General features: G+C 40.5%; 4 protein-coding genes and 2 long non-coding RNA genes across 18 annotated transcripts in view; 3 read left to right on the top strand and 3 right to left on the bottom strand.

Annotated features, from left to right (window-relative positions):
• Positions 1 to 37,083, top strand: part of ENOX1 (ecto-NOX disulfide-thiol exchanger 1) — a 365,143-nt gene extending 328,060 nt beyond the window's left edge. For 8 of the 9 annotated variants that reach the window (XM_085059338.1, XM_085059308.1, XM_085059355.1 and 5 more), the window contains 5 exons: positions 9,272 to 9,379; positions 14,017 to 14,073; positions 29,898 to 30,000; positions 33,007 to 33,092; positions 36,129 to 37,083. In XM_085059338.1, coding sequence (XP_084915464.1) covers positions 9,272 to 9,379; positions 14,017 to 14,073; positions 29,898 to 30,000; positions 33,007 to 33,092; positions 36,129 to 36,260 — 486 coding nt within the window. In that variant the 3' untranslated portion in view covers positions 36,261 to 37,083. The remainder of the gene's footprint in view (positions 1 to 9,271; positions 9,380 to 14,016; positions 14,074 to 29,897; positions 30,001 to 33,006; positions 33,093 to 36,128) is intronic. The other variant, XM_085059363.1, reaches the window with a different exon arrangement.
• Positions 37,084 to 65,856: 28,773 nt separating this feature from the next.
• On the bottom strand, positions 65,857 to 91,546 carry DNAJC15 (DnaJ heat shock protein family (Hsp40) member C15). Its single transcript, XM_085059293.1, has 6 exons — positions 91,403 to 91,546; positions 84,831 to 84,882; positions 82,987 to 83,060; positions 76,285 to 76,361; positions 74,366 to 74,436; positions 65,857 to 70,474 (listed from the first exon to the last, which is right to left on the bottom strand). The coding sequence occupies exons 1-6, from the start codon at positions 91,502 to 91,504 to the stop codon at positions 70,404 to 70,406; spliced, it is 447 nt and encodes a 148-aa protein (XP_084915419.1). The 5' UTR covers positions 91,505 to 91,546; the 3' UTR covers positions 65,857 to 70,403.
• Positions 91,547 to 91,594: 48 nt separating this feature from the next.
• Positions 91,595 to 92,496, top strand: LOC146444696 (uncharacterized). The gene is made up of 2 exons (XR_014850640.1): positions 91,595 to 91,650; positions 91,894 to 92,496. It is a non-coding gene; the product is annotated as an uncharacterized LOC146444696 (long non-coding RNA).
• A 6,663-nt stretch (positions 92,497 to 99,159) lies between these two features.
• EPSTI1 (epithelial stromal interaction 1) lies at positions 99,160 to 187,420 on the top strand. 5 transcript variants are annotated; one of them, XM_085059243.1, is made up of 13 exons: positions 99,161 to 99,449; positions 109,787 to 109,845; positions 111,794 to 111,877; positions 115,771 to 115,844; positions 116,475 to 116,558; positions 121,984 to 122,057; positions 133,253 to 133,346; positions 136,566 to 136,649; positions 139,396 to 139,469; positions 141,038 to 141,094; positions 141,420 to 141,517; positions 147,137 to 147,169; positions 147,969 to 148,584. In XM_085059243.1, exons 1-11 carry the CDS (start codon positions 99,259 to 99,261, stop codon positions 141,505 to 141,507), a joined length of 963 nt encoding a protein of 320 aa, XP_084915369.1. In that variant the 5' UTR covers positions 99,161 to 99,258; the 3' UTR covers positions 141,508 to 141,517; positions 147,137 to 147,169; positions 147,969 to 148,584. The 5 variants fall into 5 exon arrangements, with proteins under 5 accessions (XP_084915388.1, XP_084915378.1, XP_084915369.1 ...); XM_085059262.1 differs by lacking the exons at positions 147,137 to 147,169; positions 147,969 to 148,584 and adding an exon at positions 185,056 to 187,420 and having other exon boundaries at positions 99,160 to 99,449; XM_085059252.1 differs by lacking the exons at positions 147,137 to 147,169; positions 147,969 to 148,584 and adding an exon at positions 153,104 to 154,790 and having other exon boundaries at positions 99,160 to 99,449.
• Positions 187,421 to 228,278: 40,858 nt separating this feature from the next.
• On the bottom strand, positions 228,279 to 230,712 carry LOC146444694 (uncharacterized). Its single transcript, XR_014850614.1, has 3 exons — positions 230,528 to 230,712; positions 228,896 to 229,032; positions 228,279 to 228,361 (listed from the first exon to the last, which is right to left on the bottom strand). It is a non-coding gene; the product is annotated as an uncharacterized LOC146444694 (long non-coding RNA).
• A 34,440-nt stretch (positions 230,713 to 265,152) lies between these two features.
• TNFSF11 (TNF superfamily member 11) lies at positions 265,153 to 287,320 on the bottom strand. Its single transcript, XM_085059234.1, has 5 exons — positions 286,977 to 287,320; positions 278,666 to 278,833; positions 272,715 to 272,760; positions 272,534 to 272,632; positions 265,153 to 267,505 (listed from the first exon to the last, which is right to left on the bottom strand). Exons 1-5 carry the CDS (start codon positions 287,187 to 287,189, stop codon positions 267,084 to 267,086), a joined length of 948 nt encoding a protein of 315 aa, XP_084915360.1. The 5' UTR covers positions 287,190 to 287,320; the 3' UTR covers positions 265,153 to 267,083.
• Between the last annotated feature and the right edge of the window lie 1,038 nt (positions 287,321 to 288,358).

Genomic DNA, 288,358 nt, shown 5'->3' with positions numbered 1-288,358 from the left:
GGAGCAGGGACAAAAAGAACATTTCTGTGCAGGAGGTTGCAACAGACAGCAGGGTAGGGCATCGTGAGGCTTTTTTTCCTCATCAATCTTTTAACCAATCTACCACCTATTAAGTTCCAATAAGCCTCAGCTGGCATTGAGGTCTGCAGCTCTCAGATCCCTCACACGTGTTGTTAACTGTCACAGCCATTCCTTTCTGTCACATACAAACTTTCTGAAATGTCAGAAGTCACAGACAGAGGTACTGGTGGCTGAAAATTGCTGAAATCTGGTGCTGTGAGTGCCATGGCCATTATAACAATGATATACCTTTAAAGATACAGGTTCTAGTAGCAGTTTAGTGCTGAAATTAAGATCACTGTTGAATAGATGGAGCATGCTATGGCTGTATTTATTAACACAGCCTAAGTGCAGAGGAGATTTGTAGTCTTTTTTTTATTCCATCTACCTCTTGCTCACCAAGCATCTATTCAGCATACAACCCACCCAATGTACTTATGCACAAATACAAACTGATTCTTCTCCAAAGCAGCAATAAAGAAGAGTAAATATACGACATAAAAAAATATATCCCTTTTATTTGCTTTTTACCTTGTGAGTAAACAGGCCAGAATAATTACGTTGGAAATGTTTTTAATTGCTACGCTTGCAGTATGAATTCCAGTTAGATCTTTCTTTTTTTCTGTGAAAGTGACACTGGAGTAGTAATTGCAAAATTGATAACCTTCAAGGAATGGATAAAAGTTAAGTGTGAGAGACTGAACCCAATATCAAGATGTTCACTTCCAGGCCTCTCCCTTCTCTCTCCCAGTGGCTGACATTTAAAAACTGGCCAAGAAATATGGCATGTCCCAAGAGAGAGACAAACATTCCCATAAGTGTTATCTTTGTTCTCTTCTTCTTGCCGGGGCTCTGTACAGTTCTACTGTGTTTAAATTTCCAGAAAACAGTTACTCTTTCTGATTATATTAAAAAAAAAAGGAGCAGCTGGCAATTAAGTGCTATTTATTTACCAGATCTCAGACAAGCCAAATGGGTTCTCTTCTCTGTTTAACAACCTTTCTTTATTGAAAGTAGTCTTTGATTTCCCACTTCTGCAACCACCACTTCAATAATATTAGGGGAGTGTAAATAAGCCCCACAGATACTTTAAGCACCATATTCCTGACAGCTGTTCTAGTGGTAAGATGGAGGAGGGTAGCATCTTTTTGCCTGCTAGTGCTGGTAAGGCTAGACTGAGATTGGCAGCAAGAATAAACCCTTCATAGAGAAATAATTGGGTGCACACATTTTATTTAAAGTATGAAATAAATCAACTAATATCTTCATTAACATGCCTGTGTAGTGGTGGTGAAGGACAAATCTTACATGTTTTACAGTCCAGTGATCTTACATGAATTTTTAAAAGATCCTAAATACTAGCATTGGTTTGCTGATTAGAGTTTCCAAATGTGTTTGATACTATCAGTGCTAGGAACTCTGTTTCTATTACTAGGAATGTGTTTCAGTGGAAATTACACTGGGTAAATTGATTCTCTTCCATAATATCGTTCTCCTAATTAAATTTTTATTCTAATTCAAAATAAATAAAATATTTTTTCTTGAATAGAAAATCAAAATTTAAGAGATCTAATTTGGTTTGTCAAGAAAAGGCATGCTGTATCGTGCTCATTTTCAGTCCCATGAAAGAAGAGATGGGATCACACTGCTCAAGTGCCATTAACTGGTGAGGAGTTATCAATGGACAGTACAGGTAAATGGACAATGGACAGTACAGGTAAAAAGCTGGAGAAGATGAAGATGTTATGACTTGATGACCATGAATTCTTTTGACTGTGCATCATGCAAGGTGCCAACTTGATGCCTTGTAGGACAGATCTGATACTGCTGTCAGTAAAGTCGAGGGCTATATAATATTCCAGTCACCTCATTTAGCAAAGGTAGGAGGGAGCTTTTTTGATGAGATGCAATGGGCTTTGGTCAGACTTCTCCCCTTTGCAGGCCTTGTGTAATTTTCTGTAAAACTCAGATCCCGGAGAGGGATCCCTGATGCTATAGTGCTAAGTGTCTTATTAGTAAATTTAAAGATTCTGAGAGAAATCTCAGAATTCTGAGAGGAGGGATTGATTCTGTAAGGTTCCTAAGGACTTGGTCTTTTCTTCATTTGCTGCAAAAGTCCATAGCTGACTGAAAATTACTTGGCAGAGGAGCTGTAGACTGTTTCTTAAAACCATTCATTGCACCACCCATGTTCTCCTTTCCTCTGCTGTCCAACCCTTAACACTGCCTCTTGTAGCTGCTAAGGCTGAATTGCTAAGCCTCTTATAAACAAAAGAAATTGAGAGCTAATTGTCTCATATATATCAGCTATTCTCTAGAATCCTAGAAAAACTGAAGTCAAAAGGTACATCTGGAGGTCCTGTACATCTCTGCGCAAAACAGGCATCTCTGGAGTTGTCTCAGTTTTGTTCAGGATCTTGTCCAGCTATGGTCTCCCAAGGGTGGAGAATCCACAGCTTCTCTTATTCAAGAGGGTGGTCACCCTCACTGTGGAATATCTTCCTTACATGTAATAAAAATGTTTCTTGCTGAATGTGTCTATTTGTCCTCAATCCTTTCTCAAGAAAAGCCTGCCTCAACCTCCTCTGTAACCTCCCCATAGGCAGTTTCAGTGTGTCTGTGTCCATCTGTCTGTTTTCTCTTTTGGCTTATTTCTTAAGATACAGGCTTGCCTGCAACTACTCTGCGCCTTGTAGAGCTGTAGGACCTCTGGAGTCAGTCTAATAGCAGGGGAAGGGAAGCATGGCAAACACATGCCTAAGGAAGCAGCTGGACAGATTTCTTCTTTAGTGCCATGCCAGCACTCACCCATCAGGTGTGTGTCCAGCTCCATGGCCCCTCCAAGGTGGTTGGCCTGTGGAGCAAACATGTCCAGCATGGTGTTTGCCTCTGGGCAGAGAACCAGGAAAACTCACTTTGGTGTTGAATGCCCATCAAGCAGGAGGTGGGCTGTTCCTCCACGTGCAGCTCTTCACCAGTCCTCTTTCATCACTGCAAACCCCTTGATCCATCCAAATAATGCCATCCATACAGCCAGAGACACAGCCATCCCTGAGAGCTGGCAGGGATGAAAAACACCGCATTATTACAATGTATTTCTTTTTAATCCCTTAAAAAAAACCAAGCCCACAGTCATACTCTTTATTTTAATAATGCCTTGCTGCAACATGGCTAACTTCCTTGAGGGCTCATTTCTAAAGCTTCTTTGACTTGTCTTTCACATTCTTCTGTTTCCTTGGTGATTTGTCAGGCCTCATCAGCGTCTTGTTACTAATGCATATTTGCTCAGCTGGGAAGTCACTTTCTCATTATTCAAGCCTGCCATGTGCTGGCCATTTGTGATATGAAATCTTGTCTGTCTTGCAGAAAGAGAAAGACACTCTTCCAGACAGTCCATGGGAGTACTGGGAGAGGGATTTGTATTTTCATTTTGCAATTGATTGATTTCATTTTAATTCATTCTTCCTTTTCCTCCTACCTAAGGAAGATTCTGAAAGGAAATATTTACTGTCCTTCCCCTCTGTATTTGTGAACTGCTTCTAAGAATTTTGAAGTGTTCATTTCCTTGAGATTTTTGTCATTTTCCATTTGGCAAACTCTTAACTTCTTTTTCTCTATATAAAATAAAGTTAGAAAAGAAAGAACAGGGTTAAAATTTGGGGGAAAGAAAAAATTTAATAAAATCTTGGAAATTGCTATCTTAATTGAGTGCTTTATTTTTTAGGTGAACTCTGCAGTCATTTGAATGTTTGTGATTTCATACTTTCCAGATCTCTCATTCTAGTGTAGTCTAGGGGAAAGGGCTTCACTTTTGAACAAGTGAGAACTGCTTCCCAGGGCTACCGTTTTACATGCATGCCTTGGTTTCATTGGGACTGAAAAAATTTGCAATCGTTGGGATGCAGCCTGTCTATTTGAGATACATGAGTTTCACCTTCCTTTTAGACACCTAATGAATCCATTTTTCCTGTATGGGGATGTATTTCCTATAGGTAGTCAGTGGAGAGTAGCATAAATACGTTTCTCCTACACATTATATGGGCAGGAGAATTCAGTTTGCCTGAGTTCACAGGATGTTGAAGCCAAACATTCATCTGTGTTGGCTCAGTTAAGCTGTGTAAGAGCATCCCTCTTTGACTGATGGACTAATTTCAGAGATGTTTGCCACAGATCATTTCTGGACACTCTGCAGCTACTCCATAAATAGGGGAATCTGTGCCTCCTTCCTGTTGCTGAACAGGCTGGGTTTGCTGAAACTGCACAACCTGTGATTGACATCAGCACTGCCATCCCAGAGGTGTTCTTTTGTCTGCTCCTCTTTATTGCCCTTTCTTTAAGGTCTTCATAACTTTTTCATACTTCATTCTAAGCAGCTGTAGAGAAAATCATAAACAAAATAGCAGGGGCAGGACCATTCAGCAATATAACTGCTAAACTTGTGGCAAATGCTGGTTTTCCTTTTTCATTATTCTCTCAGCCTTATAGCATCCTAAGTACAGCCTCAAGCCCTGCAGTCACCTGTGATCTGCCTCCCTTTTCTTAGCATGCAAAGTTGATGGTTTCATGCTGGAAATCATGCTTTCCTTATGGGATCGTTGTCTGTCCTACTGGGCTTGGGATGCAACCACATTTCTAGATATGTCCATAATTCACATTAGAATGCACACTGCCTTTTGGGGAGCAATGAAGAACTGTGGGCAAGGAGGAGGAGAGTAAAGAAAAGGAGTTATTTCATGGCTGCACAGTGCTAAACAACAGCTAGCCATTACTTTCCCTTTAGGACTTCTCATATATTCCAAGGCTGTGTGCTGTTCAGCTGTTAGCATTCTTGGCCACACTGGCACTGCATTGTACACAGCCTGAGTAATTCAGCTGGCTTCAATAATGCCATCTATATTTAATGTTTCAGAAGCTGTGAAGATTGGTTTAAGATGGTAATTTTCTGTCTGCGCTTTTGAGATCTGTGCAATATGGGTGGTACTGAACTGTCTCTGGCAGGGATTCAGCATTGGAGGTGGGAATGTGTGAAAAAAAATCAAAATAAAACACACACCCTCTTCCGCCCCACATAATGAAATTAGCTACCCGCTTCTTATGTACAGGGAGGATCTGTTCCTCATGAATGAAGGAAGCTTAACACAGGAGAGTGATATCTACCATTTCTACACAGAGCAGTTCCATAGTTGCCACTGGAAACTCTGTCTTGCGTTTTTTTTGGGGGGGTCTACCAAAATCAGTGATGCCAACCACTCTGATTCAGTCCTACTGCACAGCTTCATCTCCCAGGGTCAAGCTGGCAGCCATGGTGACAAATACTTTTGGTTGCACACAGACCAGCTGGGCTTCCAGACTGCTCCTGGTGGAGCTCTGCAGGTGTCTCTCTCCAGGATCATCAGAGCTGTGATGAGCTCTGTGACGTGCTTTCCTGCTTCCTGCCACTTGGATTTTGGCTCAGGGAAAAGACGCTTGCATAACATGCAGGGCACCTCACAGACCCAAAGAACTTCACAGTGAGGACATGGAAGAAAACAGAAATAGGAGCCAGCTATTTCCTGGCTGTTTAGCCAGGAAATCAGTCCTTTGCCTGATAAAACAGGGGATCTGCTGTCTGAATGCCATGGCTGTGTCACAAAGCTGGGGATGGCCAGAGATGTGAGACAAGATTGAAAGAACTGACACTTGTATAGCTGTGGTGGCCATAGCTGTGTGTGGTAGGTGGGTTTCCTATGCAGAGTAATTCTGGCAGAAAGGCTGTGTGAGATGCAAAGCAGGTGGAACAGTATCAGAGAGCATAATCATTAAAACCAAGAATATTATTTTATTTTGATTGATTGTAGTATATACTTGCAAGAAATTTGAAGGGCAGAAGAAATATCTATAGGATCAATTTTTAATAAGCACATATATGTGTGAAAACCAAAGTAATTCTGAATAATTAATACCTTCATCTTGGCATCATTCATTATAATCTTTATGGAAAGACTGTCTGTTTATAAGCAGGCATGACAGCAGTCCCTGTTATGAAACTTGTCTCATTCCTGCCAGTGTAAGATACGTTTCCCATTTGCTTCTAACTTTGCCAAACATCATGTGTTTGTGCTAAATTTTTCAGGCTGTTCATCTGTCTTAGGCTGATTTTTTTTTTCAGTCAGATTTATTTCTTCATTTTCCAAAATGAGACTAGAAGTGAAAAATACAGTTTTTGGCAGGTATAACTCCTTGTTACAACTTCTTGGTGGACGCATCAACCACTCAGGACAAAGAAATATCTAAACCTGACCCATGCAAAATTAGCAGGTTCTGGAGCTTTTAGAAATGAATATGAGGGAGAGAAAAAGAAAGTTAAACCCCCAAGGGATGGTTCCAAATTTTAAATAATTTTGACATCTTTGGAGGTTGAATGGCAAGGTCCCATTCCTGTGAATGAAAAACCCTATGTATGACTGGGAATGGGATATTTAGTTACAGTTACTCTGCTTTCCACCCCTGTGAAAATAGGACACATTTACTGTCTTTGAAAGTCTGAGCCTATGCACACACAGTAAGCCTTCAGTAGTTGACAGTTTAACCACTAAGACTGCTGGAAGGTTTTATCTCATATCAAGTGCTTTGTAGCTCATACTCTGATGAGAATGCACACTCTTTTACCCCAGGGAAACTGAGAATGTTGGATATTTTCCTGGGAGTCCTGTTCCCTGCTGGTCCAGAGCCAAGTACAAAGATGCAGAGCATCACATCTCCCTCCCTCTCTCTCTTGCTCTCAGTGTCTTCCACACCAATTCCTCCCATGCTCGGACAGTTTTGGAAAAATTGCCTTAAACGCAAAACAGGAAAAGTCGGGATCAAAGGAAGAGGTATATAATTAGACTAAATCACAGAGGGAAATCACAGTGGGAGATGTGAAAATAAAACAGCGGAAGTTTGTGAGCTGATCCACAATATGTAAAACGTGGCCATGGAAGAACCATGGCGAGGGGGTGGGTGGGATGGGGAAGGAGGTTTCAGTTCAGTTGTGTAAACAAGTTCAACCCAAGAGTCAATCTTGGTTTCCTCTTTGTAACAGTCATTCAGTAGTGAAAGATTTTTTTAAGGGCAGGATGAACTGAAAACTCACTTGGGATCTTCCAGATTTGAGCTTATGTTGTTCAGAAGGACAGCCTGTGGAGTTTCTCCCAGAAGGTGGAGTAAAAGTCTCTGAACCAGGATGAAGGTAGAGTCTGGCCACACTGGTGAGATATAACTGCTCCAAGAAGACTCTGAAGTGGGGGCAAAGATTCGTTTCTCATAGCATGTTCACTTGTGTGAGGTCGAACAAGTTGTAGCTGCAAAGAAGAGGACATCTCACCAGCTGCTATTAGGTGACAGTCTGCTTGTCAAACCTTGGGTGTTTCAGCTAGTGACCTTGAGAGGACTTATGGCATCTTTCTGTGTATTTTGTGTTGTCTGCTTCTCTTCTGAGAACTGGAGTCCATTCTTTTTAAATTGCAGACATCAGCTAGAGCTGTCCTAGCGGAAACTTTATGATATGTTATAATATAAGCTTAGATGGGATGACTAAATGCTCCTTTCTGCACAGGAACCTGCAAGTGTGTCAGTGTGTGACCTATGGCAGTGTACACAAATCCAGTGTATCTTCTGAAAATGTAGGAAGTAGTACCCAACAGGCAAGATGAACACATCCCTGGTCAAGAAATGCCAAAGCAGAGCTTCCCACAGAGAAGCTGGTTGGGCATGAGCCTCAGTGGAAGAGACCTAGCTATTTCATGGAAAAATCTTGAGATTTGAAATGTTCTTGTGCTGTGGTAGAGTGAAAACACATACCAGAATGTCTCTTGAAGGCTCCCAGGGAACACTCCAGGCGGCATGATCCATCAAAAAGCTAACCAACCCAGCTGGACTGTAGAGTGTGTGAGATATAATCAGACATATACCCACGTGTATTTTTACTTCAGTGGCTGAATTAATCCATCATGCTGATGTTCACTTACAACAGAAATACACTACCAATAACTCCACCAGTCCCTGAAATGTCATCTGTTTCCAACTCACTCTGAAAACAATGCTGACACCATGTCCTTTGATGCCTGGGACTTCCGGTGCAGTGGAACAAGGCCAAGACTTTTTCTAGGTTTGTTCTCTGTGACTTACCAAGATGCTGAACACCTGCAACATCAATTTGAGTCAGTCACCAGCCCTAAGCACAGCCATAAACTAAGCTTTAGATACAGGTACATGGTTAGATCAGTAATGCATGTTAGTAAAGCAATTAGTAGTTCAATTAGTCCTTAAAATGGAATGTGCTTAAAAGCAATATGTTGCCCCAGAAAATCATAGTTTCCTTTCTTGTTCACTAGGGGAAAACACCATAAAGTCTTTTCTTAGCCTGTTTGTCTGCTCTTGCTCTTCATCAGTGTCTAACATTCTCCACATCAATACAAAAATATATGACTATTTCAGAATTAATTAAATCTACTGACCTACTCTTAACAGTCACAATAAATCTATGCAGAATCTAAAGCTAGCCAAGACCAGGGGATGTGGGCTTTCAAATATGCTCCTTCATCCCAGAATTCTCTTCATAAAAATAGATTTTCGTCATAGCTTTTTGTTTTGACAGTAGATCAGCAGACTTCCTGGCTGATATATTGATTGGAGGGCATCAGTCTTCCTGATCTAATAAAATACTGCAGCACAAGACAAAAAAAAAAAAAAAAAAAAAGGAAAAAGCTTTTGTCTTCTTGGCAAGTCAGTCTGAAAGCTTTCCAGAATATTGCTTTGCATAGAATGAAAATGGCTGTGGGCCAGTGACTAATTACATTAAAGGGCTGTGCTTTTAAATTATTTATGTACCATAATGTTTACCCCAGTATTATTAAAACCGTCGCATATACTTCTACAAATAAGATTTTTGTTCAGATGAATGTGACAGTCACTCTGTGGGTGATATACTGTACCAGGAGTTTCTACTTTAATGTAACAAATAGCTTAATGCACATTAACAAATGCATTACTTGTGGAGCACTGCTGCAGAAGGAGATGCAGATGAAAATAATTTACCCCTGGTCCATTTAGACACAGCAGATTATGCAGCAATAATAAAAGTAGGAGCAGACTGCAAAACATTGTTTGAAATGAGGATTTATCAAACTGGGGATTTTAAACTGCTTTGGATCCAGACAATGCTAACCAGAAACTTCTTTTGTTTGTGCAGCAATTGCTGAGCATACAGGAAGAATTAAATAACAAAAAATCTGAACTGGAGCAAGCGAAGGAAGAGCAAACGCATACACAAGCAATGCTTAAAGTCCTGCAGGAACAGGTGAGTGATTTTGGCAGGAGAAAAATGCTGGCTTAGGCGTGCAAAGGGGAAGGAAGGCAAAACCATTAGCTCTGGAAGTCTCAGGGCTTCACCTCCAAAATTCACAAGAGTCTGACCACAGAATATGCTGTGAGCAAGACATAACCTTATGTGGCCTCTCTGTCTGCTCTGATTAGGCTAACAGAGTTTGAGAAAACAGAGTGAAAAGGGATCCTTATTTTATTCTAGCCAGTATTGGATTTCATGTCTTGAGTAACATTTCCTCTTATGTATTCTACATAGATATCGGTGATTGGTGTTTTTGCTCTGAATTTTTAAAAAAATGTTGGGGGAGTTAAATATAACAAAACAGCTCTTCCTTTAAAGATTAGTATTTATAAAAAACATTTTGGTATCTCCTGTAATTCACGCAGGTATAAGTATATAAAAAAAGTAGAGAGGTATTATCATAATAGCATTAAAAAAAGTTATTAATGCACTTATTTAAGCAGTGAGAAGCAAATCTCTGTAAATCTGATTATCCCACCTTCTTTGGTACTAAGGTGTACTATGACACTGAGAAGTATATTTGCTAGTATTGTTTTATAAGGCTGGTAAGACGGATAGTTACACAGCAAAAAGAAAGTCTGGTCCTAAATCTGTAAATCTAGAGAGGAATCGGTGCATTGTGTTCAAGCCCAGTGTGCACAAATACATGTTGTCTGTATAGACCAAGAGGCTTGGACACTGAAATTGCAAATCCTCACCTGTGCTGCACAGGCACAGTCTCTGCTTTGAGACCTTATTTTAATCCTTTCTATATAAACCTTTAGCTAAAATACTTGATGGCTTGGTAAGTATTTGCAGTTTAAGGTCTATGGGATCTGGATTGCTTAGGTAGCAGAGATTCAAAATGCTGATGATTCTTATGTTCAAGATTTTTCATGATCTATGTCTGAATATGTCTGCAGACAGATGTTTACTTTTAATGTACCCATTAGGAAAAGTAAATTATGCTTAATTCATATTTTTAATGTTCATTAACAAAGCTGGGGCATTGTTGCGCATTTAACATTTATCTTCAAACATATCTGATGACAAATATATTCTACAGACTAGTATTGAGATTCTGGAAGCTTTTATGTTCAGATACATGTTCTTAGCACTTGTGGTCACAGAGATAACCTAAATGAAAGCTGAGGCAAGACTGTGATACAGAAAATGCCATGAGGAAGAGTGGTATTTGGTAATGACAGAATCTTTATAAACACAGATTACACCAGGTCTCTTAATTGCATCTCATTTCCATTTTCACATGGCATTCAAGGTACAGCATTATAAAGCACTTTAAAAAAAAAAGAAAAAAGAAATTTCATGAAGTTATTTTACATCCTTGTAGCAATTATATGCTGCAAAAACATATAGGAAGATCTTGCAATGTGAGGCACAGTAGGGACCACCAGGGCAGACTTCTGAATCTCTGCAGACTCTTGCTAATTGCGAATCAAATGTGCACTCATGCTAGGCAGACAGGCGAAACAGTAGCTGGAAGAAAGGCAGGATGGATCTGCATTTCTCTTGAGAATTAGCTCTGAAACACGCCTAAGGCCAAGACTGTAAGTAGCCAGAATTCCTAAAGAGTGCTAGGGAGCCAGTGTGCTCCTCCAAGAACCCTGAACAAGTTCCAAAAGTTTCCAGAGCAGCAGAAGCCCTAGCAGTAATGACCCCCACTTGCCAAGACTCACAGCTTTCCTTTACAAGCACCACAGCTTATCTGTGTGTTTTATCCACAATGGGTATTGAAAATCATCCAGCCGAGCCAAGTAAATAGAGCGTTTCTTTCAAAAATAAATAGCACAGGACTCCCGCCTTGACTTTATGGCTTGTTTTTGTGATAGGTTTGCTAAAAACTGCCTTTTCATCCCAAGCTGGCAGACAGATCCTGCCCTGCCTCACTGAGGAAGTGTTTGCATGGAGAGGTGCAGCTGTGTCCGAGCATGGCTGCTCCATGCACCTCCATGCTGCATCCAGGCTGGGATGTCCTGCTGGGAGAGGTCCCACTTGCTGGTGCAGCTGGTGTGAGTCAGGCCTACCCCACCATGGCTTTAGATGTGTCAGATCCTTCTGAGTCCTCATCCCTTCCCCTTCAGGCACTAGTGTTACTGGCACTAGCGTTACTGGCACTAGCTCTGTATGTTTCCCCAGCACACTCTCCACTGTTAACATCCCACTTGCCCCAAACCTGCCCTGGAGTCAGACTAGGGGACCAGGCAAGTTCTGCTTTTCCAATATTGTATGGTTTTCTGAAATTGTTATTTCAACATTTCTCTATTTAGCATGTGAGAGAGGAATATAATTTAAATATTAATTGAGGAAAAAAACAGTATTGGGAAAAAAGGGATTTCACCCCTTTAGCCTATGGGAATGCAGTTGCACACTTTCTACCCTTAAGTTTTCCCCCAGTATCTCCACTGGTTCACCTCCATCTCTTCCTGCAGAGGTCCTGGTCTTGGCATGGATGCAACCACTTTCTTGCCTGAGCTCTGGCATCCTTTTCAGAGCATGATGTGCAATACAAGAGATGGAAAGGCTCAAGCATCCTCTCTGCATTATATTAACTGACAAAGCAGTGCCAGGGGGATAATGGTGGGAAACCATGGAGGGGTGAAAGCCTGCAAGACCAAAGTAGGCTACAGGCTGAGCCCAGTCTCCCATCAAACCCACATGTTGCTAATGGGGACATGGCATGGCACCAGAACAACACATTGCCAAGGAGCCACCGTCACCAAGGGGCAACAGCACTTTATCAAAAGAAAAAGGAAAAGCAAAGCGTGAGCAATGAACAGCATTCCTTGAGCACTCAGGATATTAGCATGCAGAGCAGCTTTACAAAACTGAGCATGCTCTCCTGACCTCATATTCAGATGAGTAATTCAGCTGAAACCAACAGGACTGCTCATGATGGATGAATTTCTATAATGAAGAATTGGCAGAATGAGGAAACAGCTCTTTCAGTTGCACTGTGATGCATAAATGCCTAATTCTGGTGCTTGGCTGGAAGGAGTCATCTCAGCTCATTCCTACCAGCTATCCTCACAGTGAGGTGGTTTCACAGGATGGTTATTTTTTCAGTGTAGGGAAAACATGTAGCATTCATTGGTAATGCACCACCCTGCTGTCAGTATAAATTGCAGACTTCTCGAGGCTTTTGAAACATGAGCTTCAGTGAATTGAACCAGTAGACCTGATGATTTTGCAGTCCCTAGATATCCTTTGTACTGCTTTATCAGGAAGTGTTGCCCTCTTCCTTCTCCATCAGCACTGGTTTAGTGGCTTGAGCAGCAGTTCCTGACCTGGTGCAGTTCACAGCACTGCATAATAAGGTACAGACCATGGCCTTATACAGATCACGCTTGCCTTAATTGTCAGATAGGAAACTGAAAAGCTGAGAGCTGAATCACACTCAGTTCAGCTGTTGCTGCCACGTAGCAAAAATATGATGGAGATAACCAACCCCCCTAGGATGGTAGTCCACCAATGCTTCTGAGTCAGACACTAATCAATACATATTAGTGTTCCATTTCACCAGGATTTTAGGACTGTTGCAAATCAGAGCCACAGCTGCAGAATCAACAGTTCCATCAAGCCCAGCTTCTTTGGCAAAAAAACAAGGAATTCGGAGGAAAAGTTCTGTTTATTGGTCCCCATCCCCCCCCCTCCATCTCCCTCCTCCTGACGATATCTATTGTGAATTAAATTAGAATAAAAGCATGGCTCTTTTGAGTTTTACCTAAAAAGCAAATGGTTCTGGGAGTTTCATTTAAGAGTACAAACCTCCATGGCTTATAGGCTCAGGAGAGCTGCAGTATCTCCTCCTTGCTCTGTTTGCTCAATCACAGGATGAACGACAGAATATTTCACTGCGGTTCAAGATGTGAGCTGGGACTTTCCTTAAATCTCCTGAGAGTGATCTTTACAATCCCTAATGTAATCCTGGATTTTCCCCAAAAAGCTAATTCAGGAGGGAAAAAAAAGTTTTTGTTCAGGTCATATATTTGCAGTGTTTCCTCAGTTCTTCCTGCCACCGGTTCAATAAAAGAGCTGTTCTTCACTTCCCCTCCTTTTCCATCATAGCCAGGAGCCATGCCAGTTATTTAGATGCGTTGTCAGGAAGACAATGTATAGTAGCACTTTGGCATCTTAGCTCAAAATACATCATTCAGAAGTAATCATTAAAATACCACAATTTTGCTAGTGGCAACTTGCAAATATTGTGAAGTTTAAATTAATAGCAACAGCAGTGTGAAATTAAATTGTTTATTATTCTTGAGAGTGAAATCTGTGTACCTTTTATGCCTTGAAACTACTTTCTAATCTTATTATTTTAAAAATAATGACCCAGTCTTATTATTTTTCTTCTTTTTTCTTTTTTTCTTTCTTTCTTTTTTTTTTTTTTTTTTTTTGCCAACCTATCAAGCCTTAAGTATGTTGGTTTCAAAATGGTTGGAGCAAAAACTCATTAGAATTATATGCTCCATCTGTTTTTCTCATTGGAAGCTTTATAAAATGCTCCTCCAAATAAATCAAAGATAACTGTGTGAAATACTGAAGTAATGTGGTTGTTTTGTTCTGTTTTGTTTTTTTTTCATTCTTTGCAGTTAAAAAGCGCCAAGGAATTAGCAGAAATCAATGGGCATGATGAATCTCAAGCAAATGTAGGTACATCTGTCTATGTATGGATTTAGTACATGTATGTGTATGGTTTCAAATTACTATGTATGTCTTAAAGCTGACAGAATGGCTGAATGATTTGCCCATCAGGTTTGAAGTGTCTGTGTTTTTTTTCTTGAAGCCACAGGTTCAAATCCCAGCAAACTTCATTCGAGGTAGATAAATTGGGTTCCATGCAATTTACTTTGTAGTATTTATTTGGATGAGACTTTAACAACCACTGTCCTACTTGCTATATGTGGGTGTTAAAGATACCATGGAAACGACTGCAAAAGAAATGCTTTTCCTTAGTGTCCTGTCCAGGATTATTCAAGCTACAAAGTTACACCATTTGTCTCTGTGGCTGCCACCTTGCAGCTGGGCAAGCCTGGCCATATTTCAGTTCTGAGAGAAGTGATTCATATATGTGTATAATTTTGAAACAGTTAATATGCACAAGAGGACTAAATTAATTCATTGAATCATTATTTTGCCCAACAACATTAAAGGACTCTTAAGGTTGTGTTTTTTAAAACCTGCTGCCAAAAGAAAAAAAATGCTTCTGTTATTCCCTTAATGATTGCAGTCAAAACAGCAATTTCCATCAGGGGGGAAGAGAATAAAAAGGGAAAGTTTCCTGCTATGTTTGTCATCCAAACCGTGCAGTCTTGTGCTTTGTCATAAACATATGAATATTAAAACTGATTATATATGATATCTTCCTCCTAGCCCCAAGAACTAGCAACAGTTTGAACACTAATGTATTTTAACATCTATTTTAGTCGATGTGTTGTCTAATGGCTCAGTCAGGAAAACAGTTTTATTTTAAACCTGAATGGAAGGCTCAAATTTTGTGAACTGCTTTGTGATAAGGAAATGTTGTCCTGGTTTTTTTAATCCTTTCCAGAATCTCATTCATTGTGATCCATTTCCGCAGTGAAGTCGATAGAGCCTCGTAGCTCTCAGCATTTGGACAGGAGACATTCAATATTGTCTGATAGCTCCAACAAATCTGCAGCTGCAGTCTGTCTGCAGAGCGTCCTATTGCCCCTTTGAAATATTCTGTTTGCAAACCAAAAATACATTAGTCCAATGACGATCTTGAAATACTCACATACGCTACCTAAAAACTTGTCATTGTACAATAGCTGGTTGCAGGTTTCCTAAAGGAGTAGCTAAATGTAAGGCTTAGAAACTCCCCAAAAGAACTTGCTTCCTCACCAAAAATGTGTGTGAGAAAATGTTTCACACTATTGAAATGTTTTAAAGGGAAATTACCTGAATGCTTCAACTTTTAGCATTTCAGCTCATATGTAACTGGATAAACAGAAGTGCTTGAAAGGTTTATTTTTATAAAAGATAAAGGTTGAAATATTATTTAAATGAAACATTTTAATTGTGTAAAGAGGGTGTTTCAGTACATCATTCCCATATATGTAAACCAAAATATTTGAGAATCTTTGGTTAATAGTAAATTTTTCAAAATGTAATATTTTGATCCAGTTTGTAACTGTACAAGTTCCTCAAATGCCTGAATTTTCCATAGGATAGAAGCTCTATTTTCTGCCCCTCTTTTCCATGACCTCTTCCCAAGCTGACCTCATAGCAATATATGACTCTTAAGAGAAGAAGTCAATACCTAATGGCAAACAGGGAAACCAGATAGTTACAATTATTGAGTCACAGTCACAGCCATGTATTCAACAATAATACCACCATGAAATCAGAAAAAGCACAGCAGTACAAGTGGAAATAGAGAAATAGAGGGAAAGAACTGATGTAAAAACATTTGCTACAATAATGAACTTTGTAAAATGGAAGCTGAGGTGCTTTTTAAACAATTGTCATTTATATCAAATATGTAGCTCTTAGGTGTTGTGCCTTGCAGGTTGTCTCCATCTATGTTCTCAGCAGAGTCCATGGTTTTTGCCCCTGGCCACTGTGCAAATCAGGGATGATCAAAGGGAAGAAGGCTTGGTGACTCCTACGTGCTTCTTAGTGAACTGTGATGCATATAATTGGATTAGAACATATTTGTTACAGTTGACAGGTTGAATTCAGCAAATGAAATACCTCTTCATGCCGAGCAATAGTGGGAGGTGTTGGTAAGGAAAAATGGCAATGTATGCCTGTACACTGAACACACAATCTTATCTTCACACTGTGGCATATTTAGATTCCTTTGCAGAAAACCAGGCTCCTAGAAAGGACAGGAGAAACTTTAGGCACAGTGCATACATATCAAGAAAGCCCATACTGTAATCTTAAAAAGATTACTTTCTTCACTCAGGATTTCTCCTGGTGGCACTAGTCTGCATCATCTTTTACATTAGAAAGTGGTGTTATTTAAAATAAAACATGGAAATATTTTTCTTAGCAAAAGCATGTACAGATGAAAATATTTACTTAGACCTATCCTGGCTTGTCTTCTACTTATCCATTATGTGAGACCATCCTGAAAGGCAGACAAGGATCTGGACACATTTGGAAAAAGAAAAACATCCCTCCTGAAGTAATTTGTAGGTGCTCAACCTACAAATTGACCTTAATTTTTTTTTTCTCTTGTTTTTGCATGAGAATTAACTAAGTTGAGTAACAGGATGCAATGTCACATTCCCTGCATGGCAGTTCACACACAAATCTGTGGGGGTTGGGGAGACCAAAATTTTAGTGTATTGCCAGTACAGCTGTTATTTCCAGAAAGCAAAACCATCTTACAAGGCTCTGTACAGAGTCATAAGGGTGTTTCATGAGTGATTTGCCAGGTACATGCAGTAATATTTGTTATGGCTGTTGACATTTCCCAGCTATACTCTGTGTCAGGAAAGGCCAAATGTCGGGCTCAGGCAGTACATAGAGCCCGAGATCCTGGCCTGATGTTAACAGAGACTTCAACAGCCAGGACTGCCCGAGGTGCTGTCACTGAATGCTCATTTCCATCAGTCCTGTGCTTAGGAAGAGATTGCTCCTTGCTTCTAACCTGACCCCCTTTTCATTTCCTCTTCATCGCTGCATATAATTATATTTCATTCATGTCTCTGTCTTAACCAAAGTGAAAATAATGACCAGTGGCCAATCATAATTTCAGATATAATCCTCTTCAAGGATGTTCCCAGACTCTTGGGACCTGAATACTCCCAACATGAAAAAAATAATGTTGCTTGGGAGCTGTGCTCGAGTAGAGACCATTTTGCAAACTGAAAATGCTAATCACATGTTTTGTGACTAACTCTACAAAGACAATTTATTCTTCTACTGTTTCTGTAAGTTCAGTGGCTTTCTGTGAAGGCTCTAGTACATAAATTAATTCTGTGTTTTGATCAAAGATCTCCTTTTGCTCACTGCTGAATTCAGTACAGATATGGCACTGCATGCAAATACAGCGAATACATCCCTGGTTTGGGGGTCACAAGGTTAACATCCCTGGTATCACTCTATTGTAAATGGAGAAAGGCAGATTCTTTTTTTTATATAAGTCTCATTTTTGAAGTACTCAGTGATCTTCCAGGAGTTTGTTGCTCTCCCTTGACAGCTATCTGCCTTCCTTAGATGGCTGCTGTAAATAACTCCCACCCTTTGCAAAAGAGCTGTAAAATTGTAAGAGTATCAGTCTTCCACATGCAAACCAAAGCACGAGATGGGTCATGGTCACAGAAGCATTTTAAATGCCTAGACTGCAATTGCATGGCAAAGTCCTGACATTGTTTAAGTCAATCATTAAATCTCCATCAGGTTAAAAAGTCACAATTTCACCAAAAGACTTTTAGGGTTACCTCATTATCACCAAGACATAATAAAATGGATCTATTTCAGAGAGTGAAACTGATTTTGCTGCAAGAATTTTTTGACCAGCTTTTTGTTCTGTTTGGGTTTCATTATTTGAACAAAGTACTGACTTTGACCGCATTCGTCTGTCTGCCTTCGGTTAGTGTCTCCTGCAGCTTAGCTAGAATGTTCTGTGGGTTTTTCTCCAGACATGAAATCAATAATATTAACTAGGGATGCATTTTTCCATTTGAATGCTTGAAGCTGTTGTCAGGGCATTTCTCGAGTTCAACCAACCATCTTACATTTCATGTTCATTCTTCCTGTAATTTTTGTCCTCTGTGTCTTCCTTTTAAGCAGTTACCATATAATCCCTGACTCTGAGGAGGGGTATATCCAGGTTGAAATATTTCAACCATTTCACTACATTGCTCACTGAATGCTGCACTGAAAGTGATGATATTCCTAACTATACCCTTGATTTCTCTTTTCACAGAGTAGGTTAATCATTGATGATCTTCATCAAATAAAAGACAGTTCTTAAGTGAGGCTTATTTTGCGACATGTTGGGCAAAGATTTAAAAAAGCTAACCCCCTTGGAATTTGGGAAAAGTCTGTAATTCCATCAAACTCATCAGAGTTCAGGTCCTGTACTTCACTATGCAAATTTTAATTTAGGCACCCAAAGGTGCCTGCTGTGATTGTCCCATATTAGTGTGTGTGTTAGTACACACATGCCCTTGGACAGCATCACATTGAGCCAGGTGAGATGGAAAGGGCCCTGAACACAGGGAGAGGAGTAGGAGCTAGAAGAGTGCAAAATCATCCCGATAGTTTGGGACTGTGGGACAAAAGTTGGTCATCTTTAGTGATGAAGACCCCAAGTGATTGCTGATTCTTCTGCTTCACTTCCTTGTGCATGCAACAGCCATTTCCTGGTTATCACACTGTTCAAAGGCTTGCTCTTCCCAAAACAGCACAGGCTTGCGATAAAACTTGTGCTCAATGTAGCTTTTATAAGAGCAATTTGGGTCTAAAACTACAGGCCAGAAAACCCCAGTGTAGGCCTTTCACATGTCAGGAATTGAGTGCTTCTTTCCTATCTGAGCTTCCCAGGCTTGTAAGCTGTTACCCTTTTCCTCAGCAAACTGATGTGAGTCACTGAGTGCCTTCCTTGGCTCCCTGCAATGGAGTCCTCTGACCTTGCAGCCAGCATTTCTGGAGCACATGGGAGTGCTTGGGCACTGCAGAAACTGAGGCAATAGCACCAGGGGACATCCGAGGATGAGGGCAAGGTCCTGGTGGCCTTTCCATACCCATGAGCTCAAGGCTGACATTCCCTGTGGGGAATGCCAGAAGTTGGGGTTTGTCTCTCTGCCCTACCTGAGAAGAAAAGAGCACAGACTATGGGCATCTCCATCTGCTTTTGTTGTAACTGCTGCCCTCTGCAAGTGTATAAAGAGAGCGAGCAGGAGTAACGGGCAGTGCAGGGGAGTCTACTTGAGGAGACAGAAGTGGGGTTTGGTTTCTCATCATGGATGTGTTGTGTCATTAGAGGAAGGTGCAAAGACCCTTACCTTGATTGGATTGGAGCCTTCAGGGAGGCTTTAGTGAGACACTTTTACTTCCCTTTTACTTCCTGTATTCAAGTTCTTCTGTGCTGGTGCCAGGAGCAGGGTGTGAGGAGTGGCTGTGCCTCTTTCTGCTCCCTGCCTTTTCTATTTAAGACATTTATTTGTAGCCCTTCCATCACTCATTCCTTCTCATTTCCTTCAATTTAAGGAACATGGAGCATGATAAATTCAAGCAGCTCTGACCGTTCTCAGATCAGCAGCTTTCCTACTTACTGCGACAGGCATGAGGAATGACCACCTCCTGAATTCAATACCATGAGGCCTGAAAAGTAGCAGGAGTTTAACAGGCTGTTTAGGATGTTATCAAAGAGCCTGCTCAACCTTCAGAAGTTCTTACACACTGGTAGATCAAGTCTCCCTGAGTTCCCCCTTTACCACCCCAGCCCTGGTTTGGCATTTTAGAAGACAGCAAGAGTTTCATTCTTATGGTACAAATGTCTCTGCTGGCTAAATCACAGTCTCTGAGATTCCAGCCATGACTGAACCCTACAAGGAGCAAATGGAGAGCAGATCAAGGTATATTCTGACACAAAATGTGCTGCCTGAAGTGGATCTAGGCTGTAGCAATAACCCCTTTGTTAATGTGCAGCGAGAAATCACACCACTTCCCTTGTCCCTAATTAAGAGTGTCAGAGTGACTTGGCTTTTGATTGCAGTGAATTCTGATCATCTGAGGGAGGAGAAAGAGAACTCTGAGGCACAATGATAAAACCCATTCAGCCACCCACTCAGCAAATCACAAAAGTTTTTTTACTTTAAATTTCATATGAGCTCCACGGGGAGACAAATCTTCAATGCCCAGAGCTACCTGACATTTTAATAATATCTGATCATTATGTGGAGCCTTTCATCCCAAAGCATTTTCCCTGAGTATTTATACTGCACACGTATACAGGAGTCATCCTGTCATTTCTAGTGAGGAATAACATTCAGCCTTATACATATGCAGCTGTGTGCTTAACCCACACAGTGTGCAAGGCAGATTGGCTTGTCAGAGCACTCAGGCTCCCCCGCAACCACCTGAAGGATGATGGGCCACCTCTGCTTCAGCCACAAGCCTGCTACTGCCATCCTGGGGGTTGTACACCACACTCACACTCCTTCCAACTGGCTTCAAGGAATAGGCCGAAAAATGTGACAGAAGCGAGAAAGGGACTTCAATATTCCTAAGAGCCACTCTTCATAGAATGGTTTTCATTGGGAAGGGCTTTAAAGAGCATCTAGTTCCCTGCCATGGGCAGAGACACCCTCCACTAGACTGCATTGCTCAAAGCCCCATCCAGCATGGCCTAGAACATCCACTGCCCCACAGGATGGGGCATCCACAGCTTCTCTGGGCAACCTGTGCCAGCTTCTCACCACCCTCACAGTAAAGAACTTCTTCCTTGTATCTGAGCTAAACATACCCTCTCAGTGTAAAGCCATTCCCCCTTATCCTATTCCAACATGGCTCTGTAAGAAGTCCCTCTCCAGCTCTCCTGTAGTCCCCTTTAGGTGTGTGAAGATACTCTAAGGTCTCCCCAGAGCCTTCTTGTCTCCAGGCTGAACAACCCCAATTCTCCTGTCTTCACAGGACAGGTCCTTGAGTCCTCTGATCATCTTCATGACCTTCCTTTGAAATTGTTCCAACAGATCCCTGTCCTTCCTATGCTGGAAGCTGCAGAGCTGGATGCAGCACTGCAGGTGGGATCTCACCAGAGCAAAGCAGAGGGGCAGAATCACCTCTCTCACCCTGCTGGCCATGCTGCTTTTGATGCAGCTCAGGATACACTTGGCTTTCTGGGCTGCAAGCTCACATTGCTGAGTTGTGTTGAGCTTCTCGTCAAACAATCTTCCCAAGTACCTCCAAGGAACCTCAGAAAAAAACCTCAGGATCCTCATCCTGATCAAGATCCACTCCAAAGAAATAAGAACTCCAAAGTGTTTAAGAAATTTTTGCATAATCAGATGTGGACATTCCTGAAGTTAATATCTTTGAAATACAAAACCATGATGAAAACCATTCAGTCTCATCAAAGATTTAAGATTGGTTTTCCCAGCCTGTTACTTCTTTTTATTTCAACAAAGACATTTTCAAAACTTCTACAAATCCCAGAAGGGAAACAAAGTGCTTTTTTTTTTTCTCTCTCTCTCTCTTTAACTTTTTTTTAGAAGTGCATTATTCTAGAGGAGATTGCAAGAGCAATATTTGTGCTAAAGACCATTTGAAAGGGTTTTCACAAATTCTCAGTCTCAAGTAAACACGAAGTATCTCCTCCTACAATGACTTCATCAGAGCTGGTGGGCAAGTGATGCTTTCATTCAGCCTGCCATTGGTTTGCTGCAATTCCCTAAAACAAAGTGTGCAAAATGACAATTACCTTTTGTCTTGCAAAGCAACCACTTTCACATCACATCAAACATCTGTGTTAAGTCATCAAGAACCTACACATAAATCTAGCTTCAGAAAATGAAGCAACCTGATCATACTTTTGAAAATGAGCATGAAGTAACTTTCATATTAGTCATCCGTATTTTGCATATGTACATTCCCATAAAATAAATGTGCTCAAATACAATGAGAAAAATATAAAGAGATAGTTTCAATGAGAAAAGCATTTTCAGATTATTGCTAGTTGCCTAAACTCAGCAGGTGAAAGTTATAATAGTAAAAGCTTTGTAATGAAAAAGTTAAAAGCATCTCTCTGGCAAATGGATCAGAAAAATAGGATGTCAAGAGCACCATAATACAATTAATCTTCACTCCTGAAAATGCCTCTATTATGTAGGATAAATCAGATAAACAAACCTAAGATCCATCCATTTGAATGGTCTTGTGCGAGGTCTTATATTCACAGTTCTAATTATTCTACAATGCTCTTCCTATAATTTTAATGCCAGATAATTTTTCAAGTTGTCAACTGTTCATTTGTTAATACCAGTGCACTCTTAAATATACAATAATGGTAAATCCTATGTTAGTGTATTTTAGAAGTAAATTTCTGAATGATTGTCCTTTAAAATAATTACAATGTGCTGTTGCTGACAAAACTGACACTAGCTTCTTGCACTGAACAAAATAAGTTACCATGTTTAGGCTTGATTTGAATGAAAAGTTGACACCTGGTGTCTATCATTTCTAATGATAGACCAGTCATATTCACCGGCAGTGCAGCATATGGCAAACATGTCCTTCTGGATCACTAGGTACATAGTAGAAGGAGAAGGATCTCATGAGACCTGGAAAAAGTATTGGAAAGCAAAGGCTTTTTTTAATGAACTGTTGACCTGATGCTAACTCTGACAGTAGCACTAGCTACTTGTGAGAGCTCTGGTTTTGGGCAGATGGTTGGATGCCCCCTTCCTTGCCTTATTCTTTCCATGTGTGATGCAACACTGCAAATTTTTACTGTAAACTGAGTTATCCCAGTACAAACAGAAAAGGCCAAGAAACCTCTCTGCATATAAACAATGTGTCATAAGGGCATTTAATTTAGTGCTAGCCACTTTTTTAGAACTAAAATCAGTTCTTGGGCTGTGAGGAGCCAGGACCATGCAAAAGATAATCTTTCTAGGAAGTAGTTAATTCACTAGCACAAGATAATTAATGTGAAGCAACAAAAGAATGATATTATTCAAAAATTATGAGCAATTTTCTAGTCAGAGTATTTTTAGAAGAGTAGTCAGCAGAGAGTCAGAAACAGTCACTGAAGAGGACAGACTGAGAGAAGAGCTGTGTAACACACGTGATGTTTATGGAGAATTTTAAGTTACTTTTAGAGTTCAGTCACTCAACCAAATTTTCACACAACACATCACAACTGTGTGTAGCCAAGAAGGGGACCAAGCTCCATTTAAGAAAGAACTAGAGACATTTGGCCCAAACCAAATATTGCTGCTTTTGGGAGACACTGAATCCTGCAGCCTGACAGAGACCAGGTGGTCGTAGCTCCATGGAATCAATATGCAACTACACTGAGCACATATTCCTCACAGAACAGAGAGTCCCTCCCCCAGGAAAAGAGAAACTGAGTTTAATGAGTGTTATACACTGACCAGGGCCTGGCATGGCCAGACAAGAGCACAGACCAGCAATCTGTTCACATGCAATCACTCCCCTTTATCCCCTCCCAAACTGCTGTGATCCCTCCCTTTTCCTGCCTTTTCTTACCCTGCTGAGGACACAACTAAGTTTTGTACAATCCCATGATTCTCTGCTCCTACATTCCATTAAAAAGTCCTGTATTCCTACAGGCAGTGCTCCCTCAGTCTGTAAGATGTTTCAGAGAGGTGGACTGACATTGATAGGTGTCACATTTGACCCCTGGATTGGATGCTTTCCTGTGACAGCCCTGGGAGGGGCTGGGTCAGGGGACTCTGCTTTCTCTGATTAGGTTATCACATTTTCCTCATCTGTAATGGTGCCTTTGTACTCCTTCGTGCTTGTGGAAATTAGATTTGAATCACAAGTTTCACAAGAATGGAGCAAGTGATGGTGGTTGGAAAATCCCTTCTGCAGGGCACGGAGGCAGCCCTCTGTTGATAAGGGTGCAGGACTGGGATGTTGCAGAGAAACTGTTGAGCCATTGGACTGCTACCTTTTTTTTGTGCATCTGTGTGCTCTGCCACTTCAGCTGATCCAGCTTTGAGTGGAAGGTTGGACTAGAGATCTCCCAAGGTCATCTGCATGATTTTGTGGTGCTGTGATCATCTGAGTCACAATCACTGCCTGTGAGTGTACTCATACATTGCCACATTTGCAAGGAAATTTTATTTAAGTTAAATTTAAATAAGCTCTTTCACTGTAGTTTAGCTCAACTTGGATTGAATAATTTTGAATTCACTGTGGATAAAAACACAGACAAGGACAGCAGCCCATTCTCAACTGATAGCTATGCCAAGCTGTCAGAAGTTGTCCTGTACCTCAACCTTGCATGTCTCCATAAATTTAAGATGCCTGACTTGATGTACATTGAAACTATTGCAAGACTTCCATTCACTTGATTGGAAATTGAATTATGCTCCACTCAGGTTAAAATGGCAAGATTAAATTTTCAGATGTGGGTCAGAAGTACATTTAAAGAAAGACTAGCAAAGCAAAGCCAACTATACCAGACTTCAGGAGGTTCACAGATAAATGAAAATAAATTAAATACATACAGTTCTTCATGTTGCAGACCAGTTTCTACCTAAGTTTGCAGTCAAACCTGTCTGGTCCCCAGTAAGCACTTTGGGCAAACTCACTTGAAGTCCAAGTCCAGTTCTGTCGGCGCAGAGGAGGTACATCTATGCCTCTCAATACCTTATAGGCTGCAGATTTGGTATCATGTGTGCATGGCTCTTTCTTCCATCAGAATTTTAAAATTACCTTTTATTTCCAAGCTTACAGCATCTCTCTGGCCTGCTGTTAATAGCCTGTAAGATTTTTACTTATGTTTCAGATATATAGTTTTTTCTCCTCCTACTCATTTTCTCTCGTAAATCCCCTGGCTGATGAGAAAGTGTGGCATATCCCTTACATCTAACAACATTCAGCAGTTGTTCTGTCATATGCCTGCTGTGACAAACATCTAGTCTTTCCTTATTCTGCTGCTGTTTTAATGCCTCAGACAATTGGCTTTGTACATAGAGTAAAAATGCAGACTTTTCCAGAGGCTGCCAGGTCTATGGGATTTTTACTGGGTCTTTCAGAAGACACAATATTATTTTTACCATCTCACCACACAATTCTGCAGAATTCCATAAACTGCACTAAAGAAAATGAAGTCTTTGAAGACAGTATGCAAGCAGTCATCAATCCCCCTAGATTCAAAGATAATTATCAAATACTTGGATTACCCAGAGAGTGGAGGGAATATTTCATCTCTTTGGATGTCATTGCATCCTGGTCACATACTAGGTATCTTCAATGTCATATTCATTAAATCCTATATTCTGCCTTTTGAGCAGAGTCCTGAGCAATAGATGCCGTAGAACTGCACTCTGGCAGGAGGAGTTTTCCGGCAGGGCAGCTACTGTGCAAGCCCTGTTCAACACTTATTTGTGGAGAATATCAAGTCCTCACTCCCCCATTTTTAGGGATGCTAGCTAGCATATGTTTTCAGGCAAGAGCAAATTTTTTATATTTAGTCTGCCTTTTTTGGACTGGTTCAAGACTAACTTGAAGGGGATTAATGCTATCTAGATTGGGAACTTTTTATTTAATATCTTACTTTCCCATAGGGGAAAGAAGAAACCAATAAAGCAGAGAAATTATCCAGCCTAAGTATCTGGAGCTTTCTGATATGTTAGAGCCCTGGAGTGCAGAGCTAACCTTTTGTTCTTACAGGATCTGTGACTATCTTCTGTAGAAAGTCACCACATCTCTTCTACTCCTCAGGACCTCTGTCTCTCCCTATGGAGAGTGCATTTCTCACAGGAATCACTCTCTCATTTGCTGTGTCTTTAGTGTCTGACCCAGCTGCTCTCTGGACAATGAGACCTGGCAACTTTTGCTGCAATATACTTGCCCATACCTCTTCCAAAAGAATTTTCCTCCAAAAGAAGCCAAGATACTTGAGTGAGTGATGCAAACCAAATTTCTCTCCCACCTTACAGCCAGGCTTTTTACATACACGTGCAAAACTGCCATGTGTGGCTCTCCACAGCTATCAGCTCTGTGTCAGTGGTGATGCCAGAGATCTGTTTGTGGAGGTGAATAGTCCATGGGATAAAATTATTTGCTGTCTTCTGTTTCATCCAGCAAGTTCTCCTGACAGTTTTCCAGAAAGACTCTCTGTCTCTTTCTCCCTCCCTGGTTCAAATGCAGGGAGCCCTGAATCAAAATGCTGCTCCCAAGGGATATCTGTGGTACCAGAGGGTTTTCAATCCCATGAGGGAAATTCGTGTCTTTTCATCATCTGCTGATAGATGAAAGCGTCATTTTCAAGAAAAAAATCTAAGCTGGCAATGATGAGAGCATCACACAGAATGGTTGCATTCATACTGAGCAGCTCTGGAGCTGTCATCATCAAATTGGTCCTCCATGTTTTCCAATACCTGACATAATTTGTGAATAATAAATAGGCCAGGTTCCTAATGATCTCCAGGTGTGATTTAACCTGGATTAAGCCTTTCACATACTGCATTTAGTTCTTGCAAGGTCATTTCATTTCTAATAAGTACCAGTTTGCACATGCTCAGCTGTGTTCTTGTCCCTTACTGCAGTAACTGACAGATGGTAGCAAAATATTCCTTTTATAATGAAACCTGCTGAAGGAGACTGCTTAGGGCCTCAGAAAATATAATATGCCAAATAAAGAATGGTCTCCAGGAAAGAAAGGAAATAGTTTAATGTAGTATATATTAAATAATTTTCCTCAGGCATCTGATGATCTGATGATCAGTGGCTTTTTCTCATGTCAGAGAGGTGACCTAACTGGCTTTTTTTCCAATTATTTATTGCCTCATTCACCCTTGTACTCTTAAAAGTCTTGTTTCTGTGGGTTGACATAAGTAGTGCCTCAAAAAATGTGTAAATTAACTTCATGAGGATTTGTTGTAGAGGCTTCATAGGTACCAGATTTGTATCTGCAGTATGTTGTCAGCTTATTAAGGTTTTTACTTACACTATAATTAGCCCAGTTTCTGGGTGAATTTCACACCCATTCCTTAGACCCAATTATGCCATTTCTCTTAAACCGCTATTAATTCCTAGCAGCATTGCTACTGAATTCTGATGTACTTTATGTGGCTGTGCACACCCTGTATTTTCTCATGGCCTGTGCAAACTTCTTCTGGTAGCTGAATACATCAGAGTGGTTTAATTTATCATCTTCTGTGAGGCAGGTAGTTTTGGATGGCAGAAACCTCTCCTTTTCAAGCCTCCAAGAACCTGCAACTTTCTTCTAAAGCCAGTGGTTTGCTCAGTATCTATCTTTGCCACTCGTTTCCTCAGGCTTTCCCATAACATTTTTTTTACTCTTTTATCATCTGTACCAACACACAGCTAAGGAAGACTTGATGTGACTTCCTTTAGCATCCATTTACACTGTCCTATAAATCATACAAGAAGTTCTGCACAGGCTCAAATCTAGGCATTAAATGAGAATCCATCTGTTTGTTGCTCCCAATGGGATTATAGTTTCTTTCTCTGCATCACTGCTTGACAAAACTTCTAATCCCACCTGAAACTGCAAGTGTGCTGTGTTTGGGGCCTGTTATATCAAATGCACATCTCTCTGCTCTCTCCTTCCCCTCTCAGGAATTACTATTTTTAGACTGCTTTTTTATCTCTGATGAAGTCAAAGTTACATCTTAACCTGTACAAGTTCTGGTGGCGTTACGCTGCTGTGCTTTTCTGCTGCACTATCATGAAATCTGTCATCCAGCAATGTTCTGATCTGTAACCCCCTTGTCATTACTGTGCTCTTGGAGAAACTCATGTAAACACCTCTCTTATTTCAATTTCTTGCCTGAGTTTCCTTTCACTGTTTTTGGATGTCACGGCCAGCAGTAGATCAGAATTTGCATTAGCCTTTGGCTCTGTCAGGAGGGGAATCAACAGTGCTGTACAATTTAGAGCATGCTGCTGCTGCTATAATGTGCCCTGTGCATTACAACACTACAGCAGTGTTGGTGTCAGGGTGATGTAGCTTCCAGAGCAGCCAGAAACACCATTATTTTAAGAAGGGATCACTGCCATCTCTTGAGCTGCAGACTCCCTAAACTAAAATACACAACTAAAAAGTTATTTCATTTCTGCTAACTAAAAAGGCAGGAAAGGCTGTCATGTGCACAACTACACATAGATCTCTGGCCAGGAAAAATGCCTCAGCTGGCCACTACACCTGCAACAAACCCCAGAGGAGTCAGTGGATCTCCCCCCTCCTTTAGTATGGGTCAGGATCTGTCAGAGCCCCTTGTTGCTGGGGGCTAAGGATGCATGGATATCACTCACGTGCACATAGAGGTCCTCAGGTGGCACATGGCAACTTGTTCCTGCTTGCAAAACAAAGGAACACTTGAAGCCACGATGCATCTGAGCCATCAGGTGCTGCCTATCCCACAGCTGCCCCTTGGAGCAAGCCTATAAAGAGCACAGGCCACATCACTGGAGGTTTTGGGGTGATGTTTGTTGCTTCTTTTTCGTTTGCAATTGAGAATGAGGAAGTGCATGACTCTTTTTACTAGTCTCACTGACTGTGGAGTCTTTAGTCATTCATTTGACATATTTTGGAGTTTATGCCTTTTTTTAGCATGGATTATTCACACGTTCAGAAATGCCTTAGAGCAGCCCAAGCCCCGTGTCCCTCTTTTATTGCCAAAACTGCTTGCCAAGAATTTTGGAGCAAGGAACCACCCCAAGGGCATGTCCCAAAGGAGCCAAATCATTACAGCAAATAGTACATATTTGCTTGCATTTAAGGCTGCCCAGTCCCACGCAAGGTCCAGCAGCTTACCTTGACTCCCTCAAACAGAACAAGAGCACCATTCCTTCACAGTCCCACCTCACACCATCAAATCTCCAGCGCCATGCTCTCTGCCTCCAAGGTTTTGCATGGAGCTGCTGAGCATTTCACAGAGCAGATGCAGCAGTGTGAGTCACTGCCTCACCAAGGAACGAGTTACTGCACATTGGCTGCTCCATGGAAACAGCCCATGGATATGCTTGGATATTGTGCAATACACTCTGAGGCTACTTATGTGCCTCGGAAATAATTTATTTACTTCACATATACCCAGTCACACAACTGCCTGGGTACTTCTGATGGAGCATCTATGTGATCTCTTGGATGAAATTTGGGTGATTCAGGCCACCTGGTTCCAGAAAAGAGGAGCTGAGAGTAGCAGCCTTGACTTGTTTGCCCTTCAGGTTGGTACTCTTTTAGTCCTTAAAACAAGGTAGCCTTATGCAAACCACCTGTTAGGAATGGTCTTCCTAGAATGTGTCAACCCCCAAAACATGCCTGAGAATTGTTTGGGATCGGCCAATGCCATGGCAGGCACTGGTTGAAGAGTGTAACAGGGCAGAGGGTTGTGGTCTAGTAGCTAGAAATGTTGTTAGTGACTGCTGAATTTACTCTTATGGCTGTAGCTGAATGTTTCCATCCATGTTCCCTGGAAGCAGTCTTGGTTTACAGCTTTAATAGCTAAAAAATGTGAGTTTTCTGACCATCCCCACACTTTATGGCGCAATCTCTCTAGCTCTTATAATGAAGAAGCACTAACAACAAAGTCACTACTTACTACTTACTCCACAAGCAAAATTTCTCTTCTTGGCAGCACTTGGCATAAAGGTAGTTCAAAATGTGTCTTAATATTCTGCAAACAAATCAATTATTTATAATTGTCTTGTCTATAGGTGTGAATTAAAGTAATGATTTTTTTATAGAGTTGAAAGGAAGCAGACAAGTTTAATTGAGGTAAATGAAATTTACATGACCACCTGTTTGTTTTTTTAAACTTTATAGGAAATCAATGTATTGACAGTAGCATTGGTCAACCAAGACAGAGAAAAAAACTCAGAGAAACGAAGCCCGGGTCTAAAATCAGAGAAAGAGGCACTATTAATAGGTAAGATAACGCCAAAGAAGATTTTTGAGAACAAAATGCCTTTTAACAGGTTTCTGTTTTGCATATGTGTTTACATACATTGTTGTGCTAATAAAAGTAAAAAAGAAAAAAAAAAAATTTTTTTTTTTAAATCTGTGTTTAGAAAGGCTTTTAGTAACAAAAATCCTAAAATACGAGTGAACTTTGCCTTTCTGGAAAATTCTGCAGTTTAATGAAATAATTTTAGGTATGAAGAAAATTGCAGGATCTGCGTTTAAATTTGAAGTGTGAATGTATGATGACTTTATTTACATCAAGATTTTGCAGGCCAGAGTTGTACAGCTTGTTATATGATTATTAGACAAAGTGGTAAAGGAGAAGGGATGGAAATAATATTAGTAAATTACCAAGCAAAAAATATGTATACGGCATGTATTAAGCAAGCCAGATTTATGCCTTTGACATTAGGTGAGGGAATTAGCAATATGAATATTTATAAAGAATACCACAAGGACCATCATATCCTTTACCTAGAATAAAATCTTTAAAATAAACTGTTAAAGAGTGCCTAAAGCTAAAGTTTATAGGCAGTGGGCCAGCTAACTGGTATCAGGCATTTAGCCACACAGAACTGGCTGTACCAATGCTACCCTGGGAGGGAACATGCCCCATTTATACCATGCATATTTTGCATTTGGGTTCAATGGGGCAGTTTTCAAGGAGCATGAAGGCCCACAGTCCAAAGTGTACCCTGTGGCATGGCAGTAGTAACGTTGACCTGAAAGAACCGGTTTAATTTCTTTGGTTTGGTCTTTTCACAAGTCAGTGACATCCTGCTAAGTGATAGTTCCAAAACTACCTTAATTTGTTTAAGTGCAACTCATTTGCATCACCTAGGCACCAGGAAAATTGCTGGTTTATTGCTGAGGCACAAATTCAGCAATTCACAGCTTCAGTTCAGACCAAAGAGGTCATTTGAAAGTGAAGAATGTATTTAAATGTTTAAAGTGCTTGGTACACAAACTCCCTGTGACTGGTGAGACGCAGAACAGTGGAATGTACATAAATGTATGAGTTGATTGGATTCTGCTTGTTGTAATAAAACCTGGAACTTTTCATTGCAGGGGATAGTACTTGGTCTGCATGTAGTTCATTCTGTGAGAAGTTCATTCTGTGAGAAGGACAGCAAGCTTGGGATTTTAAGAACAGAATAACAAACTCTTTTTTTCTAGGTCATTCACTATTTGACTGTAACAAATGGTGGCAGTGTCCCAAAGTGGGTCCTGTGCATCTGCTGTTCAGTGCCACAGTCAGATAAACAGAATAATCTCAGTTCAGATATTACCAGTCATAATACCCCCACAACTGACTCATTGTTACAGTTCAAGTATAAAAGATTCCTCAAGATGAATTTCACGTTATCTCTCCCTGTGAGGCATGATCAGGTGTGGCAAGGGAAAAATGGGCCTTGCCTCTATCCATTCACTAAGTTTTTCTATATTTTAAAAAATACAGTGTTGTCTTGGAGGAGAAGAGCATAAAAGAAAAAAAAAAATACTAAAAAGTTATCATGGAACTCCAGTCAATAACTACAAAATATTGACAAATTACTTCTTACTTACATTATATGAAAGAGCTGGCTTTGAATGTCCTGAATTAAAAAGCCTTGGGAACCACATAACAGATGCAATGACACTGGTAAAGTGTGATTTGGGTACAAATTGGATTTCCAGTCATCCCATCCAAGTATGATGGTCTTGGCTATTGTTTCTAGAGCTCTTGTGTGGTTGCTTGTAGTTACCACAGCACAAAGAAGGTCACTGCTGCTAGGACTTGCCATAGTATAAAATTAAATACACCCCACTCCTTATGCAGGACCAGAAGTCTGTAAATGCTGTTTGAAAAGTGGGGGAGGAAAAAAGGTGTTCTTTGCAAAGCCAGTCTAAAATGCGTTAAATATTGCTTATCAGTTTCAACCATGGGCAGTACTTGGGGAAAAATGAAATCCAAGATTATCCTAATTCATTCAGCATCAAGAAAGCAGTATGGCCTGCAGTACACAAGATACGGTGACCCATTTTTGTCATTTGTAAGCATTTTTAATCCTGGTGTTTATGATTTAAAGTATAAGAAACTTCCCTGAGGGTGGTTCAGCTAAGAAACCCATCCAAAGAGAGTTGAAAATATTTGTTCTGATTCTTACAGTTCAGCTCTGCCCAAACAGCAAGTAACACACATGCCATTTTGTATTTTCACTGTTTGCTTAGAAGAGGAGGAATTGGGTAGTGCTTTTAATAGCAATGCCCCAAATCTTGTTTTCTCTGGTCATCGTTATTAATGCTGTCACTTGATTTTCACTGCAGAAAAAATCTCTAGACTTAGATCCTGACTCCTTCTAAGCCACTTTTATTCCCATACCTTTTATAATCATCCTGAAAACAACATGAAGATAGACAGAACATGCTCTCTCTTAAGAAAAAGTAAATAAGCAAATGTGTCATAAAGGATTTGTGTTTTCTTCAGCAGCAGTTAGGGGTAATATGGATTAAACACTTTTCATAACCACCATCTGCATAATTACTAGAAAAATTTGAGGGAGTGAAGGTTCTGACACAATTGTATGAAACATTTTCACAACAGAGAATCCAGTGAAGGGGAAAAAAACAATAATTTTACCATTACAATATCCACAATTTTATATTGGTAAATCAAGCATAAAATTAGTAGTTGAAATGCTCCAAGCAAGGCTTTGTTTAGAAATTCCTTTATTCATCAGTATATTATCTTGGTCACTTACTTGCTAACTGCTGTCATTCCTGAAGATGAGCTATTGTATTAGCATGCTACTTTGACTGTATTAAAAATATGCTGTTTTGTTATGTTTATTGGGTTGTGCAAGAAAAATAAGAATTATAATTCATACTGAAAAACTTGCGAGAACAGACTCTTCAGAATTATTTTGCCTATTTTAATGATACAGTGTCTGAGGTAATTTCAACACTTTTACTGTATTTGTTTTTAATACAGGTATCATATCCACATTTCTTCACGTCCACCCTTTCGGAGCCAATATAGAGTATCTTTGGTCTTATATGCAGCAGTTGGACTCTAGGGTAAAAAAAATTTAATCAAAATCTGCTTTCTCTTTAGAAATATTGTATTATTCTTTACTGCAGGTTAAACTCTTCATGCATTTCCATTAGAAAGATAATGGGATATGGGGCTTGGGGGTTTGCAGTCTTTATTCATTTGCAAATTACAGTGCACGTGCTTGTGTTGAGGTCTTTGCCTCGTGCTGCTTAGCTATTCTTTGTGGCACGGAAGAGCAGAGCTCTAAATGGCAAAGACTAGAAGCTGTTTTTATGACACATGATTCTGAAATATAGCTGAGGAGAAAAAAATCCATGGCCATCAAACTGCAGTTTCTGGAAGTGGCTCTTTATTCTTTGAAAAGTTGTTGGTTGTGTTTCACACCAAACTGAACCTTCATGAACACAGGAATGGACCATGTAGCACATCCTTTGTCTCCATGTGGAAGCAGAGATGACCTTCTAAAGGAATTGGGTGACCCTACTGCTAATTTCTGTGAAGCTGTGGCCAAGACTAAAGTGAGGCCAACACAAAACAGTGTGCAAAGTGTTTAATGCATCAGTTCGTACATTCCGTAGTCAACACATACCTGTAGGATAGGATTCTTTGACTTACTTTTTAATACCTGCTATTGGCTGAGATGAAACCAAGCCCCAAAATGGGCCTATTCCTCTGCACTGAATATTAAGCAAGTCAAGGGTGAGAAGCTCAAGTGTGAAATAGCCACCTTTGATCAGGTGAATGGTACTCCAAGTGCTAAACAGGCTGCCAGGCTGCAAGAGACACTTAGCAGCTGCAGGGGTCATCCTGCGGGCAGCCACAGCTCTGTCCCACATCTGCCAATACCTGCATGATGGTCTATTCCCAGATCTTCTTGTGGCACAACTCCTTTGATGCTGGTCATGTTTTGTTCCTGAACAGCCCCCTCAGCCCATAGCTAAGATCAGCTTCCCACTGCTCTGATGGGCTGGTTCATGCTTCTGGACAATCCTGCATCCTTCCTCTGTTTCTATGAATTAGTGTAGAGCTGAAAGCAGAGGAGATCCTGAACCAGAAGCTCACTGGAATTAAAACAGGCTGCTTTGATGAGTGAGGAAAGATAATGAATTTGTTAGGCACTGCCTTCAGCCATGGCAACTCAGGTTTGTTAGTGCTTTTACAGCCCACTGCCACCCATGATGAAAAGAGAGTAGGGGACAAGGATGGTAGAAAGAGGTGAGAAACTGGTAAATTTGAAATCTTTTTTAAATGTCCAGTTTTATCAAGAAATGATGCATCCAGAGCTTCACACATCCAGCCATTCCTCTTCTGCTTCTCTATGCCTCTACACTTTCCTTTATCATGTCCCAAATTCCTGCAGCACCCAGTCTGCCCAGTCTCCTCAGTTACCTTTCAAGTCCTTCCTTACCACAGCATTTGGCTAAGTTTCAACTGCTTTTCCCCTGGATGACCCCTCCAGTTCTGTATCTCTTGATTGATAACAGCAATCATCCAAAATATGGACTCCTGGGGCTCCAAGCCCTGCTGCTCATTGGTTCTGCCCACAGAGCTCTTCAACTTTCTCCCCTTGCACTGCTGTGCTCCCTTCGTGTGTGTGACTGTGAGCTCTGTCCTTGAATTTCTGCTCACATGAGTAGCATACTGGCTTCTGTGAGGCTGCCCAGACCAAGCTCTTGACTTGCAAACAGAGCCCTGAAGGAAGGAGCATTGTCTCCATCTCTGCAGCTACCACTGGACCTACCTACCACATAATAAACACAGGCTGCAGAATTTGACCTCGTTGGTTTATTTTGGAAGCAACTGCTTGTAGAAACAAATTACTTTTTAATAGCGTGATCCAGAGATGCAATCTCAGAGATGAATTTCAATTACTTTCCATGGTTAGCCTGTCATTCCTCGCCTGAACAGGAATGATAAGGTCAGCATACCCATGTGGGCTGAGGGCTCAGTACAGAGCTCAGATGCATTGCACAAACATAACCAGATACCCACTGCTACCATGTGAGTACTTAACAGATGGATTGGATCACTCTGGGGCTGTAGACAGCCTCCAACACTGAGTTTTGGTGCCACCTTGAACAAATCCTTTAATCTTTCTGCTGCACTAACCTCTACAGAAAAATAAGAGGCAGTAGATATTTTCTCACCCCCCTTGGATGTACTGAGGTATAATTAGCATATTTTATGTTTATATACTGTTTTAAAAAGACAAGTTTTCACCATGGAAGTTTTCTACTAATATGAATAAGCAGAAATATCATTATTTCAAGAGAAGCCTTTCAAACCATGGAGATACCTGTGGATAACAGGCAGCACCCATAGATTTCTTTGCTGTTCCTTTATTGACCATCACTTTAGAAGCAGTAGAATAAAATGGTTCATGTTCCATGACTGTTCATTTCTTGTCTTCCCTGCTAATTATACCAGGAAGGTCGCCTTTGTGGAAGTGTTTTCTGTAATGAGAGCATCTTTCCCATTAGGAAGGTGACCAGTCATTAAAGTTTAAAAATGATAAAAACATCCTGACCAGTGCAAAATTGGGAACTTCACTGCTTAATTATCTGAGGCTGCTGAACCGGGTGAGACTGAGGGAAGATGGCTGCATGGATAGTCTGCCTTAAGTAACAAAAGGAACTGATTAAAGTGTGAAAGAGAAAAACTGATGGAGCTGGGAGAAGAATTCAAGAGCTCGTAGGCTGAGAAGAAGAGTAAGGTCCCATCTGCTTCCTCCTCCTCACAAGAACACCCATGACTGTAGTTTTTAGATGGACTTCATACCACACTGTGGCCACAGCCCCGACACGGCAGTTGTCATTGCTTTGCAGTGGGATGCCACCTACAAGGGCAAAATCATTCCTGCGAGGAATCTGCACTTGCTTTGGAGTCTGGAAAGTCATGTCAGGCTAAGGTTAAAAAAAAATTAAAATAAAAGGTTGACTGTTTTCACATGGCCTGGATTCCTTTCCCCCGCACCCCTATTATATCTGTTCTTAATGTTTCCTCTTTACAAGCTACAGGGAATCTTTCTCACTTTAATTTTACCTTTGTTTCTTTCTCAGATCTCTGCCAATGAGATAGAAATGCTTTTGATGAGACTGCCACGCATGTTTAAACAAGAATTCACTGGTGTAGGAGCAACACTGGAAAAGAGGTGGAAGTTTTGTGCCTTTGAAGGAATTAAAACTGTCTGACTGTGACTAGTAATGAAGCTATGCAGAAGAAGAATTCCTAGAGCATGGCAGGGTTATAAAGTATTAAAGTAAGAAATTTGGGTTTGGGCACATAGTAGTATGTTTTCAAAGTTATCCAAGCCTAATTTTAGTTACATTTGTGACGTTTTCTTGTGAGTGGAAATGTAGTTGTGCACCAGTTCCTAAAATAAAATAAAAAATTTTTTAAAAGTTTCAAAATGTGACAGATTGTTTCCTATGAAAACTGAAGAAAGATACCACAGTCATAATGATTTCAAAATACTACATGTCCTACATCTAAGAAAAGCTCATTGAGCAAACAGTTAAGGAGAAAGATTGCCCATTTATGGTCGCTAAGCTACAGCGATTTATATGTAATATGTAGTAGAACTCATTAAGTTTTGTTATAGAAAGTTCTTTCTGTTTAGTAAGAGAATTGAGTAATTTTACAGTGAGGAAAAGCATACCAAAAGAAAACTTGAAGATGTGTCTGAAGTTATTGTATTTTGTAAATTAAGTTATATGCTGTACCAGGGATTTTTGCCTTATTGAAAGAGGCCTGAAAATGTGATTGGAGTCCTCAAGAATGCTTTATCAAGAATATTATTTTTCTAATGTAACTATTCTCCATTACAAGTTCTTTTAACATGGATTGCATATCAATTTTCATAAACATGTAAATAAGGAGGAAACCAGTGTTACTGTATTGTATTTGGTATGTAACATTCAGGTTTATGCATCAAAATAATATTCAGTTGCATTACTGTTACAAATTTTATAGCAGATATATTAATTTTTATCAATAAATATGACTTCTACCATATTGTTTGTGTAAGTTTTTCTTTTGATGTTTTTGAATTTTAATCAATCCAGCAAGAGTCTCCTGAAACTTATCTTTCCCCTACCTGAACTATTAATTGCAGATAACTTGGCTAAATGAATTATAAATCAAAAAAGAGCTCTCAATATTAGCTAAGATTAAAATAATTTAAAATATTGGTAGAGGAAGTACCAGCGTGGACCTTTGATATTTTTCTGCAACAAGAAGGCTGATGAAAAATGAACACCTTCAAATTTCTCATTCTAATCTCTCACCAAGGTACTTTAAGACCTATTTCTCTTCTGGCATCTACCTGGAATATAGAAATATTAAACTAAATGCTAATTGTGTACAAAAGTGGAAAAGAAAGAGGGTTAGCAGGTCTATTATGGGAGAAAATTATGCTTTCAGGCTGTACACACGAAATTTAAAAATATAAAGTACATCTCAATTATGGTTGCTGTAGAGCCTGTGATAAGTTACTCAGGTGAAACTAGTAATTATATGCCAGTTATGTTAATGAAAATTAACTAGTTTAATCCAAGTAACGACTCTTTCGTCTCTTGAGATCATACATTTTCATGAACAATTCTGGCAAAAATGTGTTAGGTCTGACAGCTTGTATTTAAGCACTGTAACATAAATGTGTATGGATGCCACTCAGGCTGGGGAAACTTGATGTGAGAAAACTTTCACCTCAGCTTACTCCATGTCATACTTATTTATTATATTCTGTCCTCCCTTTTTTTGTGTCCTCCTTTTTTCCCTTTTGATCATTGTCTCTCTCAGAAAACAACTTCAAATCCAGATAGTCAGAAAACATTTCATTTTTTGACAGAACCTTGTAACCTAATCACTATATTTTCTCTGCATGTATTTTCTCCTCTTTTTTTCTTCATGGGTTTTTCGTGTGTCTAGACCATCAGAGTTTTAGAAGGGTACTTTTTTAGTCCTTGTATAGTACCAGCTAAAATGGAACCTCCTTCAGACACTGCCAAAGAAGATCTAAACTTTGAGTATGAATAGCATATAGGCATCCTGTAATAGTGTAATATATCAGCTGAGAGCTTGAAACTCAGGGAGATCCTCAATGAGGATCAAGCTGGGCCCAAGAACTGGCTTTAACTTTTTGTGCTTTGGGGGAAACTGGATTAAAATGTTGAACTCCATCATTTATGTGCTGAAATGTCCTTATGATGACTCTTGAGGTATCCAGCTGTTTATACAATGGGATTAATAACAAGAAAGCCATCTTTGAAAGACATCTAGACTGGACATTAAGGAGCATTTCTTTGCTGAGATGGTGGTCAAACACTGGAATGGGCTTCCAGGGAGGTGATTGATGCCCCAAGGTGGTCACTGTTTAAGGGCATTTGCACAATGCCTTTTAATGACACGATTTAATGGTCAGCCCTGAAGTGGTCAGGAAATTGAATTAGATGATCCTCATAGGATCCCACAAGACCTAAAGCAAGTTTCTGCAGCTCAGTCAGGTTGAAAGAAGATGCATATTTGACAAAGGCTCAAAGCCAGTTACAGTTAGCAGGATCTTCACAAAAGTAGCAGGAAAAAACAAACAAGGAAAAGCAAAAGAGGCTAACCATGAGCTCAAGAGATGAGACTGAACAGCAGCCTGGCATCCAACTGCAAGTGATGGAAGAGAGTTACAGCAGTGTCCCCTCTTCTCAAATAAGGACTAGTGGAGCAGAAGAAGATTTGGTTTCTAACTGCCCAAACATGCTGAGACCATTTTGCAGGGAGTTGTACGTTAGGTTGGCCTGAACTGCTGTTCTCCCAGGAGAGCTTTTCAGACCATGCCCAGCTTTGAACTGTTTTGTACTGATGGCAGGGATGTCTTTCATCAGCTTAGAGGGCCCAGCCTCGTACTGCACAGTATGTGTTTCCCACATGAAGGATTAAGAGATACACTGTGCAAAACCTCCTGGACAAATGTGCATTTCACCCTGCACATTCAAGGGACATAAGTAACCTCTCTGTTAAACTGCATTTTATGTCCACAAGAGATGTTTTATGTTTTATCATGTTTAATGAAGACTGCATTATCCCCATCACTGAAAAGGAAATTCTTAATATCTTTTCATACATAGTGGGGTCAATTGTTTATTGAAGTGTGTGTGTTTAGGGCAAAACTTGCATGTTCAGGACTGCCAGAGCATCACATTCACTTAAGGAACAGCTATACTGAGATTTAGAGAAAATCCTGTATCCAGCTATGCTACATTTAGCTACACATGATGTGCAGCAAATGCTGTGGAATCTAAAGCTAGAAAATTGGTTGTAAGAGCATTCTGGGTGGTTTGCTTAAGTCAAAATTCTGGTCTTGCAAGCATTGTTTTATTTAAATTCAGAATGGCTTTGACAGTCAGTGTTAGTATTACAAAAATGTTCTGGGCTGATGTGAGTTGATTTGGGGAGAGAAGGAGGGAAAGAGTTGGTTTTGGACATTCTTTTTGTGCCTCTGGCACTAGTAAGTAGCCAGGTCTGATGTAGAACTGATGTCCATTTTGTCCATTTAACAAATGCATCTCAGTGTTCAGCATTGGAAGTGTGAGGCTTTTATCATTTTCCTTTTTTTTTTTCTGTGAAAGCGTACGAGTTTTCCCTTAACTTGTCACTCTGGTTATCCTGCTAAGATCTGCAGCTCTTTCAATCTAACTTTTCCCTCATAAGGAAAATAGAAACAGCATCGAATTCCTTCCGGTTCTGTGTGTGGCTGCTTGGACTGCAAAAAGTGACTAATGTATTTCCTGAGTTAAAACTGAATGTTTCAAGAACAAGTCAAGTGATAAAGCAGCCAAATCAGGAAATTATGTTTACGAGATACAGATCCTGTAACTATATAAACCCATTACATAGAATTCATGGAAATCATAATTTGTAAGCAAAATCAAATAGATATGGTCAGGAGTATCTTTGATGAAGTGTTTTGCCTCACACTGGGTAACATTGTGCCTGTTCAGATTTAATAGGCTGACTCAAATGTCAGACACTTTCTCAGTAGGCATATTTGGGGGGCAGCAAGAGGAAAAAAGTATATATTCCTTTAAACATAGCAGACAGCATTCCTGCAATCCTACCACAGACATATTACAACCATTTGCTCAGACTTCTGGCTGGTAAGTACTTCTTGCCAATTTATATACTTTTATACTCATAACATTGAAGCCTAAAAAACCCCATTGACTTGGACTGCTTGTATCTTAGCCATGTCACTGTTAATTCTGTAGTGATCCCAGCAGCATATGGTGGATTGAAATACAGCTCCCATAAAAGCATCCAGCCACGATCAAGGTATCAACTGATGAAAAATATATTTTTTTGCTTGATAGTTTCTCAGAAGAGATTAGTGTTGCCAAAATTGGGACTTCCTAACTTCATTTTCTCTTGCTTCCTTTAGCCAGTTTTGCTTTTTTCTGCAAGATTAAACAATCCTTTAGTACTGCATATTTTTCCCTATGAAGATATTTATATATTGTAGTCTATTTACTTCTCAGTATTCTTTCTCATAAACTAAACAGATTGAGTTTTTAAGTGTTTTGCTATAAAGCATTTATCTTCTCTTCCTCAAATAATTGCATCCTTTTTTTTTAATATCCTTTCCAATTTTACAAAACTTGCTTTAGAATGTATGGAGAAATGCTGTTATTTGAATTAAACTGATCAGTTTACAGCATACAGATACACAGTCATATCTCTGCTCCAATCCAACTCTTTGCCTCCTATTCCTGTCAGACTATGAGTTGATCACCAATGTCACAGCAGTAACACAAGTGAATTGCTGTTGTGTCATTTTCTTCATCCGGGTGTAAGAGATTCCTCTGCACAGATGTGTTTCTGTCTGCTAAAGCCTGGCTTTTTTATCCCCACTGACAGGCTTGCTTGTGCAAGGGCAAAGGTCTCACCCCACGAGGATATTTTGATTTTTGATATTTAGAACCCATGCACAGCCCTGTTCTTTGCCGTGGGGTAGTTTTGGATAATTCTAGGATGTTTATAGCCTTTCATGATTAAAATGGGGTAATCAGATCTGCTGTCAGGGTGTTGGCTGATCGCATCAAGCATTCAGAGGGCAATCGCACAGGCTTTGTCTAGACTAGGGTTTAAATGTGTGTCATTAGCACATATTAGCTGATACATTTTAAAAGTCTGATGCAGACTAGGCATAATGCCTTTAATGTGAAAAGCTGGCTGAGTTAGGCCCTTGGGCATTGGTGTTGACTCTGGTTTGTCTATTTTAGAATTTTAGAATAAGTTAGCTGAGGGCTTGTCTGCAAAGACCAGTTAATTTGGAAGGAGATAGGCTATGAATTTAAAGGGATGCTCCAGGACTTAAGACCAGAAAAAGATTCATTTTCAAGTAGTTTCTCTGAAATAGCTCAGTATAATAGTAATATACACTTAACTAGGTAAGTTTTCTCCCTTTCTTTTTTCTTTGCTTTTTTAACTTTCCCCAGAACAAAAACAGTTTCCATATTAGAGTTGTTGTATTTAAAAATTAACCCTCTGGTGCATTTCTGTTTTTATCAGTGCTCCTTACTGAATACAGCTGATTAGCCTGGTTGTGTCTGGGGAGGAGGCTGGAAAACTTGTACACTCTGCAGATCTGGTTGCTGACGTTAAAAGCTGACTTGCATTTCACAGGGGGAAGACATGGTACGCTTGTGAGAGGAATGGGAGTGAAGCAACAGAAGACCATAAAATAGGATTAAAAATAGAGACTGCAGGGATTTTGTTAGAACCTGGCGTTCCATCAAAAGAACCCACGCAAATCCCAGGACATCCCAGAAGCCTCTTATAAACTAAGAGGGGGAACAGGAAAGAAGAAGAAATAAAATTTCATAGTAGAAATCATTGTAAACTATGGTGATATTGAATTTATGAGAGTTTGTGCATTTCCTTTGCTGGTTCTGCCCATGGATTCAGCTGCATCAGGTGTTGTGACTGAGACTCTGTAAAGAGGAATGCTCCAAAATTACTCTGCAGTTGGCTCTATCCCAAAAATAAGCTCAGATAATACTAACTTCCAATTGCAGAGGAGCCACTCACTGCAAGAAAAATCTGCATCTCTAGCTCTACACTTCACTGGTTGATGGTGATGTTAGCAAAAATACTTTCCTTGTCCATGAAGGCTAGTGATAATATATATTACTCATGAAAAGCAAATATTTGCTTGGTAATCAAAACTCATTTCATGGTGTCACTTCTACCTCTCCACTCTGACTGGCTGACCAATGTCACCTTGGTTGAACTTGTCACCTTGCTTGGTTAGATGGAAACAAAAAAAGGTAAATTCCCTTCAGGGTGGAAAAAACACTTTTGTCTTGAGAAGAAGAACAGCCATGGATAAACATCATGCCACCTGTTCAAGGCTGATTTGTCTAATAAAGAATTGCAAGGCAGGAGCTGCTTTGCAGGATGATACTGGAAGCTGGTTTTGCGCAATAAAACATACTGACAGAGAAAGAAGCCAGATGGTGTCTCAACAGCCCAAGTTTTCTAAAACACATTTCCTACCCTGAGAAGTCCTTGATTGACAGCTCTGGAATCAGGTGGTTTTTTTGTCCACAGGGCAGGACAGGGAAGGCATCCAATATTGTCCTAGCAGAGGTCTGCAAAAATCACCTGCCATTTCATTTCCATCCCTGTGAAGCCCTTGCTTCATCTGTCCAAACTGCAGAGAAAGAGGACATCTGCAGAAGGCACATTTGACCTTGATTTGAGTCCACAGAACTTCTGCTACTTAAAACTTTAGTTTCAGGGCTGCATTTGAATCTCTAATCTGTTAAACTGATAAACTTCTGTCTTAAGGAAATTATCCAATGACAGAGGCAGCCTTTCTTGAAGGACAAACATACCCTGGTGACCCCATTCTTCCCCCTCAGTCTGCACAGTGAGCAAGAAGATTTGGAACCATGTAGCTGGCAAAGAGGTTCATCCTATTAGAAAACAGAGAAGAGCTCATGTTATATTTACATAGAATGTTTTGAGATGGGTTCTTTAAGTATAAAGAAAACCCTTTGCAGTTTATAGCCATGAAATGCTCTTAAAACAAAGGTTTGTGCAGGGAAATGGAGAAGCAATGAAAAAAAGAGTATTATCTTTTATGAGTATTTTATAACTCTTCTTCTTTGAAGAAATTTCAACATGGAGGCTGAAATCCCTCTTGTTTCAAAGGTTTATAGTCAAGACCCGGAATAAAGCAAGATTTGCAGCCTTTGTCTGATTTTTGTCATCTATGCAGTTCAAATGTCCAGTGAAAATCTTGAAAGCGTGTGCCCAGGTGAAATGGAACTGAGCAGTCATTGATGTACTACAGAACTGTTGCTTTTCTGCAGTGCAGAGCTCTTTAGAAGTTGAATTATGTACATTGGTCATGCAATTAGGAAATCTGTACATGTTTAGGATTGAGACCTTAATTTTTTGTCCTTCTTTCAAGAATGATGAGATTTCTGTCATACGCAGCATTGAGAAAGACATCAGAGGTGATCTGGATGGATCTGAGGAAAGAGGCCCAATCAAAGGCCATCTAGAGATGTGACTGTCACACAGTACAAATCCCCACCAGCAGTGAACAGGTTCATTTGGCCACAGGAGACATCACAGCTGTGACTGTACAGCCTCTGCCCAGCTCAATCCACTCTACTTACTGCTCCCAGGTTAAGCAATATGATGCTGTTTGGGCTGTCTGACTTCTTCTTTCTGTATGGTTTCTTCTTCTGGAAAGTTAACTGAGAAGTAGTTCAAGTCTTTTTTCAGGCAGTTAACAAGCTGTACCATCAACAGGAAACTATGGATGATCTGCAGCAAGAGTGGGTGGATCCTAAGTGGAGAAAGAACCTGGACAACTTCTTCCTAAATTTTCTACAAGCCTTGAAATTACTTTATTTGTAATTTCCAAAGGAGGAGGAGCAGCAGAAACATTTCCAGAAATAACCAGAAGAAGATTTCTTCTCCCAGACCCATTTGGCCCACACCTGTCTCATGCTCCCCAATCCACACATGCAACAATGTTCAGAAGAAAGCAAAAGGTGTTCCAGAGATTAAGTCATGTGAGGAATTCAAGGCTTTGGGAAGGTTATAAAATGATCCCTTGCGGGAAATCCCACGATCAGTGCTACTGTTCTTCTGTGTAACTAATCTAAAGTAAGGTTTTCATTAACTCTCTTTATTTGATGCATTGTGAAACAAACAGAATGAGAATGTTTAGGCTGGCAAAAAAAATCAACACAAAATCCCACAAGAGCCCAGTGTAACAGCACACATCAGGAGTTAAGTAACAAAGAAAATAGCTCTGGATACACAAAGTCTCAGTTTTGCAGCTAGGCAGGAGGTGCACAAGTTTAAAGCTATGCATGAGTACCAAGGCTCTTCTCCCAGCAGAGATGTTGAGAAATTACCAGTTTGTGCCACGACATAGAGTATAACTCACTGCTAAAAAGTTCTTGCAAATCACAGGTATAGTGCATGATAACATACAGACTTGGGCTACGACCTTCATTTTCTGAACTACTGGGCGTCTGAGAGCTGTCACCAAACACATGAGAAAGAGAGTCTGTGACCAAACCCAATATTAAAGCTACTCAGCAACACTCCAAAAGCCACTCAAATAATGCATGTTTCCTACCAAGGATTTGCTTTTAAAAGCCATCAGTACCAGGATTTTCACTGGAGTGTGGACACAGAGCCAAAGATGTGAGAGATGTCAGCCACTCAACTAACTTTGCAGAATATCCTGTCACTGGAGGCATTCACCACTTCATACTGTGGTCCAGAGTGCAGAGCCTAATTTTTCCTTGTCTGGGTGAGTACTTTATCTGCTGAACTGTTGAATTGGCAAGATGTCCCACTGCCCCAGTTGCCATCACTTCATGCAAGGTTGTATTCATCCAATATGTTCTGAGGACACCTGCCAGATTAATCCCCTACCTGCAGCTGTAGGTGCAAACCTTGCTTCTCAGCACTCTCAGCTCTGGGGTTTCTGAGAGTCCTCAGATGTCTTCACTGCATACTTTTGTGTAGCTGTGATTGAGAACCAGGGTCCTCCGAATTCGAAGTCTGGGAGTCACTCGCATTCTGAGTAACATAAGGAAACACAAGAAATACAGGCCTTGAAGTGTAGCACATGGGTGGGTAGGATATTCTTCTTGGGCTTTTAAGGAAACCTTTCTTCAGGTCTTCTTAATCCAGCCTTTATCCCTTCTCATCCTGTCCACAGGTTGGTGTGGGTTTGTGTACATGTGTATGAGAGGTCTCCAGACCATTCAATTTTGTTTCCTCAGGATATGGGGTCTTTTATTTTGTTCATTATGTGATTTCTCTTTATTTTACTGCAAGTCATATGGGTAGAGGTGAATTGTAAAGGAAAAATATCTACCAAGCCACATAATAAAATACATCTATCGACAATCTCATATATAGGGAAAAATCTACATGTAAATGGCAATCTGTGCAGCTTACAAAGAAGAAAAGAATGAGCAATTGCAACTGAGAATCCATAAAGATTTATATAAATGTATAATATTAATTGGTCTTGAAAGATGAAAGGCTGCCTACTTAGAGTAATTTTGTCCTGATGGACCAAAAGCTACAACTTACTTAAATTTTCATTCAAATATGAGAAACAAGAAGTCCAAACTATAGTGTCTAATGAGACCACGGATTACCAGTACCTAGCTTCAGGCACTGACACTACTCCTACAGCATCTAAATTCAAGAGAGCAAGCATGACTCAAGGCTTGTGCCATATGACTGCAAAAGCAGCTGCAAATCCTCTGTCTGACATTTGGCAGGTAGAGGCAGAATCCAGCCTACACTCAACAGGACCCATGCCAACAGGACTGGACCTTGCTTTCTCAGCCCAGTCATGCTGGTAAACAAGAACCAGCTTCCACCTTACACTCTGGACGCTGTTTTTCAGGCATCATGGCAAGAGATGTGATAGTGCAGTCAGCTGAGGAGGAAGAACCATGGGGAAAGTGCACTTTGTCTTCACTGCAGGTAGCTGCTTCACTGCAGGAGAGCCAAGGGTGACAACATCCAGCCAGTGATGACTTTACTCAAAACACAGAGAGATGGAGCATGTCTGTGGCAGTGACTTTATCTCATGCCAGTTTAGCTCTCAAGCAAACAGATCTAGTGCTCAGTCACATCCACAATACTGCACTGACACCTCGTTAAGGGGGTGCTGAATTTACAAAGCCATCTTCAGCTGTGGCTTGCTGAACGTGACAGACCACAGCCTCCCACCAGCCTTCTGATTTCAGTGAAACAAGAGAACAGCTGATAAATGTTACTACTTGAGGAGGGTTTCCATTGGTAGGGACTGTGATTGCTTTTTTCTGGGGTGCTCCAAAATCTGCAGAGCACCTCCTTGGTGTTGCTACCTTCAAAAGCCATGCTACTCCTTGAAGGTATCAGTCAGCAGAGAGCACTGCCAGTGCTGACACACACAGGCAGTGACTTATTCACATCATCTCCAAAGGAGGCAAGTCACACAAAGGTCGTGGTGCTGCAGACAAAGAAAATAGTTTACTATAATGTATGTAATGAATAATAATGCCAAGCATAAGAACATCATCATAGAACAGAGGAGAGGATGCGGAAATGTACATTTCCCCTAGCTCGAAATTTATTGAATGATCAGAATCAGGGAAAAATGAAGTTAAGAGGATGTGGGTAGGAGAGGAGTTCCCTGAATCAATTTTTTTTCTCCTTCCCTATCCCAGCTTTATATACAAAATGCAACATATCTAATCTGTGTATAAATGAGCAAAACTTCTAGTGCATACCAAATCTGCAATCCAATAATTTGTATTTGAATGTTTTAGCAAAAACTGACTGTGACTACAAACACTTCACAGACTAATTTTCAGTTTCGTGAGTTTTTGCTTGGTTTGCCTACGTGTTCTCTGAGCGCTCTGCCAAAAAAATATTTCCTTTCTTGCACTGAAACATAACACTGACGTGTGTCAAACTACTTCTTTTGTATGGGCTTAAGCACACTTCTTCCTCTTTCTGCGTTTTGTAGATTCATACATATTAGACACACATCTTTGGGTTTTAATTATAAAATTAATGTAGACAGCAACCAGAAATAAAGCTGACAAATCTAATTTCCCAAGTAACTCAATATCATCTCAGGATCTCTGAGGAGGAAAACAAAAAATTATGTCCAAGGGGTTACAAGAACATTTCTAAAATGTCAAACATTAAAAAAAAAATTTAAAAATTTAAAAGCTGATCAGATTAATAGAGGAACACTTCCCAAACATCAAAATCCATATTTATCACCAGCTAGAAGAATGTGATGGTACTTTAAACATTACATTATTTCATACTGCTTCAAATCCCAGACATTTAGGGGAAAAAAGTATCTATCTATCTGTCTATCTATTTATCTATCTGTCTATCTATCTATCATCTATCTATCATCTATCCACCCCACGAATGCTTCTTAAAAGAAATTTCTACAATAGTTGTTTAATGACCCTGAAGTACCCACATGCAATCAATTGTAAAAAAACAGCTCTGTAAGGATTCAGTATATCCACAAATGAGAGTCAGACCTTTCACTCCAGAGAAGCTGGTATTCTTCTCCACTGCCATCAAAACGGAAGCAAATTTCTCAGTTCAGCAATGAAATTTGAAAGGGTAGGCTGAGAGCACTATGGAGGAAACTCATGAAGTCTTTCCCAGGACTACAGAGCAACTCAGTAATATCTTCATGCCACAGTGAGCTCTCCAACAGCTCTCTTATAAGGACAGAGTTGGAGCCACTCTATGGAATGCCCATTGGTGCAGCTCAGCAATGTGCACCAAGAAGCTTGTCCTGCCTAAACCAAACTGCAACAGAAACATAGAGATTCTTGAGACAAAGGCTGGATGCTTGCAGGTCTGCATGTTCCTTCCTCCTTGGAAAGAAATCTGGGGACCTGAACCTCAAAGTCCAGTGCTCCCTAGTGCAGAAGCAGCCACGCCACAGGAACTGCACAGCACAGCATCCAGTTTCCCTCACACTGCAACATCCTTCAGGTGATGTCCAAACCCATCCACATCTACAAGGAGGGAGTCACAGAGGCACAACAGTGGCCTTTGCCTGCCTGGCTCAGAGACATGTATGTCCTGCAAAGGATGAAGCCTGAGAACTCCCAAAGACTGGTGTATGAGCAGAGTGCTTATGTTCCCATTGCTCCCATTACAGGCAGTGGAAAAGCAAGTCATTAACCTAGGCTGAGAGTCTGCAAGGCTATTCAGCTTCCCTGATGTAGATCTCTGTTTTAGGGAGAGGTACTCATATGCAGCCAGCTGAGTGGCTCCCCAAACTCCACTCACCACATGCATGATAGCATCTTAGTCATCTCTGTACAGACTCTTTAAAGTTCATCTGTGTGGGATTTAGCTTAGGCTAACATGGATCGCATCTGCCTGCCTGAGCCAAGGTGAATGTTGAGACCCACAATTCCCACTTAATTCTCCAGTCTACTAAAAAACCTAATTCCATCCATAGCCAAAAACTTGCTTTGAGGAATTTGCAGCTTTTGGCCTGTGGGTCTTTTCAATCACTTTTTTATTTTATACAGTATCACTCTGAGCTGTGCATGAATGCATTTGGATTCTAGCATGTAAAATTTTCAGAATCTCATAAAAGGTTTCATTTGGAAGTGGAATTTATGGAAGTGTGTATTAATGATTTGGCATCTTCAAGGGGTTATTTTGAGTGCTATCTTTAACTTCATTACCATTAAATTATTCCTTAAATTATTCCGAAGAGATTGTGGCCTAATGCTTTGAACCAATTTAAAAATTCATATGGAGAGTTTGTGATAGTCCACAGTCAAGAGTACATTTAAACAGTGGAAACCAGTTAAGCCACTTTTAGGAGATAAAGAGATGTTTACCTCAGTTTCACAATGTTGACACTTTTCTATATTTTTTTCTGCATAGAGTGATTTTGCAATCAAAACTTGAACAGGTGGAAATCCATCACAAATACCTAAATCATTTGATAAGACACAATCCACACAGACTTTATTTTGCAAGTAATTATTGCCACATGCATACAGGAAAGCTGAAAAGCTCCTAGAAATCAAGTTCCTTTTGAACAGTCAATCCCAGATGGTTTCCACTCCTAAAGAAGAACATAATAGAAAACAGCATCTTGAGAGAAACATTCATCCCCAATAATTTGGCTTTGCCCTGTAAGGTCAGCATGCAGACAGCCCAAAACTCAAGATTGTAACCCATTTCCCTTACAGATGTAATACAAAAGGACAAAACCAAGGAATTATGGGCTCTTTTAATCTTTTATGTGATCCTAGGACTGGCTGTAGGAACTACTGGTGCTTGGAGTTTTTAACTGTGGAAAATTTTACTAATATAGCTATTTCATATAAACTGCTCTAATGAGTGTTGTTTATCCTTAGCCAATGCTACACTGAATCACTGCAAGGGAAGAGGAAATACAGACAACTGAATGTACACTTAGATTCATCCTTATGTTAATGTGGTCAGAGCAAAATCTTTTAGCTACTGACCAAGAGGTCAATGACTTATTATGATCAATGACCAGTGAGAATATATTTTCAGTATCTTTTCAAAGTGAAACCCTTACCTTGTGAGGTGTTTTCTTAATTGGAAGACACTTTGGCTTTGTGAACGTGACTTTTGGGGGTTAAGGGAAATGTAAGGGACAATTCTGTTACTTACATGAACACTTTATTTTCCTGTCATTCCTTTCCACACCCCCTGAGGTTTTGCTAAGTACTTTAAAGTTACTGTGGGATAGAGGACAATTGGTATTACCACTATAAAATCTTCCCCTCAGTCCGCCACAGCATGAATCAGAAGTATAAATTGCTGTGCCTAAGTGGGTGAAGTAAGAAATAGACTGTTCCCACTGGAAAGATAAGTGACTGGAAATGAGCCCAAAAATTTTTGCTTAGGAGTCTCAAAGCTGGAATACTGCTAGAGTGGATTACCAGGGAAACCAGGAATGAGTAGGAACCAGAGCCTAAACATCTGACTCTGTTTTCCTGGTATACATTTTGGAGAGATGCAGTGTGCATAAAGAACTTGGATATACTTCACTGCCCATCTCAATAAAGAGACTTTTCTACTAAATTGATGTAGAAAATCATATCTCACTGGTTTAACCTTTGATTTCTTAGTGTTCTCCTCTCTACATCCAATGACCCTGGGTTACAGCAAACAGCATCTTCTTTTGCCTACCTGAAGGCACTGGTATGGCAAAAGAGGAAGGATGAAGCTGTGCAACTCCTACTCCTTATTGTCAGTGGCACAGGACCCTCTACATGGTCTCCTTTGCCCAGAGATGGAGGTGGAATGTGCACCCACCCTACATTTCCTCTTCTAATAAACACTGCCAGCATCTTTCCAGGAGGCAATTACAGCAACAGTCCCTTCCTTGCCATCTCCCCCTCGCCATCTTTCTACTTTCTGAGAAAAGAAAGAGTCTTGCTGCTTTTATGTATTTTCCACATCACTGGTATATCTTCTGAGTGTTGCATTTTCAGATGGCCTTCAATCCCACCTTCAAGGCTTTTTTCCCTACACTTGCAAGAACTGGAAATATATTCCAGAGAAGTGACTTAAAAAACACTAATGACCCCGAGATGAACAAGCCCAAACCTGTACATGTGTATACACATGCACACATGTAGTTTCTCTGCAAGGTCTACTGCAAATGCAGAATTTGCCCTAATTCTGAGAAACTCCTAACCCTCCTCCACACTCACACATACTCTAATGCACTCCCTCTTGTACAAATCCACCCTCTCCCACACTGACACATATATTCTCTCTCTCCTTCACCAATCTCTTTGCCTCTGAGCTAAATTACTCTACTGTGGAAATTGCCATCAGCAATTTTCACCCTTTGCTGCTCTTTCAAGGAGTTTATGCAGTGGTGCAGTTATGATGCTCAATTAGTTACTTGATATCTTTTGAGCTATTTCCCAACTATTTGCACGCATGTGTTACAGGACAGCAATGTTTCTCAAAACACCTCCAAGGGCTTAGGGCGTGGGCTGAGCTGGATGAGGTTGAATCTTTGTGGTGATTACTTAAAATCAAATGGGTGTTTTGGGGGGGACGTTGCTCACGCTGCAAGGTCTCTGCCCAGCTACAAAGCACCTGTGTATTAGCTGTATTTTATGGGAGGAAGGTTAGTTCAGAGGCTGAAGCAGTGTCCTAGGAATTGGAGTTACCTCTCAGACCCTGGTGCAATCACTGAAGGGATTGATGTCCTGGTTTTTCTGCTCAAGTGTGCAGCACCACCCAGCTGCTTGTTCCCATCCTCACAGCTCGTGTTGAAGACTGTGATGAACAGGCTGTTCATTCTGGGGCTGTTTCAGTGTACAGTCAGACAGGTTGTCTTAGATCCAGACATAGCCCATGAGGACACTGCATTTTTCCCACATCATAGATGTGACTGTGAACCATTTTTCTTAAATGAAAACTTGAAAGGAAGTGAGAAGGTTCAGGCTGAATTCATGGCTTGAGCTCTTGATCCCTTTTGACTTTCCCTGGTGGCCATGAGAAAAGTCCTCCAACTTTTCTGCACTTCAGTTTCTCAGTTATAACAAAACAGAAATTTCTACCTCAAGTGAAAATTTTGAGGAAAAAACTATGAAATACTGTGGGCATTATCATGCTAGAGTAACAAAGAATACAAGTGCCCAAGAATTTTTTTGCTTTTCATATGTGAGAACAAAAAAAACAAATAAACCAAGTTAAAATGCAATTTGGGATGGATGGGGGATTGTTATAAGGCTTGCTTATTACTTGTCTACAGAGCTCTACAATGCTGTAGAACCAGTTGATATTAGAATTACACCATAATCTGCACAGTTTGATGAGCTGAACAAGCCATGGCAGGTGATTTTTTTTTAACTCTTCCTTTAGATTTATTCTTTGTGAATCTCAAAATATAACCAAATGAATGTATATGAGTGGGTTTAAGGGAGAGTAAGTGGACCAACAAAGTAGACTAATCTTTATCTCACATTAAAATGGTGGGTCCTCAATATTGATTATTCCCAGACAATGACCTTGATGGTTACATCTAAAAAGCTGGGTTGAAGCACTCAGTTGCTGAAGGAAGAATAGTAGGAACTCATTTCTCACCCACAGCCATGTCAAAGAAGTGGGAATTGAAGGAAACTACAGCTTGAAATCTAGGTTAGTATCTAGCGATCTCCTTGGAAAGTTTTCACTGACAGTACCTGTTTCTCCCTACCCCCATGAAAATCTCATGCTGCCAAGAACAGCTTTTTGTTCAAGAGAAATGCTGATTTTGTGGGAAGTGCAGGGAACCTTTACTCAGCTATTCTGATCTTTTAAGTAAATATTTATTTATTTTCTGCATGAAGTTATAAAGTTTCTTGGGAATACAGATAATGTAGCAGGAGGAAAAGTAATTACTGTAATTTTGCCTCTGCTTTCAGAAAATAATCCATCTGATAAGCACCCCATTTACATTTTGTGCATTGCACAGCTCAGCATAGAGGAATCTCAGCTAGATGCATGCAGTCCATGTTTATTAAATGCTATGATTCTCCTGCTAACAGAAGTACTTGTCTTGGCCTTTTCACTTTTCAAAGACCAGATGATTAAGATGTCATTGACATTAAGCATGCCTTGCATCCATTTCTAGAGGAATTATGTGGTCAGAGGTACTCCCTGAGGGTTAGAAATCCTCTGAAATGACAAAGGAGAACTGCAGCTCCTGAGGACAGTCAGACACCAAACAGCCACCCTTTCTTTTCACAGACCCAAAGTAGGTCCAAGGCCCCTCTGTATCTCTGGGAAAGGTATGCTACCAGCTCTTTTCTGTCATCTTCCCAGAGGTTTACTTTCTAGCTGAGAAAAACACCTGTCCCTCTGATTTTCTGGAGATAAATGAGAAGGGCCTGAAAGAAAACCTCATTAATTCCCTGTGCTACAGATGACATCAACTAAGACATTCTTTAGGAAGTGAAGTGACAGGCGGAGGGGGAGAGGGGAATGAGAACTGACCTAGCAGCCGTGCCTGCCAGGTAGCATGAGGACAGTCAGTTCCTATCAACCTGAATGAGGACTGAAGGCACTCTGCACCTTGCATGATTAAGCCCAAACTGAAAGCAGCCTTTCTCATCAAAATTGCACTGCCTTCCTCCTTCCCAAAAAGCACACTAATTTGTAAGAATTTGCTATCCTTGGCAGTTGTTTCCAACTGAGCTCTTTTGACCTCCCTTCCCATCATTCGATGGGAGAGATGTGTGCACACCAGCTGAGAGATTCAGGGCACTTCAAAGGCAGCCCAGGTCTACTTCTATTGGCCACACCACGTTTTCTTTCCTATCATCCCACCTCACTTCAACCTCAGCTGCATCTCCTTTTTCCAAGCAAAGCCTGGGAAAGGGACAGGCAGGTGCATGTCCATCACAGCTTGCTGCATCATTGTAGACTGGGTTCAGAGTTTGCAGAGATACCCATGGTATATTCGGGTCACACACTGTCTGAGCATGTGAACGACAAAGGCAGGGTCTGAGGGCTCCTCTCTTTCTCCCCTTCTCCTGACCCATTTCTACCAAACCTCAATCCAAGTGGAAGCTGAGCTATTTCTTCTTATGTAGGTTGCCAGCAGGAGCGGTATTTATTGTTTTGTGATTTTTTGTGCAGGAATTTGTAGATCTCAAGTAGTATTCATGTGACATACAGTAATACATTTTTTCCACAGAATACTTTCCCCTGTATTTTTACACTTTCTATCCTCTGCAGAGGAATACACAAAATATTTCTAACGCTTCAGCTTGTCACACAGATTTTTCCTCACTGCCTGTGTGCCAAAGCATTTCCCAGTAAAACTGATGAGGCTGAGTACAGGGAAATGCAGGGAAAGCTGTTGCAGAATGACGCCACGCAGTGTGAGTGGGAGATGGAAGGAGGAGTCAGTCATGAGACCAACAGCTGAAGGAGAAATAAATTAAGAGTCATAAAGCAAACTGCCATTCAAAACTCCCTTTCCACAGCAAGGCCATTACTGAGGTTTCTGTTGGCTTCACAAAATGAGAATAATTGGGGAATGGTCCTGAGTATACATTTCAGTTCCTGTCCTGTGTGTCAGAGTTACCCTCTTTCATTGTCTAGCTCCAAATAGAGAGGAAAATATGCTTGGCTCAGCTGCTTCACCTTTTAACATTTTCCTCCTTCAAAGTGTATGGAGAAACAGGGGTCAGAAAAAAGGTATCGTTACCACCTGTCCAGGGCTTTCCTCCCAGAGAGCCCCCACTTCGTACTGCCTGAAATCATGCACAATATAATTCTGTAGACTACACTTCTTGTGATTTTGGGTTTTTGTCTTGATTGCACTTGCATTTAAAGAAACACCTGACCCAAGCAGTGATTGCTTTGCATGAAGAAACTGTCAGTGCAAAATATAAAACAGAAAAAACTTGTCACTGGATAACATAAATAAGTTGTTTCTAAACAAAAGGAGCCTGCATTTGTTTAGTGGGCTTTAACCATAGTCTTAGAACAGCTCTTGAGAAACTGAGCAAACAAAATCAAAGCTCACTTCTTTTGCTAGATTTCACAATGAATCTCTGCTCTACTATGCTCAGCAAAAAGAATAACACCAAAAGGAAAACTCTGTAATAAAGGCTAGATAAACTTCTTCCTCCTTTAGGAAAAGTGTCTTCTCTCTGGCTTCACACTGCTCACTTTTAACACACACACACAAGCACACCCCTTGCTTGCCATGCATCGTCCCAACCTGTGTCTGGTTTTGTGGACTCACCATTTCCCTTGGCTTGTGAACAACAACATGGTCTGGTCCAAAAGCACTGTAAATGCCAACAGTGCTGTGAAAACAATACTCTGTTTAATGCCTTACCAGTACCTATGCCAGATACAACTAGAGTTCAAAAATTACATGGATAGTGGAAGTATCTGTATACAAACTGCACATTGTCAAGATGAGGGAGAAAAAACTAGATCACTGAATCCAGTGCTACTTTTGAGTACTTTCTGTGTCCCTCCATCTGTGCCACTTAGCAGAAATGTTTTAGGAATGTCTTTCCATCCCCATATGTCCATAACTGTAAGATATTCTTCAGCATTCAAGATCCTTATGCACCCTCTGGCATAGTATCCAGACTTTTATCCATTTCTTTGATACATTAAAATATAAAACCATATTAAAACCATATTACATTAAAATATAAAAGCTTGGATCTTGAAGCAGATAACACACAAAATCAGATGCTGTATTCTATCAGTTTTCATGCCACTGCTGAAGCTGTCAGCAAGACGGTAATTCACCTGATTTTGAGTGTGCAAAATGTTAAAAGCTGTTTGTGCTTGCATTGGTGTCAAAGCAGATGTGGCCTCCTGCTTCCTGTGAATTGTATTTATCCCACCTCATTGAATACACACAAATGTATTGCATGTACTATAACACCCTTCCTATTCATCTGACTTATCTGGGAGGGAAGAGCTCTCCTTTTGAGCATGATATAACCTGACCTTTCCCAACAGCTACTGATTATGTTTTCATCTTCCTTCAAACATCTGTATGTCTGCTGGTCTCTATGTTCTGACAATTAAGTACCGTCAGGCTCTGTTGTCAGTTTGGTGATCTGAGAATATTAAAATACTTATTGGCAATGGGTAAATTGCAATATTTTGCCACCAAGAGTTTTATGATACCTATTTCCAGAGAGTAACTAGACTCCAATGGCCTTTACCAACACTTGTTTTTTATATGTGTAAAGCTGTCTTAATGTGTACTCACAGCTTCCCTATCTTTGCAAGATAGTGTATCTAGAAGTCATGCCACACAAGGAAATTAGAAGTTTACAACAGGACTTCCAGCCTGTTTCTAATCCAAGACTGTCTATAGTACCTTAGTCTCTTAACAGAAAACACCTTTTTTACCTTTGTCTTTAGCTTGCCAGGTAGAGCAAGCATTTGAATTCAGAGCTGCTGCCTTTCCCCCTCACACACTGCTGCTCTGGATTCCTCAACCTTGCAAATAAAGAGTCACAGTTTTCTTCTTCGTCTGAGCAGTTCTGTAGGAAAGGATAAGGATGTTAAAATTCACAAGATAACCATTTCATAACTGAGGCCTTGAAAAAAATGCAACATGGGGTCTGGAGAGCAGGGAAAAGAAGGCCCCAGAGAATGATATTTCCTAAAGATTCATCTTAGCAGTTGCAATTAACTTCCTCAATACCTTTTGGATAAAAGTTATCAGATAAGAGATCAAGAGAGAGAACATGATTTAGCTCTAGCAAGTCTCGATTTACAATCTGTCTTCCCTGATCTGAGCTCATTTTGTGCAACTCCTGTGTCATGTTCCTCTCTTGCAGAGATGGAAGAAAGAGTTTAAGTCAAAATAGATAAGTGTAGAGCCCCCAGAAGCCAAAATGAAATGTCTCTTAATGGCATTTTTATGGCACTCTCAGGATATCACCATATCCTACAGGGCTATTATAAGAGGAATTTCATCTCCTTTACTCAAAAAAGCTGTGGTGACATTCTCAAAAAATGCATAATGCAGCAATTTAAAATAGCTAAAATATTTGGTTCCAGTTTCCTGGATTTCAACATTGCCTGAGAAAAAAAGTGTGCAGAAAGAGAAGTGCAGAAGGGAAAGGAGAGACATAGAAATAACCCTCTCTACCTTCATTCTTCTGCTCTCTTCTCCCACCTTTCCCTGACTGACTCAAAATCAAACTGCAGATTGAGGGGGAGGTTGCCACTGCTGAAGAGCACTCTCTGCCAGGCTTCTCTGTGGAAAGGTCTGATTTTCATGAACATGAACAGGAGACCTCTCCCTGATCATGTTTCCAGGACTGGATTATTAATGGTTACATTTCCATCCCTTTAATTGCTTCCCCGTTCTGGCAATGTCTTTTTTCATTTAACTGCAGCTCATACACACCCAGAACGTATTAAGTAATGAAAATGCACAATGGAGGCACACATGCCTTGCAACTGCTGTTTATACTCCAGGATTTAAAACCAGTAACAAGGGAGGTTAATGTTATTCTTAGGAGATAACACTCGTTGCTATGGTGAAGACGTCTTCTGTCACTCACTGTTGGGAAGATGGCACCTGAGCTATGAATGTTTGATGGTATTTTAGCTTTTGAGATGAGCAGTAGTAATTACTCCAAAGCAGATACTAACCCCTCTGATTCTGTGCAGAGATCTCATGTAGGTGCTTTGTATTTGAGCAGGCTCCTCTCTGCCTTCTCAATGGGCTTAACGTGCTGGCAGGGATTGGGTTTTTAAATACCTGACAAAACAATGGAAAACAGCAATAGCTGGTGTCAGAAAATAAAAATAGTCTCAAAAAAAATCTCAAAACTACCAGGGGATTTAATTTTTTTGTTGTTTAATGGGTGTTACAGTTTGCATCACATTCTGAGGATCCTTCCGCTTTTTAAAACATAAAATTTCATTAGACCTGATCTGCTGATCACAGCTTCATGATCTGCACTTCCTACTAAAATTTATTCAGGCAATAATCCACAAGAAATTGGTTGTTTTCAGCAGTTTATGACTTGTTATTTAACATTTAACAGAATGGCAATTTATTTTGGTAACAACCAATACTGAGAGGTTTATTGCCATTGTAAACCATAATCAACTGTTTGTATCATTACTAGTTTTTCAAGATATAAAAATGGCCAGCTGCATTGGAAAATTGCTTAACAGCTATAAAAATTTGCTCTGAAGATTATGTATGGGGTTATTTCACCTTAAAGGTCAAAAGTTTTTAGAGAAACCACTCACTCCAGCATACACTCTCAGCAGATTGGTAAAACCCAACCCCAGAAGGACAATACTGAAGCAATCCCCAGCAATTTTTTTCAATTCTGAATATGAAAAAGGAATCTGTAGAAGATTGCATTTCTTTATCACAGCATCAGGCCAGAAACTAAATCTTGTTCCTTTTATAGATGTTGCAACTGTTTTGCTGAGCTGTACTGTACTCATAAAATAGCTTAATCATTGAGGTTTCCCACTGGTCTTTTGGGATCAGACAACTGGACACAGATTTCATAAGTGATACGCTTAGAAAAATAAAAAATATTTTAATTTGGATTCAAGTAAGTTCCAAATGAGAGCATACGTTTTACAACAGCATATCAGTTCTTCCTCTTAAACCATTATAGTGGGCCAAATCTCAGTGAGTAATTTACAGTGAGTAAATCAAGGGTACAAATTACTTTCTATTTGTGCACTCAAAAATAGATTTACAAACAGTCTGCAATTTCTTCTTTTCCCTACTTGTTTTGTGAATATTTCTTTTTGCTCCATAGTTGTTGTAGCAGTTACTGTAGAATACCTGAGCTGACTTTAATCACAAGAACTCTTCTATTTCCACTGCATCAGTTCATGCAAATGTTCACTTGAGAATAAAACCAACGTTTTCCTCTTAATTATTGTGCCTACCTCAAAAGTTCATTTGTCTAATCTATTTGTGCAGGTAGAACTTTCACTGAGCAAAGCTACTCACAGAGAGGAAAAATGGATGAAAAACATCCATTTCAACCTTTTAGCAGGTAAGAGCAGGTTTGGTTTGGGGTTTTTTAAATTTATGTTTAGTGGGATTCATTCAACTCTTTAATGCTGATTGGAATTTCTGGTAGAAAGATCTAACTCATTTTTTCTCCAGCTTTCAAACATCATGAAGCAAGTTAATCCCTACTATAACTCCAGAGAATTTGAGGATATTGTAGCAGAGATTACTTTGGCACTTCATTTCTTGTTTAAAGTGCCTACCTGCTCACATACACTTTTAAAACATCAAGAGTGATGGTTGCTGGATTTCATTATTCACATTCAAATGATGTGAAATATAGGAAATGCCATGGACTTAATTCTCCAATAATTTTTTGGTTTCCAATTCCTGTAACTTGAAGTGGGTTATTAGGATTTCCAGATACATACAGCTGTTGCTAATCTGCTTTACTGGAAACAGAAGTTTTCTGAACCTCCACAAAGGTGTCCAACAGGCTTCTAAGGAAAAGAAAACTGAAGAGACATCCTCCTTGGAAGCACAGTCCACCATGCCAATCACCTTAGAAGCTAGAAGATAATTTCTCTTTAAAAGAAAAATCAAAATAATGACAAACACTTATTTTTAACTCATCCACAAGCCTAAAAATAATAAATGACATGAAAAAACTGAAACAAGGTCCTCAGGGAAAAAAAAAACCCCAAACTCATATCCACTGCCTCATCATATTCAGCCTGTCTTTCATGCTGTTAAAAATTCTCTTCAGCCCTGGGCATTGGTAGCAGAACTGCAGCAATGAGGATCAGGCAATCTTGCCTGCCAGTCAGAGGCATTAGCAATTTGCTGGTTGCAGGAAAACTAAAAATAAAAGGGGAGTATTTCATAAAGCAACAAAAGCAAGGCTGCCTCGTTTCTACCAGGCTGCCTCAGGATGGCTATAGGCTACCAGGTACCAGATATGAAAAGAATTTAGAGCTGTTCAATCCTTTTCCACAAGTGCAAGAAGGGATACAAAAGCAGCCACAAAGGTCAATGGAAAAAAACCTGTATTCTTCAGTTTACTTCTGCAGACTGAAATAACTTGTTATCAGAATCATTACCAACCTCTGCTGGACAGACACAATGGAGGAAAATGTGAATCAGAGGGTGGCATTTCCAGGCATGGATGAGTTATTTAATTGAAACAGTGCCTTTGTCTTTTTTGAAATAATTTTCCCCTCAACATTTTTATGAAACACTGAGTCATTAAAAAATTTGAAACCATTTATATTCATTCTTTTTGCTGAATTTTGGGAAATGTTATTGTGTCCCCCAGCCCCTCACCTCCAGTCCTTTTGCAAGGGCACACTTCCTATGGATTTTCTTCTTTGATCTGGAATCACACAGCATAGCCATTGGTATCATTAATAGCTTAGTTGTTATGTTTTCATAACAACTATCAAACAACTATCAAACTGGCCTTTAAAAGACTACACTTCCATATTTATCAGGGGCTATCAGTAACATAAGCTTGTATGAGTAGACTCACTTTCAGGGCTGTAATGTCATTTGCTCCTGAGTTCAGCATCCTCACGCAGGGACATCCCAAACCATCAGCAAGGACATCTCAGCTCTCTGCTTTTTCTTGTCATCCATGGACAGGCTTATGAAAGAGTACTTTTCAAAACATAGAACCAACTTATGAGCACTCCCCATCTCCACTCTCAGTCCAGCAAAACCTGGCTGTTTTTTCAACTAAGCTTCAAGGCAGCCTGAGTAAACAGGTCAACTTTCCCATGCAGTGGCTGCTCAGCAGCAAATGCTGAAGCAGCACAAGCTGATTTATATTCTGTAGGGTCACTTAAACTCTCAAGTGTTAAGCTAAAGTGTCAGACAGGTCCCCATGGGGCGAATCTCTGCAGCTCTTTGAGTGCTGTTTCTTAGGAGGAGAGTTTCATCCCTCATTAGAATTCATTTTGTATTATGGATTTCTTCCTTCCTTCCTCACAGAATTGGAAGAACTAATTAGAAATAGTTATCACTGCTGACATTCAAAGCATTATTAGAATGGCAGCCCACTGGAAAAAAGGAAATTCATTCTATTGTAGGAGATCCTGGTAATTCAGGTGTTGTTAGACTCCAATAGGGTCACTTTTAAAGCTTTCCTCAGCTTCAGCTCCAGCAACCTGGCTTTCATGACAAACCAGTGAGACTGGAGTATAGCTGGTGCTGCCTAAACCTCTGGGCTGCTTACTTTTTGTTTTTGTTTTGGATTGTTGGGGTTTTTTTGTGGTCTTGTTGCAAGGGAAAAGCTGCCTAAATGAGTAGAAAAAGCCCAGCAAGCTTCTGTGTTTCAGAACTTAAGCTCTCGCTGCTCTGTGACTTTGCTTTGGTTACATGGATTCTGTAAAGTGCTATCTCTAGTTTAGTCAGAGAATTTCAGCTGAACATATACAGGCATAAATAAATCCATTCCTCTGGTGAGGAGAGGAGGGAGACAAGAGGAGAAGAGTTGGGCTTAGGATAGTCTGCAGTTCCATTCTGTGATTCTGGCCAGCCAGAGCTGAAGCACACGGAGGATGCTCGTGTGTGCCCAGCATGAGCAGATCTAAGGTGCCAAAGCAGCTGCTCTGCAGCACCTCTGTGTGCACCTATGCATTCACAGCAGGGCAAGTGCAGTGCAGCTGATGCCATTTCAGTTCACTGAAATTACAGCCCCATCACAAGCACTGCTGCAAGGGGAAACCATGTGCAAGCCACAAGGGTCTTCAGTAGCTATATGCTGTAAAGTTGGTCACATTGCTGCTACCTATATCCACCAAAAATCTGACAGAGACCCAGAGTCTTTTAGGAAGATGTGTGACATTCTCATTCTTCCTTCATACTCTGATAGAACCAAAATAGTCTAGCTTCACACCTTTTAAACCATATCCCTTTTGGGGATGGCAGGATATGGGCTGCTGAGGGGAAGAAGAAAACCCTTTTACATGTATTTAATTCTCAGCAGCTTGTAGACTATTCAGCTCTCTAACCAGCTTTACATATGTAACTTCAGTGCTTAGCAGAAGACAGAGTCACAAGTTTGTGGAAGGGGAAAAAAACCCTCAATCCAACATCCCATTTAGTGATTCCAGGCAGATTCTAGTATCAAAATGGAAACAGGAATAAAGTGTCCAGAAGCTTTGGAGAGAAAATCATTCCTCCACATGTCGCTGAAAAAGGTTTGTAATGTCTACAGAAGTCTTCACTACAGTGTAACCCTTCCTTCCATCCCCCCAAACAGTTTCCAGCTATCTTCTCTGTTCATGATTGCCTTTCTATTGTCATTGACATTGTGTTGCATTAAGTCAGTCTCTAATATTAGATGCAATTATGATATGTGACATTGGAATTGCACTTAAAGTAAGATTCCACTTGAAGGAGTCACCTCAGATGTATGTCTTTGTAAGGCTGTTTATTGCTTTTGTGATTCTGCTATCAAGTATTCTTTGTATACAAGTGCCAAGGTGCTAACAGCGAGATCCAAAACAGATAAAAGGAACCAAACATTTGAGTAACTTGAATTACAATGTCTGCAGTCAGAGTTGTACTATAGAAATGCCTCCCCAGCTGTTTCTTCAACTCAGTTTTGAAAATTACCGCAGTTATATTTTTATTTGATTTAACTTCTGGTTCCTCAGGACTATGTCATGCCTCTGCACACTGCTAGAATTAACTCTATTAGTGCTAATCACCCCTATGCCCTGACATCAAGAAACTAGGAAATTAGACGAGCCATGGATGCTTTGGGAGTTTGTCACTCTTGATCCCCCACTGGACACACTAGCACACTGTCAAGTCTAGTGGAAATTAAGAGTTTAAAACATTTTGTGGATTTACCTCAGTACACTCAGTTTTGTTTTGTTTTTTCCTGGACCACAACCTGGTCTCTCAATCTCAAACATCATATTCCAAAAGTTTATTTGTCATATTGTGCCATGGATCACACAGACTTGCACCTTCTGTCTTGTAAGAATGCCTGTAACAGTGGCTCATCAGTGGCAACACACAAGTGCAACTCATTATCAATTAACTCCACTAGGAGTAGGATCCAGCTACTTCATGGTTAAAATCATGACAGCAATAGAGTTCACAGCAAAAAACAAATTTAGAGGGAGAAGAAAAAAAATCAACAAAAATAAGATGTGACAAGTGCTTATTTACGTAGTCATTTTTCAGGAGCTGAGCTGCACTTTAATACATAAATGCATTGTACCTTTAGTAAAACCTTCTTCCTGAATAGCTAATAAGTTATATTTAAGTGCTTTTACCAATGAACTGACTTACTTTAGTTACTGTGAAATCATTTTTATTATCCTTCTGTCCAAAAAAGTTGGAGGTAGCTAAAATCATTTTGGTGCACCTCCTGCAAGATCATGAATTATTGAAGACTGGAGCTAGAGTGGTTGCACGAAGAAAAAGACAGATAGTGAGGGCACTTTCACAGTTATTGAGAAGATGGCTGGGAGGGAAAACAGGAGCCCTGGAAACATCTGCATGATTGCATCTTGATGGGAATGGTGGAAAAGACCAAAGCTGACTCACCAAACATTGAAATATTTAATTGTGTAATAACAACATACGGAGATGCAAACTGAGCATGTAAGGAAGTTGCAGATGTTGCTTTGTGGTTCCTGTGCTCTGCCAGGTATTTAAGACCCCTGCTGAAGTGGTACCTATGTGCTGTTGAGAGCAATGTGGACTGGTGGTTAAGTAATACGTTAAGTTCAGAAGAAACATAACAAATGTAACACTTGCAAAGGACTTTTTTATCTCAAATGGGAATCGCACTGCTTCTTCCCCAGCTGCAAGTAAAATAAACCTACCTGTGACTCTGGCAGTCCTCTACTTAATTCAAGAAAACCGATCTGCTGTCAGTAACCTCAGCACTCGGATCTTTAAGCCTCTCTTAGCTGATCAATTTGTCCCCTGCAGTAGTTCCTTCCACAGAAATTCCCACTGACGCCGGTGCAGGAAGCACTAAACAGTTATGGGCTGGCCCACTCTTGATCATGGTAACAAAGTGCTTGTGATTTGGGAAGGTATTTCTGTCTGTTCAGGCCACTGGCAGTCTCACAAGGAAGAATGTCTTTGTTCTTGGCCCAGTGGAGTCTAGAGGGCTTCCCATCACCCAGTATTAAGAACAAAGGACTGACTGGACCAGCAGCACCAAGACTGGACCCAGAGTCCCCTGAAGCATTGGCTCCAGAACACCAACACAGAGTGGTATTAAAATTACTGGTATTTTGAACTGCACAGCTCTCAAGACCATTTTAATTATGAGTCTAAGTTCAGCTGTACTTCCGACTTAATAAAAAGCAAGCAAATGAAAGCCATGCATGGAACTATTGCAGGATAATTCTCTGATGTGACCCTTTTGTTATTATACCTTTGTGACCTGATCTCAATGGATAGGACAATTCAGCTTGGGAGGAACTTCAGGAAGTCCTTAGCCATACCTGCTGCTGAAAGCAAGGTTACCTCCACAGTCAGAGCAGTGGATCTTTAAAAATTCCCAAGGAAGGAGAATGCACAACCTCTCTGGGCAACCTGCGCCACCACTGGATTGTGGAGTGAAACAGTGTAATTTATGTCCAACATGCACCTCCCTGTTCAACTTGTGCCTTTTTTCTCAACCTCCCATCATGCATGACTGTGGAGAACCTGGACCCATGTTCTTCACGACCTCATGATGCTAGAGGGCTGCTCTGAGGTCCCCCAGCACTGCTTTCCCTCTTCAGGGTGAACAAGCCCTATTCCCTCAGCCCCTCCTCACAGGGCAAGTGAGCTAACCATTGCATGGTCTTTGCTGGATCTGGTGTGCCTGCCTAAAGTCTTTCCTGCTCACAGGTCCCCAAAATGGATGCCAGAGCTCAGTGTGCTTGGCGGAGTGGAGAAGAAGAGTTGTTTCTGCTGATCTGGTGACCATGCTCCCGTTCACATAGCTGGGAGGCTGCTGTCCCTTTCTTCCACCAGGACACACCACTGACTCTTTGTTTTTGCAGTGGCCCAGGCTCCGTTCAGCAGAATTGCTCCCGAGCCTGGCATTCCCCAACCTCTAGAACTTCAAGGGGCACTTCCTTCCCAGGCACCTGGCTCTGCACCCATCCTTGTTGAATTTCATGAAGGGTTCCCATCACCCCATTCCTGCAGCCTCTCCAGGTCCTTCTGAATGCCTGCTCTTCCCTCCAGTGTAATGAGAAGTTTGTGCCATTTGGCGTAATTTATAAACTTCATGAGTGCCCAGCCTCTTTTTCCACGTCACTGACAAGTTTGTTGAACAGGAAAAGATCCAGGACAAACCAGCCTTCGCGGAGAGCAAGACCCCTTAACCACTTCCATCCACTCCCAGTTATGCCAACAGCTTATCTACTGAGTTCTTCACTAGAATTTTGTTTACACTACTTTCATTATACTAGAGAACCCCAGAATGGTTTGGGTTGGAAGTGACATTAAAGATCCTCCAGTTTCAACCCCCCTGCCATGGGCAGGGACACCTTCCACTAGACCAGGTTGCTCTAAGCCTCATCCAGCCTGGCCATGAACACTCCCAGGCATGGGGTACCTACAACTTCTCTCAATAACCTGTACCAGTGCCTCACTACCCACTTAGTGAAGAATTTCTTCCTAACATTCTATGAGTGACATTGTATTCACTGGACTGTTTTACATACTGCTCTTTGCCAGATGTAAGGAACGTCCAAGTTGCCCACACCAAATCCAAGTTACGAGGAATCACTGCATCCAGAACCACGCCTTATGCAATGTTTAAATCATACAATCAGTTTGAAGAACTTTGCCACTATTTAAAACTAGTGTTTATTACATGCAATATTTGCTATATTAAAAAAAAATCCACTTAATTAACCTCTCTTTGTATAAGCCAGTATATAAATAATGAAATTGCAAAAGCACAGTAGAGGTGTTTTAATGTCACATGAAGCTGTAGAGCAATTACTCTGTGTACCATACCTACCTCTTGAAAAATCTTAAGATTTAAAATGACATTTCTCATTCTAATTTTGCAATTTCCTAATAATAAAGGAAGTAGGTGTATTGCTAACTAGGCTGACAATTCAAGTATTCATGAGAGGAGTTTCTCACTCCATGGTTCATTGACCATTCACAATCAGTAAGACATCAAATAATGATTCAGAATTCCCTCCCTCCTACTCAATGCCCCCAGAGTAAAATGCAAAAGCATATTTTAAATGTAGCTGAAATTTTAATCATTTGAAAACAGAAAATTTTATTTGGGCAACATCCCAAAAAAACTGTAATTTTTTAATTTTTGCCTCATTTATAAGAAGTTGAGTATATGGATCTCGTACAAATACAGTATGATGATGACAGAAGAACACTATTTCTTTAAAAGACTCATAACTACATTGCATGTATCCATACCAGAGCAAAACTGAGAATAAACTTAATAAAAAGCAAAAGTTGGAGACATTTGGGCAGTGCGTGTTGTTCTTTTTTTAATTGGCTTCCTATTTATGCACATAATTAAATTAAGACCTGTAATTTACTTTGACATTATTTTTGCTGTCTTGATCCAATTTGGAAAATTTAGTGAAGAAAAAAAAATTAAGAAAAGTATTACTTTTTAAAAGTGGGCCTCAGTACAGATGTAAAATTCCACATAGGACCCTGAAAAGCCATGTGTATGCACGTAAACACATGTGGTGTGCTTATACATACATGTGCATACACACACAACCTCTTCCTTGAGAGCAATTATTGAAATGACAATGTTCAAAAGTCCCAAGATTGTGCTGGTGATGACGCAAATTCACTAATCTGGCTTTGCAATCTACACAGAAAAACATGCTGTTTATGACCCAAGGAAAACATTTGTTTTGTCACAATTCAACAAAAAAGTTCTGGAAAGTTTAGCTGGCCACTTAGTGCTAGTCTATCATGCTGCTTGCCAAAATCAGACTAGCATATAGAATCTCATAGAAGAGTGTGAATTAAAGGGAAAGCCCTGAAGACCAACCTGTGGGAAGTGAAGCTCCTAAGGAAGTCAGTAATACCTCAGCTGGGGAATTTCCTTAAGTTGTTTAGACATCATTTCACAGTTTGAAGCTGACCAGAAGCTCAGTACTCAGGCCCAGGAATCCTGCAGGCTTTATGAGTCTTACATTCTGCAGCAGGAAGCAGAGCAAGTGCTGTCACCTCCTCAGCCCAGCTTCACCACCAGTCTCACCTGAGTAGCAGGTCAGATACTGTGATTTTCACACCCAGGCTGAGGAGGCATCCTACAACCACACAGAGCAGATAAGGCTTTTCAGGGAACTGAAGAGACCAGACACCCAATCTGTTGACTTAAGGATGAGAAAAGCATTGAACTGAGCAAAGACTGTGCAAGAAAGTCGTTTTACACCTATACAGAAGCAAAAATCCAAGCACACAGCAGAGTCAATTTTTACCTTTAAAACTAGAAGATCAGGCAAAGGTTTTGTGAATTGTGCCCTTGTTTTTATGTGTCTCAATTCTATCCCAGTCTCACCCTAAGCCAGCAAAATTTTGCAGGTTGCACTCATGAATAGGCAGATAACCAGATTTCTGGTTTGTTTTGCAGACCTATGCCTAACTCTGCTGCATCAAGGGTAAAGAATGAAATATCAGGTAAAACTCCCATGGACCAAGAGCAAAAACCAGGCAGATGAGCAAACTCTGCTTCATTAAATAAACTGGGAACTGCCCACAGCAATGCCATATAAATGCACTCAGTCCTGCCTGACTTCTGAAGCTATAAAGGATACCTGCAACTGGTTATCACCCAAGTAGAAAACTACCTGGGAATTCCCAAGCTACGAAGTTACAGATGACCATTTCTGAACATTAAAGCAACACATGAAAAATTACTCTGCTTGTTGCTGGTACTACGGATGGACAGAAACTGCACCAGAATAAATCAACCTCTACGCACTTTTCTTACACAAAAAACACTTATGCATCTGACAAGTAGAGAAAATAGTCTCAAGAGGCTAAATATTTTTAAGATTAAATTACCAGGCTGTGTTTTTAAAAATAGTAGTACCCTGTTCTTCCTAGCCCAGTCAAGCATCAATCCAGGTGCTGTTCTGCAAGGCAGTCTCCAAAGACATTCCTCAGCCTGCCACAGTGACTATAAGCAATAACAAATTGAGCAGCATTTCCATGATTTGCCTTTCCCTGTCCTACACTCATCCTTCTAAACATCACTTAGTAGGTAAAGCAAGCTGTGCAAGTAAACAGACAAGATAAAATATGCTACTGTATGTGTGATGCTTTCACAAGTGCTACTCATTAGCTTCATTTATTTTGCAGCACTTTCCAGAGATAGGACAAGCCAGTTAATCTGCTGAATTTTTTAATTTGTTAATTTATCAAATTCTTTAACTGGTCAGTAGTCTGCTCTGGAAAAAAATGGAGAACTAGAACTTGGGTTTTGTTTCTTTTTGTTAAGAAGGACAAAAGCTCTCATAACTGAAAGGCAGAAAAAAGTGTTTAATCCAAAATAATCAGATACAAATAATTAGATCAGGAAGGAAATTATTGACAACAGAATCTCACAAAGAAAACAAACCCTGTACTTCTTACAAAGACACGAGAAGTTAATTTTTAAGAACAGAGCAAGTAGCCATATTTAATGCATTTAACTGATACTTTAAAACATCTCTCTGCAACTCATTTTACTCAGGAGAAAAAAGTTAGCTATATGGAAACAACAGCTAGTCAGTTCAAAATCATTAAGCAGACTGTTTTTGCTACCCACCAGTCACATAAATTTTGCTTTGCACAATGATTCATATCACTCACAGATTCCACTTCAAAAAATTAGGAGCACTACCGTCTCACTTCTCTCAAAATGAAAACTGTCATGATTCTATTTTTTGCCAATACAGAATGATACACCAATGAAAGGAATGACTAAGACTAAATGTGCATTAATTGATGGCTACTCCTTTAACAAGAACCAATTAAAGCTACTGCAAAGGAATAAACTATTTTCATTAAAGCTCCCCGTATTAGAGAATTAGTTATATGATGCAAATGTAGTACTTGTACAGTGTACAGTATTCCCAGGCAGTTTTCTCCCTGTGGTCTTTTTTTGCTTTATCCAGTGGAATTGTGTCATATGTCTAGCCAATCTAATTGCAATGAAGTCTCTAAAGTACCTAAACTTTTAGGGTCAACTTAAAATTTTTTCATCTTCCTTTAATGAAAGTAAGGGAATAGTGACAAAGTGTAAGGAACCCAATAAAAAATAATTCCTATTTTTTCTTCCTTTCAAGGAAAAACCCACATAATCTCAACATCCACCACTGGATGAACTACAAATACATGTTCTGGTGAATAAATAATTAAAGCATCCACCTCACATTAACTGCTCTTAGCCACTTACCTCTGGCTAAATAACCTAGTAAATGGAGTATCTAAATTTTATATTCGCAACACTTCAGCAAACTCTTTGTTGTATCTCTAATGATAGAGTTTGAATGGACATTAGAAAGTTTTTCAGTCCTGCACTGAATGCACTAGACTGTCTCCTCTTAGATTTAATTCATTCTGCAGACAACTTACCAGCAGAAATGTGCAGCAGCCAAGTGCCCCAAATATCACCTACTCTCAGCAGTCAATTAAAACTTGTTCTCTTTAGTCTGAAATCCATGACTTCAGGATTCCCCAAGGTCAGCAGCAGATTGCTTGGATGCTATATAAGGAGGTAGGTATGCATGCTTTGGGACATGAAGCATAATGCAGAAATGTGAGCATTACTGAGACCCAAGGCAGGAAGTGCTCGTGGAGCCATGTGCAAAGCAGGTATTGTCCTGTTTGCTCCCTGCTGTGTCAGTCCTACACCAGGCTCCCATGACTGGCCTGACATAGACAACAGCAGCCTGGAAAACCTACCTAAACCATGCACATGGACCTACCTTCTTCAGTCCCACTGCCATGAAAACGCCTGCACTACCCCAACTGCTAGAAAGTAAACAGATGCCACGACGTGAAGTAAAAGCATGTGTGAATAATTGGAAAGTATCAGAGATCTTTTAATATGCAAAAGAAGTAACCAAAACCAAGAATCTTCCTTCATAGCTCCAAGCCCCATATACACACTTAACGGAAGCTGCAGTCTGTAGTCCCATCAATTATTTTGTCCTGAGTCGAAGTTCTCAAACTCTACCCATGAACAAACCCTACCACTTCACAAATTAACAGATTCAAGTGTAAGGTGGTGCTGAAGACTTGCCAAAAGGGATCTGCCATATTTCCTGTGAGTCAATACAGTATCACAGATTCTATGGTGATCGTAAAGACAGGGCTGTTTCTTTACTATGAAGAAACAACCCTGTATTTGAGACTGTTTTTAAGATTTTATTTTAAAAGATCCAAAATTTAATGAAAGAAACAAGTACTTCTGAAAAAAAAATCCACAGACAGTCAAGAGAACTTTTTCAAATTTTGTAAGGGATCATAGTTCAGTAAAAATACACTAAAATTGAGACAGAATCATAGAACAGCTTGAGCTGGAAGGAACTCACAATGATCATCAAGTCCAACTCCCTGCTCCTTGCAGGGGAAGAACTGTACATAACTTTACATAACTGTAAAATATTTCGGTTTGCTTTTAAATAATCTTAACATTTTAATTATGACAATAAATATGAACAATCAATGTTAAGGAACTGTAGAGCAAGCAGACATGAAAGCTATTGCACAATGTATCTGCTGAATCTCCTGTGACCCAAGGCTTCAGGTTTCAGTTTTTGGCACTGGATTCCAACAAGTCTTTTGCTTCATTTATTTTTGTTGCTAAGTAAGGTGATCCACCTGAGAAAAGAAAGGGGAAAGGAATACTGTTTACACATTAGTATTAAGTACCAAACTACTTCACTTGCAGCCTTTCTTTGTTATGCACTTTTGTTAGTTCCTTCCTACATAGATCCTTTTGATAAAAATGACATTGATAAGAAGTAAACTAATTGATAGAGAAACATGAGAAATGCAATCAAAACTGAAATCACTGTAGAACAGCGTGGAACAATTTGTCTCAGAGAGAAGACTGAAATCTGAAATCACTTTACATCCTGTGATTTAGATCTGCAGTGGGATGCTTCTGCAAATGTATGCAAGGTCAGCTGTCCAGAACATTCACTCAAACCTAACAGCCATTACTTCACTCATCCTAGAAACAGAGAGGTACATTTTAAAATAATTTTGACAAAGAATTATTGTGCAAGCATCTCCTGTGTGAGATGCCCAGAGTTACCAGCCAGAAAGCACCACATTAAAGCTATTTAAACATGGTACGCTGTGGGGGTGCGGCGGCCCGATGCTGCGGATCCCGAGTCCCCGAGGCCGGCGGTCGGCGTAATCCACGGGGACGCTGCCGAGGATGCCATCGCCTGGGACTCGGAGGAGGCCGGGCCGTAAACCGCTCTCTCCCTCCCCTGGAAAGTTTTCCTAAGCTTATTGGTTTAAGGTTTGCTTCCCCGCCCCTATCACCGCCCCCGCTGCTTGCCCTCACTAGAATGTTCTGCTGCCGGGCTTCCCCCATGAGTTGCTTGTAATCCCCTCCCTACTTATATTTCATTTGCTCCCCCGCTTGTCCCTCATGTTGTCCCGGAGCCCCGTTGGCTCCGCCCCTGCTGTTCCTCCCCGGGAAACCCCGTATTTCCCCCTAAAAACCCCTTCCCTTTGTTCTCTCGGTGTGGTGTGGCCCCGACCCCAGCCCCGCCGGGTTCTGCGCCCGGCAGCTGCGTGGACCGCCCCACCCGAGAGCCCCCAGTGTGCCTCCCCCGCGCCGCTTCTCCTGAATAAACTGCACACTGCTGACTCTCAACTCGTAGCACTCTCTTTATCACGGGAAGCGACCAGCGACTCCACGGCGTTCCTGCCCGGGAGGCACCCGCCTCCGCCGCGTGGTCCCTGCAGCTCCAAGGAGCGACCCTGGGAACACCGAGGCTGACCGCAGCCGCCTCTGGACAGAGCTGAACAGCCGGGAGGGCTGAGAGCTTGGGCCAGGTGAGGCCCCCGAGGTCTCCCGAAGCCCCGGACCCCGGACCCCGCCGGACCCCTTTTACAACTTCAGTACGCCTTCTAACTTCTAGTGCTCAACACTGTCATTGCTCTATGCTCCATCTAACAATCTGATTACAGTTCAGCAGTCTTTTTGTGTTTGGGTTTTTTTCACTCTCCCCTTGAGTGCCAACCATCTGCCCACAGTCACCAAAAGCAACACTACAATGTCTATATCAGTAACTTATCACTTACTATAATACACCTATATTTTTATGTGAAAATGTGATTCCAGCAATACTGTGCACTGCATAGCCTTTTCCAAGGCATTTGTTTACCCATATTTTTTTCATTCACCATTTCATTCATACTATTAATCAGAAAAGACAATGATAGAAGAAACATGAGAGCTAGTTATAGACACATACAAATAAAAACAAAAAGGTGAGGCTTGCTTTAAGACTTCTTTAGGGCATTTTTGCAGGAACCCAAATCAGTATAAAGTCATTTCATAGCATAGTAAAACAACTGGAAAAATAATGAAGTTATTTTCCATGGTTTGATCTTGTTTGAGTGTAGTTCTAGTAGGTAAGTCACACTGGAGAAAAGTGAGGCAGGGCAAGGGATGGGTAATGCATTGGCTATTGAAAAAAAATAAAAATTTTTTTTCTTTTTTAAATCAAGTAGCTTTGTAGCAAGGAATAGGATTTACCAGAGTAGTGCTTCTTTCACAGAGTAGATAAGAGGATCAAACAAATAGTAAAGACTAAAACCTTCAATAAACAATGTATTCCAAGTAATTTTTAAGTGTGTATTGATTTTCCACATGTCTAGAGTACAGGATCTTAAAGTAAATTCAAATCTCTTGGAAGTGTTTTCACTACATTTACATCCTTAAGTGCCATATTAATTTTGTAGCCCTCCAATGAGAGGAAATTCAATCTCATGATTGCCTAAGTGTTTGTTTATAATTAAGGCAAGTCCAAAAGGTTTCTCTCTTCCTTTCTTTCTGTGAGGAAATGTTCTTTCATAAAATCAGTAACTGATAAATTAACATACAACGTATCAATATAAAAACACTTTCAAACTGAACTGTAAGTTTAATAAGTAACCATTTCAGTAGTATTCTCTAGAGAAGTTATTATGCAGATTTCCATATATTTCTTATTTATTTATAGTAATTCTCTCTCCAACAGTTTGGATCTCAGAACATATGTAACTTAAAATCTGTAATTACTGCCCTTTCTTCTATCAACTCCAGGCGGCAAAATATTATTTTAAAATTACATTATACCGTTGAATATTATTTTTAAAAGAACATCTGTGCTACCCACAGCCAGAAGTGATCTATACACAAGCAAACAAGCGTCTCTGTGATGCCACATGTTCAAGATTACTCCAGGCCCTCACTCTGCAGCTAAAGATATTACACAAGGCTTTTTTCTACAGCCATGTCAGAAGAGCTTCAGGGGCATCAGAAAGGCACAAATCCCTTCAACTGGTGTTCCTACTGAGAAAATGCTCCGTGTATCACTATCACACAGGAGAGCTCACCACATCCATCCAAAGCTACACTGTGCCCAGCTGCAGGGGTATTAAAACTCTAAGAGTAAAACATTAAAACCTTTGTTAGGGTCGTTAGGATCTTCCAAACAGGAACCATCTCTTCAGATCTACTTAACATCCACATGGAGATTAACAGTTCTCTCTGGCTCACATCTCCACATATTGCTACAATAAACTTGGAAGTTCATTATTAAAAAAATCTTGACCTAATAGGCACTCTGGTGGTTAAGAGACTTTTGACCACTAAAATATACTAGAAATGAAGAAGATAACTTTTTTCTGGGTCTGTGCAGCTTATATATTATTGAAAGAGTAAAAAAAGAAAGTTTGAAACCAAACAAGCAGGACAACTTTAAAACTAAACTGAGGGGTGAAGAGAGAAAAGCAAAGCATCAACTAAACACATTCCATGGCCAGTGGTCACACTTACTTTTTTATTTTCTTAAAATGGGGTGCTGGTGGGGAGCCCTGTAATTCTGTCAAAAAGATTTAAAAACTGTCTGATATCCCCTTTTGACTTCTGAAATACAGTGCAACTCTTCACCATCTGTTATTTTAAAGTAGAAACAGCAATGAACATATGGGCTTTCTTTCTCAACCAGCTGTAGTGTAGTTAAAGTTATAATAATAGCCTTTCTCTAAGATAAATTTACATTAAAAACCCGGCCAGTAAAGCAACAGTGCCCAGCTTTACATTCTTTCCAAGTGAATTCCATAAAGTCTGAAATTCATCAATGATGTACTTAGTAACTGCAAAACATTTCCCCACAGAAATTTACTTTCATGCATGCAACTGGTCCATCACAGTTCAAAACAGGAATTTTAGTTTAAAAAAAAATTTTATAGGTTATTTTTCCTTATTTTTAATAAGTTTTTGCCAAGTGTGGAAAACTGATCTCTGAGCTCATAGTTTTAACTGAAGTAGTACAAGTACAGAAAACAACTTTCAAGAAAGATGAATAAAACTGGTTCATAAAGTTCAGTTTATCTGAGAAAAGACACACAGAAGCTCAAGTCAATAAATAAACAACAAAAATTTGCCCTCGATGTGGCTATTTACACAGTCAGAAAACTTAAAGGATCTAATTTACGCCTCTTCCTTTCCAGACTTGGTTAAGAAAAGTAATAATCATTTACCTTTATCAGGATGATTCAAAATCATGATTTTCCTATGCGCTGTTCTGATTTTGTCCTTGCCAGCAGATGGACTGCAAAAACAAATTGAAGTGCTTACAAGAAATGCCAGAGCACTCAAGCTAAAAATTAACAGTTTATCCTGGCTTCAAAAATAATTAAAACTTGAGATTCTCACCATCTTGTGGACAAAACATAAAACTGCATCTCTGAGGAAGCAATAAAAAACAAAGGCATCTAAGACAGAGAATGATATTTTTCAAACGCCTGTGTATTTGACACATACAAATATTTTTCAGGTTTTTGTAAAATGCAATGCATTCACTCTTTTATAATAAAAAATTTGAGGGGGGGGAAGAAATAGGAAAGCCCCAGCAGTTCTAGGGTAATCTGGTTGGTTATTCTAGCATTAAATGCAGAAAACACAATTTTTCCTCCAAGAAAATAAATATTTTTATGACCAGTGACAAAACAACAAATATTTAATATTACCACATTTTGTTCTACCGTAAATATTTTTATAGCAGCTGTAAATATTTCTTCTTTCTGCTATGGCCTGAAAAAAATCCATGTATGTGTTATTTTTGCAAAGCTGTTCAATGTGTTACATTCAGGGACATGCTGATTTACAGGTGCTACCTACATAATGTTGTTTACTTCAATGACATACATAAAATATGTATTTGGCTTAAATTAAATACAAAATAGTACCTCACCAGACAAATAACCACTTACGGATGCAATGTGCCAACACTGTGGGACTCTTGTATGCAAAAGGACAGTTTGAATGGTTCCATTTTTTATAATTTGTTAGTATGCTGAAATGAATCACTGTTTTCCACTTCAGGTGACTTCTTAATCAGAGATGATTCAATTAATTAATTTTTCTGTAGCTACAGCTTGAATGCAAGGTATCAGCCCAACTAAATTCCCAAGGTAAACAACCTCTCTAATTATTATTCTGTCACAGTGAAATTAGGGTACGTTGCAAAAATAGTTCATAGAACTGCTTAAGAAAAGAATACTTCAATTGAACAGAAAGTAAGAATCAAATAGAGGGTGAAAGGCCTTGGATTCTATGAATACAAAACCAAAACGATTTATCACGCAACTATAAATAACTGTCATCTATATTTTGATTTGTAAAGCTGTTTTTAAAACTAAAAAGGTAAGCAGCTATACCACACTTAAAACCTCAGACTGGCCAAAGCCTAACTGGGGAAAAGTGGGAATTGCATATTACAAAAGATCATGCAGGTCTGCTTAAAGAAGCAACTGTGAAAACAGGGGTTTACTTCAAATTTCCATAGTTTATGAGATATTGCTTATCCCACAATGGTATCTAAAGATTCTTAATCACTATGAAACAAATATATAATGTCAAAATCACATTTTCCTTGACTCACAATCTGAGTCACACCAACGTCATGCTGCCCTCTAACATCACCAACTGGCCAAGAACTCTATCGCTGTGCTGGAACAGCTGACATACAGGAGGGCAGGGATGACATTCAGGGGCAGCTTGAGAGGCTGCAAGAATGGGGTGATGGGAACCCTTTGCAAAATTCCACATGGACGGGTGCAGAGCTTGTTACTTGGGATGGAAATGTCCCTTGTAATGCTAGAGGCTGGGCAATGCCAGGCTGGGGAGTGGCTGTGCTGGAAGGGACCTAGGGCACAGCTAGAACAATTCTCCAATGCAGTAAGTTACTATGCCTTCAATCCAAACAAAAGTCACATGTTTTATGAGCATTTTATTGTTTGCTTTTTAGTTAAGCAGAATATTAGAATAATTTATAAGCCATTAGAAGTCTTTTACAAAAAACGTTACGATTTTGGCAAGAGTATTCTGCATTCTTGCAACATCCATCTGCTTCATTCAACACTTGCTAAACTAAAACATACAGATGCAACGCACCTACCTTACACCTAAAATAAGACTTGCTTCTCGCCTACTCATTTTCTGTTCAAATCCTCCTTTATAGTATGATGAAAGACTCTAAAAAGAAGAAAGGAAAAAAATGCAATAATTAGTTCATGCACAAGGTGCCAGGAACTAAACTGTATTTATATGACCTCATTCAGAGCATTATATTCATCTATAATTTATTTTGAAGGCATGCAATGACTGCAAACCAGATAATATGAGAGGACTTCTCCTGAGTGATAACATATGCAAAAACCAACTTAAAAATAACTATCTGTGTTTTCACAATCTTCTACTGTTAATAAGAGATACTAATAGCTACAACCATTAAAATCCTGCCTCCAGGCAAAAAAGTCCAGAATCAAAGTCCATACTAGCATAGGGTGGTACAGTGCATGTGTTGGGGTGGGCATGGGAGGGAAAGTAGGATAATTGTTGAGAACAGCACTGGTACCATCACAGTGGAAAATGTCAAAAGTGGCAATACTTTCGCATCCATGGATATCATGGACAATCACTCCAGATACTTCCATAAAGAAAGTAGGCAAAAAACCCCAATAGAGATAAGAACAGTTTTCCATGTGAAGCAATGTTACTTCAAAAAAATGTATCATGAGTTCTTTGAAGGAACCCTGAAAATAAGCAAAAAGAAACAAGAAAAAAAAAAGGCTTAGCATAAAACCACAACCTCTATTTCAGGATATAACTGAGCTGGAGAACACTGAGAATTAGTAAAGAACATAGGGAAATCCTAAGCTTTTACATCCTTCCTTCAGAACCAATTATTGACAACTATTAGACATAAGATCTGGGGTTAATTTCTTTTAAACTCATTGTCATATGAAACTTTATCCACTGTTTTAAGAAGGGAAGAAAAAACAATTGGAAAAGAACGTTAAAAAGGAGATGGAGATGAGAGCAAATCATTACAACAATTAGTTGTCATAGAGAATGGGTTTAAAGTATATTTGTCAACCAAAAATCTATTTCAAATTACGAAAAAAAACCCTACTGAACCACCACTAATGGTCAGCAGCGATTTCAAGGTGAACGTTTCTGTAAGTCCCAGAGGTAGCAAATGTAGCTCCAAGCCTTGGGGAACTGGCACACCGAAATCACTCAAGACTAATTTTTTTTCCTCAATGCAAAACCTATTAACTGGGGGAAAAAAGGCTTCTTTTGTTGCTACCAAAGGGAAGTCTGGCCCGAGAGCTGAGACTATTTTAAGTGCTCCTTTTACCCCCAAGTAAAATGTGCCTGGCCCTTCATAAAACACTCTTCTCACTAAATATAGCCATTCATATTCAGTGAGAATTTTGCCTTATGTCTACACAAACTCTCTTACATAATTTCAAAAGCATTACAGCATTTAAAGGGCTCTGTCTATGATATTTAAGCAAAGCCTTTAACTAAGCTAAGGAGAGATATTCACCCAAAAGCCTGGCTCAGAAATATGTCACCTATCGCTACCATAAAGTCACATGCAACCACAGAAGAGATTTTTTAGTGTGCTGTTATGATCCAAACCTAATTTTATCTTCCTTCTTCCCACCCCAAACCATGAATGAAATGATCCATACTGTAACACTACAGGTATTAAAGCTGAAGTAACTGTGGATGTGCCATGCCTACAACAAGAATCTGTGGAGGAGCCACTTCTGTAACTGCAGGATAACACAAACCAGGTCTGTGACAGTGCACATGGACACGAGAGGTGAGAATGTGCAACACTAAGGGAACACACAGGGCTTCTCTGATTCTCTGAGAGGAAATAATGCCAATAATTTAACAGACAACAGGTAACACCCTTGAAGAGCAGAACTGCACAGAAATTTGCAACAATGCCCAGTAAGTACTACATGTAAAAGAGAAAAGCACACTTTAATGTTCTCTGAAAGGTTTTCCAAAAACATTTTCTCCTAAAGCAATCTAGGTGCAGATGGTTTCCTGTATTCTTCTCTGCCCTTCAACTTTGACATACAGCTCTAACACAGGAGAACACTAGTTTGCTATTCATGCAGAGAAGAGCAATATTTGAATTTTCTTTAACACAGCTTGTCTTTATTCTTGATAGATTTAATCTAAAATACTATTTAAAATGAGAGACTAGGGAGAGGTGGCTGTAGGCTTACATTCAGAAATATTTTTTCATGTTCTTAAAGCCTACATTATTCTAACCTTAGGAAGCCTCAGTTCACCTCCAAGAGGAATGAAAAAAGAAATTCTGTTGCCTGTGTCCTTTCACACACAAAAAAAACCAGTTTGTTGAATTTGTCTTCAAGAAAAAAAATTCTTCTCCTATGTGAAGGATGTAGCAACAATAAACAATTCTTAAATTAGGGTCTCCATTCTAAGCAGAATTTGAAGTAAAAGGAAATTACACAAAGCACTTTTTCTTGTTGGCTAGAAAAAAGAGGAAGAAACACTGAGACTTCATTTTAGGGAACACCTTGGCAAATTTCTAGTTCCCTAATGAAAGCACTTTTGCATGCAACTCAAACATTTTTTCCCCAGTTGTAAATTCTAAGTAACGGCTGGAAAGATATTTTTCAGTTACGAGAACTCCTTGATGAGCAGGCAGTTCTAGACACTTGATTATTTATTAGCTCCAGCAATTGCCAAGAAAATTTTGTACTGGAAAAATAATTGAAATGAGCTCTTCATTTCTTTGTGCTATTTGGGGGAAGGGGAGGAGGTATCATTTAATTTACTTAATTTCCTTGCACATTATTACTGTTTACACAAATCCTCCTTTCTGAACAAATGGGACATGGGGAGGGACAGAAAATGGCTGCGCTTGCTTTGCTAATGTCTATTCAGTCTTGCAAATTTTCGCAAAAGCAATCAGATAAAAAAATCCAGTTCCTAGGGACTGTGACATCTTCAAGATATTTTTTCTTGCTTAGCACAGGGAAAGCATAATCACTGTTTCCATGCCAGTTAAGAGATTGAAAACACCAAAACTAACACCATACATTACATTACAAGGAGCAGAGAATTTTTCTGAAAACTCTGTATGTTGCTGTTCCAGCACCAATACAGTCCTCCACCAAAAAGGTAACAAACACCACAGGGAAAAAACCAAACTACAACCACAAATATTTAGAAGCTGTGATATAATATAATATAATGTATAATTTTGCTAATATCAACTGTAACTTCCTTAACTTTAGTTAGAAAAAGAACCTTATAAAATGGATTGTTCTCTGGAAACTTTATTTTCAATTAAGGACAAGAGTGATGGTTGCTACCCTTACCTCTCAATTCAGAACCCAATGAGTCTGAGCAGAATCAGATCCAATAAGGGAAATACAGTGTGTGTAAGCCTAATGATGTGCTACAGAAGATATCCTTTTCTTATGGAACACAGAATTTCATCATTGTGGGATTTGAGTATTTTGACAGTTCATTTGGCCTAGAATTGCTGTTTCTATCTTCAATATCTTCTGTCTGTCTATCTGTCTATCTATCTATCTAGCCTCAATATCATTGATTCCACAAAGAAAGGTAATGAGTGCTACTGAAATACTTGCTTTCTTATTTCACACGTTAAGGAAATATTAACATTATAATTAATGACACTAATTCTGAGAAAGAAAAGCCAAATTACTACTTAGAGCTATGCACCTTCTACTGGCACAAACTCTTCTCATTACACAGAAACAAAATAGTGTCACTGGAATTTGTCACACCAGTGACAAAACTAGGCCCAAACTAAAAAAACATTTCTCTGAGAGCAAGCATTACGACTTGTCATAGAGTGGAAATGACAATCTTTCCTCTAGTGTCTTTCTCCACTGAAATAAAGATGGTAGAAAACTTCGAGACTAAATCACAGCAGCATTTACAAACATATCTTCTTAAATATGAAGTAACTGTCTTAAAATTAAACGAGAGGTAAAAATTCAGAATAAAGCGTAACACTTTTACTTGCCTCTACTTACTATTTTTGACTAAAAGATGAGTGCAGTTGTTGACTGTACACATTACTTATTTACGTAAGTAAATGGGAAGCGCAAAATCATCGAGATGCAGCAAGCAGCATTTTAAATGATCACTTCATAATTGCCCAACCTGACCTTTCCCAAGTCATTTATTAGTGAGCATGCAGAAAGAATAAACAGCATATGTATTACCTTGTGTGACTGGGAGGGACCAACATTAGCTGAGCCTTCTACCGGGAACACGGGGGGAAGAATTGTAAATGGGGAGGAAGAGTAGGGGCTTACAGAGGGAGGCAGCTAGCTTTTCAATAGGCAGCTGCTTCACAGACTCTCAAGGCAAAGGAGGCCATCAGGGACAAGGTTTGATTCTAGAAAGCTAGAACAAGCACTGAAAATGATAGTGACCAAGTTAGGTGCCTTCAAACACCATAGAAACCTAGCAAAGTAACACTAAGCCCAGACACTAAAGGTCACAAGATGCTTTTTCCAGTAAGCACAGGCAGAAGTACCAACTGCTTGATATCCTTTTCAGTACAGGGTGAAGGGCAATAAGCTGTCAAGAAACATGATGAAAGTGCTAATTCACAAATTATCCTCAGCAGCTTCAAATTGCACAAAGTCATATAAAACTACTAAAATAAAAAGTTTAGAGAATAGGCACTTACATTGGACCTCTGAATTTAATGTTTTCTCTATTGCTTCAAAGGAAATGATTCATTGTTAAGGGGAGAAGAAAAAAAATATTAAAAAATACAAACCAAGAAAGTAGTAGCTGTACAGCAGTAAAAATCAAATAATCTTGGCTAAGAATTATACAAGGATCTTCAATTTGGACTATGGTTGTAGAAGAAAAATATTATCACTATCTTCACAAATACAAAGTCAACAAATATACACAGTAAATGACAAAGAAGAAGTGAGTTTTTACTGTCTCCAGTAGATCTTGTCTTACACTGAAAACTTGTATTTTCAAGTTCAGAAATAGAATAGCAGAAGAGATACCCTACTGGAAATCAACACACTATTTTGGGCAGAAAGACAGGATGTGAAGGCAGACAGAGGATACTTCTCCAGGGACTAGGAACTCTTAGAATGCAGAAGCTCCTGGTTTGCTCTTTATGGTTGTTCATGAATTCTGCAGGACTCAAAGTCACAGGCAAAAATGAGATAGGTCTGTAATGAGCTTGGCTCAGTCAGTATTGAGGGGTACAGTTTCCCAGGAACAGACACTTCGTGCTGTAGCATGTCACATTTCAATGTGTTAAAAAAGAGTCACTGCCTGCTTTCTTATGTGAATGTTTCTGAATTTAGATTCTCTAGCCTATAGCTACAAATGGATAGAAAAAGAATTGCTGAAGTAAAACTGCTAGGGAGGGAGGGAGGGTGAAGACTGAAGCACTCTGTACTCTGAAGCCACATCTACTGCCAGCTACATCTAGCAAGCTTGCAAGTCAGCCTGTATCTGTATCATGTGAAAGCAATTTAATTCACAGTACCTAAAGTCCCCTCTGTTGTTCTGGCAGGCAACACGGGAATCTCTCAAAAAATTACTTTGAAAAAGAAAAAAAAAATTGACATTGGTCTCACAACAGCAATGCAATAAGAAGGACAGAGAGCAAAAAGATCCAGGAGCACTGTTTCTGGCTGAAACACATGGCAATTAAAGACAAATGTGCACCAACCCCAAGAGCACAGTTGAGTCTTCTCCTCTCCAAGAAGCTTGCCTTGATCAGGCTTTTATCTTCAGCACATGAACACCAAGCACAGATGGCAAATGAATTTGGACTGCAGTGTCTGTCTAGACAGGCTCCGTGTTGCAACTGGCCTAACATTAGAGTAGGTGCAATAGTAACATCATGTTTTTAAAAAGCCTACCTTCAGTATATTTTTCAGGAAATAATAATCTGCAACAACTACTCCCTGAACATGCTCACCCAGCAGCATCAAAAAGGGAATTGCATTCTTCTGGTGTGGATAAGTGTACACAGACTATGAACTCTGAAGGAGCACGATGCCATAAGCAGACATCTACCTCATTGGGAATTGCTTCAATCAAACAGGAATGGAACATATGTATTTATTTATGAGAGGAAAACACAGCCACTGAAGCAATAAGTAATTGCTCTCAAATATTCCCTGCATATGCTCCCCTCACAACACTCTGCTTCTCAATGTTTTACCTCATTGTTGTGTTTTTTAATAAGTAGGGCAAAACCAAAGAACAAAAACTTGGTTAAAAGTTTGAATTAACTGAGGAAGAAAAAAACCACAACTTATATGTTAACCAGAACACAAGCTCACCCGTCTCCATGGCAATCCTTCCTAGAAGTTCATCAATTTGTCTTCTTGATTTTTAACACAGTATCTAAAAAGACTAAATTCTTTCACTTTTAGCTGCTTGAAATGAAACTGCATGTCATCACTTTGCAATCTTCAGGAATTAGTGACTTTCCTACAGAACACTTCAACAATTTATCTTTACACTTACTAGTAAAGGGCTCCAAAACAAGGAACATCAGCAGAAAAAACTACAACTGTTATCAAACTCATAAACGTATTTTGATACAGCTTCATCCATAGGGATTTAAAATATAGCAGATAATGTGCCAGAACATACACAGCAGAGAGCAGCCCTACCCTAGGAAAGAAATTTATCTACGTGGCACTTAACTGTATTTAACATAAAATGTCTCCTTTCTGAATATCTGAAAAACAAAATCAAAAATTTAGCATAAAGTAATATCTAAACTTACAGAAGTTGAAATCCTCTTTGCTGCCTCTGTAATTGCCTGCTCCAATGGTTTCCAAAGGCGGAAAGCATAACGACCTAAAAAAAATAGAGGTTGAATGAAATATTCACCAAAATGCAAAAAACCCCAAACAAACCAATCTCCAACTTATGTTCATCAGCTTACAGCAAAAAGAATTTTAGTTTAAAAAAACCACAAACTATTGGAAGAGGGAGAAGAATTTTAGTATACTGCATCTAAAAACCTAGTCATGGACTGCAAAGATCCATTGTGTTTACTCACTATTTAACTCACTAAATAAATAGATTTAAATACATTTCAGTGTGATAAATGAAGATATCTGCCTTGTGAACTTCAAGAAAAAGGGCAATTTGAAACCATAGCTTTGAATAAAAATTATTTATTAAATACTGTTCAAAGGTTATGTCTCAAAAAAAACAAATCCATGTACTACACATTTCTTGCTGTGGTGCTGTATGCTTAATCACACACCTTGTAAATACTGCATTTTTAATTTTGTTACAGAAAGATGAACTGGGATTCACAGCCATTCAACTACCCACTGAATGTCTATAGCTATGAAAGGCTGTAAGTCTGTGTTCCCAGAAGTACAAAGCAGGTCTGTCAACTTCAGAATCAAGATTTATGCCATGTTATTGGAGGATTTTCCTTGCAAATCCTCTTTCCCCAGATATTGTCTTGAGTAATTATTCATTAGCAATGTAACTTACTATTACACCAAATGGAAAAACTATTTATAAAATGTGGCTCTGCTTCACTCAAATAAGATCTTGCATTCATTCTTAAAACACATAATGTGTCCATAAGTTTTAGTGATCTAAGCCTGTGCCTATGTTAACACAGAAATTAAAATCACCTTTTGAGTATCTCTGTTGAAATGTTGTGAGGTAATATACTATATAAAGTGAGGTAATATACTATTACCTCACTTTCTTCTTAATGCTTTCTGTTAACCATTATATCGCTAATTGCCATTAATTCTTCAGCTCAACCGCCAGAAGAAATTCTACGAGCATCCCTCTCCTGCTTCTATAAAAACACATAAATAAACCAGCTGCTTATTGGGGGTACATCACCAAAGGTCTTGTCTTTCCTTCTCCTAATTACAGTAACACCACAACTGTACCCACCAAACACCTGCTGAAGCTTTGTGCAACTTGCTCATCTATTAAATTTATTATTGGTACATGCACATGCATAACTGACCACGGTTGGTTTTGTATATGGAAAATAATAGGAATCAATTTGTGTATTTCAAAACCAGAACAGACCACAGCTATTTACACCAAATAACCAAGAGTATAAATCATGTTAAACTCATGCCCTGTGTTCAAACTAGAACCTATTTTTCAGAGTAACAAACAGTCCAGATGCAAAGAGTTCAGGTAATAAACAACATAATATGGGAACACTTATCAAGATAAATCCCTGTAGTCACTAAAACCTTTTATTTTCCTCTAGCTGAATTTGTCAAACATCACCTTCACATCACAGGATATTGTTGCACCCTTCTATACTAAAGAGCCTCCACACTGCAGTATGTTATTAAGTAAATAAACTTTTCACCTTTCATTTTGTAGACTAAAAGCAGATGGAACCTTTTAGCTGCTGTCCATAAAATTACTTTATCCAGCTTTCTCCACCTTTCTCAACAATAATTTTCAAATTTATGACTTTGAAAGGACAGGAACTATAGGTGGACACAATTCTCCACAGCACTCTCAAGCAACCCTTCCACTTTTCACTACTTATATTCCTAAAAACTTCATTAACCCTTTCGGCAATGACAGCTCACAACTCAGAGTTCCACTGGTAATTTGCCTTACCTGCAAATGCAACAGTTGCAACACCAAGTCCAAGTGCAATCATAGTTCTGGCCTAAAGCAGGGAAACAGGAATCAGAATAACATACAAATTCTAGTTGGATATATACATACCTTTTACCTTAATGACGAGTATTTCTGATTTCTGATGTGGACATTTCATACATAACTTACAAGATGAAACTAAGTTCTGTATTCCACAGGCTACATTAGATTTTATAGTTCAGTGCCATTAACCCATGCCAACACATCAGGTTTACTTTGAACTACCCACTAGCAAATCAGTGAACAATACACTGAAACCAGCTCACAGTATGCAATGATAAAAACACAATGAGACAACTATACAGGATTACTTGAAATTACTCATGCAGACTTGTTCAACACAGATTATAACAGAAAGTTTTAATTTATTATAAACACACGAACTAACTTAAAACTCCCATATCAGGTGTATGTATTTTCCTACACAGTGCTTGAAAAAAACTCAGGTGCCTCAAAAAGGATAGTAAGTATCCCCATGTTGATCAAGACGCTGATGAAAGGTATGAGGTAAACCTTGAAGAAAGGACTGACTTCTCACATGTTTGTATAATTCAGGAAGGGTAAGAAGCTCTCTCCTTCCGAAAAGCTTCCATGTAATCTTTGAAACAAAGGAAATAGTCATCTGAGGCATTACCTGTCTTACCATATGACAGTTCAATAATGCCTTGAATTTTCCCCTGGGAAGCCTGAGAAATCAGATTAGGCTTGTTTATCTTGAATTCAAAACATAATGACAGTGAAAATGCTTTTATCACCAGACTGCTTCTTCTATATATGACTTACTTCCGCAATTATCCCACAACTGGTTTATACATTTTGTACAAGCAGGTGTGACAGAAAGACTTAAAGCTCCTGTCCAATGTGAATGCCCTAATAACTGGATCTGGAGCCAAGATGCTTTTGCCACTAAGATTTCTGGGGCTAAAACACTCCGTCTTCAATCGTACCCCATCTCATTTCTGGGCAGTGGGAATAGGGGAAGAGTTCGGAAATACTGTTTTTCAAGCCTTCCTAGAGCTGGCTTAGTAGGGCCTAAATCATGGGTTGGCAACTTCCCCAGCAAACAGGGAGCTGTACAAGATGTAGGCACTGCCCTCAGGCCGAGTGTCTCCTACAGCTTTGGCTCCAAAGGCAAAAGTGGCAGTGATTGCTGCTTGTAGCACTGAGCTCAGAACAGAAGAAGTTGCAGCCCGCTCAGAAATCACCAAGAAAACAGATGTATTCCTCTGGATCTAGTTTCTGCATCCTGCAGATTTTAACTAAGTATCTACTTCTCACCTATCTGAGGTGGAATTCTTGCCTTGAATATCTGCCTGTATATCCCATTTTAGTAATCTAACTCTTCCATTTGAGTGCAGTCTTCAGTCTCAATATTAGCATACATTTCTGAATGTAAAAATAATAAAGTAGTTTTATGTCTGTTGTTCCTTTCACTTCCACAAAATTTCCTCTCATCTTTTCCCCATGAAAACAGTTTAAGCATGTTATCTTAAAGGACAGAAGATGTAAAATTGTGAAGCATACAGTTTGTCTCCTCACTAAACTAAAATTCTTTTTTCTTCTCAAAATCAGTTTTCCCAGGCTATCAATATTCAAATATTCAAAAAAATTCCACCAATTCCTCCATTTAGACTCAAACACCAAACAGCCACATTTCTGAAAACATCACAACCCTACAGCAATTCTATATTATTCTGTTCTGTGGTTTGTGACCATGGATTAATATTCTAGACTTTCCTTGACTTATTCAGACCGAGAGCAAGAATCTTTTACTAAGTGGTTACAGTCAATTAAGAGCTCAACAATGTGTGAAATAGATCGCACTGGCAAAAAAAAAAAAAATTAGCCTGTGATTGTCCGAATTAAGTTGTACTTGCTTTGCCACCAAAAAGGTGGTTAAAGTCAGCAGTTTACAAGGCATGCAGGTTCCAACAAGGCATTAGCAGCAGACACCTCATGACAGGCAAGACCAAGCATAGAGACCAGACTCATAAATAATACCAGGATTCTGTCAGTTCAGTGCAGAAGCAGCTGAAGTGTTTTTGCACAGTAATCTGGGAGCACAATGCAGAGACCCCTGACGCCCTTTGACAGAGTCCACCATGTCCACTGGAATGCATTATTCCAATCTCAGTGAAAAGCACTAGCAGTTAGTGGAAAGCTAATGCTGCCTGCAATACAGCAGGTAAGAACAAATCATAACAGCAGCTATTGAATTGAAGGATTCAGGATGAAGGGGAAAATGAAAACAAGAGAGAAAACTTGGTAAAAGTGGTACAAAGCTCAAGCCAGAAAAGCATGAAAGACTGCCCAAAATTTAAGTGAGGTACAGGCACTGGAAAATCTGAGAAATACTGGCTCATGGTAACTCACCTTATTTGTATTACAAGCACATTAGAGAAGAGTCACTTGCCACATATTAGCAAAGAAATGATAACTTGACATATCAAAGCATCTTGAATGTTTGTGATGGTGTGAATGTATTCTAACTGTATTCTAACGTGTATACGTAACAAAAACGGAATTTGAATCAGTCTGAGATTGCAGGTTTGGCTTTTACTTGACATGGACTCTCCTAAAAGCAGTGGCACTTTCAAGTACTAACCAGTAAGTCCCTTAAGTCCAGCTTGACTCAGTTTCCTTTTCCATGCTCACTTAACTCAGTTGAACACTTGAAAGAATCAGTCAAGGTTAGCATGGTGCTTTGAAATGTAAAGTCCAAAGCTTTAATTAAATGCACTCCATTCACGTCAATATTAAATGAAAGCAACTCACTCTCTGTGGAAGGCAGCAGTTCGTTTCCAGCATGCCAATACAACTACACCACAATCATTTTTGTCTCCTATTGCTTGAAATTGCATTTTATGTCAGACTCATAAGGCATAAATAAATAAACACATATAAACTGACTTTCAATTATGACAGAATTGACCTACCCCCCCTTCAAAAATGCTGTTAAGAAACTTCCAAGATGTGGATTTTAAATGAAATCATTATGTTAAGATCCAAGAGGGAAAATAAAGAAATGAAAGATTAAAAACTAACATCTGTCCCTTTCTTTATTCAATGAATCAGCTCCCAAAGGTTAGTCATCAACCCCATACTACTCTGCTGATCTTAGTATTTTAATTTTACTATGTAGTTCAGTTTTCAGTAACAAACTGTGTTAAAGAAAACTAATGAAAAAGTTATGCTAAATCTGTAAAACTTGAATTTTCTTAATTCTTTTCAGAAATGTGTATAAGAAAACACAAGCATTAGAAAGGCAACCACAAGGCCTGATTTACCTAAGCATTTGGCCCACAAAAGAGCATAAAGCATATTAATTAACACACAGTATGTGGAGAGGTATAGATCATATACTGTCAGAAAACAGAGATCTTCTGCCTATTCCATTATGATTTAATTCTCCAGTAGCCTTCATTTTTCAGCAGCAGAAACAGGAGAGAATGAGATATTATTTTAGCAAATTCCCAAACTATGGTGCTCTGCTAACTTAACATACTCAAAAAAATATAATGACATATGTCATTTTTAGCATTAGAGCTTCTCCTTCTACGAAGCACAAGTTAATTTATAAACAAAAGGAGAATTTCATATGCATCATTTTAAAACTTCAGCACAACACTCTTACATCTGACAATGGGCTGCAAGAGCCACTTTCCCAAATGCTAAAACCTATCTGCCTGCATAGGATTTGGATTTTATATGGTTCTTCTACCCCAACCACTGGAACACCCTTCTCAGTCAAATGAAAAATAGTTTGCTCTCCTCACAACTAAATTTCACACAAACAGCAAGAGCCCTACAGTCGTTTGCCTCAGAAACCTACAGTGAGCAGAATAGAATAAAAAGCACAGAGAAAATAATAATCAGTTCTCACGGGTTGAATGACGTTTTGCAATAAAATCCATGCTTAATCAAGGACCAGCAAAATAGGAAGTATGTACCTATATTCAAATAAATACAGAAGTGTAAAATGCTTAACTAAACATTTCTAAGGTATGGTTTGTTTGTTTGTTGGGTTGGTTTTTATTTCTGTATGTTGCTAAGAAGTAGGATACACAAGTATATTAACGAAGTGTACAAAAATATTTCTGGAAATAGAATTTCCCTTAAATAAAAATTCTAGACTTGAAACATAAATGATTGTTTGTTATGGAAGACAGAATAAGGCTTCTATTCCTCAGAAGAGTAGCTACAGTTTAGTGGAATACTGCTCCAGAGCAAACCACCTTACTAACACTACATGGAGCCAGAACCATTTTGAAGTGGATTATATGATAAACTCTATGCAACCAATTTGATTTCGTAATCTAGTGTTTTCCCTTCAGTCTTATCTTCCTATGGAATTCAATTTGTTTTCCAACAGTGAATTAAAAGTAATTTCAGCTAGATGCTGTTCTCCATACTGATACAATTCTCAAGTCAATTTGTGTCCTGTAATTTGCAGCGACCTTTCTGGTTTGTATATAAAGCTATGACTACAGCTCCTGACAGTTTTTCATAGGAAATAGTACCAGAGCAAGATTCACTAATAGAACAATTACCATAAGGTATTCAAATCAATCTTCTTGAGTATGTATTAATTAACAAAGGTTCTTGTGGGTGATCTTCAAGAACAGACTCCTCATGCTTCCACTGTTGCTCTTCCATTGCTCCAAATGCTTTTGTAAAACAGCTACAGGAGTAAACAAGACCATGATCAAGGGACTTCTCAGCTAATACCCTGGACTAAAGAATAAATTCCAACAGAAAACTGCAGACATCCAGATTCTAGTCTTCTAAAGACCTACCTCAGTCTCCAGACCTCAGTAAGAACGTGACTGTACTCAAAACAACAAAGCAAGCCATGCTAACCCCAAAGGCAACTTTTATCTCAGATAGGTAAGAAGGTCCAAAAACTCCACAAAATTCACTAGGAATTCCCTGCTAGCGTTCCACAGGGAGAATGGCTGTGACAATATTGAGTTTCAGAGCCAGTTTGTTAAGACTACACACTTGCTGTTAAATACACAAGAAGACTCTCTTGTGGAAAAAAAAAGTCCTAGACAGTAGTAACAATGAATAAATAACTTAGAGAACTGTGATTTTTAAAACTGTGTTTTAAAATAGTAGAAATATTGTAGAGACAACTTCACACACACCATTAGGTAAGGCAAGTAAGGCTTTTAAGCCATTTAAAAAATGTGAAAACTTCACCATCTGGGCCTTTAGGCAGTGTGTTCTTCCCAATTCTCTTTTCCAATGGGAACTCACTGTTCCCTGAACTAGTCGAAGTGATGGGAATGAAGAAGTGGGATAAAGTTCCAGCTCCCTTTCCTCTAAAGCACAATACAACATAGGAAACTTTGGAAGTCCTTTGCCTCTACCCAGCTTTTCCCACAGTACAAAGTACCACATGAGAATTATTTTTCTGAAACAGAGCTCTACAAAACCTTCAACACTCAGACCTGGCTATGGTAATAACATTTGCACAGTGGGTGAAAACACCGCAGGTATCACCTCCTCACTGCAGGGGAACCAAATTTTCGGCCTTGTTTGTGACCGCTGGGGCTGAAGCATTCCCATGTAGCCTGCTGTGAAACCACAGAAGCTAAGTGGCTAATGTGTATGCTCCAAACACCCACTGGCTGTGGAGCCAACCAAGGGCTCTTGGTAGTGACAGGTAAGAATTGTTGGTAATAATCAAGGATTGCTGATAATAACTTGCTGAGGGAAAGAACAAGATGTGGCTGGAGAAGGGGACCACGTGGAGGAAGGGCAGCACGTTTCCTTATTCTAGCTCCTGGATGTAAACACAAGTGCAAGGATGAGACCAAAAAGTGGGCATGGACTCTAGGGGGGAGGCATCAAAACCACCAAAGATCCCCAAAGCCCTCGGGCCCATTTCTAGAATTGCACAGAATGCGAGAAATCTGTCTTCTGGGCGGGGAACACCTATCCATAAAAAAGAAAAATATACCCAAGTCCAGGCAGCGCCCCCAGAACATCCCATCAGTTGGATCAAGGTTGGGACCAGGACTGGTGATGTCTTTATTCTCTTTTTCTCTTAATTTGACTTTCGTTTTTCCTCTTTAAATAACCTCTTCCTTTTTCTCTTCCCTTTCACCCTACCTCTTTGTGCAAAACCCACTGCCGTGTGCTTACACAGTAGGTCAGGATCTAACATCTCCACGCCAACCGTGTAACTCACTAATAAAACTTTCTGACTGCTCGCAGACGCCTGACACCTGCCGTTCCTTCGGACCACGGGTATTTCTGACCCTTGGGCGCGCCCTTCCCCTCACGGGTGGGGCTCCACGCCCGCTGCCCTCGCTGGAGCTCCACCCGCGGCACCTGGCACAGACCCTCTCCCCCTAACCTCGCTGCCCAGCCCGGAGGGGAGCACAGAGCACCTGTCCCGCAGCCCCCGCCCCGCCGGCCCGGCGGCCACACAGATCACCCTTCACACGCGTGAAGGCCCTGGGTGAGAAGGGGGCAGCAGTGCCCTCACGGCCCCGGGCGCGGGGGTCCCGCCGTGCGCTCACCAGCCCCCGGTCCAGCTCGGCTTGGCCCTCGCCGGCGCCCGTAGGGGTTCGGGCGTACTCGGCGTAGCGCAGGCCCTCGGCGGAGGCCGCGGCGCCCTCCATGCTGGCGGGGCGGAGCGAGCGCTACGGGCCGGCCGGAGGGACAGGCGGCAGGACGCGCCGCGGAGCGCCTCAGCCCGCGGGACAAGGCTGGGGTGCCGCAACACGGAGAGAGGCGGGAAGGGGAAACGAGGGATACGGGATAAGAAGTACATCACCAAATAGGGTCGGGAAGGGGGAAAAACACTCAGGCCACACGGAAATAATCCGTGCCCATCTCCAGAATGCAGGAGTTTAGAAAGGGGTGGGGAACATGTGTAAAGGAAGGGATAAATAGAAATTAACCGGGGAAAAATCCCAAAGCGCTGCAAATGCATTTTAATATTTACATGCTTGCACCTCAGTTGGTGTCGGTGTATATTTCGCTGTATTTATACTTTGATTCCTTGCAGATGCTGTCGCGTGGGATGCCAGTTCGCCCTGCTGAAGTGCTCCTGAGCTGATGGACCCTGTGCACAATGGTCCATCGCCTCTCCTCCCAGCCACAATCAGTGACATGCTCAGTCCCGTGTCCGTACAGCAGTGAAGCAGCTCCTTCCCTGGTGCTGGTTTCCCTTCCCTCCTACCGGGTAATGCTGGCCATGGAACTGGATCATCTTCCCTTCCCTCCTACCGGGTAATGCTGGCCATGGAACTGGATCATCTGCAGGTTGCTAAGCGGTGTGACTGGACAAAAAGAATTACTCTTCTCACCTCCTATTTCAAACGGTGATTGCTCTTCTGAGCATCTCTTAAGTATCTTTTTAAAGTACCATAGAGGTGAGCTGACCACATATGGCATTTCATTAACCTTAGAGACACGTATAAATTTAACTTTCTGTTGAAGTCACTGGAAGTTGTATGATGATCTATTTGTCAAGGATTGCATTAATTTTTACATCTTCAATGGACATGTACAATCTTTTATGATTAATTTTTTAAACTTTCAGTGAAATTGGATTTCTTAAAAACTTAAAACCTATTTTAGAATCAATAAAAATGTCCCCAACTAACAATTTTCTATTCATTTATTTGCATAGAAGTGATGCAGAATAGTATGTCACTTACTACTTTCTTGATTAGCAAACCCAGCTTAAAAAATAATAAATTGAAAGTTTTGGAATTTAGGGTCTCCTTCTTAGTTTTCCAAGCTGATCTCTGAGACCTCTTAACAGATCAAATTCTGTTCTCATTAATCTAAAGCTGTGATTTTGCTATGTGCCCTAATGCTATTGTCTCGTGGCCACAGCAGCCAAGAACACAGTTGTAAGTATCAGATCCAGAAAAGCATCTGCCCTGGTCAGCTCCTTGGTCACCTCTAGAAGGAAATTACAGTCTATGAACTCAGGAAACATTTTATGCCATTTTAAGGGTAGCAAAATTGGTCGTTTAAAGACACTGGGTCATAGTACTGTCCATACAAATACATCCAGGCATGCTCTGAGATGGAAAACAGTGCTGGAAACATCTTCTTCAAATCACCAGCTGCGCTACTACTGCTGCTTTCTGGACAGAGAGCCTCAGGAAGCACATCGATTAAGCAGAGCAAACCAGATAATCAACACAAGGAAAATGTGTCTTCTGCCAGGAGTGAAACACTGTAGTTTGTTTCCCTTGGAAGCAAGGGAGGGAGGAATTAAAGCAGCTGGGTCTTTGGTTATGGTTCTCTCCCGAAGCTCCTCTCAGCATGGCACAGCTGTGTGCTAAGTTATGCACAGGATGGTGCTGGTAGAGACAATCTGTCCATTACTATTTAATTTAATCCTAAACACTGGTATGTTCCAGCATATTGTCACTATTAATGTGTAGCAATGTTGTCCAGATTTGTTATGCCATTTAAGTTAATTGTCTGCATAGTTTTCCTATAAATTATTTTCCTAAACAGTCTGTGCTACAGTATTCCGTGTTGCAGTCAGGATCAATGCTGGCAGGAGTCTTTGTCAGGAATGAAGGAGAATCTAGAAATGGATACCAGGTTAAATCTTGTGAAATTGATAACAAGGAGCGTGTGTGTTTGTGTATGTGTGTTTGTGATTTTTACCACTGAGAATTTCCAAAGTACCTATAAATGTAACACCTGATCAATGAAACTAGAATGGCAGGGACCAAAGTTTCATCCTAAAGATTAAAGTTGCCGAGGTCAGGCATAAAAGAGAGTATAATTGAAAGTTATCAAGGAAATCATGAGGCATATCATATAAAATTGTTAAAGTCAGTACTTGAGCCTTGCTGAATTGTCATGTGCATACAAATGAATGAAGAATAAATCTTCCTGGCCAGGATTAGAAGTTAGAAGAGTTAATTCTCCTAGAAGCATTTGTATATTTAATTACTACAATGTATTATAAAAATAAAAAGAGGCATGAGCTGTAGACTTCTAATTTCTTTAGGTAATGTATTTGGAAACATTACACAATAAAGAATATAATGTTCTTTCTGGATACTGTAATAATTGTCTGTATGACACCTTTGGTTGACTAGGTACCACAAGGTAGTATATTATATAAAATCCTAAGCTGGAACTAATCATGGCCTTTAGGAATTAAAAGAGTATAATTATTCATTGATGAAGATGGTATATATGCCAAAAAGCTCACATAGATTTTGTGAATAAGTAAATCTATGTTCTAAAAACTGTTGAGAAAAAGATCTATTCAGGAATATTGCAAATACTAATTTAATACTGCCAGACTTCTCAAGGACTTTTTCCTTCTGGACACAATGCTGGAGCAATAGCTCTTAGAGATTGTTGTTTCAGATAGCATTTGTGAAGTTTACCAGTTAATTTTGCCTTTTCCATTAGATTTATTGCAGGCATTTTTAATGGTATAAAACATTCATTTGTAGTCCTGATTGTTTTTATAACATGAGATGTTTAAAATAGCCCTGCTTTATTATTTAGTGTTATTTATATAGCAGTATAGATATGCATAGCACTCTCCAGGCACAAGAACACTCCTAAAATGTGGCAATAATCTTCAGGCACTGCTTCTGGACCCCAATACAGCAAATTCTGGACATCAGGTTAATTATATTTTCAATCTCCACTTCTCTTTGCTGAAGCAGTATTAGCTGAAGGAGAGGTGGGCTTGCTGTAAAGCTGAAGGATACTGTAGAGAAAGCAAGGGTCAATTTTCTTTTAGAGAGTGGAAGATGATAGTTTTTGACAGGTACCGTCAATTTCAGCTTTTTGCAATAAAATGGGAAGTGTGTGCAGCATTTTACATCTCCTAAATAGATTACCCAACACATCCACACACACACACTTGTCAAAGCTGATGGCATTCTTTCTGCTGAACCTGACAAATTCCAGTCCTAAATCTAAACAAGAATAAATCTTAGCCAGATGTTGACATTTTACCCTCCTTCTGGGGCTCTTCTCCAGGAAGCAGACAAATTTCTTCAGTATCCGCAGCTGTAAGAATTAGTGCTGTCAACCCTGCAGAAAGCTATCAACCTAATTGTACAGCAAGGTAGAGTACTCAGCCAGAAAAACATTGGTAAAGTAAAATGCATCTCTAAAAATTCAATTTTTATTTTACTGTCATGGTATAAGAACTCTATATGTATTGCTAATTATAAATATGCTTCTAGGGATATTTGCCATCATTTGTCATTATCCTAAAATAAAGGGATATGTTCCCAATGATCAATTACTCAATATGATCTGTAGTATATTTAGCTGTGTATCTTACCTACTTTAGCCAAAATATCCAGGGAAAAAACTTTGTATGTGAACCCTTGAGCATCATATTCAGTGTTGGACTAAGTGTTTTAGTACTGATGACAAAGGAAAAAGCATTTCTCCAGCAACCACGGCCTTTTGATACCATTTCCTCGCTTCTGGGAAAAATAGAGTGGGCTGTATAAAAGCTTGCCTTTCCTGACTGTCCTTTCAAAGGTTTCATGCAGTTTGATGCTTTTCTTCAGGCTTTAGGCTTCTAGTATCCTTGTATTAAATAAAAATCTTAGCTTTTAATGAAACGTGTCTGTGGTTGTGGGAAAAAACCCCCTTAAAAATGCAAAACCTTAAAATGCATAAACCAACAGTGAAATAATGAAGAATGCACAGGTGTCTTCAGGGAAGGAAGAATAGGGAACATTAATTACATTGTTTCACTTTTATGAGGGTTTTAATACTATTTCTTTCATAGAAATGAGTTTTGTCCTATCTAACATTCCCACAGAAATGATGACATGGCTGACCCAGATACTTTATAGAGAGAAAGGGTCTCATTTTTTGTATACTTCATGATACCTCTCATTTTTGGTATACTTCATGGTGCTGCAGAGTTGAAAATAAAGGTTCAGTACAAAATGTTCCTTCACAGAAGTTATTTTGGTTTATTATTGCAATTTCATGAGAAACACAGGTGAGGGAGGGAATTTGAGGATTCTTAATATTTCACATGTCCACTGAGGAATTTTCTCAGAGCAAAAGAAAGATCATTTTCTATCTTTCTGTCTCTCACAAAGTAAAAGAAAAAAAAAAGTTGTTAATAGCTGGAGGCAGCAGAGCTTTACAGACAAAAAAGCTTTATTTTGACAAATGAATTTTCTCACTCCTTTTCCTGTTTTCTCCCCTGTCACATGGGCAGGGAGGGAGGGAGCCACCAGCTGTGTGAGCACTCATTTGATAGCAAGGGCCAGTGCATCGCAGCCTCAGATCCAGTTAGGGATGTGAGACAACTATAAATATAACCCCTCAGATAGAAATGGCAGCCACTATTTGGTGGGTCTAAAAATATAAGTACTGAATTAAAATCCTTATGGAGGACTTGGGAAGGGTTGAAATTTGGTTGTGTTTGCATGTTTCAGGAGACTGAATACCTTGGCATTCTGACATTTTAGCATCTATTTAACATCTACAACATTAAATAAAATAGGGCTGGAGGCTGATCCTCTTTCCTAAATACAGCTAGTACAGACTCATATATATATATGCTGCCCAAGACTAGCCTCCACTAGGCTGGAAGTAGCTAAGTGGCTGGGTTGATCCTAGGGAATGCAATATGCATTATTCCTTACTAAACTCCACGTGTCCTGAAAGCCTTAGGTGGTACTGCTCTGACGATAAAACTTGATTATTACTTTGGGAATATTTCAGCTCTGTGTGTCTGAACCAATGCGAGGGATGGGTTGCAGCCTGTGAAATGTTGTGTTTTAGTAGCATGAAACTGAAGGGCTGGTGAATGATACACTGGAGTATCGTACAGAGGCTGTGGGATGAATTTGAGATGCAGAGATTGCTGAGATAGTGATGAAGAGATGTTTAGGGTGGAGAAAGTTAAATGCAGTACACTTGTTAATACTGACTTTCTGGGGGTCATGTCTGGCATGAACCATCCTTAGAGCCAGACCTGGATGTTGTCCTGAGGAGAGTGAGTTTGGATTGTCCAAAACAGAGCTATGAAATAAATGAGCATGGAAGCAATAAAAGTGATCGAGCTTCTAGTACTTGGGTTCAGTTTCATATCCTTCTTTTTTGAGCAATATAGATGTAAATATTTAGATTCTACAGTTACTGTTTTCAGCCAAAAGTTTCTAAATTTCAACAGGAAAACGACACTAAATCTGAATTTTATATAACATTGCAGGATTGAAGATACACAGCAGTGGCCACATTAATTATAATCAATTTTTGTAATTAAATATGGGTTATTAAGACATCAATCTGTGTGGATAAGAACACTCCAGATGTCAAAGCTGGATTTTTACCAGATAGGGTGTCTGTAGGCACAGCTGTTATCCCACAAATCTTTGCAGTCCTCAGACATGACTTTGCTATAATTTCTGTGCTCCTTCTGGTGCTTCTGCATCTCCTGTATTGACCCTGCAGTTCTGTGGAAGGGAGTAGGCTTGATGCTTGCTTTCATTTGCCAGCACCTTGTACATTAAATATATATATATATATATTTATATATATATATATTTGTGAAGTGAAGTGATGCAAGGGACTATGCACCAGTTCATCCCTTTACAACACATTGCCCTTCCATTCCAGAGTCTCTGCAGAGTGATTTGTGTACAAATGAAGATCATCCCTGCTGCAGAGCGTGTTAGGAGGGACAGTGGGAGGGAGAGACCATTGGTGCTGCCTTCTTGGGGCAGCCCTAGGAGATGCATCCTGGATATGGAAGCTCTGGGAGATGAGTTCTGGTGAGCTCCTGGGGTCACAAGAAGCATTACAACCACCAGGCAGCCTGTGGCTTTCCATGTGGCATTTTACTTTGCTCCTTTCCCTGCATGTGTGGAGAGTACTGTAAGACCTGGATGGTCTGTACAGTCAGGAAATCTGGCCAGCGTAGCTTGCCAGCTACGTACGTGTTTTCAGCGTGGCTTGATCAGCTGAGGGCAAAGAATGACAAGATCTGCATGTGTGGAGCTGGATTTCCCTAGCTCTGCTGCATTAACCTGGAGTAGCATTACTAGTTCTTTTTCACTTGGGTTAGAAGTTGCCAAACATCTTTTTTTTACTAATGATATTAAGAAGATCATTGGTTATTCCCAGCCCTGCAGGTCCCATAGATACACTACCAGTAGTTAGATGAGATCACTCAAGGGATCTCCATTTTCAGTAAGTGGACGGTGTATTTGTCCTCTATTCAGGTAGAGCTAGGAAAATTAAAGTAAAGAAGTTTTCTGATGGAGCAGAATTGAAAGGCAGAACTGGAATTTTTCAGGACCATTGATTTAAGATTTATCCGAAGGTTAGTTTTTAGTTCTGCTTTCATCTTTCTTTGTACACACATGCAAAATAGAAACCAGAAAAACCCTTTGTGAGAGACTGGACTATGACTCAGAACGATTGCCCATTTGTGGAGGCACCAGGGTGCTTTGCTGACACCAGGTTTGCAACCCCCCCGAGGAGAAGGAGGTGAGTTTTTGGGTGTGTGATGGCAAACTTCTGGTCTGCATAAGACAGAGGGGGTAAACTTATATCTGCCAGAGGCTACAAACAGGCTTTGAGGCCAGTAAGAGAGAGATCATGTGGAGAAAGGATGGAGCTTTTTATCGTCCCAAATTGCCTTCCCCCACACACAACCCCGCCAATAGATAAAGACCTTTGATCACCACTTTGCCCTACAGCAACACTCAAGTGTCATTATAGATCCATGGGTGGTGATTCTGTATTTTATGCTTCCATATTGTCATATTATTACAGATAATAATAACCAAAATGGCTACATATCTGCTCACCATTGCAAACAAATCATTCTAAAATAAACCCTACATCTGTGTCTGTGTGTGTGTGTATATATATATATATATATATATATATATATATATATATTTGCAAACACCAATCATACAGTGTTGTTTCATCCTAATCTGCCCCAAGGGATCTATTAACAAGAATCTGGGTTATCCTCACTTTCAGGGGTGGGTCATAACACCTCCAAGAGTTATTCCCTCTGTCACAGGTAAATGTGAAGTGCTGGGTTAAAAAAAAGTCAGAAATAAAGCTTTCAGCCAGACCTCCCCATGCTGCTGCACAAACTGTTGTCATCTGGTTTATTAGCACAGATCAGCTTTGCTGTCCCCCCATGACTCCTGTCTGCCTGGGTGCTGTAACCGAGATGATCAGATCTGAACTTCAGCAGGAAGATGCCTCACACAGTAGTAAGTATACTTGCATGCCTGCCGGTTGAAAGTTCAGGAAGGGGTGGAGCTTACCAGGAATTGAAACTGATTTGTGTTAACTCCCAAAGTTTTGAGTCTTTCCCTAGATATAGCAGCAATACTAGTTTCTGTCAAGGCAAGGTACTTGCAAAACAATGTCTGGGGCTGGAGGATGGAGGGAAGGCAGCAGGTACAGGACAGCTACTGCCTCCAATACTCCATCTTCGTCTCAACTTAAGCCCTGGGATGGCAAGAGTGAAACGGAGAAGGGTGAAAACACCCAGAAGAGGACATCTGAGTTGCAAAGAGGCCAAGCATCAGTCTACCAACAACAGCAAAAGCAGTAGTAAGTAACAAGGAGCCTGACTAAAATGTTTTACCTGTATTGGGTGCCTGTTCTCCCTCTTCCTCAAGGTGTGCACCTTTAAAGGTGCAAATACTTCATAGAGAGCCTGTGTCTGAGCACACAAGGAGCATGTCATCCTCTTCTTGAGGCTTCCTACATGGGACCCGAGTTGTTCTGGCAGGCTTTGTGACAGCATGGCTTACACCCTATGTCATAGCAGTGGCCAGTTCTGTACCTTGGATACTGACATGTGTGGTGTCTGTTTCTTGGCACCATTTTTCAAAGTGAAATTTCAGAGCTGGTTCTAGCTCCCGGTTTTCTGTGTCTCCTAATATTTCATCCTCAGAAGTCTAAAAATACTTACTTTGGCTTAAGAGATGGATATAGGCTTCATTCCAGCACTGCTCGGAATGCAGTCAAGGACACAGAACAGCTTCCAGCAACTTCATGCTGACAAAACTAAATCCAAAGCTTTAGCTTTCTATTTCAGTTTGTGCATTATTGGAATCCATGCTTAGTCCATCTCTGGCTTTCCAGTGACAATCCTGAGACGGCTTGCATAAGCTGTGTCTTGCAGATATAATACAGAATAGGAACTGAAAGTTGGGTCTGTGTATGTGTGTGCATTTTCTGCACATGTTTAATATAAATATGCTTAGCTGACCATAGCTAATTGTTTAGTCTTTTTCCCCAAATGTGCTTTTCTGAGCTGTTAGTAACAGTGCATGTAATGCCATGATTATTATTTTTATGTGCTGATTTTGCTTAGCTTGCTTCTTTTTCTCCAGGCTTTCAAAGGGCAGCCAATGAAACTGCAAACTATTTCAGTTTCATTTCCCTTCTTTCTGGATGAAGAAGGTGGAGCCACATGTGAAGGAGGTGGTGAGCAGCTGATGGCGAGCAGAGATCAGCAGCTTTCCATTGAAACCTAAGAATGCTTGCCCATTAGGTAGTAATGATACAGAGACTATTAAGAGCTGAGTCCCTTTAAAATCCATCAGCGCTTTAATGACTGACTTTCAGGAGAGCAAACAATAATTCCTCAGTTACAGTCTGTTTATTTTCTGCTACCTCCACATATGAAAAACTCTCTGTCTTGCCTGGTCTCACAGTGCCATATATCCACAGTGGAGTGAGGACAGCCCCAGTTTCCTTATGTAGTTGTGCTGTGTGCATTTTGTTGCTCTTTGGGGTTTTTTTTGTTTTTTCAACAGGGAGGAGGGGGCAGCAGGGACAGTGGGAGTTTTCCCATTGGCATGACTGGTCTTTCCCCAGTTTTGGTCTGGGATACAAACCTCCTGGTACAGGTTAGGTGAATAATTAACCAATTGGTTTGCCAGAGGTCTCTGCAGAATTTAAGGTCAGCACACATATAATCACACAAATCCCTGCTCTCTCTTTCATCTTGCATGATGCTCGCAGACATAAAGCTGTTCTGCATCCACCGCAAAGACTGAGTAGTATTATTTGCTATGTGAAAAGATTGTGTCTTCCGAAAGTTCTAACAAAGAATTAGTTCCTAAATCTTGGATGTACAAATTAAAGTCTGCATTAGTATGCAGTTAAAGAGAAGAAGGGATGAGGGAAAGGCAGGTTGAAACAGAAACCATCTAATATGAGCGGGAAACAAATATCCAAAAAATGAAGTGAATGAGACTGGGGTTTGCATCCTTCCCTCGAGAAGGGGGATGCTACCTGGCAGTTTGAATGGGATGAAGCCACATAACTGCAATGTCCTTAACTAAACCAGATTAAAGGGGAAAATAGTATCTGAAATACTGAAACAGACCAGGGGAGATCTTTATTCTTAAAACAAAAGTTGTTTCATTCATTATTTCTTTGTTCTGTTTTCTCAAGTTACATTTCAAGAAAGATTTCTGATTAAAATATCATTTTAGCCACGATAAAGCTGACTCAGCTTTTTAGCCACCAACCCATTTTAATATGACCTTTAAAACTAAAATACTGGAACACCCTCAGAATGGTCCAGGTTTTCAGGCTTTCAGATAACCAGAGCAGTTGGAGAGCTGAAGTCACAGGGTAACAGTAGGACAAAAAAAGCACAGACTAGCATTACTAAAGGTTTTCTGGACTATGCATAGCAGAGGGAACATGAGGGGCCCAATTAGGATAACTCTGTGCCAAGTAGTGTCTCTATTCCAGCTTCTGCTTGCTATTTTTTGGAAACAGACAGGGATATGGTTTTGCTGCCAGAAAAGCAGGAGTTGAAATATCTTTTGAAGACTCTGTTTGAGTTGTTTCCATGCAAACTCAGTCTCAGGCTGTGAGAGAAATTGGGAGAGGGAAAACATCTCAGGAGCATCCTGGGGTAGGATCAGGAGACCTTTTGTTTTGACTGGACGCATGAAATATGTGTGGGATGTAGCATGTTGCAGTCTCGTTCAGTACTCAATATTCAAACTTGGCTATTAAAAAATACAAGGTGGGCAGCTGGTATTAGAGGATAGTTTTGCTTTGGAGAATCCCTTATATGACATGTTGAGGCTGAGAATTGACGATAAAATGGTCCTAATTAAGAAAAATACTTGTTCAAATGCAAAATTGAAGTCACACTTCACACCTCCACGTCCAGTTATATGTGTGGCTTCAGGCCATGGAGCAAAAAGTCACCAGGATGACAAGTGCTTGAAACTGCTTGTAATAATAAGCTTGCATTTAAGTGGCTTCACTTTGTCTGCTAAGTGCCATGAAATTAACTTGCAGAAAGTGAATTCCCAAATTGCCCCTGTTCATACCTATTCAGAAACAAAAGTCTGTACAGAAGAAAGGTGGAGGAAAGTGGGAAAATTAGAGGGTGAACTATAGCTAGTGCCTGAAAAAGAAACTGCTGCCCCCATTCAGCAGTCTGTCTTTAGTGCCTTTAAAGCTGCCAAGAATAATATTGGTTCTGCTAAAATCCATTAAAAAATGAAATTCAAAATAATAAAACCTGAAGATATATTGCCGCACAGCTGGTAACAGTCCCTCATAATTTTCTGTGAAAGGAGAGCGAAGTTGCTAGAATGCTTGACTCGGGAAATTGTATTCTTTGACTGCTGGAGCCAAATCCATCAGAGCTTTCTTTCCTTCCTTTTCCAATCTTAATCCTGAATTGAAAAAAAACCATAACGAAATATCTATAGTGTTATAAGACCCCTCATCCTTTTGCTGATATTCTATAATTAGGAGTTCTGATTCTTTTTTCTTTCATGAGCTGAAGTTTCTTTAAAATAAATTAGTCTACGAAACTGTAGGCAGACTTTTAGCAAAATGCTTGTTTTGCTCACTGCCCAGGCACTGGTGGGAGTGCAAAAAGAGTAGTTCGAATAATGCTCAGAGTTTAGCTCTCCACTTGCTGCAGAGGAGAAGTCTCCCAATTCTCTGTCTTTCAGGCTGATGCACTACTATTTACAGCCCAGTGGAGCAATTCAGGAACGCCTGGCTTCACTGTGGTCAGCAGCCAGCCTTTTCTGCAGCCACATGATTGGTGACTGAGTCTGTGTAAGACAATAACTTTACTGTTAGACTGGATTGTGGGGGTTGCTCTTCCATATAATACTCAGAGGAGGAAAGAAAGTCCTTCCAAATTCTATATTAGATAGCTTTTTTGGAAGAGCTTGTTTTGCACAAGCTCTGACATGTTCCCTTGATGCATAGCTGGGTGAGGAGCTGTGCTGAGGTGATGAAGAAGGAATGCATGGAGGATGCTATGTTTGGGCAAGGGCAATGAAAGGACAAATTTGCTAATGCAGAGACAGCGGAGGAGGAAATACATTGTTGAAAAGAAAAGAGGGTGAAAGCAGAGATGAACATGCCACTAGCTCAAAGCTCAATCTTCATGTGATACTGCACCTGACCTGCCAAGCTCTCCAGGCATGCTGGCAAGCCTGAAGTGCAGCACATGCATGCCTCTCCAGGGGAAGCTCAGCTCAGCATTTGGTGTTGTCAAGCCCAGCGCCTGGCCTGCCCACATATGGATGCTCCATACTCCTCCCAGGTAGTGATTACCAGGTGCTCCAGCCGGCTCTGGCATGCTCCCTGCATCCCTGACACTGTGCTGCACTGAGGCAACAGAGCTGCTCTAGGACTTGGGGACAGCATGAGCATGGCCACGTCTGACTTCACAGAGTTTGCTGGTTCTGATGCTGATCTACAACACTGCCGCAGTGAACTCTGCCCCTTTGGTGTAATCTGACCACAAGCACAGGCTGATCAATGGCATGTTAGTGTTTCCAGAGGAGAAAGAAAGCTGTGCTATGAGCTGAGTTTGGGATGGGAGCTACCACTTGGCTCCCTGATTTGATCCTTCCAGGGTGGCAATTTCCTTGGTGCTTTAGAAGTTGGATGAGATTGTCCAAAACAGAGCACTGGCTGAAGCACATGCCCTTCTTTCTGATGTGCTAAGAGCACAACAAGCTGCTGAGTCTGAGCTTCATCTAAACTGTTGGATATTCAGTTCCAAGTTTCAGTTTTAGTCTTTGGACCAAATTTTGACTTCAGGAATTTCTCTACAAGCATGTGGGTAACAGCAGAACCTCAGGTCTGTTTCTTTCCTGCAGATTTCTGACTCTTACTTTCTCCTGGGCTGCTCTCTGCTGCTCTTTCCCTTCTCACTCTTCTCCCCTGCAAGTTCTCTTCTTCAGGATTTAACTCTTTGCTTTAAACCAAAGCCTCACAATGGCAAAAATGTTGTCTGTTCTTAATGAAAGCTTTAGTTAACCGGAGAGACCAGATACAGAAGTGAGTTACCCTGGTTTAATAATCTTCTGGACATCATTTGAGATGTGGTAATTAAGTGCATTCCTGGCTTGTGGAAAACACAGGACAAAATCCATGGAGGTAGATTTTTGGTGATAAACATTTCCTGCTAATGTAGTTCATTTTCTGCCTCTCGTGTTAAGAGCACACATACAGTGAGGATGAATCAGACAGTGTGTAATGCTAAGCCCCAGTAAATCACTTTTGTCTCTGAGCTGCAAACTGGTAAGATGATGCTGCTGATAAAGATGGAAAGCCAGAGTCCCAAGCCTGCATGCAAGAGCTGTATACTCTCTTAGAGCTCTGCTTATGGCACTGCTGGGACACAGAGCATATTGCTCAGCTGAGGTCTAGAGCTGAGGCTGTCAATTATCATTAGCATCTGGCTCCATGTGCATTGCAAAATAGGGATACCTACAGGACAGTTGGCTGCTTGCTGGGATTTGGCATCCTGTAGCCCTTTAATTTGGCAGTTTCTGTGCTGCTCAGCAGCATATGGCTGCTCCATCAGGCATGAGAGCCTTGGGTGAAAACAATATTTTGTGGTGGTGTGGACTTGACAGCTCTTAAAACAATTTCTGATAAATGAATGCAAAGTTCAGCTTAGTGTATCTTGGAAGGAAATTCAACAGTTGACTTTGGCAGTTTGGTGTCTTTTCTCTTTTAAATTCAGTCTTTAACATACTATATAATGCAGTATCTCACCCATGTCTTTCCCTAGGTCCCTCCTCAGACTGAATCTGCCCTGAACTTCTTCCCATGCTTTAGTCATTTCTGTTGCTCTCCAATGTCTCCTTAGTTTCTGTCTGTTATGCAGAGCACTTTGCCCAGCAGAGCAAGATATTTGGCTTTCAGCTCTGTGACATTCATGTACCAATGCACCCGCAGTATAAAATACAGTGGAATTAGAAATAGTTTATAATAGCCATTACTTCTGTAACTCTTTAAACTATTTCACACTTCATTTGAAAATCTCTCCTGTGGTAGATGGTTGGAGTGGACTCAAGGAAAAAACAGAAGAGCACAGCTCTGCAAAAACTATTACCAGTGAACAGCAAATCCACATGTGGTTTTTCGATTTTAGAAATGAACTATTTTATAGATACCTGAAAGAAAGTAGAACAAAAGTTGCTATGGTCAATGCCTTGAAAGCACTGAAGAGGTGTCCTTGAGTGGTACTGATTGGATGAGTAGACCTTCACACAGGATTCAGAATTTAAGTTTTCAGACATGGTGTTCCTTATGTTACTAATCAGTCAAAGTGTAAACTATCATTGAAGTTTATCTATGACTGTATTGCATATTTCTCCTGACTGAAATGTTTTATATCTCTCTCTGCATGTGCTGGTTTTGGATGAAGTAGAGCTTATTTTCTTCAGTGTAGCTGCTATGGGGCTATGATTTGGATTTGTGACCAAAGGAGTGTTGATAACACAGAGATGGTTTGTTACAGCTGAGCAGTGCCGACACTGAGTCAGGGCCTTTCTGCCTCTCACCCCAGCAGAGAGAGGGCTGGGGGTGTGCAAGGAGCTGGGAGAGGGCACATCTGGGACAGCTGACCCCAGCTGGCAAAAGTATATCCCATAATATATGCCATCAGGCTCGGTATTTAAATCTGGGGGAAGGAGAAGGAATGGTGGGATGTGCAATGTGGTGATGTTTCTCTTCCCAAGTCACATTTCAGCATGATGGAGCCCTGCTTTCCTGGAGGTGGCTGAACACCTGCCTACCCATGGGAAGTGGTGAATGGATTCCATGTTCTGCTTTGTTTGTGTGTGCAGCTTTTGCTTTACTTGTTAAACTGTCTTTATCTCAACCCATGATTTTTCTCACTTTAACCCTTCTAATTCTCCCTTCCATCCCACAAGGAGCAGAGTGAGTGAGCAGCTGTGTAGTGCCTAATTACTGGCTGGGGTTAAACCACAGCCACATATTGATATATAGGTATTTATAATCCCACTACTGTGGTATATTATGTGTATCTGCTTGAAAAATCATAGGAGCTTCCTTTTTTATTTCAATATAGATACATTCTCTTATTGGGTTATAACTTTCTTACTCTCATTAATATCTGTTCAGTCTGTGTAATGAGTCAATACATTTCCATTTTCTGCAGAGAAAATAAAAAAAACACTCATCAAGATTAATATTACCCATAAAGGAAGAAGATGATTTTTCTTTTTTGAAGAGCTATAACTGGGGTAAGATGTTCTTCCTCCCCTTTCCAGTGGCTTCTGTATTTGTATTTATGAAACAACCCTACCTCAAAGATAGGCTTAAGTCTTATAACAATTAGAGTCGTTATTAGGGAAACTGTAAAGTTAAATTCTTTATAATCTTTTCTGTCTGTGGATTTTGAAGCACTTCATATACTGGTATAAAGCACAAAATTCTGCACACCACTGATAGCTTCAAATCTTCACATTTCCTTAATTGCTCCCCAGGTAAGTAGAATAATTTTCTCCAGACTTATGGCTACTGTGGCAACCCAGAAACTGACTGGAATATTAAATTGACAGGCTGTAGCGGGTTTTATAGGCTTAACTGGATCAGAGGTTTTGCCTGAACAAAGAAATGACATACAATATCCTGCAAACGGGATAAAAACACAAGGTGAAAGCTGGTGGTGGGTTTTTGCGTTAACTTTCTTTCGTTCAAAAAAAAGAATTTCTAGAAAATAAGGGATTCTAGGTGCAGATTTTAGAACAGGTAGAGCAGGTGGAGTTTTTCAGGTAACAGCTCGTCTGGCTGCTGTAGGGTTAAAAAGCAAGGAACCACCCTGACTTTCACCCCTCCCACAAGAAATTTACCATGTACTTGCTCTTCCTTCTCCCTGATCAGAGAATCATAGAATGGTTCTTTAAGACACCTCATAGATCATCTAGGTCCAGTGCCCCTGCCATGGGCAGGAATCCTTCCACTTGACCAAGCTCTTCAGAGCCCCAGCCAGCCTGGTCTTAAACACCTCCAGGGATGGGGAATCCACAACATCTCTGGGCAACCTGTGCCAGTGCCTCACCCCTCACACTGAAGATTTTTTTCCTAATATCTAACCTTAACGTGCCTTCCTTGAGCTTAAGGCCATTCCTGATCCCAGTACCCAAAGCTATCCAAAGCTCTGTCATATCTTTCTGACCAAGGTGAACACTATGAAGTTAGATAAACTCAATATCGCTTTTTTCCCTTTTTTTTTTCTTGTAACTTGGACTAAAACAAAGCATTAGATAAAAGACAAACAAAAGTTGGTATCCTGTTCCCCTTTTTCCTCCCCCACTGGAGAATTGACATACTCATTTTATTTTACTTTGCCTTTATTTCAATAAAATGGAAACCACTTTGGCTTTTAATTAAACACAGTTTTAACCACAACGACTCTTACTCCAGTCTGTGGAAAACAGATGGTAAATGAACTGTCACCTCTACCTCTTTCGTACACTGATTGATCTTTGCTATATTTCATGTCCAGTCTTTCTGAGTTTCTGAAGATGAGGCCACGGTCAGATATCAGAAGAGTGGGCTCCACCTGGCCTCCTGGGGTCTGAGCCTTCCAGCCAAAAAGCAGAAGCAGATAAAGGAAATGATTCATGGCATAAGGGCTAGATTTGATACCTTGATTTCTAATACATGTTCAGACAAGCAGAGGTCCCTTCTTTTTTAAAAAATTGATTATAACTTAAAACAAATCAACTAGACAAATGCTGTTTGAAGTCATCAAAGTATATGGTATAAAAACACTTCTGCCCTCTAGTGCTGTGAAGCAGTGTGATATCTTAGATGCACTCATTGATTTTTGGGAGGGGAAGATATGTGGTGTTGCAGTGCACAATTTCAGCCACTATTAACGTTGCCAAAGGGAAGGGAGGGGAGTGTAAAAGGTATTTAATAATTTTTGTGTATAAACTTGAGAGAAATATGGTCTTAATACTTGAAACAACAACAAAAGCTACTAAAAAAAATCTTGAAACAGGTAGATTGTGCAGCAGCTTATTAAAGGCACTATGGGATAAATTGGATATGCTACTACTCAAACAAATAGAGAAAAATCTGAAACAACATCAGTGATGGGGAATGTTATGCTATAAGCAAGGAGTGTTGTCAAAGCTTCTTTTAAGTAATGTTTGCAGTTGTGTCATGAATGCCAGTGGGTCATTGCTGGTCTCTTCACTCCTGCCTTTGAGGGTCTGGGATTCGGTGAAGTAGTGAAGAACAGTCTCACAGTCTCAGGGACACCAGAGTATGCTGGCAGAAAGGGAAAGGATCATATTAAATGGCACCATTAAAGCTCACGGCTCTATCTTTACTAGTTTAATCTCATAAATTAATCCACATCCTCCTAGAATAAGTCTTCAAAGAGAAAGAGGTAATTGGATATAAATACTCTCTTACCAAACTCTGAATTACAGTGATATGGCAGCGGGCAGCTTTGGGCACTTTGATCTCTTTGCACGATTTTCATTCCCCTTTTAAGCCTTAGTCTTGGGCCTTATTGTTTCATTACTTCTCTACTGCCAGCTGTGCTTTATCTGCTCACTAGTTTGTCCTCTAGCCACTCCCTATGGCCCTTGCTTAAGAGGCTCAGCCTTCACCCCTAATTATTCTTTGCTGTCTGTTCTTCTCCTTGTGCTTTCCCTGCAGTGAAGCCACGTGAAATGTTTGTGCCCACATGTGCGTATAAAACCCTGCCAAGACTCTGATGTGTAGGGCAAACTGCTGCTGAGTGCATTTCTGGTAAACCTGCACCCCCATGGCACAGCTTCTGCTGAGTAGGTGTTGTATAAACTCCTACCCACACCATACACCATGTAGGTAAAACCCTTTGTCTTCTCCAAGCAAAATTGACATGTTTTCATCATTCTTTTGATCACCTCGAGTCTCTTAATACACTCTGAACCCAGTCTTGCCTCTTTGCTGTCACATTAGATTGATAACTCCTTGAGACAGCAACTGCATTTTGAATTAAGTGTGGCAAAACAGGGCCCTTGTCCCGATTCAGTGAGTCGCACCTTAGGCATGACAGCAAGATGAATATGTCACGGAATTCCTGGTGCCTGAAAATGAAAGGCAGACAAGGAAACTGAGGCTCAAGCTGAGAATAAGTCACCTGAGTCCATCGCAAACAGTGTGACTTCACACATTCCTAGGGCAACTTTTGAGCAGACTGCTTAAGTCCACAAGGTCCTTGATGACCACAAGGTAAGGGGTGGGACTGCCAGCAGCAGTGCTCTTCCCCCTAGACCATGGTCTTCCACATGGAACATTTTGATTCAAGGAAGTGATTTGATTTGAAATGCATGAGATTTGAGGTCAGCAGTCTCGATAAGACTTGAATGAGAACACAAAAGGCTATGCTAAAGGTTTCTGAAAATATTATCCTTGATATCTGCTGCCAATTCCAAATATAATGAGTCTTTCTAGAGTACTTACCAAAAATTCCTGAAGAGCTGAATGAGAATAAATAACAGTTTTTATATGAAGTTGTTTGTTACAACAGCAGAAAACTGACTTTGCTGAGGAAGGAAGTCCTTCTAGTCCTGATTTTGTGTAAACAGGAAAAATAAAAGTGTATTCTTTCATTTTAGTGTTGGCCCATATGTCTTGGTAACTCCAAATGAAACCAGAAGAAAACAGTTGCAGCAAAGTGAGTTGTGTAATATCATAATACATTATTTCTACTTGAATAACTTTAGGGTTTTGTGCATTTTATTGCTCTTGCAACTTTTATCCTCATTTTTACAATGCTTTTATATGTCCAGCTATGACAGTAAAGCCAGTGCTATGAGCATTCTCCATCATCATGTAGCTCTTCTTAAGATTGACTCATCATCTAGCTTCGCTTCGTGCAGAATAAATCTTGTTCACAAGGGTTTTGGTAATTTCAGTGCTGGAGCTGCTCAAGATGGATTCCACAAGACTGTGCTGGAATTAGCTCTATCCAGCTTTTACAGGATTGAATTCATATTGGAGAACTTTGAACAGCCTTTGGGTTAGGAGGAGGAAGAATAAAAATATAAATAAGAAATATTTTTTGAAAATACTCCCATGTGGAAATAAAAGCAACGACAGCCACTGTTGCTTCTTGAACCTGCATTTATGGATTGTAGGTGGGTCTTTCACTGAAGCTGGTAAAGGTCATTTTAGAGGGAAAGTATCTGTGGATTTATATTCACTTTTCCTTGCTGGTGAAAGTAGCTGAGTAGGAAGACCCTGAATCTCTACCAGAAAGATCAGGCATACATTGAAATCTTTTATTGTCAAAGTTACAGCAAGAGTTGGTTGTGAAATAAATTCTGTATACAGAGGTGGCTGACCACAGCAGTCCTACACTCCTGGGCATTGATTTATGCAAGATATGAAAGCTGAAGGAGTGTGAGTCAGCACTTCTCATGTCTTGAGTCCTCGAGGAAACAGTGCAATTAAATCCTTTCTGCTCAAACATTGCGAGTTTGGCTGAAATGCTTCACCAGCAGGCTGGTATGGGTTGGGTTTCCTTTGGTTGCAGGAAAGAAAATGGACTTACCATGAATCAAACTATAATTTTCTGGAAGGATGAATAGCAGCAGATCATCTTAGACCTGACTGTGACATTAACAGCAAAGGTGCTGCTGTTCTAATAAAGATCTGTTTTCACTTTGTGGCACCAATGAGAAAGGTCTGAAGCATATCAAGTGTTATGCCTTGGATGCTGGCAGAAACAGGACCTCACCAAATGCAGTCACTTAAATGCTTGTTTAAAGGTGAAATAAAAGGCTGGTGTGCCTTTTGGGTCTCTTTAGAAGCTTACCCAAATACTGGCTTTATCCTCTTAGAGGAGGATCCGATAGCCATAGCCAGCCATTAGGAAATACAGTTAGTAAGAGTGAAATGAGATCCTAGAACAAGTGAAGTGGTAGTGTGGAACACAGCTCCTCTGTCCTTAGGCTTTGTTGGCCTTGCTATTGAAAGGAATTGTTGTGTTTTTTTTCCCCTGTCAGTTGATAAAGAGAGAAGTTAAATCAGTCAGCCATCCTAGAGCATATGGCTGCACCCCAGCTGTATTGACTTCCACTGGCTACACTGGGAGCTTGCTGCCCATCTCACACGTGGGTGCCTATGCTAAAGTGTCTTAATTTGAAGCTGATTCATGCATTCCTCCTGTTTTTATTTAGGGAGCATGTGGTTGGGAGGGAAAATTACTTTTCATTTCCCTGTTGGGGGGCATTACACCACAAGGATTTCCCTCTATGCAGCAATAACATCTTAATCGTAACAATTTCTGCTTTACCTGCAGGAGTAAATACTATGGCACTTACCTACAGGTTCCCAGGGGTTAAAAAGCAGTCTATTAGCAGTCTCTTAGCTGTTTTTGGCTTTGCTTTTGGGGTTGAGTCCTAGGGTTACTCACCATTACAGTCTTGAGTTAGGGAAAATGTTTCCCATGTTAGCTGATCATTGCAGTGACTGAGTAACCTCTTGTGGGGGTGTCTGCATCCCTTGAGAACAAGTTTGTTCCTGGATGGCCTTTAGGATTACATGCAATTAGCACTAATGGCTGCTTTTTAGTATTCTCTCTAACTTCCATATATTTATTTCTTTTTATACCTGCTCAGTTGCTAAGAAGGAGCTTGATGACCTGGAGCGATGGAAGGAAGAACACAGGCCAGGGCCAGTTACATTGGTGCCACAGAGACTGGGTAAGACATGTAAATCAGCAATTGTGAATTGCAAAATTTTATTTTCTAGGACATGAGACATTTTGCACTTTGTCTCACATGCTACTTATTAAAGAGATTCAGTGTCAATAAGGGCTGACATGAGCCTATTGTATGTGCTCTGTGCTTCTTGATGGTCATGGCAAGGAAGATGTTTCTGAAACAAAACAGCACAGATTGTCACTTAAGAAATCTGTCAAGATCAGAGTAGAAAATCTGTACTAACATTTGGGGAAAACAGGTGGATTAACCCTCCTGCTGTTGACACTGTCTGTGGTTGATGTCTCTGAGGGGGCACACACTTGTCATTGGTGTGCAGATGGACAGCATGTTGGAGACCCTCCAGTTACCCGTAAGAAAACTCCTCTGTGTTAATATGTGTTCTTTCCTGGCTGCTGGCTCCTGAGGAGGCAAAAGTGATCCCTGCAGCTTCAGCATTTGCAGGCTAAATGTGCATGAAGTATTACCAATTTGATAAAGATAACAACAGGCAAATAAATGAAAAACAGGGTAAAAAGCTGCAAGAACTTAAGACACCCTGAACTGAACTGATGTGTTTGCTAAGATAACCAAGGTGTTTTCTAGATGTGTGAGAGAAAGTGTAGGAGATATCTTAAATTACAGCCACTATAAAGTATTCAATTTAGTGATATATCAGACTTAGCTGAAAAACTTTTAGAGAAAAGAGCTGCCCTTCCTTACCTTGGCTGTCATAGGAGAATATGGGGTGCACAGTGCAGGATGTTGTCTGCCTTGACCTGGAGATTAAGTTCTTTCACTGCCAGACTGCACAAGATAAGCTGGTAGTGGTGTACTGTGTATAAAAATAGATAGCAGGTGGGAGATAGAGGAATTCAAACTGACTCCAACCCAGACTTGGTTTTTAGCCCGAAGTGATACTGGTCCCACATGTTCTGCCCTGCAGCCTGAGTCACAGTTGTCTGCAGTGGTGGCAATGCCCTGTATTGCCAGCATCACATGCAGTCATGTGGCCAGACACAGTGTTTGTGAGTTCATGCATAATATCTGCTTCTTGCTTGTGAGTAGTTCCTGAAAGACATACTTCTTCACAGGAAGACCATGGAGGTTTTTGCTGAAGAAAGTGAAATCGGGAAGCGGAAATTTGGTGTGTGGTGTCTGCAGAATGTGTGCAGGCTGGCTGCGTGACTGAGGGTGTGCTGTCAAAGCTGCAGTGGCTGAGTGTTGGGAGTCTTAACTTCTTCTGGCCCCACTGCATTTTAATACTTTCTTGGGAAAGAAGCAACTTAAGAGGAATAAAAAAAGAAAGTAAGAAAATATGATGTCTTCAGTCACTGTCTGTCTGCCATTTAAACTCCTGGAGGCTGAGACAGAGGCACTATGTTCAGTGCCTCTGAAAAGAAGTAAGGTGCAAAGATATGATCTAATAGATTAAATAGATCTAATAGATCAAATTTGGAACGAAGTGACATCTCTAATTTCACCACTGTAGGTACTCATTAAGTGATAAAAGTATCATGTGCTGTTTTCTCAGAGTGATTTTAAGAGACTACACATCTAGTCCAAATCACTAAATAAAATCTCTAAATAAAATTGAAGTTTCTTAAAGTTGAAGTTTTTTAACACTTGTGCTTTCCATAGGGAAGCAAGTATTCTAGATTTCAACTCTTTAATATTTGGCTGGCAAACTTTCAGACACCATGGAGAGATGAGAGCAATGAAGGATGCAAGTTCCACTCTCCTCCATAAGCAATGAGTGGAGCAACAAATCATGCCTGACAAATGCAATGGTCTTTTTTCTGATATTATTATATATGATCAGAACACACTCTGACTTCAGTGAAGCATTAGGCACATTACAGTCAAGCCAACTTGAATGAATTAAGCCTGGCTGAAAGGCTATAGGCAATTTCTAATAATGATCAGAAAAATATTTGTTCCAACACGATGTCCATCAGTACATGCAATGCCCATCAGTACAGTGCACACAAGAAATTTTGCCAGTAAAAAGCTAGAAAGAAAGAAAGAAAGATTAAGCATACAAAAGGTTTCAAAACTTGTTTATCAGCAGTTTTATTTTCTAGACCTAGGGAGGAGGCACTCTGCAATGCCAGCTATGTGCTTCTTGCTACTTTAAGCTTGTTGCTCATATACTGTATGGCCAGTCTCTCTTGAGAACTTATCTTAGGGATTTATTTGTGTCCATAGGGATGTTGTCACACTTAGGGAATTGATCTCCCATTCACTGAATGTCACAAAAGCACCTAAAGATTAGTTACCTTCCATTAGTAATTGGAGAAAGCTACCATTAGACAAGAGTGATCCCTCCTGAAAGGTCTAGTATAGTTGTCTTACATTTTGTAGAATCGTTTGGGTCTGAAGGAAACTTAAATATCATTTAGTTTCAGCCACCCTGTCATGGGCAGGGACACCTTCCACAAGACCAGGTTGCTCAAAGCCCCCTCTAACCTGGTCTTTAACACCTCCAGGGATGGGGCATCCACAGCTTTTCTGGGCAACCTGTGCCAGTGCCTCAGCACCTCATAGTGAAAAATTTCTTCATTATGTTCAATCTAAATCTCTCCTCTTTCAGTTTAAAGCCATTTCCCCTTGTCTTGTCACTATATGCCCTGGCAAAAATTCCCTCTCCAGCTCTCCTGTAGGCATCTTCAGCTACTGGAAGGCTGCTAGGAGGGCACCTGGAGCCTTCTTCTCTCCAGGATGAACAGCCCTGGCTCTCTCAGCCTGTCTCCACAGGAGAGGTGCTCCAGTCCTCTGATCACCTTTGTGGCCCTACTATGGACGCAATCCAGCAGGTCCATGTCCTTCTTATATTGGGGACTCCAGAGCTGGACACAGCACTGCAGGTGGGGTCTCACCAGAGCAGAGGGGCAGAATCATCTCCCATGACTGGCTGCCCATGGTGCTTTGGATACAGCCCAGGATATCAAGCACCTCAGGCAGCAAAGACTGGTACAGCTGCTTCTATAGACTCAGGAGTCACATAGAGGGGAATTTCTCATGAAAACAGTAAATTGGGAAAATACAGCCCCCATCCTCAGAATGGAGTGAAGGCTGCTGTAATTTCTCGCAACAACTGAGGGAATAAATTATTTCCACTCCTAAAGCAAGAAAATACTATGGAAAGTAGAGCAGAGAATCAAGTCAAAGACACTCCTTCCATCCCTTAAGACTAAGTATTGCTTTTTTTGTGTAGTTGTTTTTTTTTTTTGTTTGTGGGGTTTTTATTTATTTTTATTGAATGCGAAACATTATGGCCAGAGCTCTAGATGTTCACAAAAGAGATTCCATGCCTTTGGAAAAGGACATCTACTACCTGGATATGAATGTGAAGTTTGTGGGAAAAGGCTTTTACTTCCATTTCAGAAAGGGGATTCTTCCTCAGCCCCAAGACATTACTTAGAAAATTAAAATAACATTTCATTAGAGCTGGCAGAGCCCAAGATCCTAAATTTGATAAAAGAGAAAGTTTTTAGCAATAGAAATTCTGACTGTAGGTATGTGACAAACTGAGCAAAGGTGGTGATAGTTGGATCTGAAAATGAAAATTCACCTGCAAAGCATGACTGATTTTCTGAAAATGGAATAGCTCCTCAGTAAACTGATCATATACTGTAGGGACATATTTGTTGGTAGAGTGGATGATACAGTGGATGCTCTGTAAATAATAGGCAAGTGCTTTTGATGGATGAATATGATGACCAGAAAAGTCTCCTATCTGTCCTCTTTAACGTCAGACAGCTACTGTAATTATGAAAAATCTCCTTATATATGCATACATCCAATCTCTTATATTGCTGTATTCTGAAATGACTGGCATTTGCAGTTAAAACGCTCATACAAAATGCAATTTATATTTTTGGGGTTTTTTTAAGGTGGAAATGAATCAGAGGCTCAAGTAAGACAAAACCAGCAAATGATTCTCATGCAATCTAAATACCAAAAAAAGGTCAGTAAGAATAAATGCATTTGTTTATATTTAGAACTCAAAAGAAAGCTTTTCATGAGGTGTTTCATATGACTATAAAATGAACTCGCAGCTGCTTGACAGTAGAAAGTCATGAAACCTGAAGGAAGCAGCAGAAAATCAGAAACTAATGTTCTGCACCAAAGAAAATGAGAAATCTGTCCATAAATATGTAGCAATCTGTATCACAGACAATATCTAAAATAACAATCAGTACAGTTGTAAAGCCACTTACATGCTGTGCTGTATCTTCCGGCATGCTGCCTGTGCTTAGACTAATTGATCAATGTACCACCCTATCCCATGCTTATGTGGAAATGTTGTTCCTGCTATAAGAGGTATAAATGCTTGTAAGTTATCAATCAGCTGTGTGAGTCCTTGCATGGATGCCCATTTATCAGTCCTAGACTTCTCAGCCTTCTTAAACCCAATATTGGAGTAGCTGTTGCACAGCCTGCATTATTCAGTGTCTCATTTTAAGGGAAAAAACTCTGGAAACCTTCCCCAAACACACTTTAGATTTGAAAGATGTGCACTACAGCAGTCAAGTTACCTTACGTATTCCTTTTTACATGAATATGTAAAATAATTTCCTGTGTTTACATCATGCAGCACAAGAGAGAAGAATACATAAAAGCAAAAAAGGCAGCTGAAGAAGCTGAAATCCTGAAAAAGAAAGCAATTCAGAGAGAAAAGGTAAGTCTGGTTACTGTAGAGTTGGAGCCATGTAACAGTTCATGTCTTGATTGCAGTTCATTGCTGAACTGCATGGAACTGGCTAATTAAATTAAGTGGTAGCCCTGGATGATCTAAAAAAATTAGGAAACACAGTCCTCCTCCTCTTTGTAGCTGACTGAACGATGCCTGACCTGGTGTTTTTGGGGGCCTGAGTGTTCTGTTAGCTCATCAGAAACTCCAGCCTTTCAGTTGCATCCATTGGGAAGAGTTAGCAGAAGGGGAGAACACGAAGGTCAGGAGTAACATTGTGTGTGCAGGTTATATGGTTAACTCTGGCATGAGCTTTCTCTGTAATACTGAATTTTAGCAGTTGGCACAAAGACCTTATAGAAATCCATAATTGCCTGTGCACATGGGCAGAATACTAGAAAATCTAGCCGGCCGTGATGGAAAAGATATCCAAACCCTGAAAAGGTCAGAGAAGTCTACCTGCATTGTGCAGAGAGCACCCTGAAATTCCACTGCCGCTCCAGCCCTTCCGCAGCTTGTACACACAAGTGTCTTGCTAATAGGTCAGATCACTTTTCCTTCTAATATTCTCCATATATTTACACCAATGATAGCTCACTTTCAAATTTTCTTTTATTATTTTGAATTTGTTTGCTTTCTCTAGTTATTCTCACAAAGCATCTTCTCGTCCTTTGTGCTGCACAATCCTTTGTAAAAGTTCATTCGTGTCTCCTTGGTGGCAACCAAGTAGTGCTTGCTTGAGAATGCAGTGTGGAATTTAAATGAAGAAAGAAAAGAGAGGGAGAGCATGATACTGATGTGCACACTAACAAGGAGAGAAAGGGAGATTTCAGGTTTGCAAGTTTTGTCTCCTCAACAGTAAAAATGATTTTCTGTGCAGAAACTGAAGGCTGAGAGTTAATTAAAAAGTCATCAATACTGGTTGGCGTACAGGGGCATGCATAAACAAAAATAACTGTAATTGCCTCTAGGTGAGAGTTAGTCTGTTCCCTGTCTTTCAGTGGTTAGCATTACGCTTTGGGCATAAGCACATGCACAGTAACTCACAGGGACAGTAAATATTATCACCTGAAAATGTCGTTAGTTGTTGCCATCTCATGTATAGCTCCAGAAGAAATGATGACAGCACTGGAAGAGAGTGGATTAATTATTTAATATGTGTTGCTTGCCCATGGGCATTGGACAAGAAAAATGTTACAAGACTGCTATAATTTCTAGTTACACCTGGAAAATATATTGATGTATCAGGTTTGTTTTCATGCTCTTTAATTTCCTTACCTTCACTCCCACAGATTATAAAATCTTTATAGATGTTGTAGATAGTAAAACTCTAACTATCTGTTTTTTCTGAAGGAGGATGCAACATCATGGCAAGCATCTTTACCAAACAGACTGTCTAATTTGACTAAATAAACATATACCCACAAAGCAATCAAACAAAACAGAGGTGCTTGAAAGGGAACTCCTAATTTGAATTTGTTTATTCAGATTGTCTTCCACAATAGCAATTGAGCCACTGAAGATTTCTTCTTGGAAGATTATTATGTATTAATAATTCAACCTTGTGTTTAAGAAGAGCATGCTTTAAAGCCACTAGAAGTTGTTGATTTCGCTATCTCACCTTGCCTGCAGATGAAAGGCTCCCAAGACCTGAGGATGGCAGGGATCCTACTGGTGCTGTACAACCAGCTCTGGGCTCTGTTCACCAAAGGAAAGGAGTTTTTTGTTTGAAGTGATAGCTTTGTATTCAACTGCACCTGTAGGGCATTGGCTGAGAGCATGTCTTTCTGCAAGTTCACAGGCCATCTTTTCTTGCTGGCCAGCCCTTCTTTTGCTCAAGGTTTTATTCATTCAATAAAAACCAGATTGTGTGACAGTCTGAGAGGAGATAATAGCTGGCTGGCTTTATCAGCAGGAGCCCTGGAACTTTCACAGCTGGAAAGCTTCTTTGCCAGCAAACATGAATGGTGAAGCCCTACAGACTAATGTGCTATGACTAGAACGGGTGCTGGTACTCAGCTCAGTCCTTCCTTGATTGTAAGGATGATGTACTGTAAGCCAGTGCTGCTGGTGAACTTAGGATCTGTTTATGTTACTGTTTTAATGCTGCTTTTGCAGAGAAAAGCAGCATCCACTTTGCAATTATCTTTGTGAACAAGAGAAGACTGTGTGTCTGCCAAAGCAGTACCCAAATATGGAAGGTCTGCCTCACCATCTGTGCAAGTCCACCTGCCTGTCTCTGTCATTCTTTAATTAACCATGAGGTTGTTAGGTGCTGGAATACCAATGTGCTTGGCATCTACCTTGTCTCTCTCCAGCTCCCAGAGAGAGGAAATGTTCTTCATTCTGTGTTCCACAGGACCACATTTTGTGAGCAAAGACTCAAGTCTCCCATACACTTCATTACAGGCAGCTTTTCCCAGGATGTTGTGGTTTGGGTATTCAAAGCTAGTGATCTCTGGGTGCTCACTGACATAATGTGGAAAAGACTTTGCTAAATGAGCAGGGAATTCCCTTTTTCTGTATTTTCCCCTGATGCTGAGATGTGTATCTAATATGCCCGAAGTGTGGAAGTACATGGGAAGTAGTTTTTTAATTATTTGTTCATTAGTGATAGAGGTCTGCAGTTGGTATCTTTTGTGCGGCTCTTCACATCACAGAGTTTGACCAGACTGGACAATAATTTCCTTTGTGTCTATTGGGTGAAACGAGTTCCCCAAAAAATAAGCAAGCAGCTGGTACTTGGCTTCTTGTTTTTTAAACTTTTCTCATTTGTGCTGCATGTAAAATTGAATGACTTCAGTGCACTGGATATTTCTGTTTCCTGTCACTGAATTTCTATTCCTGTTACCCTGCCTTTAGCCTTTCCTTGTATAGCCTAGGTCTTGACCAAATGTTAGAAGATTCAAACAATTTGAAGTGGAAAGGCTCAGTGTAAACCTACTGCAAGCAACTTTTTTTTTTCTCTTACATATATAGTAAACAATTCTACCATTTTCAGAAACTGTCTTATTTAGGATAAGCTGTAATTTCATTTTATTCTTTATCAAATCATGTGCTCTTTAATTTGACTGTGTTAATCAGCATGAATGGCCTTCTTTTTTTCATGAATTTGTTAAAACCAGGCACTTTACAGACCTTCTGCTAACATTTTTCAACGTGTTTACCTTCAATATCACAGCTGTTCCACTCTTGGCTTTTTGAATATGGTGCCAATTGTGGAGTGCTTTGGCAATGCCTATTGATAGATTGTCATTAGTTAGAGAATGTCCCAGCCCTGTTGCCTGTCACTTGCATGCATCCTAAGCAGGAGTCCTAGGGCAAACTTCCAGAGTAAAAAATAAGTCATGCCAGCCACAAGTAAGTAATTTCAAGATGCTGGAGTTTTTTGCAGTTACCATTCTGGTGGTAAAATAGCTGTAGGATATTCCCTTATTTTTTCATGTAGTGGAAGACAGGGATGATACTGAAGGTTTGTATTTATCAAAGTTAATATCACTGTTCTCTAGATGTCACTATCTGGGAGGTAGACCACAACAAGTCCTGCAAGCATGGGATTTTTTTGGAACTTCTTGATTTTTTTAAAAATTTGTTTGGGTTTTTTGTCTGGTTGGTTGGGTTTTTTGTTTTGTTTTTTTTTTGAGGGGGGGAGGGTGTGGAACTTTCAGAAGCCCTGCAATATGATGGTGGATCCCACATCAATGCTTTTTCAGAGGTGAAGGCATCAACTTGTGGTATTGGGTGGTGTTGGGGAAAAGCCTGGGAGCTATGGATGGTGTCTTGTGGGTATCAGCATCACCTTTGACAATAATAAAAGCCATAAGACTTCTTTTCCAACTTTTTCCTTTCTTTCCCTGTACGTTGTGAAGCTACAGAAATGGGTGGGGGCTTTTTGCCTAAAACATCATCTGTGCCTAGGTTATGAGCAAACAATATATCCCCTGAACCCTCTAAATTCACCTATAGTGTGTAGTGATGCTCCTCACTGCAGTTTGGTTAAATTTTTTAATTGCATCAGTGTGTCGTACATTCTGTTACTGTCTCTGCATGTCAAATGACTGAACAACAGGACATCTTATTCAGAGACTTGCCTTCCTCCTTTTGTTTATTTCCCACTGCCTTTTTCCAAATAACAGCTTCTAAGTCTTTTGCCTTCCAGCAGTTTATATCATCACACAACATAGTGCCTCTTTTCCTATCTACAGACATCTGAAAGGATTTTTTTTCCTAATCCAATGAATGCGAAGGAGGAATTTGCACTTGTTTTGCAAATCTCTTTCAGACAGTCATTCTTTATCCAATTAAAAAATACCCATCCTGAAATTGCTGAAGGCAAAGTAATTGATTGCTGCCAGTAGAATTGTAATTTTTGTGAAATGTTTTTGATTGCAGAAGATTATGGAGTTGGAGGTTTCAGCCCTGTTCTTAACACCACTTTCCCCCTTACACGTTTCCCCCTCCTTTTTCTCCCTGTCCTTGCACAGCACCTCTGCTCAGGCACAGTGTTCTCTCCCTGATTTGGAGCTTTGGCCAAAGAGGCCATTTTCACCTACACCTCCCTTTTCATCTCTGCAAGGTATTGTCTGAAATTTCCAAGCCACTTTGTTCAGAGCAATGTCTGGTTGCTGGGTTACCAAGCAATTACCTTTTTTCATTTTGAGGGTGGGCAATGAGCAGAGTGACAGTCCAAGGCTGTATTTTGCTCCGCGTGCGAGTTGCTGTGATCATTGTCTGGAAGCTCTTACTGGATAATCCCCCCACCAACTGCAGTGTGGGAACTCAAAATTTAGTGGGCTGAAATCTCAGGTTGGCACTTCTAATTTGTGCTTTTAATACACTGAACTGCCTTTTAACTGCTCTTCCCACTGGACCTAACTGCAGCCTGTGAGCCAAAACAAAAGTTTGGCTGGCCTCCTTTTCACTGGAATTTAGCTTGAGCTGCAAATAGGTGTTGCAGCCAGTTCTCTAGTTTTTGCTTTATTTTAATGTTTTATTCTACTTGACTTTGGGGTTTGGGCAGCTTAGATGATACTTCCATTGGAAATTATGTGCAATTTTATATTAAAGGACTTAATAATTTGTGTGGTATGCAGATTTACAGAGGAGTTTTATGTGCCAAGGATTTGGTTGACTCTTGCACTGGGTATGGTATCTGAGGCAGAAAAATGCTGGTTAAGTACAAATGTCTCCCACTTTCATGTGTCTTAGCATGTATTTGACTGGTCAGTAGTTAATGCTCCTGCAGGTCAGGTCTGTGAGCCACATGTACTCACATCACTGCACTGTCTGTGCACAACTGCTGCTATAGATTTTTTAAAGACCAAAATAGTGATGTATGGGAATTGAAATAATTGATGTTTTTTTCTGGTTTATTGGAAACCTCAAGTATATTTTTCTGTTTTTAATGCTGTAGGCCGAGAGACTTGAAGTTAAAAAAAGACAAGAAGAAATGCAAAGAAGAGAGATGTTTCTTGAAAATCAAAAGTAGTAAGTAAAATTTGAAACTGATTACCTAAAATTCCTTATCTTCTTGTCCTTCTGTCTTGTTTGCTTGGGTTTTTAATTATTATTTAATATTATTTATTTGTTTGCATTTTTTTTCCTGTTTGGGGGCTCAGGAAGGATTTGGCTTCTGATGCTATTTTTAAAAATTTTTGGCTTGAAACTTCTGACTTCAGGACAAGGGGCACAAACTGCACCATGGGAGGTTCCTACTGAACATCAGGAAACACTTTTTTACTCTGAGTGTGGCTGAATATGAGCACAGGTTATCCAGGCAGGTTGTGGATTCTCAGTCCTTGGACATATTCAAATGTTCTGGGCAGCTGTCTCAAAGTAGCCCTGCTTGACCAGAGTGTAGGAATCCAGAGGTCCCTTCCAGCCTCAATGATTTCATGATTCTGTGAAATATTCAAGACTCCTCCATACCTTATTTTGTGAGAAATCTTGTTCTGTAGACCTCTCTTCGCTTCCTAAAACATACACTTTGAAATGAAAGTTGTGAATCATATAATGACTTTGTGCTTTCTTTCTCTAACAGCATCAATATCTGATCATTCAATCCAAGACTAATTATCAAACCAGAATCTAAATTACATCTCCACCCATTTGTTTTGTTGATTACTAAAGAACTCTAGTCCATATGGAAATAATGAGGAATTCCTGTGATTAGCATAGTCCTGCTTAAATGTGGAGATCTGTTGTGAAGACTTGTTTCCCAAGAATACCTCCTTAGTCAGATTTAGATACGGCCTGAGTCCAGATATAATTAATTCCATTGGCAGTGAAGTTCCTGCCTTGTCCATTCACTCTACCCTATTTATTTGTTTTTAACTGATTCCAACTGATTCTATCACATAATTAACACACAATGCTGCTTAGTCACCTTTACCTTTTTTATCTTTGGCTTCTGAAATTACTCACCTGTATTCTTAGCCTGATTTATTGCTTTTTCCTCCTCTGTGACCTTTGAAGGAGTCACTTTTGTCCCATGCTAGTGGCTCCAGTTCCTTCATCATTTGCCCAGACTCTGTTCTCCAATGTACAGACATTTTAGTGCTTTCTCACCGATTTCAGCTTTCTTTGTGTTTTTCCTTTTGTTTCTTTCCATTTGGCTTAAGGCACAGCTCTTTCCCTTAATATGTTGCCAGCGTTTGTCTGTAGATATTGGTGTTTGGCTTGCTGTTTGTCCTGGTGTGAATGTCTACACAACACACACACCTTGATTCCTCAGGAATTCTCAAGACTGCACAACTTTAGATCTCTGCCTGTTTCTGATAGATTAGACACTTTGATTCCCTTTGAGCCTAAATCAACAACAGACACATCTGATCTTTGCAGTGCAAGGTCCTCAGTTATGGGTCTTGCTTTTTCCTCAGGGGATTGTCAGGGTTCTTGTCTTCCCATTTAATCTGAATTTTATCTTAAGACATATTCAGTTATGAACAGACACATATGTCTTCCTTTCCTTCACCTTTCCTGTCTGTACCTTTTTTTGCTTAGGGTGAAATGAGCTCTGCTGTTCAGTGCTCTTTTCCATTAAAAGTAAATTTGGTTTGGTCAAAAGCAGGCCCAGACCCTCTGAAACATAGGAAAAGAGAAAATGACCACAAGTGAAAAACTTCTTCACCAAAAGGGTGGTCAAACATGGAAACAGGCAGCCCAGGGAAGTGGTTGAGTCACCATCCCTGGTGATATTTGAAAACATGTGGATGTGATGCTTAGGGAAATGATTTAGTGCTGGCAGTGCTGGGTTAATGGTTGGACTTGATGATCATAGAGGTCTTCTCCAACACAAATGAATTGATGTGGGAAGCCAGTTAGTCTCCAGGTGGTGCAGGAGCTCTGGCTGCCTGGGCACTGGTTAGCGGCCATTCTGTCCACTAAGGAAAGCTTTGTGAGCATTCAGCTGGTGTCAGCTTTGGAAACCAAACTGACCAATGCAACTGAAAGTGAAGATGGACTGTCCATTGGAGTGTCTCAAGCTCCATTGCTTGAGTTTTTGTGTAACTATCAGAACATTATTTGTATGTTCTATATTGAACATACACCAGGAGGGTCCTGTAGATACCACTACTGGAGGAAGTGAGCTGAAAAACTACCTCCAGTGAATGCAAATTTTAGTAAAGCAAAACGCTCCCATGCTGCAGTGTTAAGGAAAACTGCTTGTCCCACCATCCTGGAGCCACCCTGTCGGTCACTCTCACACCACCTGAGCTGGGACTGAGGTCTCTTCGCAGCCACACCTCCCATGCTCCCAGAGTCTCACCAGGTTCAAACCAGATATCCCTACCAGTTCAACGCCAGGTTTCCCATTGCAGAGTCTCAGACATGCAGATACTTAAAAGAATTTAATCATGGTGCTATAACTAAATAACAAAATAGCAGCTTGAGCTGGTGGTGCTTCCAAGGAGGGACCCTGAACCAAGGAACCCCTGGGTTTTTATCCCCTCACAGTCTGAGCACAGGGAAGTCTGGGGGTCATCAGCTCCTGCTGTGTCTCCCAGTGTCTATTCCCCTGGCTGGGTCAGAGGTCCCCAGGCCCTTTGTTGAGCAAAGGGTTGGCAGTTCATGGCCCTTTGCCTGGGGCTCGGGCTCCAGCCCCCCAGAGCTCAACCTGCAGCTGCACACTGAGCTACCTGCTCTGAATATGTTCCTCAACAGACACAGTGACAGCAGTGCCTTCCCTGGTCTGCAGGAATTCTCTGCTGGGCACCTGGAGTATGTACCACTGGATCTTGTTGAGGATGCATTGCTAAGGGACATTGGCATTAAGGAGCACAGCATCCAAGAGTGATGAAAAGCTTCTGTATGACATCTCACATTTTGTAAAGTAACTCCCTTGAAGTGCTTCAGGTTATTAGCAGCATGTTCACCTAGAAGTGCTTGGTATTTAAAGATGTGCTTTTGCCTACCATGCAAAAATGAATGACTCGTTACTTCCATCCTCTAAGACCCTTCGACTAGAGGCAAAGAGAACAAATATGAGGTTGTGCCCCTTTCCTCACTGTCTCTGCTGGAGTATTTTGATCTCCTCTGCTTGCTGGGAGTGGTGGGAAGGAAGGTCATGTGCTGCATATAAAGCAGTGACCTCTGCAAAGTCATGGCCTGTAGAGCCATTTCAAAAGATAAGCTCCCTTGTTAGTCTGTCCTCTCTAAGATCTGTAGCTGCAACATCACTATTTTCCTGAGGAGATCAATGCCTACCAGCAGTCTCATTAACTGGGAAACCTTTTAAAATTGATCACCACCTCTAGCTGTATCAGCCTCCAAGGGGTACAGCTAAATCAGTACCTTTCCCTCATGAAGTGCCGCTTCTGTTTGATAAGGAAAGGCACTTAAGATTCTCATGTCATTAACATGCTCTGACAATAAAGTATGATGCTGCCCAGAATTTCATTTTTTCTGATTAAATTCCTGTCACTATTAAAAACAAGAACTACTCACTGAAATCCCATTTCAAAGGGTCTAACATGAAGTGAGTGCTAAAGAGAAAGATTGTCTGTATCCTTGTCTGCTGTCTACAGAATATAGTTATTTTCTCTCTCTTGAAAGCCTTGTCAGTGTCTTTGTGTACAACAGGCCCTTGAAAGTCAGCTGTATCTATTACCACAGTTTCTTGAACATGTGTTTGTGGCTTGTGAGAATGTAGTCCAGACAGTGCTGCAGAGTGCTGTGGAAAAGTCTGCGAGCCTCAAACTTTTGGGATCTGCCCCTCCTCTGACCCTGGTGGACTCACACTTTGGTGGCTAAAACAGGCAAAACTCACAAGGTATCTCCTGAAGTAGCTGTGTATAAAAAGCCTTAAGAGCACAGAGGAGCAGACTTTTGGTGGAGAAGTTGCTGCTTAGCAGGATTGCTATAGTTTGTGCTTACAGAGTAGGAGTACACGAGGGATTTGTTGGTGACAGTGTTGCTGTGGTTCTGTCCCTGTGGATACCAGATTTATGGGGAGTATGTGTTGACTTTTTACCAGAAACTACTTACACATGAAACGGAGTCCCTTCTTCTGAGTGATGGTATCTTGGATGCATTTTGCATCATTGGCCTGATTGTGTTTCTGTCAGAGTGCATTGAAAGGTAATGGAGGCTCGTGTAGTCCATACTTTACAACTGCTAATCCATGCAAGGGAAGAACTGAGTGCCCATCTTTCCAAAAGGAAACAAAGAACAGGACTTTTCAGCACATCCCTCTTTAGTTAGCACAGCACAGTTGTCATTTCAACAGTAATGAGGATGGATATGTCATGACTGGCTTTTCTCAGTGACTTGCTGAGCAGGCTGTGTGACTCTGTGTCTGAGCTGTAGGGTGTCTCACCATACGGTTTTAGCCCAGATCCCTAGTAAGACGCTTTTATTAAATTTGTATTTGACTTTCCAGTAATTGTAGTGTTGGATGTGGTCCACTGTTTTTCTAATAGCCATCTACCTATTTATATAATGGAAAAAGCAGTCTGAAAAACAGGGTTACTTTCTAATAGTACATGATGACTGTTGTGTCACTTCATCCTTCCCTTCGCTACATATTCATGCCTCTGTTTTTGTGAAGGTTGTATTCCTGTAAAAAATCCTGGCACTGCTGCACTTGGGTACATGTGTGCACTCAATATATTCTGCTCAGAATTTGGAGCTGGAAACAGAATTTGCCAGAGTGTCTCTAAGTGCATATTCCAAACACAATGCAGGAGGTTCACCAAACCAAGCTGATATACACTTGCCTGCCAAAGCAGTTTTCTCAAAAGTCATAAAATGCAGGAGAATAAAACCTGAATCGAAACAGAATTTTTATTTATTTATCAATTTTTACAGGATAAATGCTAGTGTCCTTGCCAGTCTTCAGTCCCCTATGATGTGTGGTTCAAACAGCAGGCTGGCAACAAATTTTCCCCACAGAAGTGCAAATGTAAACCTGACCAGACTTTTAATATAGGTTGCTAAAGAGAATGAAAGAGGGCTCACACAAAAAGCATTTGCAGCCTTGAGAATCCTTTGTTTGCTTCTTTTCACCACAATTGTCTTCATTTTGTTCATTTGCTCCTGATTATTTTAAGCGTTGTCAATTATTTAGCTAACAGGCAGAAAACTAGGCTTTTATAGACATCCAAAGGGACTCTCTTGAGTGTAATAATGAAGGCAGTTTATTGAACGCCTGTGAGGTTGCTTTCTAATTGTGCGCATTAATCTGCCCATGCAAGCTGGCTGAAAATATAGAAGCAGATTGCACATGCAGATGGAGCACACAGAATGGAATGCAATAGACTTATACAAAACTGCATTTTCCTTAAAACTGGATTTATGCTTATTACTTCAGATAATAAATGAAACTTACATCTAAAATAACATCCAGGAATACTGGATGACTTGGTGGGAGGAACGAATAGCCTAGCTGTGTTATTTCATCCAGTCAGGGAAACAAAAAAAAGCAGGTGGGTTGACAGGATGGATTAGTTTTGGGTGTGGGTAGGAAGTGATGAAAATAATTCTGCTGAGAAAGTTGCTTTATTTTTTTTTTTTAACCCAAGCTATTTTTATACTTCCTTGAAGCCTTATACCTAAGATGAGCTAGCGCCACATTATTTGTTTTTATGCCCAAATTCAGGAACAGATGCTCAAGAACTTGCAGACAAGAAATCCTTCTAGCCAAAGATACCAGTGTTTGATAACTATCATTAGCTTTGTCCAAGTCGTCTGTACTATGATCTTGCATTAGTGCTGTGAAGTCTGTGAATACTGCATTAAGCTTGGTATGTGGCTACTGGGAGGATTTGTGTTGGAAAGCAGGTGGACTAAATATCCAGAGGATTGCCTTTCCTCACGGTAAAAGGGCATTGCAGAAGAGCCATAAATATCATCGTGAATTTAGTGTGTTAATTATTTAATGTCATTTTTAACCACGTAGCTTCCAACAAAAGATGAATCTTCCACATACACACATTCAAAAAACAGCCATTAGTTCATGCTGGCAATTTTGCACATGGCTGATGTTTGTTTAATATTCTTACCCAAAAAGTGGACTCTGTCCTGCAGCTGTGGGTAAGTGAGGTACAAGAGAGCCAAGATCATGTGGAATTGTAGGCACGTTTGTTGCTGACAGACAGAGATGTTATACTACTTTGCCCCTTGTCATGGTACAGCTGTGGGAAACAGGGCAGTTCCTTGTAGCCTTGTGAATTTAGTTAAGCCATGTAAACTTCTGGCTATGGCAAATCTCTGCAAAGAGGAGGGATGTGAGAGGAAGCATGTATAATTGTGTACTAGCAATCCCATGTGCCTTTGGTGGTATTTTTTCACAAATGGTGTTACTGGCCCTTTCAGCTGCATTCCCTCTTTAACAAATTATTTTCACTGGTGAAAGTCCCAACTACACCTCCTTTTGAAATCTCTTTCTCCATTTTTCAACAAAGAATGTGTTGGAAACCTTCTTCTATTTTAACACTTGGTTTTGTTAGGCCATGTGTCAGAGGAGCAGCAGTGGCCCCAGTACCAGCCAGCCTATCTTGGCAAAATGCCTGACCAAGATGCACATGACAATGATCAAGGCAGAGCCCTCACTGAGGAAGGAATGAGAGCATCGGTGAGAGCACACCCACCATGTGTTGTATCACCATGGACCTTACTGAAATGAAGGGCAGCATTTTTTCTGGGTGGGCCAGGGTAAGGTTATGCAACTGATCTTAATTTCTGCAAAAGTTGAGGGAGTTGTTATGCTTAGGCAATTAAATATGTTGAAGTTGGAAGAAGTTGTAAATATGCTTGCTGGAGCTGCGAAAGGATGTGTCTTGGATGAAATTCAGGTTTGGGGTTGGGTTCAGGGTTTTTGTTGTTAGTTTGTTTTTCTTTTTTGAGAAGGAGAACCCTGCTATTTTTAAAAATTATCATGAAACTTCTGGGTAGATGTGTGAAAGTAACATTATGTATGCATTATGCATGGCTCTTCGTTTTTCAGCTGAATTGGAAGAAAATGGTGAAATGTCACTTCAGCATTGCTTACAGGCAATTAATTTGGAAGCTGATGTGTCCATGTCATTCAGCACTACATGCTTCTTCTGTGGTCTTAGTGACTACTCAAGTTATCTCCTTTTTGCAATAGCTGTGATTTATGTACCTTGGGGTACTTTATTTTGATTTTTTTAATACTATTTTTGAATGACTCTTAGCATACTTATGGACATTCATTAGCGCAGAATTGTAATGGTGGAGGTCTTGCAGCTTGGGAAAACAAGAAGTTCAGGAGCTATCTTGTTTTCAGTAGTGGTAAGAATTGGCCATTATATTTTACAAATTGTCAAGAGAAATAAATAGATTTATGATATATGCAAAAGTATTGTGCTGCCTTTTTTTTTCCCCCAAATATACTGGCATAAAAGCCAGTATATTTTTTGGTATACTGGCATTTCAATATCCATCAATTAAAGCAAAATAATTAACTGCCACTGGTTACACTGAGAAGAACTAATGAAGATTACAGGAAGCCTTCTAATAAATGCATTTTTAATGTTCATCTGTAAAACAGACTTAAAGCCAAGAACTTTATGTGTAGGCAGAAAACTATTTTCTCTATGTCTTTTTTCTGAAAGGAATACAGTCTCAAATGAAAAGCTTAGCAAGTGGTGCTGTACAGCTCCTGGATATTGAGGGCTGAGTCCATAGCCTCATCCATGTCCCTAGGGATAAATCCTTTTCAGGACTGGGTTTTTTTTGTTTGCCTTGTAGATGTGACAGTAGTTAAAATCAAACGACACATGAAGTTGAAGACTTTATTCTGCACAGCATTTTGGACCTTGGATCTTGCAATGAGATCACTGTGGATTTTCAGATCTTTTGCAGTTGCATTCTGGATTCAACTGTGGAGCTTTCTGCTTCTCAGCTGTGAGGGCTGGTGATCCTGTTGGAGCATGTGAACTCCTTCACAGGCCAGAGGAACCCAGGCTCACTCTGGCTTTTATAACCATCCCTTTGTCTCAGCCTAGTGGGAATGTGGGCAGCATTTAGTCCCAAACAGTGAGAAAAGCATGTGGGCTCAGAAGTAGCTTGTGAGTGCAGGGTGCTTGAATTACACCTAGTGTGCTCAGTGGAGCACCTAGCAAATCCATGTTTCTGCAATTTACATATACTTGTTGAGCTTAAATGGTTTTACACAGCAGCTTTCAAGAAAGGACTTTGCCTGAAGAGTAGTTGTGAGATGGAAAGCCGTATATCTGAGGACCTATGGAAAGCATCTTGCAACATGGACTGATTTCCACTCTCATGAACCACCCCCTCCTAGCCCATCACTCAATGATCCTGGCAGCAGAGTTAGTATTTTCTCATGACAGCTCTTAAGAGTTATTCAGACCCTGAATCCAGTATTGTGCTTCACTCCCCCACCTTTGCATTTGTACTGATAAATTTAACACTGTCAATCACTGTCATTTCTGAGGCCAACAGGCCTGAGACTGTCCACTTCCATTGCTAGAAAACCTTTTAAACCTCTCAGAATGTGGTGGTAGCATCTAAAATGCCTTTTGGGTGTTGTGGTTGATATTCATTCCTGGGCAGAAGCATGGAGTTATTTGGAAGAGTGATGTTTGGGACAGGTCAGAACTATTCCAGGAATAGTCACCGCATTATAGATGGCTGAGTTCCCATGCTAAGAGTACTGCTTGGTGCTACTGAACATGCCAGAATGGCAGAAGGCTGTTTTAATTAGCAGAGCAAAAGGCTTTTTCCCAATGGTGTAATGGGAAACAGGGCTACTAAGACAAAATGCCCTCATAAGATCACTCCAGCTTGACCACAGCATTAGTGGCTTTTTTCTCCTCAGACTGATGCTTAGGGGTAGTCAGAACTCAGGTTAGCAGCCTGTTAGGTGGGTGCCTTCTTGGTTTGTCTAAATGTTGTATCTCCTTTTGCCGAGCTGTGTTTGAGGGCTATCAGCATTCTGCTGTATTCAAATCAACTTCTTCATCTCACGCTTTTTTTCTTAATGTTACTGAGTTTAGAGGAACACACTTTATTAGCATTTTTGATTAGCCTTTTAACTTTTAGCAAGTGAGTGAGATGTCGCCCCAACTGTCTGACTGTGGAACACCTATTCATATGCTGATTTCCTTCTGGAGATACTACTTTCCTTTCCAGAACATTAATTGGACTGTCATCTCCCTGAATTCTCCCTTTCCATGCAGCCTGGTTTAAGCTATGCTCTGCATTGTTATGACTACAGGTTTAGTATGATGAAAAATACCAGTCAGACATCCAGTCTGGCAACCCTAGGTACACTGCTGGGTTTCCATAGAGATGACACACAGATTAACATATATAAGACCTGACTTGTCTTTCATCAGAAAACTCAGAAGCCTGAATCCCTTTCTTGTGATAAGAACACTTCATCAATGTGTTATTTAATTTGGTGAAGTCGGGTGTTTCTCTATTCAAAGACAGTGCACAGTCTTGCTGAGGAACTTTATTGGCTTGTACTCTTGTAATCATCTTTTCTGATACTAAAACTGAGTAAGCTTTTCACCTATCAGTGTGCTGGTCTGGGAAATTCAATGGCCTTCACCACATTTTTATGCATATAATGAGAAATTTTACATATTCCGTTTCATTCTCTTGCCATCTATAAGGAATTAGGACATCTAGGTATAACCCCAAGTTGCCACATATTTTTTCACAGAGCTTCCACCTTCTCAAATATATTCCAGATTTTCTGTAGGAGTTCTTAGTCTTTCTGATGTAGAAGTAAATTGTTATTTTATCAGTTTTAGCATAGGTAGAGAAACACAAAGTTCCCAAAATTATTCTGTGCATTCTTACCACTCAATAACTCATCTTTCACGGAAAAAAATTTAAGTGCTTAACACTTGTATATGACAGCTATTAATTTGTTCAGCCTTTATATACAGGTACTTTGTAGGTCAGGAAAAACAATGTTTCATTTGGTTCTTCCTGTATTGTGCATTGACTGAGGGCTGTTAACTGTCCAGGTAATGGAGGAAAGGGAGTGAACTCTAAAAATCTAGCTTGCTACAACTTGAGCAAGTACTTTGTACCTGAAGTGATAACATGGTTTTGTATTGTTTAGAGTAGCAGAGAAGAGCTTGTGGGTTCTTGTTCTTTTTCTCAATTTCTCCTCAATATACCACTCCTCGCTGACCAGGAGGACATTTTACCAAGAAACAGTATTTTCTCACAGTTTTAGATTATGGATTGAAGTATAAAAACACACTTGGTATTCTGTTTCAGCAGTTAATCATAATCACCCTTCGGCAGCCAAGGCTTTTTCTCCAAGTTCAAGTCTTTGGTAGTGGCATCTTCTCCCACACAGAGCTAGCTGGTTGCCCTGATAGCAAAGTAAATCTTTGTTCTGAATGTCTCTTGAAGCACTCTTTCTGCTCTCACTTCAGTGCTTTAATGTTTTCCAAAGCTGTACACAGAAATAAAATTGCCTCTTTTCTCTAACTCTGTTCCTTTGAGTGAGAAAAGACTTCAGTAGAGATGCCTGTGACTTCGGGTTAAGAAACTGATTCCTGATCACAGCACACAAACTCCCATTCTTTGTTTTTGTTTGTGGCCAAGTTTAACTGTACATGGTTGAAATTGTGAGCAAAATGATGCTACTTTGAAATTCTGGGTTTATTAGGAATGCAATTATAAAAAGAAAATTGCTCTTTCCAGAATAAGAAATGACTATGTTGTGCATTAATTAAAGACAACCATCTTTTTTCTATGGTACAAAATGCTTGAAAGCCTTTCTGCTTGATAAAGTTATCTGCTGTAAAGCTGCATTGTATTAACTGTGAAAGAAAATTCCTGAAAATAATGTTTTAAAATACTTAGCCGAGGTTTATAGATCTCATAGAAGGATTTTCAACCATTCAGTGAAGCAGTTGCATACTCATGAAGTCCAGAGTGTATTATAGGACCTTTACAATGGGGAAAGCATAGCCGCTGTACACCCTAAATATGCAAATGGCCATAATTGTTTGCTTAAAAAATCATCCCAACAAATGCCTTATCCACAGTATAAGTTCTGTATGTTCTGTCCTATTTGTCTGTTTCCATAACCATTTTTTGTCTACCTGTGATGTTTTTCAGCAGCCACATGATAAAATGTCTAGGCTAGATTCCAGGGGTGGAATAAAAAGCTGTGTTTATTTTTATGGAAGCACTAACAATTCTATTTGGACTGAATTTCTTCATAGCAAAACCAATGAATTATTGAACAGATTGGATGTGGGTTTGCCAAAGAGCGATTCCTGTCAGATTGCTAATCCTGGCCCAGAATCTACAGCATGGGTAAGCAAAACCATGGTGTGTGCTGCATTTTCTATCAGCTTTCCAGATGCTGTCAATAGTGTAATGTTAGAATATCCTAATTGAGCTTAATTGCTGAGACATAACTCAGTGAGTACCAAGGAGCCTTTCTGGGTGAATGAGATTGCCTACCTTATCTCTTACACACTAGCAGGGTATTCTGCATAGTAGAGGATTGCTCACAGATTTCTTTCTGATAAATGAGAACCAGATTTATATTCTAAGGTTAGATGAGAATCTTAGATATGCCCTGTACCTATCTGCTGGTGGTAAGCTTTTATGAAATCTCAATTTGTTCGTGTCAGTGGATCCTTTACTGCATTAAAAATCTCGTCAAAAGAGAAGCTTGTTTCTCGCTGCATCCTAAAAGTGATTTCATACACTGCTTGGGGTCTTTGTCCCATTTGAATGAGCCTGGTAAGTATCAGTGTAATTAGGAAATAGGTAAAGTATTGCTTCAATTTCATTATTCTAAATTACTCTAAGAGGTTTTTTCACATACAATTAGTCTCTTCATGTCTAAACCAAGCTTTCCTACTAGTGTAAAAACTTTCAGTGGGGAATACTAACCCTGAGAGCAAAGTATTTCTCCTGTAGGGAGGTTTGTAATAGGGGAAGGACAGAGAACAGGAAACCAAGTGGACATAAATTAACATTGCAAGCAACTGACTGAAGTTTGGAAGTGTCTGATCTGGGCAGCCCTCTGTTGTATACAGCCTTGAGCAACAGCAGTTGGGTAATAGGGAGGGAAGATTTGCCTCCATATTTCCTCAGATGCCTTAGACATTTTTATCCTTAGAAGGATAAAAATCCTTCCTGTATAGAAATTGCTACCAACAGGATATATGACACCTCTGTCTTGCCTCTAATCTCTTCCTGGTTTTCATTGCGTGAAAAGGGAAGGTGATATTAAAAATAGGTTCCTTTCACCTTTAATTGTTCAGATACCATGTGTCTCTGAAAACCCTAAAGACGTTTTAGTAAATGTGAGCAGATGTATAGCTAGAATGAGCCAATTGCTGCCCAGCTCTGCTAGACAGAAGTCACTTGCAGGAGAGTAGTTTTCAGACTGTATTTTGTAGTCCTGGATGAACAACCAAGATGAAGGACTACGGAAAGGGAGAAAAGATGTCTTGAAACTACTTGTACCTCCCTCTCGAAGGATCCAGCACTGCAAATGGTGGGGAGTTTGTTCTTTGGTAGGGAAGGTCTAGCTCTACAGCCTTCATATGGTGTAAGCATTAAACTGTGAAGATAAGTGAGCTCCTGTTCCCATGACTTATTTGGATTTCAGCATTTTGGTGTGCTGTCCTCATATTCATATAGAAGTGGGTGGATGGCTGAAGGAACGCTGGACACTTTCAGTTGTACAGGTCCTACTTTTAGCCTTGGCCACCTACTCCACCTGCCTCAGTGGGGCTTTGTCATTCCATGTTTTGACAGGTTCCTCAGTAAATTGTGCCAAATTACATTCCATAGTTCATCTTTCACTTCATTAGTGTCCAAGCAGATAAAATACATCATTTATCTGTACAGTTCTTTAATACTAACTGACATACCTGTCTTTTGCATGGCTGCATTTCTATAGCTTTGTGAATCAAATCTTCACTTGTTTATAATGCAGTAATACAGTTAGCAGAGTCTTCCCAACTAGCTTGGACGAGGTCTGGTCTGTAGGCGCAGACAGACAGAGCCCCTGTGCTCTGTGTGAGGAATCTGAAGCACATAACCACTGAGTTCCTATCTAAATAAACTTGGCATAGTGCCAAAATGCTAAACCAGTAGGAAAACTCAGGCTCTGATTTGGATGTTATCTTAAATGTGTCCTTTGTCTGGAGTAATTAAAAGATTCAGGAACAATGCATTCAAATCAGTGAAGTGTGATGAGCTTAGGACGTGCAAGCTGAAAGGAGCATACTTACACCTACGTGGGATTTTTTAAATTTTAAATTCTTGTTCTGAAAACAGTTTGGGACAATGTGATGCAGATCAAAGTTTCTTCCCTCACATAATTTCTTGGATACTGGTACTAATTTAGCACACCTAGCTCAACTATCCTTGCCAAATATTACTTCACGTCCAGGAACAAATTTGACTTCTTTTGAGTGACTCTGTCATTGATGACTTTTTTTGATCTGCTTATTTAATCAAGCTTGTAATTAATTTTAATCCTGTCTTTCAAAGTGTGACCAATCCTGTGTAGATTTTTATTGTCTTCCAACTTGATTAACATACTCTCCACACAATTCTCTGAGCCATTACAGAGAGCAATGAATAATATCGGACCCAGAATGAGTCTCCCTGGACACATGTAACAACTTCTCCCAGCTCAAAATTGAGCTATTAATAATTGCTTTCTCTATTCAGTCTTTTTAGCAAATTATGTGCCTGTTGTTTTAATGGTGTCATTCTGTACACATATATCAAGTTTTGGGAATATTCTGTAGACCTGTAACAAATTCCTCGCTAAAGTCAAACCTGCACAATTCTCACATTAAATTATACTGGCTAATTATTTAGTGTACTACACTATGTCCCTGCTCAAAGACTTTACAGTAGAAGTTCCAGTGTATAATACCCTTACGATCCTATGAGACCTTAATAGTAGGTTGGTATTTTGGTAATAATTACAACTTGTAAAAGACCAGGGTCAATTATTGTAACAAAAACCTATTGCACAGTTAATTCATTATTCATAATCTGTAGTTCAGATTTTAGGTTGTCTTGATGCCCCACAAATAATAGCAGATTTGATCCCTCGGCTCCTCTGTTGCCTTATCTCCACAAATAATCCAGTGTTCCCCTCTCTTACAAGGCCTCCATTCTGCTTTTTTTCTTGGTAATATTTTCATTACTTTTCTTTCTTCCCAGAATACCTCATCCCAATATCATATAAACCCAATTGTGTTTGCTGACTGCTCAGGATATCTTTATTGTTGTCGTTAGGACACAGAACAGCACTTTCTGTGGCTATCTGGGTGTGATGTGCAGATGGACTTTGAACCAAACCAAATGACTGAGAGGTTTTAGGCCACTTCTTGTTTAAATTCTACTCTTGAGACTAATCTGTTTCTTAAGGAACTGGAATCATTCAACCATTTCTGTTTGTTAATTACCCATATAACAATTTGAGACTAAGGTTTGGGAGTTTGGCCCCCCTCTCACCACACCAATATATTTTTATTTTCTGCTGAACAATAGAAAAGGAGCCATGCTTATAAGCAAGCTCTTCGACAGGATGAAAACAGAAGATTAGAGGAAATGAAGCAAGAACAACAGAGAAAGGTAATTATACGTAACCAGTTTGCATATTGTATCATTTTTGCATGCTGTGAAACCAATTAGATACATTGATTACTTGTAGCCAACGCATAGAGCTACGCTTTAGCAAAAGTGATTGAGTCACTGTTTTCAAATATTGTGAGAGAGATGAGTCAAGCTGTAAAATCTGAGCAGGGACAGGACAATTATCTTTTGTGTTCAAGGCTGTTTGCATCTGGAAAACAAGCTCCTTTTCACCTCGCCATTTGAATAATTGTGCAGAGAGTTTTTTGACCATGGCAACCCATTTCATCGGCTAAAGAAAACCAGTTGACTCTCTTGCAGGCAGAAGTCGTCTCACTGAGATATGAAGGATGATCTCTCCAAATTGTCTCTTTGTAGAACACTGAGGGCCATAGGCCCTGCTTTTTCAAATGGGGATGAGGAAATATTCATATTTTCTGTTAATTATAGTATGCCTCTCTGTGCCCTTGCTGACCACTTTACTAAAGAGTTTTGGATTGTCTGAAAAGCAGTAATGCCATAACTGCAACTTGGAACTCCCTGTTCTGCATATGCATCATGCAGTCCCTGAAATGACAAGTCCCTCTGTAAAGATTTGGGTACCATATCCACATCAAGGTTGTCTACCAAAGGTGATGGCACTGTGAGAAATTACCTGCTTTAGCTCCAGGTCTGACTGTGAAAGTACAGAGAGGGCAGCACTTGAAAGTCATATTAGCAAATAATTTGAAAACAAATGAGCAAATACTGAGCCTCTTTCTGGGCCTCTGCTGTCGCGAATATCCAAATTAATGTTCAGCTACTTCCCCAGTAGCAGAATTTTTGCATGACAAATGCCATGCACTGACTTTCTTCTAGAGCTGGAGGAGTTACTCATCTCCTCTCACAAATACCTTTCTTTACATGTTGGAGGTGTGCCCTCATTTCATAGTATTCTAACAACTATGATACAGGAAACAAAAGGTGAGGCAAGAGGGAGGCTCTTAATTGCTATCCCATCAGGTGTATGCTTATTCCCAGAATCTATAGAGAGGGAAAGCTTTTAAAAGCCAATCTGGATGGGTGTAAGGCTGGTACCTGTTGTAGTCTGTACATGGACTTTTCAAAAGAGAAAATAACTACAGATGTAAATTAGCACGCCCCTAATTCATGGCTTAGGTTTAAGGGACTTGTCTACAGCTCAAGAGCTGTAGGCTCTTAAGCAATTTCCATGGATTTCTAAGGAGGTGTTGGCTGTTTCTAAGGCTGCTCTTGTTTGCTATGTTGTTCTAAGGTCTCCTTGCCTTCACAATTGCTTCTACCTATTGTGCAGAGTAATGCACTACTTACAAACCTACTGTAAATAATATGTATTTTAAGGGCTCCAATAATTGTCCCTCAGATATATGTTCGCTCGTTTCTACTTCAAGCTAATATTTATTAAAGTAATTGTGAATTCTGTCCTGTGTGTACCTCCTAGCACGGTGTAGCTATAAAATGTGTAGGTATTGTCAGTTCCCTTTTTTTCTTCAGAACAGGTTTTAGTATGTATTGCTTGATTTAGAAATTTTCAGTACACTTTGAACACCACATCATGTACACACAATATATTTCAGAACATTACTCCAAGAGAGAAGTCGGCATATTGGAAAGTCAGATACTGAGTTTTAATTTTCAGGTTGAATAGTTATTTAAAATAGTGAAAATTGAGGTTGGCTTTTTTATTTCTTAATCCTGTTTCTTCTTTTAGGGCTAGACAAATATTGATACACAACACATTCTCAGTTATTGATTTTCTCCATACATTTATTGCATAGTTTTTACTTAATGTTCCACTTAAACTGATTTAAAAAAAAAAAAAGTCTCATGGTTCCATTCAGTTATAGAAGCTTTTATCTAACAGCATCATTTTATTTTAGTTTCTATTCTTACTGCTGTGCAGTTGCTATGGAAAATATGAAGGATGGGTCTGTTCCTATCCCTTCCCCCTTGCCCTGCAAGCCAAATTTCCTTTCCAGAAAGATCTGCAACTTCAATTATTAGATGTGTTGCAGGCAGCAAGAGCTAGACAAACAAGCACACACATGCAGACCAAAGTCATACAAACTGTGTTTCCTTCACAGTTCTGGCTAAAATTGCATGAGCAAACTCCTCTGAAAAGAATTCCCTTTGACACTGTTTGTATACCTTAATATTACATAAGGATGAAGATCTGCTGCAATGCTGGGAGACTGAACATGCTTCCACCACACCAACAAGTACCTTTTGCCCTTCTCACCCTGGTGGGAGCCCCAGGGAGCTGGAGGTGACACACCACACCACATACCATGGATCTCATCTTCTTCTTGCGCTCTATAGAGGCAGGAGATGAAGGATGTCTCCTTCTTACCCTATGGGCATGACAGCTGTGTCTGCTCCTGACTTTGGCTGTCATCCCCCTTGGACCCAAAGGGAAATTAAAACCTGTGTGCTGGGACAAGGGGAAGCAGACTGGTGTCTGGCAAACCCCCTTAAATGTAGGACTGTAAATGTCTGAATCCTGTCACTTCCCACTTTTTAAGGCACAAACAAAAATCACCCACATGCTCAAAAGAAAGACCAGCTCAGTTTTTAAAACACAGTGCTGCCACATGAAAAAAATGCTGCTGAGAGAAGTTCTGGCTCTAACTGAGGTTTACATAATGTGGAATTAATAGGGATTGCAGCATGTTAATTAAAAGTAAGTTTGTTTGTTTATTCATTTGTTTTTCACTTTTATCATTCCCAGGCTGAATTACTGGAATTTAAACAAAAGCAGGAAGAGGAAGCCAGGACAAGAGCACATCAAAATGAACAGAGGAGGTATGATGCAAAAAATGCAGAATACACTCAAATTGAATTCCCACCTGGAAAGGGTCTCAAAACTTCAGGCACTCATGCTTTGTAAGACTATTGCAGTGAGGATCCCCGACCTCATCTCTAATTTAGCTTTGCTTTCAAATGAGCCACTAATATGCATCATTACAACTGCTTGCTTTAATGCAGTATGACCCAGAGTGCCTTTTTCACTGTGTTTATCCTATCAGCACAGGATACAGCATGGGGTAGAAACTATTAATAGTTTCCTGGGTAACTACTAGTACAGCAGCTTCAGCTGGGACACACTCTATCTGTGTAGCTACATATATAAATCTGCATATCTATATATGCATGTAGGTATCCATCTATGCATCTATTTAATTTTTATTTATTTTAGAATGGTCTACTTTGTCCATGCCACATCTTGCGGTTGACTGTCTCTGAGGTTAGTAGACAGAGCTAAACCTGGGATTTGATATCGATTCAGATGGAACCTGCAGTGCAGCAAGGCCTTCTGCAGCTGCATTTCTTTGTGCCCCAGGCTGTGCCCCACTGCTGTGACCTCTCTGTGCTCAGCAGTTCTCATCTTCCACTTCTGTCACTTAACTGACTTTTCATTATCCTGCAGCACAGCTTTATTCTCAGCTTTGTTTTCTGCTGGTAAAAAGAAACAATGCTCAGGCTCAAAAGTAAAAGCACCATTTCTTTCTTTTTTTTCGTATCGTTAGGGAAATTAAAAAAAATACTTCTGTAGGCAACCACTCTTCAGACTGCTTTCATTTCTTTTTTTTCTACAGCAAAGACATTCCAGTAATTACCCATAGAAGTTAATGAAGGATTTTTGATTCAGTCCATCTCATATCCCTAGATAGAAATAACCCAGTATTTTGCTTTTTATCTCATTCTTACCAACAGCATTGTAAAACTTTAAAACAACAGTCATGTCTAAGTATGTGTGTCAGTCATAAGCAGTAATCGAGGGGAAAAAGAAACTGTTTTCTGAAGAATCATAGAATCATAGAATGATTTGGGTTGGAAGGGACTTTAAATATCATCCCATTCCAACCCCTTTTCCATGGACAGGGACACCTTCCACTAGACCACATTACTCAGAGACCCATCCAGATTGACCTTGAACACTTCCAGGGATGGGACATCCACAACTTCTCTGGGCAACCTGTGCCAGTATGTCAGCACCCTCATAGTGAAGAATTTCTTTCTAATATCCAATCTGAATCTACCCTCTTTCAGCCTAAAGCCATTCCCCCTTGCCTCTTACCACTACATGCCCTTGTAAAAAGTCCCTCTCCAGTTCTCTTGTAGCCCCTCTAGATACTGAAAGGCTGCTGTATGGTCACCCCAGAATCTTCTCCAGGCTGAACAATCCCAATCTGAAAATATTTAAAGGAGATTGAGGAAATCTGTGTCTGCATTTGTCTATGCTTTCCAGATTGATAGAGCAATGCAAGAAAATGCTAGAATTTCAGAGATGGATGGTAGAGAAAGTTGTCAGCTGCATAAATTGTCTCTTATTAGTAACAAGATTAAGTGGGTTTTTCCATTTTTATTAGGAAATCAGTACTTCTAGAAACTTTCCTCGTGCACTGGAGGCTGAGAGATTACCAAAGGTGAATTTTCAAAATAGGTAACCTCTCTAAAACAGTGGGTGGTAGTATGCAGGTCATCTTTTTATGGAGAATTTTCCACAGCAGCCAAGGTGTGCCTTTAAATCGCAGCAGGCTGATCACAGGATAAGGATGCATCTGGTGAAGCAAAAATTAAATCCAGCAATCTCATGCTTGTCCATGGTTATGCAGTACAGGCTTGAAAAATATAGGAAGATAGGCACTGAACAGAGGGGAAGGGAAAGCCACTCACAGAATGTTAAATTTCATTAGTTTGTGAACTTCTCAGCTGCCTTCAGTCATTATTCATTTTTTATTGTACTTTTAGGGTAAATAATGCTTTCCTGGACCGACTCCAGAACAAAACACAACCTAATAGCATCAACCAACCTGGATATACTGGACTACCTCAATAATGGTACCTTGGTAAGTTTTTGGGTACAGAACATGGAAGCAGTGAGATTGTTTAAACATTGGATTTTTCTCGCGACTCTATTGTGTGTCTGTGTGTGCTTAGCCTGCCTGACAGAACTTACAGCCCTGACTGGCTGTCCTCAATACTTTTCAAGAAGAAATTCTGTCTTCAATATGAGCTGTTCAAATGGGAGGAGGGAGGAACAGCTGCTTTTGCAGCAGAGCTCAGTGGCCTTGCATGTGAGGTACTCACTGCAAGGAACTACACCCAAGGTATTTCCTTAAGTTCAGAACACGGACAGTGAAATCATTAGGGATTTTTTCAAAATTTTAAATGAAAGATGCTTGGATATGCTGTAAATATTTTAATATGATATTGAAAATCGAGAGCAAAAATCCCATATCTATCTCTGTATATGTATATATTTATATATCTACATATCTATATATCTAATCTACACATCTATATATCTGTATATCTATATATCTATATATCTTTCCATGTATAGCTGATCATTTTTTACTTATATAAAATTATGACAAAGAAGGCCCAACTACATCTGATTTAAAATCAGTATTTGTAAGGATTCTTTGAAGAAAAGATATCTTGACCGTGGTCTATTAAACATCCATTCATTTTTTTTCGACTGTCCTAATGAGGCATTAATGTGACTGTTTAGAATTGCGCTCTTCAGTGTAAAAAAAAAAAAGTGTATTCCTCCTAATGGAATTTTCCACTAGGTTGAAATTCTGTTGATGAAAGGACCCTAGTACAGAAGTTGAAGTCTTAGGAAGACTAAGAAGCAAAATGGTGAGAGTCTAAGAGAATTTACTGTGTGTAACAGTGTAGAGAAGGGTATGTAGTTGATAAACGATGAAATCTTGAATTGGATTAGTTGGTGAGGATGTGTATGTTGGCCAATGAGTACCAGGAAGGGTTCACTTCAAGCATCTCCAAAGTCAAGGCATAGTTAAAATGCAGAAATTCTTGCTACTGGAATTTTCCATATAGTGGAAGTGGGAAAAGGGCGTCTTCATCACTACAAGCTTGCAGGAAGCCCTGGGCTCAGGAACCTTGGGCTGGTTCTTGGTCTTGGTGAGAGGAGAGAGGACATGCCAGCTCAACCTCCCATAAGTTCTGTGAGCAGGCAGTAGAAGCTTTACTGATCTGAAATGCATGTCAGGCAGTCCAGAAGTTGCTGGAAGGCAAGCTACAGATGTCCAGGCTGGTTAAAGAGTGTGAGTAAGAGAGCACAGTGGATGGCTGGCCTGAGCTGTCCTGAAGGATGGCATGTCTGCAGATAGAAATAGAGACTGCAGGTAGGACAGAGCCAGAACTTAGTGAAGGGCAAAAGGTAAAGTCTGCTGGATGGTGCCTGTTTAACAAAGGCAACAAGGGCACTTTTTGTCTCCTATCCCCATGTGTGTACTGTTTCCTGATAAACTCCAAAGGAAATGTGTGACACAGCTGAGATGCCCAGTATCTGACTGGAGCATCTCCATCAGAGCACCTGCTGTCACTGCTGGAAACCTTGCCATTGTCTGCAGAGCTGGCAGGGCTTTGCCTTTAGCAGGATGCACATGCCCTCTTTCACAGGGTGGGTATTGGTACCACCAAGTGAGTGCTCAGCCCAGGCACACTTTTAACAACAGATGACTGTGATGTATGCAGCTGATCCATGTGTGGGGTTTTGTGGCTAGCACAGGTTTGTCCCATGAGAAATTTTCTTGTGTTTTATAAATAAAGATAAAGTTTGGATGTTGTTGGAACAGTATCCCAGAACTTGGACAGTGCAGGCCTGGCCAATCAGGCCTGGGGGAAGGCTTCTGACTGACCAATCTGGGTGACTTTTGAGAACTCTATATATATGATGAAATCAAAACAATAAAGGTCATTCCTTCTTGCCACTGAGAACTGGTGCCTTCATTACTCTGCTAGCTGCTCAACAGCGACAGGGTTTTTTGTATATATATTCAAAGAATGCATCAACACAAATACAATAAAAACCCATGTGTAGAAGTGATAAATCTCCTACTCTGTTATTTACTTAATGACTCCCAGGGAGCCTGCTTTCTGTTGGGTAATGCTAGATCCATTTTTCCTTTATGTTATAACGTGACATTTGAAGACTAAACAGAGCAGGGAAAGGTTAGACTATGAAAGAATATATCCTAATGGATAGGAATTAAAAAATTATTTTTGCCAACAAGTACAAGAAAGAGAAATAATCTCTCAAAAGATAGGCTGGAGGCAGCAATCTCAATGTCTTTGATTATACCAAGATTCTTCTCCTCTCCCTTGGGATTTTAAACAAAAAGAACTGAACTCCAGACAGGGCTTACAAGTCAAGCAGTCTGCAGCCTGGCATTTTACTTTACAAGGGAGCTAACTGAAACAGGTCAGACTATATGCTAAGATTAAAAGAAGTTAAAAAGGTTTCCAAAGTAAAGATCTGAAAGTAATTTTTGAGCCTGTTCCATCTGTGCAGTGACACTGAAGAGGAATTATTTGTTCTTGTTTCCCTCTTGTTGTTTTTTTTTTTCCTGTTTGAACTCTTCACAGTCTCAATGGCTTCACACTTAACAGAAACTGAATGTTGTGCTCTGTTGTTGATGTACCTACTCTTATTTTTCACTGTTAGTTCTATTAGCCTGGTTTCCTAAAGAAATGAAGTTTATATGATCACACTGTCTGTCTGCATGTAATAAGGTTTCCCAGCTGCTGGCCAATCTTAGTCGAATTTGAAAGGGATTATAAGTCTCAGAGATAATTAGATTTCTGTGTGTTTTGTGAAAAAGCAGTGACTAGCATAGGAGACAGCCTAAAACAGTGCCCACTCTGAGGGGCTGTGCATTCTCTGCGTTGCTCGACTGCAGCCCTCTGGCAGATCAGCGTGGGCACAGCTCCAGAGCAGCTGCAGCTCTGCTCTGATTTCCTGGGGGCTGGGGGATTTTGAAAGGGACATGGATATCACAGAAGACATGGAGAAAAAGGGAGGAGGCTGAATATATTGTGTGTGTCTGGGCAGAGGGCAGGAGAGTAGTTACATTGTCCAATTGTCCCCTAAGCAATAGGAAATGAGTTTTCATTAATTCAAATGCCCTCCAGACATTTTGTGTTTTATTAGGAATATTTATAAGCTGTTATATCAAGAAGGATCTTCATGAATGCAATTTTTTCTGCCTTTTTGATTATAAATGCCAGGGCACTCTCTGGGTGGTTATGCAGTTTCCTTTTTTAATGGGAAAACCACATAATGAAGTTCCTCTTCTATCTGTGAGCTACTGCACCCTTGAGAAAGCCCCAAGTCTTGCTGTATGCCATCAAGAAAATGGTAATGCCCTTTGCACTGCCTTTGTCTCTGACATAGGGATAAACCTTTTAGGATAGGAGGGTAAGAAAATAACTGTTGTCCTTTCAATATCAAAGTTTAATAAATAAGATCATGTAATGGAATCATAGAATGGTTTGGGTTGGAAGGGAACTTAAAGATCATCGTGTTCCAGACCCCCTGCCACAGGCAGGGACACCTTCCACTACATCAGGTTGCTCAAAGCCCCATCCAGCCTGGCCTTGAACACTTCCAGGGATGGGGCATCCACAGCTTCTCTGGGCAACCTGTGCCAGTGTCTCACCATCCTCACAGTAAAGAATTTCTTTCTAATTTAATCATAACTCAGTCGGGACTTAGAACTGAGGCAGCATTTGTTCACTGTTATGGCACAAATTATATGTTTTATTGAAATAGTAAAACACTTCTGTTGTTACAAAATAATAACTTTGTAACAGTTGCACATTTTTATATTCACTCCCTCCTGAGGTTTGTCCGTATCTAAGTATGTAGGGATTTGCAGAGGCCAAAAGCTAATGCATGGCAAGCCTGTAACAGAGACCTTGTTAATTTTTTCATGAAAATGGGGAACTGTCAAGTACCCTTTTTTTAAAATTGTGTTAATGGAAAGAGGTCACATTGTGAGCATATGAAATTTATATGTCTGCTCTTCCTTAATGAAATACTAGTTGTCTAGCTGAAACTCTGTAAGCCATAGCAAGCCCAGAATCTAGAAGGCAAGGTGACATATGACATCTTCCTGTTTCACATCTCCATTATAGCCACTGTGATGCATAAGAATGAGAAATGCTCCCTGGGATGCTGACTCTGCTGTTTCAGCGGATGCATAATTCTAGAAATCTGCTGTGGAAAGCAACTATGCCCTGAATACACAGGTGCAGTGGGACAGGAAACCCCATTCTCTTCCTTTCCCATGTGCAGAGCAGGAACTCAATAAGATGCTGGATAAATTCGTTTTGAGGAAACATGATTTATGGATAAAACTATTTTAAATAAACATGGTTTGTGGGTTTGCACTTTGTTTAGTTCTTGTAGCATGATCCATGGGAAAGTGCCTTTGGAGCCTCAACCAGCACTTGATTTATTCTATTTGTGACCAGTTGAAGAGGGAACAAGTCATGAAGTTTACTGTTGCATAGCAATAAGAGCCACAGCTCAAAGGCCCCTGAAGTCACAAGGCCAGCATGCATGCCACAGGTTTCTGTAAACAATCAGTCTTTAGTAAACTTTCAGAAGGATCAAATTGCATTGAAAATTCCAGTTTCCCAGCACAAAGAAGAAGCTTTTACTTAACATGGGAATATTGAGAAAAGAATATTTGTGTAAGAAGGTTCCAGAATGCAATCCACAATGGTTACATGCTTTAATGAATAATGTGATTTGCTAACTTAACTTTAACTTGGTTAGTCTGTGTACAATCTGAGTTGAAAAGATTATTAATTTTTTCCTCAAACTGGTTGTTTTCTTGTTTGCTGGGTTTTTTTTTTCTTTTTATTGAGTAATATGCTTGTCTCTCCTGGCAGAAAATATAGAAACTACTTAGCAGAATTAGCAGCATTGGTAAAGGCACCTCAGATGTGTAGGTCCAGGCAGGCTGTAGCTCAGTTTGATCATTTACCTCTGGCAAGGCTGTCAAACATCATATGCAGATGTGTTTTGCCTGCCTTGATTTTGAGCTCAATCATTCTTCCCTTTGAAAATCTCATCCTAAAAGAGAATAGCGTCAATCTTGGCAGGAACAGAAGAAACTTCTCACTCTTTCAAACTGAGTGAGGTTAAGAAAGGATTGAAGCATCTGAAAATATTTGAAACACTTGTAGATTTTTTCCCCAGGAAAAGCAGGATATGTTTATCTCTTGAGTCAATACATTCTGCTGTTCGTATCGAGTTCAAATCAAAGATGTTTCTTGCTAGAACTGGAATCTTGCAGGAGGATTTGCTTGTTATTTTAAGTGGCATTGGAAATATCTTGGTCATGCATCTGAATTTTGGAAGCATGAAAATGTTGTCATCTGTCTCAGATACAGGGAGACCCAAATTAAATTCCACTGAACTAAAGGGACAAAGAAAAGCAAGAAACTAAAGCTAACCTTGGAGTAGTGTTCCCCACTCCTGTGACAGAAGTTACCATGGTGAAACAGGCAAAGAGAAAAGACAGGTTTCAAATAATCAAGAAAGCTCCACACAATTAGATAACCATAATTCCTTGCATAAGTATGTGATTGTACTGTGCATTGTACATTAAACTGTATTAATGCATTTTTTTTCTCTTATCCAGGAGTCAAACTACTTGGAATGAAGGAGAAGATGGGTAAGAATAATGGATTTGTTTGTCCTTTTTAGTACCAATGTCAGCATTAATTTTAGCTTTGAGTTTGACATTCCATTATGACAACTTACTTAGTTTAATTTTGAAACAATGTGAGAAAGCTTCTTAAAATAAATGCGTTCCAGCTGTGTTTTTGGGGCCATGACTTTCTTCATAATTTACTGTTCTAACAGTTATTCTAATATTTTTGCAGCAGGGCTTTATTGTGAAGACAGTATATAAATAATATTGTTGGCCTCCCATGAGTTGTCTTTTCAGTTTTATGAGGAGTAAAATTGTTATTAGAAATTTACTCAAATTCACTAAGGAAATGACAAGGTGTAGATGAAGACAATTCCCTGGAGGGGCAGAAACAGTTCTATTAGGTTTAATACACTGGGGGCAGCTGGAGGAGTTCAACACATTGGATTCTTTATTGGTTTTCACAGTATCTACAATACCAATGATGTATTTACATATGAACTGTACAAGAAATATGGATGGGTGTACTTTTTAAGCCTTGTTTTACTGTTGTTCTGAAAACACATTCCAGCCTTCTATATTAATATACTGTTCAAAGAGTTATTATTATGTCTGCAGATAATTAGGACATTTTGTGAATTAAATTTACAAAAAGATAGAAATCCCTTCGTGAAGGCTTTACATAATTAAAAGCTAAAACCTGTTGGAAGAAAAGGAAGACTTTATTTTCCAGTGGACTTAATCCCTGCGAAGCTGACTTTGAATTGTTTTTTTGCTGTAAAAGATAATTTTTAATTCTGTTTTCTCACTCTTGTTACAGGGTATTGCAGAAATATTCACTTTTATCTGGTCTAAGCCAAATGACCTCATAAAAACTTCCAGAAACCGCTCCTTTATTGTGATTTCTTTCTTACCCTGACTTTAGCTGCACACCCACTTCATGAGCAATCTACAGAGACTGGTTTCTAGCTGTCATTATTCATGCATACATATTTGAAACAGCTGATTATGAAATTCCTGTTTAATTTTTAATAAGAATATGTGTCTTTATTTTTTTTCATAAATTGTTTTGCCTCTTAGAGAATGTAATTATCCCAGTCTTCGTGATCTCAGGAAAAGAAGACATTAGTAACTGCAGAAACTGCAGTAATATCTTGTGTTTACTTGCTGCTCTATACCCAAAAAAAAACATTTCAGAGACAATCTCAGCAAGAAGGTAGAGAGTTTTCTTTTGGGAAGGGAAAGCAAAATGTTGCTGGGGTTTTGTTTGTTTGTTTTCTGTTTGTTTTGATGGAACTTTTGTGAAATTATTTTACTGTTGTACTCAATAGCAGACACTCAAGAAGAAAAATGTGTCTTGTAGACAGTATCTTTTAAATATGTTCTTAGAAAAAACACAAAACATGAAAGAAATAAAGGTTGAAATAGCACTGAAATGTATTTGATCTCTCCACATCTTTTGTGATATGATGTATGGTCTTTTCTCTTTGCCTGTTTCACCATGGTAACTTCTGTTACAGGAGTGGGGAACACTACTCCAAGGTCAGCTTTAGTTTCTTGCTTTTCTTTGTCCCTCTAGTCCAGTGTCTCCCTATGTCTCTGAGACAGTTGACAACATTTTAATGCTTCCTAAAATTCAGATGCATAGACCAAGATATTTCTAATGTAAAAGAAGGTTTGACAGTACACGTTACATAAAACACGCAGAGAAGAAAAGGTACATGTGGCATTTACAAGTATGTCTTATGCCGAGTTAAAGGTTTCCTGAGCAGTTTTGTTCACTGTGTAGGCATACCATGATGTTTTTCCACCACCCTTGCAATATGGAAACTTCATAATAAGTCACCTGCAGGTTTGTTTGGGTTTTTTTTGAACCATGGATGTTGCAATGTTTGCTTTCCCCTGTGGAATACGCTGGAGATGCCCATGGCTCAAAGAATTACTCAAATTTCTCGAACTACTAGCTAGCTGATATTCATAGGAAATGCTAGAGATCGTGCAATATTTTCTGGTTTAGCCTTTTTTGGTAAAAATTCCTGGGAAAATTCCTTGGAAGGACTTTTGCATACCTACATAGTGGCACTGTGTTGCAAGTGGTATTTGGCTGTGCCATTGGACTTTTGCTTTGGAAATTAAATTTATATCTCCCTCCAAGAAATCCCTCACCCAGCCTCCTTTGGTAGATATTAGGCTGGGGCTAAACATCTGCAGAGCAGGAGATTTATACATGCATACACATATATTCTAAAGGAAATGTCTTTGCTGTAGTCAGACCCTTGTATTGTACTCCAGTGGTACCAACACTTGTAGGTGGTCTTTTTGAAGCAGTGAACCCAAAGGCTGAGTGGGAGGGGAAGTCACCCTTTTCCCCAGCAAGTTGAAATTCAGTCTGTGTTGCTATGTTTCTGTATCCAAAGAAAAAGAACTTGTTATTAACCTGCTACTTTCACATTCAGGAACAGCGATGGCAGGTCACCTTGAGTAACCTCTTCCATTAAGCTTTTCTGCTTTCTTTTGGCTGCCTTCAAAGATGAAAGTTGATCACAGTCTTCAAAGTGCTTCCCCTTATCCAGCATTTCAATCTCTTACTTGAAATGCTGTCTAAAAACTATTTCAGACATTAACTATTCCAGCCCTTTTAATGGAGGAATATCTGAATTTTTCCTCCCCTATCTTCCTGAACAGAACAAACAAATCTATATGAACAGTGGCCCAGGAAGTGTCTTTGACAGCCATACCCTGCAATGGAGATGATAAGAAGTTACATCCATCCACAAATTGATGTTAGCAGGATGTCTGGAAAATGCAGTTCTTACCCTGTTGGAAAGCTTCCAGCATCTCAGAATTTCCACCTCCACACGGACATACCCTGCCCAATCTGTAAGTTTGAGAGCAAAGGAATATTATGACATCTCTTTAAAGCCATTATAATGAAATTAACTGGTGATAGACTGGGAAAATGGCTTCTTGTCTGTGGAGAGTTAGGAACTGATGGTTGTGCATGTTTTCTATCTACTTGTTAGAGTAAAGCTTTGATAAAGGTTTTCAAACTCAAGTAGTTCCTCTAGTTACAACTGACACCAACTAAACTAATTATCTTTATGCTGTGGCATGAGCCCAGATTTTATTACTGTATAGCAGTAAATTGAGGATTTGGGTTTTCTGCTTTGTTTTTAAATTGTTGTTGTCTCAGTATAATTTGCACTGATGATCTCCTTGTTATTTCAGAAAAAACCTTCCATCAGGAAGTTGTATGGGTCTAGAAGTTGCAAGAGGAAGCCCCCTTGCTTTTTCAATGCTGAGTCAAATTCATTTTAACAAACTGACTGAACCATTATGATCTGCTATTCTGAATTCCAATATAACTTGACAGCAAGATTCCTATGTTTAGATTTTATGGCCTGCCTGAATCAGCAACTACCTTTCCATGAAGAAATGTAATACTTATTTAAGGACTTACAAAACTGATTCTCTGTTATGTACCCAAAAGTTGTTCCATTGGTTTACCTATCCCTTCCTTTAAAAATATCGGCCTGACTCTTAGTTTAAACTCACCAAGTTTCGTAAAAATGTTAATGCATTTTCTTAAGCATTTACTCAGTAAATTACAGACCTTTCTGCTCCTGAGACTCTTATTTTCCTTAATGTATGTATTTGGACTGTTTCATTCAATTTACAGGTTTTGTTCAGCTTTCATTTTTAAAAAATATCGCAGATTTACAGAAAACCTTTGATGGGATAGGATTTGGTGTAACTGTATCTTCTTTTTGGTATGTGCCCCACTACTCAGGCACTAATACAGAATATTATTAACTCCTCAAAAGGGAGTTAATCCATAGCTTACAATTTATGGTACTCAGCCACGTTCAGTTCATGCCTCTGCATTAAGAAATCCAAATCCCTGTCTCCTGCCTTGGAGAGCATTTTAACCACCGGGCTCTTTAGAGTAGTTCTCAGCACCCAGGCTGTGGTGACTCTTCTGCTTTGTGCAAAAGGATAGAAAATCATGGGAAATGAGAAGGCAACATGACTTTGTCTATTCCATGAGCTGGATGTTACTGCTGTGGCCCATGCCTTGACTCTGCTCCCCATCACAGTTTTTGGAGCTCTGAGTAACCTGGTCTAGTGGAAGGTATCCCTGCCCATGGCATGTGTTTGGAACTAGATGATCTTTAGGGTCCCTACCAACCCAAACCTAATGTCACTCTAATGGCTCCTCACATTGACTCCTTCACACTTCCACACACTTGTTTTCTCTACTTTTGCTCCTGGAGTACAAACTGTCTGGCAGAAATCCCTTTCACTCCCTCTGTAAGTATTCCTTCTCATTGCCTTCAGTCATTCCCCCTTTCTTGAAATCCATAGGTTCTTCCTTAGTACTCTTGCCTGCTTCAACAGACTCTTTTTCCTGCTATATCCTCTGGAATTAAAAATGGAAACAATACTATTGCTACTTTCTGCTTCAACGTAACAGTTATTCTTCACAAACATTTCTCTTTCCTTTCTGAGAGACCAATATGTTTTCCTGATTCCATGCTATGTCCCCTATTTATCCCATCCTTTTCCATCTCAGCATGGGACTACATGAGGGAAACCACTGCCTGTGGTTCAAGGGATGTGATATTTCCCTTCTGGTCAGCACAGTGAGACACGTCAGGAGTGCTGGGTCCAGTGCTGGGCTCCCCAGTGTGACAGTGACTTGGACACACTGGAGTGAGTCCAGCAAAGGGCCAGGAAGGGGATGAAGGGACTGGAGCATCTTGGATATATGAGAACACACTGAGAGAGATGTGACTGCTCAGCCTGCAGAACATAAGGCTCAGAGGGATCTCATCATACATGTGGGTAAATATTGGAAAGGGGAGGGGAGTAAAGGACATGGTCCCCAACAACAGGACGAGTGTCAATGGACCCAAGTTAAAATAGAGAAAAGTCTATGTAAACACACAAGCCACTTTTTTAATTGGTAAAGCTTCTCAGGCAGTGTGGCAGGTTTCCCAGAGAGGCTGCTGAGTTCCCATCCTTGGGTGAGCCTGCTCTGAGCAGGACTAGATGCTGTCACAGCCATGGGCAGGCACTCAGCAGACGCTGACACTGTTAGTAGAGGCTGGAGCTTTCACTGTGACTGTGACTGGGTGAAAATGCAAGCCTGAAATGAGAAAAATTCACCTGAGTTTCTTCAGTCTCTCATTAAAGACTTTCCAAATTTCAAACCATTCTAGGGATTTCATCTGAGCTCTCTCTGATTTGCTCTCATTAAAAAGAGTGGGTTTATTTCTGCCAGCATTAATTCATTTTTTTATTGCACTTTGAGCCCCCATTCCCTATTCCTAGCTGTTTGATCTTTGCACTTAGCTCTTTAATTAAAAGAAGGAAAGCCAGCTTTTCCTGATGCCTGGACCTCTCTCTAGGAGCTATCTTTATCTTTCATTCAGTTAGTGCCAACCACAGTCTTTACCACCAATTTCTCTTGCCTTCCCTCCCAATCCATGAACTCCCTTGAACTACATTTGGGTAAGAAAACCCAAATAGAAAAGGTTTTTTTTGAAAGATGATTCCCATTTAGTATTTTCTTTTAAAGCCTCTCCAGAAAATTCTCAATTTTCTTATCTAGACTTTGAAGTTTGAGTAGTTCTTTATTTTTAAATGAGGAAGTAATATGACCTTGTATAACTCTGCTCTTTTAACAAATGCACATTTTCTCAGACTAGAAATCCCCCCATAAATGCAACTTCTACATATTTAAAGTTTTATCTTTCATTAAACCATGTTGTCTGGTATTAATTATGCTGTTCACCCTTAGTTTTTTATTGAGCACATCCTCTTTTGCCTTCCTGAGATTTTGCCTTGGGTAAGGATTAAATTGACAGACCTATAGTTAGATTTTCAGCACATTATCCTTTGGAAGCATTGAAAAATTTATTTCCTGTCTTCTGTGTTCAATCTTTTGGACAGACACCATATCTCAGAGGATTTATCCAGTATCCTGCTTTGAAAACAGCATTTTTACAAGCTCATCAGTTGATGCATCTACAGCCAGTGGTCCAAGTTTTCTGCTTTGTTGATATTTAGTAACTCATTGTTTTCCAAAAGGAATAAAAAAAAATATATTTCTCTATTCCCGTCTGAGATAGTCATCTGTCTATTACCCAGAAATAAATAAGTACGTATGTTACTACCAGAAGTGAGGATTTTGCATTTTTGCCTCCTCTCTGGCACAGTGTTGGTCATTGAGCTAATCTGTGGGGGTGGCAGAGTTTCTGTGCTGGTGTTCCTTTGGTCTCTGCCTGGAGTGGGGTATTTTCACAATCCATGGTACATGAATGATGGCCACTGGAGAAGCAGGGTATCTCATTATTATAAAAATTCATCCTCACAGTAGAGAAGCTTTTAGTAGCCACTGTTCATATTTACTCCCCCGAGGAAAAGGTTAAGTCTCAGATTACAAAGGCAAAAATAAAGTTAGGAAAAGAAGAAAGTAACAAATGCAGTCTTGGCAGAGCTCTGATACCAAAACTCTCACCCAACTGACTTCAAAACTGGGATTAATACCATGGCTCAGCAGCCAAGAGCAGAAGAGCCAGGTCAAATCTTTACAACCAATTTCTTAGCTGGTTAGTTCAATTGAATATGATCAATAAAAACCAAGAAAAAAAAGCATTTCTCACCTTAATAATCTGCAGTTTCCTCCTTAATGTAAACTATGCTATACTATTTCAGTCTTGCTCTGCTTTTGAGGAGATACTCGACTGCTATTGACACTCTCACTCTTCCCTTTTTTTTTTTAAGTGCAGTAAACTTGTTGGCATGCTTGATTTGTATTTGGTTTGTTGATCTACACAACTGAAAGGCTTCCTCCATCTTCATGGAGAGCCTGGTAAACAGATGTTGTGCTGTTTTAGCACATCTTGAAGGTCATCAATTGCTAGCACAGCAGAGACCAGAGCCTTCAATCCTAGAAACTGGCCTGCTTGTCTTTATTCTAAGATCCAACCACATTTAAATAAATCGAAGACATTTGTTACAATGAACTAATCTGGACCTTTTACTGGAGGTTAAGTGCAAATTTTGCAAAGGTAAAACCTGTAACACACGAGGAAGTTTCTTACGAAAATTACATCCATAGTGTCCAATTTCTTCTTTACCTGAATAAAATGGAAAGCAAACAGCAAAAAAAAAAATCAAAAAACCCAAACAAACAAACAAAAAAACCAAAACAAAAAACCACAAAACATAAAAGAAAAAAAACCAAAAAAAAACCAAACCCAAACCAACCAAACAAAATAACCCGAAAAACAAACAAACAAACAAAAATACAGGTAAAAAAAAAAAACAAACCCAGATCAAAAAAGCCAAATCAATTAAAAAAAACAGAAACCAAACTCTTTTTTTTTTTTTTTCATTTCTTCCAGAGAGAAGAAATGGTTTAGTTTGACAGCCTCAAATTTCTTTGGATTAACCTTTATTTTACACAGCTTTTCAGAAGTTCTGTTGTACCTTGTCACTGTGGATCAATTCTGATGAATTTTTTGTTCTCTTGAACATTTTTTTCTATATGTGAGATCAAAACCCAAAGTGCCAATTGCTTAACTCTTTAAATCAATGTCTCTTGTGGCTCTCCTTAAAAAAAAAAAAAAAAGAAGACTGTTTGAAGCAGTGATTTGTTCTGCTTTCTATGTTTAATCTGGGAAAATGCATTGTTTGCTCTTTGCACACTGATAATTGTCTCCAACAGAAGGTAATAGAAAATATTTTAACTGAAAGGTTACACTGATAAGAAAGAAACACACCCATGAAGATAAAATCATTTAATATACAGATTCAATGTGATTACTGTCTCACAAGTTTCAGCTCCTTTTGGCTTCAAGTAGGGTGATGAGCACTTGGGTCTCCTGCAGGTTATCTTTCTGGTGTCACAAAAGGGACCTGCAGAAAGGGCAACTTTTAAGATGTGAGAGTGAGTCTGTGGGCTCATGAACAAGAACTGAAAACAAATGCTACTGTGTGAGCATTTTGCAACATCTATGATTCATAGAGGATATCCCTCTTACTAGTTCTATTTTAATTCTAACACAGGTAGGAGTAATTTTTAGGGCAATCTTCTAGTGGTGAGAGACAGAATAAAGTGAAAAGGAAGGCAGCATATAAATGGGGTTAATACAAGTAGACCACATATAGATTTGTAGTTTGCAGGTGGAGAGAAGTAAACACAAATTGTTCCTGAAAGAGAAGTTTATTTTCTGTTCCGAAGAGAGTTTTACTGAGGAAAGGATTCAGTTTTCTGAACTGTCTGGAGAGCAGATCTGTGGAGCCATCTGTTAGGGGATTTTTGACACCCAAGATGAATCAGGCTCTGGGAATGTCTGTCTGTCTTTGCTTTCTATGGAGAGAATACAAATGATCACCACAGACTATGTTCCTAATTTTTTGGATTGTGTGAATCCCAACTGGAACAGGTAAAAAAGTTGCTTACTTGCAGTATTTTCCCATAGTTGCAACTGTAGGTGTAGTCCTTGAGCCTTTCTAAAAAACATTGCTTTCACAAATAAACACAAGGGCTTTCCAGGAGGTTACAGCACTCCACACTTCAATCTGTCTGTTATTACAAATTGGTCTTTCAGGCAAATAAAGGGTTTAGTGTTTAAAATGAAGGCCTTGGCACTAACTGATATCCATGAGCTGAAATCATATGTTGATATTTGTGGCAGTTTAAGCTTAAAGGCCAGCTGAGATTAGAAACCTATTGTGTGAGCACAAAGCACAGTACATGGCAGTTTGCTGAGTGCCCTGGACCCAACAAGACTGGTTCAACAGGCAAGGCTGAGGGTAGGGGAAACACAGAATGGAAAAGAGAATACAGAATAGGGGCAGGTTTAATTCTATGATCCTACATTTGTGCAAAAATTGGAGTGGCACCACTCAATATCCCTGGAGTGGGATTGTGAGAAGGAAGTTCTGACTATGGCTAACTGGCATCTTCCTGCTTCTTCCCTCTCTACAGCCTGCAGAGGCACCTCTGCCATTGATGGGCTTTCATTCACATCCCAGCTAGAAGACACCTAGTCAGGGTCAGGCCTCGAGAAGATGATGCATTACGATTTTATAGTTGCTAAAAATCTTTTTTATCCCTGAGCCACCTTGCTTCACTCAGCTGTTTGCCAGGCATCCATTTCAAAGGGACAACACCACCCATAAATACCCAGTACCAGTCCTGAGGTTTGTGTCACTTGATACACTATTTCATCCCAAAGGCAATATAGGCCACACAGGCATAGAAGACACCTTGAATCTGACAGCATTTTAAATAAATACGTGTGGTCAGATCATAAAGAGGGATAAATCAGTATAACCTTGGTGGAATTGGGTCCCTTAAGCTACACCAGTTACATATCTCAGAGCGAGTAACTCTGAGCAGCTGAGTCTCGTGCATGTAAGGAGCCACATTGCTGCCTCCAGGAACACTGGGGGGATTTGCAGACACCCCCTATGCCAGATTGGGCTGGCAACAGACTTAATCCTGGGAATCCTTTCAGCAAGTTACAGCCCACTGCAGCCACACCTGCTCTCACCTCCTAAACACACCAACTGTGCACCACCGTGGGTGCCAAAGCAGAGGGGTCATGCAAAGCAGTAAAGGACACACTGGTGATGCCTGTGAGGGTCACTGATGTGCCAAGCCAGGCCTGATCTCAGTTACAGCTAAAGCCCACAGACAATGGCAGAATCAGCCCACTGTGTTGAATTGTAAAGACATCAGCTGCAGAGCTGTGAGGCCAGGGATTTGGCCTCAACACGTCCACATGTCAGAGGAAAAGGCCACTAGTATTATGTGCTAATAGCTCCCAGTAGTGACCAGTTAGTCCTTTCCATGAACACTTCCTTGCTAATAGATCTATGAACTGTTTTCCTGCTATAATAAGGTACAGTTAGCCTGTCAGAGGTGGTCCTCTGTGCCAAAGCCTACTCATGTAGGTTCTACAAATAATTTGTTCCATTTCCCCAAGCTCCCAGCAAATGGTTAATCATTCATTCAAGAGGTGAGGGCCAATAAAAGTCTACCATAAAATTTTGCAATGAGCTTCTGCACTGAGCATCCAGCAGTGTCACTTCCTCTATTATCTGGCCTTGTGTGTATCGATCAAATAGAGCTGGTTCTGGAGTGACCATGTCTGTTGCTAGGAATAGATCATGCTGGAATTTATTAACCCACTTTGTTGAGCTCTGCCACCCCAGTCAGCACTGCAGCATAAGTTGTGTTCACTCAGGACTTCCATTCCTTATTGAATGAGGATTACATCTGAGCAGCAGGGACTGGTGAGTCATCAAAGGGTGTAAATTCCAGGCTCTGTTTAAATGTTAAAAAGGTGGTAAATGCATGATATATGAACAGTTAAAACCTTCTACAGTTGGGAAAGCAGTGTGCTATAAACACGATTTATTTTCAATATATAAAAAATTTTTTGAGAATTCTGCTGATAAATATCACAAGGGGCTTCATTCTTATTGTGCTGTAATTAAAATTAATGTTTCAAAAATGCCTGCCCCAAGGCTGACAGAAATGACAGCAGAAAGAGGTGAAGAAAATAAAAGTCAATAAAACTGGACCAGAGTTAAGAGATGTCACAAAAGTGACTTTGTTCCATATATGCATTTAGAAATATTTAATAGTAAGCATATAACTATTATTACACTTATAAATTAATCTTTGCTGACAGCAAATAATTCATTATTGGTTTTTCAGTGTCAGAGTTTAACACTGAGCACATAGCTTGCCAAAGTCTTTCAGCTTAGGGACAACAATCTACAAAAGATGACAGTCACAAATATGCCAGCACTCTGCAATCTTCTGATGGGCTCCTCAAGACACCTTTTTTTTGGAAGTGCTGCCCTGGGTACCCTACAGTGCTCCCCTGTAGCAGAGGGCAGTCTGTGCATTCAAGTGTGCCCATGGCATTGGCACTCAGTCTGCTGCCAGCCCACTCTGCCATCGGGGTGGCTGGAAGGCATCCATATGTCTGGGAACCGAGCAAGTCAAGGAGCACCATATGTTCCTCCCTGCTCTTTAAAATAAAACAACCAAAATCACCATCAACAACAACAAAAAAGTGTTGGCTCATTCTTTGGGCATGGATTAGCCTTTAGGATTAATTCCTAGTTTGATCATCAGCACAAGAAAAGGGATGAGTTGTCTTTGTTGTAGGGCTCTGCAAAAAATGCAAGCATGCAGCAGAATGCAGAATACAAAATACTTCACCTAGGATGGAACAAGGAGCAATTCTGTCTTAAAATTGTGAAAGGGAGTCACTGGATGCATCATCAAATAAACCTGTCTCAAAACCATCCTTTTCTTGAAATAAAATGCCAGCTTGGAACAATACCAGAAAAGATACGAAAAATAATTTTAAAAAACTTTTCACCAAACATAAAAACTCATTTGCTTAGTTACAGTAATCAGAAGGTAAAAGCATCTGAAATAACAAAATAAGAAGATTCCTATGTTCTATGGTCTAAATAAAATGCTTATAAGAAAGAAAAGCACTTCTAACCTGATAATATCATGAGAAGTAGATCAGGAAGAAATATATTGAATTTAGGAAGTCCTGAAAGGAAACAAAGGACTGATAGTCATAAGAAATAAAGAAAAGAGAAAGGAGCCAAGGGGAACAGCTAGATAGAGATGGAAATTAAGTGCCAGTCAAGCCTTTAATAGCAAGATGTATGAGCAGGATTTAGGTGTGATGTACGGCTCAGAGCTATTACAAGCCTTTCTTCCACATGCCCGGGAGATAAAACTTCATTCTGAGGCCCATCTTTGGAAGAAGTCTTGTAAAAACAATTGCACTAAAAAGAAGTTGGCCAAAAAGCCTGTATACTTTCTTTCACAAGGCCTTTATCCATCTTGTTTGAGTGATCCCTAGCACCAACTAGCAAAAGTGCATTGTTTGCTAAGTGCAGTGATATGGTTTCAAAATGCTATAGGCAGCTTTACAAAGCCTACTGGATTCTGTATGACTTACAGGAGGACAAAAGTCAAAGAATCAAGGAAGAAGGAAAAATGTGGGAGAGACCTAGAATTTATATCGGTTGCAAAGAACTGATACCTAAGTACAGTATGGAAAGCATACCACTAAGCTGGGACAATAAAACAGAGGGATGTTTCTCTGTGGAGAAAACTTAAATGTTCTCATCTAATTTCGGTCATGTGTCAATTCATATACCAACTGTATTGCAGAATAATAGGGAACAAGTGACAGGACTTAGCAATTTTAATGAATTGTGATGACATCCACAAATCCCAGTCTGCTGACGTGAATTATCCTCATTTCTTTACTCCATAATGGAAATAAATGGATAAAAGGAAGGAGATGGAGGTACTTTCCTATTGCCAAGTAAAACAGCAGTGCAGGCAAAAGAAATAATTATAAGGTGTGAAACAGATGATATACCACCATAAAAAGAAATTACAAATGCATTATCCTCACCATGAAAGGGAAAAGGGTAAAAGAACTCACCGAAATGACATGGCTCCAGCAGGTGAAACTTAGCTTAAGACAATGATTCTAAGCAGCAGAGCTAGATTCACTTTTTTCTACAAAAAGCCTAGAGAGTGGAGCTCTTTAACTGATAATTGCTTATTGCATGTATCTTGTTCTGACTGTGGACAATACTTTAATCTCAATTAAATTTTTCCATGTAACAGCAAACTCTGTCCCTGTCCTGTCACTTGAGGAAATTCACATAATTGTGGGCATTTTTTTTTTATGCTGAGATTTATAATGACTTCAGTTCAAAATCTTCATTTTCCATCTCTTTCTAAGTAGTTCACAGATAGGATTCATCTGCGTCTAAAACCAAAACACACAGATTCACATAGTTACCTTTGACTCCTTTTGGTGTAGTAAGAAAGGTATCTCTGTTGGGGAAAAATCCTATCCTAAGATGAGTTTCTAATGTATGTAATTTAAAATGATTTTTGGAGGCCCATCTCTCTTCATTGGCTACAGAAGGAGCCTCCTGGGAATAGTTCAGCTTTAGATGTCCACTGCTAGATAATGAAAGCAGGCTGGCTTGGATCCCTTCAAAATAATGAGACCTTCATATTCCTCTGTGGGTTGTGGGTCAGTGGAGCATGATGAAACTGCATCAGAAATCAGTGAGGAACATCTAGGAGTCCAGATTCTCCTAGTTCTATCAGGTCCTCTGTTTTGTTCTTAGAGAGCCCAAGCTGATGACTCTAAATTGATATCTCTAAAGGCCAGATCAGACTGCAGGGAACCTGCCTTTGTGAAAACTAGGAATCCTGCCTGGGACTGGTAACAGAATTGATGGGAAAAATTTTATATAATAGGTAATAATAATGAAGGCTAGCGAAGATATAGCTTGAGAAACTGTGTGCATTCAAATGAGTGCTTTTGTTAGGTTGGCTGGAGTACATCAGCTATGTCATATTGCAAAGGGGTTTGTTCCTTTGGATCAGATTTGTAGAGCAAAACTACTGTTGCTGATGAACCCAGACCCACACAATCCTTATTTTTGTGGTTTGACTATGGACTAACTGCACATTTAAGGTCCATTAGTGACTGGAGCATGTTGGAAGCACCCCAGGAGTCCTTCCAATACTTCAGCTATGTCAGTGAAGAACATGATCCAAGACTATTCTGAAATAAGAGTCCAAGTGGGGTGACTGGCACATCAAGAAGATTTGCTTCAAATGTATGCTGTTGATCTGAACTGAAATATTGATGCATTTTCCTGCTGATATAGACACACAAAAAATTTTGGTTCCGATGAATATCTTAAGGCTTTGAAGAAAATGTTCATGCAGAGCCAGAATTAACCTAACGAGCCAAAGCATTTTCTTCCTTTTCCCCTTTTTAAAGTATTTTATTTTAGAAACACTGCGAACAATTTTTCCTTCTTATAATGATGTATGAGTTCCCTGTATCTGAGATGGTATAAAAGCAAGGCTTCTCTACTACAATGCACAGAGGACTCCTTGGTATGAGAACTCTTAAGGCAGCTTGCCTGGGAATATATTCAAAATGTCAGACAAGTCTCAGGTATAAGTTTTATCATGTGCACTATGTGTGTCCCCATCTTGATCTTCTAAGTTTATTGAATCAGCACTTTTCCTGTGTGTGCTGAAAGTTCTCAAATTATTTATTTAAATGATGCCAAATATAAAGTCATCCCTCCAGAAATAAAGCATATAGCCCAAATTGACTAGATGATTGCCTTACAAAGCAATGCCTTGTATATCTTTTTGGGTAAAAACTATTCTTTCTCTCCTAGCAGTTTACTCCTAACTCCTATGAGGCTGTCTGCTTGTGGGGACACTGATAGATTTTCCTACATATGAGTCTAGGAAGCCTTCCCTTTCTCTAGCATTGAGAAAAATGTCATGCCTATCTGGTCTGATCCTGTTGTCACTGTTGTTGAAAAAAATGATGTAAAAAAAAAAAAGAGAGTTCAGAGAAAAACACAATAGATATGAAGCCTGGAAAATGCATTTCAGCATGACAGGCTGAAGGTGTGCCATCTTTAGTGTTTGTTGAGAAGTTTGTAGACTTGAAAGGAGAAAGCATAGAAGAGACATCTAGTTAAGTGCAGAAAGGAACCAAGGACTGAATGTTAAGTATATGGGATAAAAGCACACTGGAGGCTATCAGAGCCAAGAAACGGATATCCATCTGCAAAATGAGAAAGAGACACCAAATTTTGCAAGGCAAGAAGTTTTTCCCTGCTTCCAAGATAACACTTGCAAGGGAAAATATGTGTTCTCAGAGAAGTGGTTTCTCTGTGTGCTCTTCCTCCAAGGTCCAAGCAGGTTTTAGGCATTGTGCCTCTAAATCACTGTCTCAGAGTGATGCCTATTGGAGTGATGCTGAAGAAGCACATGACCAGACACATCTGTTATTTCTCCATCATTCCAAATCTTTAAGCAGATCTAGATAAATTTCTGAAAATATGAATTTCTATTCCCACAAGGAAGTCAAGTTTGATTTAACAGGTAAAATATATTACAGGACTAATGATAACAATTTCCTGTTCTCATTGTGACCATCTACTTGAAATTATGACACCAAAGGTTAAAAAATGTAGCCCTACTTCAACCACAAATGTGCAATACTGATGGGAGAACATGTTATTCAATGTAATCCTGTGGTCTTTGCAGGTATGGAAGAACTCATATAATCAATCCTGGGTCCCCTAATATTAGGAATTATTCCAGTAAACTGTATGGAGAACTGAGCCGTGTTTGCCATATTTCTGAATTAGTGCTAATGTGGAAAAGATTCTCATATGAATTGGAAAAGAGCAGATGAGTTAAACTATAGCTACTGTTCGATCTGTGCTTCTCATCTTCCAAATCTCTGCCTTCTTCTAACACAACCATGGAATGGAAATGCTGAGGTGATCCCAAATCCATGTTATTTTAGTGTATTCCTGAGTATTGGCTTAAGGACTGAGGATACCTTTCCTTTTGTGCTGAAGTTAGCACAGGCATGTGCACGATGAACAGTGCAATAGAAATAATAAGCAACATTAATAAACTCTGAAGACAGTCAGATATTCCACAGTTTTCAGTCTTGTTAAAATACATGGCATTCCCACACTGGTACTGTGCAACTAAGTAACATTAATGTTGCAATCTTTATCTAAAACTTAATTATGTCAAGGGTTTGTACTCCCACATTTTCACATCCCAATACAAGACTGAAAGATTTGGCAATGTAATCTTTTTTCTAAGCTTTTTTCTTTTAAATTGAATTCATTTCTCTTCCTTGCTTTGTGTGTGCACAGATCAATCCCACCTGCTCTCCTCATGTCAGTAAATCTATTGACACAATGAGACCACTTTCAAGAGAGAGCATTGCCTGGCCTGGGATTCATGGTGCACAGCAAAGCAAATTTGACATAATTTCTAGAATTTTATGGCATTACAGCTGCTTTCCTCCATGCTGTTTTTGTGTCTCTACAAGCTCATGTCTCCCTTTCTCTATTATCCTTGCTGGAGAGCTGACTGCCATCTAGTGATCCCTGAACCTCTTTGTTCCCTATTGTCACTTTACAACATGCTTGTCTTACACCTCCAATCTCTTAGTTTATAGCCTGCCTTCTTTCTCTTTTCCCCTAGTGTTATGAGCAATATCAATTATAAAGCTTTGAAACACAGCCTACCAATCCGAGCAAAGGACAGACCAAATGTGATATGAAGTCATAATTTTAGCCCACGTAATTTTTTTCTCCATCTGTATTTTATAGAAGGGGATATTGGATTTCTGTGTTTCACTATAACCTTGCTGTCAAATAAAATCCTTCAGCAAGGAGGTGGGTTGTTTAACCCACCAGCAGTGAACCACTGATTATGGCTGAGTGTATTAACCACGTTAATATGCCCATCTACCCTGGCAAATGCTGTCAGTGCTTTTTGGCTGTTCCTCTAAGCGACTTGGTGCAGCTGCCTGTGTGTTGAGGGAGAGACAGAGCTCAACTCTTTCCAGCACCATGGCAAGAAAACCTGCTCAGAGCAAACCCTAATGACTCTATGCTGCAAAAGTGAGAATCCTCACTGCACAAATTCTTAAACCTCAGCCATCCCTCAGCAGGTACTTCCCCCAGCAGTAGCCAAATGAGGCACTATATATAGAAACACGGTGGTTTTTTTGCGTTGTTTAGTCACCTAATCCAAATTAGATGCAAACTGTCCTTAATTCATTAACATCTGAGCAAGGCTTGGAGGAGGTAAAGCTGTCTCTAACTGCTGATAATTAATTTCCAAGTCTAATCCAATTTAAAAAAGAACTTCAAAGGGATTTTAAGCAGGAAATCCAAAATGTAAGGTATTTCAAATATGAAATATTGTACTCTTTTCCCATATGGTCCTACGTATTTCCACTTTAGGAAGTGAAGGTCTTCCTGCATATTTGTCTCTGTGTCCATTTGGAAATGGATGAAGGAGGAGAAGGAGAATAGCAAATTAAATATTTCACAGTGGCAGGCAAACAGCATACTCTCCAGACTGACATGTAGCCAGTCTGATTGAAAAGAAAAAAAACAACCAACAACTGTGAGACTAATGTTGAGCTGGCAGATTTTTCCATGAATCAGAATAGCAATCATATTAAAAAGACAGGTGCTCAAAAACACTAGAGAAATCAGTGTGATTTGTTCAATGTGTTCAGGGAATCCCAGACACATGTTGATCCTGGGAGAAGAACTAAAAGCTTCATTTTTTAGCAAGCGCAGGAGGAAGGGACAATTTGTCCAAAGACCACGAGGACTCTAGAAAATGCAATATATGAAAGCATTATAAATACAGTTTCTACAGGCAGGAGCACCACTTACATCCTAGGATGAAGCAGCCAAAAGCTGAAGTGCAATATACCTGGGGTAGCCACGCTGATCATTGAGCTTGGTAGGTCTAGAGATGATGTAAAATTACAGCGTAATTAGCTTTGAAAATTATTCTGGTTAGATCTGTCATTTATTTTCTCTTAGAACAAATGACTTCCAGAAGAACTGAAGAAGCAAACTTACACAGATACTAGGGAAAAGTGCATGGAGGAGGGATTTTTCAGATGACCTCGATCTGTTTTCAGCCTCTACCACTGCCTTCTGGTTGATCAAAAGTAGTTGCTATGATGTCCCTGCCTCAGTCTTCCCATCTGGAAAAGACCATAATTGTGGCAGTCTTTGTCAAGCATCTCACAACCTATAGAAGTAAACACTACTCAAAAATAGTTTCCTGCAACAGAGCATGCTGTGGGTATGTCTATAAAACAAGGTCAGTTCTGGCACTGCAGGTCATGATCATATTTCCAGTTCAGTTTCAAATTGCCTTCAAAACTCCTTCCCAAAAGCCAGGCAAACGGGGTGAACTGTACACCTCCTATCCTGATAGCAGCACCTGGGCTGATAGTTTGAGGCCAGTTTGTCTACAAAAGCTCATGTCATGGGATATGCTATGGAGAAGGCACCCTTTTGTGCCAGGCATTTGCATTGCTGGCAGAAATCCTTCACACCTAGCAATCAGCTGCTAAACTTAGCAGCGAACAGTGGGGATGTTCCAATCTGGCTGTGGCAGCAGGTGGCTTAGCAATAATTAGTCACATTCTTCTCTCTTCACAGGCATCAATTCATTTCCACATTATGTCTCTGTGTCTGTCTTATTGATTAGTGATACACGGCGCAACCCAGGGAAGCCATTCCCGGTCAAACAAAACTCTCGACTAACATGCCGGAAAATAGGCCATGAAAATTGACTACCCAAGCAATGTACTCAAGAAAAACAGAAAACAAGGTCCCCAGGAGACAGCCTATCTTGTCTGTGACCCTGTCTACTCATAACAGGCTATAGCCAAACTGCAAACCTAAGTGCTGCAGGCATCTTCCCAAGGAAAGCATTCATAGGGAGGTAAGAGCCCCAGAAACCCAAAGGGTTGTGTTCCCATGAGCTGGGATCTCTGGCTTGTGAGGCTCAGGGTTCAGTGGAGTTAGATCTTGTCCCAAGGCAGCCTGAGCGGCTGGAGTGTTTTTGCAAAAAACAAGCTGTCCTTGAGAGAAGAAACCTGGCTCAGCAGATGTCATTAGCAGCATTAACTTCAGCACGAGCTGTGCTTCCCGCAGCAGCAAACAGTGTCACGGAGAACCATCCACCTTGCAGGCTGGACTAATTAAAGGGCAGCTACTCTGCCAGCTGGACAATCAATGTCTTTGTACTGTGATTACAGAAAGTAATCATTTGCTGGATATCTTTATGAAGTAAAATAGCTCTCAAGGCCCTTTGATTAAAAAGAGGACAAACGCCACCACCATTAATGGATGCCGAGAATATTTTCTGTTTTCCTGGTTTAGTACAGCATCAGAATCTGAGAAGTCTTGAAAGTGCTGTTTTCCAAACACTCAAATAAAGTAATTCCTTCCTTCCAAACAATACTCAGTATTCCACTGGACTGCTGAGAAAGCACCAGGAATTGAGTTGTAACATTGGTTATTTCATGTTGCTTCCAGTGATAATGAAGCACTTTTTCCTATTATAAAAGAACATTCTGTAACTCACTTCTGTTATTTGGGCTGCAAAAGGTTTGCTTTGAGATGTTTATTATTTACTCAATACTTAATTGCCACGCTAGAATGCATTCACAGAACAGCACATACTGATTTTTATTATCAATTGGGTGGTTCTGTTCTTCCTTAAGATGCAAACAAACAAAATATTTCGTGTTGTGTTTCAGTTATCCATCGATCCTTAGGCAAAACCAGCCAAAATTCCGAATAATATGGCCGTGATATAATACACATACAGTTTTATTGTAGAATTGGTTTTGTCCACTTATGTTTCTGATTGGCTGCTTGGGCAGAAGGAAATTAAGCCATAAAGAATAAGTTGCTGTACATGATATTTCAATTTTGGAGGAATGGCAATAGAAATGAGAATGCTGGGGGCTCACATACATTCATCTCTCTTGGTATCCACAAGTAAAATGAGATGTCACATAGAGCTGCCTTAGCTCTTCACAGCTTTTTTCACTGCAACATTTCGGTAAAAAACAGCATTAAAAGGAAAACCAAACCCTCAACCAATGTTGCTGTAAACAGCTTAAATGTGACTGGTTTTACTACACAGATGACAGCTCCCTCCTTTATCTCTCCAGCCATTCCTTTTAAGTCTGTCTGACTATCACAGACATTTCACTCAGCACTGAATGGGCAGCAGTGTGGATGTACTCATGTTGCTTATATACAGGTCTGAAAGGTTCCCCTCAGCCAGTGTGTATTTGAATGGTCTTTGCATACCTTTGAGCAGCTGGATAACTAGCCAGAGCATGACTGTGCTGTGAGAAATCAAATCTATTCTCTCATCAGCACTTCTGCTTTCTTTTACTCAATTTTACTTTTCGGATTTTTTTTGGTAGCTGAACAATCAATTAGCAGGAGAGAGTAAAAGGACAATACGTCACTTAAAATACCCAGCCACATTAAAAAGTGCAGATTTAAAATGCAGTTTGATAAGTAGCTCATTTATTTTTTTGCAGACACCTTTGCTTTTTTCTTCAGTGAAAGAGAACATTTTCATTTTCATGGCCACTGGGATACCAGCAGGGGGTTGACTTCAATGAAAGGTACACTTAGACATAAATTTAGATATGGTGTCAAACTGTCATGATTAAGGAATTACATTACGTTGGATCGTGAAAAGTGAACAGAAATATTATTAAAAAAAATGACATTGCGCTACATAGCAAGGCAAAATGTCCTCATATGTATTGTTAGCAGACACTTCAATAATTTTTTCTTAAGTGTAATTTTTTCTCACGTAATGGGCTCATTGTACTCCTGGTGGATTGCTGGTCTCCTGCAGGGAACAGCCCAAAGGCTCCTGTAGTCCCCAGGATCTTTTCTCATCAACAGGCTCTGGACAGGATTGGCCATGAGCTCTCCCACGGTTCTCAAGCCAAAAAATCAGCAGAATTGGTGACTGCTAAAAAGCAAAACCTGCTGATAGAAACAGGGAAAGACTTTTTTCCCCCCTCATGTTCATAAAAACAATTTTAAAGCACCTTCTTTTTCAGTTTTTTGGGTTTTTTTCAGAACACACATACATATATAGAAAAACACAGTCTATCAAGTTTTTGTTAATATAAAGTTCAAAATAATCTGAGTTTTAATGTCGAAAGCTATTGTCTGTCAGAGTTAATAGCTGAGAAACAGTATATTAACCCATAAAGTATAGGGCTTAATCTTTTGATTGCTTATGTTATACTGTATCTAGTTTATATGTATAGTACATATGGATTAGATTATTTTTTATGTGCACTATTTCAAATAGTTGTATATAAAATTTATGTATAAAAATGCTAATATATAATAAACTATGCTAATGTATAATATAAATTAATATATGTATATGAAATATTTTCAAAGACACCCATGCATTTAAGTAACAGACATAAAGAAACCTATGCATATTTGAAATGGTATTATATATATATATAATGTTTATTGGAATTTAAGGAATTGGATACTGTTTGTCCTACCATGTGTCTTCCACTCTGTTTTGATTATACTGAATCCAGAATCTGTTTCAGTGTTCTCATTATCCTTGCTATTATCATCACTGTTTTACTCTGGATGCCACTGACAACCCCAGAGTCAGATACAGTAGGGCATTTACTGTGGGCAGAAAAGCCTTAGGCTGGGGAATCCTACTTTAGGTAATTTCTTGCCAGTCAGCACAAACACCCACTAACTTACCTGGGTATTAATAAAAAGAAGAGAAATGCTAGATTTTTAAACTGTGCAGAATCTACCTCCCCTCCTCCCCACCACATTGTCACCTACAGCCAGAGTCCCTCTAGGTGTTCTTGTCCCAGCATGGGTTGCTCACGGGTGCAGTCCCTCAGGCTGTCCCTGCCTCAGCATTGATCACCCACAGCCACATTCCTCATGGATGTCACTATCCTTTTTGGCATCACTTGTCTTCTCACAGAATCGTTAAGGTTGGAAATTACCTCCATGATCATCAAGTTCAATCATTAACCCCAAGAAGTAGCTGCCAACAGTTGCTTTCTTAAGAAAGAACTTGCTTAATTGTAAGGAGAGCAGGAGTCTGTAAAAGCAGTGCTGGCCCAGTACCCATGTGAAGTGGGAAGGGTGTTGACTATGTCCATGCAGAATAAATGTGAGGAATGTTGCCCCTGGGTCGTGGTGTACTGCAACCCATAAAGACATAGGGCAGAAGACCTTAGCAGGGCCTATTGAAAGCCAGTGCAGGGCTGATCTAACTGCAAAACTGAAGAAAATCTGACAGAGCAGAGCACTGGGGACAGGATAGATACAACCTTTTCATCCACACTGCACACCATGTGGAGATGTTTGGAGTGAAAGATGACTCAGTGCTTTGAATAGTGTACATTGTGCTCCATCAGGTTTTTGTTTCCGTGCACATGTAGGCAAAGCTCCTACGTTGTTTACTTTGCCATGAGTGCCACAGATTGTTATTAAAGATTCCAGTGACTTTGCTCCTCTGCCATAATAACATTCAGGTTGTGAAATGAATTGAGTTTCTTTCCTGCAAATGCCAGACTCCTAAACTACTCGTTCAGGGCGACACAGGTATCATAGAATCACAGAATAGTTAAATAGTTAATGTTAAGGGACCTTAAAGGTCATCTAAATCCAAACCCCTGCTATATTTGCAGGGACACCTTTCACTTCACCAGGCTGCTCAAAGCCCCTGTCAACCTAGCCTTTAATGCTTAGAGTGTTCAGGCATCCACAGCTAGGGATAGGAAATTCACAACTATGCACAGCTCCTTAAGAAAGGGAAAGTGAAAAATAATGTGCTGAGCTGACATTTTCTGAGGTTTCTAGGTTTTCTGCTGACACAGGGTAGGAACCTACACTGTGCTCAAGCCAGGGTCTCCCTGTAACTGACCACCAGAGCAGAAGGCAATGAACTGGACTCCTTGGGGCTTTAGCTATCAGCTTGTTTTTAAAGTTTTCCAATTGAAAATGCTCTTTTCTTATCACAGATCCAATCTAAATATGCTCCTAATAGTCTCCACAGCTCAAAAGAATAAAAAGCAGCCATGATCTCTGCTGTGTCCTGTGAAAGTAAAAAAGGCTTTCTCATTTGGGGTGTGAGTGGAGAAAATATGTTGAGATTGCAGTGTACTTCTGATGTTCCTCTCTGTAGTCTGTACACCCCTTTCACTATTTCCTGCCCACTCAATCAGTAATTCATGCCATGTGCTTCCATCTTGTTTCTGTACCAGTCTATCTCATGACAGCAGGAATAACTGCGCTAAACAATGTCCTTTCTTGTACACATCCAGCCCATCCTTTTTATGGCAATAATGTATCTTGTCAGTACACCTTTGAAAACTCAACAGTCCTGGACAAGAATGGTTTCTCTGCCTTCATGCTGATTCATGCTTCATTTGACTGTGTGGGTCCTGCCCTCTGGAGCCATTTGCAAGCAACATACACTTTGAGGTACTTCTTCCCATTTATGGCAAAAGTCCTGGGAAGCCTTCAGCCCATGGCACACTAATGACACAGCTCGTAAAAGCACTTGGCCATGGCTTCTTCATCATCTTTTCTGGTGGTAGGTGATCAGACTGTTCATCCACCTCATGCTTGGAACTGTTATACTGGCATCATTCTTTCCCAAGGAGCAAAGCCATCAACCTCTTTTTTTATTTTTTTTCCCGAGGAAATAATTTGCATGTGCCTCCTGGGCATCTTTTGGCAAATGTGCTGATCAGTGGTTTTGCATCACTGATGTTTTCCACTGGAGTTCCAGACTTCAGCTGTAGCTGATCCACAGAACTGTAACATTGCAGAAATGGTGTTGACTTGGAACTGCCTTTAATCTTACACAAGCTGCTCCTTTGGTCTTCCCCACTCATTATGTGGTGACTGTATTAATAGCTCTTGGCCTTCTGACACAATGTGCTCATTCATGGATGGCAAATCTTTTAGATATTGGCAGCAAATTTAGCTTAAAAAGCACCCCAACTCTCTCATTACTGATGGTGCCAAGACTAATCTCTGTCAATGTCAAATCTGGTAACAGGGCCAAGGACTTAGCATAGCTTTCCTAATTTGAATTTCAGATCTATTCTCTTCCTTTCAATCCAATCTTGTCTATTTAGTCCTTTTCCCTTGGTGCTTAACCATATGCTGAGGAATCCAATTCTTTTTATGGCCCTGAATCAAGATGGGGAGACCTATTGTCTCTCTAAATCTTGATGCTAGGTTGGTTAAATTTCTTCTTTTCAAGCTGAACCTGATGATGTGAACTTCTCTGCTCTCTATTCCCTGCTGAGAGAAAACAGAGTGTGCATTAGCTTATGAGCTGCCAAGGATGTGTGGTTTATGCTGCTGTGCAGTGGATCCACATGCATGTGCAGGGAACTATAGAGACTTCCAGGAAAATGAGTCTCTGGGTAATACACACTCATGAACTCTTCTTATTGTAGATAAGAGATTTTCTTCTTTTTACTCTACGCTACAGATTTTTTACTGTTATTTCCTGCCTATCTTGCAATAATTACGTGAAAATGAATCAGTAAATGTTTACAAAATACTCCAGACATAAAACTGCTAGATAAGTACTAAGTATTATTTTAATTAGAATTAATAGCAATAATAGAACTAGATTGAGAGTCTTTCCATGACTGTAATACTTGTTTTCAGAGGAAGACCTTAAACTGACCTGATTATTTAGCAAGTTACAGCTACATAGTGTAGATAATTAAAAATAAATTACTATCAGGGTTCTAAAAGTAATTGAAAATCATGTTAATAAAATTAGATGGGAGAGAAAAAAGAGCCCAATGCAAAAACCAAACCAGCTCATATAGCCATCCCAGGGGTTTCTGAACAAGTGCAAAGGATTGAAGTGTACAGGATATAGAACAAACCTATAAATCTCTGAACACCACTGGCAATTATTACTGCTTGCCTAAAGGCCTGACCTCTCAAGAAGTGGAGCAGAATCAACGTGGCCAAGTGTGTCTAGCAGGGAGGTAGATGTAATCATCCCTTGAAGCAAAACAGAGAGCAGAATATGATGACAACTGTTTGCAGGTAGATCAGGTCATGCTCTGTTTGGATTAAGTGCTGTTTGAAAAGGGCCTTGACTGTCTTATTTATCACAGAATCAAAAACACTCCAGTAGTTGATTGCAATGAATTCCCCATGCAATATGCACGGCCAGTGGCTCTCCAGCTTGAGATAAGACCTTCCATCTGGAAACTGCAGTTTTTACCACTTGGGCTTAAAATAGACGTAGCTGACAAAGTATATGTAGACAAATGGATGGTGTGGACGGACCCAGAGGGCTGTGACCAGTAGTATACAGTCCTGCTGGAGGGCAGTCACTAGTGGTGTGTCCAAGGGGTCAGTACAGAGCCAAGTACTCCTCAATATCTTCATTAAGGACCAGATGATGGAAGAGAGTGCACCATCAGCAAGTTCACAGATGATACAAAACTGGGAGAAGTGGCTGATACACCAGACGTTCATGCTTCTGCCCAGAGGGACCTTGACAGGCTGGAGAAATGAGTTGACAGGAACCTCATGGAGTTCAACGAGGGAAAATGTCAAGGCAATTGAGCAGTAAGAAATAATCCCAGATACCAGTACACACTGGTGACCAACTGACTGGAAAGCAGCTCTGCAGAGAAGGACTTTAGGGCCTTGGTGGACAGTAAGCCAATTGTGAGCTGTGATGTGCCCTCACGGCAAAGAAAGCCAACAACCTCCCTGCATGAGCAAAAGCATTGCCAGAAGGTCAAGGGAGGAGACCCCTGCCCACTGCTCAGCCCTGGTGAGGCCACACCTGGAGTCCTGTGTCCAGTGCTGAGCTCCTCAGTAGAAGACAGACATGGACATGCTGGAGAGACTCCATGGTGAGACAACGAAGGTGGTTAAGCAGCTGGAGCATTTTGAGGCAAGGAGAGACTGAGAGAGCTGGAACTGTTAATCCTCTGCAGAAGACAAGGCTAAGGAGAATCTTATCCATGTGGATAAAGGCTTGATGGGGGGAGTAAAGAAAATGGAGCCAGGCTTTTTTTTTCTTTTTGAGCAGCGGGACAGAGGCTGTCACAGTGCAACACCTTTCTCAAGGCCTGCTCCACACTCGCTGTTAGGTAGAGGAGCAGAGCAGAAGTGCTGTCTCTGAAGAGTTCAGATTCCATCCACAATTTGCAAGTAAGAAGGGAGCAAATTTTCAGGATGAGCATGATGCAGCATTTTGCAATTCAAAAGCCTACTGGTGCTACTGACCACCCTTAGGGAAATCACTCAAAGTCAGCAGGAACCTTATCATTCAGGAAGAAGGAACACAGAACAATAATAATTCAATCCTATGCACTGTCTTTGAATGTTCAGTGGCTATGTTGGGCCAAATTTCCCTGTTCACATGGTAGAATAGGAAGTAGGAAAGGCTGAGTGATAACTCTATTAACAGCCTAGGCACTCTTTGCCTTGTAAAACTAAGCAGTCACTACACCATCCCTGGGTTAAGATCCCAAGAAAAAATGTTCATATTTCGTTAAAAGAGAAGCTGGAAGAAAGAAAGAATCCTGTACTAAAAAAAAAAAAAGAGTCTGGACACAAAACTTATAGTCCCCCAGAAAAACAACTGTGTCAAAAAAAAACAAAAAGAAGCCAACATGATAGGAAAGGAAGTCTGTTACTTTGAACTAGGTGCTGAGGGAGAAAAACAAAATCAAACATCATTTTCTAATGAAGCAGAGCTGCCTGTACCTCTGTAGATGTTCATCAACCACTTCAGGGATGAGAAGGAGAGAGTTGCAGTAGGAAGGAGTAAAAGGAGATGTTGCAGATAGCAATACTCAAGAGATCAGTTACTCACTTACAAGGAATTTGTGACATTGCCTCCATGTGCTGCCACCAGTACTTCCACAGAATTTTTCTTCTCTGATTTTAGTATCTGTGCAAATGGCCTCAGCAGTGCATGAGTTAATTTTAGTAACAATGGTATGGTTGCACTTTATCTGCATATAATTTGCTGTCCAGCTCTTTTCTAATCCCTCCTAGGTTGCTCTCTCCCTAAGCTTGGCAGCCAAGAGCTGCTGCACTAAACGTGAGTGAAATCAGAGTCTTGACTGTTCATGGTTTAATCAATAATAGATTTAGGAGATGAAGTCACCCGTGCTCTTCATTTTTGAATCTCAAGCCCCATCTGCTGCTCGCTCACTGATTTGGTCTCATCCTGTGAATGCCTCTCTCATGATCTTGTTTACTACAAGTAAAATACTTGCCACTCAAGAGTTCAGTCAAGTATGTACTTTTGCAATCTCACCAATTATAGAAAATATTGGTATTGTCAAAATATACTCTCTTTTATATGCTGCCTGATACCACATGAATGTTTATTTTTGACCATTTTTTACCTGAAAAAATCTCTAGAAAGACTGCAAAATCAGACAGAGGAGATCTGGATGAGGAGATCTTTCCTCCATCTTGTGTTTAACTTTCTGCTGATGAATAAGATACAAGATAATCTGTCCTTCTAGAAAGCACATTTGTATAGCAGGGTTACAGGCCCACATACATTTTGTTCACTCCCTTTTGCTACTTCAGTGCCACAGTTGCACATACAGAGCAGGTATGAATATGTAAGGCAACTCTCATGGATTTTCTTAGGAACAGTTGGCAGCAGACTATTAATATGGATGCTCCTGTGCTGACAATTAGGAATAGGGAAGGACACACACAGGTTGCACTAAGCACCCCATCAGCAGAACATCTGCCTTCTGCCTCTCTCCAAAGCAGGCTGTAGCTGGCCCAGCTGCACCAGGTGCTCTCTGCTGACTGCTCCTGGGGTAAACAAGCCTCAAACCTTCTGCATGCAGAGTATTTCTACATGCACAACAATATTGTAGGAGCTGCACAAGTAAAAGTGTGAGCACTCTGATGCTAGGTACCACTTCCTGGTGGCCACTGAGCTGTGGTTTCTGCTCAAGAGATGCATCCTGGCAGATCCAAACAGCAGTATAAACTGCTATGGGCGAGGTAGGAAGATCTGGGGAGTTTGGTCCCAGGAGTTTTACCACAACCTTTCAGTGATATTTCAGAGTGTTATTATCTCCAGGACAGAATCTGCAAAATCTGTTGTGTTACTGAATCAATAAACTCTCTCTCCCCCAAAACCAGACCAGTAAACAAAGAAAATTTCCTACCACACTTGAATTCAGAAAGTAAGTTTGATTCAGCTATCACGTAATTGGGTACAAATCCCTCAAAGTGTGTGAAATTTCACCCTTTCACACAAAAATTACGTGCTTCTTATAACAATCAACTCTTTTTTACCAAGCCACTCACACTGAAATACTGAAAATCTCCATGGAAGTGGGGATGGGTCATCTGCACTCTACAGACTTGGCATGCACTGTCATTTCATGTCATGCCAGCTGCAGATGCATCATTTGATTTCTAATGGCATTTGTGTGAGGTAACAGACTTATAACAGGTTGATTTGTGGCTCACCAGTAACCATGGGAAAGCACAGTATTTCATACATCAGGGAAAGACACACAGTTCCATGTGAAGCTATAGAGGATGTACAGAGGATGTAATAGAGTAACCACAGAGTGATATTTTAAAAGCAATTATACTGATTCAGCTTCTAATACAGAGGACAATCTATTACCTCAAAAGCTGCTTATTTCAGCTATGTTCATCCTGGAGAAGGTTTGTTTTGCTTTAGCAATATCAGTCCTATCAAGAGAAAACAACATCTGCCTGTGTACTTGAAAATTTAACTTGGTATCCTAATTGAAATTGATGCACTCATGAGAAGACCTTCTTGTTGCACTTGTGAAGAGAAGTTTTCTGCAGAAGTGTCTGCAGTTTTTCCTCCCTCAATACTGTCTGAATATTGCCACTTAGTCATGTCTCTAATTGCAGCATATTGGCATGAATATTGGATGATGATTTGGAGATGCTTAGTACCTCAGGAAAAATAATTGCAGCATGACCTCAGGTTTAACCCATCACCTTATTCTTATGCATGGCAGCTACTTTACTCTCTATTTTTAATAGGGATAACTCTCAATTTCCTCCATCTTATTTATTGAAGACTGCTTTATGAATGAGATTTGAGCATTTTTTCCCAAAGCTCAGTAGATTGCTGATCCACCTCTTTAAAAAGCTCATGTCCTCCTTTTAAAGCATTTTAGATTCTCCCAAACTTGATTATCTGGGGAAAGTGTTCAGGAAGCCTTGCTCCCATTAACAGGTTTAAGTTGCCCATGACAGACAATGGCTTAACATTCCATTCTACTGCATCTGAATTTTATGGTGCCTGCTGGTGTAAGAGAAGAGCTGGAGTCAGGCCCTTCATTTTGCATTCCCCAGTCACCACTTTTCCGAATCACAGACAGGGCAGCTGCTGCTTGTGTGCAGAATTACACACTACCACTTTTCTTTTGGTTTAACTGTCTTGTCATATTGTCAGACACTCGACACAACACTTATTTTCAAAAAGCCAACAGAAGTGCAAAACAGCACAGTAAGGTAATGGCACAAGAACAGGCAAGTACAGAGCATAAAAACATAAGCAGTGATTTGCCATTTGCTGAAATGTGCCCCCACAGCCCAAAAGGTGAAGTAGAAGCACTTGAACGAAATTTGAGTATAATATAAACTTCTAACATAATTTTCTGTGAGAGGTCTGCCCCCATTTCTTTTATGTTTTTTGTGTATTAGATCCATTCTTAATTGAAAGCAAACACAATTATTTTATAATGCATACCTGCAATAGAAGATGTGATTAGAATGAAATGTGTTTTTTCATTTGCATCATTTATTCACTAGGGCAAAACATGCCTTTGACTGCCAATATTTGAATTTTTAGCAAAATGCATAAATATTTACAGATGAAAACAAATAGATTGCGTGTGTGTGTATATGTGCAATGCAATTCTAATATGTTATTTTTTAATACTGAAACAATCAAAACATTTCAAAATTTGGAAGCATGTAGTACGCTATATATAATATAGGTAGTATTCTTCTAATGGTATTTCTAGACTAACTTCAGCTACATTTGTTTTTTAAAGCATGAAGAAAAGCAAACCAAAATATCTCATTTGGGATTGAACTAAAAGAGCTTCTGTCAGTCGAAATGCATTTTCTTCATTACATTTTTGTTTTCTGGATTAAATCATACTCAATCCACAACATTATTGGAATAGGCTGGGAAATAGAGACAGGATGCTTTGTAATACCTGTTGTCAAAGACAAGTGAAACAGTGGAGAGAGGGAAGCTGCCTTAGCACAGAGATGCCACTGAGAACAAGGACTTTGTGTCACTCTTGAAAGCACCTCTTACCTACTAGAAAGCAATGCATGCATGCTCTGTGACTCACCCTTCTGGAGAAAACTATCTGCAACTGCAGTCAGCCAAGTTGGTGACAAGAAAAGGAGGAGACAGAGGAGTCTAACAACAATCCCTGTGCTGGCACACAGGAGAGAGTCGGATTAAATACATGATGGGTCCCAGGACCACCAAGATACCTGCCAGTAATTTCACACAAAATGAGAAGGGTCCCCAGATCCCTGACCTCTGTGTCTGGTCCCTAGGAGACAAGGTGGAGGCTGAAGAAGGTGGTAGCGCTGACAAAACAGAGAAATCTTAAAGATGGTATGGTAATTTTACCCTGCCATCCCCTTGGTGGATATTAGACATGACAGTGGCAGAAGCCTGTAGCAGAATACTGACCTCCTTCAGACTGCAAGTCCTTATTACAGCATTTCCAGGAAAATACTAGGATACCCTAATGACTGCTCTACACATGGATATGATTTTGTGACAGGCTGCTAAGCAAGGGCTGCAATGTCCACTGCTGCTTTTATGGTACAGGGAGAAGAAATGAAGGTAATTGTATAAAACCTCATTGTCAGATTTGTCCTGGGTACAAGGATCCAAAGGATTTACACTGCAGAAAAATGCAGAGACTAAGGGGTTTTTTCATATTTCCACTTTGTTTGCACAATATCCTTTTAGTGTTTTCAAGGAAATAGTTAATCTACAGAGATTACCTAAAGGATGTACAGCACAGCAGGAAGGTACCACTGGGTGGATATGTGATTTCCAGACTCATCAGTTCACCTTTCTGTATGGTTAGCTTCCTTCTTATTTGTTGATGCTTTGGCCAGTGCAGGTAATACACAGACTTTACAGTTCACTGAAGATGAGTGATATATCATTTAAAGTATTCCTTTGCTAGACAAGTATTACATACAGATTCTGTGCTGTCAGCCCTTAAATCTCCAAGACCACAGCAGCCATCCCCTTGGATCTAGATGATGGCATACACATTTGTTTGAATGTTCTTCTCTAAATTGTGAAGATCATGCACTGCAGATTTGCAGTCCCTGGAGAATTTGGTATTGCTTATCTAACATTACAACCCAGCACTGTGAGTTAACACCCACATTCCAGTTCTGTATGACCACAGTGTGCTTTTAGTCTCTTCTTTATTTTTTGCTTGCCTTCTTTTTTCCCTTTCTTTTTTTTTTTTTTAAACAGTTGTGGACTTCACTGACCTTAAAAACCTTTTCAAATAAATTGGGGAAAAAAGCCATACATTTCCTGCAGGAAAAGCAGACAGCCATTTCTGAGTACTGCTTCCAATTATCTTCTCCATTTGCTACTGATCATTTCTCAGAGAGCCTATTCTGGCCAGGGTCTGAATGTCACCCGTTATTTCACTCTCCTTCTATCAACTTCATGCCTGACCTAACATGACATCCGTTTGTCCAAAAGGTGGCACTGCATCTTTGAGCATTTTGTGGACTGAAATTGCTCTGGTGCAGAAGAGGTCTTCCGTATAAATATGTAGAGCTGCTCAGCAGATCTGCTAAATATTTTCCACTAGCTTTCCAACCATGGACCCTTTCTAAAGTGTGTCCTTAAAGTTTTTAATAATTTAAAACATTGATAAAAACAAAAGCTTGACCTTGAGTTTTCTGGCATCTAATTTTAATGTTGTGGCTAAAAGCAAGCTCTCCAGCCAAGCACATCAGGGTAAGAGATAACTCCTCTTTGGGAAGCTCTTTAGGGAGAGCTGTGATTCTGAGCTTCCAGAAAAGCCCAACTTCTTCCACCAGTACAGGGAAATTGTTGCCATTTCTGATCACTGACTCTCTCTACCCCCCAAATTTTGTGTCCTGCACAAGATATACTTTTAATATAAAAGGTAAAAACTCTTACTTAAGACACCTGTTTCTCCTCAAGTCAGCAGGCACAAGCAACAAACACAATCTTTTAGGCCCTGGATGGTCTTAGGAGCATACAGTTTGGTAAAAGAAATACAAAACTGTCCTTTCCACAACACTGCCCACAGAGCAATTGGACTCACAGTGTGATGGTATGGCCCAAATTAGCTCCTCTGCTGGGCTGCAGTCTTTTTCTAACAGTTGTCTGGTATCTCACAGATGTTAGGACCACCACTAGCCCATCCCCCTGATTTTTGTTAGCTTTCCCACAAATGCTTTTTTGCCCCCTCTTTCCTTGCTTGTTTTTTGTGTTTCTGGGTCTTGCTGAGCCCTAGCTCAAGACATTTGTCGCCTGACTCCCAAAGCTTCTGTGGAGATGCCAGAGTCCCACTCTTTCTGCCTTCTCCTGTCAGGTCCATCTCTATTCCTTTCTTGTCTTTGGAAATCCAACTGTATTTCTCTTTTCTATCTTCTGGTGACTTTGACTTCCTCTTTCCTGAGTTCCCATCCCCCTCCTTCATTTCCCTTCTTTGGGAGATCAGACTTCAGTTTTCATGTTGACAGTCAGCCTGGCTCTACTCTTTCACTCCTTGAATTAAAATTCCTGGATCGCTGTCAGCTTTCAACTTTCCTGTTGATTACTAGAGTTGCTCACTACAGTTTCCACTGAGCCTTTTCACACCATTCAGTCACTTCTTGCTTTTCTTTCATATAATCTAGTCTTTCCTGTGTTTTACAAACCCTGTGATGAATTTCAATCTCCTAGCACATCCTTTAACCTGTCTTTTTCCTCTCCCAAATAGCATTCCACCCTGATTCCCCTGATTCCTTTCCTGTGAAGGTTTTCATTGATTTACATCTGACTGAAATCAGCAGGCATCCTTCAAATTTTTTTCCTCTCTCTTCTGGCCTTGCTGCTATAGTTCTGTTGTCCTGATTTACACTTAGAGCCCAGTAGAGCAAGAAACCCCATGCAGGGCCAGTTCAATTTCAGGAAGCTGTGCTCTGCAATTGGGAAGGAAAACAAAAATCCTAAAAAGCTTGAAGAAGCTCTGTTTTGGTGTCTGAGGTTTATCAATGTCACAGAGCCTTAATGAGAATTTGCCATCAAGCTCTTATCTAACTTTTAAAAACTGCACACCATTATATACTGCTGGTATATGAGACCTGCTTCAATAGCTCTATGAGCTATAGGACAGATGTTGTAGCTATGCATGGCTTTGTGAATGTTTTATAATGATCTCATGCTTCTGACAGACTGGCCAAATGAACAATGTGAAGTGCCATGATGATGAGAACTGCCTAACTACTTACACAGATATGGGAGCTATGCATGGGGTAATTAATGAGCATTACCAATAAAAGCTTAATTTTTAAGAATCTATTGTAGCCAGAAAGTCTTTTTTTCTAATTTTTTTTTTCTCATTAACCCCATCATCTTCATGTTTAATTCACTTGTTCTCCAGTGAGAGCTAACAGTACTGCATAAAAATATCTTTTGCTGTAAAATGCATCTTTAACAATTTGGACATGATACAAAACCAGATTCCCTCCAGAAAAGATTTTTATCTCCAAGCATATTGCAGCCAGTTTCCTTCCTAATTAATACTATATCCACCCCGAAATTCCATTTCAGTTCCCAAATGAAAATTGATGAGGCAGTCAACCGCAAATAAGCACACTATACCACCAATAGTTCAATCAGCGCCATTTCCAGCATAGCGTGTTGCTAAAGCACAGCCAGCTTTCATGGTTTCATGTCCCTTGGACATTCTCTGCTTCTACCATGCTGCTCTGATAGCTCCAGGTTATATTCACAGAGGGTTTTTTGGACATGAAGTTTGATCAAAGAGTCAGCTGTGTACATGTCAAAATTAAACAGGATGGGTAAAGCCCTTTTGGAGGAGCAAAGGCAGGGCCTGAGTGGTGGCATGCTTGAATGGGAGATAACAGAGTTTGGAGCAAAGTAGGGTTCATGGACCACATAAGCCCTTAATCCACTGAACAGTTTGCCATGGCAAGGTATGCAGCTGCAGGCAACCAAGCTGCAAACAGCCCTACAAAAGAGGACTTAACATGGTTTTTCCCGAGGTGAATTGTGTCTCTGGTCAGCTGCAATATCAATTTGTCTGACCCCAGTGCTACCAGTCAGTGTAACCAACGCTGATGATGGTGCCAGTATATGTAATGTGTTCAGCTACCTTGAGAATGAAATTATGACTGGTTCTTGTTGGCCTCCTTGTCAGAATCTTCTTGGGAACTGACACCAGGGAATGAAGTGACAATTGCTGTGTTTAAATATACCATCTTCCAAAATATATAAAAAGCTTAAATGTCTAGAGTGCAATCATTCTCCTTCCTGAGCAGAGCCTATGTGAAATTCCATACTGATTTCCAGGAAATGAGATGTGTTTAGCAGAGGAACTCAGACCACCAAAGTCTTTGAGCTTCAGATAAGAGGACACTCTACATTGATCATCAGACCCATATTCATACAAATGAAAAAAACTCTGTTTTAGAGTAGCCCTGTGTTTGTTCACCTTGCCACTATACAGAAAAACATGGATGAAATCCTGAAGGGTATGTTTTGGAGTTTAGAGGATATTTAGAAAATAAATAACTTTATTTTGAAGTTCCAAAACACTGAGAAGAAAGTGGCAACGCTATGTATTGGCAACAGCCTTTTAAAGTAGCTGTAAAAGCTGTGGACTTGTTTTCTTCTGCTGGGGCTTATCCATGAAGCACAGCTGTTGGTTGTTTAAAAAAAAAAGAATCTTTTCATGTAGATAAAAATGCTCTGTCTCTAATGTTTCTAAATCTATTTGCCTAGGTCTAGTAAAGTTTATTTTAAAGGGCAGGTTTTTTCTTTAGGAATTTCTCAGTAAATAACGTATTATGCATATCTCAGTGGAGGTATTCTCAGAGCTGCTGCAAAAACTACTTTGAGGTAATGCTCCAGAAATTGGAGGAGCCAGCCAGGGGAAGTACACAACAGAAAAACTGCCTATAACATTAACTCTAGCTGTAACCAAACAGATTAATGAAATAACCAAAGAGATTAATAAGAACAGTAAAAGGGGCACTTAGTATGGTGGAGCTAGAAGACTCCATACTCCCGACAGACCTCCTTTTCTAGCCCCAAATGATAACAACTCCCTTGAAAAAGGGCAGTCAAGTAATACGTTATAATATGTTATAATGTTTTGTTATTATAATAACTACTGCAACTACGACTGATTCCATTATAACTGCTACTGCTACTGTTGCTACACCACAAATAAATGGGATGCTTGTAATTGTACAAGCATGGACATGATCTAAAACTCTCTGGACTTATGCTCCATGCACAGCACATGGCAGGTTTATCCTCTTCAGTGGCCTTAATCCTGACCCAGAGGAAAGAGAGTAACAGTACCCTCCAGCACCTTCCAGTCCTTTGCACACCTTCAGGCTCTCCACAGAACGGGGAACTAAAGCCAGCAGTGATCTTTCTTTCTCATCATTAATATTACTAATGCCATCTGTCAGAGGGCACTACCGAGGGACACCAGCCAAGCTGGGATAATAATGTGCTGAACAAGCACATAGTACCAGATATATTACCACCCTGAAGGAAATAAAACTCCAGAAATATGAATTAACTGTCTTTTTTGTAGGGCTGGGAAGTTAGACTGAATGCCTTTCTCTAAAGAAAGCCTTGAGCCACATTCTTCCCAGATTCTTCCCTAAAATATAGCTGAAATTGAAATTCAGCTAACTATTTACAGCAGGTGGCCACTATACATAGTACAAAACCATCATCAACTTCAGCAAGAGCTGGATCCAACACATGGATTGTGAAAGAGCAGCCTCATTTCATTACATTTTCTCTTCATTTTCATTCAAATGGAAAACAACTTTCATAAAGTTTGCAAGGCTGCTCAGACCATCTGCCATTCATGTAATGATGTCTGGTCCTGTAGTGTTCCTACTCATTGACTATTCATCTTTTAGTAATCAAGTTTCCAAATAAGAAGAATTTACCCTATGGAGTGTTTATATATATTAAACTCTGGTAAAAAAAAAAAAAAAAAAAAGACATAAAGACTACATAAATCTGTGTTGCTTCTACAAGTTACCTTTCAGTCAATTATATTTGCAGTCTTCCAGTTTTCTAGAAATCCGCATTCATTCTTACCCCTGCATTTTCATTTTCATTTGTTCTGGTTTACAGAAGCACAACTTTGCCTGATGGAAAACCACTGTGTCTGTTTTCCAGATACTTAAGGGACATGCTCTATTTTCATGGAATGGAGAAATTTCCAGCCCCTCAGACATTGTGCATAGATGAGTCATACCACAGCTACAGGCCCTCAATATATTTTCCCTGGGGAACAAATAAACTGTTCAGACCACCACAGTTTCTGGAGTTAACCTCCCCTAGGGACAAGTCAAATCTTGCCTTCAGCAGAAGTTGATTTCAGTTGGGCTTCAATGTATGGATTCCAGAGAGCTGATCTCCAGTGTCCTGGCGGCCAGGAGACACAGTTTCCCCACATCTCCAGTTCAATGTATTCAGGCTCCACTAACACCTACACCTTTACGATTTATTTCACTGTGTATAAAAAATTAACAGCACTGACAAAATAAAACTTGGCTGTATGTTCTCCTTGCCTATAGAGCTTTTTGGCTGCTAAAAAAAAAAAAAAAAGTTCCAGCTTGGGAAAGCTAAATTCTTCATGTTATTGCCGCCACACTGTCTAGATTCCCTAAAAAGAAATTGTTCTGGAATGGCCTCATATTCTTTTTAACACTGACTATTTGTTTCAATGATTACTTTGTTGGTAGATTTTGCCAGTGTTATACTTGTTTCAAATTTGGGGGCTTTCTTGAGGAGTGAAAAAGAGTGAGGGCTTCCTTTCTGGAAGAATTGCTTTATAAATATTAGTCTTCTCAGTTCAGTAAAACCCAGAGTATGAAAAAGTTTTGAATGGTTTCTGCCTAAACAAAACAATATGATGCCAGCTCTAAGCAGCAACATCAGGAATGACAAGTGATTATTTAATATTCAGGGCTTGACCTGGCTAGTCCTCCGTATACACAAGTCAATGTGAATTCCACGCATGGAGGCTTTAAAGGATCAGGGTTGGAGTTTGTAGAGCACTAAAAAGCCAATGCTCATTTTTAAAATGTCACTGCACATCTAGTCATCAGCACAATAATACAGCACTGCTTAGGCCATTGTGTTTCTCTTGACTCAGTGCTAAATGTCACGTTTTTCCTGAAGAGCAGCTACCCTCTGATGTGTGAGAAGTCTAGCCTTCATTTTGCAAGGGGCAAAGTGCTCTGAGTTTCTAAGCATCTGCTCCAGCCCATGTCCTCCTGCAGCAGACTTCAGAAAAGGCATCCTTTTAGTACCATATTAGAGAGGAAGGCAGAACCACACAGATCCACAGTTACCCACATTTCCCCCTTGGAATTTGCATATACACTTGGTTTGTACATAAAGATGAATTCAGACAGCATCCTGTTCTACATAAGGATTGCAGTCAGTGATCAGGTGTTGTATCACGGTCCGGGAGGGTGGCACAGGCCAGTTCCCCCCCGGACCGGGTCCCTTGTCCTTGTAAATCCCACCGGATCCGGGGCGGGCGGCCCCCGAGGTTCTGCGGCATGGCGGCAGTCTTCAAACCACGTCAATTCAGCAGGAATATCGTGAGACAAAGGAAGAACTGGACTCCATCTCTGTTCTGCTAGGGATGTTTATTTGGGGTAACGGGAAAAGGGGTGCAGGGAAGGAGAAGGGGGAAGGGAGACAAGGCAGGGAGGAGATGCTAGCAGCCCAGAGATGGAACACCGCGAGCTGGTCCAGGCTCTGCCTTTTAAGGGGAAGGAGAGGGGGCAGGGGCTGGCTCGCTCTGAGCCAGTCCCAGGAGGACAAAGGGAAGATGGGCAGGAGGGTACACACCAATAGGTTTTGAGGTACAGCAGAGCATATTTCAAAATGAACCAATGGTATACAAAGCAGAGGGACAAAGGAGCACATGGAATCCTAACACTCCACGTTGCAGCAATCAGGTGCTTGTTTTGTTTGCCCTGTGGATGTGCCACTGTAACTGATAATTCCATTTACCTCTACTTTTTTTACTTCCTGGTGTCCTTAGGTTCTTCTGTTGAAGGCACCTGAAAGAAGCACAGCAGTTTGAGCACAGAATATGCAGGTTTCAGTCTTCACCACAGTCTTCTCAACACTTCCTCAGATGCCCAAACATACAACACATTTTCCAAGGAAAATTCTATTTCTACATGTGATCTGCACTTCCATGATCTCTCCAAGCTGAGCATAACTACATTGACTTGAAACCATGGTCTGAAGAGGAGGAAAACACCACTTCCATCCCATAGCAGTGGCAAGAGGAGTGAGACCTCCACAGAATTCAGATGTGCAGGATGGATTCCTAGGGACATTTTTACCTTAACAGCTTCAGACTGTAATCCAGGAAAACATCCTAAAGCTGCTCAGTGACAAAAACCATTCTGCTCTTCACTGCTTGAAACAAGGACTTTTGGGAAAAATAACATTGCACAGAGACAGGAGGAGTGAGCACAGAGTCATAGAAAAGCTGGATTGGGAAGAACATTCAGGAGCTGTCTTATTCTGTCCATGTAGCCTAAGGAAGGGTCATTTAGATCTCCTGCTTGTCTCATTGCTACTGATCTTCCTTGACAGAGACTGTCATATCTCCATAGGCAATCTGTGCCAGTGCTTCCCTATGATTTAGGAGACTTCTCCTGTTATTCTTGTTTGTGCTATCTATTAAGGAAAAAAGAAACAGATTATTCTGTTCTCTCTAAAAAGTTTGTAGTTTGTTGTCATGTCCCCAGTCAGTTTTTAAGTTAAACAATTTCAAGTCCTTTAATTTTTCCCAAGAGATCATACTTTCAATATCACTTTCTTCTAGACTGGCTCCAGTTTCTCTTTCTGATACCCAGAACTAAACAGACAGCTTAAGCTGAATTCTTACAAAAAGTGGGAAAAAACACAATGCCCTGGAACCTGTTCCTCTCCATGTAAAGCCTGATCTGCTGCCTCTTATTTTTTAATGTAAACTAAGTTTCAGTTTATGATGCCCAGCAGTATACATGTCAATTAATACTTCAGTTGTTACAAGAATACTTTTGAAGTGGTTGACTTTATCCCCACATAACATGTTTCATTTTGTATTACAGAGAAGTTTTGAAGTGCATGACCTGCTTTCCTTTGGGATGAAACTAAACCAAAGGTGCTCCTCAAGAATGCAGTTATTGAGCATTTTCTGCTAATGGGCAGTCAAGCATAGGATGGACAGTCAATTGTAGATTTTTTAATGAGAGTTATATGAGACGGTGTTTAGATAACAATATGCTAAATTCACTGCTTCAGCTCTAAGTGTAAGATCTTGATATAGACAGAAGCTAAATTGGTTCAACGCAATCTGGCTGTGATGAATCCCAGTGCACTATTCTATATCTTCTTGCTACCCTTCAGGTCCTTGTATATAGTGCAGTCAATTATTTGTTCTCATTTTTTCTAGGAACTGATGTTGGCTGATCTTTTCCCTTTTTGAGAAGTATAACTATTATTGTCTTTTTGTTCCCATCTTCTGCTTCGTTATATGACCTCTATGATTCTCAAAGGCTTCATTTTGCACTACCAAATAAAACAGACCAAGGAACACACTCTGGTCCTGCAGCCAAGTGCATAATTCATCTCCACATAGCAAACCTTTCCCCTGGCTCGTCAGAAAGGTGAGCACATATTCAAGCTGTCCCTCATCCAGATTATTCCCCATATGTGTCCAGAAAATGTCTGGGGAAATAGTAGAAAAAAAAGACAAAAATATGCAAGAGAGCTTTTAGCAATAGCACTTTGGGTGGTCCTAGGACAACATGTCAGCCTATAACCTCTGTCTCTCTGTATTTGCCATTACAGGAGTAAACAGAACATGATCATTAAACCATTTGAGATGGTCTAAACCAGTTTCATTGTAATGATGATGACAATGATGCTCAGCTCAGTGCTTGTGATGCAAGGTCCTTTGATCCCCCTAAGAGCTGCAGAAACAGCATGGGGAATGGGAGAAGTCTTTTCAAACCTGCAGAGATAGAAAATTGCCTGTATGTGCCAATTTAGTTTAGGAAACTAACTTATTCCTTGCTCTGCACCCACCCCATAATTCATTATATCTAATTTTCTTTCCTTTAGTTGCTTACTTACTTGCCCTCATTTTCAAATGACCTTGTTATTGTGATTCTGTAATATTCTCTGCTACCCATTTCAACCCGGGGCTCCTTTTTAATTGTCATATAGTTACATTATGCAAGAATCATTATTCGGTCCTGTCTTAAAGATAGAACCCCTAGCTGCTACATAATGCATGTACAGATTCAATGCATTTCTAATGCCGAGAATTTCTCTTCATTCCCATTGTTCATATAACCAGAAATATTCTGTGGAAAAACTAAAAATAAATCTTCACCCAATGGAAAGTGGTTTGTAATGTCTCTTGATATGGGCATTATCTCAGATTTAGCTCAGCTCATTTTGTATGGGAGACAGAGTGAGATTCAGCTCTAATTTAATATCTCTGAGATTGATCTGAGCTGTTTGCAGTTTCAGTCACACGTAATAAGGTGAAGGTACAGTGTCTGACTGTCTGACTGAACATTTATGCTGTCCTTATCACAGTAACATATCTAAGCTGCTTTGGGGGGAAAAAAAAACCTTCTGAAAAGGCAGCAAAAATTAATAATGACCTTCCAATATCATTAACCTAACCTAATTCCTTTGTGATTGACACCATTCATTTTCATTCCTTTAATATTGTACCTCCCCATTCTGCAATCCTGAAAATAGCTGGAGTAAGCTCTTTTCCAAGGTTGAATGGAAAGTTCTGTCAGATACCCTCTGAAAGAGTCTTGCCTCCTGATGGAGGCTGGAGCTTGGAGAGGTTGTAAGGCTCATGTGGCTGCACTATGGGTTTTGGGATTGGAAGGGAAAACACCACAGAAGGCATTGCTAATAGAAGTAGGAGGGAGAGATGTATGGAACCTACAACTGCAGCACTAAATCTCTCCCTTTTGAGTTTTTATCAAAGATAATTCAAAATGAGTAACTTCTGAAATATCTAGGCTACACAATTCAGCCTAATGCTGTGGTCCCTGAATTAGCTCCAGAAGAGGTGCAATTACATTGCCCTGTCAGTTGGCCCAGACTCCTTATTCTCCTGCAGGGGCAGATCTAATTGCTCTGGGCACAGCACCAGCCTAATGCAGCCACAGCTGTGCTGGGACTGAGCCAGGATGTGTCCTGACACAGTGCTGGACTGGACACACTGACCAAGCCTGCTCAGTGGTGGCTCCAGACTGTCCTCCCAAGCCCCTGTGGTACATTTCAGGTGTGCCTGTAGCCACCCTATCAAAGTAGAACCCAAACCAAACAGAGATGAACTGTGTTGCTGGGTTATGGAAGCCATAAGCAGGGAATATGTGATTTGTCCTTCCTATTCTTGCTGCCATGCAAGAGACAGCATCAGGTATCAGATTAAACCCGTTGGCCACATACAGTCATAGAGCCTTAGAATTGTGTGGTTTGGAAGGGACATTTGACAGGGAGCCTGTCCACCCCTCTGCAAGGAGCAGGGATATCCTCTCTCATCCAACCTGAGCATGAGAGAGAGTTTCAGAGGAAAGAAAGCAGCCCTAAGAGAATACAAAATAATTTCCTACAGTACTAAGAGAAGTATCCTAAGCTAGCTTTTACTTAAAAACTGCTTTTTTGTTCTGTAAGCCAGCATGAGATAAACTTGGTAGGTGAGGCAAAGAGAATGCCAGCTTCATTATTAGGATGTCTCCCAGAATAATCTTCTGCACTGAGAGGACTCTTGTTTTGGTTTTTGGTTTTTTTTAATGAGTTATTTTGAAATTCAAGCTTGTTGCCTCTGCTTCTTTTCACTGTAACTTAATCAGTACATGAAAAAACTGTTTGGATTCCCAGATTCATGTTATGGAGCTTTTATTTCTAATGAAGAAGGCCACTGGGCCTATCAGTACCATTTGTGATTATAATCTGGTGTGACACTAGTGCTGCCTCATTAAGTGAGGTACTGTGGACCACTTGCCGTATCATCAGACCCTGCAGGGCTTACAAAGACTAATCCAGGGAGCATAGCACACATTTCTGGTGAATTCAAGCAGCCACTGGACCAGGCTGATAAATGACACAGAGTAGCCTGAGCCATCATGAATTTTTTTCCATCAGTGATGTAAGAAGTTGGACCTTGGCAGTTGAGGGCTGGAGGTAGCCCAAGTTGCTCACCCTGCTTTTTTTGTCCCACACAATGTGAGACAAGATAAACATTAGTTAAACTTCACAGTATACCATGGTTGTGCCAACACCATTTCTGGAGAGTAGCCTATCCAGCCAGACCAGCCTGGATACCCTGCTATTTCTTGTATTCTCAGCAGTTCAGCAATATCACTTGGTATACTGTGTGCCTGCCTTTCAACAGCATGATTTGAATCCATTACACCTTTATTTCACCAGGAGCCTCAAAGAAATCAAGAGGATGAAGGGTGAAGAAAGCATGCTAGCATGAAAGCCTAAAAATCTAATCTATCCTGAACAAGTTCTAAATTCTAGATTAAATATCTCATCCCTTCCTTAGATTCCATTCAGGCACACTGTTTAAAGTATAGGAAAGATCAGAAGATAGCCTCATGATGTCTTTCAGGACAAGGTCTGTTTGTTCATTTCTGCTTGTACAGTGTTTGGCACAAGACTCTGACTCCAAGACCTTGGGGCACCTGGGAATGCAGAAGACAGATAGCAGTTAGGAGACAGAGTGTCTGAAGCCAGGGGATAGTTAGCCACTGAAGCCAATCCACAGTTCTTCATTCTCCATCAAATCTGGTAAATCATGCTGAACTCAGTGGAAGGTCCTCTTGGGGAATCTTGACTCATTTGAGTGACTGTGGCACTCTCCATCAAGCCATGACATGTTTATGGGCTAAATGAACTTCACTGCCGCAGCCATGGCAGCGTTTCCATTCCATAAAATGCACTGTGCAATTTACTGTTCTCTCTTCTCCTTTCCAATTTTTGTAATCTGGAAGAACAATAAACACATATATTGCTTTTATGAGGGAAAGTTCTAAGAACCTGGCGACTTGCCTTGTCTCCTCATTTCTTTGTGTTGGGGAACAGGCAGGATATTTTGCTGCAGCAAAAGAGTGAGTGGAGTTCTGTCCCTCTGAAATCAGCTGCTGAAGAGTGAGGACAGAGTCAGCATGTTGAGGGCTTTGGGAGAGAAAGGGGATAATAAATCACCTCATTATTTCTTGTTTCTCATTACAGCCAGTATCAGGAGGAATGTGTCTAATCTCACTGTGTGGCACTGCTTTGGTGGGGGTGAGGGAAGGGTAAATAAGGTTTGGAGCCCATTCTGTCAGCTTTACTCTTAATATCTCCTACCTAGAACAGATTCTGACATTCTTGTGGCACTGGGGTGGCAGTGAGGATTCTGCATGAATCTCAAAGGGGAAAAGAATAGAAATTGTGCCTCACAATTTGGGGTTTGGTCCAAGTATGTGTGACAAAAGCCACCCTGGGATTGCCTAACTAGGCACAAAATTATTTTACATATCTGCTAGAGCTCTGCATCTCATGGTCTTGCCTCCAACACCAGCTTATCTATTCTCCCCCCTGACACACAAGGCTCTGTGATTGGATTTTAGTAAAGTGGGTGATAATTTTTGGTTTATGTGTGCCTCTCCTTCCTCAGCTCTCCCAGACAAACCTTTGTACCTCTCAACCACTTTCTAGCGCTCCTTTCTTTCAGCGTGGCTCCTGCACTCAGTGTAAACAGACCAAGAGCAGGCTAAGGGACCTTTCCTTAGTGCTGATGTACCACTGCTATCCATAGAGAGAAGACCTTGAAGAGTCCAAGTGCTATGGGCAGAGTGGTCAGAATACTTCTGGGGAAGGACTCCTGTTTACCTGGATTTTTTTCAGTACATGGCTGAATTAGGAATTTCTTTCTCATACAGGTGAGCTATTTCTTGAGTAGTCACACTGGAACTGTTTGCAACAACACTTTCACTTCTTTATAGGAAGGAAGTTCTCTGTCTGCCTCTTACTTGAGGGCTGGTGGACCTGTCTGTGTTAGACATCTGGGGCAGGACTGGGGCTAGGTCTACCTGGCTGTGTCCAAAAGAGAGCCTGTGCAATGCTACTTTCAAGTCCAACAGCGGCAGTCTCTGCATCCTCAGTGTCTGGTACCCTCTCCTCCAAAGCAGATAGAAGTGGAAATGGTTTGAGAAAGGGATATGGCTTCTGTGTCAATTCACAGGTAAAGATACAGGAGAATTTTCCTGCTTTCCAAGCTAGGAGATAGACTACTTCCATGCTGGATGAAGATCCATCAGATGGAAAGTGTTGCTGGAACTCTCACTGTGTCCCTCCAGATATACCCACAGTGGTCTGGTAAAGGCTTATTTTCACTGATGTCCAGCATAAAGACATGAACAAGTTTCAGATAAAGAAATTGAAGTGCCAGTAATATTTTAGCTCTGACAGCATGAAGCCAACTCTCTACCCTACCCTTTTTTTTTTAAAATAATTCTGATAACTAAAAAAGGAAATAAAACATTTCCGGCTTCACTCACTCAAGGAACAGATGTTGCCATTGATGAGTTTAACAAAATTGCAGCAACCAAAGCCTCTGAGTCATCTGGTTCATCCTTTTTGCTCAGAATTAGTTGTAAGATTGCATTCATTAGCTCTTTTGCAATATAGCAAACACAGCCTCCCGTGAAAGGGAGCAGGTGGAATTTAAAATAAAGTGTCGGTCCACTAGCACGAAAAATAAAAGTCTACAAGGCAAAGTCATGCTTTTCTGTAATGCTTGAAAGATGTCTTACATAATGTAAGTGCTATTGGAATTATCTTGATTGTCTGAGGATCTCTCAATATTTATAGAGGTGTTAACAAATACTGTAAGCTGTATCCGAAGTTAATGTTTAGAATGCAGATTTTGACCTTCTCAGGTAGATCAGACTTTTTCTCCTCTTTTTCCTACAGGGAATATTACATCAGCCTGTGGTCTGTGCTGCATAACTGATTAGATTGTAGGGGGCTGTGCTTTCAGGGAACAAGGTCAAACATCCTATCTTTGATCATCCAAACAGCTCATCTGATGATTCCTCTCAGCCAGCTCTCTCCAAGACAAGGCTGCTCTACAGGGGCTTGTGCAAGGCACTGTGGGCACTGGCCACCCTACTTGGCTTGAGGTTCAGCAGCAGGGTGCCTGACCCTTTTCTATTTTAGCAGCAGAGATATAGACCATATTCAGACCACTTGCCATGGCACCTAGGCCAGACTGAGGCAATGGCTGTTAAGACATCCTTCATGGTAAAAGCACTAAATTACTCAGATGGGTAGCAGGCAAGGCTGCCAGACCCTTTGCAAATGGCAGAGGTAAGAACTCTGTGGATGTGAGGAAGGATGTCACAATCCAGCCATTAAGTAAATGGTTTTTAAAGCAATGCCCAGATCAAATATCCAATTCTCTGATGTATACATTTGATCTGAATATTTCAGAATTGCTTCCTCTTGTTTTTGCAAAATTCAAAAAACTGCAGGAAAAATTTGTGATGTATTACTGTGTTGCATAGCAGCAAGTTGAACAATAATTGCTTTAATGTAGCTTTTGTCCCTGCTTTTTATTCTACCACATTTTCTTAGTCTTCTAAATGATCCCTTTTAAAATCAGACCCTTTGCTGGCTTTGGTGACTCCAAGGAGGCCAAGTTTGTAGGTTCTGTAACTTAAATCACCCATTTTTTCATTTCCTGAGTGCTGACTAAAGACTTCCCTTCACATTTACTCAAATTGTTATGAGTTTTTAAAATGTTTTTTATAGAAAAAAAAAAAAAAGAATTTCCCAAAAGAAAATGAAATTATTTTCTGCTGCTTCTGCTGGATTGAAACAGTTGTTTTGTTGAAACATTTTGTACTGTTTAATTCCTTAGTTCCAATGTACATTATTGGTTTTCATAGAATATGATGGATCTGGTTTATTGTTGTAATAGTGGATGTCAGAGAGGTGTAAATGACTATGACACAGTACGGAATAAGGTCTTGTGGATTCAAAAAATTTGCCTTTGCCATCAGCTTTTAGAGGAGATTTTAACCATGAGGTATTCACTGAATTATTCTGGAAATCAGCATTATGGATTTGTGTGAGGAGTTGTGCAGTCCTGGCCATGCTATGGAGAGCTGAGAGCTTCCTTCACTTTCATTCTCTGACTAGGGTGGCATTTTTTAGTTTCTTCACATAGCAGCATCTTCCCTCATGATCAGTTTGCACCTCATCCTTATGACTCAGGAGCTACACTGAGACTTTACCCTTGAGACCATGAGAGTGGGGAAAGAATTAACAGGATGTTCCTGAGCACCCTGGAAATTCCTGTTTTACTCAGCAGGTAAGGCCTTTTCTCACCAGAGGCAAGATATTTTCCAGTCTGTGGCTGGTATATCAAAAGGGACAGAACCATGTTCCCACCCTGCAGCACCAAGTCCTGCAAGGTTTTGCTCAGAGAAGCTTTCTTGGACTACAGTATTACAGGTAAGTATAAACATTGGTATACTCCGAACACTTTACTGAAATCTATAGCGTGATGCCAATTAATTACTACATTAATTAGTGCCATATACTGAATAGTTACAGTTATAGTTAGACTAACTGGACTCTACCAAGCAAAATGTTGCAATGAAGTAGCAAAATTAAATTGCAAAACCATTATGCCATGCTTGACAAAATTTCAGCTTGAGATTACTCTAATGCTTCTAATTTATATTCACTTTTATGTATGCCTATTATAGTCAGAAAGAGGGAATGTTTGTTTAAATTATTCCTTTCTGTGCAACGCATTATACTTTGGACAACAGAAAAAAAAAAAAGAGGTTTTTTTTTTTAATATTATCCTCTTACCAGTGTCTAGCTAGTAGCCAAAACTGCGCTTTCCTAAAGAGCAAACATCTGAAGATATTTAGATGGAAACTGTGGTTGGGTTGCTGCCTTGTACAGAGTGGACTTCTGCTCCACAAAATACTTCTTACTCCCAGAAATTCCTTGTCCCTAGGCATATGTTTCTTCCTCTCTGTAGTCATCCCCTGAGGGACCAAGAATTACATGTTAAGTACATCTGATATCAGTATTTCATGGGGTCACCTGGTGGTGGAAAAATACTTTCATATTTTCAAAGCAGCTTTGGAGACTATGTGTACAGAGTCACAGAATGCTGCTCATTGTACACAGATTACAGAATGCTGCTCATTGAAATGAATTTCACTGAGGAACAATTTCAAATAGTATTTTGACACCTAAATCAATTTATGACATCGTAAAGGGATTAAACTACCAAATATAATCTGGTCATATCCAAATATCTCCTCACCCACACACCTGGTTCCTAATGTAGCTCTAATATTACCTTTTGTCTTCCTTGGGTGAAACTTGGTGTAAACATATCCTGTGTCATATAAACTTTCATGCTGTATCATTGATGACAGAATCTGAGTACTGTTATTCAGTTGCCATGGCTGCCAAGAGATGGCTAGATTGCAATGATAAAGGGATTTTATTTACGTCTACCCACACAGCATGTTGTTTGGTATCCTGGCCAAGTACACATTGGCAGAAGATTAATTTACTAAACTGGGATTTTGTGGGTGTACTTGGCAGTGGGGGATAGAGATTGTACTCACCTCTGCACAACCTTTTGATCCCAAATTTTAAGTGACCTGAGACCTTCCAGGATACAAAATCCCTCTTTCCGTGCAAGGGATTTGAGACCCAAAGGAGATGAAGCCGAGCAGCTCAGTGACAAGCACCACTCAGTGGGAAGCTGGGCATCAGTCTGGGGCTGCAGCCAAGGTGGCAGGGCAGACAAGGGAGATGCCTTTTAAGGCAGCCTTGAGCCAGGACCAAGTCTCCTGTGGCCCTGGAGTGCAAAGTGCTGTCACAAGGGAACTCTGCCCCAGGTACAGTTGGTGCAAGTCTGGCTGCACAGTCCCTGCTAGACTGGTCACCCTGTCAAGCTCTGTGAAAAGGGAAAATTGCATCTTGCAGAGATACAATTGCTGTAAACCACTTACTATATGGAGTTTTTGAGGAAGGTGGAAGGTGTGTTGCCAGGAGACAGGAGGTGAAAGGAGCTTTTCTACTGCTGTGATGTCTGGGTTAATGTGGACGCTGCACCTCACTAGATGGCCATTGTAAGTTTTAATTAATAGTTAGGGCATCTAAATATTTGCAGATTTGTGGGTTTCAAGTTTGAATAAATGAATAAATTCAGCATTGAGGCTGGAGCCCAACACAGTACTTCCAAGTGCAATTGAAAGCTGGCAGGATAGCTTCCATTTTTGATTAGTGATAAATCTAATTGCAAAGGAATGGCTGACTTTCAGAGATGGGACTGTATTACAAGGCATCTGAGAGTAGAAATCAGGCTAAATGAGCCTGATATAATGATTTATTTACAGCAACTCTGATACTTTTAGCAATCCATTATAATTGTATAGACAGAGATTTCATTATCCCTTCACATCTCTGTGATCCCTGCAAGGGCTGGGAGCTACAGAGCAAACCCACAGAGAGGGGAGCACTCAGAAGGCTTCATCCTGCAAGGCACTGAGCAGACTGCACCCCTTACCAGGCTTAACAGACTATTTGGTTATGCACACAATTTCCCCTTGTGATTTATTCAAGTTGATTGAATGAATGATTGAATTTATTGTGTTTAGTGTCTAATAAGCCATGCTAGTTAATTTCTGCTGGATAATTGGAATAAATCCCTAATTGAATCAAAGTCAATGCAAGTAAATATTTTTATTAGGTTGATAATACATTGCTTGAATGTACTCCTGCAGATGTTAATAGCTGTCTCAGTTTGGGGGAAGGGGGTGTTTTTAGTAAATATGAAATTAAATAAACTTTTATGAATTTCTTTATTCATTAGGAAAATACTTATTATTCAATTTAAAACAGATGGATCTCTTCTTTGGCTCAAGTCGACTCATTTTTTGAGAGAAATAGGGCAGGGGTATTGAGAGGGTGGTGGAATAATAGGATATCACATCCTAATCTGCCTTCAAAACTAAGATTACACTTTCAAAGTAAAAGACTTCCCTTGGGAAACTCAATTTTCCTCTGAAAAACAGTGTAGAGGTAACCTTTATGACTAACTGTAGTTGGGTCAGTCCAGTTTGCAGAAAAAGTGCCAGCTAGGGCAACCCTTAGATATGTCACTCCATAGTTCAGCAACAGCAGCAAGAAAAGGCATCAGCAGTGCTGGTTTTGCGTTGGTTAAGTGCTGCACTTCTGCCAGCAACATCTATACCCCATCCCCTGTTTTCTCTCTTCCTCTGGGAAATAGTCCACTGAGGTCACATCCCAAACCTGAAAGAAGGTTTGAAATCTGTCCAAAGAGTAGAGTTCCTTTGCATTTTTCAAAAGCATTAAGTAGGCTGATGTGTTTTTTAAGAGGTCCACACAAAGCGTAAGATCACTGGGGCCCTGTCTAAGGCTGGAGGAGTCAAATGAAGAGTCTTAGTTGTTCCTTGCTCATGTCAGGTAGGAGCCTGGTTTTTAAGGTGTTGTTAAAGAGATCAAAGTTCTCCAGGGAATGGAGGAGCAGAATAGCCTGTTAGCTCATCTATGTATCGGCCAGGTCTAGGTGGGCATATTGACTCACATTGAAGACTCTGAAATGGGAGCAAATACACTGAAGTATTACTTCTACAATTGTAGCTGATTGGAAGAGTAGAGAGAAAGTAAAAGAAAGCACCGGTCTTACTCAAGTTGTTTTCCTTAAAAAAAAAAAAAAAGAAAAAAAGACAAAAAAGGCTGGTCAACAAAACTCCCAGAAAGTTAACAGAGTTAAACATTTCAGCTGTGGGTCATGCAGTGATGCCTTTTATCCCACATTAAAGTCTGGAAACCTGACAAAGCATTCTGGCTTTGGACACCTCACTACATCAGGTGTCTTTAAAAGTCCCGGTCTAAATCATTGCCATGGACAGATGGGAGCAGTTTTATGCTGTCATTTGTAACAGTCCATTTCTGAGCTGTTCCTATCACAAATCTGTCTTTTCTCCTATAATTCACATCAACACGCAGTTCAAAACAACAACCTGGATTCTTTATTTTGCTGTTGTTTTTCAAACAAGAATACTTTTTCATTATAAACATGGAATACACCATGTTCATCTGGAAGGATTTAATCTACATTAATTCCTGGATGTCGACAGGACGAAAGGAAATAATATAGGTTAATATCACTGTAATAATATATTCACTAGAAGCAGAGACTCCAGCTGAAATTGATAGCCAGAAAGGAGCTAGCAGGTCTCTTTTCTTGGGATCTTTATGTCTGTACAATCCATTTGATTCACACCCAGCTGAACCCTTTCAGCTGAGATGCTCTTTCAACCTGAGACTATCCCAGGGATCTCCCACAAGCATGGTCCAGAAAGGAGAAGCAAGAAAATTACTTATTCTTGGGTAATGTGACACAGATGACAGGTGGGGGAGATGAAAATAATTCTGCTGTAAGATGAAGACACATGCAGTCCATTGCAAGGCCATACACCCCTAAAAGTGCTGCAGAGCTTGTGCAGGACAAGCCTCCAGCAGCACAGGAAATCTGGCTCCACCACAGACACAGCAGCTCTGGTTAAAGCAGCAGAAGGTTGTAAATCCGTTGCCAAGAGCGAATGATGGAGTCTGGAGGTACTATTCACAATTAAAAGCTGGAGCTGCTGAGCTTTCTGTTGGCAGTCCTGGTGCTGTGGCACCGCTCCTGAGGTTAGTGAGAGCAGCAGCATTCCCCAATGTGCAGGAAGCATGTTATCTGTACCTGCTAGTGTTGGCATCAGCTCTGCTGAGAAAGGCCCAGCTCATTTCCATGAGTTCCCAGAGGTCCTCCTAGCCCTGGGTCTGTGTGTGTGTGGTGATTGCACAGCCCATAAGCCTCCCCTCATCACCCCCTCCAACCCCAGCTTTGTCCTCCAGGCTCCGATTCCTTTAGGTTACTGATACGCATGACGGTGCCAGCAGGCACTTCCCAGTGAGCTCTGCCGCTGGAGGCTCAGCTTGGATCGGTGGCACAGTGCTTCCCTCACAGGTTTGCTGTCATAAAGCTTCACGGTGCTGTAGAGATAGCACTTCTGCCCTAGCCTCAGGACCCATCACAGAAGGGCTGCACATAGCGATTTGTGAACAATAGGACTGAATTTGCATCTGATTCAGAAGTAATTTCACATGGCTTTGAAAGGTTTTGTTCTTTTTTTTTTTTTTTTTTTCTTCCTCTGTTCTCTTGCAGGGGATTTTATTAAATGAAGCATGGTATAAAAGCAAGGAAGAAAACTATAGACTGGGAATTATATTGAAACATTTTAACCATTTAAAACCACTCAGAGCATGCTTTCGTGATACAACTCTTGTTAGAGACCCCTTTTTACCTCCAGAACCACTGGTGCTTTAGAGTGGCAGATGACAACAGCCTGAAAAACAGCAGCTTAAAGACTCAACATGTCATGTCATGCCAGTGCAGCTCTTCACTTTCTGGGGACTAAGAGCCCAAGGATGGGGAAGAAAGGAAGCAGTAAAGTATTTTTGCCAATTTTTATTAACGTCAGTAAAGCTGAGGATTCCTGAAATTCAGTTGCTCACTCCCCATGGGCAAGCACAGTAATGACTGAGTCTTTGCTGCCTTACACTAGTGGGGAATAGAAGCTTGAGAAGTGTACACACGATTTATAAGTATTCTGCTAGTCCTGAACACTGAGCATAAAAGGAAAAGATGCAAAAGGAAGAGAAGGATACTGAACTGCACCAATAAAACCCTCCATCTGGAAAAACCCAAAGAATGTGTAGAGATTTCTTGGAGTCAGAAATGAGTTCATTAAAAGATGCACCAGAAGTAATGAGATAAGATAATGAAAGGATGAGCCTGTGTCCCTTTTTGCCTTCTTAAAAAAAAATGAGACAAGTGGATGTGGGAGGGAAGGAGGGCTTGGAGAAAGGGAAAAAAGGCACAGGCCAACCTGCATCTACTATGCTTCAGTAACACAGCCTCATTGGACATGAGGAACCCCAATGGCTCCAAAAGATCCCCACTGGCACCCTTCCCAGTTGTCGCTGTTGAGCAGCTAGCAGAGTAATGAATGCATCAGTTCTCAGTGGCAAGAAGGAATGACCTTTATTGTTTTGATTTTATCACATATATAGAGTTCTCAAAAGTCACCCAGATTGGTCAGTCAGAAGCCTTCCCCCAGGCCTGATTCGCCAGGCCTGCACTGCCCAAGTTCTGGGACACTGTTCTAACAACATCTAAACTTTATCTTTATTTATAAAACACAAGAAAATTTCTCATGGGAAAAACCTGTGCTAGTCACACCCAGTCACATCCATTGCACGGACAAAGACCCAGAAACATGCAATACCTGTGTCCCCTGCCCTCAAAGCTCCTCTTTCATGGTCTGCCTTTTCTCTCCATCTTGCACTCAGCTTTTCAGCCATCTTGAGACTGACTGTCCTGCAGCCAAAAGGCTGAGATGTCAGGAGCCATCCACAGCTCTCTGTCCAGACTGGGGAAAATCTGTAAAAAGGAGAGCAAGAGAGCTGACCAGGCCACACAGTTAACTGGGGAAGGGAGCCAGCAGCCAGAGCAATAGCTGTTGTGGCTGACCTGCCAGCCCAAGGCATCCATCTGTGACTGACCATCTGCCTTGGATCCTGCAAGCATCAACAAAACACCATGTTTTTCTCCAGCTCTGCTATCCTTTCTCTCCTCCTTCCTCTTATGCCTTCCAGCCTGGCCACAAGCAGGGAATGCAGCATCTCAGGGCAGAACAGAAGTAACCACGGCCTCCCATTTGCCAGGATAGTCATACACCAGTGTCAGAGCTGCACAGGGTTCCTTCAGCAGTTAATCTCCTTCCCCACAGGAAATTAAAGTGCAGAGAAGCACCAGCTACTTATAACAGCATCTACTAAGACATGTTATCAGGACATGACAGGACATAGGACACATCTGATGAGACATAACAGAAAAGGCACTCAAAGGAAAGGTGAAGTTCTTAAAAAACAGACAAAGTTGCTCTTTTTGAGCTTTGTATTATTGAATCCAGGCATTTCAAATTGTGCTATATTATTTTGTTTGGAAATAAGGGCAGCATGAACCTAGGAGTCACTGCTGATGAGAGTTTCATTTTGAGGAGGAAGATAAATAAAATAATATAAAATATAAAATATAACATATAAAATATAACATATAACACATAACATATAACATATAACACATAACATATAACATATAACATATAACATATAACATATAACATATAACATATAACATATAACATATAACATATAAAGAAGGCTGGAAAGACAAAGACAAAGCAGAGTCCATTTAAATCAAGGTGATACTTAATGTTTTCAGCCCAGTGTGTATTCAAAGCTTCTTGTGGAACTTATCAAATACTGCCCACTGAGAAAGACTTTGATGAGCATTTTACCCCTATTTCTTTGTTAGTGAAACTGTGTCTAATGACTACAGCAATGCAAGTTGCTGCTTAATGTACAAAGCCTGCTGTGTTTTCCTACCAGCTTCCCAAGCTGGTAGCATTAAATTCACAGCTCTGTGCTCTGAGTTACTCTCCAGAATGAAAGACTTCATATATAAAACAAACTCTACTCAGCTCTGACTCACTCTCGCTTTTCCACAGGAGATAACATTAATATTAAATTCAATTTCTCCTTGGGAACAGTATCATTTCCATTCTGTTGACAAATATCTCAGCAACACAGGGCTAGAGGAAAAGGAGACAGAAAGTGTGACAGAGTGCTCTGGAAACTGATCTAAGTGTTTTGCACAACCTCAGCCATGGCGCCACTGTTTCTTTCAGATGACCGCATCTTTGCTGCTTTGCAATGCATCTACCTGCTCTGATTCTCCCTGTGAAACCCCTGCCCAGCCTTCAAACTCCATCTCTGCATGGGTGCATAGGGATGCTGAGAGCTGGAGTGCACATGAGTAGCATCATGCATCCTAACATCAGGCAGAGAACATGTCCATGCTATGCAAACCAGACAGCAAACAGTTATCTTCATGCAGGCTGAAAGAACAGACTCAGGAAAATCCTCTGAAAATGTTTTGTGATTCAAACAAGCCAGTTTTCAGCTGTGCTAATAAGGCAGAGGCGGAACATTTGATTTAAGTCCTAATGAAATGGAATTACAATGTCCCACTGACTTTCATCAGGGGGTTGTGGGTTGTGAAGTTTGTTGAAAATCTTGAAAATCCCATTTTCCAGTGGGATCTCTGAACACCACTCTTCCACTTTACCACAAACATAGTACCAAATTAGTGAGTGAAACTGTAACTTTCCAATAAGTACCAGAAGATATTAACAGAACCCAAATTTTAATTCACAATCTGAGACCCTGCTGCTGAGAATTAATTGTACTGGGTCAGGAGAAAGATGCATGTAGCATGGCTTATGCCTCTCGACGAGTATTTGGAATATGGATGTTTACAAAGAGCCCACAAGCCAAGGATTATTTGTCAGAAGTGTGCAGTGACTAGTACCAGCTATTGGATGCATTTGGGATGAACATGCTTAATTCAAAATTATTCTAAAACAAAACAAAAAGAGGTGATGAAATGTATCAGTACTGTAGCTGCAGTGAGGAGGCTGCTGTTTAGCAAATGGCTCACACTCAGAAATGACATCTTTTACAAAAATTTTGTGGTGAGACTGAAGAGTGGGTAGAAAACACTGTTCACTTATTTTCCCTTGTTCTCCAGAATTAGCACAATAATCCTCATCCACTGATGTTCATCGCTAAAGACAGAACACATCTGGCACTGTATTACTTGGAAAACAAAGCAGCTTTCTGAAATCAAGTGTAGCTTTGCAGGCAGTAAATCCGGTAGCTTATCTAAGAGGTTCCTGGTGTGATTTCAGATCTTGGTCGCCTGTGCTGTCTGTAAAAGGCATCTACCATGCTTGTGGACAATCCCCAAAATGGACTTTCAAGTCCATGCCCCAGACGGGACTGCCCCCAAAACTGCTGGACATTTAGACCTTGGTGATTGCTGAGCAAGCTCTTGAAATTCACCCACACTGCACTTAGGGAGGATCTGGATTCCCGTCTGTGGTGTCTGTAAAAGTAGGCCTTCACCAAAACATATCCCATCTACAATTAGGAGTCAAGAGTAATTTTAAGGAAAAGATTTCTCTGGGCCTAGTGGTGTATTCATAGTCTGTATTTGTATAGAGGAAGGATGGAGGCAATTTCAGCCCCTTTACCAAATATTTGGATTTTAAATAAGTACATCAGTGCAAATGTGCACTGTACATGAGTGCTTTTTTAAGGGATCACAGGAGTTATTTGCTGTACACAAGGATGTTTGAACAGCATTAAAAATGGGTAGAGCCTATGTAAATTTAATAGAGCCTGAAAAGCTTCTCAGCTCTGTCCCATAGCATTGTTTTACCAACAGATCTCAATATTGGCATTATGTGAAAATCCTCTCCCAAAGGCACAGTTTATGCAAAATCTTTGTTAGGTATTGCCATCCAGCTGCCACAGTGATAAACAGGCACCTCTCCACACCAGGCTACACACACAAAATTACCAAAATCAAATCCCCATGTGCACATCTTCCTAGCTGCACAGAAAGACTTTACAGTGCTGGCTGAAATACTGGGCTGTGTCCCATACTGCCTCCCATTCTGAGACAGGCATTTGGCCTCCAGACCCCTGCAATTTCACAGTGAATTGTTCGGCTTAAAGTCTTGACACACAAAGACACTTGAAGCAATGTATAAAAAGGTGTTGGGAAGACCAGATCCCACCTGTTTGAGGAAAAATCTTTGTACAACAACATATTCCAGATATAATATTGGAAATGGGTTTATTTTCAGGGACAAAGAAGCATGCTGGTAAAAGCTGTCATAATATAAACACCTCAAGGACCAAGATTTTTCTCCCTACACAGAAAAGGCTCAAGGAATAAAAGGGAAGAAGAGCACACATTCATAAAACTGGCATCTATCTCCTTTTTACCATATTCTTTCTTAGATCCCTCCCAGTTTATTAGTAAAATAGTGGATTTTAATATTCTTTGCATATTTTATTACCTCTACATAGCTGTCACACATGTGTATGGGAGTGGATATATGTATGCATACACTTCCAGAAATATATATTTAAGAACACATTCATACATAGCTGCAACTTTCTGTCCTATAGAGGCACCACTTTAATTTGTGTCTCTTTCTTATGCTTTCTCTATCTCTTTACTGGTATGGATATAAGTTTTCCACATAACAGCTGTGATTTCAACATCTTTTCCTGAAGTGTCAGTCTACAGCCATCGTAATGATTGAATTCAGATCACTGTGAGGGTTTCTTGTGGTGCAGTGAGGGACAGATATGGACAAACTGAGTCTGCTTTTGTCTCCAGTGCCAACACAGACCCATTTTGCAGTTACTAAGGCAGAAGCTCCAAGAAGTTGTTTCCCAAACGTAAAGCAATTTAATGTTATCTTGACCTTTTCAGAAAAGCACTGAGGGTCGAGCAGAGTTTAGAGGCACTCTGTGTGTGACCTTGTCCCAGCACAAGCTTCCCTCTTGCAAAATTCTTCAAACTGTCATCAGGTCCTATGATTTATCTGTCTAAATGAGATCCTGTGGTTTATCTGAGACTCCCTCTCAAACCCAGAAGCCCAGCAATTCCCATGACAGGGACTCCCTGCATGAAGATGTGCTCCCTTAAGAGTCCCAGGGGATGCCAACAGAAGGTGGAGAGCTCCTGTGCATTGCTGAAGTTGTATAGGAGGAGAAACACGTGACAGTCAACCAAGACAGAGCCAATTGTGAAATCAGCTTTGTTTGACTAGCCTTTGGTGTCACAATGCTGTGTCAGGTTAGAGAAACCGTGACTTCTGTGTTGTACCCCTGCCTCTCCTGAAGAAGAAAATCTGCACAACATGCTGGCAGAGCCACAAGCAGTTCCATCCATAGCCAACCCCACCATTTGGGATGGACTGAGATTCCCAGGCACTCAGAGACTACTGAAGTTGCAATATTGTGAATCGCCTTTTAGGAAGCAGAAAAGAGGGAATGGGAGCAGGAAAATGTTTATTGTACTTTCCTCCACTTTTTATTTTCTGGACTCGTGTCAAGCACATCTGGCCAAAGAGAGGGGAAATGTGGTTTCCACAAGACGAAACTTTGAATGGATACAAGCAGTTTCTAAGGAGACCTGCTCTATAATTGTAGAGGAAATTACAAGCTGAATCATCTGTGGTTTTGGGGAGAGAAATCAATGATATTTTGTAAGTTGAGCCCAACTATGATGTCTCTTACCAATAAGGAAACTGGAAAGAAATCAATTCCAAGAACTTTCAACAAAAATCAATCTTAATTCAGGTCTGACAGAACAGTTTTGTTCTCCTTCCCTAAAGCAACAACATGCACCAGCCCGAAATCCCCAATACTGTTGCAGAGACAAGACTTTCACAGCAGAGACAGATGAATACACTACACTCCAAGCCTTACAAACCACTTGGCATTGAGTCTTGCGAATGCACAAAGAGCTGCACACCTTTCAGGGCTAGCCTGTCGAAACTGCTGGTGTCTCTCCAGAAGGCAGATCCAAAGCAGAATCCACCAATTGTGATGCATTGCATCACGCACTGAGATGGATTGCTGAAGCACAACTGCACCCACTGGACCCTGTAATGACAGCAGCAAACTAATTCTGCTTATAACCTAAATGGCATCTGACTCCTAAATGAGTGCTCTTCATATGCTGATCCTTCTCAAAATTTAACTTTTTTTTTAAGACAGGGAAAAAAGTGAGATCCTGAATATCTACTAGCATTTGCCCTTCATTTTGTAGTTTTATTTTACTGTATTTCCCTGTGAAATGCTGAATTCACTTTAATCATAAGAGATAATAGGGAAACAATACTCTATTTTCTGGTAAGATGAGTGAAACTTTGCTTTTGTGCTTATTCAACGTTTCTTTCTGGTGTTGAGAACTACACAGTCAAAAATTGCAATCCTTGGTTATTGCTCTTAATCTTTGGCAGACTTAAACCTGCACACGATGTAATTTCTAACCCAACTCCTCAGGACCCTTCCACAAAACAGATTGACAAAATGTGTGTCAGAAAGGTTGGATTAGTTGCAAAGGTCGCTGTTGCTTACCCAACACAAAAACTGAAGCACTGGCTTCTTCAAAACTTTAAGAAGAAGTTTTCATAATTTATTCTCTACTTCACACATTTGTTTTTCTTGAACCTGTCTCCTTTTTTCCTTCTTTTCTGCTTCTCTTTTTGCTTATCAGTGTTGAGCAAAACACCTGGTATTAAGCTCAATGCTGCTGGTGAGGTTAGTTGCACTCTGAGCAGCCACAGGACACACTCAAATAGTTCCCCTTTGTAAACATGGAAATTCTCTTCAGTCTCAGCAAAACTAAGGAGTTACCAAAACTTGTGGTTCAAACTCTTTCAGGGGTTTCCCCCCATTTTGTTGAGAATGGGGGAAGATAGGAGTTTTAGGGGTAAAAAAGTTGAAATGGTAAACTCTGATCAACAGCATTTATACAAAAAAAGTAAGTTGAGGCAAAAATTTCAAAGAAGTCAAATGGTGAGTAATAACTTCTCTGTTTAATCTCTAGCAGAATGTCAGGTCACTAAGCTAGGCTTGGTGTTACAAAAAGCTGTATGAATATTTTCTTTCAGATTCTTTTCATGAATTCATTCAGCACTTCTTCCTACTTCCAAATATTCCAGCCCATGAATCTGCTGGAGCTGTTGCTGAGATGGTGAATTTAGAATTAGCATTGCAGAATAGTAAAATCAAGTGTATTTCAGATTTGTAAATACATGTTAGAAGTAGAAACTTGATTCTGTGTATTTTACCTGTGTAACAGGGCAAAACAATGACCTCTATGTCCATCCTGAAAGTCTCAATTCTGAATGTCACCTACCTGCAATGAATGACTCATGAGTGCTATAGTCTATTCTGAATAATAAATATATTCAAGAAAATTACAACTTATTGGAGGACAATTCACAAAGACAGGATGAGATTAAATTAATCTAATATGGAATTAAAAATGAATTATTCATGGAGCACTGCAGGACAATTATATCCTCACAGGTAATAACTGTATTGACATCCATGTGGAAGAGGGCCCCCATCTGGTCCTTCCTCTATCCCATCAAATATGAGTGTGCCAAACTTCTTTCAGAAATTAATAGTAACTTGTGGTTTCTGTGTAAAATTCTATATTGATTTCTCGGCCTGCAGGGGTCATTTTTTAAAAGATAGATTGATGAATCTCTGAAAATCTTCATCCAGAGGCCTCTGTTATTTCTTTTTAGATCTGTTGGAGGACAAGTTAACATGAAACTGTTTTGCATAAAAATTTGCCCAAGACTTAATAGCCGAGTTAAGAAAAATCTGGAATGATTTATAGTTCACATAATTTACCTTGTTCTTAAACCTCTGCTATCCCTGTGGGATAAGTATTTCCAGGATTAGACAGAGAAAACATCATCTTATTAAAAAGTTGCCCAAAGCTGCAATATACATACTGTGGAAAGAGAAATTAAAAGAAAATTGGATTTCCCGAGACTGAGACTGAAATATTTCATGTCAGGAGTGAAAGAGTTCCCTTTTCACATCTTCTTGTTTTCCTTTGTGGTCTCTCTTTGTCTTTGTTTCCAGGCAGGGGCGAATGGGACCAATCTCCCTGCAGCAAGTGGCTACCATTCATCTGTGTTTGCAAACCAAAACTGATGCACCCTCAACCTGTTACTGAACCACTGATGAAACCTGACTGGCTGCTGCAGGTCCTGGAATAGAGTCCAGCTGCAATCCATTAGTGCAGAAAAATTCTCTGTGTGGAAAAATCAGGAGTTTATACTAAAAAAGCAGAGCTGTTACAGCATGACACTTTTCTGTTCTGTCTGCATTATTGCAGCAGTGTTCTTGTAGACTATGTTTAAAATGAAGCTATAAAAATAAATTCTGATTAGATTTGAATGCTTGATGAAATCAGCATACAATTTAGTTTTTCCACAGGGTGTTCAAGAATATTCATAAGAGCTCTTTAATTATTAAATAATTACAAATCACTCATTAAAACATTATTCATTTCACCATATAATCATGCCAAGTCGTATATTTCAAAACCCTAGAATTTTTCGTTTCTTAGTGCCAGACAGATCCAAGCAAAGTTAATTGAATGTTTTTAATATTTATGTAGTTAAATGGCTAGTTCACTAAACTGCAGTAGAGTCATAAGATGAGGCTCAAATCACTGGGAGAGCTCATGAGCATATCATGGGCTCAGCAGGTGGTACACCACTGTGTGAAATGCATAGGATGACTCTTTGCTGAATTGAAAAAATACCCTTGCTACCACTTTAGGTTTGTCTAAGCTCTCCACAGGACCCATGAGGTAACATTTTCACTTTGCTTTCCTTAGGTCAAAGTATCCCTACTGCTTTTGATCCATCAGTTACTTGACAGATCTTATTCCAAGGTACTTTCCCTCACTATCCAAGACAAATGGAAAATCTTGGGCGAGGAATGCTTGCTTGACTTCTCCAGATGATGACAAAACACCTCATCAGTTAGGATGGATGAGGACACTAGCAAAAATTTAGTTAGCATTTCAGCCATCCCATCATCCAGCATGACCTCAGAGAATGATTACTCTGATATACTGCCTTTTTACCTAATCATTTTCAGTGGAGCAGATGTCACATTTCCCCTTTCATGAGTAAACTGAGAGTATGAGCAAGCTAAGAGTAAGAGTGGTTCAAGGGTTGTGTGGGGATCAGGTTCACCTGCTGCTAGGAGAACAAATATTTAGCACGGGCAGCACATCCCTTTTCACATCCTGAGGCCATCTGAGGTGTGGTCCTGCCCAGCAGAGCTGCCAAGGAGCAGAGGACATCCGACAAAAGGCCACTCCAGAGACTCATTGTCCTGAGCACTGGCACAGCTGTGTTCCCTCAGAATCAATGACCTTCCCTGTAATTCTCTCAAGGACCACTAACCATAACAAGATAAAATTATGTTTTACAGAAAACTATTTTTTCCCTGTCTTGCTGTTATTCCATTATTTTAATAATGTCTACAGGGGTTTGTTCAGGGTAACAAGGGAAGATGGTGGCAGAGCTGGGGACAAAGCTGAGGAAAATCTCATTCTCATTCTTTCTATCCACCAAGGAATGCAGCTTCCCAAATCAAAGTGACAGGATGAGTTCAAAGGCCAAGCCTTAGCTTACCAGTTAATCCAAGCATTGTTTGTACAAATGATACTATATCATGATGACAGAGATGAGGCCCACTCCTTGACCTTATTTTTGGCAGAATTGCTTTCTCTGGAGAGAAAAAACATTCTGTATCCTTGAGGTAGAGTCATGAAGAACCTTATGAGTAATTGAATATAGTTCCTTTTCTTACCCAGCAGTCTATTGAAGATATTGAAGGTCCAATATCTGCAGAAATAGCCATGGAAAGGCTGACAAAATATTCATCTGCTTACAAAGTCACAACACAGCATGGCCACCAGCTTCCTGCAGTAAGAGAGTAAAAGCTACAAACATGCTGTGCCACAGAAAGACAGGTCAGAAGGGTGATGACATTGCAAATATGCAGGTGTAGCAAAACAGAGGTCTGCGACACCTAGAAATTATAATTGTATTCGTGAGAATGTAATTAATATGCCTGCCTTCATTTTAAATATGTGCAAGGATGGTGCAAATAATAACAGAATGTAAGTATTTTGTAACTCTCAAGGCACAGCAAGATGCAATCCTTAAGCATTTTGCATAAGTATGTGAGCAACATGACTACCAAAGATGGGTGAAACTGCACATAGATGGCATTCAGCTAACAAAAATTGCCAGACAGAGAATAAGATAAGCACATGGGACTGCAAATAGCCTGGACAACCTGCATACTGCACGAGAGGGATGACTGGCAAAACAAAAAGCATAGTAAGTGATACTGGGAGGAGGTGAGTTCTTCCTTAATGAAAGCAGAAAACAGCAGAAAACCATCAGGCATAAGAAAATTTTTAAAAAACAGAGAAAAGAAAAATGAAAAGCCTAGTTCTGGCTTCTTTCATAAATGGGCTTTCAGGCCTGATGACCAAACCTTGGCAAATAGGGACCACCAAAGACCTAACCCATCAGTGCCATCTGTGAGGCAGCTACCCCCACAGCACTGCTGGCTTACAGCGTGGCTGTCAAAAACCAGCAGTGATGGTGCTGAAACCATGGGTGAGAGTCAGCTGTGAGCACAAAGGATGTCCTTAAAGAATGGATTTATTAAAGGTGAAAGTTTAAAACTTCCCTGATGTGTCAGCCACCTCAAGATTTCCACGATGGCAATCTCTAATTACCACACTATATATGCACATTCAGTTTCCATACCTGCAACACAAATTTTTTGCAACAGTAGGAATTCCTTTGCAAAAAGTCCTAATTTATCCTGAGGAGTGCACACATGCTAAGAAAACCCAGGTGCTATAATCGTTATTTTTCAAAATAAAAAAAACTTTCCTCATCTAGGGGAGAAAAATAAACAGTTTGGGGGTTTCATAATGTGCATATCTTCAGTATCAATATGAACCATACTACAGGATCTGTAGCCTAATCTGCATTCAGTGGATCACTGTTAAGCTATTTAAACTGAAGCAATTGCTTCAGTTAAGATCCTAATGAATATTTGTTCACACTAGAGAGGCCTTATCACAGCTAGCAGTAACTCACAATTTAGCATATCTTGGGCAAGGTCAGCAGAAATAGCAAGACTTGGGCAATGAACCCGAGTCTTGCCCCAGAATGAGAATAGTTCCTTTTTATCATTCACTGATCCTAAAGGACTTTCTGCAAGCGCACAAAATTGCACCTTGTTTACAAATGGGCAGCAATGAGGTGCAGGAGGGGGTGTGATTAGCTTATGGCTTATTTTAACACTGCAGGACAGTATCAGTGGCTGGAGAGAGAAACCACTCAGCTTCCAGCCCTGCAGCCTTTCAGCCAGGCTGCCTCCTTCCAGAACATGACAGCACCAATTGCATAGTACCTCTGAGTGTCAAAAGACACAGAAAAAGTCTTGAGGTGGAATTTTTCTTGCCAGCACCTTTAGACATCCAAATAAAATTTCAGAAATGTGACCCAAGAAGACTTGCTTTGACAACTTTCCCACATCCTTTTAATGACCAAAGGCCTTCCATTTTCAGACTATAAATCAAATATCCTCCCTGAGCTTTACATGTTTAGGAATACTGATTATTAACTCCATTTGAAAATAAACTGAATACTGGATTCCTAACTTGAATGAATGAATATGCCTGTATGCTGTGACCATGAACTAGAAAAATTTTAGCAATAATTTACATTATGGTGGTGCCTATAGGCCATCAGAAGGAAGGAGGCTTCATTATCCTAGGTGCTATCCAGGCTGCCAGGAAGACATGCTCTCTTCCTCTGCGAGCTTATAAATTAAGTAATGGAAAAGATCATGAGAGCCGATGAAAGAGAAAGGTTATTAAGAAGCTGTGACCTAATTTGCTGTTCTGGTTTCCCATGCTCTCTTGCCACGATGATCATCCTGTTAGGAAATGTCTGGGCTGCTCTTGTGTGGCAAAACCCAAGCTGGAGGCATGGGGAGGGAAGTGCCACTCTCTGCAGAAGGCACATTTGTCTGGGTGTTCATTAAACTGTCTGCTCTCAGACAACTGGAGAGAAATGTGAGACAATACAGCTGAGAGGGCCTCGCCAAACCATCTGAACTTTGTGGTAGCCCCATGCAAGGGTTTTATTGCCATCAGTCAATCAACCAGCCTGCTTGGCTTAACTTGTGGGTTCTTTTCCCTCAGGCAGTCAATGGCATTAGATTGATGTCATGTTAACACAGCTTTCTGAGCTAAGCAAACAAGAGTTTAGGCCTGATTTGTGTAAGCAGCTACCACAACATGCAAGCTAAAGGGGTAAATGCAAGTAATTAGGCGTTGGGTTTGCTCTGTGATGGAATGGGCCAGCACGGCACACCAAAACATATTTGGGAAATAAAAGAAGATTGCAAGTTGTCCTGGAATTTGATTGGTGAAAATGGCCCTGGGTTGGCATTCTGAATCATCCTTTCACACAAAACTAACCATGCTGGGCCTTCTTGTAACTTCACAATTATGCCAAGATGTAACGGTAGAACCAGGAGGCATTAAATAATATGAAGAAAATTCAAAACAAACGAAAGAAAGTAATTCTTCACAAGCAGAATTCCCTGACAATGGACATTGTAGACACAGAAAGTGTGTATAGGTTCCAAGGAAGATTGAAGAGATTGGAGAAGTCCACTGGAGGTTAATAAACCTTGGTCAGGCCCAGAAAATTTGAAAAATGAGGAAGTATTAGAGGAAAATACTATTATTGTTCTTCCTCTCCAACACTCCTCTGTAAATCTCCAGTTCTAATCAGCATTGGAACCAGTGTGCAGGACTAGATGAACATTTTATTTGACCTACCACTTTTGAATTACATTTCATGTTCTTAACAGACATACCAAGTTTATTTGGCTTTTTTCCTTTTGAAGATTTTTGGGGTGTGTCTTCTCCCTGTGACAACCCAGGAGGCAAAAGCCTAAATCTTCATGTGACTATGTAGAAAATCCACACTGTCTCAATGCAGGTTAGATGTCTTCTTGCAGGTACATGGATGAGATTAAAGATCATCCTTGAATCACAGCCAAAAAAAAAAAAATTAAAAAAAAATCTGCTAGGTCAGAACTATGCTTTCCACTATTAAAAGTGCATATCAGTGTTAAGGTAAACACCTTAGAATTTGAATAAAAATCCTACCAGAATCCAGAAACTACATAGATCAAATGCACTTAATCCTGTATCACCATGCCAAAAGGATGAAAAATTACAGCTCTCTTCACTTTGATCTGGTAGGAAATATAGAAATTCTTTTTCTCCAGCAAGAAATCCATTTCTATAGCCATGTCTGGGTGTGCTGCAGGGAAAAAAAAAATGCAGGTTAATTCAGCTTCCAAACCACTACAATATACCACAAAGCCCTCAACTACTTTACACACAGCCTTCACCTCAAGAGACTCTAGCAATTTTCTTCTTGCTTCTAGGTGATGATTAATACACAGGCTCCAAATACACAAGGGGGTAATAAAACACCCCATGCCGTGAACACATATTGGATTGAATTCATTATTTCTTGAAGGTGTTGAAAGCCCTGCCAGCAGCTCTTCCTGGGGAACAGCCCTTCTCTTTCTGAAGTACTGTGCTCTGCTTATGAAGGCACACCTTATTAAATAAATAAAAAAAACTAGAGGAAATACCATTAGACAATTTCAGTAGATATTTAAAAGCCCAGAAATAAAATACTTGCTGAAAGAAGGTGCTCATTTTCTCCGGGCAGGGCCTGTGTTATCGCAGAGAAATGTCTCTTCAAAGATGGCCCAGTGGAAAACCAGACAGTGAAAGGAGAAACAATATCCACTCATAGCTGCACACAAGAGAGGCCTGACCCCATGCACCCGGGAATTAAACCATCAGGACCTCACATGTCTTTTCTTTCCCTGCAAGGAAGCAGATGAACTGCCCTATTGTAAAAGGGTGAGAAGGGTGGGTCTCTTTTGAGCCATCTCTCTTGCTCTCATTGTTACACTAAGTTATCACAGAAGCATCTTCCACTCTTGCTAAACCTTCTTTACTGAGCAGTCACCGTGCTGGGAGCCTTAGTGTCCTGAAATCAAGCCCATCTTCACCTGCTAATGAAGAACCCTCTATGAGTTCCAGTTAATGAGTGCCAGCCCATGCAGATCACTGACAGCATTAGGCATAAGAGGTTGATCTCCTCAGCACCTCACCAGCTGAGCCAGCTTTAACTGCAGTACAATGCTGAAAATTATTACAAGTGAGAGATTGATCACTCAGTCAAAAGCATATCTCACACATTCAGAGTTGTAGAAGAGCTCCTTTTCTATGTGTGTGCTTCTTCCAGCACCATTGTCAGAGTTGATGAGCTGCAGGATGGCAGTGCCTTGGAGCCCAGCTGGCAAATGGCAGCTCTGATGTGCCAAACTCAGTACAAAAAAAAGGACAGCCTGTGTGGGTTTCAGTTAACCCTAGATATCTGCCTGTGTAGTCATCTAGGGACACTCATCCTACTCTCCTTCCCTAGACTCTGGAAAACAACTGGCATGTTTAGGGAGCAATTTCTCTAACCACAGACAGATAGGCTAGGGTAAAGTGAATCACACCCAGAAGTTCCCATTTTGCTGCAAAGGCTGTGAAGAGAGTAGAGGGCAGACAGATTAGATATCAATAGGTACCTATATGCAGGAAAATAACATCATCATCTCTGTTCTTAAGAGCTTATGTTCAAAAGGGAAACAATTTACTGGCACAAGTACTGCCAACAAGATATTTTCCAAGGATTCCTGTTTAAAGTGTCCATTCAATCAAACATTATCAAGTAATCCTACTGAGCTAAGGCTACAGAGCCAGGTAAAGAAACAAAGTAAGATATTCTGAGGAAAAAGACAGCCTCTTTCACACCCTTAGGTGATTGGATAATATGAAAATCCACTGCTCAGACCAACAAGAAGAGAGTAGTGAAGGTTAATCCGTCACTCCGTTCTAGCTGAGACACTGAAGTGCTGGGAAAAGTGCATTCCAGCCTGGTGAATAGACTGTGGAGAAGTCAGGACAGCTGAGCCCTGAGCGTCACCAGCAAGGCACAAGTCTCTGACATGAGGAAAAAGTCAAATACTTTGTCCCTACAAATCCGTGTCTGGAAAGACGCCAAACTGACCCCTTTCGTAAAGCCACAAGGCTCTTTGCTGTGAACAAAGGCAGCTTTTTGATCTCTCCTGAGCAGCTTAATGAGCCTGAGGTTTCTGCAAGGACAAAATGTTTTGGATTTGCAGAAGATACCTGTCATCCAACACCCCCATCTCAGCCTGAGTCACTACCTGTTTTTTTTATTCGATACCTATTTTCCTCCAAGCTCATCATTTACGTGATTAGCAGGTAATACAAATCACCTTGAGGACACAGCGTTTTTGCTCCCCCTGTGTAAAATATCCACATATTGAATGAAAAGCATTGTTTATCTATGGAGCAAAGGCAGGTGATCACCAAGATCAGCCTTTGTGCGAAAAGAAGATGTTCTCATTATTTCAGACCTATGTTCCTGTAATCAGTAGCTCACATTCTGGGTGAGAGAAAGCAGCACCAAGACTGATAGCAGAAACACTCAGGTTCACACTGTGTACTTACAGATTCAGGCAAAATATGCTTGTTAGTGTGTAATTAGTCAGATCTGTATGCACACTAATGGCAGTGGGAAAAGTGGGTGCTGCTTTGAGTTTCAGGAGCCTTCACCATAGGAAACAATGTTTTGTTATAATGTGGATTTCTGCATTATTTGCAAAAGTCCTCAGTGTCAGATAGATATTTTCCTCACTCACTGCTGTATCTAAGGAAAAGAGATGGTAGAAAGAATTTGAGAATAAATATTTTAATAAATGAACCAAGGAATTATTAATTTACTGATTCTCATTCAGCACATAAACTATATATAATTTCCAGGAGGAGGTGATTGATGGTGCAGCTCAGTGAAAAATTTTCTTCATTAAGTTGAAGCAGACACTCAAAGCATGTGAGACCACAATGGGCTACTCAGGCCAGGCAACACATTAGGGTCTCCAGAAAAAGTATGGGGAGAGAGACAGGGTGAGGGAAGGTTCAGGGGGTATTTTCCTGCACTCATGTTGCCTAGGGAAGTTGTGGATCCCCCATCCCTGGCAGGATTCAAGGCCAGGCTGGACAGAGCTTTGAGTAACCTCGTCTACTGGGAGATGTTCCCTGTCCATGGCAGGAGGATTGAAACAAGATGATTTAAGGTCCTTTTCTATCCCAGGCCACTCTATGATTCTGTGATTCTATGATTCTGTGATTCTATGTGAATTTCAGGCCAGACATTTTGAGCAAGCAGAGTACTCAGCATGAAGGCCTCCCTTTTGCATTCTGTACAAAATAAGCTGTATAAACTCTTCTGCTGTCATGGGCTACTTTCTCCTTTCTTCACACGGGAAAACATATCTGGAGCCTACCACTAGTTACAAGTCTTTCCCTATTCCACCCATTGTATTCAATGTTTTTTAGTGTGTCTACAAAAATAAGGAAGTTAGTGAATAAGAATTATACAACTCTGAGAGGAGGTGTGGGAAAGGCATATTTTTTCCTGTGTGTAGTTATCTAGAAGGCAGCTGGTCCCACCAGAAAAAGCCAACTTGTTCCTTTTTGTTCCAGCTCATTCTTTTGGTTTATTGAGAGAGGAGCTTTTAGTTTGTTTTTCTTTGTTCTGTTTTGGGGCATTTTGGGGGGCTTTTTGACACATTACTTTGTAGCATGGCTCCAGGGCTGAAAATACCATGTAAGCTAGGTTCCAAGACTTGAAATTAAACTAATACAAAGTGGCAGTCAAGAAAGCCTCTTTTCAAGTCTTCTGAATAAAAATGGGATGTTATCAACATAACATGAAATGGGAAGAGTTTATTTCAGTGCAGCTTTTCTGCAGACTCTTTGCATCTGAAAACATAAGTCAGATACAGATTTGATATGAATTAATACATCTCAAAATACATAATGAAAACAAACATTTGGGATTCTGCAGATTCATGCAAAGGATGATTGCTGCTTACAAAAGTCCTCTTGCTGACACAGATTTTTTTGCACTGTTTGTACAAAAAAAAATAGTTGAGGTGTGTTGGTCAACCCAACTGTTTCAGGACAAGGAGTGGGAATCAGTTGCACAGACTAAAACTGTACCTGCAGATGAGGTGAGCAGTAATGTGAGCTGCTAGCAGCAAGAAGAACAGCCTGCTACATACAAATACTGCATCAGCTCATCAAAGTCTGTGCTTCGGGCTTTGGAGAAAGATAAAAAAGTGAAACCACAAATGGAAAAATAAATATCTGGAGTTTTTCTAAAAGGCTGTGTTAGGCCTTTCACTGTGTAATTTTGTTTTATGTTACAGACAAAATAATGAGTCATCTTTAAAAGCTGCTAATTGATTGGGCTGGGATCATGTGACCCATAAGAATCTTCTCAATATATTTCATAGTGACCAAATAGAGAAAAGATGTAGTTGCAATAGTAACAGGACAGTCCACTGAGACACTATTTAAGCAGTCACCTTAAAATGCCCTTTTCTTTAATGTTCCGTTTTTGTACCACACTTTCAGAAGACTTTAGTATTCCTTTAAAGAGAGTTGTTCAGTAGAGAAGAAAAGGCTAGTCTAGACAGTTAAATTGAATAAAAACAAGAGAAGCACAGAGTAGATAAAGTACAGCCTAATCTGCCACAGGATTTAGTTGCCCTTTGCCAATTTTTTTTCATTTAGACTGAAATTTCCCATTCTGCTTTTCTGCTTCAGGCCAGGATTTTTTGTTTGTTTTTTCTGTCTATATATAGATGGACACACATACACGATTTATCAGAAAAAATATCACCAGTTTCTGTGAAGGGAACTAGGCAAAACACTAATTTCTCTGTGTGGTTTCCTGAGACACCTTTTGTGTCACGAGACTATAGGTGTTCAGATCTGACAGCAAGGCTTCATCTTGCTCAAGGACTTGCCCAGTGCTGTTAGGAAAACAAAAAATCATGTCTACATGGGGCTAGGTTATGAGGGTTTGATAAACTACCATGTGTGCAGGCTTAATAGAGCCTTGCTTGAGCTTTATGTGCCCTGGCTGTGCCCCAGTCTAGGGCTCAGAGAGACTTTTCCTATAATTCCAGCCATAGCCAGAAACTGAACTCAGAGGGAGGCTTTCTCTTGCATCCTTCCTACCTGTGATGCCCAAGTACTGGAGGGGAGAATGACAACAACAATCTGGGTCCAACCTGAAAGGAAAGAGCCTGAAAGATTACTTGGATAGAAAAAACTTGGGGAAGAAAAGGACAGAGTTACATCAATTCATCTGAAAATAGGTTACAGAATGAAATGTAAGAGTGGATACAAAAAAAAAAAGGCTTCTGAAAAGTAAAAATTAAATGTTTCAACAGGCCCACTCCCCTCTATAAAAAAAGCCAAACAAACTCCGTTTGTTTTTGAAATCTAAACAGGATTGAAGTTTAATGTGTCTCTTTTTTTTCCCAATCCTCATAGAATAGATGTATGTTTCAGTGCACTGTAGTCAATTCCTGTAGAACATTTAGTGCTCCCCCAGCTCTGCTGTTGTTCTCAAATCCCTCACAATCCCCAGAAGACAAGGAAATAGTATTTCCTCTCTGTTAAAGACCAAGAAAAGGAGTAGAGAGGGAATTAAGTAAGAAAAAATATCTATTAACCTGATGATTTCTCCTTTGTAGCACCCTGTGGCCTGGCTCTTTCTGCCTTCAAAGTGCAGCTGCTGATATTCACTTGCAGCTGTGAATGCTCAGCTCTTTCACAAATCAGAGCTGAGGTTGAAGACAAACTCTTAGAAAACAAGAACTTTGCAACAAAGCTTCACTTCAGCGTCCTGCCCAGGGACACCAAGAAGGTGGAACCCGGCCTCATCCTCTGCACAAAGAGCTGGAGACAGACATTCTGTTTGGGGTGGCATCACCCTCATTACTGATGGAAGACAAGGTATTTACAGTCTCACAAGGGGTCCTTGCTGTGGTATTTCGTGGCTGGTAGGCAATAAGCACAGTTGGCCCTGTGATTAATTTCTCTGGCGTGCCTGTGTGACAGCTGGATTGGGAGCTGCCTTCTTGCTCCCTGTTTACATGCCCAGAGCTAGAGTGGCTGGAATGCACCGTGACCTAAACGTGCTTCCAGAGTCAAGGCTGAACTACTAATATATAAAGATAGATCTCTCCGAGATTCTGGGTGACACCTTTCAGGCAGATAAATTCATTACATTACGTTGCCTTGCAAAATCACTTCATCCACTAAACCAAAGAAGAAATTCTAAATTATCAAATGAAGGGTGACAGCTCTGCTAACGCAAGAATACATTGTTATCTCAGGTGAATAAACTGAAAATCTAAACCATTGGCTGAGGAAAAAATTTGGAAAGGCATCCTGTCTCATGACATAACCCAAGAGAAATGCTAACCTAACCCAGCTGTAAAATTTGGAGGAGCAAAAGACAGAAACATACAGCAGGATGAGATAATTTGCTCTCTAAGAACAGAAGAATTTAAATGTACAAAGTTAATTACATTGCTGGGTTAAAAAGTGTTTTACTTGCTCTATGGGAAAGGTATTGATCCAAACACTGTTATAGCCTAACTTCTTCTTTGGAACTTATTAGAAGTTCAGTGCCAAGTCTTAGACTAAAGGGTAACTGGTACAAGATTAGACTCTGAATACTTACTTTTGTTTTGGTCTTCTACATTGCTTAAAACAGAAGGGAAGACCATGTTTTCCTTCAATACCCCTTCTATCATGCTGAGATTATTGGATTAGGTCCTCAGATTATTGGGATTTGAATAAACCATGTTTAGCTCAGAGTGAAAATACACAAATACAAATTCACGCTACAATTTCAAAGCATCTTGGAAAATTGAGGAAGAATTAGAACCTCTTCACTGGCCAGCCTGAGAATCAGAGATGCTGAGAGCAGTAGTCAATATTCCAGGGCTCTCTACCTATCCTGAAGAAGGGCCACGGGGTACCTAGACACAAGCTTCAGAGCCTTTGATGGTAAATACAGAAATACAGAACTTCAACAATGAAACCCCAAACCAAGCGGGTAACTCAGCAGAATTTTTAATTTCTTATAGCCACCATACTTGGTCAACACACTCCAAAACATCCACCCGGGTTCAGAGACTGTCTCACAACTTTGGGTTGTGGCTTGAGTAAAACAGGGATGAGTTTCAGTCGAACAGTCCTATTTATAGTTTCCGGCAGACACCAGGCCAAACTCTGTGGTTTTTCATGGTTTCCGTCTGAAAGACAGCAAAAATTGGCCATTTCAGCTGATTTTTTGTTTTGGGTTTTGGTGCGGATGAGAGAAAAGAGGGAGGAAGTTTCATTCAAAAATTGAAGCGATGAGAAAAATAAGAGTCTATGAACCTCACCAGCCAAAACTGCAGAAGGTTGACATAGAGCCCTGGGAACAGAAGCCACCGTGATTTTCCTGTCTCCCATGGTAAGCAGAGACTATGTGGTGAGTGATAGTGCTGCAGGAAAATGTCTGAGTGGAGCTCCACAAACTGGAGGTGGATTGAACGGACAACAAGCCAACGGATGGATCCTGTCCTCCTACATTAAGAACTTCTGACCTGAAATCAGCAGCTCACATGTTAGCAGCAAACACCTTTACAGTGTGCACCTCTCAGCTGTGAAACCTCAAAGCACGCCAAGAGGAAGCCATGTGGTCTTCTCAATGGTTGGAATAAAAATATGGGAAGCCTGGAGGTACTGAACCACTGACTCAGAGTGTGACTGTAAGGAAGTCACTCCACCTTCTTGTGCTTCAGTCATACTAGTCCAAAATAGCTTAAAAAAGTAGGAATCACTTAAAAAAACACCCACTCTAACCCATTTGTTGAGTAACTGTACATGTGATGTCTCTGGAAGCTTTCTTGGCATACAAAGCACTTTCCCAAAAAGATAATCACCCAAGTTACTTCAGGGTCATGATACTGTAAAGGGATCTCCCTTTAAGGGAAACAAGAAAATGCCAACAGAAACTATCACCACCCCCACAAACACCCAAACCCCCAACCAACAACACCCCCCAACCCAACAACCCAAACCAACCCCACACCACCCCACCAACAACCCCCCACAACCCAAACCAAAACCCCACCACACCCACACCACCCCCCCAAACACCACCAACCCCCAAAACCCCCCCAACCCACCACCACAAAAACACCCACCAAACACACACCCCCCCCCCCCACACCCACCCCACCCCCCACAACACCCACCCCCCCCAACTACAAAGTGAAAGAAGTGCGCCTGCTTTGTTTTGACTTTTTCTTAAATATGTTTTCACAGAGGCGTAACCAGCACCTCCAATTGGCCCAAACTTGGCCGGCAGCATGTCCATCACCTTCAGAGCCATCAAGATTGGCTCTGCTGGACTTGATGTAAAAACTTCCAGAACTTACACTCAGGACACACAGGAGCCATCTTTGTGCCACACCCCACCCCTCAGACACCTCCCTAGGCCTACTAGAACAGCTTCTGAGGGGCCCAAATTTCTCCTAGATGTTTAAAACACTTCACTGATGTTTTGGGCCAATCAAAACCACCACACAGTGAAATCAAAACTGACCTACAAGTCCAAAGGCCATCTTCCAAAAAGACATCTGGAATCACTATCATTTTATTGTTGCTCATTTTCAGAGGATTATTTTCTAACTCATCATCATTTTCAAAGGTATGAAACAAAACAGACCAGAATGAGAAACTACTGAAAAGTACTTGCTAAAATGGAAGAAGACATCAAGGTATAACTTTTTTCCTTTTCCACACCTGGATAGAAAATTAGTGAAGCTGAATTATATAATCATGCACTTATCTTACTTTCAAGTAGTGAAAGGTACAGAGCAATTTGGCAAGCATTAAAAAGACCTCAGTAAAACTTAAGTGAAAAAAGTTCAGTAAAATGATGTTATTCACACAGGATAATGACATGAACAGAAAGCACATTAAAAGTGTCAAGCCTGTTCTCTTCCTCTGTTCCCAGCAGTATTCCCCCAAAGCCTTTACTCCATCTCTCAGATAATGCACAAAGAAACAGGGACAGACACAAAAGCTGTACCTATAACAGAAAATTAAATGCAGGCTGACAGCACCACGACCTTTTGCACTGGCTTTAGCTTAAGAGGAGCTGAGACACAAACGACACCTTTAGAGAGCTAAGGAACAGCCAGGCTATGGATACCTGCTCTAGCATGACCTTTTGGATCCAGCCAGGTATAATAAACAAAAGCATTTGATCATGCCAACGTGCCAATACTGCCCAGTATTACAGTTGCCAAAGAGTGTGAACAGGTGCAGAAATATGTCCACTCCTTCTTTTTCCTTTGCCCATAAGGAACTTTGACATGAGGTAATGCTGAACAAAAGACTCTTCAGCTTATTAATACAAAATGTTGATCAGTCTCAAGGAAACTGGTTTTAGCCCAAATCAATCTAAATAATTGTACTGTATGGCTATCCACTGGAGAGATAATTCTGGGAAAAGAGAAGTAGTAAACCCTAAATTATTTCTGTAAGGATGAAGGTTGAACAAAATGCAGTAGACCACATGCACCACTAGAACCACTCACGATGGTTGAACACAGTGCGGTGTCAGAGTCACGCTGCTCAGCCTGTGTGTAAGTAGAGCTCAAGAGCTCAGCTGATGGAGATGAAAATTCCCACAAAGAGCTGATTCAGGTGGATAAGGACCGCTAGATGTCACCTAATATTATCCCCGATCATCTTACTCCCTGAAGGAAGCAGGACTGGCACTGAAGGAAGTTAGGTCAGCCTTTCCAGCTGAGTTTTGAGTATCACCAAGGATGGAGATTGCAGAGCTTCTCTGGACAATCTTTCCTACCTCCTAAAAGCTCATGTGAACTTTTTTTACTTATACTGAGTTGGAATTTCCCTTTCTGGAACTGGTGTCTGCTGCCCCTTTTCTTCTCTCTGTGTGTCTCTGAAAAGGGTGCAGCACCACCATTTTTCATTCCCTGCTAAGTTGGTTTTAGATTCCTGCAAAACCATTTCTTCTCAGGCTGCACATGCCAAGCTCCCTCAGGCTCTCCTTGTACATGATGTGCCCCAGTCACCAACCATCCTAATAGCCCCCTAGCTGCTCCACTTTCTCCACAATCCCTGCTGTGAGCAGTGGCCCAGCCACAGTCAACACTGAATCATAGGAATACTGCAGCTGGAAGGGACCTTCAGGTACAGGTGCTGATGTGGGCTCTGTCCTCTCCTCAACAGCAGCAGCATTCACTGATGTAGCTGCTCTGGTGGTGGTTTTGGTGGTATCAAACTAAAAAAGTATGAGAAACCTTTCTCCAGGGTGGAAAATTCTAAAATACGCCCAGATCCCACAGCTTCCTGCAGCTGCTCAGAAACTCCCTGCCTTCATGTGCCTGTCTGAAGATGTAGGATTTCATATTTAAAGGTTTTGGTAGCACATGTATTACTCTGTAGGGGGCTTTTTATAGCTCTCTGATGCTCACAGCACTGGCTCTTTGTACTGCCCACAGGTCATGTCACCTGGCTGTTGCCCAGGATGGTGTTGATGGAAGACAATGGATGCACTGGTTATGCTTTGAGAAGTGGCCAAGAGGCAGCTGAGCACAGTACAGAACATAACCTGGACCTTTGCCCTTCCCAAATTGTAGGGCTGGCTGGGCAGTGGTCTGGTCCCCAGAGTATTTGTACTTCAATTTACCTCAGCTCAGAGACAAAGCAGAAGAAAACTCCTGGCCATACACAAACATGGGGAAGTGACTAAGCCAGACCTCTCTCCTGACACTAACAAAACTTCTAAACCAGAACTAGATGTGCAGGTTTAGGTGACTAACTCTCAACCTTTGCAAAGACTGAAGGACTTGGAGGGAAGCAGTGTCTCACCCTCCCAGGAAAGACTCTAGGGACAATCCACCCTTCCAGAGCCATGCTGCAGTCCTGACATCATCTCAAGTAGACTCACCATCTTTTTTCTCCAACATTTTCATCTTCCACTTCACCTCTTTCCCCATCTGCAAGAAGAAATTTCTTCTTCCCTCTTCCTTGAACAAAAGCCTGTCTAGACTCACCTCCTGCCATTCTGTTCTTAGGAATAGCTGACCAGGCTAACGTTTACATGGTGAGAGACAGGTAAGACATATCCCACAATAGTGCTTGTATCTCATTGTGAATCCAGAAATTCTGAAATAGTTTTCAATCATCCTATTCTTTCCAGAGCATGGACTCCCATGGTTTTTTATGCTGGCAATTATGCAGCTCTTAGTTGCCTGAGAAGCACAAAGTGCATGTACATAGCAGAGGATAAGGGTCCACATATTTATTTAACAAATTAAAGATCTTCCATTAGTTAAAAAGACACAAATATCAAGGGGAAAAATGACTGCACAGCATAGGTCTCAGAAATAGTCAGATTCCAATTACTGTAATTATATCTTTCAAAGGTAAGGTATGAAAATTATCACTTAAACGAGGGAACAAGGAAAGCAGAGAGAACAGTAGCTTATTTCTCATCTTATCTTTGTCTCCATGCCATTGTACTGAATTGCCATGATTACAGTTTGTTAAAGTCTTTTCATTTTTCTCACTGTTCTCTTGAGGATATAAGGCTAGGTGAACAAAGCAGGGTTATCAACCAAAATTCAATTTCACAAACTCCTAAAGGGAAATATTTATGAAAATGCAGACTTCAGAAAGATCAGATTCCTGTCTAACTTTCCTTTATGAGTTTGAGAAGTGCATGAACAAAAGCAGATGCTTCATTGCTGAGGTTCTTTTTAGTTGGAGGTTGGGCAAAATTAAGGGCATAAGAACACCTTTCACAGAAGGAAGTAAGCAAAACCTGCCTTCTTCTCCAGGTTTTTCTCCTTCCTGCCTTCCTGAAACTTCCCCATCTTCATTATCTTAGGCAACCAGGGGTGGTTGTATCTCTCATCGAGCCATTGCTGCAATTGTCCCTCACAGCTGGCACGTTCCTGCACTGGTTACTGCTGAGCTCCCCACCAGCTCCTGCTTTCCTACCAACTGGATGGCATCTGCTGGACCCTGAGTTACACTTGTAGCCTTGTTACCTTGTCCCATTATATGGTGTCTCTATCAGTGAAAGCAGTACTTTTTGAAAGGGAAAGGTATCATCTCAACATCGATGTCACCAAAATAACTCTGCAAATATTTTTCCAGTAAACTCAGTTCCCCAATACAATACAAGGCCTTTGTCCTTCTCAACAGTCCAGAAAACTCCTGCAGGCTTAACCCCAAGAAATGCAGAGCACTGAGTCCATTTCATGTCCATTGGGCATGAGGCAGCTGTTGTGCCCAACTCCTCAGAGTGCAGGAGTTGGGCACAAGCTGGCGAGACATTCCCTATGGCAGAGCCATCCCAAATAGTGTTTTTCTAAAGGGAATCACAGGCAGAGTTTCCGTCATTTTATCTTTTGGTGTCAGGACAGAGGGTTCAGAAGAAGAGGTTCAGGAGCTAAGGGAGGAAGAGATGCAAGGAGAAATAATGATGAGGAGCAGGGAGGAAGGGGTGTCAGGGTTAAGGTCTCAGACATGAATGGAAAGGTAATAGGAGGAAGCCACACAGCAGAGCATCTCTGACAGCATCCGTCCTGCACAGAGGGCGTCTGGGTTGGTGAGCAGTGTCTGACAGTGCTCCATTTGGATATGCAAATGGACAAGGGAACGAAGCTAGCCCCATAGGCCCAGTTATATCTTCACTAGGAGATGACAGCCTGTGTCTGGGGGAGGGCTTGGATAGGAAGGGCACAGATCAAGAGGTGACCTCTCAGCAAGAGGTGGTGGGGCAGCAGCTGTCATCAGCTGTGACAAGGACTGTGACACCATATACTTGGGGCAAACATGTCCCCAGTCCCTGCTTGGCCTGGATACACCTGAGCAAGGAAGGCCTGGACATACAGTGTGCCTCACCCCTCAGCTCTGCAGAGGATTTTTCCTTCTGATGTCCCCTGCAATCAGCACCAGACCAGGCCAGTGGGGATCCTTGGGATGGTGCCTTATCCCACTTGTGACTGGGTAAGACCTGAGGGTGAACGAAAGGAGAGAGCAAGGGTCTCCCACCATGCAGTGGTCTGCCTGGGGAAAGGAGGTTATCTGCCACTGTATGATGGTGAAGGAAAGTACCATCAGGGATGCCACCAGCAGAAACACATAGGCTTATTTGTATGCTCCCAAACACTTATATGACTTCTGGGGAATTTACAGCTACACATAACCTGTCATGAAAATAGGACTGAACTTAGAACAAACAGAAAAAGAAAGCTGTTTTGTTGTAAGAAGCCTCCTGTACTGTATTATTCATATTTCTCTGGCTCTAGTGAAAGCCCAGAAAAGAAAAGACTCGGTGAGGTGAGACAACTATAAGGATCCAGCTTCCTAGTGTGGATAATTCACAGAACTAGAAGGAAAAAGGCAGAAGGAGAGTTATTAACATTGCTTTAAACTTTGATGGAATAATTTGATGACTGAATTTCAGCCTCTTTTTGAAGTAGAAATTAGTAGTCATGAACGCTGCATTTCAAGGTAACCCTGCTTAAATTAAACCAGACAGTACTGAACTCTCACTGGAACCTGTTAAATTAATGGCAGAAGTCTTTAGCAAAGCCTTTTCCTCCCCTTATAAACTGTGATAAGTGAGGAATTAGTGCTTTTAAAACTAAAATGCAATTTAAAAATTCAGAGTGTTGAAACTCATACAGAGCACTTAGCTTCTCCAGTAATGCCTAGACAACTCCTACACACACCAGCTCAGGGTAATATGGGTCAGAAATGAAAAAGTGCTGATACAAGCTCAGTTATAAACTACAGACATAATGTTTGTAAAAACAACTGGTAAAAAAAAGAAGTAAAATTACACATGTGATGGCTTGAATTCCAAGCAGACAAGAACCAGATGAGAAATGAAGTGAGTATTTTGAATAGCCATTTGAACACTTTCAGTACGGATGCGGTAGATTCTTGTATAAAGTCTTGAAATAAAGGATGTCCCTTTTCTGAGAAGCTATGTTTTGGGACAGCAAGGAATGATGACCTCAACGTGGAAGTCTTTAAGCAAGATTTTCTGCCTTTTTTTGGCTAGAGTTCAGACTTAAGGATAATAGAGCTACCTTCCAGCGTTGGAGCCTTTGTCTCTCCGCATAGGGATGTATGAACACAGAGTGTATCTAAAGCTCCCCATCTAGTGGCAGTTCCCAGAATCATAGAACCAGAGACTCCTCTGGTTTGGAAGGGACCCTTAAAGGCCTCTCAGTCCACCTACCCTGCAGTGGTCAAGGACATCTTCCACTATATCAGATTGCTCAGAGCCCCATCCAGCTGACCTTGAATGTCTCCAGGGATGAGTCATCTACCAACTCTCTGGACAACCTGTGCCAATGCCTCACCACCCTCACTGTAATCTATATTGACCCTCTTTTAGTTTAAAACAGCATTGTAAAGAGCCATGTCACTTTGCCCATTTGGTCAAGGCTCAATCAGGTTGTTACTGTGCATCAAATATGTACTGCATGTGCACACAGAGATACAGGCAGCACTGGCAACACAAAGCCAGCCTCAGCCCACTTCCCAACACTGTCTCCACTGTCTCCCTGCTAGCTGGAGTACAGGCATCCACAGCCATTTCCTGTTTCCAGTAATAATTACAAGGGAAAAAAGCTGTGAAGGTTCATCAGCTTCCTTAGGACTTTCTCACCCTATGGGTGTCTCCTTTGAGATGAGCTATCCTTGTTATTATGTTATTCTTTTGAGTCCTTTTTAATGTAGATGTTCAAACCTGGGAATTGGTGCGGGTGAGATAATGAGACACAGAGCAAAGTAAGGATGAGAGGACATCCAAAGACCCTAGCCAGCTCTGTGGACCTGTGTCTCTGAAAAACACCATTATAAACAGCAGAGAGAGCATGTGATGGAAAAGGGAAAAGGGAGGAAGGGTACAGGGAAAGAAATAAATATTTCTCATTCAAACTCTTCTATGCACTTATCTATAAACCAATCAGAACCTCTCTGCAATTCCATCATGGCCACTGAGCTGTTAAATGCTGGGTCTAGGGACATATCAGAGAGGGTAGTGTTAACCTGGACCCTTCCTCTGTGCTTCCACAGTGGATTTTTACATAGCTGAAGGTTAGCTCTGAATCAGTGACCAAGTTAAGAAGTATTTCCTGGTCGCTCTCTGGTGAAAACTCGTGGGTGCCTGACACGTGTGGGCACAAGTGCCACCCTTCACACTTCCTCTCCACTAGAGCTCTCACTGGATTTGGTGGGAGACAGTCTCAAACAAGGGCTGAAGGTCACTAAAAAACCATCTGCAGTTTTTCAGGCTTTTATCCAAGTTTTATGTGGTTGATTTTTGGCTGGCTTGCAGATTTTGCAGCTGTTTGATGGAATTTATTATTTTTTTTCTCCTGCTCTCTAGCTTATGGGTTGATACTCTGGCCAGATGGTCCCAAGCTGGGACTGACTATCTTGCCTCTCTCTGCTCCCTCATTGTGCTGTTGATCCAGAAGTCAGGTTGCCGGCTGCCAGCCTTATTTTTCTAAAGTCTGCTGCCTTATGCTTTTTCACATAAAGATAATTTCATACTACCTTTACATTCCCCATCACTATCTTGATGCAAGTCTGGCTGAGGAACAGCGGGAGCAAAGAAAACTCTTTTATGTGTCATGAAACACAGCAGAGGCTCATCTCTGACTCCATTAAGGGCAGAGTGAGTAACAGCTGACAAGTCTAGCAGAGGAGAACCACCTCCTTCCCGAATGCTACAGGTGGGATCCACCTACCTGAGATCATTTAAAACTCTAGTGTCAAAATTTGACATAGTCTGGAGGAGTAGGCACCCTGGAAGGCACCTCTCCTGGGGCATCATTCCTGGCTAACCCAGAAGCTGAGAAACCTCCCTCACCGGTTTCACTGCATTGCTTCTGCCTTTCTATTTCTGTTTCTCTATATCATCCCTAAAGGGACAATGGATTCCTCTGTTCCTGTCTTTGGGCAGAGGAATGCTATCCTACACTGCAGGGACCTTGATCAACACACTCAGAAAAACCTGTCTGCATGACAGACAGGCAGATTTCTCAGCACAACTTTTTTTATTAAGCTCCTTATTGTAACATGAAAAAAATTTATTCAAGGTATTGAATATTTTAGAATTTTTGATTTGAAACTATATTGTAACTGCTTTTTCCTTTGCTTAAAAACAATAGTTTGATAAAAGTTTACAAGGTATGCACACCCATACAACTTAAGAATGACTAAGAAGCATTAAAACTTCAAGTGCTGTTTTTAAATGGAAGAAACATAAATGTTGGAGGCAATGGCATAGAATCATAGAATCATTAAGACTGGAAAAGATCTCCAACGTCATTGAGTCCAACCTTTGAACAAAGACCAGTATGTCAATTAAACCATAGCACTGAGTACTGCGTCCAGTTGCTTCTTGAGCAATTTCAGGGATGTTGACTCCACCACCTCCCTGGGCAGTCTGTTCCAATGTCTGACTCTCCTTTCGGTGAAGAAATTCTTCCTGATGTCCAACTTGAAGTTCCCCTGGTGCTTCAGGCCATTTCCTCTTGTCCTGTCAATGATGTCAATCCAATGTTTTTTCTTTTTAACTTACCATGATACAACCAGTGAGGAAAAAAACAGATTATAAACAGAAAAAGAAATAAATCCATGTAGGCAATTTCAGCATTAAATGGCTTGCCCCTTTTGCCTTCTCTTCAGAAAAACAACTGCTCCTGATGTCATAACATTTGGATATCCAGAAAAAGCATTATAAATTACCCTTAACAGAACTCTGCAGAAGTGCATCAACAGGGCATTCAGTAGATGGAGGTGATTCATTTTGAAAACTATTTCATTAGGATGGTTATTGCAGCTTGACATTTCCACTGTGATGAGACTTCTGAGAGCTGTCAATTCTTTGGGGCAGATTCCCTGCATACACACAATACTTCCCTTTGAGTTACAAACTCATGTTCAAGGAGCAGATAGCTGCAGAGACTCACACAAAGCGCATCTTGGCTGTCTTTTGACCTGCTTCTGCTCCCTTTAGACTCAACAGAAAAAATCCCCGTAATTCTATATGAGCGGGAACTAACTCACTGACCTCCTCCATGCACATCTCCTGGGTGGCCTTTGTTCTTTGTTGACTCTGATGAGGTTGTTCTCTGGCCATCTTCAAAGAAATATGGCAGCATACTTCAGTTTTGGTCTTCCAGCATGCAAGGGGTCACAACACAGATTCTTTCAAAATACACAAATTAAAAATAAAAAGTTGGATGGGGAAAAAAGGAATGTTAGGGACAGGGAAGGACATAGATGGTCTTTCAGTCCCACTGAGTGTCTATTGTTCTGTTTTTCTCCATTTTTAAAATTTTACTTTCTTAATCAAGGGAATTTCTGTTAGCATTACTGTTCATTACTGTAGTTTCTTAACCATCGAAATTTGAGATTTTCATTTCAACCCACATGAATTAGTTGATTTTTTCTTTAAAACATGTGAAAAGGGAAATGACAAGACCATTTGTGTTGTTACTGCATCTATTACAAACCACTAAGGAAGGAAAAAAAGAAGCATGGAAACCTAAAGGTAAAGGAAGAGATATAGCCATTTCTAATTAGCAAAACACTGGATTAAAAAAAGGAATCAGGTAAAGTTTTCAACTCACAGAGGACTTGCCTCATTAAAAGCTATAAAGATAGGGAAAACAAGGAAGATCCTTGGGATCTAGGTGCAGTGGAAATTCAACTTGCAAAGTTTATGTGGTGGTTCCTTCCTCTAAATGTGAACCACGTGAAAGCTCCCAATCGGTTTTGTACACAGTAAATTATTAATGTGTAGCAGCAAGAAAATCTTACTTTGTGACTCTGACTCAACCTGTCAAATGATAAAGAAATTTTGTGGAAAGCAAGCAACTGAAAATTATAATTGTAAATGAAAACAGCTTATGCTTCTAGAAGTATAAGATAAACATTTACCAAGTGGCCTCTTGAAGCAGACAAACAGAACGTTACTGAGTCAGAGTATATTATAGCCAAAAACTGCTTGATCTTTTACTGGCATCAAATAATAAGTCCAAGTGCCCACTTCTGAAATCCTTGTATGGTGATTCTGATCTTGGCTGCATATATACACCTGGGGAAGGGTAATGTTCCATCAGGGATGGTACTGTAAAAATTATTATGAGAGAAAGAATTGAGTATACTAATACATTCTGGACATTTGTCGTACTGGGAATCTCACCTCTGTGAAACATAAAATGGGCAATTAAAAATATTTCTTGAACTACCTCCCTCTGGATATCAAAATATGATGGATTCATTATGCAATGCTGTAATTGCAGCAAGAGAGGACAATTTAAAGTAGCTAAAAATTAATTTTGACACAAATGCAAGATCATTCCTTGACTGGATAATAGTTATGCACATGGGAGAAAAAAGAAAAGCCATTTCTAACAGCAATTGAATCTTCACTTGGAAATTAAAGGAAAATAGGTAAAAAGGGCACAACTTAAATACAGAGCCATACAGAATGCAGTGGGCAGCTCAGCAGACCTCTTGTTTCAGAACAAAAAAAAAAAAATAAAGTGAGGAAGAGAAGAGAATTTGCCTTGAGCTTTTTCCATATGAATTTCAGCATACTGCAGAGAACATTGCTGGGAATAAAAAAAAATAAGGAGCAGTTACCCTCCCTCACAGGACATTTCTCAAGTCATTGAGACAGTGAACCTGACCTTACTTTGTATTTTTTCACCATGACAGTGAGGAACCAGCATTTCCTCAGCTTCCCAGGCACTTGCCTTCTAGGGAGCAAAATTCCACTTGAACTTTGTGCTGAAACCAAGAAGTCTTTTGTCGTTTGAGTGCAAGTTGCAGAGCAGGCTTCTTTGGGAGATGACAGAGTCACTTGTTCGTTCAAACCATGAGAAGGCTACCAGACCCTGTCCTAGGGGAAATCTGGTTTCTTTAGCCTGTGGGGAGAAATAACAGCAACCAACTGCTGGAAGCTACAAATACTTTTTCTTGAGGAAATATGAACAACTGAGTAGGATTAAGAGTGGTTTTTCACCCTCTATATAGTAAGTGCACATTTTTTTCTGAATCAGTAAAAGTGCATCTGATTAAATAAAAGCTAAAAAGTGCAAATCTTTAAGTGAACAGCTTGTAATGAAGATGACTTCAGCCATTTAAATACAGAAGTCCAGTGATATTCTAGACTCCCTACAGCACCTGACACATCTGCATGTGGCTAGCAGACAACTAATCTCACACTAGTTCTCTGTGCAGGTACCTGTGGATAACTTCGGTCAATACTCTGTAACAGGATAAAGGAGCTGATGAAACCAGATGTTGCTAAAATCTGTCTACATCTAGAGTATTATAAAATGAAAGGAAGTGTTACAATTCAGTAGTGCAGCATCTCAGCTTCCATTTTCTTTACTTTTTCTAAGACTTTCCTTTCTGCCTGGCCAAAGAAGAACTGTACTTACTCGCAAAAGATGTCCATTGATTTCAGCATGCTGAGGAGTAAGCCCCTAGTAGGGCTATGTGTGTTTTGTGCTTTACATCATTTTGTAGACAGATGGGCAGCAAAGAAACAGGATGTCTTTTGCCTAGGGAGGGTGGAAAGGAAATGCAACAGCCCTGCAAGCTTTAGTTGTTTGAGTGATCGAAGTGGGGTTTGAGTTCTCCACTCCTGGGTACTTACAATGCATGCAAATGCTCCATTCACTGATAGCTTGGTGTTTCCAAACTTTACTCATTCCGCCTGCCTCAGCTTTGTGCATTACCCTTTTGACTCTCTGAAGAGCATTTAAATAGAATGAAACAACTTTGTTCCCACTGTGATCACAGTTCTCCTGATAAACACACCGTTCCACATGGTGGTGAGCTTCTGGCATCTTTTAAAAGACGTTCAAAAAAACCCCCCACCAAACAACCCAATGACAAAAAGAGAGCAATAATTTAAAACACGGGAATAGGGAATTTTACCGTTTCCCTCTCTGCCATGATTCAGCAATAAATTCATAGTTTTTACTTTAACAGCTCTTCACCTTGGTCAAATTTGGATGAAAATTAAGAGTGGAATAATACATCCTGTGGTTCATCTAGAATTTGGATGCAACAAACCAAATATTTATAGAAAAATTGCTAAATATTTGCAATCTGTGTTTCTGTCCATATTGTTAAAAATATTTTCAAAAATAGCTTCCTACTCTACTACAGTTTTATTGACTTGGAAGGTTTTGTTTTCTGAAAGTTTCTTTTCCAGTTGTTCTTAGTTTTTCTCTCTTATCTCAGTAACTTCCAAGGATCTGAGTATTTTCCTGCGCCAACCTTCCTCTGAAAAGTGAAAGAAATCTCTGAGTGGAGCAACAGAGAAAAGAGAAGGAATATAATGAACTACCCTTGAAATGTTTGCAAACATTACCCCTGCAAGAAATTTTCTAGGTGACTTCTGCAAACTATGTGCTATAAACAATTATGTTTATTACAGTAACATACAAAGGCATGAAACAAATTTGAGAGACTGATGGTGCAAGATATGGGCAAAAATAACAGAGCAAAACCTTTTTCTGACCCCAAGAGCCATGACCCTGCTGGGAAAGGGAGTGAACTCTTTAATTCAAGGAAACAGTTGGTTTTTAAACATTCTGCATTAAAAGTGGGTGGGAATAGCTTTCTAGAGAAGAAAATGTTTGGGGTATGCTCCAAATCCTGAAGTAGGAAGAAGAGATCAGCATCTTTAGGAAGAAAGACACAACCAAATCTTGCTAAATTATAATAAATTCATTAATGAAACAAATGCCTCATAGTCACTCTTTCCAAGGCTTAACTTCCTTTCTTTGAGTCTGATAGTCTCCAAGATACCTGTATTACCTTATCTCAGCTGTCATTATTCAAGACATCACTCCCTGTGTTTCACCTAAATAACAACCTTGTGTTTGACGCTGTTGATTATATTATATCATATTGCAATGCTCTGGGCCTTTGATTGTAAAATTGCATCTGTGTCTTCTTTCTGTGTTTAGAATGGAGAAAAGCAGTTGTAAAAGTAAGTGCAGGAACAGAATTGTGCAGATCAATGAACAAACAAATGAATGGAAGTACCTTTACACAAAAAAAATACAACTTTGCTAGTCCCCATAAATGAATATCAGGCATCATTAGAAACATAAATACAAAAATGTACACAACCTGAAAAAATATGTGTAAATTTGGAATGTACGAAAATTGTGGATAAGTAGAACATTTCTGTCCACTGGGACTTAAGCCTCTTGTGCTCCCATTTATTCAAGAGTTCAAGATCTTATTTAGTATGCAAAACTGGGTTCGGGTTGCTCCTTCTCCCAAAAGGGCCTTGGATCTTCCTAAGTGACTGCCTTGCTGTCTTGTACTCCAGGTTGAGCTATATCCTACTTTCTCCCATGAAAATTGCTGAATCTTGGCTCCAGTACTTTTTTCACCACATTGTAGGGGAAAGAAAAGAAAAAATATACATTCTGTGTGCGTGAATGAACTTATAACCTGCTGTGCAAAGTACCTAAGAAATATATTGGGTTTCAAACCCGATTCCAAGCATTTTTGTTTATTCAAAGAGTACCTGCCCCTGTGTGTCCATCATATAACATAGGCATTGTTCTTAGGCATGGGATGCTCAGATATAAACCTATTAGGCAGAGAAAGCATTTCTGTTAGATATCCTGCAGCTTTGTTGAGTGCCCACACCATTGACCAAGGAGGGTAGTGCTTTTTGTAGATAAGGCTTTGAGTTGGTTTGCCTTTATTAAAAACTAAATGAAACTATTTTGTCTGTACCAAACCAAAATTTCTTTTTCCCTTTTTCTTTTTTGTTTATCATTCTGTTTAATGAAAAAAACCTGGATGTTTTCTGTTCAGAATTATCTAGATCAGTTACCTTCCTTGATTTGAGTTCTGAAACAAACCCAGTTACTCACTCAGATTTTATTCACACTGAATCAGACTTCCAGCCCATAGCAGAGCTGGTGCACAGCGCTGCCCCTGCAGAGCAGGGATCTGTGCTGGGAATTCTGGAATACAGGCAGACTTTCTCCCACCATCCTACACACTTATTTAGATATTTTGCCATTGTTTGCTATTTATAAATAAGCAGCTTTCCGTTGCATGATAAAGATTCAAATGAAAAACACTTCACAATGCTGAAGGGAAACTATTTGAAGTAGGAGCCACGTGGGTGCTCAACATCAGAACAAAGGAGGATTTTAAGTGTTTGCTAATCCTTGTGGACCTTTTATAGAGTCAATTTCTTTACCTGACTAGAAAAAAAATTATATCAGATGAAGACTCTTAATATATGTTGAATTCTCAGGCAATATTTTGCAGTACAGCTAGGTGCAATCTTGCCATTCTGCCTGATAGAGATGAAGTCCTTCAAAAATGGGACAGGAAAAGCTGACCTTACCATAGTAAGCAGAATAAACCAGTTATACTTAGTCTCGTTGGTGTTTATAAGAGGTTTTAGCTGGCTTCCTTCCGGACTGGCTATAACTGGCACAAACAATTTCCTTCTTTGAGAGCAGCTGTCACTGGTGTAGTTTCTCTTTGGGCCAGGAATGGAATAAAGCATTTATTCTCTCGAAACATCCTCCTTCGTGTGGAGGCCTATAAACAAGTGGTAATGATAACCAGACATTCATCAGATGGTAGGGAGGTGATTAGTGGGATGCCACAAGAAGTAGTGCTCAGCCTAGGTATAATTGACATCTTTAGTCTCTTACACAATCTAATAAAATATAGCTGCTGGAAAAACTTTTCTCATTTCGTTGGCTTACTTGCATGGTGTCAAGGTAAAAATTGCTAAACCACCTTTTGCAATTCTTCTTTTTTACTGTGGATTTTTCCACTGCTTTTAAAGGACTGACTTATAGACATCTGTCTGTACTAGAAAGCAAAGCAAAGTAGTCTAGAAGTAACATGACAGTGATAGATGTTGCTATTTAGCACAATTCATAACCTCTTAGTCCAGAGGGACCACAGTGTGTGAGCCTGACTTGTATAGAACTGAACCAAAGGGATTTTTCTGAATTTAGAACAGAGAACACAGAACCAGGTGAGATATGTTAAGCTGATGAATCTATCTTGGTTTTGTGGACAATTGAACAAAATACTTTAAACTGAAACTTACCAGGTTCTTTTCTAAGAAAACAGCCCTGTCCCTCCTCACCATTTCTTCTGGAAATTCATTCCAGGGCCCTATAGCTCTGTCATTCAGAAAATTAAGAAAAATTCCAACTCAAATTGATTCATTTAATTTCAGTCCCTGTACATTTGCAGACTGACTGCAAGTTTCTGAACTAGGAAAGAGAGTTTATTGTGAGAGTTTTCTCAGAGGTCAGGCTATACTTGCAGTTCAGACTCTCAAAAGCTTGGGGCCAAGCCACAAAAACTTACATTGCACTTTTCACAGGTCTGATTTCGCTAACTTTGCTATATTCCCATACTCCCAAAGCTGAAAGTGGGAAAAGTTATCTGCCTTATTAAAGTATTCCAAAATTTTGTATAAGAAACCTTAAAATACATGTTTGGTCAATGAAAACAACATAGCATTGGTTTGTACAATTTTATACCAAACTAAACCTCCAATTAAAATTTAACGCTTTAGACCATCTAAATGAAAGAATGAATAAAATCGGGGTGCAGCTTGTGTTGATGGCAAGTTAAGATTTCATAGTTTAATTATGTATCAAATGCTCTGTCAGCTTAATGAAACAGAAAATCAGGTTAATGAGTTAATAAAGATAACAATTAAGCAAATACATACATATATATATATATATATATATCCATGAAAAGAGAATGATAATTACATACCATTATAAGAAAAAACATTTTGAACAATGTCTGGGGTCTTGGAAGCTGTCACACCCCGTCCCAACAGTGCTTGTTGTTGTTTGAACTAAAAAGCCCTATATGCGTCATTCCCAATGTCTTTACCAATGTTTGGTCCAAATACAGGTATTTTTATGCAGCTACCAACTGCCTATTTAGTGGTCTCGCTAAAAACAGAACCTACATAAAATGTGCACAAGTGCAGTGCCACCCCTGATGTGTTATGAAGATACAAATATCTAAAGTCCAATGCGTGATTTGCAAGGCTTAACTAGGACCTGAAATGTGTGCAGATATGGACAGAGTTCTCAACTGAAGAACAGTGCTTACAAATGGTGAAGAGCAAGGAAATAACCAGAGAAACAAACAGGAAGAATTTTTTTGGTAATTATCCAAGATGAATGAGAATAACAGCCAAAAAGAACATCCCAGTGCAGAGCAAAATCAACATAGGAATAACCATCGTGATTATTAATTGTAGGAAAAAAAAAAAAAAAAGAAAGTGTCTAGATTGGAACAACAGCACCAATACCACATTTTCCTCTTTTTTAAGCTTGTTTTTTGTCACAGAAGATGCCTTTTTTTGTTGTTGTTATTCATATAAAGGGTTAAAAAAATAATGCTTGCAATGTATTATTTTGTACTGGAATGAGTTTAGAAACTGAAGAAGATGGTTGATAGTAAGTTTGTATAAAGATATTTATGTGGTTAGAAATAACATCACAAAGGATTTTTTTAAATATACCAGTGAGGTCACTATCGTTTGAGTATGCCAAAAATATGGAAATTACATTTGATAGGTAGAAAAGGACACACATATTCTGGTACTTACTTATCTAATAAATATGTAATTTATATCAGCTCAGACACTAGGTGACATAAATAAAGGCACTTTGGAGCTTTTCTCAGGATGATGCATTTGAAATCTGTTGATTTTCTTGTTTTCCAGGGCAAGAAAGGCGTGAGTATAAGAAAGTCAGAAAATTACAAAAAATATTTTGTTTTTTTTTATATTAATGCTGAAGAATTTTAACTCTTAATCACTTCTTACCTAAGCAGAGTTTGTAATGATTTGTACATGGCTGTGCTGGACTGACACTAACAAAAATATCGATTGGTAATTAAGTTTTATCTAATCCCAAACAACTCTGATGGTTAAATCATTTCATGTCAGCACTGTTCCCTCTCTGGTTTTTGTGATTTTAATTTCTGAAGTATTTAGCGAGAGAAACTATAGTTCTCAGTTTGCTACAATAAACAAGTGTAATAGAAACACGATTCCTTGCAGACAATCAGACTTTTGTGAAATTCCACTGATCATTTCAGTAACCTTTATCTCTTCAATCATTAATCTTGAATACAGTAAACTGTAAAACAGAAATGATAGCAAGACCCAGTAAAATGACATTGGGATTGTACCTCTAGAAAGCACATTTTGTGCAACATGCTCAAGGGCGCATTTGTCTTTTTCATGGCCATATCATAGTCCTGACTGATGGGATGCAGCTCCAGAACTGGACTCCAAAATTTATGTGTCTGTATGTGTGTGTCTATATTACAGTCAACAGCACCCAGCTAGCTATTTATCTCAACCTTAAATGAGCCTCTGCAGACTCCGTTTTCTGTAACAACTTGATCTTTGTTGAGTACCTTTGGACCTCAGCAATCCAGCTCACATTGAGGCACACATGTAGGAGATGCTGAGATTTTGGAGTTGGAATCCACACCCCCTCTTCGCACCACATAAACAGCTCATACATATCCACTTCTTTTCTTTCACAGAATCATAGATTTCTACAAATCAGAGAATAATTCAGGCTGTAAGGAACCTTGGGAGATTTTTTGTTCAGCCTTCTATTTGAAGTAGGGTCTACTTTGTACTCTGTGAGCTATTAGAGCAGTCCAGGCTGACCACTCAGGGCTTTATCTGGTCAGATTTTCTCCATTTCTAAGTGATGAGCTTCATTTATATCAGAAATTCTTGCTAATACTACTGAAACAGTGACTTTGACTTTTGTACTGTCAAAACACTTTCCATTTCTCCTTTTCTATTTCTATTTTCTTGTATTTGTTCCAGAAGGCATCTCAGCCTTGCCTCTGTTGTGCATGCCCAGCTTCAATTTCTTTTTGAAGTAAAATATAATTTTTAAAATTAAAAAACTGTCTTCCCAATGACAAATTCACCACAGGTCTTAATAAGTTGGTTGTTAATTTCTTAAATTTGCTGAGTTTTAATTTCGAACCCTGTATCTTACCATTTCTTCAACTGATGGGTGGAGGAGCCTTCAAGAAGCAGTTTCCCATTCCCTTTCTGAAAACACACATGAATACAATGTAGTGTATTATGTTTTACAAGCAGAAATTCTCCATTAGATCACCACTCACTGGGAAGCAAGTTCATCAGGTAGGAGAAGAGGGCAAGACACATCCACCAGGCTGTAGCTGAAGAGTGGTAACTCAGCAAGGCATTTCTGGAGCTCACCATCACACTTAATGGATTTGTCTAGTAAAAGCAAATCCCTGGAACACAGATGTCTATCACTGCCAAAAACATCAACAGCGAGTAACCATACAGGCAAAAAGTACCAGGATGATGAATAGTCTGAAGAGAAAGATTCGTAGGACAAGTCAGGAGGACTCAATGCAGATGTACAGTCCAGCTCAGTGACATCTAAGAGAGGCTGATCGACAGCTTCATCTGGCTTTTCCAGCTGTATGGGTTAAGCAGCCTTCCTGTGGCAGGCTCAGACCAAAATAGCCTTAAGTACAGTGACATTTCTGCTTCTCAGGCAAATATTTACGCACGTGAGGATAAAGCATATGTGTGGGTGGTGACAGGGAGAGCTACAAGAACAACTACATTTTCCTATCACCCCTGTACTCCCAGCCAGGTTTAAATGCCTGCCTGGACCCTGGGGACACTGATGACCTGCTGTCCTTGCCCACCCCTCGAGAGCTCCCTTGTCCCAGGGTCCAGGACCCCATGTCATGGCTCAGGCTATCCTTCCTTGCCTCAGCAACTCCAAGCAGGGTTGCTCTTGTTATCCCATATATACATTGGAATTTTATCTATCATACTAATTGTTCTGCAATATTTGGCTGTTATCATGATCCTGACTCAGCTGTTTCAACTTTCAGGCTGTCACAACCATTTAACAGCAATACGTTGCTTAATTATTCTTAACTGAGCTGTGATTCCCTTCAAAAACCTCTCTCATACACTTTTTTTTTTTTTTTTGGTGCATTTTGCTGGAATCTGCCCTCCTAGGCTGGATGAGAGGGTGTTAAGACATACCCAGGTGACAATCAGCAGTGTTGCTGTCATCAGTCCCATATGGCAGATGGACACAATGGCATCTTCTTCTTCACCAGGAGATTCCCTTCCCAGCTGAGCCATTGCAAGGCACACGCTACAAGGAGATCCTCTGTAGGTTCCATTAGTTGGAATGTTTTGTCTTTGAAACAGTTCTTCCATGAACAGGAAAACCTTGTCTCTTTGGAATAAACTATGATCAATCGCACAACAGAGCCTAGACACTCAGTCACTGATCTGTATTTTGACACTTCAGAGAAATATAACAAGGTGTTTTGCCTTCCATCTGAAGCATCTCATTTCTCATCTAATAAGAAATTTGCTGCCAAATTTTTAATTAGGGCTCCATCAGAAAACATCCTTCTTTGTCAGGAAATCATGCAACATCTGCCTGGTAATATATCTTCCCCTCTTTCCTCATCCAGACCAACAATTTTAAAAAATCTTTAAAAAATCATCAATTTCCTCCCTACTCAGGAAAAAATACAACTCTTCTTGAGTCCTGTATTTTGTGACCCTCAGAAGCATCAATTCTTCCACAGTCATCTCCCTGTTGTCTTACGGGCCTTCTGATGAGCAGAGCTGCCTGGAGTAGTGGGTGGATTGGGAGGGCAATTTTTTTGCTTAGAAAAGAGAATTACAGCTGACTCTAGCTGTCATGTGGAGCTGGTAAACCTGGAGAGGGAGCCAGCCCCACAGAGCACAGGGAGTGCAAAGAAGGCAGCATTGCTGCCTCCATGAAGGCACCCACCATCCCCAGGGGAAGGAGCCCATCCAAATGTACTGTGACCCTTAGAGCCAGACACATCCCAGATTTCTATGATTGGTATGAGTCCCATCATGGGGAGAGAAGGTGCCAAAACCGCAGTTGCCCTCTGACGTGTGCTTGAAGCCCCTGGACTAGCAGGGGTATTACAGGGATTCTGCAATAGTCTCATTTTCCCTTCCTAAAATCAGACTGTTGGGAACATAACTACGGAAATTCCCACACATGAGCTCTTGTTGGCATGTATGGAGATTACAGTGTATCTGCAGATGTATTTATACACATTAAGAAGACTTGTAGCAATGTCTGCACCAGTAATTATTTCCCATCTGTGACTGTGAGACCTCAGAGAGGAGCAGGCTGCTGAGGCAGACCACCCTGCTGAAGAGGCAGTTCTGTTTAACACTGTGCTATGCACAAAGCTGGTCAGCAATTCATGTGAGGGAGAAGTTTTATCCAGAGGATTTATCAGGAGCCTCACTTCCCAAGCTCTGTTGATTTATTTTGCATGAGAAGTGTGAGTCTTGGGAGGAATTCTTTGGTCCTTTCTTGTCACTGCCTGCAGAAATAGAGTGCTGCTGTGCATCCATCTTAATTACAGAGTTTGCCTTGCAGTGGTTTGCATTTCCAAAGCTGTCCTCCTATGACAAAGGTGACAGTCTTCACTATTTTCTTCTGATCAAGAGCTGAGTCACTCCATTACAAAGCCCACAGGCCAGATATGTTACTAATGCAGTTGCCCACGTCCCTACAAGTTCACTGAAACAGAGCAGATACAGTTCCGAAAAACAGCTGATTGCTGCATACCCCTGTTTAAATTAACTTGAAAATCCTAACTGAAAGAAACCAAACTGTTTTCTGTCTTCACTTTCTATTCATTGCTTTAATGTCCAGTATTACCTTCCTGTGACTTCAGCAAGCTTCTAATGGCCCTAGGAATTGGGCTATTGAAGGAATAGTTTCCTTATATCTGCCTACTTTGGATATCGCAGCTTCTTTTCTCCCCTTGGAATAATCCTTAAAAACAGGCAGATATTGCTCCCTTGTTTCAGACAGCACAATATTTGTAGTTAATAATTTACATGTGCAGATTGGTAGGTCTCGTCCAGGTCCTCAGAAATATGCAGGTGATTAGGGCGAATTGTGTTCCTGCACACCTTTAAAAAACTGAATTTCCATCCCTGAAAAGTAGTATTTGTGAGTGAATTCAACATTAAAAATATGTTACCCTTAAGTCAGTGATATTCAGTAAAACAAAGGCATTACCTTCAGTGGGAATGGCTAGAGACAGAAAATGCCCATTTGAAAATTGATGAAAGTTAATGTTCACCAGAGAATGTTGCCTTCTAACTTTGCCTGAAAAATAGTCTGAGATAAAAATAATATCTGATTTTATTTTCATTGCATCAATAATTTTCATTTGAGTATATCTTTTCCCAAGCATCAATCCCAAACACTACTTAAAAGCAATCTACTCCTTGTCCTGATTTCAGAAAAAGCTGGTTTACTACTGTTTATACAGCACTGAAATCAAGTTTATATACCAATGCTATCAGTGTTTCTTTTATATCACACATGCACATAGAGCAAACTTCCCGGTGAACTACCATTTCTAAAAATTTCATTACTGAAATTTCAGTCTCGAACATTACTTCTCCTCACAATCTCCAAGTCTATTCCACTTGGGTAGCATTAATCTGCTACACAGATGGAGGCAAGACATTCCCATTATTCTCTAAGATAACTAGTTCCTAAATTTCTGCTGACGAGTTTGGTTTTGAGCTATTCTGACCCAAAAAGCTGACCAGAGTGTATTAGGAACTCGAAGACACAGCCCTCAGGATTAGTCACTGCATCTACGTTAAATCTTTTTATTTTTGTTCTTATAGGCCTGGGAATATAGTAGATGGTAAAATTGCAGCTTCTACATTTTATACTTGATGTAACAAAGAAATAGGATCTTGTATTCTGTAGGATCAGCTTTCTCCTGCAGGTTGAATGTTCAAAACTCACAAAGCCCAGTGAGTTCTTTGCCTAGGGGATACGTGCTTTTTACCAAATTTTAAGATAGTCTCTATAATTAGTGGTCTAATTTTGTTGTGCACAAATGACCTTACCCACCCAAGTGGGAACACAAAATTCGTATTTGTGAGCTCAAATTGGCTGAATGTGTGTCCTCAAACAAATGTACTCTGGGTCTGCTGCATACATAATATTAAGTATGGCAGGCTCTGAAACTACAGTCAACAAACGAATATGAAACACTGCAAAATTATTTTTGGTGCAAAACAGGTGAGGCTGGGAAAAGCATGAAAACTTGGACTTCTCTAAATTGGCTCCAGTCCAGATCCCCAAACAAGCAAATTCTCCCAAGAGACTTGGAGCACTCAGAAGAATTTGCAGTGTCAATTAATTGCCTTATACAAGGGTGCTAACATTTGATATCATGATCTCATTGCTGCTTCAGTGATGTATCAGGATGTAGATATCCATTGCTGGAGTGCCTTGAGGCTCTGCATAGAAGAGGTCTATAAATCCCAGTGAACCAGGTATTCTATAAACACCAGACAGAATAGACTACTGATAAATTCATTCACAATCCCCAAAATACATTTGCATCACACATGCTCTGCACTGGCACTTATAGCCTTCACTTTCATACTGTGCCTGTTTCTGTGTTTATAAGCTGCCCACCAGAACAGCCCAAACACTCTTAGCCTGTTTGTTCTTTAACTATTGGCCATTCCTGTTTCAAAACTTCTATCTCCTGTTCAATTATCCCAATAAGACTAGAGGGATGAAGAGTGGCAAAGGCACTAGTTAGTGCAGAAAAACTGTGAAAAAGTTTTTTCTTTTCAGGAAAAGCTGTGAAACCAGGATGGCAAACAGTATGTGAACCACCATGGCTTGATTCCTTCTATGTTTTCTGCAATATTCCACAGGGAAGCATAGTGCAGTAGGAACAATTTATCTTATTTGCCTACCAAATGTGGAGGGGTTATATACTCTTGTAAATACCCCAATTTCATTCTTGTCTGCACCCTTTAGTGCTATCTTCTCTACATAAGTAGAATTTGTATGAACATCAGCTATTGTTACTACTGTAATTAATAGCACATTTCTGAAATTGAGGCTATTTTTAGTTACATGACACAAAAAGCTTGAAACAGTTGGAATTATTTTCTTTTAAAAGTCACAAAATACAAACTGAATTACGTTTTTGTTTAATTTTTTTTTGAGCTAAAAACAGTCAAGTTTTGCCCTAGGGCAAATTTCTATAGATGAGTTATAAATCTCTAAATAATGAGGTTTTTAATGAAAACAAGGCTAACTCAGTGTGAACTGTAGCAGAGCAAATTGTGTCACTATAACTGTAACTTAATGGAAATCTACAGATATTGAAATTTTTTTCCGATTATTGCTTAATTTATCAAAACCATATCATTTACAGCGCACTCTAAATGAGGCAAAAACATATTCAAGGATGTGGCAGAGATAATTACAAAAAGCACCAAGGAGACAAGTAATGAGTAGGTAGAGGAATAAGTCACCTGAGAGAAGAAAGTCGTATTATTATGTAAATCTGGGATATCAGTGATTGTGTCAGCTATACGTGTGGGAGATGGTGGTAAGAACTGAGGACAGGGGGTGTTCAAATGGAGGGAGGGATACAGAACACGAGTGGAGAAGGCATTGTGACTGGTGAGTCAGTAACATCATCTCTAATGTTTTCTTCCTGGGGCATGGTATAACTGCTCTGTGTGTAGCATTTTTAACTGGAAGTTTGAGATGCAATTAAGTAAATGAACAGCTAAACCCAAAGGCTCCTGAAATAAAGGAAAGGTTGGAAAATTAGCTCTGAAGTAAATAGCACTCATCATTTGTGCAGCATTTTATTTTTTCAAACTATTGTACAAACATTGACTAATGAAGAGTTTATTTTTTTCCCCTTCTCCCTGGAGTTCACATGAATTAAGGAATCTACAAATGAACAGGCCAAAAATGTAGTGCATTAACCAAAGATAACAGAAGAGGATACCAGGAAATAGCTGGCTGCTGGGCAGGCTCATGGAAGATAAAATTCAAAACCAGGCATGAATGGTGCAGTGCAGACCTGGTGCACTAACACTGTGCATCCGTAGCTGCTGCTCCTCAGCAGAGAAGCCCTCCCTCCCAGCCAGGCACAGCACCATGTGGAGACCAGCTATTGCCCCATCAGCCTCCGTGCCACACTTCACTGCACGTGAAAGGTGTGTATGCAACCTCCCTGAGTTCACCGAGGGGATCACAGACCAGGGAATTGCATCCAACAGCAGCTCACACCACCTGCAGGGAGAGCCCATAACCACCACACTGACAGCATTGCTTGTCCCTCTCTGGGAACTCGACCATCATCCAGGCAAGAATGGGAGATTCATAGAAGGGAAAATACTCTAAAGCCTAATGTCCATGGAATTCATTTGCCAAGGGAATAGCCATGTTCCTGGGCATTAATTTTATGTTACAAATTCTTACAATAAAAATATATTAACTATTTGGGGAATGAGGGGAGAAGCACTTGCCAGTGAATATCCTTATAATAAGGTGATTTTGCAAGGAATCCCTCCACTCTCATAATTCTTTCAGTTTCAGTTGTAAAATTATCCAGTTTTAATCTTTATCCTCTTTCCCTCCCAACAGGAAATTTCTGAGAGTATCCCGGATTGTGGGAGAAGAAAGTGCAACCCCTTTTCAGACGAAGACACCAGAAGTGTGATTTTACCCCTTCAGCCAGTTACACAAGGTGGATGCCACTTTCTCTTTCTTCTGAACAAAAGCTTCTTTGATGGCTCACCATCCTGTAAGCTCAACGAATGAAAATGTAGCAGTGGTTTCTCTGCTTTAAACAAAGACCAGTCTCCACCGTGTGAATTAGGTGTGCTAATACCATCTGACTTCTGGGGATTTTAAGGCTAGAAAGGCTTTGTGGATCCCACAGGAGCTTCAGACTCATCCCACAGTCAATGGAGGATGTAGCAGCTCTGAAAATGGATACTGGCCGGACTGCCAAGGCCAGGCAAAAGTGCAAGCACTTGAGTGTTCACTTCTGATGAGGGGTTAGCACATTGCTTGTGCCTCAGTTACACCTGTGTGGCATTTGATATACCCAAGTGCCTTTCTGGATCTTGGCATGAGTGTTAGAGATAACATTAACAGCACATAAACAGAAGCCCTACATGTCCTGGGCTGTCAAACAGTGTGTCCTTAGCAAGAAACAACTTCTGGGCAGTGAAGGCTGGATGACAGAAAGAGATGCTGAGAGTGTACAAGTTATTTTGTGACCGTGTAGTGGCTGCTCATGCAAAGGATATATTTTCAAGTGTTTCCAGTATTACAGAAGCCTTGCAGCTGCTTCTGAGTCATTCTGAGCACCAGAAAAGGTGATGAACATTATAGGAAATGATCTCCAGTTACTTCAAAATATTATTCTGGAATGGAAACTTCTATGAGTTATTTGCTCTAGGAGGTATTTTGTGGTTATTAGGCTCATTTCTGTTCTGTTTTTGCAGAAAAGCACTGCCTGCTCCTGCCCATGACTCTGCAATGATAGGCACAGCTGCATCCCATGAAGACTATCCAAAGCATCATTAAAAGAAAGCCAATAAACAAAACAACAAATTATAGCTCGCTCAGCAGTTGCCAAAGATAGTGTCTGAGGGTGGTGCATGGTGGGATTCTTTCTCCTCACTCCACTAGAGTGAACGTTCGCCAAAGCTCTCATAAATCAGGCTTTATCACCTAAGAGAATCAAACCCAATTATTACAAATTGAGCCAGAGGATCCACTTAGCAGCCTCGCCACTGTCCTGCTGACTACTCTCGATTCTCTTCTCTGTCTCCATGCTTCCAGAACAACAGTCTGTGTCTTCCTGGATTAATATATCTCAGCTGCTCAGCCAAGGGATGATACAAGATCACAAAAGTGCTTATGGGAGATAGGGATTGCTTCCAGGTCTGGGAGCAGAGACGTACAGGCCAAGCAGCTGGGACTACTTGCTGATGGTCAATGCAGTGAAGATAAAAAAAAACCAATCTTGCAAATTTTCAGAGAAAATTTTCCCGACACTGACTTCCATTCTATTGCAGTCTCAATATCTCAAAGAAAATGGTAGAAGCTTCTTGACTTAGGCAATTAAGTCTCACCTGCTGAATAAAGCTTAACAAAACAGACTGCTGTGAGTAGCTTTTCCTGGACAAGAGGACAGCCTCATCATAAGGGCTTGCTCTCTCATGTGAGTCTATGATTCCTGGCAGATTAAAGTTAGCCAAGTAATTAAGGTAAAAAAGTAGCTTAACTGGGAACCTAAAACTGTGAGAAAGGAGAATGATTATAAACAGTGCTGACTATATTAACGGATTACAGTAAAAAGAAAAAAAAGCCTCAGGAGGATTAAAGTGTTAAATAGTAGCTAAATAGCAAGGAGAGAGAGAGAAGTCTAATGCTTCTTCTTTTTTCTTCTTCTTTTACTTTATCTTTGTAATCCAGATTTAGCCGCAATTTTTGGATGCCTGATGCCCTGGTGTGTGAAAATTGGATGCGTTTTTATGAGATTAATTTCCTCAACAGGGACGGGGTCAGGTAAGGGAATTTCATAACTTCTTACTTCCAGACATCCACTAGGACATTGGTGGAGGTCTCAGCACTAGTCCTACACCTTGCTCTCCCCTTCACTGGGAGGGAGTGCTTGCAGTAGGGAATGGTTGTGCCATATGGCTGGAGCTGGGCAGTCCTGTGAGCACTGCTGTTTATTTGGAGAGTGTAGACAGGACATAAAACAATCCTCTTAGTATCTGGTATCAAAGAGAAAAACACTCTTATAAGAAAGAAACAGAGAAGATTTGTCTGAAAATGAAGCACGGATTTGACAGAGGGCACCTTCTACGCCCCTATGGAGTGGTAACCCAAAAAAAGATGAATTTCATTGGGAAGCAGTTTATGACCACAGCTGATTTACAAGGTGAGTCACTGAAGCACATACTCTAAAAGAAGGCAGTGCCCAGTAAAAATTGACTACATGTGGCAAACCACACACCAGCCCTGCCTCAAATTCATCTGTGCTGGCAATGTTCCTGCATCCAGCCTATGTACCAAACCTAACCCAGAGTGAGACAACCCTCCTTTCAGACTTGGCAATGCCTGTGACAAGTTTTTAGCTTAGATTCAGCTAATTTATCAAGCTATTTGCATTGTGTGCCTTTGTCACTTGAGTGAGGAAAAGAGACCAGCTGAGAATTTGTGTTTTAATATAATTTAGCTTGTCAAGGAGCAGTGTTCCTCAGTGGGGGGTATTTAAACAGGAACCAAGGCATTTGTCACAAAACAGCAAGGTCGAAGGCACACCACCACTGTCCAAGCCCTGCTTCCAGCTCTAGGTTCTGGGGTGACAAGAGAGGAACCTCTGAAAGAGAAGGCAGCCTTTGGGAGAGCTGAGGAAGCCATGCTGCAGGGGAGAGAGCAGGCAGATGCCAGTTCCTGGGGCTTGTGTTTCCCGAGGCAAACATCCCTTCTTGGTTTTCCTCTGCTGCTACCCACCACCAGCGAGCCAGTCAGCCCGTGCATGTATCTAGCTCCAAAATCAGCCACCTCCACAAGTTTTCCCCATACGGATCTCCCAGGTCTGTCTTGGGGCAGATGCCTCTGGGAAAGGAAATTTACCCCTTGCAGGCACAGGGATGGGAAAAGTGCCAGAGCCACTTTTGCACATCCTGCTCTGTATGCAGTCAGCTCATAGCTGCCTAGCTACACCAACCCTTAAAAAAATCAGTCCAAGAAAAACACCTCCTTAAATAGCGGTGATTTGGGTGATTTTAAAATGCCACCATGCTGCTGCACGGATCTCCTGCCTGTGGCTGAAGTTTTCAGTGCTGACATTCACTTCCCATTAGTACTGAATTCTGCGGCTCCGGCTCCATGTATTACTTTGAAAATTTGCCCGTATGTACCTTCCAAGATCTATCAGTCACACAATCAACACTTACTGTTTTCAGTTCTGCAGAGCTGAACAGCAAGCTGTATCTACTTCTTGCAGCATCATCAAAATTGCCAGCTAAATTTTGAGTTCTGACGCCTTATTATTGCAGTGAAGAAACAAGGAATTAAAAAAAAAGGGTTGGTTTTTTTTTTTTTATTTCCAGTACCCATATGATTCTTTAAACTGTCATTGAAACAAAAAATACCCACCCCCACAATCCCCAAAAAAGGAACCTATTTTTCCTGAATGACAAATTAGCTTCTCAACACAAGAATAAATTAGTTTAGGAAGAACCAATATATCATTTTTTCCTTTAACTCCATGTAGAATTAAATTCTCAAAAACAATTGTCATTACTTTGAGCACAAATTTTGCCACCCATGATTGTAAGCAGTTAGTTACTGAACATCCCGATGTAACCCAAACTTCAACTCTTTTGGCATCCTTTGTGTATTTAATTGAAAATACAAATAAACTCAGCATTGATAGCTCTTTGCAAAACCAGGCACCCCTACAATGGGTGTAAGCATTTTGGGACAGACCAGGAACATCTGGTTAAAAAAGACTTGGTTAAAACAAACAAGCAAAACAAAACAGATGCTGAAATTCAAACACATGCAATAAAAGGACCCTTGGAACTCAAGCCTGAATAATCAGACTTGTATGTTCTAGCCACTGACATGGCTTCTAGGACCCAGAGTTTGGTGTTTTGGGGCTCATTGAGCTATGAGCTGCCATAGTGAGTTCACAGTTCACTGGGGATGAGAGCTAAAACCCTCGGGCTTGAATGTCTCTTCTTTAAAGGCTTTCCAGCAGGGTGGTTTTCTCCAACGCCTTGCTTGGTGGATAGGACTCTTCCTGAGGAAGGACAGCCTCAAACTTCTTCATGCTGAGGATGGACTCAGAAGCAAGCTTTACTAGGGCAGTCTCCTTGTCTCAGAGCTGCTCACAAGGCCCCCAGTTAGAAGGGAGGTGGAGTTTAGGATAACCTGCCTCTGCTGTCTGGCTTTCATCTTCTACTTCACACACAGCCTGATGGGCTCCTGACCTTGGGAAGCAAGGCCCATCCAATATGGCAATCACCAGAGCACAAGCCATCACTCTGTTCACACACTGCTTCAGAGGAGGCTGGTTTTCAGCAGCCAAGCCTCTTAGTTCTGCACATCTGAACCCACCACACTTCTTTGAAATCCACATACGTGTAGCACTGAGCAAGTGTGGAGTCAAAAAGTGAAGGCAAGCAGGAAATATTATGAACAGGAGGAGTGGAGAAGAGAACACAGATGATGAAAAAATATATTTTGGACAGGGAGGTTCCTCCACAAGGAAACTCCATGGAGGTCTGAGAGACCAGGAAATGTTTGTGCAGCTGTAGCTCTGACCCACTTAGACCTGTCAAGCCTTAAGCTTTAGGTCTGAGGAGTATTTGTTCATCTGACTCCTGGACTGTTGCTCTGCAGCCCGGAGAGCAGCAGCAAAGCAGATTTTCTCTGTGTGGATGTCCATTGATCAGCTATATCCACTGCAGGAGGTACAAGGCCTAAGGGAGGCTCTGGCAAGGGATGGAGGCAATGGAGTTTGTCTTCCCACCGGGCCATCACTGGTTGGTACCCTCTGGCTTCATTAAACAGCTACAAGTAATTTAATGTGGAGCTGGATTGGGGAAATGTGGTGTCAAAAGCCACCACAGCCATCTCTCAGGCATTCTGACACCTGAAGTTTGTTACCTTAAAAATGCCTGCATGTCAGTCCTAAGTGAAGTGACTCCTATGTTCAGATTGCAAAGAGCTTTGAATTAATAAAAAAAGGCATTATCATACGTATTTGTAATGGTAGTATTGTTATTGTTTCTTTGGCACACCTTCTAGTTTTAAAGGCCTGGAGAAACCTGACAGCTGATATGGGGATTAATGTTGTCATTTGCTATGATTACCAGCAAACCTTTCATTAAATTCATTGCTGCAAGGTAAATTTTATTTCCACATTTGCTCTTGTTCTATGGCTGCAGCAAGCTGTTACGGTAGGACTTGGGATTTAGCTGTTTCAACAGAAATGGGGGCAACTGAGTCACTGTAATTTGGCTGTCACGCTATTTGGCATTTGTTGGTGCTTTTTCAGTGCTTACAGATAATGATTACTGCACAGGCAGAGAGGTTTAACCTAATTTTTAGGGACCTTCAAGGTGCAACTCTCGTTCTGATCCATCTCTTGTCAATAATTCTTTGTCTTTTGAAATGACTGAAGGACCTTCTTCATTCACCAGGCATTAAATGAAACATATGAGTTTGAAACATCTCAAGTGAAAATATTAGATGGGAATAAAAGGGCAACAGCTTTGTAGTTATAGCTCTATGCAGCATCAATATGCCCATTTCCATTAAAATATTGCACATTAATAGGAAAGGCCATGCTGCAGCAATAGTTTGATTTGTACTGCTTTTCTCTGTAGAGTATGTAAATCCTGTCTTAATTTTGTCGGATGATATGCCAGCCTAGAAGAAGGTATGCAATTAAGAATGAAAAAAGCACAAATAAACAGTGCCATCTTTTGGGCACCGCTTAAACTCCATATTAAGTTCCAGATACAAGTAATGTATGAATGTTATACAGGAATGTGCAAACACACTTTTCTTTGTGGAAGGTGATTTTAGGGTATAGCTTTATTGTCTCTTGAGAGGTAGTGGTAGGGACTCAAAGCCTGAAAATCTCCACCCAGGTTCTTGCAGCTGATCACCTCTCTGCTGTGGCATCCTGGGCTCCAGCAGCATATTCTGGGGTGCAGAACAGTGCCTGTTTCTGAGGCTGCCTGTGGCATGTCCCTGCTGGATGTAAATCCTAGCAAGACAGAAGGATGGCTGAATATTTCTTGTGAATTTTTGTGTTTTGAAACACAAGGAATGTGAGAGTAAGGTAGAAATGCAGTGTTTTCCTTTCTGTATGCGGGAAGAGCAGCTTCATATTTTACCAACATGACGTCCAAATGGATTACATGCAATATCAGACTGCAAACTTCTAAGACAGGTTTTTAATGGAATCTGTATGAGTAACTGTCTCCCTGACTGATACAGGCTTTCCCACTGTGATCTACACTTCCACCGCTGCTGGGATTGACTATTAAAACACATTGCTGTGAGGAGAAGGCGGGTCTAAAATGAGCTCCAGCCCCATCAAAACAAGACCTCCAAACCATAAACACCACCAACTCTGTGCCCCAGGCAGTGCCTTAACACTTTCTGAATGCGACAACAAATTCCATAGGTTTTCAGAAGTAATTATATGCCCAATTGGGCCTGAATTAGGTGCTCAAAACTCCTCTGAGAATCTGATCCACCCTTGAAAGGAGACTGGATGTTCAGTCACACTCTTCTGAAAAGATACCCATAGAAAGAGTTATAGGAGGTCATGGGCTAATTACAGGATGATAGAAAAGTGCTGCCCTTACCAGTAATATCTGTGCATTACAGTCATCACCACTATGGCTGCATCGAGGCTGGTTGTCTCAATGCAAAAGCAAGCAATTGACTCCCTGGTCCATAACAACGAATTAGGCAGTTCTTGAATCATGCAGGAGTACTCTGGCCAAGAAGGGACTGTATAAGGAGATAAGACACCATTCAATCTACTTCCAGGTAAAGATAAAATAGTCATTTGTGCCTGAGTTGGGCAGTGTGATCATTGATCATTGTGTTTAGTCCTAATTAGCATAACCTTTCAAAGACTTACTATTCAGTGGTTCTGCATGAACTCAGTACACTATGAGATCAGAAGGTCAAGCCCTGGCAGCTCCTTTCCTGACCTCCTTGAGACACAGCACCAAATCCAACAGAGATGAGCAGACATTGCAGTCCTGCCCCTGCATCCACCAGAGTAAGTGAGGTTAATAGGGTAGAATATTCAGAGACAGAAGAAGTCCTGACCCTTGAAGCGATTACTGTTGGCGTCAGGGACTAAAGAATACAGACAGGCAGACAACACCTGAGATCAGGCTGTAGGGGGAAATAAAATAATTTCTTTTTTTGCACAGGTTTTTAAAAATGTTTAGGCTCCTAAAGCTTCTGAAATTAATGGGGGTTTGCTGTCTCTCAGATTCAGGTGTACAACACCCAGGTTTCTTTGACAGACACATTCCTGTACATCTCCAGTCTCTGCGCTCTCCCTGCTTTCTTTTTCCCGCACAGCTCTGTTGTGGGAAGGCAGTTTACTCTGTTACATTGCCAAATAAATATACTACTCCTTAATGTCTCTCTAGGGAACCTAGACCTACACAGAAAGTGATATTTTGGGGAAAGGAGAATTAGACTATAAAACACCACAAATTGGACAAGGGTCCAAAACTAACTCCTTTAATTTTGAGATCTCCAGATTTCCACTGCAATTCTTTATCTTAGCTACATTCTGGGTGATGATTCTCTTTTCAGATTAGCTTTCTCCAGCTAGCACTGTTCTGCCCACCATTTTCCTTCTTGCCATAGTCAGATGCTGGATTTGTTAATATTTTCCCAGGAATACTGAAAGTTTGAGGTCTGATGTGCTTTCTTTATTTCTGTAAATTGATACACTCTGTTCACTTATTCAGAGGAGTTTGGCAGCAGTGGCCACAGCCCAGTTGTGCATGGCACACATCACACATTGCAGAGAGATCTGCACACAGATCTGCCTACTCTGCTTACCAAGCATATCATTTGCTGCTTTGCAAACAGTAAAAGGCCTGATTAAATTCAGGGTTTGTGTGTTTGCCAACCTGACTTGAGTTCATAGTCAATGGAATCAAAATTTCATTAGAACTGGTGTACGCTCAAGTATAAATCATTATCTTTCTCATCTGCCGCCTCTTCAGTGACTTGCACGCATTGTTTGTGTGTGCAAACTGTTTCACTCGAATTGTTTCTCAATAATAAATGTTGTATCCAGTTGCTTTCTGGTGACAAGAATGCATTGTTTAACACTGTTTGGCGTGGATAGATTTTCAAGTTGTTCTTATCTGTATTGCTGTTATGCTGAAGGTCCAGGGTCAGCCAGGAGGATGCTACATTAGGTTTCTGCCACAGATTACCTGCTCAAGAAGAGGTGGTGCCTTCTTTAAACAACTGGATGAAGTTTCCATCTCAAGCTCTGGTTCTCAAGGTGCTGTTTACCCACTCCAGCATCTACTGTGGGGCTCAGGCAAGCCAGGGGATTTCTGGGATGTGTTGAGAACAACTTTAACAGGCAGGACGTCTAGGGAGGTGTTCAGCCAGCTCAGCGGCTCGTGGACACTGAATGACTAACCAAGGACATGATAACTGATGACACCCCTGGCTGTTGGGACCATGAGTTGATAAAGCCTATGACCCTAAGGGAAGTGAGGGAGACAAACGGTGCAAAAACTTATTATGAATGGAAGAAGAGTAGAGAACAAGGGTTTTTTTTCAGGGCAGTAGTAGGCAGGATCTTGTGGGAGCTTGTTCACAGAGCCCAGGAGAGCTGGCTGTGAAACCACTTTGGAGCATAATTGTCCATGCCCAATGTGGACAACAGAGCAAGTGGCATCCATACAGCTGGAGGGGCCAGCCTGGTTAAATGGGGAAATGCCCAGTGAGCTCAAATGCCAAAAGGGGTTATAGGAGACAGGCTGTCAGGAAAGAAGATAAAGACAACAGTGTGAGAACATGACAGAGGGAAGTGTGGTTGAAACTGGTGTGAAAAGCAAAAAGGAGCAAAAGAGATTGAATATTGATGGAATCTGTATGATACTCAGGACCTGTACATCCTTGAGAGATTCACCCCACACAGAGTCCTTGCCTCACAGGTTGCTATGTCAGCCTTGTACCAATAGCACAGAGATGGCTGGAATTATTTTAGTGGAAAAATAGTATTGTCCTCACAAAGAAAAAAAAATAGGCAATTTTCCATGAGAAAATTTTCAATTTTGCTCAAAAATGTTTTGATTTTCTGTCAAGCAAATTGTGCAGACAGCAGCCCAGCTGCTGACTTGGAAAGCTCTTTCAGCTTTGTTTCATGCTGGCAAAAAGTCAAATCAACCAAAACCTGCCAAGGGGGAAACTAAAGGCCAGTTCCATCTCCTTTATTTTCCATTCGGCTTGCCTTCTTCATTTACATGTCCAGCAAGGAAGGTTAAGTTCCTCATCCTTCTGCTTTGCTGGATCCTGCTCAGCACATCTCCAGCCACAGTGCAGGAGGGAAGGGTGGGCAGCCCCTGCTATAGCTGCCAGAGCTGTGGGGACAAGTCTGTGTTCCTCCTACCCCGAGAAACATGGAAACTGCCTGCTGATTTCACCTGACACCCACTAATAAGAGCCTTCACATGAAAAGCCAGAAACCTTCCCCCAAGGCTGCTTTGATTCTTGACATCTCTTTTGTAACTTCCACCTCTACTTCATGTGTTTTGTTGGTTCATGTTTTTTTAAAATCCAAAGGCTTTCCTTCTGAGGAGCCATCATTTTCCAAGCCAGGATGACCACAAGTTGCTTCTGCTGAGCTCTTCAGGCCACATTGCTACAGAAAAGAGCTCCAGGCATGAGTGTGAGGCCAAGCCCGCAGGTGGGCTCCAGGCCATCCTGCAGACAGCTCTGCCCTGCGCAGAGCAGGGCTGCAGCAGCAAACAGCAGAGCCACAACCAGACAGCACACAAAGTGTGGCAGCCTGTGCTCAAACTTTCGTCCTGCTCCCCTTTTATTTAGTAGCACAGCCATACCCTTTAGCACAGACCAGGACCACGCTTCAGACCACTCCAAGACATGTCTGTTGAGCAGGGGGAATTTATGGCATCTTCTGAACCCTCCTTACTCCTTTTGGCACTGGAAGAGGTGATGTCTCCCTCTGGGCTCCCATCTTCTGGGAGAATAGCAGTAGCCTGTTTTCCCCTACTCTTGAAAACTTGTGCAGCTGCTTCTGGAAGGCATGTGTGGGGTGACCCCAGAGACCTGGGATTTGCCTGTGGTACTGAAAGCTGTACCCACCAGGAGCAAACAGCTGACAGACTGGACAAACTACCTGGACAGATGTGGTGGTATAAAGATTTAAAATGGGACTTAAAAATGTCTCAGAAACCTAATCCTCATGACTGGCACTTCAAAGTCTAAGGACCATTGTGCCCTACTAGTGGTGGCCCATTTTATCTAGGCAGTTAATGGCAGTGTATCTCTGACATCATAAACATTTATTAGGGATTTGTTTTATCAGCCAGCACAAGAATTTTCTTGGAGCTGTTCATGCTGTTGAGGTTCCAGAGAAACAAAATTAACAGTTAGTTCAGAAGTGAAAATATTCATTTGTAAATGGGTATCTAGAAAACTAGAAAACATTTAAGAACTTACGTATATATGTCTGTATATATATATGTATTCCATCATAATCCTACTGCCTAATTTGCATTGACATCCTGAGAATTTCAGCTCCTAGGTGAAAGTGGCATTTTCGAGAAATAACCCATAGATAATGAAGTAGAGCAGAGTGTGACTGTCTGCACTTTTACTACGAGAAATTAAATGAATAACAGCTCAACACAATTGAACTGATTTCCAGGACTAGAAGGCAGGAGATGAATTCTAGCATGTGCTGAGGTTATACCAGATAACAGCATCATTTGAAATTTTACCAGATAACCCATTTCCTGCTTCAGACTTTTTATTATGTGTTTCAAATGAAGAGGAAATTCTAGGTAGTGCAGCTGCCTTGCTGTGTTATACCACTCCAGCCTGCCAGTGGCTGATTTCTGGTGCAGTTTTAGCACTGTGGATGCTGCCTCAGAGTACGATAAGCAGCACAGATCCTGGTTAATGCAGATACTTCCTTTTGTTCTGCAAATGAGGCCAAATCAGAAACTGCAAATATCTCAGTATCTACCCCTTGCTTGCTAAGAAGCAGCTGCTAATGCAAAAAAAAAAAGGGTCCCTAATCTGGTCCCTTTATGATGCATCCCATTTGGGGAACTTTGGTGTTTTGGGATGAGGAGAAAACTGATAGGAAATAAAAGTCTGCTTTGATCTTAGAGTATTTAGATTTTAGACATAAAACAAGAGAAGGAGCAAAGGCCTTCCCAGGGACAGTCACTGGAGAAGTGGGGCTAATATCTCCTTAAACACAAAAAATAGAGTCCTCTAAATCAGTGCACTAATGCTGGGGAAGAAGAGGGGAGGATGAATAACCCCTACCTCCCTTGGAGGGCTGTGTGCTGTCCTGTCTTGTGCTGTAAAGAGGGAAAGCTTTCCAGTGCACACAAATAGGGGTGAAAAGAAAACCCATTTGTCTCATTGACTGACCCACAAGGAAAGTTATTTCAGCTCCATGCAAAACATAGTTAGCTTTGATCACAGTTATTATAGTGAAGCAGAAGGATTAACAAAGAAGCTCACCAGACTAGGGGTTACATGGGCACCAGGAAGCAGTCTCTGTCCTCTGGCATTGGTGGAGGCAGGTAGGACTCACAGCAGATGCAAACTGAAAAACAAGTCTTTGTGGCAAAGACTTTCAAGGCTAAATGAATGCTGGGCTTCTGAAGGGTGGGAAGGGGGCTGCTGTAGGACAGGTGAGCCAAGAAAGAGGGAGAGGAACAGGGTATAGAGGAGAGGAGGACCTTGAGTTGAGCAGAGGTGGGTGGCAAAGATGCCACAAAGAGCAGGGACTGAGCAAGCAGTCAACACGGGGAGAGAAAAGGAAGGCAGCAAAAGTCCCTGGCATGCTTTCTCAAGCCTGCTGACCTCAGGGTTTCCCCTCAGCAGAGGAGAGTGTGGTGTCATGCAAGTCAGCCAGGATTTAGACTCAAGAGGGGCCTTTCCCCACCAGACTGGGGCTGGATGAAGGTCCTATCTGGGGACAATGTGGTTCTGTTTTGTCTCAACAGTCATCCCAGCATTGCTCATCCTTCCCTACAGTCTTATAGTATGAACACTTCTCATTCCACACAGCAGATGGGAAAATTCAGATGACTGGGTTTCTCTGGGACAGTGAAATTATTTCAGTGTTCAACTCTCAGGAAAATTAGTAGCTAAACCCTTGACTTCAGCTTCAAAAATCTCAGGCAGTTCAGTCATTTCAGTTGTTATTCTATGTTCAGATACTTTTGGCCAAGTGCATTATTTATGATCCTAAATAATGTCCCAGTTACTGTTTGCTATGACACTGAGTTAGGACTCACTGGGAATGTTAAGAAGAACCTGCAGATACCAACCCTTTCTTGCACAAAAATCAATTCTTGCAAGAATCAGCAAGATATGTCAAGTTGTCAGTAGAGTTAGTTTTGGCCAATTGATTCCACAGACGTGGGGAGCATCTGAGGTTGCTTCTCCCATTACTCAGTCTTAAGAACCCACTGAGTAGTCTAGTTTTAATGTATAATTTCCAAGAGCTACCTACTTTGCATGGTATTGTGAGGATTATTAATGTTAAAATATTTTGTTGGTGAATTTAAAAAGCTCTGAATTTCTCTTCTGACTCCTGCAAACCCAGGTAACTTTCAAACTTGCTAGAGCAAACCTCCTCTGTACTTATGCAATTTATAGGAACGAAACCAGAAAAGTTTGTGTTGAATGTTCCTGCTCAGAAAACTCAGCTAAAACCACAAGCAGAATCAATGTTTGCACCAGCAATTATTTTGAAAAGGAAATGCATTTCCATTTTCATGAAGCAGAGGAAGATAAAGTGATGCTTTGTGAACTTCCTCTTATGTGTCAAGCTGGCTTGGTTGATTTTTGGATAGCACTTCATCGCATTGGGTCTTTTCCAGGAAATGATAATTTACGAGCTTTTGAAACTTGTACTCCCCCTCTTCACTAGTCAGAAAGTATGACCTAGTTTAAGTTACAGCTTGAAGATGTGACCTAGTTTCACAGGTAGCCTGCACCCACTGAACTCATCTCAGCATTGTAAAATCTGGGCATCTTTTCTTCATGAAAAGTGAGTTGGACTGTCACCTTGAATTGTTCCTTTTAATCTGCCCCCCTGAAAAATTAACAGTATTTCTTTATTTAGAAAGCTCAGGATAAAAAAATTAGAGGTACTTGATGTCCTAGATTTACTCCCAATGATAAAAGAGGCCTGAGGGCCCTTCTGTAGGTCCCTGCAAAGGACGGTCATCTGAAGGCCAGTTAAAGACCACTTCACCACAGAAGACACAGCTGGGTAGCCCTGTGGTTGAGAAGCCTGAGCGCAAAGATTGGCACTGCTGACACAGGAGCAACCTGGGAGAAACATGGTGCGGTGTGGGGAGGGCAGAGCTGCCAAATTTTTCCTTCTCACACAAACAATATGCAGGGAGGCAGGAAAATGTTTCCTCGCTTTTCTGGTCTCCCTACTTCATGGCTAAATGTTTGAGGATTTCTAAACACTGAACAAATACACTGTTTTGTACAGAGCCTGAGCTTATTTGTGGCTTAATGCTAGCACAGCAGTCGGCCTATTTCCTCTGGGGCAGAGAGTACCAGCATGCTTTCTCTTAATATCTCTGCCTGGATTAGGAGGAGTTGCTCAGATGGGGGCAGTTCTAACCATGTGCAAAATAGAAAAATATGCACCCTTGAAAAAAAAGACAGATGGTGAGGGTAGGTCTTCTGCATCAAAACGGTCTGGCAGCTTTTCTGGAAGCAGTTTTTCTCTGAAATGCTGTGATTCTAGCAGAGCTTATCACAGCTTTAGCAAAGGCATCAAAACTTTCACGAGTTTGTCCTATCTGATGATGACCTTTTGCAGAGATCTCCACGTGGTCTCCCACTACATTTCTGAACTTTCCACTGCATCAAATAATGTTCTGCCTTAAACACTGAAAATACTTGACAGCAGCACTCATTGTTACACCCAAACAGATGCACAAGAAGAGGAATAATACTAGAGAGAAAAGTTTGCATTGTTTAACCAAGGGAACACTGCTGTAATTAAAAGGTATGTTCCACTATGTTGAAAGCTACACATGATCACATCCTTCACACCAGTGGCTTTGGAGTGATGAGCCACACTTCCAACAAACATCTCACTTCCACAGCAGAAAAAACACCGAAACATGCAACACTGAAATTTAGGAGTGATGCAGAATTTGAGCCTTCAGAGGCACATACTGAGTTAATTTTCCTGTAAGGAAAACTTATTTGTCCTACAAACATGAGTATGGGGGAGTCATGCTGATGATTACATGTCATCTCCTTTGCACATAAGCAGGAATGAGTTAGATGAAAATGGTTTTGCAAGGGTTATTTGCATCACCTAAATCTAGGTCACATAATGAAATTCAAAGAAAACTCCTGAGTTTACCAATACGTTTTTAGCAAACACAACATTTCCGAGTACACAGGAGTTGATAACATGAAAAATACCAGTATTTCGTTTAGCCTGGCCTTTTCTCACTTTAAAATTAGCACTGTGGTGAACTTTTGGGTAAAGGTTATATCATGTGAAACAAACATGTAGGAAGGGCTTTGGTCTAACCCAAACTTGGCTGCCTGTTTCCATGGCTGAAGCAGCACGGCACTCCCTGTCACCTTCAGTCCTGTTTCACCCTCCCTGAGAAGCAGATCAGTGTGTGCTGCTCTTGGTGTTCAACCCAAACTAACTACTGACTCCAAACAAAAGACCACGATGAAAGATAGTTCATCGGTAACCATTGGGCAACTTCAACTATAATTACTTTGAGAGGAGGAGCTGGTATTAAACCCATGGTACATTCTTGGTGTTGGTCCTTATTTTAGTGGCTCTTATAGTCTGTTATTTTTTCCTCCCTCTAATGGCCAAGAGGGAGAGGAGATCCTGCCCTGGCAGCGGGAACTTGCTCCAGCAGACTCTTTGGTAACCAGCCCGTTCCCATTGTTGATTCAGACTGTCTCGTGTTGGGAACAAACCCACATTCGTATACTTTTTCTGTAAGAACTTAAATTACTTTTCATTGAATGTGTCTCCAGCCCATAATGGTCATAAAGGCCATCTGTGCTCCCGGGCATTTGGCTTGCAAGAGGAGCAGCGGATGCTGACTGGAGCCTCCTCTGCTGGCCATCTTTCAGTTTCGTAAGCATCATTAATACCTTGCAAAAACAACAAAAGGAGGAAAATAAGCCTCCTTGCCATCAAGGCAGAATTTCTCTTTGGGTCTTATTTTACACACATTGCACAAGCAACTTAGATATGGAAGTGTGAAAATCTCTAGCAAGCAGATGTGTCATATCATTTCTCCCTCACTAGATTATGGTCTCAAAACTTGGCACAGAGCAACTAGAAGCCCTTGTTCTTGTTCCTGTTCCTGGCCTGTTCCTGGCTGGGATGCTGACAAAAGATGGGTCATTCTAGACATCTGGTGAGCAAAGACATTTCCACAACCTATTAATTTGTTGTAGATGTTGTCAAAGTTATTTGGTACCATCCTTTTAACATAGGCACAAAAATGCCCAAATGAGTTAATAATCTTTATTCATGATGGATCTCACAACAGAATCAAAAATAAGATATATCACCGATGAACAAATATTATTCTCAGGGCTCTATTATTCTCAGTCACACATGGACTGTAGATGATATATTTAAAATAGATATAATAGAAGAAACATTATTTGCATTGTTGTTCTGTACTAAAGCAGTTTTTACTGCACAGAGTGACAAATACCAGCATATATTAAAATAGTGACCACCTAAAAAGGACTTAAAAAGAAACTGTCTCATATAAAACTATTTATAATAATGTTATTGGTGTCAGCATGAAAACATCTACTAATTTAAAAGTGGGGAGCTAAGCCCTTTCTTACCAATGCAATATTAACCAGGATTAATAAAACTGAATGAATTGTAACAAGCAATTTATGTATTTGGGAGGAATTTTTCACATTCAGCAAGTCTCACAGCACAGCTGGGCCAATGGAGTTCTCAATTATCTTTTTTATGTGAGCTGCTTTGTTTCACAATCTCACACATCAGCAAAATTCTGCAAGTGCGCAGATGGCATATACCAGAGGACAAGAGCAAAAATGAGGAAATTTGTTTAGATATTTTCAAATAAATCATGGGACATTTCTATTTGGCTCATATTTTGGGGGAAAAAATGTTTTTTAAATTTTAAGCCAAACTGAAAAAAAAATTAGCCAGATAACAAAGCAAGAATAGAATAAAGTGCTACAGAAAGCAGAATGCTGGACTGCAGTCCAACACATTTGTGAGTGAAAAATACTAATCATAATACTACTTTTTAGATATACAATAAGACTAATGAGGTTTAAATAAAATTATCTCTTTTTACATAGTAGTATGATAGGACTGTTAGATTTGAGAGAAAATGCAGCTTCACATAAGTAGTAATTCAATTATACAAGCGACAATAGATGGTAAATTCAACAGTTGCTTTCAGAAAATAGTAAACAAATTAAAAGTACTTTGTGCTATCAGATTATTCTCTAATTTATTACTCTCTATTGATAGTGACAGAATAAAAAGAAAAAAAAAGAGGCAGCAGCTCAGTCCTGGACCTTTGCTGCTCACACGGGTTTATTTTAGCTCTCTTGCCAGCCCTGTTTGACCTGCTTGGAGGAACCCTCTCTGTCGAGCCCTGGGGCATGCAGCACATATGTTCAGTTTCATGTGATAAAAACACAACTTAGTGGGTTGCAACTTGGTAGGATCTTCTGCTTAGGAGGGAAGCTGGCTTAAGCTGCAAGGCTGTCCGCCACTCAGTGCCTCGTAACTCCAGCCCTCTTCCAGTTAGCAGGACAGAAATAACCTAACTATCCATTTCCAGAACTGCAGATGTTTTCCCAGAGCAAAGATCTGGAGCCATGATGAGTGATAAAACATTAAACCAGATGGACCTTGTTTTGTTTTAGATGTGTTACTGCATGTGATACTGCACTCCAGAAGAAAAACATTTAGTCACACTTACATTGCAAAAAGCTACAAGTCAAGCAGGGAGCTGGTCAAATTTCCATGTAACACAGAAAACTTCAGATCTCAGAGATGTTTACACAGAAAAAGAGTAGTCAATCTGCAAATTGTTGCTAATTAAAGCAGTGTCATTAGTTACCAGTTCCCAGAGGGCAGGATAAGCATGTACAGGTTACACCATTTGCTGTACATCAGTTCTCTGGGATTCCAGCAGGGTGAAGAGCCCATGCTGGGGTCAGAGCAGGCACAGCAGTGAACTGTGGACAAGGAAGGAAGGTCTGGTCCTCTGTGCATTCACAGCCAACATCTGTGGTGAACTGATTTTATCTATGCCCACAGAAGGTTGTAATTGTGGCATCTGGTGTTCTTTGGTAACACAGTTAAGGAATAAAATTCCAAACATTTCATCCAATTAATTAACGGCAAAGAGCAGGTTAAAATCCTTCAAATTCATGGGACATGAGGTAAAAACATTATGCACAAGAGAGTATCTGAAATTCCCAAAAAGTTATCTGCCATGTGATCATGTTTCAGTGCTCCAAAATCCATCACCTGTTGAGGAGGGGACAGGGGGAGAAGATGCTATTTGTGAATCCTCCCCTTAAGGAGCTGGAGTCCCCAAAACCACCCACCAGGCATCCTTACTGACACCTGGTAACACAGACAGCGACTGAGGGAGTTTGGAACCTACAGGATGAGGAAGCAGCTACATTATGAAGACATAATAGTACCTCAGTAGTCAAAGGAGGATTCTGGCATCCTCTGCTAAAAGAACAACCAGGGATTTCTCATGCAGGGAATGAATCAAGGTCCAGAAGGCTGGAAAAATGAATCTATCATTTTGTGACTTGCAGCATGCAGGGAGCTGAAAGCAATTGGAATTCCTGCTTGTCTTCTGTCACAGCCAAACATAAATTGATTGGCATTTGGTGATGTGCAGTCTGGGGAAAAGCAGTGTGACACAAGAGAGCAGGCGGTAAAACAGCACATGGCTCAAGTGCTGAACAAATGGAAGGAAAATATGCCTTCCCTAAACTTCATAAAATGGATTGTGAACAGACAGCAGTAAATCAAAGATACCCCTCACCTCCACTCCAGCACAAATATTTCCTTGGAAATACAGCTAGACACCCCAGCACACTCAGACTTAAGGCTAAAAAAAAAAGAAAAAAGAAACGTCTGAAGTTCCCAAGAAGTTTTGAAATTTGATTCAAACAACCTCAAGCTGACACAGGTTTCTCAGCTTTCCATGACTGAGCTTTGCTTTGGAACTAGTCACAGACAGAGACATTAGGCAAAGGTACGGGATCTATAGGGTCAGACCCCAGTGAACTGAAAAAAAATAAACAGTTGGCCAAGTCCGCAGGTTTTGATCCCAAATACAGCAACCAGGAAATACTGGACAAGACACCAATACAGAAGCAGAGAAAAAACCAAGGAAGTGCCTGTATATACGTGCAAGAGCATTTTCTGGTTCAGGTGTGACTTTTCTCCAGTCACCGCAGCAAAATGCTGCACACAGCCATGTATGGAAAGCTCTGCTGGGGACTAATTTCTTAACAGCAGAATACAAGCATGTGGCTGTTGTTTGGAGCCCTCCAAAGCTGGTACATCAAACCAAAGGGCAGCACAGACTGCTTCATGTGTCCAACCTGCTGATTCCTTATTCCACAACTACTTCCCTTCATTCCTATCCAGCTCAGTCCTTGCATCAATGGTTCAAAAATCTTTTTTACAAACAAAATTCTTGTTATTTTCCATGCAAAGGCACAGCAAAGGTACCTGAAAGTGGCCAAATAAGGGGGAGTTTACCTAGATCTGACCCAAGTCTGCTGCTACCACCAGGAAAAGGAGCTGTAAGTCAGTAAGAGTGGAGTGAGCAGAACACACTGGCAGCTGGAAGGAGCCAGAGAAAAGGAAGTGGGATAGACAGAAAAAGAAACAGCCACTGGCTGGAGCGAGCTTGGGAAGGCGGGGGGAGGAGTACCCAGGTGCCAAAATATGCAATCGTAACCCCATGTATAAAAATTAACTTAGGAAGAACATGGTAATAATATACAGATGTTTACATGCACACAAATACCCTGAATTACAAATAAACTACTTCCAAGTAAGATTTTTTTAACTTCAATTTTCAGCAAATAATCACCCTGTATCCACAGACCAAAATTATCTTTTAAAGATTGTAAAACAAGAGTCACCAGTACCTTTCTTAGCCTTGAGCACATCACCACCTTCTCAAGGTAACTTTCTCCATTAATTGATTAGTCTGCTCTTTTCATTAATTCAGTTCTGATGAAGCAATCAAATAAATGAAGCAGATGCAAAAGAATGGACACTTCTGGAAGAAGATTGGGTTTTAGGGAGGTCAGTGGCGGAGCAGGCAGGTTTCATCACCTTGGAATATGTGCCCAGGTTGCCTCAAATGACACCACTGAAGCTTTTCAATCTGTGGCTGCTCTGATATAAAAAGCAAAGTCAAACTGTACCTAGAGCTCTACATGGAGCTTCCTGCCTCCTTCTGAATGCACAGAGTTAGGTAAGAAAGGAACCAGGGCATGATGAGCAGCATAATGAGATCTCTTATTTGATTTCTACTTTGCAGAGAGCAGAGTAAGGGCTTGGCTTCAAACTGATACTCCCACAGTAGCCTATAAAACCCCATGAGGACATCATCACATCCCTCACCTAGTTCATCATGCAGCTGGACATTCTGCAGCCAGAAGATGTTAAGGAAGAAAAAAAAGCCCACCTCAACCCCCAAACCATTTTGGCTTCAAGGTTGTCACACAAGGGAAATTTAAAGCCCCATATTGCACTGTGAAATTTGAATGGTTACAGCACTCCCAGTGAGAACACACAGGCTAAGCTGAGCCTCAGGAGCCCTTTTCCAAGCTCTGGTGGTGGCTTAGGATGCACAGGCAGCCAACAAGGGTGCTCAGGGGCTCAATACACACCACAGGTGCTGTGACCCCCAGAACACACAGCCCACAGCCACTGTCACCAAGATGACATTTAGTGCTGGTGGCTCCCCTCCTTCCTATCACACCATCTGTGGGCAGAACATTTGCCAAGGTCAGCTACTAAGTCTAATTTTACTTTCAAGTCACTTGAACCCCCATGTCTAGCTCCCCAGAGAGTTACTTAAACTCCCAGGACAGACACGGGGCAGACATTTTTCTGCCAGCCTGCCACTGCACATCTCTATAGTAGAAAAAATGATTGTGACCTGTAGCTCCTGAAATTAAAAAAAAACAAGAGCCTCAGATTCCTCACTAATTTCTTGTTTTGAACTGTTTGATGTGAAACATAAATGGGAAGTCCTCATTTTCAGCTGATTTTCCAATGCCTAGAGATGTAATCTGACTTGAAAGTGGTGTATGTAGATCTGAAGCCAAATCAAAACTGCATAAAATTCCTCAAAACAGTTGATTTGTGCTTCTCTTTTCTTGAGTTATACCATACCCAGCCTGTACATTCTGAAATCTGAATAAAATTATCAAAGCTGCACAAGAAATACAGGTACATGTGAAAATTTAAAAAAAAAAAATCACAAAGTTTTGGTTTTTCTTAGAAATATATTTTGTAAGAAAACAATATTAACATTAAAAAGAAATGTTTATTTATACAGTATAAAATAATTGCTTGAATTCAACTCAGTTCCTTTACCAAAAAATTATTTAAAAGTCTGAGGATTTGTATGAAGCCCCAATTCCTACAGATTTGATTCCTACTGCAATAAATAGTGGGCTTTCCCCACATCCTCCACAGAGCATACAAACACTTCAAAACCCTCCCTCACCCCCTTACCCAAAAAGCTGCTTGTCCCCTGTCCAAATGTGCTCCTTGCATCACGTCAGTTCTTGCAGCCCTCCTCTGTGGCCCCCACACCCACCCTCAGATTCCACCCACCCCCTCTCTTGGCCAAGCACTATACAAGCGACAACACACACTGCAGGAGTCTCCCCACTTAATCTGTTGGCTAAAATCAACAGTGGCCAGCCACTGACAAATAATGTATAAATGGCTGAGTTGTTCTCAGCTGTCTGTCCTCATAAAACCTGCAAAGAATATCTCTTAACTCTGCCATTCATCTGCCAAAGCTGACAGAAGTGTACAGAGCTTTAAAAGCTACAGTGGGAGACAAGAACAGGCAATGCAATGACATAAGCTTCACTTTTTCAGGAAACTAAGCTAAAAAAGTCATTGTTTAGTTGCAGAATTTAACACTCGCAGATTTTGTTGTAAGAAAATACAACTGTTTGGTAATTGTAAATACCCCTAATACATTTCTGGGGCTTATTATGTATTATTTTTTTAAATTTTATTTTTACATAATGCCAGCTTAATTACCCTCCAGGTTTGAAAGGCACCCAGTGACCAGCATTCTGGTGTAATTACTCATGGCATTGGTGTGATTTTGCCTCCCTTAATACTGACAAGTTTAAAAGAAATCCATTAAGTTAAAAAGAACAATGATATATATTACATTTGCTAATTGCAAACAACCTCTTATAGCTGCATTTTTTCCCATTGGGATTAAAAAGTGCACCAGTTTAACATGTCTGTACATAAAAACAGTTTAAAACATTAAATATACAAACAGCAAGAGATTTTAAATATTTTGTATCAAATACTATAGGACAATATAATTTACATTTTTTTTTACACAAAACATTACACCTAAAATATAACTTTAGATATTACAGAATATAAAAATACATTTTGTTTAAAAAAATGTCTTTGCAGGTTCTGGCACAATGTAATACTTTAAAGGCACAACATAATTTGGCAATCTATATTTGCAATTAACTGTGCAACAATAATAACATGACCTGTAATTAAACTTTTAGAACTGCAAGGCAAGATGATCTCCTTTCTTCCTGGAATGGCCCTTTTAATCAGGTAAAAGTTAAATTGAACTGTTTAGGTGTTCTCCAATTCATTTCTGCCGTGGTCTGAGGTCTCCAAACCTAATCCAGCAAAGCAAAATCAGCCCCAACTCATCACATGAAAAGCCACATCAAATGCAATGGGATTAGTCACACTTTCATAATCTTTGCCGTTTCAGGGTCAGAACACTCAACCCCAAGCAAAATGGAGCCCTAAATGCAATTTGGGAGCCAAGTTCTGCCCTGTCCTATGTTTGTGGACAAAACTCCAAAGTCAGGGCAGAACTTGGAAACAGAAGCTCAATAGTATTAATTGTTTTGATTTCAACTACACCAATGCAAAAGGCATAATGACTCTAGTGAGACCAGTGGAAACAAATGAAGTAAAACTGCTTTAAGACTAAATCAGGAGAACTGTGTAATTTTGCCTTTCCATGCATTTATGGGACTCCTGCTGGAGTCTGCATGGGACAAAAATGTGTCTTTAGAGATATATGGCTTATACAGATGGAATTGGGTTGCAGAAGATTTTTGGTTCTTCAAGTTGTTTCTGGACAACTAAAATCTCAAACAATTTTCAGCACACTGAAGAAAGATTCAATCTAAATCCCTAACTTTAAATGCTCCAAAGTAAGTTGCTTCTTGCGAAGAATCCAGTAGCAAGGGGTTTGATACCTGGATACTTATCATTTCACCAGATTTTAATTTAAAAAACCCTCCTACATTTACAGAATAAAAATGAAATTCTGAATTCCCTGACCAGTATTTGGTGCTTCCTCCCTTCATCAACACATCAAAGCGCCTTATTTTAAGGTTTGTCTTAATCACATACACCATCAGCTGAAGCCCTCTTTTAGTCAAGTTTCCTGAAGTTTCATGATGTCTGAAACAAATATTGGCATAAAGGTAGTAAAAGCCATCTTGATTAACGATTAGTTTTCCATCATTGAATGTCATATTTGATAAATTTGCCTGGCCTTTGTCATGATGCCAAGATGTGAGGTTCACTTTGCGAGTTCCTGGAGACAAAAAAGAAAAAAAATTATAAACATTTGACAAACCCAAACATTTAGAAAGCAATCCTTATGTTTTTAGAATCAATACCTACTGGAGTTCTATGCACTATCAAACAATTCTGATAAAAAATCCTAAGAAATTTCCTTTTTTCATCATACACTCCCATATTCTCATTGCTCTTTATAACTGTGCCCTCCCAGCAGAACACCTGATGAACTATGGTACAACATAGTTGCTTGGTCTAGCTCAAGTATGCCAAGCAATCATGCAACAAATTCTACCTACACATTGCATTCCACCTAAAACTTTATTCAAGTTACAAATAGTTGAGATGAACTTGAAAAACTCCCTATTGGTCTTTAACCTGTAAGTGTTTGCAAGGGGTAACTACAATTCTGGAAAAAAAGCTAAACTGACAATTCCCCAAAGAGAAAGCTTATAAAACCTTCCCATATTTTATGTTCTTATGACTGTAGTGGTAGAAAGGTAAACATATTTTCATTTGACAACACCAGAGAAATGGGGAAAAGTCAGTACAATTGCACATGTTTAGTACTACACACTAAGTTGCCCAGACTTTACATAACACTTCAAGTATTTATGACATAACAAACTTCCTGATAGGCTCAAGCCACTAACCTTCCATTATTCATTGTCATACCCAGGGCATAACACAACAGATGGGAGGTGGCCAGCTAACCACCAGGAATTTCCAGCACACAAGACGGACTCCACTTGCTCCCTCCCACTGCAGTGGGCTCACGTAGGTACCAGAGGACTTCACACCTCAGCCTCCCAGTGCATCTAAATCCCTGCTTGAAATATTCAGTACCTTACTCTCCCAACATTGAACCAGAGCAGTCCATCCTACCCAAACTTTCCACAGCACACAGCAAGGCACAGTGTTCTCTCCTCCAAGCATGTTCTGAGGCATGCCCCAGGACCACCAGCGCTCACAAGTGTGCTGGGGAGGCGCCCCAGGTATGTTGGACTAGTTCAAAAGATGCCTCTTGCATTTGTCAGTACAGAAAGGGAGGGGAAGTAGGAACAGGGGGATTTCAGAGAGATGAGCCTTCCCTAACTGCCAAAGGCAAGCAACTTTTCCATGTGAGAGGAATACTGCAACAGTAGCCCAGAACAAAAACTTTCTGGTGTTCTTCCACAAAGAAGAACTCGAGCAAAGCACCACTTGTGAAAGGCAGATCACAAGTAGCTGCTCCCCTGTGGCTCTGGTGCAGCCAGGTAGAAATTATGAAAGCAAAACCCTACAGAGAAGCCATCTTCCGTGCAGTGCCTCAAAAAAGCCATCTGAAACCCATCAATTAACTGGAAAAGATACCAAGATCTTAAGTCTCTTAGCCTGCAATTATTCACCTGCAAGGTATGCTGAGTTAGGGGTTCCAGAGTGCACCTCTGAAGCACTGGGAATAGCTGAGGAAGTTGTAGAACTTAGTGTGCACAGAATTAAATTGCGAGAAATACTGCCCCAAGCAGGCTGGGGGCAGGCAAGAAATCACTGCTTGGGTCAGAGGAGAGGCACATCAGATACAGGACAGGACTGTACACCTATGATGGAACAGAAAGGCAAGCCATGACTGCCTGGTGGCATACCAGGTAGTTGCTCTTACTTGTATCTGAGAGAGGGGCTCTGGATGAATTTTGTTCACACTATTCTGATATTGTGGGGAATACACTTCATTCATCCACAGTTAGGTAGATGGACAGGCCAAGAGATGATGGCAGATGACCCTGTCTTTTGAGCAGAGGATTTGCAGAGGTAACTTCTAGAAGTCCCTTCCAAGCTAGATTGTAATGCTCTGGTTGTGTTAGCTGAGGCAGACAGGCATTTTGCCACAATTCAGAGCTCTAGAAGAGGCTGCCACAGCCAGCAGCACAGCACAAAGATGCTCTAGCAGGAGTTACGCCATGCAGCCTTTAATGGAAGGAGCAGGCAGGTTCTCAGCACTTCTGGTAGTAAAACACCCAGATTTGGAGACATCAAAACAATCAGTACCCTGAAACACAGAAAGTGGAGAAAACTGGAGCATGTAAGTGCTGGATCAGCTGTCCATGTATCAGAAACTCTGACACATAACCCAAGTCATGGGACAGCCAGAAGTGCTCCAATACATTATCTTCTGTGAAACAATTTTCTTTGGAACCATGAAAAAACAGCACAAGGTAAGTCCTGTTGACAGAGAAGGAAGTGGCTGGGGGATAATGAGTAAAATAGCTTTCCAGACAGGGCAAAAGGCATTATTTAAAAATTCAAGATAATACACACTCTTCCTCAAAACTGAATATAAATAAAAATAATGTCTTATTTGTGAGCTTAAACTAAGACTAATACAAGAAAGTTAAATAAAATTAATTAGTAAGAAGGAAGATGATGTGAGTAGAGCAGAGGAGAAAGGAGGTCTATTTTGATAATTCGTTTTCATCCTAGCAGCTTTCAGGTATAAATAAAGCCTGAAAAAAGGACCAAAGTACTATTTTCTCTGAAAAGTCTTTTGGAGGCAATGGGCAGCTAAGTCAAACCTTAGCTGCAAATAGCTCCAAATACTACAGCATTTCCTTAGACAGCTAAAGCTATCATTTCACACCCCAAATGATATATTTAACATTTATATTTATTTCTGTTTGTGATTTTCTCCTTTAAACTGAGACTAATTTCTGTAATCAGTTTATAAACCAAAATTCACTGTTTTCATTTAAAACCTAGGTAGCATTTATAGTGAGCTCCGGTAAAAACCAACCAGTAAGAATCCAGCTCCAACCTAAGGCAGCAAACTTAAAAAATACACACAGCAAGCCAAACCACTACAGCTTCTGTGCCAAATGGTGGGTGGGGACACCAAGAACAGGGAAGGGTTATTTTCCCCCTCCCTTGCACTATCCCCCCAGCTGCACAAGTCCACTTGAGGCTTGACGTTACTGTGAACCAGGTTAAAGCAAAATGTTCTCTCACGGACACTCCTCAGTGCCCCCTCATGAAGGGTGTTCAGTAGAAACTACTTAAAACCCTAACAGTGATGAAGACTTTTTTTTTTCTGATTCTGTTTATTCTGGGTCAGAGTGATGACAGTAGAGAACCTTAAAATACTAAGAACAGATCTGTCCAGACTCAGGGATGGCAGAAAGCAATTTAAATGTATTTCAGATGTGAAGGGTAAAGAATCAGGGGAAGAAAACAAATTGCCATGTGCAGTCAGAGAAGACAAGATGGGAGAAGAAAAACTGGTGACCCTCAGGTAAATTTTTCTTTCTTTACACCTGTCACTAACTTCTGTGCTACCCAGCCAAGTGGGTACTGCCTCGTGCCAGTGAGCATGATAATAAAATGTTCAGGGTTCCAGCTATCCCCAAGGATGCAGCCCCACTGCTGCAATGCTCACAAGGGCTGCAGAAGCTGTGCTCATGGATTAACATCCTGGCAGTGCTCTCCCAAAACAGGCAAAAGCCAGATTAAAAGGGAGTATGTGCCCAGCTCATCACATTGGTAAGGAGTTGATATGCAGCAAAAAATGTCTCCCTTGCCATTACCCATAGATGTGCTGTGTCACTCCCTTAAAGGTTAATGCAGCAATGCACAACAGTAAAAATTATCAGCTGCTGTAAATTACAGTTTTAAAATTACAGTCTACAAAAAAAATCCAAGTAAGCAGCAAATGAATTCCACACAGAAAAACATGGATTTCACAGACTGTGACACTGGCACACACTCTACTTCTGCAGATAAGTGATCTGTCTCTATCATTAGCAAATTAATTGAAACCTTCCAAAGATAAAAGGCTCAGACAAGTTTACTGATACGGAATCCTCTACTATCGACCTATTGTAAAAGTAGGTCAAAGCCAAAACCTGACTAAAATAGAAGCTTGTCAGGAAGCATCTGAGCTAACAAGAAAGCTTGTGGAAGTTCTGACTGCCATCTGACAAGCTGCTTAAGCTCTCTGCTTATAAATCTCTGGATTGTGGCAATGCCAATGCAATGAAAGAATCCTATCCCTGCAGGCCAGAAGCTGTACAGAAATGCTTTGTCTTTAAATAGAGCAAGAGCAAGGTATTACTATGCAGGCTGCTAAAATCTCAGATTTCAAGTCTCAACACACCATTCCCCTTTGGTTTGGTTACATAAAACAGAAAAGCAACGTGCATAGCTCAATTAACAATGAGCTCAGCACTGCAGAACATATAAATCTGCAGAGAAAGAAGACAGTGGTGATCAATGCACCCCTTCTTAAAATTTCCTACCCAATAGCTTCAGAAAAAACTCTGGTTTACTTCTACCACACCAACTGTTGTACTGAGAATACAGCAAAAACTCTCAACTGACAGTGCCCCAGGGCAAAAAATAAAACTGTTCTAACATATCTTAAAATTGTAGGAATGAATCTTTTCCTCTGGAGGGTGTTCCGAGGCACACTCATGTCTTGTTCCCTGAGATTGTACTAGCAAGGATATTCCCAAAGCCATCTGAATACCTGTGTGTAGAGAATAAGAGCTCTGGCAAGATAAAAGCATGCCATCCTCCTAGCACAGGGGCAGATAAAAGCCACAAGAACAATATTTTTCCCCTCCTCAGTAGCTCAGCCAATGTTTGTGCTGGTGCATGCTGTATGTATGTGTGCATCCTTATGGCTGGTGTCCAGTGGGAGTGAAGAACTCCTGATGGGCCTACAGGCCAAAGGAAAATGAGAAACTTCAGAGGAGAGCATTCAACACAGATCTTCCTTCCTCCCCTGAAGACAGCACAAAGGGGCATGTCTTCAGCAAAGAGGTTGATCACGAAAAGTGGTAATTTTTAATGAAGGCCATTCAGTATGAGACTGATACAAAAGGGAGACATCCTCTTTTTAACATTACCCCATTGCCTCTGAAATCCTTTAATGCTTCCAATTTATTCTCACTATCAAAAGCAATTTCTGAAACTCCAGTCTGTCGCTGTTTTGCTGAGCTATTTTCATATACTTCACTGTTCAATATATTTATATTAGTACTGGAAGTATTCACTAAAAAATTGAACTTACCAGATGGAATATTCTTATCATCAATAATGAGATGGGCAAACGGCTGCTTCTCAGGTTTGTTCCTCTTGTACAGTTCAAGTCCTAATGCCTCCATTGCAGCTAGAGATAAAAGAATTGCATTATCCCAAAAAGACAAGTTTAGTGGAACTAAAATATTTCTTATTCATAAACCAATACCTACCTTTTTCTGGTCTTGGTGGCGTTCTTCCCATGGCACGTTGGACTTCCTAAAATGAGAAGGAGACATTGCTTTGATGTTGTCTTGGTTTTGTAATGGTGTTTGGTTTGCACACTTACAATACTCTGCGCATGGATCTGGGAACACTGTTCCACCTACAGCATTTTCAGATGTCTGCAATATGCATCATGTAAATATGTAACTACATGTAACAGGCACACACAATCAAATTACTTCTCGTAATTTGGTAATTCTAATACAGGTGGATAGGGATGATAATATGTATGATCACTGCATTATTTATTGAAGCAGTGGTGGCAGGACATTTACAACCATTCCTACTTACTGTACTTGGAATATTTCTCTAAGTGTAATATAACAATGACTGATAAGAAGGCATCACATCAAACAAGGGAATTTATGAACTGATTTAATTACTGGGAGTCTAAAGGCAAAGAAAGAGGCACTTCTATACAGGAGCTAGTGTGTAATCACTTTAACAACTAAGGATAGCTAAACTCTGAATTTCATTTGTGATGAGGTAAATGAAAACCTCCACACCTCACACTTGGCCCCCAATAGGGAAGTCTGCAAGGCTTCACAATCAAGGCTCCCTTCTAACAAGATATGCAGGAACTGAAGGATTAAGCATCTTCCCCATCTGTACTGGACCAAGTGGACTGCATGCCAGACCTGGAAAGGATGTAATCCTTCAAAGCTGCTGATAAATTTTAACATGAATGAAACCTATGCAACCCAAACCAAGAACAACACAAAATGCACACATCAGGTACCACAAAAAACTTTGCTTTTAATCATTCACACCTGTATTCCTCTTGAGAAAAAGATACAAACAGCAGATTTCAAAAATCTAAAAAGCCTGTACTTGTTACAAGCCTGAACTGAGTCTTAGTATTAAGCTCAGTTCTCAGTTTTGTATCCTTTTTCCCCATGACTCTCCATCTGCTTTCAAAAAAAACCAGAGGTAATATGTTTGTTATTCAGAATACCTCATACCATGAAGCCATCAAGGAGATGTTTAGTAAAAGGAAAACTTTTGCTGAAGATAGCAAGTCATGTCCTCTTTGAAACCGAAGAGTGGTCCTTTGTTTCATTTTTATTGCACACTCACTGCTGTTTGCCTGATTCAGTCCACATATGAATACATCTCAGATTTGGCCAGATCAGCAAAGTTCCACTGTGCTCTCAATCACTGGGGTGTTTTAGAATTTGAAATCCTGCTCTGAAAACACCTGAAGTCTTGCTTTTATGTAAATTTTGCAACCACTATGAAATATGTAGTGCCTTAGCTGGTGCATTTATTACTCTCACTTTCCCCTTTCTGTAGGTGTTTAAATGTTAAACCAAAATGAAAAGCCACAGCAGTATGGAAGTTGTAGTATGACTATCAAAGCATAATACTTCAGCTGAGATATGCTGATTTCATAGATAAGAATCATGAAGATGCTTTTTGCCGTAAAGACAAGAAGAAAAGCAGATGAATCACAACTTCAAAAGCAGCCAAACTCACATCTACTTCCTGCATTTACATTCACTTTGCTTCTCTGATCTTCCTGCTTCAATGTCAGTTCTAGGAGCATGAAAATGAAGTTCAATTCTAGGAGCTGCACGTCAGCATCAGCCACTAGCCACACTTGAGTAGGAAACAAAGATGCCAAGAAATGGCAAGTACTTGGTACTGTGAAAAATGGAAAAAGCCCCTGAAGAGAACAAGACATAAGGTAAGAAGAGCCTGGGAGATGGACCACCCTCTCAGAGATTATTGCAGCACATCTATCCCAACCCTTTTTCCCTTGAAGGGGAGACATCTTTGTTTTCTTGTTTTCTTAGTGGAAACTTCTCAGATGTAGAGTTTGTTTTAATACCCTTTCCTTTGGGAGGATGTGATAATGTCCTTGCCTGCAAAGCCTACTGAGCAGATCCAAAAAGAAATTTTTTTTTTTTTTTTGCTATGCTGTCCAGGCTTCCAAAAGGAAGATGAAACACATGAACTACTCCCTAAAAAACAGATATGGAGTTGTAGGTTTCCTCCTGAAGAAAAAGTAGTTAAACACTTCTTGACTTTTTTCCTACTAGATGTTCATACAGTTCCAAGGGGCTGACATACCACCTACCTTAGAAAAGCATTTAACCATGTATTTGCTTCTGACCCTGAAGGACATTTTACAGAGGATGTCTGAAGGTAGCCTCTTAACAGGATTATAAAATCCCCTGGTATTCTTACTGCAAGGAATTAAGATCTGTAATTTTTCAAATCCCAGAAATGTCAACTGCGTTTTTTAGCTCCTGAATGTTCTGAAGTGTCTCATACTTACTCACAATGTAGACACTTATTAAGGAGGCAGAAACAGTTCAACAAAACCCGTGACTAAGACGCTGCAATAATGGAATGAAAACTGCTGACAAAACATGACCAGGGACTGACATCCCCAGAACCGTGTGTGATACCAAGCTGTTCAGTTATTTTTAGCAGAACTGTACACAAAAATCACACCACTCTCAATCTTACGACAAGCTGCACTTGTACACCTTTGTCATTTGCTCACTGCCCACCAAGTCAACTCCCCTGGCATGCCTCCCACATTCCAACCTCCTCCATACACTCACTGTTTAAACAACAGACAAGGAGTTACTCATAAAAATGAAAAACATGTCTTCCCTTCAGCCAAAAAAAAAAAAACAAAGAAACTCAGAGGCCACTAAGAAGCTCCAGAACCTTCTCATTTTAAAGCTAAAAATCATGTTTTAAGTGCCTCGAAAGTCAGGAACTGCTGTCTACCTCATCCACAGCAGGCTGAAAAAATAGCTGTTGCTCTTGAAGTTATGTCCAATGCTGAGGATGCAGAGACAAGGTTACACCTGAACACATGACATTTGCAAAAGGTTTTAGTCTCCTTTAGCTTTTACAATATCTCAGTATCTACTTAGAGCAGCTCTAAGTAGCCTTTTGAGACCAAGAAGAAGAGAACTCCTCTGGACAGTCACTTATTGCTTCAACTGTGGTCTTAAAGCTTCTTTATGAACTTGATTCTTTTATTACTAAGTGCTTTAAGTACAGCTGATACCAGGAAGAAGTATCTGATTCTCTTACCGGAAATTCAGCAATCTGAAGAATGCAAATAAGGAAGGAAATGAAATAGAAAGTACATGAACCAGTATTCATCAGACTATAGAGACCAGCAATACAATCTCTCTCTAAATGAGTAGTGTATTGCTTGCAGAAAAAAAAAAAAGGCATGTAAGATTATAGGATGGAAACCTACAAAAGTGTAGGTGAAATTTTAACAACTTACAGCAATCACTTGTGAAACCTTTACTTGGTCCATAACTGTACTCTTTAAATGTCTGCTAAGTATATAGATCTCTTTATAAACGCTGCCCTGGAGGTCTAGCAAAGGACTCTGTTGCCATGTGGGAGAACAGCTTATGCTTGAACTCCACAAGCAGCTAGAAGCTGGGAGCTCTGCCAAGAAAAGTTACTTATGGACTGACCCAAGATATGTTTGTAGTCCTTTCTACTTCAGGCTCATAACAGACTTCATAAGGACTGTGGTTAGTGCATCTGGACTGCCAAAAGCTTTTTAGGGTTACATGGAAAAAATTAAGCAAACAGACTGGCTAGGAAAGTATATTATTTGTCTGCTTTAAAGTTTATAAGCAATATTGAAAATATGCTCTCTACTTAGTAAGCTGCTCCTTAAGCAGAACTTTTGTCCTGGAATACGCTAAGGAATCAATCATTAGATTTTGATTAAAGGGAAAAAGGCTTTATCATTTATTTTTTCAGGAGACAAGTATTTCTACACCCAACCTTGCAGCCCTACTACACCAGTTTTTGTAAGAGCACTTTCATTTTCAACATCAATCCCTGCTTTACATTTAAGCACTACATCTACAGGTGTGTAAAGAAAACTGAGGAGAACTAGTGCAGGAAGCTAAAAGCTGTGACCAGACCACAAACCTGAGCAAAATAAAGTTGTCTATTTTCATTTCCTGAACAGCTTGAATTGCAAAAGGCAATATATTGAACAATCACAAGACATAAATGGTGTTTTGAAGTGTTACATTTTAGTCACTTAGCACACTGCCAGTTCAAATAAGGATACTGGTTCTTAAAATGCACGTAAGTTAGATTCTTTAGAGTCTCCTTAAGGAAAGTGAAGAAAGCACAGACAACAGGAAACCTCCTTCAAGTCCCATTAACTGGATCCCCACACACAAAGGACCAGCACAACTGCAAGTAAGCTACAGCTGTATCTCTGCTCTTCATAGCTGCAGGGGGAATGAAAGGCAGAGCTCACAGATGATCATGAAGTGTAATTCTGTCTTAACACTGTTACTTTCACTTCTCTGATGTACCGAAAAGATGCAAAAAGCCTAAGGTCATCACCTTCCTATCTATTTTTTTCCACTCTTATTGATGTAAGATGACAAAGCATTCAGGCCACCAGTGCAGCTGCTTAATAAGCTCTGTTGTATCCAAAGGAAATTCAGAGTCTAATTACTTTGGCAAGGAATATTTTATTGTTCTCAAACTAATGGTCATCAGCCAAAAAAGTTATCCCTACTCACTACTTATCCTGGCCATGGACATTGCAGCATTTAACCTCCATCCAGACTGGCAGGATACAAAGCCTCAGCTAAAGCCAATGCCTTTGTTGAGTAGCCATCAGCCAATGACCAGAACACAGGGCTTCCCAGAGACTTACTGTAACCAGCTCCTTGCTCTGTCACGGGAATCACATGAATGAGCAGCCCAGCACCAGCACACACAGAGGTGCAGCATGAGAGGCTCTATAAAATACAGGAGGAAAGAAATAATCCTACAGACTTAACCCTTTCTTTCCCCCTTAAGCTCTTGAAGGAGGTGGCTAGCAAAAGGGACAAGACATGGACTCCTGTGTTTCTCTGTGTTTCGTTCACAAAAAGATCTGTCACCCCCAGGTCTCTGTTAAATGCAAACAGCACATTAGCACAATTCAAATGCTCTAAATTTAACTCAAGTACAGTTCACGCTAAAGCATATGTGAGTTCATCCTAAATCTAAGGTAGTACCCTTAATGAAAAACTGCCAGTCCTATGCAGATGTGAAGCAGTAAAGTTGTAATGGGCCTGATAAGCCAGGAAAACCAAATACCATAGCAGACATCCATCTGTAACAAAGCCTGTAATTAGCACTAAACACTATCATGCACATAGAAAGATCAAAGGCAGTAACTGCAGTAAATGGGGATTGATGCATATTTCCAGCTTGCCTAGGCTTCTTCATTAGGGTTGACTACTTTTGTCATTTATGTTTGGGATCCAGCTGTCATTCTCAATTCCTGGGCAAAGACTACCCAGTTATCATGCTATGGCGAAGTAGGCGTTCTGCCAGTTTGAGAATGGTCTGCACAGACCTGGCAAAGTGAGCAAAACCGAAGTGAGTAGTGTCCCTCATTTTGGGCCACAGACAGAATAAGAAATAAGAGTAAATGAGAGCAAATGCTATCTCCCTTTTCTTTCAGGCAATATTTTGCTTGTGGATAATCCTAAGACAATCTTGTCTGGAAGATTCCTTTGGATAGTGTGGAACTGACACTTGTTTTAAGCATCCAAAGTACTGGAAAACATACAAATATTAGAATAAATGACTACCATTTAGGCCCATCCAAATTTCAGAATGGCTAATCACCTAACTGCAATCAGTTTTCTTAGTACAACTTCAAGTCTTCCTTTCTTAAAAAAAAAATAAAATAAATAAAATGTGCTTGAATACAGGACTGGTTAGCAATTCATGAGCAAACACAATACAATCTTGGAGGAAACTTCAGGTGTTATTCAAACACCAGAAAAAAATTTATAGAATTTACCTGTGAATACAGATTTTGGAAAACTTGTTTTAAGTTCAACAGGACCATGAAATAAAGGAACACATAGTCTGTGCCACTTACCCTCTGCACAGCCCTTTGAAGAGCCTGTTTCACACTTCTACAGGATTCTGGAATTAACTTCGCTTCTTGACTTTCAAAGGATGCATCATGCAAGTCTGTACTTTCTTGGTGTCCAAACAGCGTTCTGACACAGTGTGCATGTTCTTTCGAGATTCTAGTAGGGTCCATCTGAAACAAAAACATAAGTACAACTACAGTTCTCAGTGTTAGAGACACCTTCCAACTATCTAAAGTTTGGCACCTGGCTAAATTTATTATCTAAATTTTCATTGTAAACAATGCAGAGAGAAAAAATTTCCAACATAAAGGTTTATTTTATCCAACAAACATGTGAGATAGGAGAATGAATTATCTTCTGGTGCTGCCTATTTCATTAGCTTAGACTAGGTATGTGACTTTCAAAAGTTAAAGATAAATCCCCTTCTTATGGTAAAATCAATAATCTTGAATTCCATTTTTCAACCACTCAGTGCAACATCACAGTCATTTCAGCAGGAAACATACACAGTTATCCTACTTCAAAAGTCTATTGTTTGTAAGATGACACACAAATACCAAGTAGAGAAACTTGGGGAAAGTATGTATGTGTGTGTAGGGCACATCATTTTCAAGAGGAGAAACAGTTATTTCTGAAACTATTTTGTCACTGAAACTATATCAGTGAAGCTGTCAGTCAGGCATCACAAACTATTTTGTGGATGTGCTCATTGTGGCTGGGACAGAGTTTACTTTCTTTACAGTAGCTGGTATGGGGCTATGGTTTGGATTTGTGACTAAAGGAGTGTTGATAACACAGAGATGGTTTGTTACAGCTGAGCAGTGCCAACACTGAGTCAGGGCCTTTCTGCCTCTCACCCCAGCAAAGAGAGGGGCTAAGGGTGTGCAAGGAGCTGGGAGGGGACACAGCCAGGACAGCTGATCCCAAGTGGCCACAGGATATCCCATAACATATAACATCATGCTCAGCATATAAATCTGGGGGAAGAAGGAAAGGGGTGACATTTGGAATGATGATATTTGTCTTCCTAAGTCACTTTACATATGATGGAACCCTGCTGTCCTGGGGATGGCCCAACACTTGCCTGCCCATGTGAAGTCATGCATTAATTCCTTGTTCTGTTTTGCTTGTGTGAGCAGTTTTTTCTTTACCTTTTAAACTTGCTTTATCCCAACCCATGAATTCTCACTTTTACTCTTCCAATTCTCTCCCTAACCTCCCACCAGGGAGTGAGCAGCTGTGTGGAACTTAGTTGCCAGCTGGGATTAAGCCATGACAGTGGCAACAGATAATACTGTGTGATAGCATCACCAAAACAGCAAAAGTCATAGACTAAAAGATGATTAAATGACACCACAAAACACCTCTGCTTCATTGTACATCACAAATTTAGAACATCTGCAAGACATTTTTAGCAATCAGTCTTTGTGATTGAATCAAGTATATTTTTAAATCCTGCATCCTCTCATTTAGGTAAATTGGAAGATATTCCAAGGATCAGGATTGTACCTTGACAGTTTTATTGCATAAACAATGCTTTAAACCATTTCATCCTCTCTTTACATACTCCAAATCCTTTACACTCAAGAGATTTTAACAACTGTCTTTCAGAGATTACCTAGGACTCTCAGAGATTGTTCTCAACTTGCATTTATTCTGCTTTTACTTCAGGCTTGAAGAAGGGTTTATGCACCCAAACTCTTGTCTCAGTTCTCTATCAGCTGGTCTATTAAAGAACATCTACTTTTATCTTTCTGATTAGGTGGAAGGAACAATTTTATCTGAGAATTACAAAAAGTTATTTGTAATTGCAATGCAGGAGTACCAAGATACTAAGGACAATGCCTAGTGTTCAGTTTCCTTTAACATTGCACTGAACAAAACAGCACATCAAAAGGAAGTTTTTCACAATACAATACAGCCAGAGAGAATCAAGCGTTATATCATTCTTTCACTCCCTAACCCTCAAGAAAAGAACTCATTAACTTGAAAATATAAGGTTAGGATTACAGAGCTGAATTAAAGTCTACACCAGCCACACAGCTACCCAATAGTCACACACAGCAGAGAGACATTTGTTGCACAGTCAGCAGCACTAAATGCTATCTCCTCCATCACCACCATCCTTCTGCTCAAGTCTCCAGAAGTCCTCTTTGATTCGTTCAGACCAATATGTGACCTTAGGATCTGGTTTAGCTGATCAGCCATCCCTGCAGATTTGGAACAAAATAGATAACAGAAGGTTCACCTGAAGATTAGAAGATGCCACAGCTTTGAGTACGGGGTAGCAATGAGTTACAGTATGGCTCAGAGACAATAATATCTTCCTGTGATGGCCTGACACAGCTGAACCCCAAAGAAAATCTGTGTAGAGCCATTGCAGCGCTATGAATTAAGTGCTAAAAGCTACACTAATACCTTCTGCAGTCAGAGAATGCAGTGCAGCCCCATTAACTGCATAAGGAGATCTAAACCTGCACCTCTGTGCCGTCACCCTGTTCACCAAAGAATTTCATTCCTGGATTTCAGTCTCCTCTTCTAAATCAGTAACAAGGGAGGAATTTTTTTCTGGCCTAATTTCCTGTAAGATTAGCTCCCCAAAATCAAGTCACTCCAAATATCAGGCAAGCACTGGAGTCAGTACAGGGATACGCATAGGAACGAAATAGCAGGAAGGCAGCACTAGCTTTAAACAACTGCAAAACTGCACGCTAAAAGCACCTCTCACACTATGTTTCACTCATGTTCAGAACTCAGAAAATCAATTGTAGACTAAAATAATAATAAAAAAGACGCACAGAATGTTTACTAACAGCTGCTAAGAGGTAGTTAATGCAGAATGGCTTGGGTTGGCAGGTACCTTGGAGGTCTCTAGCCCAGCCCCCTGCTTGAAGCAGAGCCAACCTGTAATTTAGGTCAGGTGGGTTAAGGCCATGTCTAGACAGCTTTTAGGGAATGTCCATCAATGGAGACTTTCAGCCTTGCTGGGTAAACTGTCCTAAAACTTCACCACTTTTAGTGTGTAAAAAACCTTGGTTTTGATGTCCAGCTACTGCTCCCCTTGCTGCAATTTATGACTGTGCCTCTTGTTTTTGCTGGGCGCTTCTGAAAAGCCTGACTTCTTCAGGTGGCAAAAAAGAGTAATTAGCTTCCCTTACCTTGGTCTGTCCTTTGTCAAAGAATCCAGCTCTCCATTCTTTTATACATTATGGTTCCTGCCTATCACAGTGGTTTTCTGCTGGACACCTTCCAGTTTGTTGATACACTTCTGATACTAAGGGACCCAAAATAGGACCCATTATTTCAAATCTAACCTCTCATGCTGAGATCATTAGAGACCTGAGGGAATTAATCTCTAACAGGATCTGGATATCTGAGTCTTCTCCCCTCTACACAAATCACAGGATAGCACATAGAAAGCTACAGCAAATAACTGCTAGTAAATGCGTATTTTTGTCAGTAATTCTACTAGTCGAAGACTACTATCCCAGTTTTGGATTTATTAAAACACATCTTCTGAATAACAGGCAAGAAAGCTAGGTTTTACAGCACAAGGATCGTGAGATTTGTAAAGGCCTGAGTGTCCAACATGACAAATCATGCCAGCATCAACTCACAGCTATCACCCAGCAGCAATCATTCAAATGTGTCACACAGTTCTGTGCCACAACAGTAACAGCAGGTTGCACAGAATCACTTGCTCAGATTATAGTTTATCTTCTGCAGGCTTAAGACAGAAAAATAACATCTCTGAAACTACACGCAAAAGATTGAAGGCTTAATGGAAACACTGCAAATGATGGCTTCAGCAACTCGCAGCTGTGCAGCCCACCCTGACAAAACCTGCAAGTTTCCAGAGATTTACTGCTTGATAAAGGGAAACTCTGTTTTTGGGGCTAGCTAACCTACCTGCTGCCCTTACCTTTTTCAAAGAATACCTAGCCTTCACCACATTTAACTATGAAAATCAGCTCACTTGCCTGAAAAGGCATTCTCAGAAATCCTTCATCTTCTGTCTTTACAAAGAACACACACTGAACTGCCATGGCTGTAAACAAGCACTACCAAGCACTGAGATCGAAACTGTGAGGAGGTAGTGATGCACAGAAAGATTTCCAAGGACATGTTTTGAGAAGAATTTCTAAAGAAAAGAAAATTATGATGAAATATCAGAACCAGCTTGCTAACTTGTGGGACAGGGCACCTTCAGCAAAATGTCCTAAAGATTTAATATCTGGAAGAAACATCAAGAAGCAAACAAAAATAAAGGAGAAAACTTTATAAAAGTGTGAAGTAACCTAAATACCCTAGAGGAATTAAACTGAAGAGAGGTGTGTCTAGCTTATTTTTTAATATCCATTTTGCCTGACCTTGAAATCAGATGAGACTGTTTGGTGCCCCCAGCATCTCTTATCATTCTACTTGCATTTCTGGATTCTTTTCACCCAATTCAAGGCAACCAAAATGAACTCCAGCATCGTGGGTGAAACCAAATGAACTTACAGAATTAAGAAGCAATTTTCTGATGTAAAAAACTCAGTTGGGTTTTAAAAGATACAATACATTCCAGCCATCTTTACTATTAAATTTTGCATCAATTACGCACTGTTACAGTATTGCATTAAATACTTACTCATTACAATAAATGTATAACATTTATACTTATTATCAAACTTAAACCACTTTCCAGACTATGAAATATCTCTTTGCACTCCATGAGCTTTCTTAAGCACCAAGAAGGGGTTCTTCCAGGCTTCCAAAAGATGCTAATAAACCCCAGCAAGCTCTTTTTTCTTTTAGCCATAATGCTCACAAAACTTTAGATGAAGTCTGAAAAGTAATTGTTTGAAAACATACCACAATGAAAGTCAGAATTCCAGATAAGCATGCAATTACAATAAAAGTCTGACTTCCAGGTCATCATTTAGCCAATTGTGAACTCTTCAATTTGGTAGATCACCTAACATTTGTACAGACCTTTTTAGAAAGTGAAAAGTGCATAAACTAGCTTAAACTGTGGAAGTTAGACATCCAACTACCCCATTTCAATTTGAGAACTTCGAGTTTGCCTCAATGCCCTCCAGTTCAGCAGTGTTACACCAGGATCCTACTCTTTAGAGTTCTAAGTGCACTGAAGAAATGGACCAAAAAGAAAAGCTTAAAAGCTAGGCTCTTGGAGACTATACCTCAGCATTTACCAGTGAAAATTAAATAAAATACTTTGCTCTCTCATCTTGTGCTGTGCATGAGTCTTCACTGAGTGATGAACTCCAGCTGCTCCCAGTAGTTAACTAAATTTTCATAGCATTCTCATAGATAATGAGAAAATACTCCTCAAAGTACAAGCAAAATAAATGCTTAAAACGAATACATTTTGTCATTGTTTAATTTCTTTGATTCAGTACACTGCACAGGATGGAACAAAAAGCAAATTAGAACATCCTAATGTTTTTACATTTCAGAACAATATTATGAGAATATTGGTAAAATTCAAACTCATTGCTTTTTTTTCTTTCTTTTTCAACATACCAGCTCATTGTCTCACTTGCATTGCACTGCATTATTTCTTGGCCACAAACATGTGTTTACCCGTGAAAACCTAGTGTCAGTCTTAGTTATGTGTCTTGTGAAACTCCAAATGCTCAAGCCACAAAATAAACAAAATTAAGGAAAAACCAAAACCTCAACTATTGTCTCAGCTTATACTGTGTCATGATCCAGCCCAAATGATCTTATGCGAATACAGACAAAATGTGAATGGTAAAACTGAGTCAGAGTTTACTCAGACTCTAAGATAGGGTTTTAAAGCTTCTAAGATGTATAATTTCTTAATATCAGCATATATAGTCAAACCTTTCTAATTCATATTTTCTTAATTTACCAAGCAAACAATTCAAATCTTTTCATGCACAGCTTCTAATACTAGCTCGTTATTTTAATGAATTTAATTAAAAATAATTAAGTTCTGTTATTAAAGTACAAATTTAGATAGCTGAAATTTACACTGAAAAAAGCCAAACTGAGGTAGCTTAACATAATCAATTCACAGAAATCTTTTCTAAAGAAAGAGGACTGATCGAGTCCCATATAAATAAAACAAATCTCTAAGAGTATGAAATAAGAATTAAGTTCTGCAGGTCCTACTTTATTTTTCCATCTACCTTATTTCACGATTACAAATGGTGAACAAATATGAATTATGGTATCTTCCTATAGTGAACTGTGTACTTACTGCAGGAGAATACTTATTATTCTATTTTCCAGTGAAAACATTTTCTCTATTAAAAATTTTTTAGGCAATGACTTCAGTCAAGCCTTCATCAAGCTATATCATCTCTTCTAGATGTTTTAGAAATTCAGATTTACAAAGGCCTCCATTCAACAGCACTACTACAAATCCACAGGAACAAGTACCTAGCATGAGAGTTGAGCTGTCAAATGCAGAGTTACACCTGGACCATGCCATTTTTTAAATCAAGGAAGCAGAAGAAAAATAGCCATTATGGTTCTTTTTACCTTTTGTCAGGCGCATATGAAGAACTGACATGTACCTATCAGAAAGAGTCTTTAATAAGGGAGTATACTTTGATTACTTGTTTTGATTGCAATGGCTCTCTAGCCCACTAATGAATGTATAGCTGTGTATCTCTGAGCTATGTTTTGACAGGAATGTCTTTTCCAGTTCATGAACATCTGGAATGAAAAACATTCCCCTGTCACAAGCTGAAGTAGACATTCATTTATTTCACTGTCAAGCAAACAAGTAGCTTTAACTACTTTACAATGAGTCCCAGAAATTAGATGTCACTCTTCTGAAATGTACAAGTTATGATTAACTAAGTGCTGTACTGCTGTTACATTTTATTTTTGGAAAAATGGAAAACACAAAGCCATTGTCAGTAAAAAAATATGAAATGGTCTGCATAACAAATTATCAGCAGTGCTACTGTACATTTGACAGTCATTCATCTGACTAAGTGGGTATACACTTGTGCAACACCTGTTTTCGGAGTGCACTTTGTTAAGAAATCCAGCCTGCTACCTCAAGATCAAGTGCCTCTACCTAGAAAGTAAACCGAAAGAATCAGGTTTCCACTCTCTGCCGACTTGAAATGAAAAGTACACACAACAGAAGTACCACTTCCATGACGGCAGTGAGACCCACATCAAGAGAACTAACTAGCATCCGACAATAAAGCCAAGCAGAAATCTAACACCTAGCCCTGAGAACCAGCTAGCTGGCAGCTCCCCACTTCCTCTGCGAGGGCTCAGCCTTGCAGGGTAAGAGATGCAGCAGCGAGGGAATCCAGGCAGCCGAGCCATTTCCAAGAAGCAGGCTCCTCTTCTCTCCGAAAGCCCAACCGCCTATCACCCTATCTGCCCCCGCAGCCACACCTCCCTGCCGCGCTCCTCTCCGCACGCACCGCTGCCTCTGCCGAGGCATCCCGGCAGACCTGGGCCTGCCAGGTGAGGGCCGGCTCTCCCCCAGAAATCCCCAGAATCCCCGTAAAAGTTCCTGAGCTGCAGTGGGCACCTCTGGCCAATGCTCCTCTGCAGTGCCGCAGCGCAGCCTGAGAGACAAACCATCCCAAGTGGTGTTGCACGGTGACATGTTTGGTCCTTAAAGCCACTTCTCCTGCTGGTGAGACATTCACGACAGCCCAAGACCTCAGCCATGTCACAGAATCACAGAACATGCTGAGTTGGAAGGAACCCTCAAGGATCATCAAGCCCAACTCCTGACCCCGCTCAGCACCACCTCCAAAAATCACACCATGTGCCTGAGAGTGTTGTCCAAACACCTCTTGAGCTCTGTCAGGCTTGGTGCTGTGACCACTTCCCTGGGGCGCCTGTGCCAGTGCCCAACCACCCTCCGGGTGAAGAACCTTTTTCTCATCCAATACCAAACTTTTCTCCAGTGGAAAACTGAAAGCCAGTCATTAAAAGCCAAAGCCCTGCAAGATTTCAGACGAAGGATCCTGACTAAACTGTCTCCCGAGTCAGGGAGCCTCTCATGTCCAGCCTCGCTGCGAAGCCCTGTACCCCAAAATGCACCCGATGCCCGCAGCGCTACCTGGAACACTCGGCCCGAGCAGCTCCAGTGACCAGCGCAAGCTGGGCAGGGCACTGGGAGCCCAGCCCCTCTCAGAGCTGGATCAACTTCAGAGACACATAAAGGTGTTCTCAAACTTTCTCTCGTACTTTGTTTTTAATCGCCTCCATCGCACCGACACGAGGGCCCTCCCCTCTCGTGGGGTGTGCGAGGCGGCTGCACTTCCCACGCTGGGAAGCGCCCGCGCCAGTCCCCCTTACCTGAGCTCGGAAGTAGAGGAAGAGGGCCACGCTGCAGACCACCTGCCCCAGCCCCAGCAGGACGAGGGCGACGAGGAGGGAGCGGGATGCGGGCGGCGGGTGCGCGGGCGGCGGCGGCGGCGGCGGGGCCGGGGCGCTCTCGTGGGCGGCGCCGCTGCCCAGCTCCTCGGAGCCGCGCAAGTACTTGGTGTAGTCTCGGCTGGCGCGACGCATCGCAGCTCCGCTCCGCTCCGCTCCGCTCCGACGGCTCCACACGCGGCTCCGCCGAGCTCCCCAGCGCCGGCAAAACAACCTCACCGCCCCGGCCGGGCACCTCTTATAAACTGGGCGGCCAATCAGCCCCGGGCGGCGCGGCCCTGCCGCCCTCCGCCTCCTCCCGCCCGCCGCCGCCACACACATCACCGCCGCCCCCTCCTCGCCTCGCCTCCCCGAGCACAGACCGGCCCCCGCCGGCCCGGGTCGGGTCGGGTCGGGCCCGCCCCTGTCCCCGGTGCCCCGGCCCCGCCGCCGGGCAGGTCGCCCGGGCTGGCGGTCGGCGCTGCTCCGCCCCGCGCAGCAGAACCCACTGGGGTGAGCACCGCGCGGGCAGCTCTGTCTCCGCCGCCTCTGTCCCTCCTCACCTTGCCCCGCTCAGGTTTGTGCTCCATCCAGGCGGCCCCGCCAGCCGAGGCTTCCCCGAGCCCCTGGTTGCATCTGGAGGGTGCTTTACCCCTAAATTCCCGGTGTCTGGAGTCAGCGTGCACTTCGGGTGCACATCCCCCGGCCTCTTTGGTGGGTCCAAGCACTCAGGGGACCAAAGGCTTGTCAACCCCTCCCTGTCTCACTCGCTCCTCTCTCAGGCTGGGCTGACATTAACACAAGTGCTGCTGACTTGCACTGTCCAAAGAGGCTACGCAGTTCACAATCTAGTTAAAGGAATGGGTTAAAGAAATGGCAGAGGTGTGCTGGCACCTGACTGCTGGTGGAACCAGCTCAGAGCCTCCTCATCTCCCACAGGCGGCCAGCCTGCCACAGATACAGTTCTGAACCCTTGGTTAGGAACATCTTCTGGTGTTCCCCATGTCTCAACTTGCATTCAAAACCTCTTCTTCATAAAGCCATAGGCTTCATAGGCTGAGTCTCCCCTTCATACTGCTCATTTAAACTTTGTCCATTTATAGTCCTTCCTGCCTCCACATAGTCTTTCTTCCATCTGGACTTTCACTCATCAATTTACCCACGCTTTGGGATTCACCATCTCTTTGGCAGACACAGCTTATCTGCCTGGCAAGTTTACTTTGTGGAAAACACTCTTTTAATTCCTATGAAAGTGCTTGTTGCAATGGTGGTGCAGGTGTATTAGGTCTGCAGTCCTGCAAAATTCAGCGGGACAATGATATAAA

The sequence above is a fragment of the Lichenostomus cassidix genome, chromosome 1 (genome assembly GCF_008360975.1).
Source record: "Lichenostomus cassidix isolate B80296 chromosome 1, HeHo_3.0, whole genome shotgun sequence".
Classification (NCBI taxonomy): domain Eukaryota; kingdom Metazoa; phylum Chordata; class Aves; order Passeriformes; family Meliphagidae; genus Lichenostomus; species Lichenostomus cassidix.
The sequence above is the reverse complement of the archived record's forward strand: the minus strand, read 5'-3'. Positions and strand labels throughout refer to the sequence as shown.

What these genes read in the sequence shown, in the direction of transcription:
- EPSTI1 (XM_085059262.1), top strand. Translation starts at nt 99,259, where the DNA reads ATGTCTGGGGCTGGAGGATGGAGGGAAGGCAGCAGGTACAGGACAGCT. An exon ending in AGCAAGAACAACAGAGAAAG is followed by an intron (nt 136,650 to 139,395) that starts GTAATTATACGT and finishes TATCATTCCCAG; the next exon opens with GCTGAATTACTGGAATTTAA. An exon ending in AGGCTGAGAGATTACCAAAG is followed by an intron (nt 141,095 to 141,419) that starts GTGAATTTTCAA and finishes TTGTACTTTTAG; the next exon opens with GGTAAATAATGCTTTCCTGG.
- DNAJC15 (XM_085059293.1), bottom strand. Translation starts at nt 91,504, where the DNA reads ATGGAGGGCGCCGCGGCCTCCGCCGAGGGCCTGCGCTACGCCGAGTAC. An exon ending in CAAAGAGGATTTCAACTTCT is followed by an intron (nt 76,362 to 82,986) that starts GTAAGTTTAGAT and finishes TCTTCTTTTTAG; the next exon opens with AGTCTTTCATCATACTATAA. An exon ending in TTTGAATCATCCTGATAAAG is followed by an intron (nt 70,475 to 74,365) that starts GTAAATGATTAT and finishes TTCTTTTCTCAG; the next exon opens with GTGGATCACCTTACTTAGCA.
- TNFSF11 (XM_085059234.1), bottom strand. Translation starts at nt 287,189, where the DNA reads ATGCGTCGCGCCAGCCGAGACTACACCAAGTACTTGCGCGGCTCCGAG. An exon ending in TCCTCTACTTCCGAGCTCAG is followed by an intron (nt 278,834 to 286,976) that starts GTAAGGGGGACT and finishes TTTTTGTTTCAG; the next exon opens with ATGGACCCTACTAGAATCTC. An exon ending in TTCAAAGGGCTGTGCAGAGG is followed by an intron (nt 272,761 to 278,665) that starts GTAAGTGGCACA and finishes TTCTCATTTTAG; the next exon opens with GAAGTCCAACGTGCCATGGG.